Here is a 243,793-nt window from a genome sequence, read left to right as displayed (position 1 = left end):
TCAGTGTCTCCTGGGCCTAGGGCTGCCCCTCATCAGTTGAAGGAGCTTGGGCCAGTTGTCTGACATCCCCAGGCCTCTGGGTCCTCCGCAGGGAGAGGCAGCTGGTCCTCACTAGGAGGCTGCTGAGTGAATGTGTTCTGGGCCCTCTCCAGATTCTTGGACGTAATACCGTAGACATGAATGTCGCTTCCAGGTGACTCTTAAGCAAGCAACTCTTTTTATTAAAAGAGAGAGCTTGTGCACAAGGGAGAAGGCTGGCAAAAAGCGCCAGGTCCTGGAGAAGAAGGGGTAAATTGCTTTTATAACCGTAGGGAGGGTTGGTCTCACGATCACTGATAATTTCCAGAAACTGCCAAACTTCTTTGATCAGTAGCAGGTGGTCCTATGGTGGTTGTGGGGAATAGGGAGTGCTTTGGTGAGGTAAAAGGAGTGTGTGAGGATTTTCTGTAAGAAAGCACCAGAACAGGTAAGGTTAAAATCAATAGTGGAGCTCCTTGTCTTGTGGCAACTAGGTATGCTCTTGAGTGTAACAGAGATAAAGTTAATCTTGTATTCCCTTGAGCTTGGTTTTGGTCTCTGGGACTCAGGATCCCCAGAACTTTTATGCTCTAGCTTCCAAGGCCTGTTAGGCGCAAGGTCGTTTCCCAGTCCTTTTTCAAAATGGCTGAACTCCTGTCTTCCTGTCTCAAATGGACTGTCGTGATATATTGATAACATGCAGCTCTCACTGTGGCCGGCCCAAACAAGATGGACTTCAGTGTGAGTTTTCACTTTGACACTGACATTATCATTATTCTGTAACTGATTGGGCATCTTTTGGCTGCAAAGTCCATTGAGAAACGTAGATTTCCTTGGCAGGCTAAACTAGCGTTGGTTGATTGGTGACGCTTGATAATTGGAAGTAACACAATGTTTAATTAAGGCGCAAGCCGCTTTGTTCTTACCCCTCACATTTCCAGCTCCAGGGCTACTGCCAATAAGACACAGACTGACTGTGAATTCATTCCACAAGCCTCTGGGGCCGATTCACACATCATGGGTCCCAACACTTCTCAGCACTTCTCCTGGGAGTGTGACTGGACTTCTTCCCTTTCCGCCCACCAAAATGCTTTGAAATAATCATCAGTTCTGTTTGTTTCTGACCTCAGGTCCTTTGTGGCGCTCTGGGCTGGTATCTTGAAGGACGGGGGAGTAGAGAAGAACATGGTGAAAAAGGACACAGACTTTAGGATCTGAGAGACCGGGGTTTAAACCCCAGTTCTCTCACTTAGAGCCACATGACCATGAGTAAGGGGCTCCCCCACTGATCCCCAGGGCCCTCTTTTATAAAATTGGAATATCAATGTCTCTCTCACTGGATACTTGAGAAGGCAAAATAACAGAGATGCTAGCCAAAAGTGGAGGCTCAATAAATTCTACTGTTGGAGAGGAAAAAAAAAATGTTTCCTCTACCCTCTTAGGTTCTGTATGTGGGGTCCTACAAATTGAAATGACAAAAAGATGAACAGGAGAAAAGGTTTATTTCAGAGGTGGTGAAACCCTGAAGCGTCTATGTCATTTTAACAGAAGGATGCTAAGTTTGTGGAGAAGTGACAAGAAAAGGAAAAGGTTTTGAGCTTCTAGATTTTTGAGCTAAATGTGGGAAGGAAAATAGTGGAAGATAAGGGTTATTTTAGTAAGGTTGGTTTGGGCAGGCCCATCTTGGTGCCAACTTTCCATGCCCTTCATGGCCATAAATCTCCCTCTGGGAGAGGGGATTTATGGCAAACCTTCTGCTCTTAGTCAGAGAGGGGAGGGTCCAAGAAGGCTTCTTTCTGCACCTGTTGATTCTCAACGGGCTTTAGCTCAAAATAAGCCATGTGCCAAAGTGGCATGTTTGGGGGCAGCATATTCTGACCCCCCTGGGTATGTTATCATGGTCATCATATCATTACAAGACTAACTTTTATGCCAGTGTCACTGAGGAAATAATGACTGATTATTCAAAAACAGCCATGGAAAACAACAAGGTCCTACTGTAGAGCACAAGGAACTGTAGTCAATATCCTGTCATCAACCATAATGGAAAAGAACATGAAAAAGAATGTATATATAGATATATATATATATATGAGTCACTTTGCTGTACAGCAGAAATTAACACAATATTGTAAATCAACTATACTTCAGAAAAAAAAAAAAAAAGAATAAAGAATAAGAAAATGGCCATGGAGAATGCAGTGAAATAATGACTCAGTTTTAGGGTAAATTTTTGGATGTCTGATCCAGTCTTTGTAAAACATAACTTTGAGGATTATGCTTCTATCTGTATGGGGAATTTTGTTGCTTTTTCTTACTATTAGAGTACCACCATCTTTTTAAGTACAAACACTTTCATTTGTTTGTTAAGTATTTACATAGCTTTTTATCTGCCCCATATATTGCTCACTGTATTTTATAAATATAACATGCTCGAGTCCTCATGACAGCCTTGGGCAAGGAAACTGAGGCAGAGAGAGGTTTAATAACTTGCACAGCAGAAGTGACCCAGCCAGGAAGCAAAGCCAGGCAGCTGGGCTCCAGGGTCTGTGCTTGTGACAGCAATGCCATGAGCTCCACGAAGATTTTCTGAGTGAGTGAAGGTTAAGTATCTTGACCCAGATGGCACTTGTCAAGATGCAAATCAAATCTTAACCCTGGCTCCTCCCTCTGCCCTAGAGTGTCCCACGGTGGGCCGGGCTCTCTTTGTCTGCCCGTGATGACTGGTGTGTGTACCGAGCACCTATATGTGCCAGACACTGGGTTAAATACTTTAGATTCATTATCTTAAATCCTCACAAAGCCTTTATGAGCTAGGTTCTCTTATCCCCATTTTGCAGATGAGGAAAACTGAGCTTCAAAGAGTAGACAGATTTATGAGAATAAGAGGACTTCAAGAAAGCCCCAGCCTCTCACCCCCTTGTAAGGCCTATCTCTGTCCAGGATGATATCCAGAAGAAATACCACTTAAGTATCTATCAATAATTAAAAAGCAATTTAAATATTTATGAGGATCTTTTAAGAAAATTCCAAAGGTGGTTCTATCCCTAATGGACAGGAAAACTTCTTAAAATATAATTTGCCCTGAAGATGCTCAATTCCTGAGACAATTTCCCCAACCCCAGAGCACTCTCTCTTGACTTTTCTTCCCCAAGTCACCTTCCAGATCTATTCCATTCTGCACCACTGGCAAATGTCTTCTCTTTTCAAATCAAGTCTGTGTGGTGTGCCCGTATTAAACAGGTAACATATTAATACGTAGACATCGAGATTGTGAGGTTATGAAGTGATAATGTGCGTCACGCAGTATTCTGTGTGGTGTCTGGCACACAGAAAGCACTCAATAAATGTTCACCATCCTTTCTGTTAGTCTCATCTTTGCAGCTTTAACTGTCATACTGATTCTGTGTAGGAAATGCCCAGGTGAATGGCTGGCACACAGTGCTGCTGAGAAGGAAAGAGAAAGTGAACACTCCTATGTACATGTGTATTGATATTACTTTCCTATTCATAAGCAGCAGTGACGCTGTATTTGAAGGGTATTTCCCATCTAAACAGTCGGAAAACCCATGGAAGAGACAGGGATTCTCCCTGAATATGCACATACCCCTTCCATATTCCCAGACCTCATGAGTGATTCTGCTGGGGGCTATAAATAAAAGTGAGCATGTCACTTCCTGCCAGAGCATGTAAGAGACGGTGCATAACCCTCCAGCCCCCTCCCTTCCACGGCTGCCATGAGTCAACGACTAAGGAGGCCACAGGGATGGAGAACTACAGGAAGGTGGAACCTCCATTATCCGGGGCCCCCGAGTGACCCTGCAGAGCAGAGATCCCCACCAATGTGCAGCAATGTGTGGTTGAATTAAGCCAACGAGACTGTGGAGTTCATTTGTTACCTCGGCATAACCTAACCTATCCTAACTATACCATGCCTTTTATTGATTGTATTTCTAATGGCTCCCATGCAGTATTCTCAAGGATATTCTGCATCAGTGTGGTTAGTAATCCAGCTGTTTCCTCCAAGTGCTTGCTTGCTTGCAGGTGGGCCAGAGTATTGCAGACATGCCAGGCTTCCTGCTCCATGGTCCTCCGGTGAGGCTGTACCTTGGCTTCGCATGTGTCCTGTCCCTTTGCAACACAGGTAGGTCTGGTCGAAGTTCAAGTGTCTGGGTATTTAGTATGCTTTGGAGAATCACAGCATCCAGCATTTCATCCCAGAATCCTAAATGATTTTGATCAAAACGGCAGAAATAAATTCCCCATTTCTGGCCTTGTCCCATTTATTCTGTTGCATTTGAGTCCCATCTATGCAACAGAATGATCTTGACCTCCACTGTTACCACCCTTGTCCAAAACATCATCTTCTTTTTGCTGGACCACCAGGAGAGCTTCCTAAGCCAGCTCCCTGCTTCTCCTCTTGTCTCTCCATCATCCATTCTCCACTCACCAGCCTGAGCCATCTTTTCATGCATTTCATTAAGCCACCTTCCCAGTTCCTCCCTCACTGCTCCCTTCTCCAACCAGAAAGTATTCAGTGACTTTCTACTTTTGTTTGGATAGTATCTCGAGTCCTTTACGTGCTCCACATGACCCAGCCCACCTCCCCATCACCTGCTCCTACAATCCCCCATATCCTTCATCACTTACACTCCATCACGTTGGCCTTCTTTCCGTTCATAAAGTAATACTCATGCCCATCTCAGACCCGGGCTCAGGCTGTTATCTATACACTGAACACACCTTCAGCCAGTTATGTCTCCACTCAAATACTACTCATCTTTCAGGTCTCAGATGAATGTCATCTCCTAGGGATGGCTTTCAGATCCCTGAGATTAGATCAGACTCCCTGTTCCATACACTCAAAATGCCCTTCAGAGTATCAAATATTGTTTGTAAAAATATCCATGGGTCTTCATTTGCTTCAAGTGTGCCTTCCCCACTAGACTATAAGCTCTGTAAGAATGGAATCTGTATCTATCTGCTCATACTAGTCCAGCATCTGGCATACACAATGCCTATTAAAGTCCAGATGCTTAATAGCATGATCAATTATTAGTATTATTATATTTAGTCAATAAATATTTATTGACTAAATTAGTGAATGAATTAGCAAACTTCATGTGGGATTTTAAGCAAGTCCATATCATAATTTTCTCATCTTTCAAAGGAGTGTCTTAGATTAAGTTTTCTCTGATATTATGTCTGGGTTATAATTTCTCTGATGAAACCTTTTCTTACTTCAGTGTATGCCTTTAAAGGAGAAGGCAAGAAGGAAACGTTCACAACCTTTCTACTCAAAATGGGTAAATGGGCAGGTGGTCCTTCCTAGTTTACTGGGGCTTGGGTAAATTCCTTGGCTTCTCTGAGCCTCACTTTCTCTGTCTGTAAGATGGAGGTTGTACCTGTATCTCCAGCGTTAACAGTCATAGTGGCCATTCCCATGAGCTGCTCATTGCATTATGGTTCCTGGTATGCCCAGATTCTCATGACCTTATTAAATCCACAAAGACTGTGACATTCTATTAGCAACAGAAGATTTCACAATGGGAGATGTTACTTGCCATCATCACTTTTGTAATAATCCCTTTTTTTTCTGATGGTATGAATTTGGTTGTAAAGCAGACAGTGACTACATTACAAGGTAAAATACACCTAGGAGTCAGGGGCTGGGTTTCTGTTCCTAACTTTTCGGCAAACAAGCAGGATAATTTTTTGAATACTTTTGAAGTGGGGGGAGGGAGTGGCAGCAGGAATCACTATGTTAAATTTTTTATTTACTTTTAATTAATTAGTACATTCACATAGTTCAAAATGCAAAAGGTACAAAGGTGTATAAAAGTTAAATGCCTCACCAGTCAACCTTCTTCAGACGACATCAATTGTACCAATTTCTTCTCTATAAGCAGGGTAATTTTCAGTAAATATTTCCCCTGTTTGGGTCTTTAATTTTCTCTTTAATGGGAACAATTCTTCCTGTTGGACAGGTAATCAATCATAAAGGATGAAAGGTGATAAAATACCAAGCATGACTAAGCATGAAGAGTGCTAATACCATCTACCTTAAAGATACTACTATGGTGTTCATTTTTATCCAAAAAGAGAAAAATATCTTTACTTTATCTGCCCAGCAGTTTATGTGAAAAATGTCTCTCTATAGCATCCTATTCAGAAATCCCTGTTTCAGGGGTCTTTAGATCACACTTCAAATATTGTTACCAGAATCCACCCATGGGTTTGTAATTATAAAAAAGAGTGGTAGAAATAATTTTTCCTCCCTGAAAGGAATAGTGTTCAAGAAAATTCTTGGTTGGGAAGATTGCAGCCCAGGGCTCATCGTTCTGACTTTGACAGGTGTAAGAATCCCACAAGCCGAGCAGCTTATAGCATCCCTGTAGCATGGAAATCCAGAGCCCAGGTGATCCTGGTCCCTCACCCCCATGGAGGGCTCTGCTTCCTGGTCAGGTAATGGGTGACGTCGGCTAGCACACCTTACAGATCTCACTGCAGCTGCCTCAGAGTAGATTGTGGGTGTAGACAGCCCCTCGGGGCACCTGAGAGGAGAGAACTGGACTCTCCCAAGCCAGAGGGGGGTTGTTTGACAGCTTCTGGCCTGCTTGGTAATAAACGTCTGTCTTAGACTCCCTTTAGTTGTAACTCCCCACCTCCAGTAGCCATGCCGTGTTATAAGGAAGGGGACCCATAGACTCCACCCACCTCTAACCCCAAAGCTCAGATATTTAACCAAAAAGCCTGATCATCCACGAAAGGCCAAACTGATTGACAGCAGTTGATTGAACCTAAGGTCCAGCAGGGTACCAGAAAAGCAGAGGGAACAACCTAAATGTCCATCCATAAGTGAACGGATGAAGATAATGTGGTCTATACACACAATGGAATATTATACAGCCTTAAAAAAGAAGGAAATCCTGCCATTTGCAACACCATGAATAAACCTAGGGGACATTATGCTAAGTGACAGAAATCAGTCACAGAAGGACAAATATGACATGATGCCACTTTTACGAGGAATCTAAAATCATCAAACTCATAGAAGCAGAGAGAGGAAAGAAGGTTGCCAGGGTCTGGGGGGAGGTAGAAAGAGGGTGACTGGCCAGATGTGGGATTTGAGTACATCACTTAACATTTCTGGGTCTCAGTTTCTCATCCTTCGAAGGGAATGTTGGAAAAGATGATTTTTAAGGATGTTATAAATTGCTAAGGCAGGGCTTCCATGATACCATTTTATTCATGAAAACTTTATCCCAGTGTCTGGAAATAAATGTTAAGAAGGAAAAAGATGGGACTTTCCTTGGTGCAACAGGTAACTAGACGAGTCCTAAGTCCTAACTTACTCTGTAATACTATGACACATTTTTCAGCTTCTCTATGCCTTGGTTTCTCCATCTATAAAATGAACATAAAGCACTTTCTTCACTGGAGTATGACATGAAAAATAATAGTAACAGATGCAGTGTGATCAAACAGCATGTAATCCAAAAGAGCTGACCTTTCAGGTTTCTGCTCTATGTCACTTCTGTAGTGAGGTCTCCTCCATCCCCCTAGACCAGGTTGGGTTCTCTGATAGAGGTGCTCCCAGCATCCTGCTGTTCCTGTTTGACACTCCTCATGTGGGATTACATATGAATCTCCCTCCTTCCTCTGAGCTGTAGACAGTAGGCTCTGCGGATGTGGAGACCCTTTCTTGTTGATCTCTTTATACTGAGAACCTACCATACTACTTGGCCCTAGGTGAGTATTATTGAATGAATAAAGAATGAATGAACACCTTGAGTATTTCATAAGTTCCTTTGACATTGTCTTCTTTGGCAGCATGAAATTTGCTCAGTGGCCAAGTGGCCTGAAGTAGGTCCTGACCCTTTATTACCAGGGCTCAGTTGTGCAAATTTAGGCAAGTTTCTTCTCCTCTCTGAGCCTTGCTTTCCCAGTCCAGTAAAGAGATGGGGTGGATTAGACCCCCTGCATGGGAATCACCTTGTCTATTTATTAAAATATGCATTTCTAGACCACATCCAGTTCAAGGAGACTAGAATCCCGGGGGGAGGGATCACAGTACCTCTGGTGACGTTGACCTTCACTAAGTCGCATGGCCGCTGCAGTACAGACCTCCAAGGCCTCTCCAGCAACATGGGCTGGGGTTGAAGGCTCCACTTCTCTCCTGAAGACTTTTCTTTTCCCAGTGTCTGGCCTCAGAGGAGAAGAGAGGAGAGAAAAGGGGGTTGCTTTTCTGGATACCACAGGTGAGTACCTCCCACACCCTGTCCCAGTGCTCCATGGATGTCCTGGGCCCCTGAGATTACTTCTCCCACTTCTTTGGACCTCCATTCCCAACCCCACAGTGTGGCAACAGCATCTCTCCCATCCTCAGATTACTTTAGCCACAATTATCTGAATATTAAGTAAGAGTTGAAAAAGACAGTGTTTGCAAAAACATAAAGGGCAGCATCAAGCACTGTTTCCACCTTGTCAACTGTTGTTTCCAAATCTTAGGAGAATAGCTGGGAGAAGCAGTGTCTCTCCACTTGGCTGCACACTACCAGTATCTGGGCAATTGATGGATGGATAGATGGATGGATGGATGGATGGATGGATTTAGGTACTGATGTCTGGGACACATCCCAGACCTATTAAATCTGAATCTCTGAGGATGCAGCCCAAGCATCAGAATTGTGGAACTGAAAACAAAATCTTCCCAGTGATGCCAAGGACCAGCCAGGATCCAAGCTCCTCTGTTAGACAATGTCATTATTTATATTATATAGCATGTTGAGAACACCTGCGATTTCCTAGGGCTCGTATATTATATATGAGCATCTCCCATGACTCTACTCCAAATGCAGAGGTAAAATAAGCCTTCCCCGTGTTTCACCTGAATTTCTCCTACCTACCCTTGCTTGTCACAGTATATACCATTAGCTGTCACCTCCTGAGTACAGGAACTGCCTTTTACCTTCTCAATCCTTTTGCCTGGCACAGAGTGTAAGTTCATGTCCAAAGAGGAGGCACATCTGCCTGAATGTTGTAAGTGAGGAACTTTTTCTTTGGCCAAGAAAGGCCTGCCAGTGACATTATCTTTGAATCTCTTTCAGAGCTGCCTGCTAGGTCAGTTGATCTGTCTGCACTTAACCTGACAGAGATGGTGAACGGGATGCTGAGTAGAACTTTAAAAGGTAATTTTATTTTTTTAAAGCACAATCCAGGCCCATTTTTGTCTAGTTCTTGTTTCACTTCTGGCCTCTCATGACCTGGGCAAGACCCGTCACATCTCTGTGTATCTCAGCTCCTCCGTGTTTAGAATGGAGGATACGTGTCCTACCTAACTCATGATCAGATGGAAAACATCCAGATGAAATAGGAGGTTTGCCAGCATTTTGAGCGCAAGCTGCCCCCCAAACACAGCATCTGTGCAGGCATCTCTTATTATAACTATATTGTGAGAGAATTTTGCCAGAGATTAAGGACAGGTCAGGAAATATAGCCAAGGGACGTGTACTTTTGCATTTTTTTGTTTGCTTTGATTTGGTTTTAGTTTATTATTTTCTTTTTTTTAAATTAATTTATTTATTTTATTTTTTATTTATTAGCTGCATTGGGTCTTTGTTGCTGTGCGTGGGCTTTCTGTAGTTGCATAGAGCAGGGGCTACTCTTCATTGCTGTGTGTGGGCTTTTTACTGCAGTGGCTTCTCTTGTTGCAGAGCACAGGCTCTAGGAGTGTGGGCTTCAGTAGTTGCAGCACACCGGCTCAATAGTTGTGGCTCGCGGGCTCTAGAGCACAGGCTCAGTAGTTGTGGCGGCGTATGGGCTTAGTTGCTCTGTGGTATGTGGGATCTTCCTGGACCAGGGCTTGAACCTGTGTGCCCTGAATTGACAGGCGGATTCTTAACCACAGCACCACCAGGGAAGCCCTTGTTTATTATTTTCAGTGTTTATGATTCTATTTTTATTTGTTCATCGTATTATTAATTTCTATGATCAGTTTGCTAATTTCTTCTACTGTTCATTATTGTTAATGCGCATTTGCTGTGTCTTTGTCTCGATGTCTTTAGCAGATAGCAAGAGTTTTTTCTCCTTGCTGAGCGTTACCTCCTACAGCTCCTTTGCCTTCCACAAGTTTTCCGTGGCCATTTACAACAGTAAGTGTTGCTGGCTCTTCTTTTTATTTAAATTTATTTTATTGAAGTATAGATGATTTACAGTTTTGTGTTAATTTGTTGTTTATCTGTTCTGTATATAATAGTCTGCATCTGTTAATCCCAAACTCCCAATCCATCCCTCCCCCATTCCCCGCCCCTGGCTCTTCTTGGTGGCAAGGATGGGAAGTGATGGACAGGCAGGGCCAGGCTATGTGTCAGGGTTGCAATGTGCTTCATTTCTCTTCATAGTTTCCAACCTGAAGACTGTGGACCCAGCCAGATTCCCCATGCGGTACTGCTACTGCTTAAACAACCGGACCAATGATTTATCAGGTGGGTAGAACTCACCATGAGGCTTGCAGCCGCCCAGATTTTGCTTTTGCCCTTTTAGATAAGGTTGAATTACTTTTTTTTCTTCTTAGACTAAGGTCAGAAAATGCGATGATATCTATTACGCTTAAATATGTGCACATCTGTTGTGCCAGAAAGTTTCTTTCTTGGTTTCTACCCTAGAGAAATAGTTATATGTGCACAAAGGGGCAAGAACAAAAGGTAGCATTGTTTAAGAGCAAAAGCTGAGAACAATCTAAATATCCATCATTAGGAAAATGATTGAATAGTCTACTATATAATCAAACCTTGGAAGACAGCCATAGACAGTACATAAATGCATGCCTGTGGCCAGATTTGGTCTATGTATGAAAATATTTCCATGACATTTTCAATTAGAAAAAAGGAATTCCAAAATAAATAAATAGAGTAAAATAGCATTGATGGAAAAAATATATATGTATCTGAACACTGGGTAGGTGATTACCTCTAGAAAGAAGATTAGAGTCTGGGTTTGAAATAGAAGAGTTTTGGTTAAGGGGACCTGGTATTATCTGACTTTTTTTCCAAACAGAGTAAATTTGTTACCAAGTCCAAGCTCGCTCTGCTCGATGCATGATAGGCCAATGAATCAGAGACAAGGTGTTGAGGCAAGGAATTCAACTTTATTTGGAAAGCCGACAGACCAAGAAGATGGCAGACTATTGTCTCCTAAAAACCATCTTATTGGGGTCTGGATGGCAGCTTTTCTATACAATCAGAGAGGGAGAGGTGGGAAGTAAAGTAAAAAGGGCTGTCAGTCTTGCAAAACATCTCCTGAAATGACTAGCCTTGGGGAAAGGATGCATTAGTTTCACAGGTGGGTAGGGTTCCCTGAGGCAGGCCATTGTGTATGATTAAAGCAACAAAAAGCAAAGGTTAAAAGTCAAAGAAACAGATCCAACATGGAGTCCAATTTAGCTCTTCTCTGTTACATATTCATGTATTACTTTCATAATTAAAAATGAAAAGTATGACATGTTCCTTATATTTAAAGAATCCTGAAAAATAAAAGTGAAACTTACTCTCTCAGCACTAATTCATGCATTCAACAATTCTTTGTTGAGCATATACTGGTAGCAAGACCCTCTTCTAGGTGGGGGTTATTGCCCTGAGTGAAATGGACACACCTCCTGCTCTTATGGACTTAGATACTGTTGGAAGGGAGCAGAAGTACACAAATAAACTGAAAACACATGGTATGTTGGCTAATAGCATGACCATGAGAACAATAAAGCAGGGGACAGGGTGATGTTGCAGGGGGGGAGGGGGATGGCTGCTGTCTGCAGGGTGCTCGGGGAGTCTTCTCTAATGAGGTGAGAGTTGAGTGGCTAATTGCAGGCAACCTGAGGGACAGCCTTGTGATACCTGGGGATGGAGTGTTCCAGGCAAAAGCAGAGTGAGGACCAGAAAGGTCAGTGTGGCTGGAGTAGCTGAGCCAGAGAGTCATGAGAAATGAGCTCACTATTGTGGGGGCATGGCAGGAAGGGTGTTGCAGATCATGTAGAAGTTTATAGTCTGCCATGAGGATTTCAATTTTTACTACAACTAAGAAGGAAATCACTGTGATTGTCCACACAGAAGAGTGACATGATCTACCTTACATTTTAAAAGGATCCCTTTAACTCCTTGTTAAACAATATTCTGTAAGGGAAGCACAGACTAAAGGTGAGAAAGCCTCCTGCTTTTTTCCCCACTTAACCTAATATTAAAAATATTTTCCATAATATTACAAACTTGTTGCAAACATGTGTAATGGTTACATAGCCTATGAATGTGAGCATTTTCTTAGCTAGTATGCTGTTGAACTTTTGGATGGATTCTAGGTTTTACTTAATATAAAAAAATCCTGCACTGGACATCTTCGTGCATAAAACTTTTTCCTGTTTTAGATTATTTTTTGAGGATAGATTCCCTCTCCATGGTGACATTTCTGAACCAAATATTGTGAACCCTTTTTAGAGAGTAATGATTATTGTTTAATGAGGACTGGAGGCCAGACTCTGCAATAAGTACCTAATATCCATCATCTTATTTAACTCATCCTCTGATTCTCATCCACAAATTACCTTTGGGAGGGAAAATATTCTTCACAGTCACGTCTTTCTCACCAGCTCGTTAGCCTCTTCAGGGGACCGAGTTTTGTCTGCCATTGAGTCCCTGCCCTGATTGTGTGAAAGATAAAAATAAAATTTAAAAAGTGGAGTCACATCTGCTGGGAAATTTTGTAATTTGGTGAGCCTGAGAATATTTTCATACACATGCAATGCTTATTCGGAAAGAGTTGATTCATGGATTGTTACTACTGATAAAACAACATCCTGCTGCCCTGGTAAGACAGAGTGACCCTCACAAGTTCTAACGATGCAATATGCCTGATGCTAATTACCCTCAAATGGCTGCCACGAGAGGCTGTACACTTCGGCCAACATCTTGCCATGGTTCAAAACCTTTGGGGAAGATGTGTTTGTGGATAACCTTCAGACATGGGTTGTTTGCTTTTGAATAGTCTCAGCTCTGACATAGAGCCTTCCTCTGAGTGTGTTTTTCCTCAATGAACATAGCTTAAATTTTCTTGATTTAAAAAATAATATATTGTGATGTTAAAATGCCATACAACGTGGAAGGTATAATGAAAAATTCAGAAACTCCTGATATCCCGACATCCATAGGTAATCACATTACCCAAGGTGATCTAAGCCACCTCTCTCTCATTCATCTAAGTCATCTGTCAACTATATGTCTAACCTACCTCTCTAACCTACCTACCTACTCCACCTACATACCCAATTCATCTACCCATCTATCTACCCATCTCATTCTACATTCTCTATGTTATTTAGAAAACATCTAGGACATCATAAAAAAGGACCCCAAAACAAGGTGAATTACAAAAGGTAGAAGTTTCATGTGTGGCAGTCTAGGTAAGTATCCCAGGACTGCTCTGATGGTCTGATGGTGTAGGAGTCCGGGCTCCTTTTAGCTTGTGGCTCTGCCTTCCACAAGCTATGGCCCTTGCTCTCATAGTCCGGGGTGGTTTATCACCACATCCACATTCCAGCTACAAGGAAGGGGAGAGAGGTACTGGAAGGCATGCCCATTCACTGCATAAACTCAGTCTGGAAACTTTTCAGACTGCTTCTTCTTACATTCTATTGCCCAGAACCAAGTCACATGGCCACACCCACTAGCAAAGCAGGCTTGAAAACATAATTTTCAACTACATTAAACTACCATGTGCCCAACTGAAATGTCATGGTTTCTTACTAAAGGAAAATGAGTGGATGGATATTGGGAGACAGCTATCAGCTTCTACCATGTTTTTTCTGAAGTTTTATAGTCTATTTTAAGCTAATCAGCATGTCTTAAAAAACATTCCATGCCAATGAATATAAATATACTTCATCCTTCATAGGGAATTCATAGTATTCCTTGAAAGAATGTACCATAATTTGATGCATCTCCTCATGATGGAAACTTTTTTTTTACGATGATCAACAATGCTGTGATGAGAACCTGTGTGCAACCACTTGAGGTATTTGCCTCATTATCACTGTAGGATAAAGCCCTCAAGATAGAATTGTTGTCTGATAGGAAGGGGATTTTGTGATGATTCAAACTGCTAAAATTTCCTCTAGAAATCTTGCATATGTTTACTCTCTTACCAATAATGTTTGAAAGTGTGTGTTTTTTCACACCCATGCCAACACTGAGTACTGAGACATTCTTAAATGATTACCAATTAGACAGACAAAAAGGTTTTTTTCCCCCTACTTTCTATTTATATATGAAAGTAGTCAGAAATCATTCATCTGTGTGTTGCTACTAAATGATTAGATAATTCACGTTTTCATCAAAACAAAGAATATCTTTGAGGCAGTGATAACTGTTTTTCTTCCAAGCCTAGGACCAGATTGTGAAAGCAGTTCTAAAAGGAGAGTTTACAAATGTATTGAGTAAGAGCTTTTTATGAGCAGTGGTGGAAATTTTGGGGAAAATGGGAGCTTTAGCACAAGGCAGACCTCAACTCGAATGCGAGCCCTGCCGCATACTCTGGGACCTTGGGAAAGTTCATCATCTCTCTAGAACTTGCACAGAATCTGGACTCCATCCTTGGTGTCTGGGCTTCAAAGCCACTCTCACAGCTTTTCTGTAATATTAATAGTGGGTTGCAATTGTGGATTGCAGTTTCTTGTCTGTTTATGAGTCTCTCTCTCCCACTAATCTCAGCTTGTGGTGGGCAGAGATGGTGTCTCACACAGTCCTCCAGTGCCTATGAGATGTCTGGCACGTGGCAAAGACTCTATGAATGTTTATTAGATGAATGAATTAATAAGCAAAGGAGACTTTTGAGAATTAGAAAGAAAATAGGTGACATAAGTAATGAAACACTAGCCCTCTTCAGTTTCTACAACGTGACTAGGAACGAATTGGTCTAAAGAGACATAAGGAAGGATGCCTATCATCAGAAAATCAACAAACAGTAAATGCTGGAGAGGGTGTGGAGAAAAGGGAACGCTCTTGCACTGTTGGTGAGAATGTACATTGATACAACCACTATGGAGAACAGTATGGAGGTTCCTTGCAAAACTAAAAATAGAGTTACCATATGACACAGCAATCCCACTGCTGGGCATATACCCAGAGAACACCATAATTCAAAAAGACACATGCACTCCAATGTTCATTGCAGCACTATTTACAATAGTCAGGACATGGAAGCAACCTAAATGTCCATCAACAGATGAATGGATAGAAAAGATGTAGTACATGTATACAATGGAATATTACTCAGCTGTAAAAAGCAATGAAACTGGGACATTTGTAGAGACATGGATGGACCTAGAGACTGTCATGCAGAGTGAAGTGAGTCAGAAAGAGAAAAACAAATATCGTATATTAACACATATATGTGGACTATATAAAAATGGTACAAATCAACCTGTTTGCAAGGCAGAAATAGTGACACAGATGTAGAGAACAAATATATGGACACCAAATGGGGAAAGCAGGGAGGGTTGGGGGGCATGAATTGGGAGATTGGGATACCAAGTTGTACACTTTAAATATATGCTGTTTATTGTCTGTTAACTATATCTCAATAAAAGTTTTTTTAAAAAAACATTTCTACTCAGACATGCGATTAAATTGTGTGTCTTTGTGCCTTTGCACATTCTAGACACTGTCTGGAATTCCTTCCTTCCATTTCTACATTTATTCAGTTTATTCATTTAAATAAAGGACTTTCTCCTCAAAAAAAAAAAAAAGGATGCCTACCTTCTGCACGGCCAGGTGTCCACACGTGTATAGGTCCACTGCCACATCTTCCCCCAGGAGACTAAGCATGCATCCGTGCAGGTGTGGTAAGATGGCATGTCACCATGGTTCTGGCTCACAGAGGGTAGCGCCCACCTTCCATTGGTCTCATAAGCTGTACATTCCACTTGTTGTCATGTTACTTTTTCACGCTTCTCTGGGTTCTGTATTTTCAATATAGTCAGCTTGCCTCTGACCCCAGCTCATAACCCCGTTTCCCAGTAAAAGAAGATTTTATACAAAGCATGATTGGAAACCATCCATAGGACCCAAGAAGCTTCTTTAGAAATTTACTGTTTGGGGCTCCTAGAATAAGTACTCCTTGTATTAGAAGCCAAGAACTTGCTGGGTCCTGGAAAACCACAGATGAACAACAGAGGAGGCAGCAGCTGTCCAGGTGGGAAGTGTATTAGGAACTTTCATTGGTCAATGGTACCCACCTTGTCAACCCTTGTTCAGAATGTCCTCGGAGAAAAAGTTCTCAAAGACTTTATAGCTTGAAATGTTGTAAAATTATCTCAGTCTCTTCCCATCAGACTTCTTACCCTGGTGGTCAGGTGGAGAGGCTCCCAGTTCTATTTTGCATAGAGTACTTATCTCTTCTGATAAACCATAGGTTATCATCCACCGCTAAACTTGATATCATTTTGAAAATCCAAAGTTATGTAAATTTACATCCCATGTCTGCAGGGCTGCTTCCTATCTGATCGAGTTGGTATTCTAAAGCAATTAGATGAAATAACGGGGGAAAACAAATCAGAAAAGCCATTATTCAACAATATGGTCTCACACAGTTCTTTGGTGCTGGCAGAGAAGGATTTGATAGGGTGGCAGTGGGGAGGGAAATGGGAGAAGAGAGATTATAATGGTGGATCTAATAGTTTTCTGCTTGCCTGAATTTAATACTTTAAAAAAATTAGTAGTAAAAAAAAATAAATAAATAAAAATAAAAATTAGTAGTATTTCTTTCTATAATTGTTAATATTCCTCAATACACTGAACTAAATCAAACTTGTTAAATCTACTCTGAAAAATCCAAATACAATATACTTTTCCCCTCAAGTCTCTGAAACTTAAACCAAGTCTCAGAAATGTAACCCCCCTCAATCTATCTTGCAGATTTCACAGCCCTTCTGGTGGACATCATGGGAAATTCTACCAGCTACCTCACAGAGATTTTTAAGTCAACCTCCATCCTCTCAGGTGTGCTCATCTCGAAAATGCTTGGCAAATTTGAGGTTTGGTGTTCACCATGGAATAGAAACTTAGTCAACTCCCCACCCCAACCCCTATCATAGGCCGGGCTACCAGGAACTTTAATGTAAGTTTTATTTAGACAGTCAGTGTGGTCTAGTCTCAACCACCAGTATTTGAGGGTTCCATCTTCCCATCAGAGCTATTCCTGGGGTCCAAAAAGCTGGAGGAAGAATCCAAGGCTCAATGTTGGAGGGATTTAGACAGACATAAAAAGCAGCTTCTTTTGGACAGCTATACTCCTACTTTTTTAAGATTTTTTTTTTTTTTTTTTGATGTGGACTGTTTTTTGTTTTTTTTTTTTTGAATGGGTTTCTAAATGGTCTTTTTTAAAAATAAATGTATTTATTTATTGGCTCTGTTGGGTCTTCGTTGCTGCACTCAGGCTTTCTCTAGCTGCGGCAAGCGGGGGCTACTCTTTGTTGTGGTGCATGGGCTTCTCATTGCTGTGGCTTCTCTTGTTGTGAAGCACGGGCTCCAGGTGCATGGGCTTCAGTAGCTGCAGCACATGGGCTCAATAGTTGTGGCACACAGGCTTAGTTGCTCTGTGGCATGTGGTATCTTCCTGGGGCAGGGCTTGAACCCATGTCCCCTGCATTGGCAGGCGGATTCTTAACCACTGCACCACCTAGGAAGCCCCTGATGTGGACTATTTTTAAAGTCTTTATTGAATTTGTTACTATATTGCTTCTGTTTTATGTTTGAGGTTTTTTTTTTTTTTTGGCCACGAGGTGTGTGGGACCTTAGCTCCCTGACCAGGGATCGAACCCACACCCCCTGCATTGGAAGGCGAAGGCTTAACCATTGGACCACCAGGGAAACCCCTAGACTCCATTTTAAACATGAGAAAACTGAGATTCAGGGAGGTTGAATATTTTGCTCAAGGTTGGTTCAGAATTCAGATTTAGATCTCTATGGAGCTTAAACTCATGTCTGACATAAAATTGAGAAAGATATGCTTCCTTTATAAGATGACTTCATATAACCCCCAGGCAATTCACACTCCCCCGGGGACCTACTTTGAAAAGCACACATCCAGTCCACAGCCCAACACTTGGTCTCATCAGAAAGATGGTGTCCTGCACTATGGAGCAATTACTGTTTCAGGAGCAGTGGGGCGGGGTGGGGATGGGAAGAAGTAATAGATACCATTAGGTGCGTGGGACACGTCTAAGGGCTTCCCTCATTGGATCCTCACTGCAGCCGTATAGGGTAGCTATATTTATCCCCAATTTACAGGTGAGGAAACTGTAGCACTGAGAGGTTAAGAAACTGGCCCAAGATCAGTCTGCAGAGATAGAATTCTAACCCAGGTGATCTGGCTCTGAAGTGCACACTCTTGGTCACTGTTCTCATACACATAATAATAGGACCACATTAACCATTATGCCTATTTACTGAGCTCTTCTATGTGCCAAGCACAGCACTTAGAGTTTCACACATTGTCTCATTGGATCGTCACAGTCATCCTACCAGGGATATCCAACCACATGTCCACAGTCCTTTAGGCAGCATCTTCAGGGACAAATGTGTTTAGGAACTCAGAAGTTTTCAGATGTTTGAGGGTGGAATAGGCTGTCTACACCATACATGACAACACCTCCAGCAGCATCCAGGACAGCCTGCTAGAAATCAAACACGTTTGTATTCATTTAGCAAAATGGTTGACCCTTTACACGAAGAGGGATAGATAAAGACTATAGTAGCCTCACGTCTCTCAATTCAGATTTTGCCCCCAAATGAGTTGGTACCAAACTCACACAAAATCTTCCATCTTACAGAGATTCGGGGATTTGGAAAGTGCGAATAAGGTTCTGTGGGATTTGAATTCTCACCATTTCAAAGATAGGTAAACTGAGTCCTAGAGAGGTCATCTACGTTTGCCTAATCAGTAGCAGAGCTAGTGCTGTAATCCCAGAAGCTGACCCCGGAGGCTCTGCCCTTAGCCATCACATTATACTGCATCTTTCCTCCATCAAAAAAAAAAAAAAAATTAAAACCAGAAACTTGGGGCTGCCTGAAAATCAGGGCTCCTAAATAAGGAGTTAGCCTTATTGCCCTATAGCATCTGGAGCTAGAGATTTCCAGCTTAATTTTCATTTCAACCAAAGACTTAATGGCTTCAGCCCTATTGCTAAGTCCTGTTGTGTCCTGATCTGTCTTGCAGTGAGTCAAACGAATGAATCCGACTGCATCTTCATCTGCGTGATGACAGGAAAGTCAGGTGAACCACCAGCCATTCTTTGACAAGCTCTCTGAGCTGAGAATTAAACACTACCCTCCAGCAGGTGAGCCCAAGATTTGACCCTGTTGGTGTGGTTTTTGCAGGAAGGAATCTTTCTGACTTCTGGGAGATAGCAGAAAAGTCTCCTGTTATCAATTACACCTTTACCAGCAGCGTGCCTGGTGTTCTGGGTGAGTGCAACCCTCCCAAACTTCTACTGTAGAGTCTCCAGACCAGGGTTCCAGCTAGCCAGCTGAAGACTGAATGTTGCCCTCAGGTATTTTATTTACCTCTACTGTGTTAAAATCAGAGGATTTCATCATTAATTTTTTTTTTAATTTCTAGATTTTTTTTTGCAAAATATCTGGCAGCCCTGGCCCCCTCCCCAGGCTGCTTGCCTCACCCATGGCAACAAGCAACTGGAGTTGAATTGCCATCCTCCCCATTAGGAGAGACACCTTTCTCCTCTTTTCCATAGCTCTTACCTCTCCCTGTTGCCTTGCACTGTTTTTTCCCATATTAACTACCTGGCTTTTGTAGGCATTTGCCTTTGTAACCCTGCTGTAGACATTGCCACTCCACAATACCCGGACCCTACCTAAGCATCCTCCACTTCTCCATACACACACCTACCCATCTTCCTGCCTTTTCTCTGGCACCAAATGACATTTTTGGAACCATTTTTAAAGTCCTCTTTCTCCCCTATATGTAACTGTCATTTCTAGCTAAATAAAGTTTCTGGAATCTGGCTGGTCTTCCAAAATCACCTCTGGTCCCTAGTCATACCCACAGAGCACGTGAGCAAACCTAATCCCTCTTCCAGGGACCACTGCCAGACCATGGAGGGGCTGAGGGCTGCAAAGTGGGCAAGGATTCTGACAGGATTCAGGTTCTGTTCAGGAAACACAACAAGTGTCTGATGCTTTTGGGCCTGACAGCTTCGCATTCTGTGTACAGTGCTTTTTCACAAGGCATTTTCACCCCTTGATATATTAGCTTCATGTGTCATTCAAGGAGAAACCCTCCTCTTGGTGATGTAAAGTACTGTTCTGAGTAAGGTTTGAATCTCTGCATTCTGCATATTTGCTATCCAAGGACCTTTCAGCGGCTTGACAGTTCTCTGTGCTCAGAGCGTCAAGCATAGTAAAGCTGCCATTGACTGTCTCCTTGAATTTGCAGCTACCAGGGAGATGGCCCTGACTTCACAGCTCACACCCGCAAGCCAGCAAACTCTACCAAGGACAAGCCCCCCACATGGAGCCCAGAGCACTGGAGTGTCTGCCCTGAGAACCTTTTCTGGAACAGAGACAATATCTCCTTCAGAGGGAGAGCAGACTGTGAACACAAAGACACTTCCTGAGCTTCACAGCAGAGCCACAGGCAGGGCCACGAACAGAGCCACGGCTGCCCTGGACAGCATCTCTCCCACCTTCCCAGCCTTGGGTGAGATTTCTCACCCTTTCCTCTCCTGTCCTGTCTCTCCCCCTAGTTGCCTCTAGGTTCAGATAAATAGGTAAAATCCTTCCTTCATCCCTCTCCACCAACCCCTTTCTTTAGCATCCCTTAAATAAGAGATAGATGTGAACCAGTATGGGTTCGACACATATAAGCAAAGGCGATAAATGTTACTAGCATAATGTCTTTCTAATCTTTATTTCTATAATTTTTAATTTTGAAATAGTTTAAGACCCACAGGAAGCTGCAAAAATAGTACAGAAGTTCCCTGGTACCCTTCACCCAGCATCCCCCAATAGTAATATAATTGTAGTATATTGTAACATCAGCTATTTTAATTTTAACAGAGCAGTTAGCAGTATCTCTCCTGAAATTCACACTAATTGGTGAAATGCAGTCAACATTTTATGGCAGGAAAGGTTAGGTTAATTTGTAGCTGGTTGGAGAATGTTGCCAAGAATATGTTCATGACTTGATGCCAGTGTAAAAAGCTGCTGCTGATGACCGGCTGAGTTCTTCTTTTTCCATCATTTCTGTGGACACTGATCAGTGGTGTTGTCACTGAAGATGTAAAAGGCATGTTTATTCTATTTGGAATAAGATACAACTGAGATAACTCATTAAAAGATGATTATGTCTTAATGAGTTCCAACAATGGATCAGAGTCATCAGAATTCATTCATTCGCTCATCAGTGCATGTATTTAATATCAGACGCCAGGCTAGCTGTCAAAAAAACACAGCTCTATCAATGTTCCCTTTCCGTCCTGAGCTCTCAGATCTGGGGGAGAAACATAGACAAGTAAACTGATAGTTAGTACCCAGCCTGCAAAGAGCTATTGTCCTGGAGGGCTCCCTTGAGGAGGTTGAGAACTAATAAAATTCAGGCAGGCAGGGAAGCATTAATGAGGAAAAGGAATCAGCTTCGCTAACTAGAAAAGTTTTTAGTAATGTATCCGCATGAAGGCAATTATACAGAATTAGAAAGCTTTCCAGTATAATATGAAAAAACAATGTGATTGCTAGTGGCAAGAAAAATCATAAAATACCTAGCTATAACCTTAACAGGGAAAGTGCTAGTTTTATACAAGGAAAACCACAAAGCTTTAACGAGAGTAATAAAAGCATGTTTAAATAAATAAAGTGATATACCATGTTCTGGATGAGAAATCTGAATATTTTAAAAATGGCAACTCTTACCAACTTATAAATTTAAAATCCTCCCAGGGGATGTTTTGTAAAACCTGAAAAAAATTATTTTAATTCCTATCATGGGAATGAACTAGTGAAAACATCTGGCAATTTTTTAAAAGACCAACGAGAGAAGTCTTGTCTTAATAATTATCCTGTGATATTGTCAGGAAGACATCATCATCACCATCACCTCCATTTTAATGGTAAAGCTAGAAAGAATTCAGTAACTTGTCCCAAAGTTCACAGCATGGAGGAAATGGGGTCAGAATTTACACCTCCAGGTCTCCTCACCTTAAACTTTGTAACCTTTCCACTATGTCACATGATTAGAATAGTATTTCTTAAACTTGACCGTGTCCACTGTCCCTCAGACACACACCCTAGCTGATTTTTCAGCGTCCTAGGAATTTGGAGAATTTTTTTTTAATTGGTAGTTAGGAAAACAAAGTTTAGTTTGGTCCACTTATTCTAGTCTAGGATAGAGTTTGAGTCCTTGCATTATCTATATTATAAATGCAAATTGCATGTACTCTTTGATTATATGTCAATGTCTTGTCAATTTTACATCTGAATCAAAGGGTGTAAGTGCCCTGTTACTGTCTCTTGTGCAGCTACCAGGAAGGTGGTCGGAACTCCATGGGTGACAACCCACAGGAAGGCATGGGCTTCCACACTACCCGTGCCCTGGGCTCAGGCACCCAGTGAGAAAACATCTGGAGGGCCTCCCTGGGAAACCCTTTCCTCCCCTCCAACACCTCCTGCAGAGGCCGAGGAGGCCATGAACACAAAGAGCTTTTCCGAGACTCCTGCCAGGACAGTGGCCACACCTGGCAGCCTGTCCTGGACCAGCCCGACCTCAGGTAAGAGAGGATGCTCACCCCTACCTCCATTAATTACGTAGACAAATATAGTGATATGCGCATATAATATGAGGAAGGTCTGAGCTCTGAAAAATTCTCAAGTGTTTTTCCAATTGTGTTTGTCTATGTATTTACATGTGTGTACCTCTGCGTGTATGTAATAAATATACATAGAAAGTTAAAAATAAACCAAACTAAGACTGAAAAGAAACTCACAACATGTTAACCTTGACTATGTCTGAGAAGTAGACAGGATTTTGATTTTTCTTCACTGCAATATCATGAATTTTCCATATTTATACTCCTATATTCAGACAAAAATGGTTTATGTGTTTTTAAAATCACTTCCTCTGATCCCGGCAGCCAGAGGCCCTTCTTCTATGCTTCTGTGTTCAATGGCTCATAATATTCATCACTGCTGTGCTGTTAGGGTCCATGAATTTGACCTTCCTCCCCTCTGGACCATTAAAGGCCTGTGTCTTTAATCTTCAGTTCCCATGAATCACAGCAGACATTCAGTAAAAGTTTGTTGAATTACCTGAATTTCTTAAGAAACAGAGAGGAAGAAGTAAATGAATTTTAAAGGGTGCAAATGTAAAGTCTTGACTTAGGCTCAAAAATTGCAATAGCACAAGCAGATCTGGGAATGCAGTTGATAGCTTTAATCAGAGAAACACTGGACATAATTGCATTGGGAAAAATAAAAGCTAACAAACTTGGGTTTGGCCAACCAGACAACAGCAGCCAGCACAGCCACGAGGCTTTGAGCTCTGGTCTTCATTTCATACACAGTACCGTTGAAATCCTGGCTCCGCCATTGCCGTCTTCTTCGGCAGTTCTTTTGACTTCTCTGAGTTTCGGTTTTCTCATCTTTGAAATGGGGGAGGTAATGCTTACTGTCCAGGTTTTCTTATCTTTGAAATGGGGGAGGTGAAGCTTACTTTTCAGAGTGGCTGTGATGATTCAATTAGATGACATCTGTAAGGTGTTCAGCTCCGCACAGAACACCTTGGAACTACTCAATCAATGGCAACACCTACTACCCTGTCCTACTGCCCCCAGGGCGGCAGCACAGATGCCAGCTGCTGGAGACACATGCTGGGGAGGGTAGTGGCAAACCAGATGTCGTCCAGAGGAGAGCACCTGTCTGCTTTTGCCCTCAGTCCCTTGCAGCTCGAATCCTCTGCAATTCTGTAGTCATGTGGTTAAACTGTGAACAGCGACCACAGAGAAGTCAGCTCTGTGTTTGGGTGATGGTTGAAACCGCTCAGTTTCCAGAATTACATAGAAACACACCCAGGCAGTAAGTGTTAGCAGTGCCTTCTGTATTCAGGGGCTTCCAGGCAGTGCCTGGAATGGAACCCAAAGAGGATGCTGACCCGCTCTGAGAAAATGACCTGGGGTTGGGTCTCTGGCCCACTGTCATCTGTTTGTAAAGGTGTCACGCTGCCCACGGCTGTACTGAGGCAGTGGAATTCAGCTGCCACACCCACCATCCTAGCAGAGGAGCCTAATAAGGAACAAGCAGGGTTACAACACGGTGCAGGGGCCAGCCCAGGCTCTGAGACCTCACCCCACCACGCACGTCTTCCTCCAGACTCCAGCCACAGCAAACTGCCTTCCACTCCCTTCTCTGAGTCTTCGCTTATTACTCTCTTTCCTCTGCTTGGAAGGCCTATTCCCCTCACCTACTGCTGGGCTTCTTCTGTCCCAGAGAAGATGTCACCTGCCCCAGCCCCCACCCCGTGTGCTCACGTAGCACCCCCAGCCTCACCCTTTCCTTCCACTAAACTACACGAGTGAAACCCCCTGTTTCCTCTTCCTCTCCCTCATTTCCCAGAAGAAGCCTGCTTTGCTGGCTTTGCCAGAGGCATGCATCTTGACGGCAGGATCACTTCTCACATGGTGCTTAAATCAGGACTTCATGAACAGGATCAAAAGTGTTGTTGAGATGAGCCCACGTTCTATCATGACGATGATGGGCCGTGTGTAGGGGCGGGGATGGAGTAAGTGTGCACATCAGACTCAGGTAAATGAAGAGCATCTCACGTTCTCTTTGCCCAAGATCACTGTGCTTGGACACAGCCTGTGCATCTCCACTCTTCTCCCTCCACTCCCATTTTCATACCAGTGTTAGCTGGTTTCCAACCGCACCAACACACTGTATCACAGTTACTGAAGGGACTGGCCCATCTCCTCCTCAACACTGGGGGTGCCTCCATTGTGGGGTCTGTTTCTTACTCATTTCTGCATCCTCAGCGCCCTGCCAGGTACCTGTCTTGATAAGCAGCAGTGGGTGAACAGGGCAGGACTGGTGGCAGGGGACCCCTTCTGCTCACGCATCCTTAGAAGAACCTCAAGTTCACCTCTCTCTTCTCTCATCCCAGGCCCATTCACACCTGGCACACAGACTCCAAGTCCTACCAAGGCTCCAGCCCCAAAATATCCACAAGCAGGTAAGAATGTAGCCCTCGAAAGAGAAACCCAATGCCCCAGGTGGAAAACATAGTTTAGGGTCAGGGGCGTGATGGGACAGGGGTGCCTGTAGGCAGATTAAGCTTGTTATTATTGTATTTTATTGGTTCTAGCAGGAAGAGAGGCAGGAGAACTAAGTCTTGCTGTGCTATTAAATCACCCTATAATCTTGCATCAATCACTTTCTCTTTCTTGACTACAATTTCCCTATGGATTTATAGAACTCTTTAAGATGCCATGATTCTCTGTTTGTGTGTATAACCTGAGTCCATTTCATTTTGACCTTTGCGAGGCCACTGTTGTCCTTGCAGGTGATCTCCCTGCCATGTGGCCCTTTGCCCCTGGAGAAGAGCCAGCTCTGGTCCCAGGACCCCACCAGTTTTCAAGTACGTACCAGTGCCTCATCTCTCCTATAGCTTTTGTTTGTTCTGGATGAAGTTGTGTAGTGTAATAAAAAGAGGTTTGTTTGATAAATTTAGATTCAGACTGCTGGGATTAAATACTAGCTCTGCTATTTACTGGTGAGGTAGCCTCCTGCGCTCAAATTCCAGAATTCAGTTTCCTCCGCTATAAAGCAAGAATAATAACAATTATTGCGGGCACTAAAAATGTCTTTGCTCTGCAGAGTTTTGTATTAGGTGAGATAATGTGTGTGGAAGTGATTTGGAACTGGAGAGCGCCATAAACTTAATTCAATCAACTTCTATTGAATGAACGCCCATTGAGAATGTGCTGTACACTTTGCAAATGGAAGCCATTCTTACAATGAGTATGATGTTAGCAGAAAGAGAGGAGGGAGGAAAGGATGACTCCAAAATTCCACCCCCAGCCATGGGTGCCGTTTACTTCTGTTCTCTTTGGAAGGACATCCCTGTATGCTGCACACTTCATCCCTTTATTCTTACAGAATTCAAGAGAAAACCATCTCCCGGGCTTGGATGTGGGTTTTCAGCATTCCTGAAAGAGGCTCGGGACTTAGAGTTTCTGTGATTTACGCTTTTTTTCCCCCAGCTTTTGGACATCCCTCTCCTTTTTTTTTTTTCCTATAGAGCCAGTTTCCATAAGAGAGAAATTGATACAAGGTGAGTCCTTCAAAGCTGGTTGAGTCCTCAGGCCCCTCCCACTCCTAGATGCCTTTCAATACTACTTTCCTGAATATTCCTGGACCTGAATGTTCCAGTCATGTGTCAATGGGGCCTTATTAAATTGCTGGAGCCTGCACTGTCTCCTTTTTCATAGCACCTAAGATCTGCCTCGCCCCCCCTCTCAACCTGCAGTGAATGGTGAATGGGCCTTTCAGACACAAAGACGTGATTATGCTACCACAGGAAATTATAGCCCTTTTTTTCTCCAGGTTCTAAAGAAACACACGAGCGGTGCAGATGGGGGCAGTGGTCAGACTGAGTTTTAGAAAACAAGTTGACTATATCTATATCTACCTATATCTATGTCTGTATCTTTCTCTGTATCTGTATCTATATAACTCCATCTATCCACCCATCCATCCATCCTGTATCTGTATCTACATAACTCCATCCATCCATCCATCCATCCACCCACCCACCCACTCACCCACCGTTCCATCCATCTAATGAGAAATATAAAATTTCTCATTACGATTTTATTGTTAATAAAATTTCATTGAGACCATCTCTGATTTTCTCCAGGAACCAGAACCCCACCGTTCTCTGCCTATCTCTGGGAACTCGCACAGCTGCTTTACCAGCCATGGTGAAGCAAGGTCATGTTTACCTGTTGGTCTCGCGTTACCTGAGATCAGGGGCAAGACAGCATTCACCCAGCACAGTCCCTAACAAAGGGAGACGCTTGCTAAATTCTTGTTGGTGTGAATGATCTGGGATTGCATCTTCTAGGGTGTCCTGAGCCCTTCAAGGAGGGGGCCATGACTTCTGCTCCCCTCACGCTGGCCATTCAGAAGCTCAACCCTTGCCTGATGGAGCTGTGCCGCTTTTTCCAGCAGTGCCTCTGCATGAGCCAGAAGAGAGACCCCAGGAGGGAGGCAGTGAGGTAACCTGACCCACCCTCTGCTTTTTTTTTTTTTTTTGCTGCGTTGGATCTTTGTTGCTGCTCACAGGCTTTCTCTAGTGTGGTGAGAGGGGTTGCTGTTCGTTGTGGTGCGCTGATTGCAGTGGCTCCTCTTCTTGCAGAGCATGAGCTCTAGGTCCATGAGCTTCAGTAGTTGCAGCACAAGGGCTCAGTAGTTGTGGCACATGGGCTTAGTTGCTCCACGACATGTGGGATCTTCCTGCACCAGGGATTGAACCCATGTCCCCTGCATTAGCAGGTGGACTCTTAACTACTACACCACCGGGCAAGTCCCTCACTGCTTTTTAATACACCCAATATTTACAGGCTTCTGGTTCTGTTTGGCTCCTCTGCGGGCCCCTAAGCCACCAGGCATTAAGTAATCCACACGCAGGTGACAGGGTACCTCCAGGAATGCATACTCCAGTGAGTCCTCTACTGCACTGTCACCTCCTTGAGAACCAGGATGGAATCTCATTCATTTCTGGGTCCCCAGAGCCAAGGGCAGGCCATGACACAGTCAGTGCAGCCAAGTGTTGTCAAGTTGACTTGTGTCACATCTGCTGGAATAATTACAGAGGACTCTGAGTGGTCCCAGAACCCCAATGCCCTCAGCCTGGTACGATTTGCTAGAAGAGCATAATCAGAGTTCACATCCACCTAAATTTCAGTTCTTTCATAAATCCCTAGCAGTCATTTGCTGACCCCGTGAGAAAGTTGTAAAAAGAAAATTAGAAGGCAGACCTCATCTTCTGTTAAGAAGGACTAGGTGTGGACAATTTCCTGCCTGGGAATGCTGACACACTGTCCTCTCTTCAGGGATTTATCCTTGGCTGTACACCCAGAGCCAAACAAGGTCGATGAATATTTCTGCTCCAATAGTAGAAGGCCAGTCTCTCAGATCTTTAAGGTTATTTTCAAAGTCTTCTGATGAGATCTTTCAGCTCTTTAAATCTCCATTTTCCACTGGCTCTGAGCCCCAAGTTCGGGTTGGCAGCCTTTTCCCATCACTCCTTTCTGGCCCTCGTCTTGGATCTCTCAATCATTGTGGATGTTTCCTCCACCCAGAGAGGGAAATAAGCAAGATTCATAGACCTGATGGTGTCAGCCAGCAAGGTGGAGGCATTTATCCACAGCACAGGCTGATCATAAAGAAGAAGGAAATTTTGCAACAACACTTTCCCATTTGATGAGCCTACTATTAGATCCTTCTTTCTCTATGTAGCTCTTTGTTCTTTTAAGATTTATTTTATTATTTACTTATTTTATTTTTGGCTGTGTTAGGTCTTTGTTGCTGTGCACAGGCTTTCTCTAGTGGTGGCGAGCGGGGGCTACTCTTTGTTGTGGTGCGCAGGCTTCTCATTGCGGTGGCTTCTCCTGTTGTGGAGCACGGGCTCTAGGCACGTGGGCATTAGTGGTTGATGCGCGTGGGCTCTGTAGTTGTGGCTCGCGGGCTCTAGAGCGCAGGCTCAGTAGTTGTGGCGCACGGGCTTAGTTGCTCTGCGGCATGTGGGATCTTCCTGGACCAGGGCTCAAACCCATGTCCCCTGCATTGGCTGGCGGATTCTTAACCGCTGCGCCACCAGGGAAGCCCTCTATCTAGCTCTTTGTATCAACAACGTGTATCAAGTCTCTACTATGAATCAGTTTTGCACTGGGTTGAACCATGACAGAGACGGGAATCAGAAATAGACCCAGACACTGAGGGTTTTGTAGTTGGAGGAATAAATAGTCATGAACACACATTAAAATATGACATAGTAAGTGACAAAATCAAGTCGCGACAAAGGCAAAACCTATGAATCGTATCCCTTTGGGAAAAAACTCGCATTTGAAAAGTCCGTATTGCATGTTGGCTGGAAGGATGGTGAAGGAAGCAGACGTTTCCAGAAAGAAATTTGTGTTTAAATTCAGAGAAGTGAAGCGTCTGTAAAACTGAGCTTATCCCGTCTTTTCCCTTTATTTTAAGTGAGTAGTGAATTGTTCTGTAATCGTAGAGTAAGCATTGAATATGGGATAAGAATAACCGAGTGGCAGGCTGGCATTACTCAGTGTGCTTGTTGAATAAGACGGCCCCCGTGGTCCAAAGAAATCGTGGTTTAGCGGAGAACTTGGCCATGTAAAGAGACGAATTACAAAGCAGTGTGACAAGTGCTATAGCAAATCCTGAATGCAGGACAGGGGAGCCCAGAAGATATAACTGATAGGGCTTGTGGAGGAATAGGAGTTTGCTAGGCAGAAAATGGGAGGGCCACTCCAGGCAAAAGGAACAGAGTATGCAAAGGTGGAAAGTGAGAGGCAGCCTGGAACATCCCAGGACCATGGAGGAGAGTTCCACGTGGCTACAGCAAAGCTGGAAGGGCCCCTGTGCCCGGCATACGTCCTTGTGGAGGAAGACCTTGCCCTTTCTAGCATCTGTTTAGCTCTTGCAAATGAGCTTTGACTTTTCCCAAAGAGTTCCAGTGGTGACATCTCTGTGCCTGAGTTTCCTCAGTTTGATAGTGTCCTGTAAATTGAGGGTGATAGAACCTGGGAAATCTTAACAGCCAGCTTTACATGAGCAATTGGTTGCTCCCCAGAATATGCTAGGATCACAGAATGATAGAGATGGAAGAGAAATTAGAGAATATTTAGCCCAACCTCCTCATAGATCAGGCGAGGGACTGAAAGGGAAGTGGATTCCCAGAGTCCGATGTCAAGTCAGTGACAGAGTCTTCACTGAAAACTCTTCTTCCTAATGATGTTTGGCCTTTTCACCGAAGCCCTTTGAGCCAATCCCTGTGGCAACCAGCCACGAGCAGAATACTATCTTGCTAAGTATTTGTTGCATTGTTAACTATAACAGCCCTGCACTCTTATTCCACCTCACACAAAAATAAATAAATGAACAGCACCATTGCTCCAGCACCTATGATAAGCCTGGCACTGTTGGGGAACTTTGAAAATGTTATCACATGTCATCCTCAGGATACCCTATAAGTGTAGATTCTGTTATTGCCTCTCCTTTATATGCAAAAAAACTAAGGCCCAGAGAATTAAGTGATCAGCCTAAAGCCATACATCCTTGTAAGTAATGATGGTAGAACTAAAAATAAATCTTTCTGACTCTAAAGTCTAAGCTTTTTCCTACTCAGACTCATTCTCTACCTCTCCTCTCACAGCCTATAAAGATGGAGAGGGAGTTCCTTGCTGTGTATAAGTAGCCATTACGACTTTATTTTTTGTATGGTTCTCTTCTAATAGCCACAAAGGATAGTAATTGCTCTCAACTCTGATTTAAATCTTTAGGTATTGTCTTGAATACTATTCCTGGTTTCTGAAGAATGCAACGTACATCTGTCAGAGGGTGAAAAGGGTGTTGCACTCACACAGTAAGTATACAGCTGGACTATGCTGTAAATCTCATCTATGAAAAGGTTCTAGAACTCTGAGTGATGTTCCTGCCTTAGCACAGGATCGACAACTCATCTTGTGATCATGAATCCTGGGCGAAAAGAGTCTAGGGTATTTCTGAGTCCCCTTCAGCTAACAGTTTGAAGAAAAAGCAAGAGTCAGCCCAGCCAAGCACTGTTGCTTTCTGTGTGGTCTTGGGCAAGCTTCTTATCCTCTCTGAGTCCCCATGTAAGGGAAAAAGACAAGGAAAAGTGAAACAGGAGACAATCACCATGTAAGCACTCAAATTCCCCACCAAAACAAAATGTATATTAATAATTCAAGAAACAGAAGTCAGCTTGAGGTCCTAGAAGTGGCGTGTGTGGTACCTCTGTCCTTGTCCTCAGGCATCCAAGCCCCGTTATTCTCAGAGATGCTAGACGTCTTTGTTTTTTTTCTTTCACGCCTGCTGACAAAAGTGGCTGATGTAGTCTGTCCCCAAAACCAACAGTTTGACCATTTTATTGTGCCATCTTCCTGAACTGTCCCGGTCAAGGGACTCTGGCTTTCTGAAAATCATGGAACCAGGTTGAACTATGTGAAAAATCCTTTCTAAGTGTAACCCAAATATAAGCTGGGTGGTCACATGGCCATGCTTTACATTGCAACAAACAATCAACCAAAAATCAGTTATGTCGCCCAGTCCTTCCTTGTGGCTTTTGAAGACCATCAAATGGGATCCATGATAATCCTTCGTAGAGACTCTTTTTATTTTTTTCGCCCCTCCATTATCTCTCACTTCCCACAGGCTACCACCTCAAAACCTCTCTTTAGGCTTTATTTTCCAATGTGTCACTCAATAATGCTTCTAAAATCAAGCTTTCTGGCTCTCTTTCTGTTTCCATGTATCTCCTCTGATTATTTTCTTTTCTTTTAGCTTCTTAGTTTCTTCTCTCTCAAACACAGTTTCCTTATTTCTTATACAAATCCATCACCCCACTTCCTCTGTGTTTTTCTTCCACCATCACCTTTATTCTGCATCATAAAAACCAAGCACTTGGACGCGGGGTGTTGAGGTGCTTGGTAGCCAAACATAGAACTCCCTTTACCTGATGTGGGGAGAAGGAATAGGAAATCTTGCAAACTGCTTGTTGAATAGCTCTTCTATTGTCCTCACCACATTAAAATCTCCACACAAACAGCATTTTACGTTTACTAAACAACATCATAATGAGTTTAGATTAGCATTATGCAAACTGGGGAGATGAGCTGGTACAGCTGGGTGTTAGAAAAACATCACTGGGCAGAGACTGGAGAAATGATGCCTGCTCTCAACTCGACTTTTCTGCTAACTAGCAAGGGGGTCTTGCACAAGTTCATTCAGTCTCTGACATTGACTCTGAGGAACACTGTGTCCAATGCACTGCCACACACTCGCCCTCTGGGAAGAGCCTGGGCCATTGCTGGTGCTGTCAGAATTTACATCTCTGTAGCATTTCCTTCTCTGTACCACGAGTTCTCTCTCTCTCTTTTTTCCAGCCTTAAAACAAAAATGCCTTGAGAATATCTGCAAGTCTGTTTGAGGTCTTGAAAAAGCAGTGGGACCTAACAATAAGCCTGGCGACATCTGTGCACCCTGGCCCCTGGCCCAAATTGGCTGCATTTGCAGAATTCACCCAGGCTCCAGGCAGATCATCGATTAATTGAATGTGGGTCTTTTTGGAAGAAGCATTTCTTTCTCTCCTGTGAATCTGTGTAAGGTATTAAAGGTGGAAGACCATGTCTCACAATCAATGCAGTGATGCTGACTCTCCTGCCTGCTCCAAGGTCACGGAAACCTAGTAGCTATGCTCAAGGAACTCCCATGATGCTTGCAGCAATCCTGAGACTGAAGAGGTGGGGTGCAGAGCGTCACACTCACGTGAACAAACCAGTCTAGGCACTGAGACTCTGACATAGTCCCTGAAGAGACTTAAACTGGAACTTCAGGAAGACAACACGAGGATAAACGAGGAAAACTGAGCCCATCCTCTAGAGAGAGTCGCATAAGACTTCTCTATATAGTTTACTCAAACTTGGTTATTGTAATTATCAGATTTGCTGTACTGTAGATCCAGATAATCTTCCAACTCCCCCAAATAGGAGGTGATGACAACCTTCCCTCACGAGGAGGTAGAGACAGTTGTCCTGTTGATGTCTTATCTTGATTTCTCTTCTGTGTGTCTCCACTGTATTTGGGGGTTCCCAAGGGCCGCTCAGGTTTGATGATGCACTAACAGGACTCATGGAAGTCAGAAAAGTTGTTATAGTCACTTTACCATTGATTACTGCAAAAGGAGAGAGATGAAGGTCAGCCAAGGGAAAAGGTGCAGAGGGCAGAGTCCAGGCACAAGCTTCCAGTTGTTCTCACCAGGAGGACTCACACAGGTAGGACTGAATTCTTCCAGCAATGCTGTAGTGACAACGTGTACGGAGTATCACCATACCAGGAAACTCACATGAGCCGTGGAGTCCAGGGTGTTTATCGGGGGTCAGCCATGCGGGGACATGCAGTGCTCACACAGCTGAGCTTAGGTACGCAGGCTCCAGTCCCTCCAGAGGTCAAGCTGATGCTGTGTGACCCACAGCACCTGCTATACATCACCTTGTTAGCTTAGACTACCTGGCATGATCCAAAGCCCCAGGCATTCAAAGACACTTATCAGGCAGTATATTCTCAGGGTTTAGAGGTTATCTCCTAGGAGCTGTTCAAGGACCAGACCTTTCTTTGGAAGATGCATGGTTTGAATGCTCTTCTGAGTCAGCCCTCTACTGCACACTCACGCAATGAGTCATCCCCCTTATTGGATCAGATCCACCTATTCTATTCCCATGTCTGTGGTTGCTCCAGTATCTCTGTAAATGTTGAGCGTCTCTGCAGAGCATTACTAAGCTCTCTCCAGTGGCCCCGCCTGGACCCCTTCATTCCTCACTGCAGGGACAGCTTCCCTCCACTCACCCACCTTGGACTCTGCCCGACCATCAGTTTTCCCTCCTTTATGATCTATGCCTGCCCTTCGGTGAGAAAAGTCACTTTCCAGGTAGTGTCCAAGTTGAGATGGTTTTCCCCCAGCAGAAGACCTTGAGTGCCCTTGCACGACCAGTGAACAGCAGGTTCTTTGGGGAGCAAAGCAGCCAGATGCTTCCTGTCTGGTCAAACACAGGAAGATTTATTGTTAATTTTCAGAATACTAGAGGGACCCTCAAAGTTATGCAAATGTCAGGCTCCTAAATAGCTGTGGTCAGGACTCCTAGGGCCTACAAAGGGCCCCTTGTTTGCAAAGCTGAAAAGGATACAGTAAATTTGCTAAGACAAAGGGACTTGTATCTGGATCAGGATAAAAAAAATAGCATCATTCATTAAGTGGAGGTTAATCTGACCTGAGCCTCTCTGAAGGATCAAGTATATATTAATTAGGGACCTCTGGCAGGAAAGGATCCCTGAGGTTCCCCAGGGAGTAACGTCATCAGGGAAAGTAGAAGATGAACAAATGACTTGGTCCCGACACCCAGGCTATGTGCTTGTGGGGAAAGCCGGTGTGGAACCGTCACCCCATCCTTTACAGATAATGTCTAATCATGACCACAACTTTTAAAAGCCCAAGAGTGGGGGAACTTTGAGGCCCACGCAGCAGGGACAAAGGCTCAGAGGACCATATGGGACCAGTTTTCTAGGGTCACACTATCCCAACAGCAGCCACGGCAGGAAGTAAATGGGGCCCATGGAAAACTGACTGGAGCCTGGAGTCCATGGTCTCCTGGAGTTTAAGGGGAGGTTTGTTCCCTCCTGGGCTGAAAAAGTCCTGATGTGTGGGAGGCTTAGGGCAATGAGGAGCACTCAGGGGGGGCTTCCACGCTGGCTTTCCTACTAATTTGTGCACATGTGGCCCCCAGTGGTTTACTGATGAGGTGAAGAGGTGGGACAGTTATTGTGTCCCAGCTGACGACAGAGACAGTGCAGCTCCACATGTAACATCACTAACCAGGATTCTTCCTGGAGGCAAAGCTCAAATGCATTTCTATTTCACTCATGCCCAAAAGACTAGCTAAACTAGCAAGACAAAGGGAGGAAGGGGAAAGGAAGTAGGGGGAGAGGGAGAGAGAGAGCGGGGAGGAAAGGGTAGAGGGGGAGGGGAAAAGGGAGGAAAAGAGACCCTGTGTTTCTTAGTCCCGTTGTGTTTCTATGAGTTCGTGTGTGCAAGTAGCTGCGTCCATCTATTTCTGAACAGGTGCCCTGTGTTGGGGCCTCGTGTGAGTGAGGAAATCAGGTGCTGTCATAATGCAATCTTTCATTTTAAACTCCCACACGACAGCCTTTTTTTCTCTTATGCATGAGTTCTTGTGGAAACTTTGATTCTCACCCTATTCCACCAACAGAGAAGGAAAAGGCCAAGGTTCAAGGGATATGGTAGGCCACTGGTTCTCAATAAGGGGTGATTTGGACCCCCAAGGATGTTTGGCAATATCTAGAGACATTTTTGTGTGTCACAACCTGGGGAGGGGGCCTGCTACTGGTATCTCGTAGGTAGAGGCCCAGGATGCCGCTAAACACCCTACAATGCACAGGACACCCCAACAGCAAAAGCTTATTGGGACCAAAATAGCAGTAACGCTAAGGTTGATATACCCTGTTGTTGGCTATGGGAAGAAAATGAGCTTCTCAAATCCCAAGAAATGTCTAGAACAACGCATCTATGCAGGTTGTTATCATGCCTTAGCATAAGTAATGCTCTGGAGATGCTGAAAAGATGAATTTTGCTACATTGCTCCATCTAGCCCCCTTGACTTAATAATTTTAGAGATGGTGCGTCTTCTGTGCTAGTGAGAAAGGATGGGTACCGCGTAGCTTCATTCCTCTGTGCATGTGAGATGCTGAACAATAATGAATGGTCTATAAACAAAAGCTTCGATGCACAAGTGCAATTAATGATTTGAAGAAACCCTTCAGTGGACTCTGTGGAGGCTCAGCTCTCCCCAGATTTGATCATTGGATGAGCCCTGGTTCTGCAGGAGGCAGTGGTAGAGGGAACAGCTCACAGCAGGCTCAGCGGTAAGCCAAGAATGGTCCCATCACATGTGAGCTTGGACTAACTCCTCAAACCTCGACGATCCCCGTTTGTCTCATCTGTAAAATGGAGCTAGGGCTGCATCCCACCACTGTCAGGATGATAAGGACAAAACCCTGTAAAAACGTTTGTGGTACCTAATAGGCATTCAGTAAATGTTCTCTCTCCTTGTTAAATCTGCAAAGGAAACAGTTCCCAAGGGGGCTATCAAGGAAAGAGGAGGAACTAGGATTTAATGGCCCCTGCTACCACCCACACACTTTACCGGGCTCACTTCATTCTCCCGGTCCTTGTGGGATTACTCCCCACGGATGTGGAGTCAAGGCTGAGCAGTGACAAGCCCCTTGTCCCTCTGGTAATGAGCAAGCAAGGCGAGCACCGGAACCTAGGATGTCGGATTACGAAGCCCCATCTCTGCCTACCCCACTGCTTGTGCAGAAAACTCCTAAAGGAAAGAGGCATCAAATTTCCAGGCCTGAGGCCAGGAACATATAAGAAGAATGACCCCAGAGATCCTCTTGCTGGAAAATGAACTAGACCAGACAAAGCCAGCCCTTCTCTTGGAGGGAGAGCTCCCCTGATGACCCTGAGACACAATCTCTGGGCCTCCAAGCCTTTGAGGTGAGGTAGGAGGTGTGGAACAGGGGAGCCATTGTTCTCTAATTAGAGCCCGGGTCTCCTCTGAGGCTCAAGATAGGCCTTTTAATATCAAGCCTTCACCTGCTGCTAGCCATAGCATTATGGTGCCTCCTCCCCCTCAGAGGCAGCCCACCTGCCAAGTTCCTGAAAGGCTGTGCTCTTGATGTGAGGAGGGGGAGGGGGATCGCATGACTAAGGGTCTTTCCCTGGCATATAAAGGGCTCAGTCCCCATCTTGTTCAAAGCCAAGCTCGCTCATCCAACGGCTTTCGAGTGGAACCTTTACGGTAGGCACCCCTTCTCCTGATGGTGGGGGGGCCAAAGAGAGGGGAAGGGAGGAATGGAGGGATGGGGTTAAGGATGGAGGAACAGAGGGAGGGAAGGGGATGCTCTCAAGGGGTGTCTGAGACTGGGATGCTACTCCAAGATGTAGCTAGAAACTCAAAGGCACTCTGAGCCCCTGTACACAGAGATGCAATACCAGAGGACAACATCTGGTGGATTTGTCTGGGGAAAAAAATCCAAAACAGCACATCAATGAGAGACCTACAAACCTGCGTGGACCAGTGTCTCCCTCTAGGGCAACTGGTGTGGAAATATAACAGTCATTAGTCATGGGCCGGCCTTACTGAGCACCTAGTTCACTCCAGGCAGGCTCCTTCTTGACAAGGATTATTCCGTTCGACCCTGAGGAAGATAAATGGTCACCTTACTGCCCCAGAAAACGAGTCCCAGACAGCTTCAGTGTCGGGCTCAGGGCACTCATCAAGGGAAAGGCAGAGCCAGAGCCCCCCACCCCGAGCCCTACCCCAGGTCTGTCTGGCTAGAAAGATCTTGCTCTTAGACACATCCTAAATGGGGTGGAATTCGTCTTCAGGGGACATCTTGGTGAGCCAGGTCTCCAGTGTATACAGACCAAGGGGAGGCCTGGGGACTCCCAGTCCTACAAGAGAGCACTGCCCCCGGATTCACGGACAGCACCAGAGGCTTCCTTGGGCAAATTAGGAAAAGGCGGTTCTCCTCCAGGTGGACACAGCCCCACTCCCAATGGCCCCTGACTCTGCCAGCAGAAGGATGCTGGATTTCGGCAGTGGCCCTGAGCCTTCCCACATCCAGATCCTAATGTTCATGGCCCTCACCTTCAAGTCAGTCTCCCTCTCTATTGTTCAGGGCTGAGAGCACGCTGTCACCCCTGGCCAACTCCCCAGTTTCCTTTTTCTTGGCTCCCAACTGGGGATGGTCAGCAGCAGTGTCACACCACACCCCAGGGAGTGGCTGGCCACTCTGGGGGCCTCCAAAGCAAGTACAGCCAAAAATCTCAACAGTTATACAGTGAATACAATGACAAGGCTGTTTATTTGGGATTTAATGATCAGCACTGCAGTTTAGGCTAAAATACATGGAGCAAAGACTTGAATCGGACTGGCTGAATCTGTTTGATTCTTGAGCCTGGTGCTGCCATGGTGCCCCTGCTGCGGCGCCTTTTGGGGAACGTGGCCTTGGCAAGTTCCTGGACCTCTCTGAGCCTTGGTACCCCACCTAAAAAGTTCTAGTGTTAGATAGTTTTAGCCCCCTGGGAATCTAACTCCCAAAGGATGTGAGATGGATGGTTGACTTATACGTATTCTGCTTTAGAATGTGTTTTCAAGACAAAGTTTGAGTGATAATACGGAGTGATCATGCTCCTCTAGTGACACGTACAGGGCTGCTAAGTACGGTTGCATGTGTTGTGCACTGTGCAAAGTGTTGTGTGTGCTGATGGAGCAAGTAGGGGTTGAAATGCAGCCAGTGCTCAACTCCCAAGCTTGCCTTCTGCAGCTTTGTGTTGATGGAGACCCAACATGAAGAATGACTCAATCAATGAAAGGTAGTGTTTAAAGGAATGAGGTCCTGGAGTCTATAACTTGCTTTTAATTGTGGTAAAATATACGTAATATAAAATTTACCATTTAAACCATTTTTAAGCGTGCAGTTCAGTAGCATTAAGTGCATTCACATTGTTGTGCTAACATCACCTCCATCATCTCCAAAACTTTTTCGTCTTCCCCAACTGAAACTCTGTCCCGTTAAACACCAACTCCCATACCATAACCTACTTTAAAAAAATATTAGAGCTGAGTCAAGTTATGTCTATAATAAGGTCATTTCTACTCATTTGCATTCTAATAAAATATATGCTTGAAAATCCAATAAACATATTTGCAATTCCAATAAACATCACCCTCAGCCTGTTCTCTGACCATCAGGACCACCCAGGGGAACATCTCTCTGAAATGGGTGTCACAAAAGAAAAAGAACAATATCCATGGTGCTAAACTGACCTCCCTCCTGCATTTCATCAAATAGGAGCCTCTACTCAAACAGGGAATTGGAGCCTTCATTGTAATAGCTGCTATTTCTTGAGCCTTTACTGGTGCCGGATGCCATGGCTGTAATTACCGATAATTCTGAGCCATTTCTCTCCATCAGGCACTTGTACATGCCCTGCATGGATTAACTCTTTCAGTCCTCACAACATCTCCTGAGTTATGTTGTTAATATGATGAGCACTGGATCTGGGAAGTGGGGCATTTTTACCATCAATGGCCATCTCTGAGCCTCAGTGATCTCATCTGTAAAAAGAGAGTTTGGACTAGATTCTCCTGCCTCTTCTGAGTCCAAAATTTGCATCCTCTCACTGTGTGATGGTAACAGTTAAAAAGCTGACTTAGTAAGTGCCAGGTAGTGCCACAGGCCTCAGTCATGTGGGTACAACTTCAATAGGTCCCCTGAAATGCCTTTAGTTGCCACCCACGGAGTTCCCAGACTGTGCCACTTTCCAGTGGGAGAGCCTCTACAATCAGAGAGTCTGTCTAACCTTGAAAGTTAACTTGCTGTAAGAATTTACATGGCTAAAAAGTTGTAAGCAGAGCACCATGTCTGACACGTAATAAGCAGAGTATTAGAGAATACTTGAACTGAGTGTGAATCTCGAAAAACTCACACCCTCTACTTTTGTATTCATTCAACGAACATTTATCTTACAGCCAGTAGAGGCTGTACTGGGCCGTGGGGCAAGTTCACAGAGTAGGGATCCTATAGCCTACAAATATCTTCTTCTCAGGACACCTCCCCCTATATCAAGCCCTGTCCACATGTAGAGCAGCCCACTGCAGCCCTGGGTACCTATGCCAGGCCACCAGAACACCGAGCAGCCTTTGCCTCTGGGAGAACAAATTGCAGAAAATGCTCCTTCCTCCAGGTTGATGCAGCCCTGCAGAGGGCAAGCTTGGGAGTTGAGTACTGGCTGCATTTCAACCCTACTTGCCCCCTCAGCACAACACCTTTGCACAGTGCACAACACATGCAACGGTATTCAGCAGCCCTGTGTGTGCCTCTGGGGTAGCATGATCACTCCGTATTATCATTCAAACTTTGTCTTAAAAACGTGTTCTAAAGCAGAATATGTATAAGTCAATCATCCATCTCACATTCCTTTGGGAGTTAGATTCCGAGGGAGCTAAAACTATTCTAAATCCTTCTCTTCTTTACATTGTTCCTTCCCTGTTAAATACATGGCTGACTTGCTTGAGTCAATAGACAGTAAGTGACTATTGAAGTTCAATATTTACTGCTCAGATCACAGGGCAGCTGCAGCTGAAATGTGACAGGTTCCTGACCCCGCCCACCTCACCCCTTCCCCCCAGGCCCTCCCCGAGGCACATTTCTTGAACGGCTAGGACTGCCACAAAGTATTCAAATTGCTCAAAAGCCCAGGGAAGGAAGAAAGATGGAGCCACTGCTGCAGAAGCATTGCTTGCTAGCGGGCATCGCCGCCACACCATGGCCAGATTTCCTCTGTGATGTTGGTGCGAAGGTTCAGAGCCAGCCAGCTCAAGAATATCATAGGATATCACTTACATGTGGAATCTAAAAAAATACCGTATATTAACACATATATGCAAACTATAGAAAAATGGTACAAATCAACCGTTTGCAAGGCGGAAATAGAGACAGAGATGTAGAGAACAAACATATGGACACCAAGTGGGGAAAGCGGGGAGGGTTGGGGGGGAATGAATTGGGAGATTGGGATACCAAATTGTACGCTCTAAATATATGCAGTTTATTGTATGTTAACTGTATCTCAATAAAAGTTCTAAACAAATAATAATAATAGAAATGAATTTATTTACAAAACAGAAATAGACCCACAGATATAGAGAACAAACTTGTGGTTACCAAAGGGGATGGGGGGAGATAAATTAGGAGTTTGAGATGAGCAGATGCACACTATGTATAAAATAGTTAAAACAACAAGGACCTACTATATAGTACAGGGAACCATACTCTATCTTGTAATAACCCATAATGCAGAAGAATCTGAAAAAGAACATATATGTATATATATGTATATGTATGAGGGTGAGTCAAAAATTAGCCACACTCTGGCTGTAGAATTTATTTTAACTTTTAGAAAAGACAAATACATCATTTTTCAACATAATCTCCTTGCTTTTCAATACAATTTGTCCATCTGTCAACAAGCTTTCGTATTCCCTCATTAAAAAGTGTTTTAGGCTGAGCTGCGAGCCACGAATGCACCACTGTCTTTGCTTCTTCATCAGAAGTGAATCCGGCTCCTTCTTGATGGCTAACATTTGTGCAACCTTCCTTGAACTTCTCTATCCATTCATACACACTTCTTCACAACAAAACACTTTCCCCATATTGCGCACAAAGTCTTCGATAAATAACAGCACCAGGTACACCCTCAGACCACAAAAAACGAATCACTGCACGCTGCTCTTCTTTTGCGCAGATCACAAGTGGGGCATCCATTTTCACTCGCACCGCAGTTACAGATGAACTGATGTAACACGTTCACACCTGCTCAGCAGTGACTGGGGAGACAGTAGCCTTGAACGGAAAGCACTGATAAAACAGTGCGGCCAGTGGAATTTTTAACATAACTGGAGTGCGGATAATTTTTGATTCATACTCGTATATGTGTATATATTCATACATCACTGAATCACCTTGCTGTACACCTGAAACTAACACAATGTTGTAAATTAGCTATACTTCAGTGGTTAAAAAAATTAAAGAAAAGAATGCTGCTTAGAATGCTCGTGGGTCATAAGGTATGGGTTGCTCAAAATTCAATTTACAGAAGTCAAACTATAGCACTTGTTAAATTGCCACCCTTCCCCATTAGTCTGTGAACCACTCACAAGTGAGGGGTGTTTTCTTCACCTTGCTTTCCTGGATCCTTGCAATGCACCTGACACATAATAAATGATCACTGATTTATTGAACAAATAAATGAGACCAGAACTATGTCCTCAAGGAGCACACAGTGAGGTATCCATTTCACAGATGGATAAACCGAGTCTCAAAGAGGGAACATGATCTCCTTACTGTCGTATTGCTAGTAAAGCTGCTGGCAAAGCTGGGACAGAAACCCTTTTGGGCCTTTCTCCTTTTCTTGCACTGCATTTCAGGACAAACAGCTCCTGTGGGGTCTCCTGTCATGGTTTCTGAAAGCACACTCACCATATTCCGCTGGCTTCTCTCCCAGGGCACTGTTCCGGTTGATGCCAGGGCCCCACCGTTTGCTCTGCTGCCATGATTGTACTTCTCTTTGTAGGAATGCTGATGGCCCCACGTGGTGGTGAGTAACAGTATTTTACTGTATTTCTGGCTTGGTTTATAATTACTACGATCACTGGATGGTCTTGTCAAACTCCATCCGATTTGCTTATTAGCACTTTTATCCCCTGGGTTAATGAGTGGTGGAAATCAAACACTAACGGTAAGCTGGAGGGTTAATCCAGTTGGTACTTTGAGCATGGATGTGTGGGATGGGGGGGTGAGTGGGCACCAAGGAGAGCAGAGGGCAAAGGTTAGCCAGGTCCCCTCCACTTGATAGCATATCTCCTACCCCACTGCTGCTGATTCCCTTGGAGTGTGTTGGCCTTCTTGACAGGCAGCAGCTCTCATGCCTTTTGGAGGCATCTCTGGTGTAAAACAAACATCTCCAACCCCGCATTCTAAAGTTGGGGCCCATGCCACCAAACCCTAAAGCCATCTAAGTAAGCCCCTTGGCAGCCAGGGTAATAATTTCAAGTTCACTTGGGGTCTTGGCTGTGAACCTGAGTCTTCTGGCTCTTCCAGCCTTCTTTCTTATTTGCATATTGATGCAATTCACTTCTTTCCTTCTTGCAGCTGCTTGGGCACCTTCGCTAACACTAACTTATCTGGATCAACCACAGACCCTCCCCTCACTATGGTTTCCTTACAAACGCAATAGTGAGGCTGAGACAAAGGGAATCACAATATTATTGATCTTTTATCTTGACAGGACCAGAGTTAGGAGATAATACAAGAGGTCTGCATGTCACCCAGAAGCTTGCAGGTTAAAATTACAGTGTAACGACTTTCCACAAGACTCAGAGTCTACCCTTCAAGTCTGAATCCTTCCAAACACCACCCCAGACCTTCCCACCTAGACAGAGTGGGCCAACCACTTTCAGAGGTGCTAGGCTTCCAATGATTATTTACTCCCTTTATATATGGCTTTTTCCTTATTAAAATGTTTTGGTCATGACGAGGGTCTGATTGCTAGTGCAATACATCAGCCCCTCAACCTTTCTCAAGAGCTCAAGTGGTCTTGATCAAATCCCAGCTATGGAATTTCCCTGGTGGACCAGTTGTTAAGACTCCATGCTCCCAATACAAGGGGCACAGGTTCGATTCCTGGTCGGGGAACTAAGATCCTGCACAGCATGGCCAAAAAAAAAAAAAAAAAAAAAAAAATCCCAACTATGACCATGACTCCCCTCATCGTTGGTGACAAAGTTGTAAAATATTCTACAGTTTTTCAGTTTTTCCCTATTTTTTTCCTTTTAAGTGAAATCTCATTTACCAAAACCCCTTTTTATAATTTTTAAACTTCTTTTCTTCTCTAACATTTTCCTCTTCCAAAACAATACATTTCACTTTAATCAAAATTGCCTCTTCAACATCCTCCCACCACCACTTACGTGCCTTTTAAAATTTTTAATTTCTCTATAAAATTGAGGTTACTAAGCATTTTTCTATCTTTCCTTCTTGCTTCATTTGTTTCCCCTTAGTTTACTACTACATTGTAACACTAAAAATAACAGTATTCTCTTATGATAACCTCTCACAAACATTTGTGTTTGTCCTGAGAGATTTTATTTTCAAATGCAAGCACCTAGAGTTCAAAAAAGTATAGCTATAGAAACTTTAAGTTCAAACACAAACATTTCTGTGTGGATTTAAATGTGCCTACAGCCCCAATTCTGCAGTGGTGTGTGGCCACCATAGAGACTGACCACTTCCCCAGTTTGCCAATTCTTGGTCTAGACATTGTAGAGGGAAGGTCTGTTTTTGAGGTCTCTGCCTGCACGCTACTCTCAAAGAAGCCTGGGTCTTCTTTGAGGCCTGGATGGGATTAAGTGTGCAAAGAATTCATTAGAGGGATCATCTGTGATAAAAAGTGGAGTGTAGACCAGGAAAGGCTGGGAGAGGTCAGACAGTGGTGCAACTGAAGGGTAGACTCGGTAGGGAGGGGGAGGGCAGGGTGGTGTTGAACGCATCCTAGACAGACACAGGTGGGTCTGAGAGAAGTTTGGCAAGGCCCCCAGGGAGGAGTCTATCAGAAGAGTCCCGCATCCCCCAGGAAAGCAGCCCACCATGAATACCTGTTGGTGCTGAGCTGTTGGCTGGGAGAAGCCGTGAGGGATGCAGGGATGTGGCCTCTGTGCAAACACAGCCTTGGACTTCAGAGCACAGCACTTGCTATAGTTGGAGCTCTGCGAGGTGCCCTCTCGTGGCTGCCCCTGGGAGCAATCTGAGTTCAATTTCAAAGAAACGCTTTGGGCTTGTTGGCAACGGGGCAAGCTTGTGCATTGCAGGGTCTCTCTGTGGGCTGTTCCTCCATCCCTGCGGCAGGACCTGAAGTGGCTTCTGTGTTTGGCCCCCACATCACAGTCAGGGCAGACGCTGCCTTCCTTCTTCTCTTCACTCAGAGCAGCCTCACAAGTTCAAAGGGCAGGACTTAGCCAGTGGGATGGTGGTCAGAGCTGTGTTAGGACAGGGAGCTACGCTTGGACCCTCCACCTACGCCATGTGCCCCCTTCATCAGGGAGCTCTCACTGCCCCCACATCACACGGTGATACTGGGTCCCACTTCCCACTGTCCCCTGCGTGTTCCTCTCCTCCTGGAACCTCTGGGAAGGGGCTGGGCAAGGGTAGGTTTTGTGCATTGCTAGTTGATCATCTCCTGAGTAGAATACTTAATACTATGAAATCCCATCCATAACCACTCGTAGACCTTATCCTTCCACTATCTAGAGAAAGGCATCTCTTAATTTCGCTTGACATTTACAAGACTAGAATTCTGTGCTTCTAGTGGGCCATCACTCATTGGCTGATAAACTGGCCATGGGATGGAGTGGTTCAACCACTGCATGTAGTTCAGTCATTCATTTATGAACCAGGTATTGATTACACTCATGCCTCAATTTGCCGCACTGCTTACCCTCAGTAAGTCCCTAGTTTAGTGGGAGTTGTAAGCAGATCGTTGCAACATGGCGTCATGAGTATATGACGAAGGATGTCCCGGACTTACCGGAGCACAGAGGACAGGTCCCTAGCCCAGCCCAGGGTTAGGATCAGGTAGGGCTTCTTGAACTTTGAGTGGAACCCTAAAATGTCGGTAAGAGTCAGTAATACAAAGGGGAGCAGACAAAGGGGAGGGCACCCCAGGCCTGGGGCACAGCACCAGCCATGGCAGGAGGGCGAGAAGTGGTTTGGCGTCTAGAAAACGATGAGCTTCTCAGCACGGCGGGAGCCTAACCCTCAAGGCAGAGCGAGGGAGGAGCCAGGTGAAGGAAAGCCTGTGAGCCAGGTCAGAAGCCAGACCTTCAACAGTGATTCTCCGTTCTGTTGTCTATAAAACAGAAATGGCAATATGTGCCTCCCAGAACTGGGCAGAGGATTAAATGAGGTGACACGTGCAAAACAAAGCCTGGAAGAGTACAAAGGCTAGTTACCTTCTGCTTATAACGACACTCAGACTGAATCAGAATCAATTTTCTTCTAGTGAGTTTTGTCCTCATGTTACCTCTGACCTTCCGTCTCTTCCCCCACACCGTACCCCTCTGGACTTTGTGAGTAAACTCATTCAGTCCTCTGGGCACACGGTGACCATTTTATAATTGGGAAGGTGCAAAGTTAACTGGTAAACTTCAGGTGAATTAAGCTCCATGTGGCACTGAGTTGTACATGGTACCTGACACTCCTGCTAATGGAAGGATGTATTTTTTTTAATAACTATTTATGAAATGCACATTTTTTTTTAACAAAAAAGAAAGGTAAGTTCCTCTAAGCACAATATATTAAGTGATAAAGTCATATAATGGTTTCAGTGAACACTCAGAATTCTTCTCTAAGCTGGAGAATAAAAATATATGTAGACATTATAAATTATGATTAGCATTTGAACGTGGTCTCAGTTACTGTCCTAGAGGAACAAAAGTAACGGAGAAAGCTTCTTCAGGCCCTGTGTTTGCATTTCTCAGCCTGTGATACGCACATGTACACTTCCAACTTTAAGCATCAGTAGTCAGCTTCATCTCCATCTTCCAAGGATGTATTTTTATAACTGAGTCAAGGTATCATAAAATTGAACTGACTTGATGCCAAAGAAGACTCATTTGACTTGGCGCCTATACTTAGCCCACCGGCCGCACCTGTGTAACTCTTAGAATCCTTCTTTTTTAAATCTGACAATGAAAAGATGGATTCTGGCCGAGTTGTCAGAATGTTTCTCTTCTAAGTGCCAAATCAAGCTTCTTGCTATAGTTCAATTCTGGGTCAGTTTCCTATGAGCTCAGAGAAAACTTCCCACTCCCTTATGCTCACTGGTTAAAACAATGCCCTGCAGAAAGTAGAGTTTTCTTAAAGATTTTCGGAATAAATATTGCAGCATGCAAAGAAAAATAAAATATAAAATAAAACAATAATATAGAATCGAATAGAATCAAATCCAGGGTGACTTTTTTAGATGCTCATGAAAACGTGTGGGCATCGATATCCTAAAAGTAAGTGGGAGTGTAAGGGAGCAAAATACCTGTTAGCATGTTAGTTATACGATCACCCCCCATCCTCCAGAGCAGAAATTTCATTATCAGTTACACAAAGGAGACACTAGCGCAGTAATGATCAGGGAGCAGACCATATTTTACCATCGCTGCTGAAGTGGGCAGGAGATACTCTTAGCTGTTGGCTGGTATGCTAATTAAACAGTTCCCCAGGCAGTTGTGCCAAATGTAGAAAGTGCCAGAGTAATTACAAGAGCTCTGTGATAAGGGTTCAAATGCAACTGAAGTGCAAGTCTCCCTCCTGCTCTGAAAGTCTGCATTTTTCAGGGCACTGTCGCCATAGTGCCCAGGGCATTCAGGCAGGAGGGAGTTCCCCTCCCTGGGAACCATTCCGAGAACCTGGCAGAGGAGACGAGCCATGGTTGGCACCAAAAGCTGAGAGATGTACATCAGCTCAAGCCCTGCCTGGCTGGCCTAGATGCGGTACTGACCCCCAAACCTCTCTGCACACACTCAAAAGTATCTTCCTTTCACCCTCAAACTGAAATTAGCCTGCAACCTGTTTGGTTTTTTTTTTTTTTTTTTTTTAATTTAAAATTTGAGCCGAGAGTTTACAATGGGAAGATTTTATAAGAAATTCAGACTTCTAACAAATCTTTTAAAATCTGAATTGTGGGAATCCCTTCCCAAGGCCTGGGGCTGAGTGACAGCTGCCCCTCCCTCTGTGACCTGGGAGGGTCTCGAGTTTTCCACAGTCCCCACCAATCCCTATTGCTTCCCAGCACTGGGCCACTTCTTTTGTTTACACCATTTGCCTGACCTCTGGACAGATTTGGGTTTGCAGTCCTGGGTCTTAAGAAAGACCCCCACTTTCTCTGTCCTGGACAAGTACGGTCAGTCTAAACTTCACTGGGCTCTGGGCCTCCCATCTCAGCCCTTCCAAGTCATTCTTCATGGTTTCCTTTAATCCACTCAGCAAACACTTGGTATGCCAAGTGAGGTGGAAGGTTTTGGAACTATGATGATGATGGGGTTCCTGTCTTCAGGTATTCAAAGTCTAATGGGAGAGACCCACAGGTAAGGAGACCCTGAGATCAACATGAATAGTGCCATGGTAGAGGTCACCAGAAGGTGGAGGTGGGCATGGGAGCTCCGAGGGCAGGCAACTAGCTGAAGTCTCCCAACACGGGGGGAAGGTAGAGAGGAAAGACTTCCACATGGTGTTGTTAAAACTAAGCTTAAATGGTGAGTAGGGGTCAGCCAGTCTGAGTCATGGTCAAGGTATTCCAGCAGAGGGCACAGCATGTGCAAAGGCCCAGGGGTCAGGGTACGTTCAGGATGATTGGAGATGTGGCATTCAAGAGGGATTGGTCCCAGCTGTCCCAGCTCACTGCAGTCCCCCAAATATCAACCAGGGGTACAAAATGCACAGGACAGCTGCAACGGAAAATTATCCAGCCCAAATATCAATAGTCTTAGGCTGAGAAACCTGCTTCAAGCCAAACAGGGCCAACTGGTGGCACCTCCCTGAATAGATTTAACCTAACATGCATCTTTGAAGGCCAACACTTTGTGGCTTTCAGATTTGCAGGTCTGCAAACAATGTCAAACTATGGGCCTAAATAAATTGACCACTTTGTGAAGAAAGACAAAAATCTTTCAGTATTTCAGACGAGTCACATGCTGCATATAACTGGCGGGGGCGGGGGGGGGGGGAAGCAGGGTAAGCTTGAACAAGTCTGTAAGCTCTCTGAGCCTCTAGGGAGCTGGTCCCTGGTTGAACTAAGATTCCAGCTCCCCTCCATTTGTCCCCACTGCCCTAGCCTGCATCCCCATCCGCCCACCTCGATGAAATGCTGAGTGAAGTTGGTGGTAATACTTGGGTACTGATGGAGGTCCTCCACCCTATCATCATTTTCCTCCCAAGCAACATTCCTCAAAGTGCAGTTTCTAGACCATCAACTTTAAAATCAGCTGGGGAGCAAACCTGCGTGAGGGCACAAGGATGATCATTTTTACTGAGCTTACATCCTGGGTGAGTTTGATGTTGACCGTCTGGAAGAAACCTCTGTCCTCAATTATAAACTACTTGCAGTTTGGGGGTCTATTTTTATTTCCACCGATCCTCCATCTCAAGAAACTCCAAGATGCAGATGTAGAGAACGGACTTGAGGACATGGGGTGGGGGAGCGAAGGGGAAGCTGGGATGAAGTGAGAGAGCAGCACTGACTTATATACACTACCAAATGTAAAATAGATACCTAGTGGGAAGCTGCTGCATAAAACATAGGGAGATCAACTCGATGATGGGTGATGACTTAGAGGGCTGGGATAGGGAGGGTGGGGGGGAGTCACGGGAGGGAGGGGATATGGGGATATATGTATAAATACAGCTGATTCACTTTGGTGTACAGCAGAAACTGGCACAACAGTGTAAGGCAATTATACTCCAATAAAGAGCTTAAAAAAAAAAAAAAAACTCCAAACAAACATGTGATATAAGTTGAAACTGTATGCTTTATATGCAACACCTTCAAGATAATCTCCCCATCCTAAACCAGAAGGTCACTTTCTTAAGGCCAACCAATATAAAACACTGGGTTACCTGGCCACTCCTTTATTTTCTTCAAGAGGTGACTGCAGAGATCTGGCACATAGCAGGTGCTAGAAAAATATGCATAGAATTGAATTTATATGCATCTTCTTTACCATCTTGACCGCCACCTCCCAGCTCTAGCCCATCACTTGGGCAGTGGCAGTGTTTGTGCTAACCCTGTTCTCCTCCTCGATTATAGGGGGCCACCCTCTGGACACCCCACACCTTCCACGGGAGCTGCCTCCAGGACTCTCTGAAAATATCAGTAAGGATCCTTTGATCTTTTCTTAGGAGACCTAATTGGGTAGAAAGCTGTCTAGGATATCGGGAGAGACATTGATTTCTTCCAAATATACCCTAGAGTCATTTACTGTGTGGCATTAGTAGGTAAAGTGGTTTGAGTGAGACAAAAGCCTCTCCCTCACACTTTACTCTGGTGTCTGACCCACTATCTGTCTCTCCTTTGAGACAAAGCACTAAAAATCTCATCAAAAGACACAGGTCAGCTGAAAGGGGAAACCAGGAGAAAGAAAGAAATGGGCTGATCAATAAGGGTTATGTAGTAACTGTATTAAAAGGCAGAACAAAAAAGAAAAAGATGATGTATTGCAGTGCTCTGGTTATTAGAAGGGGGGATCTGTAATTGTTCCTTGGGGAAGGAAAGGTTTTCCTGGTGATGGATTGTAAAAATTTCTCAGGTGGATTCTTATACAGGCATCGCTGAAGAAAGTAATATGTAGTGAACTAGCTGGTGAGGCTAACCCTGAATTAAGGGTTTGTTTTTAACGTCTCAGAGAGGTGAGCTGAGTCAACCCATCTATTTGTGCATGAGCCCGTGCAAGCTAAGTGATCAGTCCCATCCAGACACAAACGTTAGTGGCCTCTCTCCAAAAGGCATCACCCCCACGGGAGATGCAATGCCCACTAGGAGATCTTCTTCAAGTAGATATTGAGACTCACAGACCACACCTGGCTTTTAGAAGGATCAAGGCCAGGAAGCACAGTGTGCCAGCAGGCCACATCAGCCATTCCTCTTTAGCAACAATCTTCACAGCAGCCCAGGAGCCCCTAGCGCAGGCACAAAGGAATGGGGCTCACATGAACCCGCCCTGGCCTAGAAGCTTCATTCTCCATAGGAGTCAGTATCCCTAGCAACCCCTCGTAGGTGTAATTTCTAGGATGCCAGAAGGGACATGCCCAATTGCAAGAGTCATCACACCGATGGAAACCCCAAACCATGACTCCCCAGCAGGTGTCTGTAGTTCATCCATAGTTCCTCCCAGTCCAGATACACCTCACCATCCAGGGGTCTTTTTTACCATCAAGCATTGTTGTCTAGCAACACAGTTCATGTTGTTATTAGGCTTCCATGGTAACCTGTGTTATGAGAAAGTTAGACCAAGGTCAAATCTATCCATAGGGAAGAGGTTTTACTCACTCTTCCTGGAAGAGGGTGGACAGGGAAGGGAAAGGGGAGACCTCAAGTCTCCCTAATTTATTTTCTCTTCCTTCCACTTAGATATGACTTTCTTCAATGGGGTGTTTAAAAATGTGGAAGGTGTGGCTGACATTTTTGGTAAGTTAAATCAGAACTTGCTTTTACCCCCGAGGTATCAGGGCACATGGCGGGGAGAGGGGGTTGTGGGAAATCTAAGGAAGTTACCAGGGTTTGGGGCTCTGCCCTCTGAGCACCCATGGCTCCCCGCAGGCTCCGAACAATGTGATCCTGGTGTGGGTAGTGGCACCTTTTATCCCGGCGTGAGTCACTGAGTCGCCAGGTGGTTTCATTGTCCTTCCTTCACTCATCCTGACCACAACCCGGTCAGGAGGGGAATGGCATCCCCATTTTACAGGTGAGGAAACTGAGGCAGAGGAGTTAGGGACTTCCCCAAAATCAGATAGCTAGAAGGGACAAGGTCTCCTCTGAGACAAGAGCTTGGTCCCCTTACACCAAAGTGGTTTTATTTTTCCTTCTCGACTAGTAAATATACATAAAGTTTAAGAAGCATTCCCTTGATCAGTGGTATAATTATTATGGGACTGTGAATGGCATGACATTATGGTGATTCCCAGCATTGATGACTGAAAGTACCCAAACAAGATTATAGTAAGACGGACGTGACCAAGTTGACTCTGAACTGCTATGGGATTAGACAATGCTGGGCGTAAAACTGTCTTAAAATGTATATATGACTAAGTGCACGTGCCTTGTAAGCTCTTGAATGAAAATGCATGTTTCTATAAACATACACACATAACCTTAAGGTGGCTTTTTCCATGAGTGTAGAATCTTTTATTCATGTTTCTGATTAGGCTGTATGGAAACAAAACATGGGAATGGAAGTTTGAATGAGTTAGGAAGAAACTAGAAGAGCAGTGAACAGTCGAGGTGGACGTGGTCCTTGCAAACAACTTTGGATCTCCCCAAGCTCCCTCCAATGACCCTGTGGGTTTAAATTGGTGCTGTGGGATCACCCCATTAAGCATTTGATGGTCCTCCAGTCAGAAAGGCAGAGAACAGAGGGGGCAAGCACGAGTTGTAGAGTCAAAAAACTGGGTAGTGTTTTTTTGCCAGTTTTATCTACAAGAGCATTTTTGTTTAGGATAAGTTCATCATCGCTGGTGGATACCTCGGGCATGTCTCTGAATTTTTGTTTCTTTACCTGTGAAATGGAGGTGACAAAATAGCATCTGCCTTAGAGGACCAACAGGAAGTCTATGGGGGGGAATTCCCTGACAGTCTGGTGGTTAGGACTCCGAGTTTTCAGTGCCAAGGGCATGGGTTCAATCCCTGGTCGGGGAACTAAGATCCCACATGCCCCGAGGTGCTGCCAAAACAAACAAACAAACAACAACAAAAAAAACCAACCAACCGAACAAAAACACCCAAGAAGTTTATGGGATCATAGACCAAATGAAAACTTTATAAAAACATTACTGATTCTATCAATTTTAACTATTGTGCTATTTAAAGCACTTAGTTTCTGGCACTTATTGCAGGTACCTGCAAAGTATTAGTGTCTGTACCCCTTCTCTTTCTGTATTGATTTATACTTCTTTATTGCCAGGACAGTATCACTTGGGATCCATCAGCAAACTAATAGTGACTTAAGTAGTAAAGATATTTAATGATCTCACAGAAGCCATCTGAAGGCACCAGGATTGGTGCAGTAGCTCAACACGGGTATCAGAGACCCAGCAGGCTCATTCTATATTGCCCCACTGTATCTTGGACGTCACAGTTTTTCAGCTTTGGGCTTGGGGCCTCATGGCTGCAAGATGGTTGCTGCAGTTCCAGCCAGCATATCCTCATCACATTCAAGGAAGGAGAAAGGTGTAGGTCAGAAAGGCCCTCTTACATGCCTTTACACTTTCTTAGGAAAGAAATATTTCCCAAAAGCTTCTAACAGACATTCCCTTAAGTTTTGGGGTCCATATCTGGGTCTCATGCTCAGCCCTGGACTAAGCATGTCGTGGGAGCATGGGATTACCATGGCGAGCTGAGAATGGTTATTAAGCACCCCCAGGGGCTTCGAGAGGAGGCTCACCTTCCTTGTGTACTTTTCAGTTTTGTTGGTAAAGAAGAGCTGTGAATGGCTGTCGGGTGGGGAACCAACAGGGACCACGGCTTGTAAACCCGTTTCCCTTCCATTGTCGAGAACCATCCTGAGTACACAGTAGGTGCTTAGTAGGTTGATGAGGCACCGTCCGCCCGAGATGCGGGCTCCCTCCTCAACTCTGGCACCTGGCGTGCCCTGCTCCCCTCCCCCAGACTGCCTGGGCTCCCACTTCACCTGGCTGCAGGCCGTCTTCACCAACTTCCCCGCGCTGCTCCAGTTTGTGAATGGTATGAAGTGTGTGGCTGGCCTCTGCCCCCGGGACTTTGAAGACTACGGCTGTGCCTGCAGGTTTGAGATGGAAGGGCTGCCTGTCGACGAGTCTGATGGGTGAGCAAGACCGAAAAGTGAGCTCATGGAGGCCAGGCTGAGCCTTCGGCAGAGCAGATGCGGAAAGCTCCCTGGACTGCACTTATGTGGCGGGGCGGGGGGGGGGAGTGTATGTGGATGTGTGCAACAAAATTTAAAACCTTAGAGGCCTCCAGTGTTAAAAAGGATGTGGCAAACAGCTACTGGTAGCAGGAGGGTCAGCTAGGACAAGTTGGTGGTATCTGTCAGTCTTAAGGCATGTCACCCAGCAATTCCAACTCGCTGTTCCTTAGGGACTCTGTGACCTTAAGCACATTCTTTTACTTCTTTGTGTTCCATTTAATCATCTATTAAATGGAGATAATAGTAACACCTACCTCACAGAGTTATTGTTTAGCGTCACACGACCAAACGCAAGTTAAAGTGATCAGGCTTCTGCCTGGCTTATCAGCCTTCAAGAGTATTTGTAATTGATAACAATATTAGTAGGGCTGTCGTCGTAGTAGTGAAGGTGGTGATAGTAGTTGTAGGAGTCACAGTCAGGCTGTGATAGTAACAATATTTGTAGAAACAGTTGTCATAGTAGCTATAGTAGTATTAATACTAATAGTGGTGATAACAGCAGTGATAGAAGCAGCAGTACTAGTAAACAGGTGGTAAACGGGTGGTGGTGGTGGTGGTGTTAGTAGGAGTAGTAACAATAGTAGTAGAACAATTGTCATAGTGGCTGTAGTAATAGTCATACTAGTAATAGTACTAGTAGCAGCAATACTAATAAAACTGTAATGGTGGTGGTAGTAGAAGTAGTACTAGTGGTAGTTGAAGAAGTAGTAGTAGATGTAGTAGCAGTAGTAGAGGTGGTAGTAGTAGATGGACTAGTAGTGGTAGTACTCATAGTGGTGGTAGTAGTAGTGGTGGTGATAGTAGTAGTAGTGGTGGTGGTAGTAGTAGAAGTAGTAGTAGAGGTGGTAGCAGTAGAGGGGGTAGTAGTAGAGGTGGTAGTAGTAATGGTGGTAGTAGTAGTAGAGGTACTAGCAGTGGTAGTACTCATAGTGGTGGTGGTAGTAGTGGTGGTGATAGTAGAAGTAGTTGTAGAGGTAGTAGTAGTAGAGGTAGTAGTAGTAATGGTGGTAGCAGTAGTAGAGGTACTAGTAGTAGATGGACTAGTGGTGATAGTATTCATAGTGGTGGTGGTAGTAGAGGTGGTAGTAGTAATGGTGGTAGCAGTAGTAGAGGTACTAGTAGTAGGTGGACTAGTGGTGATAGTACTCATAGTGGTGGTGGTAGTAGAGGTGGTAGTAGTAATGGTGGTAGCAGTAGTAGAGGTACTAGTAGTAGATGGACTAGTGGTGATAGTACTCATAGTGGTGGTGGTAGTAGAGGTGGTAGTAGTAATGGTGGTAGTAGCAGTAGAGGTACTAGTAGTGGTAGTACTTATAGTGATGGTGGTAGTAGCAGTGGTGGTGGTAGTAGAAGTAGTAGTAGAGGTGGTAGCAGTAGAGGGGGTAGTAGTAGAGGTGGTAGTAGTAATGGTGGTAGTAGTAGTAGAGGTACTAGCAGTGGTAGTACTCATAGTGCTGGTGGTAGTAGCAGTGGTGGTAGCGGTAGAAGTAGTTGTAGAGGTAGTAGCAGCAGTGATAGCAGGAATGGGAGCCACAGTAGCTGCAGCAGCAGCCGTAGTGTGGAACCAGGAAATTGAACCCACATCTCACCTCGACTCCAGGACCATGTCCGCACCTCACTGGTTTTATATTTGTCCCAAATCCAGTGTGATAGAGTGTGTGCTTTCATCCCCACAGTCTCCCAGAAGATGGGGAAGGATTGCCATTGGTATAAGTTGTTTCTGGACCAAAATAGCAGTTTGTCATCTCTGGGACCATAAGCCAGCTCGTTGACATGCAGAAAGGTGGAGGCTGATTCTGTTCGGGACACAGTGCCAGGACCATTTCCGGGAACGTGTTTTCCTTTCAGGCCCTCCCTTCCCACTTCCTTTAGTTATTAAAACACCCAGCAAACCTAAAGGTCAAAGAAACGAGGTGGTAATTCATCACTGTCTGAATGATGAAAGCATTGATGGCCAAAACTGGCAGAATGGTGGGCACGCCCAATTCCAATTACTTTCCACAGAGCAGTTGATGGAGGTGGGACCTTCCAGACTCCTGAAGGACAGGTTATTTCCACCTCGAACTTGCACACCAACTTCCAGAAATAATTGCCATCGTTTATTGAGTGTCTGCCACACGGCAGTGTCTTTATAGACATTCTCTTGACTCCCCCAAATTCTTACGAGGTAGGTGGTATGAGAAACTTAGTTGCTTGCCCAAGGCCATCAGCTGCTAGCATGTTTTTTCTTCTTTACATTGGTCCCTACGGACCTCCTGCTTGTACTACAAGAGCCACCTGACTCCCTTGTTTCGTGTCAGCCTCTCTGTGATCAGCCTTGACCTTGGCAAGTTACAGAGCTCTATGTGTCTCCGTTTTCACATATGTAAATGCTCATAATAATAATAGCACCTGCTGCATACATAATATAATCCAAATTCAAGTATCGTGTGTGTGTGTGTGTGTGTGTGTGTGTGTGTGTGTGTGTGTGTACACTAAGTATTTGAAACGCACCACTGCCAGGAACCATCTGGAGACACGGAATGACCGTGTGCTGCCTGCCCATCCTCTAACCTTGACCCACACTCTCACCCTGACCCTTCCGTACCCTGCCTGCCACAGCTGCTGCTTCCAGCATCGCAGGTGCTACGAGGAGGCTGCTGAGATGGACTGTCTGCAAGACCCTGCCAAGCTTAGCACGGATGTCAACTGCGTCAGCAAGAGTATCACATGTGGTGAGCATCTCCAGGTGTCTCGGGAGGCTGGGCTGAGAAATGGCAGTTCAGAGACCCCAGGCCCGGGCTCCCAGAGTCCACCCTCATCGTCATCGCCATTGGCAACTTCACTGTGTAACTTAGAGCCCTACAGGGCAAGATCTATGGCCTCTGTACCTTGCGTGGAGTAAAGGCGCAGCACGTGCTTTTTGAATTAAAACAACAGTGGATCAGCAGGTTATTTGATCTACAATTTTTTGCTTGTACCAAGTCTGGGAGGTTGGGAAGAGAAAATAGTTTGTCACTTATGCGTTGTGTGATTTAGGGAGAGCACACTGACCTTCAACTTAACAGTTAGGAATGTCAAAATGAGGAGGAGAAAACCTGCCTCAGAGATGTGTTATAAAAATTAAGTAATGCTTAATTGTAAAACAATGTTACATTTAAAAATATTAACAGTGTTAAATGTCAAACAGTTAATATGATAACTGGGATCTGTTGAGAACTCAGTGACGGAAGTGGAGGCAGAGGCCATGATGGGTAAATAAGGCTGGAGTGCTTGTTTGTGAGAATTGGACACACAGAGGTTTAAATCTCAGCTCTCCACCTTACCTGCTGTGTGACTCCAGGAATTTTATTTCATGTCTCTGGACAATCCTGGCAGAAGAACTAGAATAGGCAAAGGCGTAGAGGGAAGGGGACCATGGCAAGGTGGGGAAGTATATTAGAGCATCCTTTTTGAGGGCCTGTTACTTGCCATGGATGTTATACACAGCAACTCCAATCATCCTAACAACCCTGTGAGATGGAGGTCATTATCCCGAGTGTTCAGACAAGGGGAAGAAAGCTCAGAGAAATTAAATCACTTGCCCAAAGTCACATAGTTGCTACGAGGCTAAGGCAGAGTTTGCACCCAGGTTTGACTGGCCCCACAGTCCAGGTGACATGGACTGGCTGCAGTTCGGGGCATCAGGAAAGGTGTGAGTCACTAGGTGAGGAACACAGTGAACGTGGGAAACACGACTCACCCATTCACTCACTCAACACATGCGCACTGAGCACCTACACCAAGGGCAACACAATCGCCTGTGTGTTAGGGGTACCCGGACCTTCTGGAATTTCCTCTTGGTTGTCAGACCCTGAAACTGTCAGGAATAAACCATATGGTGTGTTAGACAGTGCTAAGATCTGGGATGGGGGGGATCAGAGGAAAGGCATACGGAGGGCTGGGGTGGGGGTTCCTCTTTAAATAAGAAAGTCAGGAGACGCCTCCTTGGGAAGGTGACGGTTGGGCGAAGACTGAGAGGAGCAGGGACGCCAGCCTGTGGCTCCTCAGAAGAAGAGCAGTTGGAGGAAGCAGCATGTGGTGGACCCCGGGGGCTCCAGGTGCCTGATGTGTTTCAGAAACAAGCGGGACAGTGAGTCAGAAGTGAGGTGACGAGGGAGGAGTAAAAGGAGGTGAGGTCTGAGAAGGAACAGGGGGCAGTGGCTTTTACTTGGAGTGCAGAAGTTGCTGGAGGCTTCAGGACACACACAAGAAGGTGTGGTTTGATCTGAGTTTTAAAAGGATTGTCCTGGCCCCGCAAGAGAAGAGACTGGGCAGCGGGGGGGGGGGGGGGGGGGAGGCGGGGCGACAAGCGAGGCCACTGACTTACCCAGGCAGGTGATGACGGTGGGCGGAGTGGATGTGGGGATGCGTGTCAGACCCAAATAGGTTGAAAGTAGAGCTGGTAGGATGGCCTGGTGGATCAGGTGTGAGTGTGGGAGGAGTGCCTGTGGCTCCCAGGCTGTGTGGGATGGAACTGGCTTGGATGAGATGAAATTGGCTTGGATGAAATGAAGAAAACTGCAAGAGAATTAGGGCTTTGGGGGCAGATTGGGTGTCAGTTTTAGCGTTTGCAGCACCTCTTGGGATTCCCAATGAGATCTTCCGATCTGCTCTGCCCTTGCTCTGTGTACAGAGTCCGGGGACGCTTGTGAGCGCCTGCTGTGTACCTGTGACAAGGCTGCTATAGAGTGCTTGGCTCAGTCCAGTATCAACTCTTCCCTGAACCTTCTGGACACTTCCTTCTGTCTGGCTCAGCCTCCAGGTAGGAAGATCTGGGCCCTGCATCAGCTGTGGGGATGGCGATCTGGGGCGGGGGGCTGGTGTGGGACCAACCGTTGCTGCGTTTCTTCAGATGCCAAGTCCAGCGCTTTCTAACATCCTCCGAGCCCACTTCTCTAGTGCACTTTCTTTTCAGAGACAACCAGCAGGAAAGAGCTGCTGACACTTCTCCCCAGAGGTAAGGTCTTCTCGGGAAGCTGCTCTTGCTTGGACCACAGGGCCCTGGCTACTGATGGGGGCAGGTGGATACAGCTCCACCACCCGGTCTGCCTCACCAAAGCTGGAGTGACCCATGGCACTGAAGACGTGCCCACCTCCCCCAGTGCCACCGTTACCGTTACGTGCCACTGTTACTGTGATAAACCCAATTCACACCTAACATCAGATAGCCCTTGCTACACAGACGGATGTGAATTTAATCCAGTTAGGACGAAGACCCCAGGTTCTTTCTCTCGGTCTACAGTTGTGAGCAGGACAGGGTCCAGTGCTCAGACAGGGCAAGGCCCCTCCTGGCTGGAGGAGCTCCTGGCTGCTGAGTCTTCCTGGGAACAGACTGGCTCTCCGCCTCCTCTGCCCTCCAGAGTCTGCAGCACAAGGAGCCTCCTGGATCCAAGTGGAGGCTCCTTGAAAGGGAGGCTGTTTACTTGTGTGTCACTTTTCAGGACAGGGTAGCCTCCTTATAACTGTCTACTGAACTAAGCAAGGGATGATTCTGACTCTAAAACATACATCTTATGAGAAAAGCAAGAGTTAAATTTATGCTCATCATTCTTGTCTGCCAAAGTTCCCACAATCTCTCAGTCCCAACACCGTGGGTACCAGGGATGGGAAGTTTGTGGTGCACTGAGCATCGCTCCTTTCCTGGGTCTCTCTCAGCACTAGTCCTGCAGTGTCTGTTAAAGAGGAAGCTGACATGCCTGTGTGTGCATGGATATGGGGGTGCCCGAGCCTATGAGTGTGCGTGGGTGTGCACGTGGGTTTGTGTATGGGCGTGTGTAGGCTTGCGTGTGTGGACGCACATGTATGGGGGTTGTGTGCGTGTTGTATCTCTATGGACCTTCTGAGTCAGCGCCCCTTTCTCTCTGCCATCAGCCTCCCGTTGAATGGAGGTCTTCTCAAATTGGGACCACACTCCAAGCCACAAACCTTCAGAGTCTGGAGCCCTCTCTCTGCCACAGCCTGTGTCCTATGGTGTCACCTTCCCCACCAAAACCCAGCACTGGCTGGAGTCCCTCCTGAGCAGGGCCCCCTATGTCCTGGGAGGTGTGCGAGAGGTGAAGGTATCCTGAGGCAGGACAAGCAGCCCTCCTGGGTACATCTCTTACAGCCCCCTCACTCCTCCCTTGTCCAACCGTCCAGCCTGCCCTTGGGGACCCTTGGCACTTGGTATTGAAATGCCTGCACCACTCATTGCTCCTGGGGGCCCTCTTTTTTCCAGTGGTTCGTGTGGAACCCACGGACTCCAGCCTGTTGGCACTCTCAGGAGAAGGTGAGCATAGGGGGACTGATGTAGAACCCAAATACCCATGGGTTTGTTTTTTTTTTTTTTTTTTGTATACTAACTTTATTCTTTCCTCTTTTTTAAAGTTTTTATTTTATATTGGACTATAGTTGATTTACAATCTTGTATTAGTTTCAGATGTACAGCAAAGTGATTCATTTATACGTATACATATACCCATTCTTTTTCAGATTCTTTTCCCACGTAGGTTATTACAGAGAGAACATTGAGTAGAGTTCCCTGTGCGCTACAGCAGGTCCTTGTTGATTATCTATTTTATATACAGTAGAGTGTATTTGTTAATCCCAAACTCCTAATGTATCCCCCTCCACATGTCCCCTGTGGTAACCCTAAGTTTGTTTTCCAAGTCTGTGTGTGAGTCTGTTCCTGCCGTGTCTTGTTGTGCCAGCTGCCTACTCGCTGGGATTACTCCCTAAAATGCTCCCCGCCTGAGCTTACAATGGAACTGCCTCAGGAACATTCTAGAGCCCCTCCTACTTCCTTTTGACCCCCAGATCTCTCCTCTGCTTGCTCAGCTTTCTCCCACACTCCTAGTCCCACCTCGGGAGAATTGTCAGATAAAATGCAGGACCCCTGCCCTCCACCCTCTGACACTGAACTTCAGATGAAGAGCAAATGCTTTGCTCATGGAAGTTTGTCCCAGGATTGGCATGGGACCTACTTCTACTAAACATGTATTTGTTGTTCATGCGAAATCCAAATTGAACTGGGCATCGTGGGCTTTTACTTGCTAAATGTGACAGCTCTCCACCTCAGGGAGGTCACGCTGCACACCCACCGCCCTACAGGTTTGTGTCTTGCTCTCCTCAGCTGCTGTTGCTGCTGCTTCTGCCAGGTTAGAAGCAGAGGCTCATGGGCTCACCCCCCAGCCACCCTCCATGTCCAAGGGCATGTCATCCCCAGCAGCTCCTGGACAGCCCGTGCCTTGGCATCCAGGTCCAGAGAAAAGAGGAAATGGTACCAACACCAAACCAAAGTTCCACCATGTGCCCTGCCCCCAGCCAGCAGCCAATCCCAGCATGATTGGCAGTGGCCATGTCCCTTCTAAACTGAGAATAAGCTACAGGCTTCATGGCCCCACCAGACAATCACAAAATAACCCCAAATTCGTACATTTTCCACTTTTGTCAGCCTGAACCATCATCCCTTTGTGGCACAATCTTGGGAAAGACTCAAAGGAAATAAGGTTCCTCAAGGAGTCTAGGGTCTAACTGGAGGAAGACAGTGGATGTACTCACATCTTCACACCTTCCCCCCCGACACACGCACTCACCCCATCACACCCATGACCTCACCAGTGCCCACAGGTGCCCTTAGAGGAGAGAGCAGCCTGAATGTGGGCTCAAAAATCCATCACACAAGTGCACGGGGGACAGTTTGTGAGGAGAAGACCAGGGGTTTGTAGTTGTTCTCATCGTTATGGGGTGAGATTACGTTTTGGAGTCACACAGATCTGGGATGGATATGGGGCTCTCCTATTTTTCATCTGTGTGACTTGGGAAGCGTGGTTTAAGCTCTCTAACCTTCAATTTCCCTTTGCATGAAGTGCGTAACTGCATTTTTCATGTTAAGGGCCCAATAGTAAATATTTTTGACTTTGTGGACCAGAGGATCTCTGTCACAACTACCCAACTCTGCCATTGCAGCAGAAAAGCTGCTGTAGACAGTCTGTAGCCGGATAAGTGTGGCTGTGGTGCCAATAAAACTTTATTTACAAAAATGGGCTGAGGGTCGGGGCATGGTTTACCAATCCCTGGAAAGGGATGATTATCCCTGTCCTTTGGGGTGACAGAAGAATTAGTGAGACAGAGCATGGGAAGATTTTGGGCCAGCATCTTCTTCCAAAAATTCTAGTGTGGCTACAAAAAAACTGCACACAATGTCAAGTCACATGTGGGAGAGTGGATGACTTTCCTAAAATACATAATCTCATTTAATGTTCATACAACCCTATGAAATAATTGCTGTGATCTTCATATGGAGATGGTAAATTGGGATGCAGAGAGAAGTAGTCCAAACTGAGAGCTGGGTGGTAGGGCTGAGATTTGAGGCCGCCACAGCCTCCATCCTTACATCCAGACATAAACTCCCTCTAAATTTGCCTTCCCCAACGAAGCCATTCCAACCAGTGGAAATAATGGCCCTTTCTCCCAAACAGGTCATTTGTTGGTCTCTCTGCCTAAACAGACTGGCCCTTGTCTGGCCTCTTGTCCACTGAATTGGGAAGTAATGGAGCAACAACACGTAGACATAGTCCGATCACATTGCCACAGGCCTTCTCTCCTCTGCCCGGCTAAGGTGCTGAGCTGGGTTGGTAATTGATATTTGGTGGTTTATTTTCACAGTGGTGGCTGAGACCAGAGCTGACCGACTGACCACTCTTTCCAGGACAAGTAAGCAGAGGGGACTTCAGAGGAGGACAGCAAGGAACCCAGTGCAGAAATGCCATCTAACTATTTGTGTTCAGTTCTGGTGACCACTTTTTGACCAGGCCTGGAGGAAATATTATTATACACATTTTGCAGATTATGTCAGAAACTGACGTTCTGGGAGGTTAAAAGCTCTAAGTCATTCAGCAGTGACTTGAGGACTGGTTTCTAACCCGACCTCAGGCTTTCTGTTACACAACAGTGGTTCACAGAGAACAACCTCCTACCTTAAAATACCTAGGCTAAGATGTCATCGGAAGAATTAACCTATGTACTTTGCTTGTGGTCATTAACAACCATGGCTCCTTTATTAATAAATATAAATAACGGATAATAACTGTTTACTAAGTACTAAGAGTGACTCAGTAAACAAATGGATTCCTTGGTTCATGGGCAGAGACACTGCTGGGGACCTCTGATGTGCTGGTGTGTTCCTGGGCCCCACGCACCTTCTCTGAGTTAATCCTCCCTGACCCTCGAGGGCTGTTATTATCCCCATTTCACAGATAAAGGAGGAGCTCTGAGAGGCGGGGTCATCTGCCCAGCATAGTGCAGCTTAGTGTTCCTTTAGTTCTGTATCTGTACATTCTGCCTTTGATGAGAGCCATCTGCCCCAGCTTAGAATGCCGAGATGTTCTCTCTTTGCTGGAGCATTTGTGACCACATCAGTAAATTTCGAAGCCTGATTTTCATATAACATCATCATAAACTTGATCTTCGGCACATTGAATTTAAGGCAGTTCCTTCCTTCCCAGAGCATTTTGGAGTTACCACCTCTAGCTCTGTGGGGTACAGCCGGAAGGGAATAATAGCCTAGCACAGTTGGTTAAGTGGGTCAAGTTTAATCAGGTGGCCCAGGTTGGCATGTCACCATTTCCTGGCTCCGTGACCTTGAGCAAGTGTGTTCCTTTTGTCATCTGTGAATGAGGGTGAGCATAGTACTAACTCACGGGGTTGTTATTGAGTTAATGTAATCAAAGCACAGTGCTGTCTGTGGCAGGTAGTAAGTCTTAGCTCATTCTGGCTGCTATAACAAAGTACCACAGACTGGGTGGCTTATAAACAATAGGCATTTATTTCTCATGGTTCTGGACTTGGAAAATCCAACATCAAGATGCCAGCATGGTCAAGTTCTGGTAAGAGTCTACTTCCTAGTTCATGGATGGCTACCTTCTCACTGTGTCTTCACATGGCGGGAGGGATGAGGGAGTTCTTTGGGGTCTCTTTTATATGGGCACCGATTCCATTCTAAAGGATCCTCCCTCATGACTTAATCACCTCTCAAAGGCCTACCTCCTAATGCCATCCTCCTGGGGGCTAGGTTTCAATATATGAATCTGGGGGTGCGGGGGGACACACATTTAGTCTGTAGCATAGTAGGAGCTTAATGACTGTTAAACAGCAACAAACTCATTTCACAAAGAAAGCAGGGCTCTGCAGCATTCCTGGAGCCACACTGCAGGCAACTGGAATCACACAATTCTGCTGCTTCATTCTCCTCTGTTCAAAAAAATGTGATTTTCATTTGTTTATTTTCATTCAAATTCTGGAGAAATCTGTTTTCTCAAAGTATTTTAACAGACTCAACTGCTTCCAGCATATGTGGCACATGCATTTATCAGCAAGCCTGAATCTGTGGGGGTCTTTCAGTTCATCAGGGATCCTGCCCTCCCCAGCTCTCCTGGGAGGTGACCAGGGACAGAGCAAGGATCATGCTGCCTGCTGTGCCCAGTGGGATGGGAGGCACCTCTGGAGACCAAGATGGGACAGACCGGAGTTAATGCTCCCTCCCTCTCTCTTCTTTTGGGGACAGAACCAGGCCAAGACCAGGAAGGCACAGAAGATGCTAGGGCCACACCTTCTCCAGGTAAGCACACTCAGCTTCTCCCACATTTGTATATGTTGTTGTCCCTTATACATTTACGAAATCAAGTGTGTTCCCCAAAATGAAAGAAATCATCGAAGCCAGTTTACTTTTACATCCCCCCCAAAAGTAGACAAGTGAAATCAAGGATCCATTTGTAGGAAGATATAGAAACCTATGTGCTAAAGAGATGCATTTAGAAAAATATAGAAAACTGTACTTAGTTGTCTATTTAAATCCACATTATAAAAATAGCTACGTTTAATATTTGAGGATGTTTTCTTCCAGTCTCCCCCCACCCACAGTGAGCACATCTATGGACACAAATAAAATGAATTTGAGATCACTCGGCAGCTGTGGTTTTGTAGTCTGAGTTGTATCACTTCATACAATAAGATGATATTCCCCTGATGTGAAATATTTTACTGTAATATGATTTTTAGAGGCTATACTATGGTTTCTTGTATGGGATCCTATAATTTGTTTAACCAATTATTTCCTTTTTTTTTTTTTAACAAGGAAAATGTGATTTAATTCTACAAATTCACAAGCCAAGATAAAATAACCAATTATTTCTAATGTGTTATTATAAATAATAGATATGCCCTTTCTTGATGCCCATCTACTTCTGATTAATTTGTCAGGATAAATGCCTAGAAGTTGAATTGCTGGATAAAAGGTATAATCATTTCAGGGCTCTCAATATGTTGCCAAATTGCTCTGGAGAAAAACTGTATTAATTTACACTCATATGCACATTCCAGTGGCCAATAGTGGGTACTGTTATTTAAAAACAAGCAAGTTATTTTCCATTTTTAATAGAAAAAAAAGGTAGCTCATTATTTTCCACTGTTCCCTCTGATTAAAATTAAAAGTGGTGCTTTTTGTATCTGAGCTGGCCGGCCTCTCACCCTGGGACCTCGTGCCCAGGCCTGGATAGAATTTCCAAATCTTAGTGGAATTTGTGGAGGTCATCAGTGTCAGACTAAGGGTATTGAGACTTAGGCCAACTTGTCCCTGAGATGCACCATGAACTTGTCAGTGTGGGAGGTGAGGAGACAAGAGGAATTTATCCCCCAATGGGGTGACCAGACCAGGCAGGGTGATTAGCACAAAATTCACTCATCTAAGCAGACTGTGGGACCCTCAAATTTTTTAGCATCAATAATCTAGAAAGTTCTTCCCCAGGGGGTTTTAGCAGAAGACTCAAACCCAATAGGAAGCAGACATTGGGCTTCTGGGAGCTCCATCCACTTGTAGAACTTTCTACCTGGAGAGTCCTTAACTCTAGATTGGATGTATGGATGGTTCCCATTTACTGAGCAATTCTGACAACTACTGTTGACTGTCTCCTCATTGCTAGGTGTCTAGCTAGGATCATTCAAACCCCCAAACAGGTATTATTAACACAGTCTTACAAATGGAGAAATTGAGATTGAGAGAGGCTATGTGATTTGCTCAAGGTCATGCATCTAGCCTGTGACTGAGCTAAAACTCAAATTCATATTTCTTGACCTCTGACACCGTTTGCTCCCCACTCTGCTACACCCACTTGGGTGAGTTTTGTCAAAGAGAAACAGAGCCAGACGTCTGTTAGTGGTGGTAAGATACTTTCCTCAGGCAGGGGGGAGACTTCAGGATAAACTGAGCTCAACTTCCATTTGTGCAGAGGTGATGGGGCATTTTAAAGGCAGAATGAGGGAGGAGAGAAGGGAAACTGGCAGGAGCTCCAGCAGAGTCAGGGAAGTGGAAAATTACAAAGAGAGGGTGGGGGCTGTTTTCCGAGACCTGTGTGGCAAGGCAGGTGTGGATCACAAGCAGTGAGTGCTCTTGACTGCCTTGAGGTTTCTCAGGCAGGATCTTAAGGAGGAGCAGAGGTGGGTCCTCCCAGGCACATGGCCTTCCTTGAGTGTTAGAAACCAGGCTAGGGTTTGTTTAAGTCTCTTGGAGCGGGGAGTGCTGAGAGCTTGCAGTTCTCATAAGCCAAGGTGGAGGTCTAGTTGAGCAGAGGGCTCAGAGGAACTTGACTAAAGTTTGGTCAAGGAGAGTCTTTGTCAGTTTCCGGCTCTCCAGAGCATGGCACAAAGTAACCATTTAATGGGTTTTCACTAATGGGGTTGGAGAACTGGGCAGGATGCTAAACATGAGATTATGACGGGGCTACTAAAGGGCTGCTTCTAACCTGTCTGGACCAGTGTTGAGCAAGCAGAGATAGGAGCCCAGATGCGTGAAGCAAACCGATATGGTGGATTTGGGGGAGGAATGCAAGTCAGGTGTCCAGGCCTTACCCCGAGCGCTGGGAACCGAGCCTGGGTCAGCAGATGAGTAGGGGCAGAGCCTACTGCTGCTCCCTTGGTCTAGACCAGGCTGGGCTGGAGATCTTGCCTGTGGTCTGGAGACCTCCCTGCCTCCAGCCAACAGAGCAGGTGGGACTGAGGTCTGAGAGCAAAGGTCTGAGTGCCAGGCAGCCTGCACGGGGGAGGCAGGGCCATATCACGGTGGCAGTTTTGCTGGCTGTGGAAAGGACCTTGAGCTTAATTCTGAGTGTGATGAGAAGCTGACGCAGTGTTTTGAGGCGTTTGAGAAGGAGTTTTGCTTGCCTACATTATTGAGTACCGTGAGTTGGTTTCATTTCTCCACCATTCTTTTTATCTCTTCACCTGTGAGCACTGTGATGGGCCTTCATTTGGCAGGTGCACGATAGCACACACGACACCAACATACGCCTGAGAGGCTGTGACGGTTCTTGCCCACAAGATGTCATTTGGGTGGGCTAGCTTGGGGTCCCGTCAGTTTTAACGTTATAGTGGAAAATTTGGAAATTCTCACCCGTGGATCCCTGAGGTTCTGCCCTGATGTCTGCAGCCCCAGTTTGAGGACACTCTCCTGATGCTTTGTCTGCATTGGGCCCTGACCACGTGCCCATCTGCAAATCTCTTCTTGAACCACTTTTCGAATATGGACCTTAGGTGTGTGCTTTCAGGGTCTGCAGAGATTGTGGCCACAGCTAAAGGTGTAACCACTGTCCCCACCGGCATTAAATCTTTGGGGTTGGCTGTGTCATCCGTCAAGAGTGGTCCTGAGGAGACATCTGCAAAAGGTAAGCAGAAGCAGGCAGAGAGGTGCCAGTCCTCTTCCAGATCCCTCTTCCAGGGATCCTCCAGTGAGGTTGTTAACCAAGCCCCTTAGGCTACCCCATCGTCCTGTGACCATCCCACTTGATGCCACTAGAAGGCGCCATCCCCCCGCCCCATGAGCACATTGAGGCTCAGAGAGGACGTGACTTGCCTGTAGCCATCAGCTGCTGGAGGCTGTGCCAGGGAAAGGAACCCCTGACCGAGGCGGGGAGCTCTTGTTGCTCTCATTGGCCCTGAAGGGAAGAGCTTGGCATCATCTGCACCATGGTTTCCTAGAAGGAATGAAACTCTTGGTTTATTTTGTTTTTTGTTTTAAGCTCTTTATTGGAATATAGTTGCTTTACACTCTTGTGCCAGGTTTTGAGGTACATCAAAGTAAATCAGCTGCATTTCTACATATATCCCCATATCCCCTCCCTCCCGTGACTCCCTCCCACCCTCCCTATCCTGGCCCTCTAAATCATCACCTATCATCGAGTTTATCTCCCTATGTTACGCAGCAATTGCCCACTAGCTATTTTACATTTGGTAGTGTATATATGTCAATGCTACTCTCTCACTTTGTCCCAGCTTCCCCTTCACTCCCTCCCAACCGCGTGTCCTCAAGTCTGTTCTCTACATCTGCATCTTTATTCTTGCCCTGTCACTGGGTTCATCAGTACCATATTTTTAGATTCCATATATATGAGTTAGCATACGGTATTTGTTTTTCTCTTTCTGGCTTACTTCGCTCTGTATGACAGTCTCTAGGTCTATCCACCTCATTACAAATAACTCCATTTCATTCCTTTTTATGGCTGAGTAATATTCCATTGTATATATGTGCCACATCTTCTTTATCCATTCATCTGTTGATGGGCATTTAGGTTGCTTCCATGTCCTGGCTATTGTAAACAGTGCTGAAGTGAACACTGTGGTACATGTTTCTTTTTGGATCATGGTTTTCTCTGGGTATATGCCCAATAGAAACACTTGGGTTTTGATGGTTCTCCTCCTTGGTTGTCCTCCCTTGGGTGCCTTAGAGGAAGTCCTGCACCTGCAAGCAGCCACAGCCACTGGGACACACAGGAGGACTGCGCTCATACCTGGGCAATCTCTCCATGCTGGCAAGGCTCTCGAGAGGGAGGCCGGGGAGGAGCCCTGCGCGGACCTCTGGCTTTGTGGTTCTTACCTCTCTGAACTTGTGACAATGGGGTTTGGGCAGTGGACTTTTGCCTAACTTAGCACAAGTTGTAGGCTAAGGAGGAGGGGAGAGGAGAAGGAGGGCAGAGACAAAGACAGAAAGAGAGTCCTTGTTTCTCATCAGCCTGTGACAGGTTCACCTTCCTGCACCTGGGAAGCGGGGACAACACTTGGGTGATGCCACAGCTTGGAGAGATGCTCTTTTGTCTGACATCCCGGTGCCCAGAGGAATTTGAATCTTACGGCTGTTACTGTGGGCAGGAAGGACAAGGCGAGCCGAGGGATGCCTTGGACAGGTACGGCCGGGCGAGGGTGGTGAGTGGACGGTACTGATGCTGCAGTGAGGCAATCACCCTCCTCGACGTCAGACGTCGCTTCAGGTTCACAGAGAGCTCGCTGTGTTGCATCACTTCACTCAGCAGGGCTTGTTGCCATTACTGACTCATTTTCCTGATGAGCAGCTGAGGCTCTGAGGCTGACTTGTCTGAGGTCATTCAGCCACGAAGGGGCAGAGCTAGACAGATCCAGATCTTTCAATTTGGGAGTCTGGAGCTCCACTACGAATACTGCCCAGCTGCTCTAATAGGGTTGATCTGCAAAGACACCTCAGAAGACCCTAAATCTGCCTATTTTGCAATGAGTAACATGTAGAATCGGGGTCCCCAGTTGATTTGCTCTGCAAGAAGACACATGGAAATGAGCTTCTCAACAACTTTGAAGTGTAATTGTCAAATTTTGTACCTACCGCTCTTGGAAGAATTTTCACTGGCCTCGTGCATTTATTAATATATTCCTTCATCATGTAGTCACTCAGCCTACATTTGTTGTGCTTTTGCTCTGTATCTGGCACTGTGCTAGGTGGTGGAGACATAAAAAGGATTAAACCTAAACAAAGCAGATTAAAAAAAACCTGCCTCTGCCCCACAGGAGCTTGCAGTGAGAGAGATGGACAGTTCAACAAAATACTACCCTCTCTAGCAAATGTGGTGGGGACACAGAGGAACCGTTGGGGAACTCAACCTGGAGATGAGTTAGAGGAAGATTCTGAGTGCAGAACTGATCCGGTTTAAAGACTGATTGCATGTGAAGACTCACCCAGTCCGTGGCCAGTTAGAGGTCTAGTGAAATGGTGTACGCCCCCTTTGACGATGGGGTTGCCAAGGGGGAATCAATGACTATAGCCAAGAGTGAGAAAGGCAAGTCTCATTGTAGTTAATACGAAGGGCACAGTAATGGCAGGAATACAGAACAGGTCCACTGCAGGTCACGTGACGTCTGCATGACTCTATTACTCACACACTCACCTACCAACCTCCACCACAGCTTTCCTGTCTCCATGTGCAGTCATCCCCACCCCATCATCCAACCTTTGCAGGGCATTCAAGGAAATCAGGGGCTCTGCTTCCCAGGTGGACTTCAAAAAATTTACCTCCCACCAGGTGATACTAAAGAAGTTTTTATTCTAGCAAAGTGTATACCACCACACTGTGGAATCCTAATTGTGTTTTCATTGTGGGGCTTGAAAATATGCGTTCTATGTTCCAAGACAGAGAACCATTGAGGGATTTTTCCTGAGTCCACAGCACTCAATGAGGTAAGGCAAAACAGAAATCTAGGCAGCAGTAGTCACTGTGTTCTGTTGAACCCCATGGAAAGAAAACGGGGGTGCTGTTGAAGAGGTTTCCTGACTACTGACCATATTTCACAAAAATATGAGATTTGACCAGGCAGGCAAACAAGCTATGACTTTCTTGACATCCGTTAGGAAGAAATGGTAAAACTGAAAGCCACAGCCTTGACCAAGGAAGAGTTCATCAAAACGATATTATTTTCTGCAAGGGTGTCTTTTCCAAACCATGCATACTTTGTATTCTGGGAAATCTGAGTGATTTTCAAGGGTAGTTAGATCATATGTGATTTCTGATTCACTGACTTTAGTTTTTAACTATTATATTAACCATCCACCACCACCCACCCCAGCCTAATGCCACATGAGACAGTGGCTCTGCTGGAATCACAGCGGAATAGAGGCTGCTGTTCTCAGCTCACACGTCCTCCAGCCACAGGCTAAGGTGATGTGAGAGGTGGGTTGTTCCTCCTCCGATTGCTGGCACCATAGAATGGGTGGTGAAGCCCATAAGTGGTTGAATACAAGCACTACAAAAAAAAAAAAAAGTCGCAAGTCTTCCTGATCCCTGCTCTGGCTGTGGTCTACAGGATCCAGTGAGAGTGATTAAAGGACAGGGAAGAGTTGAAAAGAGAGGATTTAAGGAGCAATTGTATCCCCCTTTTGGTTGAAGCCATCACAAGTTCTCTCGGGATGTCCATCAGCTGGGGGGACACTGTGATTCTTTATCAGGCCAGATGGGTGGGTCTAAAAAGCAAGACCATGATTGATTCCCATCTATTTCCTGAGGTCTTGCCCTTTGCTGGACACTTTCCTCGATGCAGTTCTTTACTTATGCTCAAGATAGTTACTCTGCTTTCTTTTAAGGCTACGGACAAAGGGGGTGCCTCATGGGTGTGAGATTAGCTATTCTATTATGTAAAAGGCTGGAGGGAATGGATTATCGCTAGCCCGTATGGTATACAAGAAGTGGTACCCCTTCCTCAAGACTTTATTTCCATCTTTTGGAAAGTTATTGTAATGAACATGCAAGTCACCTATCTTTTCAGTCAATAGTCATAATAAAAATACCAATTTTTTTTTAAAAAAAGAATAAGCTGCATCCAGTGTGATGGACACTGCTTTAGATGTGGCATCTTTGTGCAGTCCACAATCTGAACAACCATACATGGTGGCCCTTGTTGTGTATACAAATCAGTCCAGTGGGCACTGGAAAGGAGGTACTGTCTTCTCTCACCACTATATGGAGAGTGGGAGAAGCGGGCCTGGAGGGAGTTCTGGGGGCAGCTGGGTGCTCTGGGCAGTAAGCAATTTTCCTTGGTCTTAGGTGCTGTTTGTCCCATCACTGCTGCCTGGAGCAGGTGAGAAGGCTGGGCTGCCTGCTCGAGAGGCTTCCTCGGTCACCAGTGGTGTGCGTGGATGGTACCCCCAAGTGTAAGTGCTGTGGGCCAGCACAGTGGGTTATTCTTTCATTCAGGTCAGCATCAGGACCACAGCTCATCTTATAGATGCTTTCCCAAGCACTTGTCCATCTCTAATGTGATTTAACTTTGAGGCACATGTTAGTACACCTGTTCCACTGAGGAGGAGACTCAAGTTCAAGAGGCTAAGTCAGTTGGCAAAAGTCACAGAGCCAGTAAGAGCAGACGGGGAGTAATGTGAGTAACACACGCTTACTGAGTGCTTCCCATGTGCTCTTCTGCGTTCTTGATGTGTATTAATAGAGGTCATCCTCACACCAATCCCATGAGGTAGAACCACGAGCCTTCCCATTTTACAGAGGAGGTGATTGAGGTCCAAGACCACACAGATAGGAGGTGATAGAACTGGGGTTGGGACTGTGAAACCATAGAGCCTCAGACCCAGAACTGAGTCTTCATAGTGCCAGTGGGTCTCTTCCCAAGTGAGGTCTCCTGAGGAACCCCATAGGAAAGGGGAGCAGCTCTGGCTGCAGGGAGAGGGGAGCCTGCATCTCCACTCCTCCCAGGGGTGGAAGCTGGAGGCGCCTCCGTGGCCATTCAGGGTCTGGCGGGTGGGGGGTGGGGGACATTCGGAAACAGCCCCACCCCTAGGGGCCTCACTCTGCCAGGCCGGCTTTAGAACTGGCTTCACCTTCATTCTCTGGCTGCAGCTCCTCATCTACATCAGTGAATGCATTTCCCTTACGCTTTGCAGTTTAAAAGGAAATGGTCCTCATGGCATTTGTCAAGAGCCCTGCGAGGGTTTGTCTCACCCTCACTTTTTATCTGGGGAAGCCCCGGGCTGAGGCTTCAGTGCTGCTTCATTCCTCAGCCTCCAAGAATCCCGGCCTTGGAGGATCCTGTGTGCCTCTTACCTCCCAGGAGCTCTGTGCTTTACAGGTCACTCACTCACTCATTTATTTACCCAATTAGCTGCTTATCCAAACACTCTCCATCGAGAACTAGGAACACAGTGAACAGACGTGATCTCTGCTTCAAACTGCTCACAGCCTGGAGGGAAGAGACCAGCAAGGGACTCTTCTAGATTCACTAGTATTGCTAGTGGTGGTACAGGCACCTGGGAGGGATCGTGTGGAAAGGGGTTTTGAGCCCTTGGAATACGGAAGCCCAGATGGGAGGATTTGGGAGAGGTTAGAAGGGGCAGTGAAGGAGATTTTCCAAGAGGTTAACAGGTTCCCAGATGGCCATGCTGGGTGTGGGGGTTCCAAGAAAAGAGAAGAGAAAGATTGTGGCATTTTAGGGGCTCCTGGCAGTTTGGGAACGACACGGGGTCCTGTATTTTGGGAACAGAAAGTGGGGGTGGCGGGACTACGGTGGTACAAGGTGAGGTTGGGGAGACAGGTACCAGATCACGAACCCAAGGCTGAACCCTTTACACTTCGTCCTCTAGGGGGTGAGGAGCTGGGGTGGGTTGAGAGCCCAGGAGTGACAGGATCAGATGATCAGTGTTGTCGGTGATGCAATCACACCTTAATCCCACCTGCACAGCTGAAGGGTGCCTTCATCCCTCTGCTCTCACTGAATCCAGGAAGACTGTGTGTGTCGTCTGAACTCCTACGCAGCTTCAGTGAGCCGGTTCTGACCCGCTGTGAGCCCGGGCTGCCCTACACGAGGCACAGGGCGGACGTGCAGAGCTGCTCTGGGGAAGAGGCTCATGCCTGTGTCCACTCTGCTCTCCTGTTTCTCTTTTTTCTGCTTCCTGCTGTGGAGATGCAACGAGTGTGTCTGGGGCTGATGTGGAGGCCAGGGTTGGAGATTTGGAGGGTCAGTGTGATGAGAGAAGGTCTGGTCGATCTCATTGATGAATATTTCCCGGTAGGATCAGACAAAAAAAATGAAGCAGACCAAATACATCTTTGAAAACAACAGACAAGGATGACATTTGCAGAATGCTCGTCTATGTCGGAGCACCTTCAAACATGTTATTTCTTTTGAGTCACACGGATGCTCTGCACTCCACCCCCACTGCATGCAACTGACACCTTCAAGAAATAAAGTAGGGTTTCCAGACTGAGCAAACAAAATACAAATAGCAAAAATATATATATTTCTGCTGTGATAGAAAGAACCAGAGGGTGGGATTCGATGGGAACCCACAGGAAAGATTCTCCCTTTAGCCAAAGGGGCTCAAGGAAGCTCTCTGGAGGGGGCGGGGGTGTGCCAAGTGGATTCTTGCCAGACAAGTATGAGTTAACCAGGAGGAGAAAGTTAATAATATTCCCAATAGAAGAATCAGTGTACGCAGGGACCAAGAGGTTCAAGATGGACTGGGGAAGACAGGGTGGATGGAGCAGGCATCCTGCAGTATCTCAGGTCTGCTACTCTGTTCTTGCCCCCTAAGGTGTGGGGCAGGGCCTGTGCGTGAAGCTGCTCTGTGCCTGTGACCAGACAGCGGCCGAATGCATGGCCTCTGCCTTCCACAACCAAAGCCTCAAGTTGCCTGGCAGACAAGAGTGCCAGGGCAACCGGCCGTCCTGCGAGGATGGCGGGGCTTCAGCTTCCTCCCTTGGCTCCAGCTCCGAGGAGAACAGCGAGGAGGCCCCGCCCCACACAGAGGGCCTGAGAAGAACCAGAAGATTCCTGGGGAAGTCACCTGGTGTCTTGGCGACCAGGCCACAACCTGGCCCCAGATAGATTCCTGGAGAAAATGACCAGCACACCTTGTCATTCTGTCCCTCCTGCTACATAACCTCTCTGGGCCCATCTCCATCCTCCCTGTCCTCAGCAGAGGCTCAAAGCAGGGAGAGGCAGGGAGACCCTTGTGCACATGCATTGTGACCTGTTTGTTAGCTCACATTCGAATGTGCCTTTGGAGAAGGCAGACGAGGGGGTGGTTCTGTGCTTCCTGGAGTGACTGTGGAAGCTCAATAAATATTCCAATCAATGTTTGTTTTGTTTGGTTTTGAATAAATGTTGTAGATACTGACACATGAATAGATTGCAAAGGTAAGATGAGAGAGGAACTGAGGGGACAAAATATCTCCACTCCCTAATCACTGAAACTTTCTTTTCCTTCTATTAAAAAAATACAGAAGGGAGTATATTTAATTAATCTTATGAGATCGCCTATGGGTCACCAATAACCCACCAAAGATGTATGTATGCCAAGCACCGAGATGACAGCTCTTCTGGGATGTTATTAAGAGAGTGGCCACAGCCACCACCATGAAGAATCACTGATAACCCTGTCTTGGGTCTGGCAATATTAAATTTATTTTTAAAAAGTAGGGTTTATCCCAGTGACTGGAAGTTTGGGGAATGCACATGCCCACTCGCACACAGACTAATATAACGGGAATTACAAAAAACTGAAATTATATCCACCCACCCACCTGATAGAGATTTTACTGTGCACCAGGCAAAAGGCAATGAGCCTCCAGAATCCCCCTCAATAGTCGGTAAGGACACAAACTGTATGGCTCACATCATATCCTTGGTTCTCAATTTCCATAAATCATGTGTCCTGCAGTGAGATGATATGGGGTCCCTGCCTGCTCCTCGGACAGGCGGGAAAGCAGAGCCTCTGAAGAGTTCATATGCGTGACCTTCTCATGGTGTGGAACTATCCTGAAGTTAAAGAACTGAAAACCTTAAGAAATCAAAAGGTTGTGGTGCCAAGCCAATAGCTGATATCCTTCCCTACCTTCCAGGGAAATCACCGATGAGCACCTTCTGATGAATCCAACACATCGGAATCTTTTGAACAATGTGACCTTAAGTAACAGCTTAGATTTGGATTCTCCCAGAAGTGGATCCTTAGACAAGGACTTGAGGGCAAGTGGTTTATTTGGAAAGTGCAGGAAATACTGATAGGAGAGTGAAGAGCTAAGATGGCAGAGGAATGGGAGCCAGTGAAGGCTGCATTATCAAAGCAGTTGCCACTGGATGTAGAATACACATCTCACACACACACACACACACACACACACATCCCGGGAGAGGAGAGACCAACTTCTGTCAGATCATTCTTTACTCCCATGGAGGGTGATGCTTCCTGCCTGCTGCATGTGGGGGCAAGGGGGCTCCGGTGCCCAGAGGAAGCCTTTAGGCAAAGAAATGCAGCTGAGAGCAGCTGTCAATCAGCCCACACGCACTACAGTGGTCAAGGTGAGATATGCCGCCGATGGCATTCCCTTCCTTTAACCCAGCAGGTATGTACTAAGTGTCCACTTCCCCCGGCGGTCACCGTGCTAGGCCACCCACTTGTATGGTGACCGCCTATCTTCTCCACACCTTTACCTGAGGCAGTTGAATGTCACTGAAGGAAAAAAAAGCAACTGAGCTGACCCACTTCACTTGAAGTTCATGACCACAAAAACATCAAATGGATGCTCAACCTTTCCTTAGTAACCTGATTTTCCTGCTCTCCAAGTCAGCTGTTTGGTCCCATTCCCCCTCTCCTCAAACCTTCCACATCTCCCCTTGCTCTCAGCTGAGAACTGTCCAGAGCTGCAAAGGGTCTGAGATGTTACCTTATTTGCAACTTAACAAGTTACTTTGCATATCATGGATGCTGGCAGAAGACAGGAGATGCTTGGGTCAGAGACAAAGGACTTTCTTACCTACAGTTACAGCAGTAGCCTGAGTATCAGCATTTATGATGGTTCCTCAAGCCCTGCGTCAAGGCAGAGGGTCAGGTAACACCTGCACACATGTGGGTTTCATTATACAGGGAACCTCAGATTTTTATAATTGGCCATAAGCCTGCCTGACCTTTACCCCAGCAAGAGATTGTCTGTATTATATAGGACAAGAAGCAGGCCTGCCCTTGGCTCCAAAGGGAGACACCATGTCTGTGTTCCAAGTCTGTATGCTGTACTATATCCTTAAAGAAGATAATCTAGAATAAGGGTAGTGTCTTGGTTCACAAGACATGCAGAAAAGCAAGGCACATGGCGGGGGGGCGGGGTTGGGTGGGATGAATTGGGAGACTGGGGCTGATATATATATGCTAACATGTATAAAATAGATAACTAATAAAAAATAATTTTAAAAAAAGATAAGTGCAAGGCACGTGGCAAATTGTCTAGCAACAACAACCTCGCTTAATAGTCCATTGAGAAAACTGAAGTTTCCCAGTGGGAATGCCCTGATCTTTCTGCCACCATAGCTACAAAATTCCCCGGGGGTCTTTGACTTCCCCCTTGTTACAATGTAAAAAGTGTTCCTTATTCATATCAAAGGTCAATCCCTCCACCTATGTGCTGGGTACGGTGCCCTATTGCCTTTTCCAGGGCTTCGATTCCTGCAAATATTTCTTTTATTCTATATCAATTTATCCCTCTTCTGTATCATTCTAATCAGCATGCAAACATGTCCTAAAATCTCCCATCATTAAAATCTCTCCCATGGCTCATCAAACAAGATGGTGGAAACAGGAAATTATAAATCTGATGCTCCTAGATTTAGTCTTGTCCTTAAATACCACACTAGGTGGTGCTATGTTGGATATCTTTTGCCTGACTTCACATCATCTAACCCCACTTCTTACTCCAGATCCTGCTGTGATAACCGGGTCCACACAGGCTTCAATCTGCCTCGTGAGTGGGGGTGGATCTGACTGCCTGCCTTCTGCAAGTTCACACTTCTTGCACTGGACACTGGACTTTTCTGAGAGAAAGGCACGGCACATCTTGGGAAACTGCCCGGTACACAAGCACACACACTCCAAAAACATAGGGGAGTTAATGTCAACGGGGCCACCCTTGACCATGAACAGAAACCAAGGATATATGCTTCCCCAGCTTCCATCACCTGGGCGGACAGTTCTGAGATTATTTCATGAGACTCGTCCCATAGGCTGGATTTCCAGTCACCTAAAGAGTTCATAAATGAGCTCTTTCTCCTTCCACTTCACTTGGCTGGGGTTCCCTGGAATCACTTCCCAGTGTAATTCCTACATATAAGCCTTTGTCTCAGACGCTGCTCTGGGAGATCCTAGGCTAAGTCAGTGGCTTCCTAAGTCTGCCTGTGACTCCAAGTGTAAGTACAAGGTGAATGTAATACAGCAACACTAACATGTGAAGTCTGATGCTCCACACCGGCTCTGCTTCTCCATTCAGGTGAACTTACGCATCAGATGAGAGGACAGGATGTGAAAAAATTACCACTGAAAAGAAAGCATATGAGACAGTGTGTCATTTGCGCTGCTCATTTCACACCGCAAGAAAACAGGTTCAGAAAACTGGAGGGACTGGCCTAAGACTGCGGAGCTGAGACAGCTGCCCAGGTTGCTGAAGACCCTATGCAGAGTGAACTCAAGGGTTATTAATAACAAACTCTGACTCAGTGTCTACTCTGTGCCACGCAGACATGACACAACAAACCTCTTCCAAGTAGTTCACTTACTCCTCAACAGATAACCCCTGAGGGCGGAACATACTACCCTCCTTTTACAGACTCCAAAGCTCAAAGTTAAGTTAACTTGCCTAAGGCCACTCGGCCAGGAAGTGGCGGGGGGGGGATTGAACCCAGAGCCCGTGCTTCTCACTGCTTTGCTAAACTCCTAAAGGAAGTCCCTGAAGCCCATCTGGCTACGGTGCACAGCTCTGCCAGCAGGAGGAAAGCAAACCAGGTGGCACAGGGTACTAGAGAGGAGCTATTTGTTTAGCGAGAGGCTTCATGTAATTTATACAGCGAAGAGGTAGGGCTGAAAAGACAAACATTAAGACTGATGCAGACGTGACAGCGGTGCTTTCACAAGCACACACCAAGAGCTTAATCTTACCTGTCTCTTATCACAACAGCAGTTACAGTTCTGATTCTTCCAATGTATGTGAGGATGAATCCATTTGGCAACTTGATTTTCATTTAAAGTTCTTCACTTTTAACTAAAGCAAAATACTGAATAAGTTTAATAAATGCAATGGCTATTACAAAAATGTACTTATACAGAAGTAATTTGATTTGTTTTATTGCTTACATATGAATTGCACAGTAAATTTTTACATTTCAAAAAACTCAATTCATCACATTTAGTACATATATTGGCATGAATAAAACAAATTAGTACCATTTTCAGACAGGAAGAAGAGAGAGACTGTGAGGAAAGGGAAGTTAACTGCTGGTTAAGTATAGTATTATGATTCTAAAGGATAGTAAGTTCAGAAGTATTAAGAGTGTGTGTGTGTGTGTGTGTGTGTGTGGTGTGTGTGGTGTGTATTTAGGTTAACTCCAATGACTCTATATAAGCAAAGACAACACAAGTATAGGACGAACATTTAAATGTTAACTATTCAATGTCAAAGGAAAAAATGAATGATATAAGCAATAGTACACAGCAAAAAGAGAATGATTAACAGTTTTTATTAAGAGTTTTAAATATCTACAAAAAATATAGCAATACAGTGAACTTCAATAAATCCTAAACTTTCTATCCAAACTGGCTGTAACAAAGTAGGCATACCTATGACGTGCAGAATCTCCTGCAATCTCCTGGAAGGGACAGCAAGCCTAAGAAAAGACAGACCCCTCATTTCTTGGGAATCGTTGTTACCAAGACCAGTTCAGTAATCTAGGATGTACAGAAGTCTACTATGATTAAAAAACAACAACTACAACAAGAAAAACCCCCCACAAAACCCAACCCACAGTTTACAAACAGACCAAGAGAAAGGTGTGATAAACATTACCTGAAATGGTTTTCCTTTACATGCTATATGTGCATTTTTATTTTATTTTTTTTTATATGTGCATTTTTAAATCACAGAGAAACATGAAATTCTGTACAGCAAAGTTTGTTTTGCATGAGTGCAAATGAATATATATCTTCTTTTCTTATACTATTAAATTATATATTTTTTTCATACAAAAGCACACAGTGTTAATCTATAAAATGACATCCAAGTGGATGATGATTGTTTTTGCATGTCCCCCTGCTTAGATTTTTGCAAAATCAAAAGTTAATATCTTTCTTTAAAAATACAGAAGAAAAAAAGGGAGAAAAAAAAAACATAAAACTTGGCCTATAAGTGGTGAAACATTTTACCTGGTCAAGAGGTAAAGTTACAGTGACAGCTGCAATGGGGCCATTTAACTCCCTACTGGTGATTGCACTATTACTTGGAAAACAATGTCTTGTTTATCTACATTGACTGAACCACCCAGGATGCTTGAGTGTCATTTCATAAGTTTAAAAAGACTAGGATATTTTGCAAGATGTTTCAAGATGCTGGTTTAAATATTCAAAAAAATTCTGAGTATGCTTATTCTATTATTACTTCCTTACTTTTTTATTTTTATTAAAGATGCCCAAATAATTGTCAACACAAAGTAATAACATGCCATTCTTCACTGCAATTTTTCAAACAGAAGCTAATGCTAAAAATGCAATTGTTTTTTGGGTTACAATTTTTGATGTGTGTGTTGTTTTATGTAAAAAGGAATCAAATCTGAAAAAGTAGTAGAATTATAAACAGATTATTTTATAAAAACGTCCTAAAAGAATTTTATAAGAGTTGCAAAGAAAATTGCTCATTTTTGCTTTGTGATGGAATTCACTAAAATGTACACAATTTTAAGAAAACACTGTAAGTGTGTCAGCACGTGTAATCTTGGTGGCTTAAATCAGCACAAGCTTAAATGACAATCTTTAGCACACTCCTCAAATGCTAAACCCATAGGCACTCTTTTCAAATGTAATATCACAAATCCTAAACAGAGATGCATACAAGTTGCAGTTCAAATCTTACCATTTAGAAGTCCATTTGGGGCATTTTTTGACTATGAGGATTTAAAACAATGCACAATATAAAAATGTAAATGAATATGCTCTCAACAGAAATCAAAATGTATACACTCTTCACAGGTGAACTAGTAGCTGTTTTAAATGTCTTTTTTCCTATACTGAATATATAGCTCATTTAATTAATGGAGCCACAGCAAAATGCTACTATAATTTCAAAGCAAAGTCTGTAAACTAATACATCTTATGATGTAAAAAATATTGCACAGTTTGGTACTCCAAAAGCAAGCTCTAAGACTCTCAAGTAGAATGGTCAAACTTTTGGCAGAAAACACAGTATTACAAGAACTAGACAGTTTAAAATATGGAGATTTTAGGGTCATATTCTAGGAATATTACTCAGTAAATGTCATTACCATAAACAAGTTGAGGAATGACTGTCACATATTGTCACAGCGAACGAACAGAGGGATGCCCATCACAACATCTAAGACGTGGGGACAAAAAGCCACAGAACAGTTTTGCAGCCCCAGGATTAGGAATATATTTGTATGCTTTTGCAGATAAAGAAAAACAAAAGAAATCTGAATTTTAAGCAGTTGCGTAGATGTCTAAGAAATACAGTAGACACTTCATACATCTTCAACCCTCTGAAGGCTTAGTTTTTTTTAATTATGTGTTTGTGAAAAATTTTAAATATACTACTTAACAAAGAATTTACGTGAGACCAATATACATTCAATTTTAAAAAGCCATCAGGAACCGCAAAAAAAAAATTAACATGGCATAAACCTATCTTCAAAAGTACTCTAAATCATATAACATAGCAGCAAAATATCTAATCTGATATGCCAAGCATTTGGTTAAAGATAAATTCCATCATAATTTTCAAGAAGTATGTTAATACACATTAAGTAAATCCTGAAAATTCAGCTTGGCTCTAATTTTTAGGTTTTATGCTGGAGTCTTCGTGAGCCACTCAGTACACACACAGATCTGGAAACTTCATCTCGTAGACCGGGACAGACTGGTATTGGGCGTGCCCAGAAGTAATGGTTAGTGTTCCTGATGGACTGGGAGGAGGACTGTAAGAGAAGAGCGAGGCACTGTCAACAGGTGAGCTGAAAAGCTGTTCATTTCAGAGTGTTCTCGTTACTACCTGCCGACAGCAGAGTGAGCCGCCTTCATCGCAGGGATCAGCATGACAGGGTTGCGGGCCAGCCATGAGGTGGCATGGCACATAGATCACAGTGGTACCAGGCTGTTCTTAAGTCTAAACTAGATGTTTTCCTTTCAATATATATATATAATTTTTACTATGGGATTACACCATACCCATTCATGTAAGCGTGCCTTGTAGTAAAAAATCTTTTATACATATATATCAGCCTCTTTTGAGGACCACAGCATGGTATTTCAATATAGATATATTATAATTGATTTATTTCAATGGACAGATGTAGGTTCATTTCCATTTTTCATTATTATAAATAATGCCGACAGTCTTACACATACATAATTTCATCCTGTCTCCTTGGTTCACAGTCTCACGCACAGAATTTCTGCATCAAAGTGTATTCACAATTTTGAGACCAGTATACATTGCAAGAATACTGGCAAATACTTTCAACACCTGAGTGCACCCACCCTCTTACACTGTTATAAATATTGGGTATAATCATTCTTTTTTCTTGTTTTAATCTCTGGCAGTCTGGCAGGCAAAAGGGAATTCATTCTTATTTTCATGTTTTGGGTTACTACTAATGCTATGTACCTCTGTAGATTTAGTATCCATTTTGTGTTTCTTTTAAAATGAACTGTCTATTTAAGTCCACTGCTTATATTTCTACTTAGATATTTTTCTCATCAATTTGGGAAACTGATCTTCTGTCATATGATACCAATGCTTTTCCTCAATTCATTACTTCATTTCTATCTCTCCCACGGATAAAGATACTGACACTTTCATCATTCAAAGAAGTTCTTTTGTGTCCTGAACCAATTTCTCCCTATTCCCATGTACCTACACACATACACCCACATCCAGCCATAACTATGTTCTGATCCCTGTTGCTGAAGATTAGTGTCGCTTGTTCTTGAATTCCATGTGAATGGTCTACACAGCCTGTAGGAATGGTCCATACAAGCTATACTCTTTTATGTCTGATCTCTTTTGCTCGATGTCTTTTTTAAAATTTATCCCACAAATATGTTGCATTTTCCCTGCTGAACAGTATTTCACTATATTAAAAGTACCACTATTTGTCTACTCTCTCTCCATTCTCCTGTTGATAAACACCTGGTAATGATGAAAAAAGCTGCTAAAACATTCATGTACGTGTCTTTTTGTGAATCTAAGTTTTCATTTCTCTGGGTAAATACTGAGAAATTGGATTACAGGATCAAGAGCAGGTATATGTTTAACTTTGTAAGACTGCCAAAGTTTTGCAAAGTACACCATTTTATACTCCTATAAGCAATGTATATGAATTCTTCTATAATGTCCAATATAGTATTAAGCCCTGCCAATGACATTTTTTTTTCTTTCCGCTGTTATAACATTCAGTTCTTGAACTACAATTCAGTTCTTTTTTAGAGTTTCCATTTCTCTCCTAAAATATACATATTTTTTCCTTTAAATTCTGACACGTGTGTGTTCTTTCAAGGTCATTATCTATTAATTCCAATAACTGGATCAATCATCTGTGGGGCTGCTTATTCTTTTTCTGTATTTTCCTGCTCCTCTGCATTTCTTGTAATTTTTTTCTTATTGTACTAAGGTCAAAGTGAATGAAGGAACAATGGAAACTGAGATATAATACTGCCTATTTTGTTTCTTTTCTCAAGAATACAAACTCTTCTCTATCTGACAGTTAGAATGAGGTAAAGTAACAAGAGGAAATATATCAGATAGAAATGGAAAACCCTGAAGGTACATTAACAAGTCTATTTCATTTCTTGTATCATGTAGGTACTCAGAACTACTTCTTCCTAACTAGATGACCTTGGATAAATTACCTAATTCTATGTGCATCTGTTTATACATTTGTAAAGTAAAAATAATCACTACACATTTTTAAAATCTGTTGTAAACAATAAATTAAAGAATGCACTTAGCACAGTGCCTAGAACACTATAAGTGTTCAATACATAACTGTTAGCAATAAGGTTTAATAAACACAAATTATCAGTAGTAGTTGCAGTACCAATAAAAGAGAATTAGTGATAATACTTATTCTAAAATACTAAATCCATATAGTTATGACAGTGTGACTGAATGCAGCATGGCAGTCTCTAGCAACATTTCTTTTAAGAATATGAGTTATGGATGTGAATTTTGATTATTTCCACTCACTAGCTGGATAAACTTCAGCAAGTTACTTTACTTCTCTAAGCCTCAGTGTCTTTACCTGGAAAAAAAAAATAGTATCTACCTAACTTTTCAGGACTGTGGTGAGGATTAGGAAAAACAACAGGTACAAAGCAGGTAGATATTTACTATTACAAGTAATAGGCATCAAGGAAGTTGTGGACAGGGAATGCTGTCTGCCATTCCAGTTCTACATGATCCGCCATAGCCCCTGCAGTCCCCCACAATGGTGTGTCCTGAGGGGACTGCAGGATGGAGAAAAACAGGAAGCATTCTGTTCTTTGGATACTGGCCCCAGACAGTTAAGATGCGTATCTAAGGAATAACTTCAATGAACCCAGATCCTTGCACCTTCCCAAATACAGAAAAGCACTAAAATCATCACCCTGAGATGTGCTGCTCTTTGTGATCAGCAGTAATCTTCTGATGTTTGACTATATGTTTTTTCCCAACAAAAACACCTATATATCTTGGCTCCTCCCCTACTTCTTCGGAGCAGTTCCCCAAAGCATCTGAGAGGCTGTCTCCCGGGCTACAGTCCTCAGGAAGGTCCCCAAATAAAACTTTAACTCCCAACTTTTAGGCTGTGTGTAAATGCCCATACCCAGCAATTTTCCCTGAGTCCAAGGTATATAGCATGTTGCATATTTTAGTCTGATTCTCCGTACTGAACTTTTATAAATGAGTGATTCTCAGCCTAGTGGAGGGTGGCAGAAATGGTGGTAAATGCCTAGAATAAGATGTTATACTGATGAAAAGGTGCCTTGCATATGAAGGCAGAAAAAAGGCTGGGAAAAAAAAGCAAGTGAACTAAAGCATCTACCTGTTTATTCTATTTATAGGATACAGGGTTTGAAACAAAATAGATTTAGTTAATCAGCTGAAAATATAAAAGATACAGCTGATATAGAAAAAAATTTCAGAAGCACAGCTTCTATCTATGGCTCCTTTACTATGCCATCTTATACACAGACCAGTCTCCACACTGAAGTCAATATAAGAATATGCAGAAGTTCTTTCCTTAGATGGAACCTGGAGTTTTTCTTTCCCTCTGTCATGTGCTTCATTACATAATAATGTGTGTCCATACACACAGAATAACCAATGTTAGATACCTTGTTTCTAAAGCATAAAATACAATGGTTCAATGGTATCCAACAGGGGATTGGTTCCAGGACACAGATAACAAAATCCTTGGAATGCTCATATCAAATGCAGCAGTATTGACATATGACCTGCACACATCCTCCCTTACACTTTACATCATCTCTAAATGACTCATAATACCTAATACAATGTAAATGCTATGTAAATAGTTGCCAGCATGCAGCAAATTCAAGTTTTGATTTTTGGAACTTTCTGGGATTTTTTTCCCAAATATTTTTGATACACAGTTGGTTGAATTTGTGAATGCAGAATCTGTGGATATGGAGGGACAACTATAACTAATAACAGGACTCAAACAGACACAACGTAGGAAAACTCAAGTAAAGATCAATAATTCAAGCGAGCCACAGGGAGAATTGTTACTGCCCTGGAAAGAACTACGAGGTTGAACCATGTAAAACTGTAGTTTTTATAGGTCATAATGGTTAAATCTGAGAAATTTTCAATACCTTGTTAAACGTATCATTAGAATGAGAGTCTCCCAATTACTCAAATGTCCATATAGAACCATTTTAAAGGAATAAATGGTCTAAAAGGGAAAGCTAGAAAAGCTAGAAGCCACCTGTACAAGAAATGGTATCAGACCATCCAATAAACAGAAGAACTACTATGACAAAGAGACCAATATGACCTCGTGTTTACCCTAAATGAAAAGCACAATTACTTAAAAAGCCACAAATTTATAGGGGTCTAATAGTTTCTATTTTGTTGTTTTATTGCTTGTGTAGTACCAAAACCCTTACCGTATTGTGAGTTCCAATATTTGAGCAAGTCTATCATGAAGCAAATTTGCCTAAAAAAGAGAAAAAAAATGCTAAGAATGGATCTATTATTTTCCGAATACCCATATGTAATAATACAAGTGTGATTTAAAGGACAAAGCGTAACTGTAACTATTAAGCTGACAGTACAGAATGCTTTAATGTTTTGGTTTTATCTGTCTCATACACTGGAATTTAACGTAAAGTTTATCTTTTATTTCTTTCCTAGTCTTACTGGTAAAGACAAATGGATAGGCACACAAAACAACATATCTACAGCCAAATCAATGAAAACCATTGCAAAAAAAGTTTCAAAGCAACCACAATTATTAACATTTAATTTGGGATCTGCCATTCCCATCAGCTTACATTACACAAAGAAATTATTTAGGCTTCATAGCTTCATCTTCATAGTTTCCAGTCCCTATATAATGCACTACCTTGAGTTCTACTGACATCTGCTTAAAGCTTGGAACCCACCTACCAATTACCATAAAAACTTCTACAAAATCAAACTCCACTCCCACCCCCTTCATCATGTGTTCACTTACTTTGGATTCACACTGTGCTGCTATTTCTTCAAAAGGTGCTTTCTGGAATTTCTCTATCACTAGACGCCTCTTTTCCTTTTCCTGTTCTTCCATTCCACTGGTATCTACATAAATGTTTAAAAAGACCCATTAAAAGGAATAAAGAATTTCATAGAACCTTGCCAATGACCATAAGAGCAAATGATCTATAAATAAAAAATAAGGGTAATTTATAGGACTACTTGTATAGGGAAAAAAGCAAAGTGTAACATCCTTAAAATGTCTTAGTTAAGGTTAGAAAGCAAACATATAAAAATATTAAAAAATTACAAAGCACAAAACTCTTTTTCATAGACTACCTTTGTCTCTTTTACCAAAAAAGGCAGAAGCATGACAACTTCCTACAAATCAAACAACTTCAAGGCCCTTCCTGAAGGATGATTCTTTTATTAATAATCATGCCCTTGCACGTATGAGGTACTAAATTAAGTTTGGAGACTTCCCTGGTGGTGCAGTGGCTAAGCATCCGCCACCAATAAAGGGGACACGGATTTGATCCCTGGTCTGGGAAAAGCCCACATGCCACGGAGCAACTAAGCCCGTGTGCCGCAACTACTGAAGCCCACGTGCCTAGAGCCTGTGCTCCACAATAAGAGAAGCCACCACAATAAGAAGCCCACATGCTGCAACGAAGAGTAGCCCCAGATCGCCACAACTAGAGAAAGCCCATGTGCAGCAAAAAAGACCCAACACCGTCAAAAATTTAAAAAACCAAACCAAAACGAAAAACAAAGTTTGTTAAACTTGACAATGAATGGCATGAGTGCGATACAGATAGGGTCATGTGGAACCATACTGTTTTAGCCTTTTCCATTTATCTTCTACAATTTGAAAAGGGTTTTTTTTAATAGTAAGATGATGTGTGGTCTGGCCAAAGTTTGTGAGATAATAAAATAATAAATGTCTATCTTTTTGATACTACTGATATAATAATGGTGTCTATTTGCTTAAGAATATGAAAAGAAGGCTAATTAATGCCTTAGTTGTTGATAGTCTACTGTAACAACTCAATAACTCTTTAGCATTTTTTCATTTTCCTGGTCAAGAATTTCGTAAGACGAAATGCATTCTGTTCAAGGTTCTTCAAACAGAACTGTTCTTCAGGTAGATAAACTGTAGGTAACAGTTAGCTAGTTTTAAAAAGTAGAAATAACAAGTACCAAGGAAATAGGTTTTTTCCTCCTCTGAAATTGTGGCAGGTCAACAAAGTTGTAGAATTTATGTACTTTTTCTGAATGACTATAATATAGAATTATGATCACATCTCCAGTGTTCACTAGACCAGGGTCACAAGCTCAAACGTGCCAGCAGCCAGGCAGGAAACATAAATGTTTAAATTATGGCAGACAAAGCAGTAGGAAAACAGGACTTGGGCAAGCTGAGCATACATCCCTGGTCTTTATTCAAATTCAATTTCTGAAAATAATACGTCCACCTGAATTTGGCCTGCAGGCAGCAAGTTTGTTTTCCATGCATTAGTCCATGCATTAGCAGTTCTCAAACTTTTTGGTTTCCACGCATTAGCAGTTCTCAAACTTTTTGGTTTCAAGACTCCTTTATACTCTGAAAAATTATTAAGAAAGCCAAATAGCTTTCTTTACGTGTTACATCATTTGATGTTTTCCATATTAGAATATAAAAATGAGACTTAAAAAAAATTTATTCAGGGCTTCCTGGGTGGCGCAGTGGTTGAGAATCCGCCTGCCAATGCAGGGGACACGGGTTTGATCCCTGCTCCAGGAAGAGCCCACATGCCGTGGAGCAGCTAAGCCCGTGTGCCACAACTATTGAGCCTGCGCTTTAGAGCCCGTGAGTCACAACTAATGAGCCCATGTGCTGCAACTACTGAAGCTCACACGTCTAGAGCCTGTGCTCCACAACAAGAGAAGCCATGGCGATGAGGAGCCCGCGCACCACACCGAAGAGTAGCCCCCACTCACCGCAACTAAAAGAAAGCCTGCGCACAGCAAAAAAGACCCAACACAGCCAATAAAACAAACAAACAAACAAAAAGAGTTGGTTAATCAAAGTAACTTTATAAAAAAAAATTCATTCAATTCATTAAAAAATGAAACTACTATAACATAATATTTGTTTAATGAAAAAATAACCATATTTTCTAAAATAAAAAATTTAGTGAAGAGAATGGCATTGTTTTATATTTTTGCTAATCTCTTTGTCTGACAATAGAAGGCAGCTGGATTCTATCTGCAAACACATTTAATCCACTCAAATATGTTATTTTGATTGAAGTATATAAAGAAAAACTAAACACACACAGGTATGTATTGGGAAAGAGTAATTCAACAGCCTTTTCACAGAATTATAGCTATTTCTTCTTAGACACTACAACAAAACCTGACAAGTGGTAGTCTCTTAAAAGTTAGTTGCAATATGGAATTTGAAACCTTATTAATGAACTTTTTGTTACCGGTTATATTAACATCTGTTAATCTGTTCTACACTTTGAATAGAGCTTTACTCATGCATGATTTTGTAGCATCATGCAATGGTTATCTAGAATACTGCTCCACTGGTTTACGCAGATATTCTAAATGCAGACATATTTCACTGTAAAATACTCTCTAAAATCACATTTGTTAGTTATTACCACTGACCTCATTAGAAAAGTCTTTAAATAAATATTGGGGAACTGTCATACTCAGAGTGGCAGACACAAACTTCAAAATTCTAATTTTGTTAAAAAATGCTAATTTTATCATCGGGAGCACATATTGTCAGGGTGTTTTTTTTTCCTCTTGAAGTGACAGCTTCCTTTCAAATACCATATGTTTTCTGTCTTTTTTTTTTAAAGTAAAAGTGATGTTCCTTATAAAAATCAACTAGTTCTGCTTGCAAATCAAAGCAATCAAAGAAGTGCTTCCCAAAGGCATGTATTCATGGGATACGATTAATAAAATTAATCATCTGTACTGATTCTTCAAGGGCATTCTTAAGAGAAACCGTGCCTTTTAAAAGTAACTGGGACTCGGTGGTGCTGAAGAATGCAATGACCACTAGTCCAGGTTGATGCCTTCATTCACGTTAATCTATGCAGTACAAAGGCAAATAATGTCTTAGTATTATGCTGAAAATACTTTCTGACTTGAAGGATCCCTTGAAAGAGTCCCTCTGGGGCTCCAGGGATCCAAATACATACTTTGAGAACCGCTGCCACTGTAAATTCCTCAGCACATCTTACTAATTTTTAAATGTCTCAAAGTATGTTGTATATAATGGGTGTTCAAAAATTGCTTACTAAATTCAATTAATTTCATTTTGGCAAATGTGATATTATATTACAATAAGAAAAAAAAATCCTCTAATAGATTAAGCTGAAAAAGGTTAGATCTTATTTCACGTATGATGGGTACTAGAGCACTTCACTTCCCTTGATAATGATTTTCTTATTCTACTATTTCTTAAAAACTGAGAGCCAATTTCCACTCTCTATGATGAAAGTCAATTTCCACCCTCTATTGCTTTACCAATTAGAAATGAATTGAGATCAAGGTATCATTAGCCTAGCAGGAATATATATTAATACTTAATTGAAAGAATCATTTCAAAAATTTTTAAAGGAGACAAATTATATAAGGTAAAATTTATTTCCATAAAGGCCACAGGAGAAAAAAATCAGAGTACTACTGATAAGTGCAAAGATAAGCGAAAAGATTACGGAGTCAGTCAGACCTGTGTATGAAATTTGGCTTCGGTATTTACTAGCTGTGTGATCTCAGGAGAGTTGTTAATTTCTCTGCCTCAATGTTCTCACTGATAAAATCGCAAGGATTAATGTGATACACTATCATGCCTGCTGACAATTTCAGCCAGCTCCTTTCTCTTACCCCATTAGAAACACACTAATTACGCTGTTATATGCCTACTAAAAATCACTCTATTAATTCTCTCAGAATTTTCATCTGCCTATCTCCTATAAAAGGAAATATACTGACTATTTCTCATAAATTCAGGCAGCCTGAATACTGGCCACCAAATAAGGGTGGCATTCAAATACATGGTGATATGCTTTCATAGTTCTAGAAAAGTCAGTCTATACAAAGGAAAATAATTATCTATGACAAGACAGGACAATTACAAAAGCCTGAAGAACATAAGCTAATAAAGTGATTATATATTTATATACAAATCAATAGTACATACATTTGTCACACTGCCTCTGTTAATTACGGCATCTAAACAAGCAGTAAGATAAAGATAAGCTAGGAAAATACTAGGAGACTTAACAAGCAAAAATCTCACCAATTGCTTTCTTTAATGCTTCAAAGGTGATTTCTTCAGTGTTACTAACCTAGAGAAAAGTGATTTTAAGTAAAAAAAGAGTTAAGAAAGGTCTATGTAAACGATACCTTCACCCAATTATAGGTCATCTAAGAACTTTTACAAATATTTTCTCTCTTTTGTGTTGGCTGGATTTGTGATTATACTCAACAGTATCAAATAATCTCCATGTTTTCACTGGTTTTAACAATGGCCTACCGCAGTGGTTCCCCAAACAAGTCCATAGACTGATGTTAGGCTGGCAGAATTAGCAACCTTTAAGGCAACCCAACTAATATTCAAGGAAGAGATTATATATAAATGCAGCTTCAGCTATGTAATAAATGAAAACTAAGTATTCCATACCCTCCATAGTTTTAAGGTACCACATACAGTTTACAAATCAAAAGTGAAATAATCTTAAAACTTTAAATGGTTTAAAAGCAAGAATCACTACTTTGGGAAGGGTTCAATGAGTATAGTTAACCAATATCTTAATCATATTCTGGATCTTTTAAGGTCAATCACCAAGCCTTATTCTCCAGAAACACCCTTTTACTTGAAGCTTTCAAATCTCTTGTGCTTTAAGACATATAAAAGGTATGAAATCAAGCGCTATAAAAAAAGTCAGCAATACTTTCTGTGGCGCTAGCACATTTTCAGAAGGAATAACATATTCAGTTACTACAGTATCTCTGAATAAAAGTTAAGAAATGATACATGAGTACTTGCCTGGGACTCTGGTCATCCCTAATTTTAGCTTGTGAGCTTCTTTTTGCTAAGTCTAAGGCAGCAAGACTAATGAAAGCAAAAGACTTCATGCTTTGCACCTTAGCTTCTCTGTAATACAAAGGCTTTAGCTGGGAATCAAGCAGCAAGGGTTCCACTACCTCAGTTTTTTAACTGAGGGTTCATATTTCTAGTTGAAGTCAGATTAAACTTGGGAATCTTCAGTTGCTTTGTTCTAGATATCTGGAGCAGATATACAAGATTAGGCTCTGGCTGGTCAATTATTTGCACCTAGAAGCAATCTAGTAGTTCAAAGTTGTTCTTGCAACTGGTTAAGAGCTTTACACTTTTGAGAAACAACTATAGTATAGGAGAAAGAACACAGGAGAAGCTAGAAGGTCAAGATTCTTATTAGGGAGAAGTTTTACTTATTAACTGTTCAATCCCGGATAAGTGAAGAGCTAAAGTATTTTATCTAATAACTCTTTTCTATTTGTTGTTTTCCTTAATTTGGATAATGATGATGCATTCTTCCAGCATCAAAAACCTCCAAGTCACTCTGTCCCTCTCCTTTTTTTAACCTCCTTCCTCTAAATCCCTTTAAGTTCCTTGTTGGTCCTCCGTATTCTGCCTCCAGAATCGGAAACTCCTGCTCTCCTATTCCTCTCCCTCATCTCTAGCCTGGCTACTCCAGCCCCTCGTCACCTCAAGTGCAAACTATCATAAGCATCTCCCACCTGGCCTCTCTACCTTCAGTCTCTTCTTTCTAATGTAGCTTAGTCACACCTTTTATGAAGGGACAACTCTGATAATGACACGGTCCAAATTTCAGTGTTTCCCCACTTTCTACCAAAGTATACACAAAGCCCTCAGCCTGGTGATAAAACCTTCTGTAACTTGGCTTCAATCCTGTCTCCTACTCTTTCCTTCTATGCATTCTATTTTTTAAAAAGAGCAATTTCTTTACACTAATTTTAATGACTCATGTTTTCCATACAAAGTAGCTGCTAAATACATGCCACCTACTTCATTTGGTGCTTAAGCAAACTACAGCCTGTTCCAAGTCTATAGAAAACATTGGCTGTGCTGCAGTTACAGAGAAATGGTGCAAAGGCATGATCCCAGAGGAGTTTCAACATTCCTTTTACTCTTTACGACTTCTGCCTAATGCACGACCTATAACTCTAACTTAGACTGTACAACGCCCTTGGGCTGCATAAAATCTGCTATTCATCTTTTTCCAACCAGACTAGTTGTTATGTCGCTTCCACTGATACCTCAGTAATTTTACAGCACTTAGCATAGCAGGTTCTGACTAGTATTTACTTGACGCGAGTGTTCTTCTTCTGTTGGCACACGTATAGGTTCCTTCAGTTGTATTTGAGAAAAAGGCAGGAGTATGTATGTATAAAAGAAAGATACGTAATTTGTCCTAGAATAAGTGACAATTCTTCTCAGTCAAACAGTGACTTAATTTTGTATAAAAAATTTAATATGTAATCAAAATTTAATACATATAACCTCCCATCCATTCCCCAAATAATCAAGCACTGACTATTACCTTTTAGAGAAGAACTGAGTCATGATTTCAGGTTTTACTCATATCCACTATGCATATCAGTTGTGCTGATGGGGCTCAGAGAGAGCACCAGAGATCAAAGAATCACGCCTATGGTGCTTTATGCTGTTAGTCAAGCTGATCATTTAACTTCAGGAGGCAGAGACGCCTCTATTCTATTTTAGCGATTTACCTTCTTGAATACCTTAATTTAATTTAGCTATCTTTTACGTATATAGGGCAGTTTTTAGAATTTCACTAAGTGATTCACTGTGGGCTAAAATTTGAATTGTAAATGTTAGAACTGACAGACTTCAGAAATGGACCAGGTATTTTAACAGACCATAGTAATCAGCTGAGTTATATCTGGGGAAAACAAAAGTTTTGCTATGATCTCCATCTAACAACATTCTTTTTAAAAAAGTCACAAGCTCTAAAAGCAGGTGTTAAATATATCTGAGGACTAAGTGGGATTACGGACATACAATTTCAAATAATTTTGATGAAATAACGTTTTTTCAAAGGAGCAATTTTTTAATTTGATTCACTGTTAGCAAACATACTTATTCTCAGTTTGATATTTTGTTACACCATTAACTGGTGAATACCTAACTGATGAGAATTTCTCCTGTCCATGTAATGAAATTAATTAGTTTTAGCCCAGAAGGTACTGTTATTCTCTCTTCTGGTATTTAAACAACCATTCCTAACACACAAAATCAGATACCATAATGGTAAATGAGTTTGAAACTCCAATGTGCTCAAGTAAACCTTATATTAAACTGTTCTTAAATTTTCAAACACTGAGGGTGAGGCATATTTGACTTAGGATTTATAGTTATAGCAAAGATAAAACAAAAGGATCTTTAATAAGTTAACAAATATATTAATGAACTTTTAATGTAAAATTCATGCTCAAGAATCTTCCCCTACATTATATCTTCATGCAAATGTTTTTTCAGCTCTTTTTATCAAAATAGACTGATTCTTTGCAACCATCTGAGGCGCTATATACGTATTTTTAAAAGAAATAAAATAGTTAACAAAAGGCAAATGGAAAAATACCAGTCAATAAAAACAGACTGCACTGTTGCCAAGTATAAAGTTAGGCTTTGGACGAATTTCTTCCCTCAAAAGGTAATAGCAGCAAATTCATAATCATTAAAACAGATAGTGAGCAAGGTAACCTCTTGCTAGTAAGGAGGATAAGGATTAAAGTGGCTTTGAAGAGGTGGAATTTAGGGAAGATGCTTTTCTTGAGTCTTAAACTGGTAAGAAACCAACCTTAAATCAACCTAAAAGTCCCAAGTTCCAAAATGAACACTAACTGCCTATTCCAATTACTCCCCTGCTCCACAGATAATTTCTTGATAAAAGTGATTAATTCTACATAATAGGGAGTTAAAAAGCATAAAACATATAAATTAATTGGCTGTACCCCGGCCACCAAATAGTTTTAATTCCTGAAGACAAATTAACTGATGGGGTTGGAAGCAGGAGGGAGAATGGAGGCTGAGAAAGCATGAATTCAGACAACTTCCTTCCCCTTTTCTTATGTGGATATTCTTTTAATTATTTACACTGTACCAACGAGAAAATGAAATACCTAGGAAGGCAAACAATGGATAAACCACAAGGAGGAGGCTGACTTGACATGGCACGTCGGCACTTTTACTTGACTATCAAAAAAGTCTCTGCTGACTTGTGTGGATAAGTCCTAGAGAAACTGGCTGCTTTTTCTTCCTATAACTCAGGAGGGTACACTCTTGTGCTCTATTGAAACAGGAGGAGAACATTAAATCTATGACGTTTCAAATAACTCCTTAAAGAGTACACAGGTCACTGATACAGCTTAGCCTACATTAAACCCACTATATTCACAATCCAGAATGATTTAAACAATTTTTCTCTCATAGGTTAAATTTTGAAACTTTCTAAAAGTAGTGAGCATTTGGCTTTACATAAGAGTGTTTAATTCCATTTATTCTCACAACTTATGTTTCATAAATCTTTAAAAATAAATAGGATTAGAGGGCCTACCTATTTAATAACAGGCCTTGTGTAGCATCTCTTACTTATAAAAAAACTAAGTTCTATCTTATGATTCCTTTTACTACACTGTGAAATCTAGTGATATCCTAACACATAATATTAAGTTTATGTATCTTTAAAGGTATCAGAAATGAGTTCAGTAAAATAAATTATAAATAAGTTCAAGGCTAAATGAGATTAACTTCTACTAACAATTTTTGTTGACTCTGAGGATAATTCAGAGTTGTATTTGCTACTGCTTAAAAGTGTGGAGGGGCAAAAACTTTTAAAGCGATGTCTATCTCAAGATAGTACTTGGTCATAAACTTTCAGCAACTTACCACATCATCAGAAGGAATGCTGTTGGGTAAGATATCCACCTGAATGGATACAGTGTCCACAATACTTTTCCTTCTAGAAAGTCGATCTTCATCTAAAATTGAAAAAAATTTCCCCATTATTTGCTAGTTAGAAATGATATGTCATTTACAAACTCCACTTATTTCAGAAAATTTCAGAAAATTAAGACAGTTTGTCTTTTTTGCTCTTACTAAATATATAAAACAGTGTGTTCTTAAATTTTGTGAAGCAGATTAAAAAGATAAAATTGATGGGTGAACTCAGTTTAATGCCGTTGACCCTTGAACAACACAGAGGTTAGGGGCTCTAACACCCCCGCACAGTTGAACATCAGCACAGAACTCCACAGTCAGCCCTCCATATCCCCAGTTCCATATCCAGTTCCAACTTCCCAATTCTCTATTCATCAAGCCCATCTGCCATGTTCTAAACCCAATTTTAACACCCCTAATAAACCCCCTTTATCTCCACACTGCCGTATTTATTTTTCAAGAGCGCTATCATTCAAAAATCTTTGTCTTTTCTTACCTAGATCTGAGGATAGCTTCCTAACTGGTCTAACACAGCACTCCCTCCTATACTGCCAGTACCGTTGTTTCTAAAATAAACCTTTTTCAGACTAAACTATCATTTTAAAACAAATCCAGCCTCCTGACTAATGCTGGGCTTCCCGAGTATTTTTCACATCGAAGTACACATATAAAATTATAATACATGTAAGGCACATGGAGGTAAATGGAAGAGCTGCTTGTACTGCAAGCTGACTACCCCAGGCCTGACCTGGCTACCTGAAGAACTAAGGTGATCAATATCCAGACACACCTGTAAGGTTCCCAGTAACAGCTGGGAAGCTCAGGTCTAGAATCTTAGTTGAACAGCAGTCACTCTGTAATTTGGCAACACTCCACCTTTCTATTCTTCATTTGTATATACAGTTGACCCTTGAACAGCATGGAGGTTTGGGGCACTGACCCCTGTACAGTCAAAACACTGCATTACAACTTTAGTCGGCCCTCTGTATCCATGGTTCTGCATTCACAGATTCAACCAACTGCAGATCATATAGTATCACAGTACGTATTTATGGAAAAATATCCGCGTATAAGCAGGCCTGTGCAATTCAAACTTGTGCTGTTCAAGGGTCAACTGTACTGTGATTTTATTCTGCTAAAGGGGTGAAGAATAAACTAAAAGAAGGCCAATATAAAGAAATTGGTTTCTTTCTTAGACTACTCCTCTACTCCAAGGTAGCCTTCCATGGCAGTAATTAATGCCGTTAATCAAATATAGCAATTTACCCTCTTTCTGGGACACAGCAGGATTGCAATGCCTGGCCTCTCTGTGGTTAGGAGGGACTATGTAACTAGCTCTGGCTAGTAAAGTATGAGCAACGTTCCGGGTCACAGCTGCTCCATCAGCCTGGATTCCAGAATATGGATGCTATGAAGTTACGCCTAGTTAGTTGGAGCAATAAATACATCTTTACTGTTTTAAAGCACTAAGAACCTATGATCGTTTGTTCTCACAGCAGAGCTTAGCCAGAGTTTCTTACCCGGGCACCACTGACACCTGGGGCCAGATGATCCTTGTCGTGGGGGCTGTTCTGCGCACTGCAGGATGTTTAGCAGCATCCCCACCTCTACCCACAGGCCTGCCCCAGCGGTGATAACTAAAAATGCCTCTAGGTGATTGAACCTGGTGTACCCCCCAAAAAAAAAAAAAAAATGCCTCTAGGGTTGACAAACGTTCCCTGCTATGGGCAAAATCACCCGCCATTGAGAACCCCTGACCCAGTCCATTCTGACTGACAACAGGCCTTTCTAGAATTTTCCCTGTATGCCACCATCTTATTATAAGCTTCTTAAGCACTAAAACACTCATCACATCACTCCCCCAAGCAAATCTACCCACTGCTGGATGAAGTAAAAAAGGCTTTGGGGTTCTCCAGTCAGATCTTGCCAACAGTGACTTCAACTGCTCCCCAATTTACCTCGTGCTCAAGGCAAGCACGCCTGTTCTCCAGTCTCTAAGCAGGCTTTGGCACATCTGCCTTACATGCTTTTCTACGAACAGAAACTCCTACTGGAGACACTTTATTACCTGCCCTTTCTTATGTCCTCCCCACTGTAAAGATTCTTATCTTTCAATGCTAAACATTACATCATTTCTTTTAAATCTTAAATATTACTCGAATTGCTTTTACTTATCCCTTTCTTGTAGCTACAAACATTTTCTGTCAGTTATGACTGATCTTTCCTTATCACTCTTCAATTACTATCGCCCTTTAGTCATCTGCTGGGCCCTGAAGTACAAACGTAAATTAATGTCTTATCTCCCCAACTATACAAGAAATTCAGTAGGAGACTCTGTTCTGCATCTATCACACGGCAGTTACTCAGGTTCGGCTGTGTGAAGGCTGGCGGTACAGAGTGAACATATATCTGACTGGGACAAATTATTACACTCTGTTTGACTACAGTTTTCAGGTTGGAAATATTTTGCCTCCTGCATATGGCCGTCACTGAGGTAGCCTAGATACTGTACTTTCGCTAATTTCTCTTCATGATCCTATGTGTTAATACAAGTCACCAAACCTAATGACCAAACATCAATGGAACTGCCACAAAATAGTATGTGGTCATCACTGCTGACTTGATTTTACCCTCTAAACAGGCCAACTTTCAAGGTCTTACCAGAACTCAAAATGAGGAATAAATAATAGCCTGCTTCTCACCCACACAAGAATTTCTAGGTTAATATACAAAGGCCGATGGGTTGCAGAGAAGAGTCAAATTGAAGCCTAAGATAAAAATAAAATAGAACGGAGAAATGCAGAGGCAGGAGAGGGATCACTGAGTGGCAAAAATCAATAAGAAAGGAAGGGAAGTATAGTGGCAAAGAGTTAAGAAAGACTAGGAATTTTAAAAGGGAAGACAATGAAATTCAGTGGGAAACTCTATACTATATTCTCGGAAAGTTCTTTCTTCTGACCTATAGAACAACCTGTTTTTAGGTGACAGAAAAAGCTCAGATACAACTATATCAGACATCTTGTACATCCATACAAAAGTAAGATTTCCAAAATAGAGTTTTCAGAAGATAACTCCCCTGCTTCCATGGGCTGTTCATGTCTGTTCCTGACCTGCTTTTCAAAGCCTGCTGAAATACAGCATTACTGTAGCCTCTGTGGACTGCACCGTCCTGCCAGTAAGAAGTGCCCCATCACTATCTCTGTATCTGACGTGCACACCCTCTGGGAGACCCTTGCTTCCCTCCCTCAAGGTGGTTTGAGGTAGTGCTAGACACTATTTCTATACCCTTTCCATTTTCCCATACCACCTCCCTCTCTGCTTCTTATAATCCACTCTTCACAACGGCAATCATCGTTTTTTCTTTTTGTTTTTACTTACAACCTGGGTTTTAGAAGCAATACTTAGAGAGAGCTAGGCCTGACTTCCCTCAGTGATACTTTGCTGCCATCTGGTGTATTTATGTATAATGTACATATAACTGCATTCAGATGGCTAAAGAATAGAGAAAATAGTCTGAATACAAGTATAACACAGAACTACATTAAATCACTCAATATAATTTTCTACGGTTATATAAAAAATAAGATGTAGGAAATTACCTAATTGTATATAATAAATCATAAGTGTAATTAGGGCTACCACACCACTCAGATTCAATTAAAACGCTAACTGAGCAAAATGAAATTTCGTGGGTAATTTATCTACACGAAATTCAAAATGTTAGTTTAATGCTGATACTACTTATACAGATATACTTTTTTGGTCTTATACAGAAACACAAAATTCCACCTACAGCTAATGCATATTTATAAAATAAAAAGAACCTAAAAAACCATTGTCATCATGAATAAAAGGTCAGTGTAATATAAAAGACAATCTTTTATTTTTAAAACAAACTTTAAAACAAAGCTTCTACAAAGAGAGATGGGATATATACATGAAAATACTTTTATAAGCAGATATTAGTTGGAAAATAATGGAAGTTTTGATAAAGCAGATAAAGGCATCCATGTATTATAAGCACCTTTAATCAATAAAACAAATTAACAAAATTCAAAATGCCAACTGGAAGATTAAGACATAAAAAAAATACTAATACCATTCTTATATTGATATGGAATTTTGTAGTTTTTCATGTATATATCCCATTTGAATGAAATGGCTTAGGGCCTATGGTTCTTACCTTATATATGAGGACATGGGGTCACCAAGCTAGGGTAGAAAAAGCCATTCTATTCTCTTTTCATTTTTTTACTTTGAAAAGTCATCTTCCCTGAAAGTTCTTGCAAAATTCAAAATTCCCTTTACTGCTAATTTCAAAATTTTCACTATAATCTCTAATCTCTCACGCAAAACCCAGCCCTGACCTCCACCTTACTCAGATGCTCCACTGTCCAAAACACCCAACAAAAGGCTGAATTCCAAAATTAGCCCCTCTTCCCTATTCATTTCTGTTAATAAAAACTCCATCCTTCTATCACCCAAGATTCAAAACTACTTATAGACAGTTACATTTGAAATGCATACTTATTTCTTTCTTCACTTAAATCCAGTCACACCACCCATCCTTCCTAAAACGAAAACAGAAACGACAAAAACCAAGCAAACGAAGCAGCAAATAAACTCTGCTCTTCCTCCTGGGGCTGTGCCAAGCACCAAAGTGTCCAAGAAGAAACGCTGACAAAAATCCTTGGCTTTCTCCCTGTTCCCCCATATCAGTCAGCTGTTCACATATGCTCTTTTGCAAATGTTCTAGAGTCCCCTTACTTCCCTGTATTCTCACCGAGACCTCCTTGGTACAGGCCACTGCCATCTCTCCTGGGGATTACTGAAGAGTATTCTAAATGGCTGCCCTGTCTTCAGTTTGCGAAACTACAACCAGAGTAATATTTCTAAATGCCACTCTTTTCATGCCATTCCCTGTTTAAAATCATTTAGTGACTCCCCACTGCTTTCAGAATAGTTCAAATTATTTAACCCAGTTTCACAATTCCCAGCCCTACTCTTCCAATTCACTCCCAAGTAGACTAACTTTATACTAGGTCCTTGAAAAACCATGTTCTTGCCTACCTCCAGTCCTCCACATATGCTATTACTTCTGCATGAAACACAGTACACTTGCCTAACACTTGCTTCAGGCTCAGCTTGGGGATGTTTTTCCTCTGGAAGACATCCCTGTCTCACCAAACCTGGACCAAACACTCTCCTAGGTGCTGCCTGAGGACCCCAAACCTCTCTCATCATAGCCTTTAAGGCATATTGCAATCGTCCAGTTAATTGTCCTGCTAGACAAAGTGTATAATGAATTAACTTCTTTCCTGTGCATCTAGAATAAAACTGGTGACGTGCCATCTTGGGAGAACTGAGAAAAATGACACTCAAAATCACCCTCTGTGTTCTGTGGTCCAGATTAAGAACCCCGTTAGGAAAGAATGTAAGTTTTGTGAAAGCAGGAACCTCTATCTGTCTTGTTCATTTCTGCTTCTGTTTGCACAGCAGCTGACACACTGTAAATACTCATTAAACACTGTACCCCTATCACAAAGGAGCACTTAGCACACACCTAGATATACACTATTAACTCAAATTCTAGGTTGATTTGAGATAAAAGAAAAATGCAATAATCGGCTAACACTTATCGATCACTTACTGCATGTCAGTCACCAACAGTTCAGTAAGCTTTAGGCAGACCATTCTTCTTTCTTTAGAACCAGTTACCATTATATTTCAATTGTTTGTCTGTCTTCTCCACCAGATTTTAATCCTTGAGGATAGGGACTGAATCTTAATATCTTTCTACCCCCAAAGATCAGATAAGTGCTTGATATACAGTAGACACTCAATAAAGGCTGGTGGAATTCACAAAAAAAATCAATCTGGATCAATATGGATGACTGAACAATCTTTGAGCACACAGTTGGCAAAATCAACTTTTTAACCACCTAACTGAACAGAAAAGCAGTTAATTCTAGTGATCTTACCTAATCAAATTATTTAATTTCAGCCTCACTGTCCTCATTTGTAAACAAGGATAATGCTACCTTCCTTACCAAACTACGTTACAAATTAACAGAGAACATAAATACAAAGTGCTTATCACAGTGACTGGCATACAGTTAGTGCATAATAAATGGCAGCTACTACTTTGACGATGATGGTTATATATGCATGACACACAACAAACTAAATATTGTTTTTTTCTTTTGATGTATTCTTCTTAAATCCCTTATTTTTTAAAAATGAGTATCTGATGGTTATACAGTGAAAGGAAAATTTAATAACCAACTGATTATCCCATAAGGTCTCACTGCATCTTCTGACTCTTTCTGCATTAAGCTAGGACACACATGCCACAGACTGGTTCTAAACTATCAAAATCTTTATAAATCAGAAAAACCTTATTCATACTGAGAGATTTCTGTGCAGTTATATAACTAAGTATATGCTGAAATACTCAGAATTCTTCTAGTCAATGAAAGAGAGGCATTAAGAAAGAGAATACATCATTTTCAGGGATGAAAGGAAATGGGAAGAGCAAACCACCTGTTGAAAAAAAAAGTATCATAATTTTCATTAAAAATTGTTTAGAGTTAAAGCAACAGGGTAAAAGGAAATAACGAGGGGTGAAAATAAACTACAGCTATGGGGAGGGTAGAGCAAAATAATGACTCAACTTACAGCTATATAAAATACACAGGCCACTGGCTCCATTTTCTAGAAGGCAAACTGTTAAGCTATTTTCCTAGAGGACAGGTGAGGGAAAGGGCAGGCCAAACTGACACTTGGATTTACCTTTGTACTTGTGCCTGGGTTTATGAGGTTTTTTGCCTGAAGGAAAGAGAGCTAAATCCAAATTATAAGAATGAAATATTTTAAAAGTCTGTTTTAAAAATTCTTTTAAATTACAAAGCTCTACTAATGTTTTATTCTTAGCACTTTCAATTCCCCAAGGAACTCATAAGGAATAGAATTTTCTATAACTATGGAATTTAAAAGAAAATTCAAAAGCTTTCATTAACATCTCAGACTATTATGAACAACTATCATTGTAATAAATGTATATATTTTGGATCCACATTATAAACAAGATAGCTATTTCCAAAGATTGTACTACTTCTAGTGATTAATGCAGAAACTACCTAACTGAAATCAAACAGTTCTCTTACAGAACAGAGGTATCCCCAAAGGAAAAACTAGATTCTCTAACAAATTTAATATTTATACTGTCATCAGATGAAAATGAAGGTATAAGATAAAAATTCTTTGATTTTAGTTTTCAAAGTAAAAACTGAATGTAAGACATCATGCAGTTTTGCCTTGATATAAAACAGAATTATCTCAGGCAATGAAAAGAAGGAAATACATAATACACAGTGGAAAACATATTCTTAACCTAAAAAGTTTGCAGATTTCTTTACATAGCAAATAGTCTGTACTCTTTCAAATGACAAAAAAATTACCTAATTCATCAAGGTCAATTGTCACAAATCACTGAGTAAACAATTTTCACCAATTTCCTAAGTTAAACACAATACTGGTTAAAGAGTAAAGATCTCATTTTGCTTCTTTGTTTAAAGGATTATATTATTCAGAATAATGTCAACAATATATGAAGTATAATAATAACAATAATCCCTTGAGGATTCAATTTGTTCACGATAAAATCATATACACATCTTTAGAGATTTACTAAAGGGTTTCAAGAGCAAAATTTTAAAATAGAAGTAAACTCTTTTAAGCCAGTAAGTATACAAACATAATTACCTTTCATTGCTAACCAGGCTAACAGAAAAACTGCTGACATGTAACCACTAGAGTAAGAGTACTAATGACCCTCCTCTTACCTGTTACTTGTGGTACGTATGGTACTGACAATCTCTCAACACTATAGCCACTGCCACCTAGTGACTCTGCAATCTTGTTGGTCAAAAAGTACAAATTTTTGTCATGCTTCTCTAAGGATTTTGGAAGCCTGTCAATTTGATCAAAACAAGTCATTTAGTATTATTTAAATTATTGAGCAAAAATAAGTTAACATACAAACATTCTAGATAAAGGCTTAAATATAAATATAAATGTAACATAAACTATAATTAGTAATAGAAAAATCAGTATATTTTAGGTGGCTAATTTGAGCTCTTTAAAAACATATGGTATGTGGACCAATATATGAAGCATTCTGCTGTGATTTTTTTCCCCAGTAATGCCCCAATGGTGAAGTCAGCCTTATATTATTCTGCTGGTATTCACACATTAAATGATGAAGAGGACTAAATCCAGCTTTAACTTTCATGCTATTAAAAATCTACTGAGAAAAAAAAATCTGCTGAGAGAAGAAAATAAAACTAAAGCTCAATGACTGTTAATGAAGAAATATTAGCCAACTAAGTAACAGGAGGCACTTGTCTAAGACCTACGGTTTCACTTACCTTTCAAACTGCTTAATATTATCTTATGATGATGCTTTCAATATTAAACTGGTTTTAGAGCCCAAAAGTTTGAATAAGGTATTTTTTCATATATATTTTTTTGTTTGGACAGCAAGAAAAAAATTCAGGGTATAACACTGATCTTCCCTAATACATTCTTTCTCCCATAGTTTTATTAATATTGTTATCTATTATTGAGAATCTTGAACAGGATATTGTATTCTCTTAAAGGAGTGTTCACTTATATATCAGAACACGCTATATTTAAGAGATATATCTCTAGATGAAAAAAAAGGTAAGATAAATTTTCTTCATCAAAGATTGAGTCCATGTGTGCATGAGTCTACATTTATACTGTAAAAGAACTTTTATAGCAAGAGAAACAAGATAGGTGAATTAAATGACAGAAACATAAAATGATGAGTATTATAAAACACCAAAAAATGATTCTAACGATGGTTTACTCCTTTATAATCATCACTGATTGGTTTCTCAAGTCAGTGCCCTTTCCTTAAAATGTAAAGAATTAACATACATGCACTTATCTCTGAAAATATGCTCTGGTAGAAAATAAGGAGCTTCCATAGTTCGAATTTCAATAACCTGAAAAATATTCAAAAACAAAACAAAATAAAAATCAAAAACCTTACCCCTGAGGACCCTGCCACAAAAATGTGCAAAACTAAAAACACAGAAAACTAAACATTTGTAAAAAACACCATCATTTTATTTCAGAATTTAAACTACATTTAGAGCCCAAAAGCAGAGTTCATTTTGTTTTCACATTTATTGTTTTAAAAAGTCAGCAGGTAACAAAATCACGACAATAAAATAATACAGGTTGTAAAGAAAAAAAGAGGATACATTACATTTGATTAAACCTACTACAGAGGGATCAGAACCTGTACTTTCTCCAATGCCCTACATGCAAAATGCCTTCACAAGCACCAGGCCCTCACTGTTCCCCTCATCTGTATGACTTTCTGCAGCATGTACAGGTGGTCTCAGTGGTCTTGTGAGGTCTGGCTCCTCCACTCACCTGGGAGCCACTTAAAGGGGGGACCCTGCTTTCATAACACTTGTATCTCTAATGACAGATGTCAAACTCAAACATCTGTTTAATGAATGAATGAGTTTTATTTCTTAGAATTCACTAAAAACCTATATTATTTAGCAAGGACTGAGAGACATGTTTCCAATTTCATAAAAACGAGCTTCTCCCTGAAAGATGTCTTTAAAGATTAAAAATTGCAGTGGATTCTTTCTGCCAGGTAAGTTAAGGGCTCTGAAATGTATATTAAATCATGAAAGTAACTATCTAATGAGTTACTGCTGAAAAAGCTAAATACAGTTGAATGACACAGGACAAATCTCTAAGAGGCATATTAACTATTCAACTTTTGAGATCTAACTCAGATAAGCTTAAAACAATAACAACAAAAATAATATAATGAAATATTAGATACTAAGATTCATTATGGTTTATTCACAATTATATAAGAAATCACATGAAGTATTTTAGAAGAAAATCATATATTCTACTCAACCATTACAAGAAAAATTCTAACACAACAACAGGCATCAAAGAAAATATAACACTAGTCACAGTTATAGCTGTAGTATCGATTTTGTTACTATTGAAAAGTCAAGTATACTTTTACAGCATTATCTTAACAATTTGATAATCATCAAAATTATAAATAATCATCACTAGAAGAAAATTCACCACATCTGTATAAAAATCAAATTCAAGGACTTTTCTAAATACATTACCTTGCTAACATGCTGGCAAAAAGCAGGGACAGCTATCATCTGACTCACAAAGTTGAGGTATGCAGCAACCAGCGCCATGATTCCACAGCGATGGAACACTGGCAAATTATCCTCATTGATAATTGCACTGTCCTTTAAGAAAAAAAACAAAAAACAAACACCGACAGATCAAGGTCTTACGCTTCATTAGCGTTTTATGATTATTCTAAAAAACTACAAGTAGTTTGGAATGCTAACAAAAATGTCACCTTATAAGAAACATTTAAAAAAAAATTCTAAAAGGAGAATAAATGCCCATTTATAAGGGACTTAAATCTCTCAATTCAAATAGTTCTTTAGGAAAGCCTCTCCTAAACGTGGAGGGGGCTAGGCAAAATATATATCAGATACATAAAAATAAATATATATATACTCTCATTTTATACTGTCCTATTACTGCATAAACTCCAATTAAACAACTACATATATGTAAGTCTTATTATTTAATGACTATCTTCCCCGCTAGGATAGGCTCAGGGACCATGCTGTCTTTGTTATCACAGTATTCCTATGGCCTTGAACAATATTTAGCACATGGTCAATATTTACTCAACATTTGTTAAAAGAATAAATGGATGTGATCATAGCTTTGGGTATTTTAGATTTAAAACTAGACATCTCACTTTAAAAATTCATGTCCTTGGATAAAGGCAATAATACTTTAAAGATGATGTCTAACTCATAAAAAAAATGCTTTCTTCAATGAAAGGTTATGAAAACATACCTGTAAAGCAATGGCTAATCGAATGAGATCAATAACCACTTCTTCATTGGCCAATTCAATAGTTAAGAGAGCAAGAGAAGTATAAAGTAGCTCATAGTTTTTCTGAACATTGTCTTCCTCTTTACAGCCCAAATATATGTGCCGATATAGTTGCTGCCCATTCTGAAAAGGGAAATGACAGAGGAAAAAGACAATTCTTCTTAAAAGGCAGATTTCACATGCACATATAACCTCTTACAAAGTAGCTACCTTATTACATAACTAAACATGGAAGAGATGTAAGCTGATAATCAGAGGGTCAAATTGTATTCCAATTATTAACATCAATAAATATACCAATATATAATGACAAACTAACACTGGAGTTGATGACAAACTTAAATGAAAACAGCAAGTAAAAACACAGTTCAATGTAAACAATGAAATTTTTTTAATACTAATTTGAAAAGACAAGCAAATTATAGACTGATTTCAGAAAAACAAATGAATGGCAGAATTATGGGAGCTTTGGCAATGATAACATTTGGCTGAGGTGAAATGGATTCAGGCTTTCTCGGCTTAGGGAGCAACCTCCTGTGAGGTAAGTTACTAGCTGTCCAGGGAAGAGCATCTTCAGGTTCTGTTACACTTTGGTCTGAAGTGACAATGGCACGTCTAAAGCCCATCTGTAGTGGAGAGGTTACAGACACACCCCAGCGACTGCAAGAGGTTCCCCTCTAACCCAAATTAATCTAAATATGTTAATAAAAATATAAAAGGCTTGCTGTCTAAAGTATTCCTGGGTAAAGGTCTAACTGCCAAGTGAGAGCTAACAGAAATAAGACAGTTTTTCCCTTTTCAAGTTACTATGTGGTAATTAACTCAATGTGTTGCACTGGTTCTCAATACAAACTGTAAGCTACAATCACTAGGAAATGGAATAACCCCCACGCCTCCTCCCCACCACCACCCCCAATGTGATTTAACTCTCAGTGGTGAAGCCAAAGCATCGATGTTTTTAAAGCATAAAGCTCCGCTGGTGATCGTAATGTGTACCCAGGGTAAGGCCCACTCATTTCCATGTGCAGGGACTTGAGCTGAACACTCCAGGCCTGTTTCTCAGAAGGTTCATCTGATTTCTCACTTTAGGAGAAAGAACTGAGCAACAAACTGCAGCACAGTTTTCCGAAGCCAGCCTGCCTGCAAAGGTATGCATTTTGTTCTGTTCTCTATTTAACATGCACATGGACCCATCCAGGTAAGGGGGACCCCTCCAGCTGTGCCAGTGACTGACTGGTTAAGTCTCTTTAGGTCTGTAGTTCAGTATTAACAAGTGCGGGTTTTTTTGGCTACAGATACAGAGCTATACATGCTCTCCTGACAGATTCCTCTTTATTTCTGAAGCCCATATTTTGGTTTCCATCTTCCAAACCCAGAGTTTCTCTCTCTCTCAAATGATTCTATACTTTGGTGTATAACAGTCTATGTATTGGGCCCTCTGCAATACTATTCTTAAATCCTACGTTCCTAAACATCATCAACAACTATTAAAGTGGTACTTACACGCATGGGAGTTTAAACTTCAGGTTCCTTAAATAATTCAAGTTTATTTTTAAAAAATTACCTACTACATACCCACCACATTAGATACAATTAAAATCTAACATTATGTATTATAATAACATAGTGCAAATAGGCATAATGACTTCAAAAAGTGATTTGGCACTATCTAGTAAATTTGAAGAAGGCATAATCTATTACTCAGCAATTCCTCTCCTACATGCATCAGAGAAATGAGAGTTAAGTACAGCACAATACATGTACCACAATGTTTATAGCAGTACTATTCATAACCACCCCAAACTGTAAACAATTCAAATGTGTACCAACAGAATGGGTAACTTGTGGTGTACTCATGTAGCAAAATACTATAAAGCTACACATATGAATTTCACCAAAACAAAGCTAAATGAAAGAAGGAAAACATTAAAGAATGTATAACGTATGGTTCCTTTCACACAAAATACAAAAACTAATAAAATGACACTGTACTGTTTAGGGTTATACAGATGTATACTTAGGTGGCAAAACTGTAGGAAAAAGAAAAGCAAGGAATAATATTCATAGAAGCAAGAACAGTGACTCCCTGTCGGGGAGAAGATGGAGTTGTAAGAGAGATGGGCACGTGGGATGCTTGTAGTTGTATTGCTGTTCACTTTAAAGTAATTAAAATAATAATGCCTACATATTTTACATTTCACAGTAAGAAGTACTTTTTTTCCCTACATATTCTTTAATTGATAAAACACTAACAAGAGCTCTTGCATATGGTGACATTCTGCCAGTAATTCAGCTCTAGGAGAGTAGCCCTGGCAGGTGAGGTGGTAGATACTGAGTGGGAACAGCTGTTTTCTCTTATCTGGAAATATAGCTTCATTAGGATATTAGAGATGAAGGGGCACTTCCCATTGTAAATTGTAAGGGTGTCCTGCCCAGGGACAACTTTCCAAACTTAGATCCAATGTCTAAGATGTCCCTAAAACATTCAGATGGAGCAGTTTTAGGCTGGATATCATCTGAGACACAGCTGCCTGGACATAATGCTGGCATTGAAAAGCCAAAGGTACCATCCATTCTAAACTGCAAGCTTCTCTTAACCAAAGGGCAGTCCACTGTCCCCTGGCTATAGATCTCAATTTTTTTTTCCAGGTCTTTGTTGAAATTTCCATAAGTGGCTAATTAGAGTTACATATGAAAACCAAACATTTTGACTGGTGAAACAAATTGGAAAGTAAATAAAAAAAGGGTAACTAATTGTAAAAATAAAATTTGGTAAAGGAAAAATGTGAACAGATTGCTCCTAAAGAAAAATATACTAAGGAAATGGTTTATACTAATGCTTAGCCAGGTAAGTTATTTTAAATTATAAAATGGAAGAAAAACTAATACAGAGAACAGTTTAAGGATTCAAAATTTAACAAGGAATAATAGTCTAACCTTTCAGTTAAACTATACCCTTTGAAACTGATTGGCTAGCAAAATTAAACAGAAAGGATTATTTCTACCATACTAGATAAAATAAAATCAACCCAGTCCCAAAGTTCAGGACTGCTTAATGTCATTATGTTAAAGTAAAAAACTCCAAAATTAACCATCTATGAATTTTTAAAATTCATTCTATCACTCCATTAAAAGTTCCTCAGTTATGGAGAATAATTTCTTTGATTAACTAGATGATATAAAATATTGAAGAAATAAAAGCTGGAGAGAGTTAATGCCTCTGCCCTATTATTAACCACTTTTTTTTCCATATATAATACAGTCAAACAAAGAATTCATTTCATTCACATTAATTTAGGAACAGTGATAGTTTGTAAACTATTTTTCAAATGAAGTTTTTAAACCATGAGGCCATTAACTTGAAATGCAGCAATCGATATTAATGGATAAGGACATCAAAATAAACGATGGTGACAGGAAGAGAGCAGGGTCTGACAAAGAGCCAAAAAAGAACATGGATTACAGATATCTGTACCTATCTTCCTATAGGCCTGCTGTGCTCGGCACCTCTAAAGATCAAGGCTCACATCTACCAAAATGGTGATTATGCTGAGGTCAGTTAGCACGTATGCTATGTTTACTACTGTATCTCTCAATATTGAGCTCAGTGTCTGGCAAATACTCAGGTGCTCAAGCTTTGGATGAAGAATACTGCACAGAAAGTTTATTTGAAATACTAAATAACCATGGGTGCCATAATTTCTAAATTCAGCCACTTGCCAACAGACCTACAAAATTTAAGTGATTATAATGAAAATCTAGCTAAATACTACTTACATGGGCAGAGATTCTGTCTGCCTGAACTTCAGATCCCAAATAATGCACAGAACAATGCCTAATACAAAATAAACACTCATTATATGTATTTATTCAATGATGAGTATTTTCAAAAACTTGAAGCTGTCTATTAAAGAGCCATTAAAAGTGGAATCAATATGTGTGTCTGGGGTGAGCAGGAGTGCAGGGCAGAAATTACGGAGAGAGGTTTTACTTAAAGGAAGAAATTTAGAACTATCACAGCAGACTGACAACCCAATGTTTAAACACAGGCTGGAGGAGACGCCATCAGGAATGCTGTGGCAACATGGAGAAGCTGAAGACGGTGGCTTCAGATTTTCAACTCCCAAATTCTATGACTTGCTTGCTTGCTTTATTTATTTAGTTATTTTTCATCCAAATTGTCAATTTGCATACTATTATTCTTAACATTCTCTCATCATACTGTATTACTATCTTATTAAGAAAAAATCTTAAAAATACAGCAAAGTTGAAAGAATTTTACAGTGAACATTTATAATAGTTTTATCATTAGCATTTTACTTGGCTTGCTTTGTTATATATCTATTTATCTATCCACCCATAAACCATTTAATTTTCTTTTGGATTCACTTCAAAGTAAATTGCAAATATTGGTATACTTCTCCCTAAATACTTCAGCATGCGCATCATGAACTATACTTCAATATTTGTTTACAGATTGTTTCTTTTAAGGTAAAATTTATGTAAAATGAAATGCACAAAGCTTAAGTATGCATACACACATTTTGACCAATGCATACACCTGTGTAATCCACACCTCAACAGGACTAGGACATGATCACTCCAGAAATTTCCATTTTATTCTTTTTTAGAGATCCTAGTTTGCTGATGATAATATCCATACTTTCATCTAATTCATCCATCTTCTATTTTCTTGATAATGTTAATCAGAGTTATTTTAAAATCCTTACTGCTAACTCCAGGATTGGGGTAATCTGTAGATCTGCTCCTACTGTCTACTTTTTGCAAAAACGACTATTTGGAATTTACACTGTAAGCTGAACACTGTGGACAAAGGACCACAGGAACCAGAGATGCTCTGGATTGTCCTGTCTTTCACCAAAGACGGTTCCCTTTTCTTCTATTAGGTCTACAGCGTGAGGAGCTGACCATTGAATCAAATCAGGGTCTGAGCTGAGTCAGGTCTGTGCTGGAATTTTAGTAAGAGTCAGTGTACATTTAGTTTTTCCTATTCCTGGAGCTATAGCTTCATTTAAAATGAAGTCATATAAATCAATATAAAACTACCTAATAATTCAAATGGCTATAATTTAAGTCATGCAGTATTTTTCAGAAGATAATCTTACCTTTTTCATGAAACTTGTGTCTTGTCTACAAATTTTTTCTCTTTTTATTTTTAGGTCAGCCACATCTGGTATTATTCTAGAGACAACCAATGCATCATTTTTAACGAACAGCACATTTCCTTATAATATCATGTCATATGACAAATCATAGCTATACTTAGGAGTCTGAACTATTTAACACTCATTTCAATGAGCATTTTAAATAAGCCTATATGTAATGATACTACTGAATTACCAAGTTTAATCAAGTAGAATTGCATAAAGTAATCTTGATTTCTAATGTCATTCCTAAGTTTAAAGCAAAACAAAAATAAAATTTATGTAACTGGTGATTACTAGTAGATGAGATCTCTGAAAGCACATTAAAAGTCCTTCAACATTTACTATCTTAAAACATATTAATAATTAAATTGCCACAATACCAATTAAATAAAATTCTGGATTAATAAAACCAGAAAATTCTAGATTAAGAAGATTACAATAAATACATCAATGTAGAAATCTGAAAACATTACCATTAAGCCTATTTTCAAATAACACATTACCTGATCCCTCGAAGCTTTGCCCTATTGTCATGGCGATCCATGAGATTATGCATCACTTCCAAGACTAACTGTCTCAGTTCATAGTCTTCCATGAGGGATGGTGACAACAAAGGGTCCAGAAAAGACCCCGGCAGTGCAGTGACTATCGTCTTTGCTTTGTATCCAGAGGTTACCTGATTATAGGGAGAAAGAACAAAGAAACAAACAAAAAGCTTTTGTCATGAGTCCTTCTTTGGTAAAGCTCTCAAGCTGTTTTACAAGAGCCATGAACTCAGGGACAACAGCAAGTATGGACACAAGCCTAAAGGGAAAAACTAAAAGGAAATCTGTGAGACAATGAGGATGTTACTGAATTTACAAAAACCTCACTCATAAAGTTAATGAAATTAATAACAACATGCATTTACCACATGCCAGGCATGAATCTAAGCCCTAGACGTGTACTGACTTCGTCCTCACCGTATTCCTGTGAGGCTAGGCATTAGCGTATCCCCATTTTGTAAAAGAAAACTGAGGCTCAGAGAGGCTAAATATATGGAACAGGTAGTCAGTACTACATGGATATAAGGAGACTAGGTAGCAAGTAACACAGGTAAGACCTGAAAATTTTTAAATGGGAAATAATTCTTTTATTTTAAATTAAGCAATTTAGGTTAACAGCAATGCATTTTCATTTTGGAAAGCTGTACTTTATTTGATGTGACATTTCCACGTGTATCCCTATCTCTAAAGTTGGAGTTTTTAATTAGTATATACTTTAATGCTATTAAATACTTTAACAACACCACACAGACATTCACTCAGTTGACTATGTAGCACAGTTAGCATTAGAGACAAGGTTATTTACTCAGGGAATTTATCTAATAAAAAGAGTTAGGACCAAATGAAATTTCACATGGGTAATCTCTACTCATATTCAGGTTTACTAGCATATATGGGACACTTAACATTCATATTTTGGCACTCATTATAGGATAAAGGTGATTTTATAAGTGAGCAGAAATTGGTGGGACAATTACCACCCATCTAGAAAAAAAATAAAAATATATCCATATCTTACACCACATACAAAAATAAGCCTCAGATCAAAGATCTACATGTGGAAAGTTGAATTTTAAACTTTTTGTAAGATATAAACAAATGTGTTTATATTATCAGAGTAGGCAAGGAACAAGATATAAATAAAAAAGCAAAAAGCACAAAGGAAAGGACTGATAAATCTGTCTATAGCTGGGCCCAGGCATTTTCATCTAGAAAATGGCAATGCTTTCTGCCCTCTGTATGTTTCATCATTATAAGATCAAATAAGATGACAGGAGAAGTGAGGAATAAACAATAAAAGTAAAATTTTAAAAAGTGAAAAGCATAATATTCAGGTATATAAACCACAGAAAGAAAACTTACCATAAATAGTATCTTATAAGAAAAGGAAACTGATAATGTGAAGCTATTCTTTTAACCTCTAATAATTTAAGGTTAAGTGTGTTCTTCACACTGTCTTAAATTCCTTACCATAAGTAAAGACCTCAGCAACATTATCTGAATCCGCCTGGTTCCCAAATCACTAAAATACACAAAATAGTGGTATTATTTTCTTCACAGTAATTAACTTCACTTACTTATATTATTATTTATTGATTTTAAAAATCTATTCATATTAGGTAAATAGATTTTATTTTCATACAAGCTAAAGTCACGGCTCACTTTATACTCTGAAGTAAATTTCATATGAATTAAAGGGTTATATGAAAAAAAATCAAATTGAAAAAAATTAAAAAGCGATTGGCTCTCAAAGGAAACAGACCACTGCATGTAATAACATGAAAAGTCAGTTGTATGAATACACAACAATACACAACAAAACAACCTTAATTAAAAGATACAATATGGGGATATGTGTATAAAAACAGATGATTGAACTTGGTGTACCCCGCCCCCCAAAATAATAAATAAATAAATATAATTGAAAAAAATAAATAAATAAAATAGTTATTTAAAAAAAAAGATACAATAAATTGGAGAATATATCTATTGCAAATATAACTGACAAACATGATGTCTATTTAACATGTGTTAATAAGTAGGTAAGAATGTGCCTAAATAATTCTTATATATTCTTCAAAAAAGAATTAATAAATGCAAAAAGGTTTATCTAATTAATGGCCAAATAAATTATAAATCAAATAAGACTATCATTTCCTTATTAAATTAGCCACACACAAAAATATTTACAAACTAAAGCTTTTAGCATGTTGTAAAATCAAATCAAATCTATAAAACAAGGGGAAGGGCCAAAATACATGATCTTTAAAATAACTTTCAGTTCTAGAATTCTAGAAATAAGTCAACATTCCTGGCACACCAACAAACTTGAAGCTTTACCCTAAATATCTACATATGTAGAAAATGCCCAGGCTAAAAAGACCTTCCACCTAGCCAATATAAGAAAATTTGAGAATTTATGATATACTGAAAACTGATTCTAAAAGCATGCAATGTTGATTCAACTGCTTAGCAATCTAGTGCCATAACAACACCACAGGACTTTTATTACTAATGAGTAAAAAGACAAAACATTTCATAGATTTAAGATAAAATTTAGTAAAAGCTTAAGTTCAACTTTACAGTTTGAGAACACAGAACAACTACATAAACATACCCTAGTTGACTGATATCCAAAGTATGGGTGGATGTTCCAAAAACGGGTACTTTCCCCATAATGAACATCATGATTTCTGACCTCTGATAATCTGGTAGGTTACTTCCAAAAAATCCTATAAAAATATTAAGATAAATTTAAGATATATTGTGCAAATTGAAAAGTTTATTTTTCCATATAATAAAAAATCATAATTACTTTTAACCACAGCTTTCAATATGTGGTAAAACAATGTCCTTGAGCTAGATGTAAGTCTAAAGATATTATAATTTCTTTGGCGAAAATCATTTAGTGAGGTACATTATAAGATATGTTTAATGGGCTAATACCTAGATTAAAATAACTGAAAGTCTTCTGCATACAGCTAGCAGTGGCCAATCATCAATTTGAATTGACTGGCGTTTTAGAAAAAGGAAAAAAAACCTTTTGGTAGTATTTCTGATGAAACTCTTTTTCACATATTGTGAGCCTGAATTCTTGTTCTAGTAAGAAAGTCAATAATTAGGCCACTATGGCTGTCCCAGGGTTGCTGAAATGTTCTAGAATGTCATTATAATGAGCCAGGTGTATAGTCTAACACTGTGGGTTAATTCAATATTGATTCAATATACATAATTCAACTTACTTTTTTGTCATTTTTCTCAAGGAACTCTGGGGTATTGTGAATATTTTAAATTTATCTGTTATAGCTTTTGACAGTTTACTTCCTGGTCATAGAAGACTTAGAACATTTAATTATCACTTAAACTCTAAACTCTGTTGTTTCTTTGAAAGATGAGAACAGGTATTAAATTCTGGCTATTTTTGATCATTTCTTAAAACGCAACATAATCATTACAGAAACCTACATTTTTAATATTTCCTTAAGGGGAAGTTAGTTTTTCAATTTAACTCTTCAGCCTGTATTACTGGAGTTAATAACCTATTTCTATAAATTCAAATTGTTCTATTTATCATTTTGATTATATCTAGGGTTAATACTCATTTCTCTTTATAACATACTCTAGCAATCAAAAATCTCATGATTTTATAACATAATCAGCATAAACTATATTATTCTAGCTAACGAGCATATATTTATGGGGTAAGAAGCTATTTTGTATTTGTATCCTTGCAACAACAAATAACAGTGCCTTATGAATCCAGGCACTACTATTTGCATCAGTTTCCTCTTGTGGAAATTAGGATAAGAGAGGTTAAGAATTCATACAAGAAATTACACAGCTAACATTAAGACCTGAGGTGAGATCTCTTCATTTCCAAAGCCTATGTATGTTATTATTACTCTCTGCTTCCCCTCTATAAGGTATTTTCAACTTTACAAGAACCCAATTAGACATGTTCCTAATCACTGTACAAAACTGGACACTGATTTTCTGCTCCAAGCAAGTTGGTCATTACCCACAAAGACATAAATTTTCCAACACATCAACTGTGAGGACAGTCTGGAAAGTTAACTCATTCTCTATTCCCATTGTCTTTATTTGAACTGCTGAATAGAAATGCTAATGAGCCTCCCCAAAAGAGTAGAGCATTATTTTAAAAGAAAGAGTTTGGCCAACAGTCTCCTATCTTAAAGTGCAAAAGCTACAGCAGCCCTGTTCTGTGTCCCACCAATATTCACATGATCTGATAACTAAAGAATACTGAGAACTTCTGAAAGAAAATACTGAGGAAAGCAGAAGTGTAATTTAAATAAAAGTCTTATTCACTGTGCCACACTGCATTTCTTTTCTCTCATGCTTTTATTTTCACATGTCATTCTGAACGTGTTATGTCACAGAAATACTGCTTGAGTCTGTGGTATATACATTTTATAACAACATACTTGAGAAACAATAAATTAAATATTCGAGAGTAAAACAGTAACACTGAATTAACTAGAAGTCACTAAAGCAATTTAAATTAATTCTTTGAAAACAGGATTAGCTGATTTGATGCATCATCTTAAAAATATCACAGACAGCCTTAGCCTTTGCCCTAATGAGGACAATTTCTATGCACATAATGAGATTGTAATTAGGTAAAACAGAGGTACTACACCAAGCAGATCAACCAAAGGCATCCACAGGTAGGAGTCACATGCATCACAACGCCAGAGCACAGGGCCTGCTGTAAGTTCAGCATGTTCGATAAATAGGTGTTGAATGTGGGTGCATAATGCATGTACACAGATCCATCAAACTTTAGAAATAAACAAAGAAAAGCTTTGTGCTGAATACTCCAAAGGACTATTATAAACAAGTGGCCCACAGGTAGGATATTACCTGAATAAAAGGCATAAACTGAGCTCCAGAATAAATTTATAACTATATTATTAGTAGAAACTATTAGTAACCACTAGAAATTAGGTACTAAACCCCAGGAATACAACTCAATTTGGAAATTATCCTAGAAATCATGTAGTTTATTAAAATATCTGGATATTGTAAAGAAAATACTGGAAGAGGAGGAAAAGTTTGATTCCTTTAATTTGTACTTATATACAGTGTGATCATTTCATTTCCCAAAAAACTTCCCATAGCTTTTCTTTTCAAGTAAGCGCTGTATGTAATAATCTGAGAAGAACACTATCACTTATGAAGTATCCAGCCAGGAACCCATAATCTGAATTTAATCATGAGGAAATATCAGACAAATCCATGTGAGGATTTTTTTTTTTAAGTGAGGGGTCAGGGGGACCTATACTCTTTAAACAATGCCCATATCATAATAGAAATGTTCCAAACTAAAGGAACTAAAGAAATGTCACAACTAAGTGCAACATGATCCTAGACTGGACCCTGGACCTAAGGAAAAACATGTTATAAAGGACATGCTCTAAATGACAAAACTGAAATATGAAAGTTTGATTAAAGTACTGTATTCAAAGTTAAATTTACTGATGTTGATAACTGTACTCTGGTTATATAAGAGTACCCTGGTTTATTCTTACTATCCAGTGGTTAGGGAAAAAATGCAGATGTGTATACGTATCTATCTCTCTCTATATGAACATATTTATATATGTGCATACGTGTATATATACATACACATATACATATACACACAGAGAAAGGGAGACAGGGAGGAAGAGAGGCAGACACACAGACAAAGGAAACGATAAAGTAAATGACATAAAATATTAATAGATGAGTCTGGGTGAAGGGTATATACAGTGTTCTTTGTCATATTCTTATGTTTGTTTATTTTCCAAACAGAAAGTTTTTTAAAAAGTCTAAGCTGTCACTCACCTTTGACTAACATACTATAAGAGTCAAGAACCTTCTGTGAGGACTTTTTGAAGCACTATTTCCCATAATAATTTGAAAAGTGAAACGTACTCACCTATTGTTTGGATGATAGCATTCTGCACAATCTTCTCGTCATTGTCTTTGGAACTTGTGTTTAAGTTGGCACTGCTTATAGATCCTCCCTGTAAATCACTTGCTTCTAATTCAACACTGAGACGCAGATGCTTTAATAGGGTGTTAAAGACTTCCAGCACTGTGGGTCCTGCAAATGCATCCTCATGTGAGCAGGTATGTTTATCCAGCATCATATACTCAAAACCAATCCTCATATTTCTCAACAGAGATTTCTGCATATTTCCTAACTAGCTGGAAATACTTCATAATTTATGAACTAACTATTACATTAAAAAAGTAAATAAGAAGAGAGAATCAGGATGGCGGAGTAGGAGGATGTGCGCTCGCTCCCTCCTGCAAGAGCACCAAAATCACAACTAACTGCTGAACAATCATTGACAGAAGGACACTGGAACTCACCAAAAAAAGCACCCCACATCCAGAGACAAAGGAGAAGCTGCAATGAGATGGTAGGAGGGGCACAATCGCATTAAAATCAAAACCCATAAATGCTGGGTGGGTGACTCACAAGCTGGAGAACAGTTATACTGCAGAAGTCCACCCACTAAAGTGAGGGTCCTGAGCCCCACGTCAGGCTTCCTAACCTGGGGGTCCAGCAACAGGAGGAGGAATCCCCAGAGAATCAGACTTGGAAAGCCAGCAGGATGTGGTTGCAGGACCTCCACAGGACTGGGGGAAACGGAGACTCCACTCTTGGAGGGCACACAAAAAAGTGTACTCACCAGGACCCAGGGGGAAGGAGCAGTGACCCCACAGGAGACTGAACCAGACCTACCTGCTGGTGTTGGAGGGTTGTCTGCAGAGGTGGGGGGCATCTGTGGCTCACCGAGGAAACTGGGGCACTGGCGGCAGGGGTTCTGGGGAGTGCTCATTGGCGTGAGCCCTCCTAGAGTTCGCCATTAGCCCCATCAAATAGCCTGTAAGCTCCAGTGCCGGGTAGCCTCAGGCCAAAGAGCCAGCAAGGTGGGAACACAGCCGCACCCATTGGCAGACAAGAAGATTAAAGTTTTACTGAGCTCTGCCCACCCAGCCCAACCCACCATTAGTCCCTCCCATCAGGAAGCACCCAAAAGTCTCCTAAATAGCTTCCTCAACAAGAGGGCAGACAGCAGAATCAAGCAATATCAGCAGTATTTCATCATGTGGAACTGAAAACCACAGCCACAGTAAGACAGAGAAAATGAAAATGCAAAAGACTTTGTACCAGATGAAGGGACAAGATAAAACGCCAGAAAAACAACTAAATGAAGAGGAGATAGGCACCCTTCCAGAAAAAGAATTCAGAATAACGATGGTGAAGATGATCCAGGGCTTTGAAAAAAGACCGGATACAAAGATTGAAAAGTTGCAAGAAAAGTTAACCAAAGACCTATAAGAATTAAAGAGCAAACTGAGATATGCAACACAATAACTGAAATGAAAAATAACCAACAGATCACTAAAGAAATCAAAAAGGAAATCAAAAAATACCTAGAGACAAACGACAATGAAAACACAATGATGCAAAACCTATGGGATGCAGCAAAGGCAGTTCTAAGAGGGAAGTTTATAGCAATACAATTCTACCTCAAGAAACAAGAAAAATGCCAAATAAACAATCTAAACTTACACCTAAAGAAACTAGAGAAAGAAGAGCAAAGAAAACGCAAAGTTAGGGGCTTCCCTGGTGGTGCAGTGGTTGAGAATCTGCCTGCTGGTGCAGGGGACACGGGTTTGCGCCCTTGGCTGGGAAGATTCCACATGTCACAGAGCGGCTGAGCCTGTGCACCACAACTGCTGAGCCTGTGCTCTGGAGCCCATGAGCCACAACTATTGAGCCTGCGTGCCACAGCTACTGAAGCCCGTGCACCTAGAGCCTGTGCTGTGCAAGGGAAGCCACTGCAATGAGAAGCCCATGCACAGCAACAAAGAGCAGCTTCTACTATCCGCAACTGGAGGAAAGCCCACGTGCAGCAACAAAGATCCAACGCAGCAAATAAATAAATAAATAAATTTATTTTTAAAAAACCAAAAAAAACAAAAGTTAGTAGATGGAGAGAAGTCATAAAGATCAGAGCAGAAATAAATGAAATAGAAACAAAGAAAACAATAGCAAAAATCAATAAAACTAAAAGCTGGTTCTTTGGGAAGATAAATAAAATTGATAAACCTCTAGCAAGACTCATCAAGAAAAAGAGGGAGAGGATTCAAATCAATAAAATTAGAAATGAAACCGGAGAAGTTACAATGGACACCGCAGAAATAAAAAGCACCATAAGAGACTGCTACAAGCAACTATATGCCAATAAAATGGACAACCTGGATGAAATGGACAGATTCTTAGAAAGGTATAACCTTCCAAGACGGAAACAGGAAGAAATAGAAAATATGAACAAACCAATCACAAGAAATGAAATTGAAACTCTGATTAAAAATCTCCCAACAAACAAAAGTTCAGGACCAGATGGATTCACAGGTGAATTCTAGCAAACATTTAGAGAAGAGCTAACACCCATCCTTCTCAAACTCTTTCAAAACACCGCAGAGGAAGAAACACTCCCAAACTCATTTTATGAGGCCACCATCACCCTGATACCAAAACCAGACAAAGATACTACAAAAAAAGGAAATTACAGACCAATATCACTGATGAATTTAGATGCAAAAATCCTCAACAAAATACTAACCAACAGAATCCAATAACACAGTAAAAGGATCATACACCATGATCAAGTGGGGTTTATCCCTGGAATGCAAGGATTCTTCAATATACGCAAATCAATCAATGTGATACACCATATGAACAAATTGAAGGATAAAAACCACACAATCATCTCAATAGATGCAGAAAAAGCTTTTGACAAAATTCAACACCCATTTATGATAAAAACTCTCCAGAAGGTGGGCTTAGCGGGAACCTATGTCAACATAATAAAGGCCATATATGACAAACCCACAGCAAACGTCATTCTCAATGTTGAAGAACTGGAAGCATTCCCTCTAAGATAAGGAACAAGACAAGCATTTCCACTCTCACCACTGCTATTCAACATAGTTTTGGAAGTCCTTGCCACAGCAATCAGAGAAGAAAAAGAAATAAAAGGAATCCAAATTGGAAAAGAAGAAGTAAAACCGTTACTGTTTGTGGATGACATGATACTATACATAGAAAATCCTACAGATGCCACCAGAAAACTACTTGAGCTAATCAATGCATATGGTAAAGCTGCAGGATACAAAATTAACACACAGAAATCTCTTGCATTTCTATACACTAAAATGAAAGATTAGAAAGAGAAATTAAGGAAACAATCCCATTCACCACTGCAACAAAAAGAATAAAATACCTAGCAATAAACCCAACCAAGGAGGTAAAAGACCTGTACTCAGAAAACTATAAGACACTCATGAAAGAAATCAAAGACGACACAAACAGATGGAGGGACATACCATGTTCTTGGGTTGGAAGAATCAACATTGTGAAAACGACTATACTACCCAAAGCAATTTACAGATTCAATGCAATCCCGATCAAATTATCAATGGCATTTTTCATAGAACTAGAACAAGAAATTCTACAATTTGTATGGAAACACAAAAGACCCCGAATAGCCAAAGCAATCTTGAGAAGGAAAGATAAGAGTTGGTGAAATCAGGCTTCCTGACTTCAGGCTATATACTGCAAGGTTACAGTGATCAAGACAGTATGGTACTGGCACAAAAACAGAAATATAGATCAATGGAACAGGACAGAAAGCCCAGAGATAAACTATGGTCAACTAATCTATGACAAAGGAGGCAAGGATATACAATGGAGAAAAGGCAGCATCTTCAATAAATGGTGCTGGGGAAACTAGACAGCTACATGTAAAAGAATGAAATTAGAACACTCCTTAACACCATACACAAAAATAAACTCAAAATGGATTCAAGAGTTAAACGTAACGCCAGACACTATAAAACTCCTAGAGGAAAACACAGGAAGAACACTCTTCGACATAAATAACAGCAACATCTTTTATGATCCACCCCCTAGCGTACTAGAAATAAAAACAAAAATAAATAAGTGGGACCTAATGAAACTTCAAAGCTTCCCCACAGCAAAGGAAACTATAAGCAAGACGAAAAGACAACCCTCAGAATGGGAGAAAATATTTGCAAACGCATCAACAGACACAGGATTAATCTCCAAAATATATAAACAGCTCATGCAGCTCAATATCAAAACAACAAACAACCCAATCAAAAAATGGGCAGAAGACCTGAATAGGCATTTCTCCAAAGACATATGGATGGCCAAGAGGCCCATGAAAAGCTGCTCAACATCACTAATTATTAGAGAAATGCAAATCCAAACGACAATGAGGTATCACCTCACACCAGTAAGAATGGGCATCATCAGAAAATCGACAAACAGTAAATGCTGGAGAGGGTGTGGAGAAAAGGGAATGCTCTTATACTGTTGGTGGGAATGTAAATTGATACAGCCACTATGGAGAACAGTATGGAGGTTCCTGGAAAAACTAAAAATAGAACTACCATATGACCCAGCAATCCCACTGCTGGGCATATACCCAGAGAACACCATAATTCAAAAAGACACGTGCACTCCAATGTTCATTGCAGCACTATTTACAATAGCCAGGACATGGAAGCAACCTAAATGTCCATCAAGAGATGAATGGATAAAGAAGATGTGGTACATATATACAATGGAATATTACTCAGCTGTAAAAAGCAATGAAACTGGGACATTTGTAGAGACATGGATGGACCTAGAGACTGTCATACAGAGTGAAATGAGTCAGAGAGAGAAAAACAAATATCATATATTAACACATATATGTGGACTATAGAAAAATGGTACAAACCAACTGGTTTACATGGCAAAAATAGAGACACAGAAGTAGAGAACAAGCATATGGACACCAAGTGGGGAAAGCGGGGAGGGTTGGGGGGGAATGAACTGGTAGATTGGGATACCACGCTGTACACTCAATATATGCAGTTTATTGTATGTTAAAAATAAAGTAACAGCTAAAGATAAAAAAAAAAAGTAAATGAGAAATACCTAAATAAGAAAGTCTCTTAGCTATTCCAACAAATATTTACTTGGCATCTCTGAGCAAATCAGTGTTTGAATTCCTGGTACAAACCACACAAAATGCGTATATTCATACAAAGATTACCAAAAACTTTCCATCTATCTAATCTTTTCTACTCAAAATAATATGTACAGTATTGGGATAATCTGACTGTTGGGTCAGAATCCATAGAATTATGATAATGCAGCTCCTTGTGGCATGAGAAATTATTTGGCATATTTTGAGGCTGAAGAAGAAAGAATTTTGCCTCAATTATCAGACAGAAACTAGCCAATTTATCAGATGCAGCTAAACTAGATTTGCTCTTTTTAGTTCTATAAATACCCTGCATGTGTTTCTGTCACTATATCTATCACTTTAATCTGTGTATTTTATATCTGCCTCCTACTCTACATTACAACTTTCTCCAGGACAGGCAGCCATGTTCAAATCTTCTTTGAATGTACAGAACCTAAAGCATAGCACTTCACACATAATAGGTAGTAGTAAGTGAGATGGTTCAATCAATGCATCATCTGTGTTTCATTTCATATTTCCAGTTAAATAACTCTTCAATTAAATAACCTGCTTCCATCTCTTTGAGATAAGTTATGAGTAATGACAAGTCCATATTAAAAATGCCCACTCTCATCTCACACTGACTATTAGAATATTTCAGCAGCTAATATATAGTTCTACTTTTATTTTGAAGCAAAGAAACCATAACTAGATTTTCCTCCTAAGTTTGCTTGTTTTATTAAGGACCCTTCCATTCTTCTCATCACACGTGAGTGAAAAATTACGATGTCTGGCCTGTTCCTTCTACTTTTTAACCCTACAGTCAGTCAGTTATCAAATCATGTTGACTTTACATTCCCATTCCTACTGCTGCCATCAAGGTCAAGGTCGTTCCCTATGCCTACAATGGTGACAACCTCGTTACCCCTAACGTGTCCTACATTTGGCAGCCAGATAAATTACCCTATAACACATCTCTGATGAAGATTACAGTAAATTTTTGAGTGTCAGTCAACTGTAGAATCATACCCATGATCTGGCCACAACCTGAACTTTAAGCCACTTCTCTTGCTCCCTCCACACGACCACCTCATGTCTTAGCCAAACAGACTGCATAATATTTTGCTCTTGCTAATCCATTTTCTCTCCCTTCTCTCGATCCTGGTTATTTCTTATCATATGTGATCAAATTCTGCCTTGTATTACAGTATTAGGTAGCGCTGTCTAACTCCAAGTAAACTATAAGTTTTTTGTATCTGTATCCTCCTAAATGTTTAGCATATAAGTGGTACTCAAAAATCTTTACTGGAGAAAAGGAGGAAGGGAAGGAGAGATTGATTTAGAGGAAAATGTTTAACTATACACTAAAGAAGTCTGACAACAGTCATGTGAACCCAAAATTTCAAGAGAAATTATAGCACATTTTAAAATGTTAGAAATACTTTCAAAGAGTTTTCCACACATTGCTATATCTACTGAAAAAAATTCCAAAAAAGATTAATAAATTTTTTTGGGGGGGGCTGGCACTCACCTATGGAACCTTTAGCAGCAATGGCAACAGCCTCTAGCAGAACCTGAATAATACCTGCTCTAACTCGTGGAGAATCTTTTTTACGAGCATCAAGGTGGCCTAGAATCTCCTGGATCACATGGTGAGAATATTGAGCCTAAAAGAAACAAAACAGTATAAAAATAAGAACAATTATATGCATCCTGGCAGAATTCATAAGAATCATAAACCATGTGACATTTAAACGTCCAATTATAGGAGACTGGTACTCACGTCATGGAACAATATGTAGCCATTAAAAACCACTCTTTTTAAGAATAAATAGGGATACTACAAAGTATTTACAATATCCTGAGTGAAGAAAGCAAGTTGTAAAATACTCCATTAAATAAAATTCAATCTGTTTTTTAAGAAAGTATATAAGACTAGAATTATATATGCTGAAATATTAACACTGGCCATCTCTGAGAGGGGGATTTATGAGAAATTTTTATTTTCTTTATACTTCTCTATAATTCTACAAAGAACATTTACACACTCTTATAATTTGATAATAGGACAAAATGTTGTTAAAAAAATTGATTATGATATTTATAGTACTTCTCTCTTACCCAAACTAGATACATACTATTTCTTATTATGGACATTTAACAATGCTAAACAGTCAAACTCTCATCTAATCAAGAGTCACTATCAAAATGAAAATCTTAACAATGCATACCTGACGAAATTTCCCAATCAGGGCCAGCTAGTATAATGTTTTATGGAGAGAGGTTGAAATATTACCTAAGAATGATTCCCATGTTGATTTTATGATAAATGCCAATTAAAACAATCAAATCTATCAAAAGTTTTGATTGTATCAAGGATAGTCTTATTAAATAGAAATTCCCATTCTGGTGGGTACTATCATGTAATTTTTGATTAATGGGCTTCATAAAACATATGGTGCACTTAAAGCTCCTTCTAAAGCAATGCTATGGACTGGAAGTCATTTCTTAAACATTTAACAACAAATATTTATCTATTCCTTCAGTTTCTTCAACTCTGTAATTTACTCTACTTCTTGCAAAAAGCAATTTCATCTAGTAACTAAACCTGAATGAGAAGGGCAAATGAAGAAATACAAGGCTACTGAGCACCAGGGGAACAGTCTTAAATCTATCCACAGATTGCCAGGTCAGCTTCTCACATGCTAAACTAAAATTAAATTAAAAGTCTCATCAGAGGAAAAAAATATGTAACTATGTGAGGTGATGGATCTTGAGAAAACTTATTATGGTAATCATTTTGCAATGCTGTACACCTTAAACCTATATAATGTTATAGGTCAAATACATTTCAATAAAACTGGAGAAAATTTTTTTTAAAAATTAGCCTTCCACATCCAAATCAGCTTTATAATAACTACCATGTATCAAAAACCTACATTATGCTAGGCATGCTATAGTGACCTAAACTTAATGTTTAATTTAGACCAAAAGTTCTAGAATAGAATGACCAGAATTTGAATCCTGACTTTCTACCTGTGCACCCTTGAGTGAGGTGCCTGACCTCTCTATAAAGGTTAGTTTTCTGATCTGTAAAATGGAGATAATAATATCTAATTCATAAAATAAGGAGAATTAAATGACATAAAGCATATAAGATTATTAGCACAGTGAGCGATATAGCCAGCATTTGATAAATGGTACCTTGTATTTTAATATAAAAATGAACCATTCAATGCATTTATTTCAGAAAGGAGGAAACTGAAGCTCAGAGAGGCTAAATAATTTGCCCAAGTTCTATGCAATTAGTAAACAGCACATCTAGGATGCAAATCCTGGTATGACCTATACAAAAAGCTGTCCTGCTTCTTACTACCTTATGTCCTTTAAATTAATGATGACTTTTTAGGGCATTAAAAATGTAGGTGGTGTTTTTTAAAAAAGACCTAAATTTCCACTTGAATTAAGAGCTAACTAGGTCTGCTCAAGTTTTGAGGAAAACCAGGGCTGTCCTCTGTGGCAGATGAGAGTGCCTCATCAAGGTTCTATAAAGACTACACTATTGCAGAATATATATCCAGTAAACATATTGGTTGCATGCTGCTATAATAAATATCAATTCTAATACCAGTTTATTGTAAAATATAAATACTCAATAATGTATTTAATAAATGCACAATAAAGATTATCATCATAAAATCATCTAGTTCTTTTCATTAGCTATCTTTTCATCTTAGCAAATAAGAATATAAGTGGTAAATAAAAATAAATGAGACAAAGAACTAATATATTAAGAACATGTCTTATCTCCTACAGTGTTCTCTATCTCTGTCTGAGGACCTGCTTATCGACAAAACCAAAATTACTTATATATAAATATAACAGTTAACCAATCCTTACCTGAATGGAATACATTATGATTTTAAAGCAGTGAACTGCAAATTCATTGGGATCCCATAGTTTGTGATGATCTAAATGCCTGTAAATTAACAGTAAGAAAATTACTTTAAAAATTCCTTATTTTTATCACACTTTCTCCTCTGGAACCCAACAATATGCAAAGCTCACCAATCAAAAGAATATCATCTAAAAGAAAGTCAATGTTTCCATCTTCAGAACAACTGCCAGATCCTTTCATAAAACAATAACAATAAAAGGCTAGAATATATATAGATATATATATTATGATTTTTTTTATAAATTTATTTATTTATTTATTTTATTGGCAGTTTTGGGTCTTTGTTGCTACACACGGGCTTTCTCTAGCTGCAGCGAGCAGGGGCTACTCTTCATTGTGGTGCGTGGCCTTCTCATTGCGGTAGCTTCTCTTGTTGCAGAGCAGGGGCTCTAGGTGCATGGGCTTCAGTAGTTGCAGCACATGGGCTCAATAGTTGTGGCTCACGGGCTCTAGAGCGCAGGCTCAATAGTTGTGGCGCACAGGTTTAGTTGCTCTGCAGCATGTGGTATCTTCCTGGGGCAGGGATCTAACCCGTGTCCCCTGCATTGGCAGGCGGATTCTTACCCACTGTGCCACCTAGGAAGTCCCTATATATTATGATTTTTAAATATCAACATGTGCTGGCAAGAAAGAAAAGTCCCTCAGTCCAGTTTCCACAAGGAGAGAATCTGGAGAGGTGAGTAGACATTGAAGCCAGCAGTTGTCTTAGGCACATCTTCAGATCTCTGGTAGCTGATTGCTGGTGGTTTAAAAGGTTGTATACACAGCAGACTGGAGACAAAGTTTAGAGTCCACCCAGGAAAGGTGGCTATCAGATCAGAAATACATGCATCCATTCAAGCCTTAAAAGATGACACCTTCAGGGACTTCCCTGGTGGCAAAGTGGTTAAAAATCCACCTGCCAATGCAGGGAACACAGGTTCGAGCCCTGGTCTGGAAAGATCCCACATGCTGTGGAGCAACTAAGCCCATGCACCACAACTACTGAGCCTGAGTGCCACAACTACTGAAGGCCGCACACCTAGAGCCCATGCTCCACAACAAGAGGAGCCACTGCAATGTGAAGCCCACGCACTGCAACGAAGAGTAGCCCCCTGCTTGCCACAACTAGAGAAACTCCGTGCACAGCAACAAAGACCAAATGCAGCTAAAAATAAATAAACATAAATAAATAAATAAGATGACATCTTCAGTGTATCTGGGGGAATGTTCTATGTTGTAGAAGACTGTCAAGAAGCTTGTCTCGGGGGAGGCGAGGGAGGGAGGGAATACGGGGATATGTGTATAAAACCAGATGATTGAACTTGGTGTACCCCCCAAAAAATAATAAATAAATAAAATTATAATAAATAAATAAATAGTAAAAAAAAAAAAAAAAAAAAAGAAGCTTGTCTCTGTTGGCTTTGGCTCTGAGAAGAACCACAAAAATGAATGTCTCTCTGAAGAGTTCAACCTAGCACCTAGGTATACTTAGCACCCAGGCTCTTACCTTGGTTGACAAAATTCACAAGTACCTGTGTGGCTCAAAAAAAACTGAAGATAAAAATGTAGTTCAAAGTGCTGCCTGGATAACACTGCACCCATGCCTTCAGCAGAAGCAAAATAAAGCCTCTTATGGAGTACACATTAATCTAAGTCTCAAAGAACTCCCCCAAATAAAGTTACAATGAATATGAACTCAAAATTAAAATCCACAGAACACACAAGGTAAAAAGCCACTATGAATGTCAATTATCAATCAAGTTTTTAAGGACTAGGACAGTTTTATTCAAGTATATATTCCCCAAAATACCTGGTACCTTCTTGCAGAGAGCATTTAATATTTAATTAACTGATTAACTAAATAGCTAATATATAATTAACTATTTAATTAACATTTAATTAGATTAATTAACACAGGATCAGGAGGTAAGTCCATTAAGTTCCGTATAGAAAAGAATACAGCCCACTTTCAAGTTACTCAAGCAATCAAGTATAGTTAGTCAGGTAGTTTCTTTCTTCCAGACTTAGTGCTCCAGATTTTTAAGGCCTTACAGATTACTTCTCGGTTAATAAGAGGATTACAATAAAAACTGGAATTCTGATATTAAATCAGCATGTCTGGACATTAAAAAATAAATCTGCCTTTAGTTATATTTGACATAATTTGATTAGTTCTTAGTAGCATTTTCATAAGCCCACAGAGTATTTAAACAGTAAATCCCAACTTTTTGGTGGTGGTAGCAATGGTGGGGGAATCCCTTCGAAAATACTGTAATGATTTTTTGATTCTTAATTTTGCGGTTTATAGATTCTTATAACTGAAGCTCAACTGTGAACCCAAATATTTACCCTAAATAAAGAATTCTGGATATTTATATATGCTACTTTATATATGCTATAAAGACATCATTATAGGCAGGAAGGGGAAAGGACAAGGCAAATGATTAACAAAAGACTAGCAAAAATGTCCAGAAATTACAAATATCATATAGCTCTATCATCTGACAACTGAGTTAGAACTCAGAGGCTTGACAAGGCTTGAGAGATAACATCTATGTGGAGAAACTCAAAGCTCACAAATGTATTTTGCTTGGAGGGCAGCGTGTAAGTGCCAACAGCATATTTAATAGTCCCACTCTGATCAGTCACTCGGTATAAGATAAAATTTACCCAGAGAAGAGAATGTGATCTAAAACAGTCTAGCCATGGCAAAAAGAAAGCCAAGGAACAGAAGCCAGGTAATATGAGGAACTGACCAGAAGTTAATAAAACAAGATACATCATACTTGGACAATTCACTGGTTTCACTATTTTACTGGATATACACATTTCAAGGTGTGAACAAAAATTCTAGTGAAACGATGCACACGATATCAAGAACATGACTATATTTCCTATTTAAGGGGGCAAAGCCAGGGAAGTGGTTGAGCCAGTGCTCAAAGGGATGTCTGACTCAATCCTGTACTCTTCCCACATTGCTGCACTGGCTCCATGAAAGCTCACTCATACAGGTCCTCTAAGTAAATTAAAACAGTCACAAGTAACCAGGAAAACACCAACTACTTACGCAAAAACTGGCCTCACAGCATTATTCATATTTCCAAAAGTTGCTCGGCCCAGCAGCTCTCTGAAGCAGTTTTCAGCCAGTACAGCGGGATTCTCTTCTTTGTCAGCTGCTGAAGGAGAAGGAGGAGGGCCTATGCGACTGAAAAAGAAAGAAATGAAGATGAATGCAAGAATTCTGACCCTAGTTCTAACAGTTAAACAGAACACATTTTACTTCTCAGAAATATCAGCATGTCATTTTCTTTTTATCCCAAAATAACTTGAGAGCTTAATTCTACTTCATGAATTCGACACCTTGAAGCTAATCACATAATGTTTCAAAATTGGAGAACTAAATTCAGTTGTACAACTTGTTTCTAACTAATAGAATATCCTTTCTAAAGGCAAAATACTCAATAGTTCCTATTTTAACTTCCTACAACTTCTCTATATTTATAGCAAAACCCTAGTAAGAACAAGGTTCCCAAAGAGCACCCAGTTTAACTCTAAGTGAGAAAAAATAAAATCAAGTAAAAAACTATGGCAGTCTGAATAAAAAATAAAAATTTAAAAGCTAATTAGCTACCTGTATAAGTAGATGTCTTCAGTAGACACTATTTGTTCATATTTTAAAACCATATTTTAGACTAATGCATTCATGTGCAATAATAACAAAAAAACATATCTGTAGCATTGGGATAAAACCATAAGAAAATGCAATTTCTTAAAATTTGGCAGCCAAGATCTACTAAAGATGGCGGCGAAGTAGAGAGACGTGGAGTGCATCCCTCCCCACAGATGCATTGGGAATGCACGGAAGGACGCAGTAATTCTCACAGAGAACCAGCTGAACACCAGCAGACGGCCTCGGACACCGGATGGGACTGCGGGGAGCCCGACATAGCCGGTAGGGAGGCATCTATGAGGGCTCAAAGAGGGTGAAGCGGCGGAGCTGTGGCAGATGGGAGGGAGTGAGAAACATTCGGAGGGTCCGCAGCGCAGCTCAGCGTTCCCGGACCAAGACATCGATCCGTGGCTGAACGGAGGGTCCAGGAGCGGGAGTGTGGGAGCAGGAGAGCTGGTTCAGTGTGGGAAACATTGTTGCCGGTAGGGTGACGGACCGAGAGGACAGGAGGGAGGAGGCCCGCGGAGAGGAGTGCCCGTTCCTGAGAGCTGCCCGGCCATGATGGCGGCTGGAAGCTGCAGGCTCACTGGCGGCTGGGAGGAGCCACGCGCATAGCCTCTCTCTTTCCGCGCCTCTGCAACAGGCAGTGGAGAGACGCCCTGCGGGCCACCTAAGGCGCTCAGGGATAACAAGTACCCTCAGGCACTCGGGTGGGGCTAGATTAAAACCCCTTGCAACGCCAGCAGCAGGGAGGCTGCCGAGAGAAAAAAAAAAAAAAAAAAAGAAAAGAAAAAAACCCCCAAGAGAGGCCCAACTCTAAGACTTTCTGTTTACGCCTGAGCCACCGGCGCCCTCTGCAACAGGCACCTCCAAGCCTGACTGAGACATCAGTGCGCCACTGCTCACTCCCTCCCAGGAGAAGGAGCCACTGTTGTACCCTCTCCCTCCCCACACACCGACGCTTACAGACGAACAATAAAGGAACCTCTGCTGGTCACAGAATAACGCAAAAAAACCCAAGGACAAGCAACCCCAAAAGTTTGGACAACCATGAGGAAACAAAGAAACACCATGCAGGCAAAGGAGCAGGAAAAAAACCCACAAGACCAAATAAATGAGGAGGAAATAGGAAAAATGTCTGAAAAGGAATTTAGAGTAATGATAGTAAAAATGATACAAAATCTCGATAACAAAATAGAGAAAGTACAAGAAACAGTTCATAAGAACTCAGAGAAACAAACAGCAATGGATAACAAAATAACTGAAATTAAAAATACTCTAGATGCTATAACCAGCAGAATGACTGAGGCAGAAGAACGAATAAGTGAGTTGGAAGATAGAATGGGGGAAATAACTGCCACAGAGCAGGAAAAAGAAAAAAGAATAAAAAGATTAGAAGACAGTCTCAGAGACCTCACTAACACCAAGCGTACCAACATTAGAATTATAGGCATCCCAGAAGAAGAAGAAAACAAGAAAGGGTCTGAGAAAATATTTGAAGAGGTTCTAGTGGAAAACTTCCCCAACATGGGAAAGGAAATAATGAACCAAGTCCAAGAAGCACAGAGAGTCCCATACAGAATAAACCCAAGGAGAAATACACCAAGACACATATTAATCAAACTAACGACAATTAAACACAAAGAAAAAATATTAAAAGCAGCAAGAGAAAAGCAACAAACAACATATAAGGGAAAACCCATCAGGATAACAGCTGACCTTTCCACAGAAACTCTGCAGGCCAGAAGGGAATGGCAGGATATCCTGAAAGTCCTGAAAGAGAGAAACCTACAGCCAAGAATACTCTACCCAGCAAGAATCTCATTCAGATTTGAGGGAGAAATCAAAAGCTTTCAGACAAGCAAAAGTTAAGAGAATTCAGCACCACCAAACCAGCCTCACAACAAGTGCTAAAGGAACTTCTCTAAGTAGGAAACACAAGAAAAGGAAAACACCTACAAATACAAACTCAAAACAATTAAGAAAATGGTAATTGGAACACACATGTCAATAATCACCTTAAATGTAAATGGATTAAATGCTCCAACCAAAAGACACAGACTGGCTGAATGGATACAAAAACAAGACCCTTCTATATGCTGCCTACAAGAAACCCACTTCAGACCAAGGGATACATATAGACTGAAAGTAAAGGGATGGAAAAAGATATTCCATGCAAATGGAAGTCAAAAGAAAGCTGGAGGAGCAATACTCATATCAGACAAATTAGACTTGAAAGTAAAGACTATTAAAAGAGACAAGGAAGGACACTACATAATGATCAAGGGATCCATCCAAGAAGAACATATCACAATGGTAAATATCTATGCCCCCAATATAGGAGCACCTCAATACATAAGGCAAATGCTAACAGCTATAAAAGGGGACATCGACAGGAACACAATAATAGTGGGAGACTTGAACACCCCACTTACATCAATGGACAGATCATCCAAACAGAAAATAAATAAAGACACACAAGCTTTAAATGACACATTAGACCACCTCGACTTAATTGATATTTATAGGACATTCCATCCAAAAACGACAGAATACACCTTCTTCTCAAGTGCACACGGAACATTTTCCAGGATAGATCACATCTTGGGTCACAAATCAAACCTCAGCAAATTCAAGAAAATTGAAATCATATCAAGCATCTTCTCAGACCACAACGCCATGAGACTAGATATCAATTACAGGAAAAAAACTGCAAAAAATACAAACACATGGAGGCTAAACAATTCACTCTTAAACAACCAAGGAATCACTAAAGAAATCAAAGAGGAAATCAAAAAATATCTAGAAACAAATGACAACGAAAACACAACAACCCAAAACCTATGGGATGCAGCAAAAGCAGTTCTAAGGGGGAAGTTTATAGCAATACAGTCCTACCTTAAGAAACAAGAAAACGATCGAATAAACAACCTAACCTTACACCTCAAACAACTAGAGAAAGAAGAACAAAGAAACCCTAAAGTGAGCAGAAGAAAAGAAATCATAAAGATCAGAGCAGAAATAAATGAAAAAGAAAGGAAAGAAACCATAAGAAAAATAAATAAAACTAAAAGCTGGTTCTTTGAGAAGATTAACAAAATTGATAAACCATTAGCCAGACTCATCAAGAAAAAAAGGGAGAAGATGCAAATCAACAGAATTAGAAATGAAAAAGGAGAAGTCACAATGGACACCTCAGAAATACAAAACATCATGAGAGACTACTACAAGCAACTATATGCCAATCAATTGGATAACCTGGAAGAAATGGATACATTCTTAGAAAAATACAATCTTCCAAGACTGAACCAGGAAGAAATAGAAACCATGAACAGACCAATCACAAGTACGGAAATTGAGGCAGTGATTAAAAATCTCCCAACACACAAAAGCCCAGGACCAGATGGGTTCACAGGCGAATTCATCAAACATTTCGAGAAGAGTTAACACCTATCCTTCTCAAACTCTTCCAAAATATTGCAGAAGGCGGAGCACTCCCAAACTCATTCTACGAGGCTACCATCACCCTGATACCAAAACCAGGCAAAGATGTCACAAAAAAAGAAAACTACAGACCAATATCACTGATGAATATAGATGCAAAAATCCTCAACAAAATACTAGCTAACAGACTGCAACAGCGCATTAAAAAAATCATACACCATGATCAAGTGGGGTTTATCCCTGGGATGCAAGGATTCTTCAATATACGCAAATCAATCAACGTGATACATCATATCAACAAATTGAAGGATAAAAACCATATGATCATTTCAATAGATGCAGAAAAAGCTTTTGACAAAGTTCAACATCCATTTATGATAAAAGCTCTCCAGAAAATGGGCATAGAAGGAAATTACCTCAACATCATAAAAGCCATATATGCAAAACCAAAAGCCAACATTGTTCTCAATGGAGAAAAACTGGAAGAATTCCCCCTAAAAACAGGAACAAGACAAGGGTGTCCACTCTCACCACTATTATTCAACATAGTTTTGGAAGTTTTAGCCACAGCAATCAGAGAAGAAAAAGAAATCAAAGGAATCCAAATTGGAAAAGAAGAAGTAAAATTGTCACTCTTTGCAGATGACATGATATTATATATAGAAAACCCTAAAGACTCTACCAGAAAACTGCTAGCACTCATTGATGAGTTTAGTAAAGTAGCAGGATACAAAATTAATGCACAGAAATCTCTTGCATTCCTATACACTAACAACGGAAGAGCAGAAAGAGAAATTAAGGAAACTCTCCCATTCACCATTGCAACAAAAAGAATAAAATACCTAGGAATAAACCTGCCTAAGGAGGCAAAAGATCTGTATGCAGAAAACTTTAAGACATTGATGAAAGAAATCAAAGACGACACAAACAGATGGAGGGACATACCATGTTCCTGGATTGGAAGAATCAACATCGTGAAAATGTCTGTACTACCCAAAGCAATTTACAGATTCAATGCAATCCCGATCAAATTACCAATGGCATTTTTCACAGAACTAGAGCAAGAAATCTTACGATTTGTATGGAAACGCAAAAGACCCCGAATAGCCAAAGCAATCTTGAGAAGGAAAAATGGAGTTGGTGGAATCAGGCTTCCTGACTTCAAACTATACTACAAGGCCATAGTGATCAAGACAGTATGGTACTGGCACAAAAATAGAAAGGAAGATCAATGGAATAGAATAGAGAACTCAGAAGTAAGCCCAAACACATATGGGCACCTTATCTTTGACAAAGGAGGCAAGAATACACAATGGAAAAAAGACAGCCTCTTCCATAAGTGGTGCTGGGAGAACTGGGCAGCAACATGCAAAAGAATGAAATTAGAACACTTCCTAACACCATACACAAAAGTAAACTCCAAATGGATTAAAGACCTACATGTAAGGCCAGACACTATAAAACTCCTAGAGGAAAACATAGGCAAACACTATATGACATCCATCACAGCGCCATCCTTTTTGACCCACCTCCTAGAATCATGGAAATAAAATCAAGAATAAATGAATGGGACCTCATGAAACTTAAAAGCTTTTGCACAGCAAAAGAAACCATAAACAAGACTAAAAGGCAACCCTCAGAGTGGGAAAAAATAATTGCCTATGAAACAACGGACAAAGGATTAACCTCCAAAATATACAAGCAGCTCATGAAGCTTAATACCAAGAAAGCAAATAACCCAATCCACAAATGGGCAGAAGACCTAAATAGACATTTCTCCAAAGAAGACATACAGATGGCCAACAAACACATGAAAAGATGCTCCACATCACTAATCATCAGAGAAATGCAAGTCAAAGCCACAATGAGGTATCACCTCACACCAGTCAGAATGGCCATCATCACAAAGTCTGGAAACAACAAATGTTGGAGAGGGTGTGGAGAAAAAGGAACTCTCCTGCACTGTTGGTGGGACTGTAAATTGGTACAGCCACTATGGAAAACAATTTGGAGGTTCCTTAAAAAACTACAAATAGAACTACCATATGATCCAGTAATCCCACTACTGGGCATATACCCAAAGAAAACCATAATCCCAAAAGAAACTTGTACCATAATGTTTATTGCAGCACTCTTTACAATAGCCAGGACATGGAAGCAACCTAAATGCCCATCAACAACAGAAGATGTGGCATATATATACAATGGAATATTACTCAGCTATAAAAAGGGATGAGATGGAGCTATATGTCATGAGGTGGATAGAACTACAATCTGTCATACAGAGTGAAGTAAGTCAGAAAGAGAAGGACAAATATTGTATGCTAACTCACATATACGGAATCTAAAAATGGTACTGTTGGACTCAGTGACCAGAACAAGGATGCAGATACAGAGAATGGACTGGAGAACTCGAGGTATGGGAGGGGGCAGGGGGTGAAGGGGAAACTGAGACGAAGCGAGAGAGTAGCACAGACATATATATACTACCAACTGTAAAATAGTCAGTGGGAAGTTGTTGTATAACAAAGGGAGTCCAACTCGAGGATGGAAGATGCCTTTGAGGACTGGGGCGAGGAGGGTGGGGGGGGCTTGGGGGGGGCGTCAAGGAAGGGAGGGAAGATGGGGATATGTATATAAAAACGGATGATTGAACCTGGTGTATCCCCCCAAAAAATAAATAAATAAAAAAAAAAAAAAAAAAAAAAAAGAAATAGAAAAAAAAAAAATTTGGCAGCCAATGGTATCAGCATTCCTGTACCTATTTATGCTAACCCTGTACTTCAAGAGCCATAACTATGGGGAATCAGTTCTCAACTAGCTAGGAACCTTTAGAAGAGTAAACATTTTAGACAGAAAAACTAATAACCTCAGCTACACTGCCAAGAATAGGAAAAATACAAAAGGTGCTAAAATATATCAAGTTTCACACTTTAGGTTTCCAAAGCTGGAGACGGTCACATCTAAGGAATCTAACATAAATACTTTCTATAATTGCCATAAATTTCAATAAACATATAAGTGCCTGCAGAGTTACCAATTTCATCTTTTCACTTCTAGATTACTTTTATTTTGATATTATACATATAATCATCAAAATTACAAATAAAGTTAAAATTTCATAACTACACAATTAAATATCTTTTAAATTTGATTCGGATTTTCCTCTTCAAACTGCAAGAATCAAGGAAAGCAGGACAATAAGTCTAACTGGAGAATGCTGGTTCCGAAACTTGGTTGCCCAGTGCCTCTGTGCAAGACAAGAGACACGTGGGAGGAAAGCATGCTTGCAGCATTTGAAAAAGGGAGAATAAAGAACAGAATTCTAAGTTCAGGAGGTTACTGGTGGGGTGGGGAGGGAATCAACATACACCCCCAAAAAACACTCCATGCAAAACACCTTAGAAGAATAAATAAGTAGTCCAGTATTTTTACTGAAAAGAATACATATAGTGAATAGTAGCTTCTATTATTATGATGATTAGTACTAACTCCCTATGAGGAAGTATGCCGGATCTCTAAAGAATAACAGAAGTTTAGTTTATAATCTCTATTTCTTATACTCGCAGCTTTAAGTAGCATTAATTCAAATAGCAATGTGGATGCCCAACAATAAACAGCAGGTAAAGCGAAAATTCATTCTAAAAGAAATAAAACCTTATGTGTCTGAATAAGAATCTGTGGTCTACTCAGTCTAACATGATGACTGAAGACGATAATTTTTTCAGAATGGACACATATTTAAACTCGCTCAAATTTACGAAGACTCCCATAGACATAATACTAAAGACAAAACATTCTTATCCTAGCAAGCAAGCACACATACAAAAGTAACAGCCCCAATCCTAACATCTCTATTCAATACCTGTCAACCTCTTCTATCTTTTGCATGTTAAACAGCAGGGATGGAACAATTTTATCCATATGTTGGGGTTCCCAAATGGTAGCCCGAAGTTCATCATTAACTGTTTTGCGAACCACACCTTGAATACCTCTGATTCCAGCAATTCGGATTCTATAAAAAAGGAGAAAAAAATTGAGTCATGAAAAAAGGTATTTAAACAAGTCTCCTTGCTTACCTAAGAGAATGGATATCAAATAAATATTATCTCAAGACAATAAAATATAAATAACATACAGTAAGTCTAAGAAATTAAAATTTCAAAAATCTAAGATGGACAGAGATATGGCAGTTCCAAAAGAGGCTTACTTTTAATATCATCCTTCTATAACTGGCATTTAAAGTTAAAAATAGAAATATTTTTATAGAAAATATAGAAATATTTAGTCTATGAATCAGTTTTCAATAAAAAATAACTTAAAAGAATTAGGTTCTCCTACATTATCTGACATAAATCATATCAATATTCTTAGGTCAGTCTCTCAAGGCAATGGAAATAAAAACAAAAATATACAAATGGTACCTAACCAAACTTATAAGCTTTTGCACAGCAAAGGAAACAATAAACAAAACAAAAAGACAACCTACGAACTGGGAGAAAATATCTGCAAATGATACAACTAGCAAGGGCTTAATTTCCAAAACACATGAACAGCTCATACAACTCAATAAAAAAAAAAAAAAACACAATAAAAAAATGGGCAGAAGACCTAAATAAACATTTCTCCGAAGAAGATGTACAGATGGCCAATAGGCACGTGAAAACATGCTCATCATCGCTAATTATTAGAGAAATGCACATCAAAACTACAATGAGGAACCACCTCACACTGGTCAGAATGGCCATCATTAAAAAGTATACAAATAACAAATGCTAGAGAGGGTGTGGAGAAAAGGGAACCCTCCTACACTGTTGGTGGGAATGTAAACTGGTGCAGCCACTATGGAAAATAGCACAGAGGCTCCTCAAAAAACTGAAAATAGAGTTGCCGTACGATCCAGCAATCCCACTTCAGGGCCTATATGGGAGAAAACTATAATTCGAAAAGATACATCCAACCTAATGTTCAGTGCAGCACTGTTTACAACAGCCAAGACATGGAAACAAGCTAAACATCCGTCAACAGATGAATGGATAAAGAAGATACATATATACAATGGACTACTACTCAGCTATAAAAAAAAAAAGAAATAATAGCATTTGCAGCAACATGCATGGACCTGGAGATTATCATACTAAGTGAACTAAGTCAGAAAGAGACAGACAAATACCATACAATAACACTTATATGTGCAATCTATAATATGGCACAAATGAACCTATCTACAAAACACAAACAGACTCACAGACACAGAGAAAAGACTTGTGCTTGCCAATGTCAGGTTGGGGAGAAATGGACTGGGAGTTTGGGATTAGTGCATGCAAACTATTATATACAGAAATGGATAAACAATGCCCTACTGTACAGCACAGGGAACTATATTCAATATCCTGTAACAAATCATAACAGAAGAGAATATGAAAAATAATATATATGTATAACTGAATCACTTTGCTGTGCAGCAGAAATTAGCACACTGTAAATCAACTATATACGTCAATAAAATTTTTTTTAAAAATGAAAAAAAAAAAGAATTAGATTTTCCTAAGAGGATGATAACAATTCAAACTAACGTGGACCAGAGTCTCTCCCGTTTCTTGCCTAGAAGTCTCAGCAGCTGAGTGAGAACAGGATTTCACTGTTCCTGAACACCCTTAATGTGTCTTCATTCACTGTTTCTGAGAACCTCTCACCTCCCTAGTGTACCTAGATGGAAGACGAGGCTGGTTCCTTTAAAGGTATGACAAATGAGAACTATCAAAATGGAGCACAGAGCCATATGCACACATGTCTACATCTGTGTGTCCTGACATACATACATTACTGTGTGTACATGGGACTTAAAATTCACCCATACTGTGAGAGAATGCTGCCCTCTCCTCCCTTCCCAATTCATAGCCCTCAACTTCCTCAAGCTCTTCCTTATTTTTCTTTAAAAATAAAATCTATCAGTTCAAGAATGAGAAGAAAAGTAACTAGAAAACAGCATATAAAATCTGGGGAAGAGCAATCTCACAAGCAGAGCTAACCTGGTAGCCCATATGCCCCAAAACACCTTCATTCTGGCTAAGTTTGATTGCTATTTACCCTCCTTTTTTGCTACTACCTCAAATATTCACCATTAGAAGTTTATTCAGCTTACCCAGCACTGTTTCCAAAAGTCATAAATAGATTTAGAGAATGGAAGATGTGGGAAAGGGGTGATACTGCTTTACAAACCCATGGGGAAATAATGCAGGCATTCAAGGAGCAGCAGATGGAGAATGAGATGTGGCAGTAATACGACACCGAATGGGTAGGAAAGAGAACTTAGGAGACAATACAAATTTTGCCTTTCACAAAGCGTCTATTCATGCTATTTTCTAAAACAAACAGAAAGTCTTGAGAGTCTCTGCTGCAGCTATCACAAGTGGACAAGCCTAACATTACTACAGAGGCAGTATTTGCAGGTCAAATATTTTAAGAAAATCTTAACAGTTTCCAGCCCTATTTCCTACTGGCCATACCCCTAAATTTTGACAGTGTATTGCTAAAATAAAGGGATTTATAATAATTATCTAAGTTAAAACCTAAAAAGGAACATAAATAGTCCTGAAGAAAACCAAAGGGCTTTTACTTAAGAGGAAGCAGAAAAAAAATCAAGCCCTCTAAGTATTTTAAAGCATTTTATTTACTCATTTGTTTTACAGTGATTCAAATGAAGTGTTATTTTGGAATATCAAATATCACACAATAAAGAATTAAGACAAAGTACTAAAAACTTTTCATTTGTGTATAGAAAATTTCAAGTTTCTTTTTTTATAAACATTAATGAAAAATGTGAAAATACCTATGTTCAAAAGACAAGATTTTTCACTAGGGGGCGATAAAACCTCATAATCAGATACCTATGTAAAATTTTTGAATTTTTAAAATGCATCCTTTCATAAATACTATACATAATATCATAAACACTTTACACATACATTACTTTATATGTGAAATTCACCTCAACCAGAAATTGGGAAATGCCTATGTGTAGTTTATTAATCCTTGTAATACTAAACAAATAAAATATTCCCATCTTCTGGGTATCTTCCGTATTTTAAAAGAAAAAAGTGTTACAATCTTGAAAAAAAAAAAACCCTGCCATTTTATTTAGCTAATTTTTATACCTTTTTACCCCATTAACAAGTTAATACCAGCTTCTGAGACCAGGAAGTTTTATAAAACATTTTTAAAATATCCTTTAGGGAGAAAAAGAGACTTTAGCAGTGATGGGAGAAACAGGAAATTTATTATTATAAGATAGTTATACTACCTTTCTAAGGCTTTACACTCATGATAAAGGAATAACACCATGATTCTAAATGGCCTATACTATACCAAAGAAAAACTATATTAAGCACATCTCAGACAGAAATAAATCTTACATCTGAAAATTATTAAATTACCTCTTAGCTTTCTTTCTCCAAAATAAAGTAACTTTTACACTTGTTTTTGTTTGTGTAAAGCAACACTGTAGCTTGCATACTAAAAGCTAACTAGTTACATTTCTGTATATTCCTTTATTTTAAAAGAAAAGTAAAAATTACAAAATGCTAAATCTTGACTAAACTGCTCATGACAACACTTTGAATTCAGGTTAGTTTCTTTCTTTTTTACGTATATTATGGTAAAGCTCAAACTACTTTCTACATTTACCAGGGTCATTCTGAGTTTAATTTTTAACTTTCATACACATGTCAATCTACTGATTGTGTTTGCAGATAAGTATTTGATTCCAAATTATTACTAGGATGTATCTAGAAGAAATGTTTAAAAATGCCCAAATCAGTTGTCATGACAACCTCAGATAGACAATGATCCCATAATATACAGTCATCATTCATTCATTCATTCATTCAGTTTATGTATATATTCATTCAAAAAGTGGTTACTGAGAGCCAGCAATATGCTCAGCACTATTCAAAGTACTAGTGATACAGCAGTCATCAAAACAAAGCCCTTGCCCTCCTGCAGTTCATATTCCACAGAGGACAGAAAACAGCAAGATATGAGAGGAAGATAAAGCTTAACTCGGGGTGGGATGGGAGGGTTGTTATTTAATTAATAAAAGGTGGCCAAGGGAGGCTTGTCATGATAAGGTGACATTTGAGCAGCAATCTGAACAAAGTGAGGTAAGGGGTCACATGAGTATCTGGGGGATTTTTCTAGGCCGAGAGACCACTTCGGTCCTAAAGCTGTGGGGAAAAGTGTGCCTAATGTGTTCAAGCAAGCAAGGAGCCCACGTGCTGGATCAGAGTGGAAGGAGGAAGAAATGAGAGGATGACAGGATCTAACACTGGGGTAAGGTGAACATTAAAGGGGCATTCTGGGTTACAGACTTTACATTTTATTCTGACTGAGTTAGGAAACTACTCTCAATTTTGCTGCTTTAGTCAGTTCTTCTAACAGCAATGAAGAGTTGTACTTCAGGAATAAAGCATATATTTCCCCAACTCCTTTGGTGGTCATTATATAATATATACATAATATTCATCAATTAATTACTCTGAGACTATAAATCATAAAACAATACATACTCTGTTCGTGTCTCCGGATCACTATCACAGGAATGACACATGGCACTGAAGCGAGAGACAAAAAAATCATAACGTCTATGATAGGACGGTGTGTCTTCTTCAATATTTGCAAATTTGACAAACTAAAAAAATAACAAAACGTATTATCACCTTTTTGAAAGCGTGGAACAAACACACTTACTTTCATTCATTATTTGTTACATCCACAAGAGATGTCCAACTAAAAAGCAAATGAAATATCATAAATGCCACATATATACAAAATAAATTTTTAATTACGAACTTTTACAAAATCAAGAATGAAGCATTATAAATGTTAAACATAGCTTTTTGATGCAGTTTCTTTTGAATGAGTCCACTCTCTCAAGAGCTCTTACTCTAAAGCTCTTGTGCATTTCCTGGATGCTGACAATGTCGCCGTGATAACCTCAAGCAGGCCCAAACCTTCAGGGAATTTTATTTCTTAAATCATGGGTAGGAAATCTTGACAGTTGTTACATAACACATGAGTGAATAATATTTATACAAATAAGATGGGACAAGAAAAAGGGCCCTAAACTGAAGAAAACTAACTCGGTAGAGAAGAAAAATACTGAGATAGTAAAATTTATTCTACCTTTTTCTAAAGATTTAAAAAAAAAAAAGAAGTATCCACATGTTTAGGAAATTTTAAATATCCTACATGAGTCACAGACCCAGCCATATGATTCCTGAATATGCACTTTTTTTTTAATTTGCTTTCTCATTTATTGGGTGATTTATTACTTCTAAAATAGCCTAATGCTATCCTGGAAACAAAACTAAAATAAGCATAGAATAAATCTGAAAAAATAAAATTATGATACTAAAAGTATTTTAAATTAATTCAGCTATAGCCAAGGCATGTTTTAAATTATAATTTCCTATGATTCATATAATCTAGAAAAAGGCCACAAATACTACACCTGGTTGAGATGAAACTGACTTTCATTACCTATTCTGTGCCACATTCTGTGCTGTTTCCACAGGAGTTCTCATTTAATCATCCCTACTATCCTGTAAAGAATGTGTCATTATTCCTATTTTACAGACAGGAACACTGAAGTTCAGAGGCTAAATCATTTGCCCAAAATGACACTGAGTAAATTGTGAAACTGGTATTACAGTCCAGGGGTTTGATTCCAATTTTCAAGATTCCCATACTACACAGTGACCATATGAAGAGTTTCAGAAAATATTAAACCAAATATTTATATTTTTCATAAAAATAAATGTTGAATGACATCAGGAAATGCTAAAAAATATAAATAAGAAAACACACAAAAGTGTATATACAGTATGTTCCCCATTTTCTAATATATATTTTAAAAAGAAATTAAAATATTAAAGGATTACTTCTGGATATTGAAATCACAGGTATCTAACTTGTTTACTCTTTCATATTTTTTTGCATTTTACAAATATGCTACCAAAAATCACATTACTTATTAAATTGGAAAACGATTAATCAGAAATTTTAAAATTTTGCCATTAAAATGTTAAATGTTCTAGAAAATTTTTAGGAGAAACTTTATTCTCTTTTCATTTATTGAAAGTCACAAATACTCGAGTACAATCTGAGTGATTATTTACAGAAGCCTCTTCTATTGCCCTTGGGCATAAAGGAGAAAACACGTGCGGCTATGTTCCAGAAAAATGCATAAAGTATTATCTTCCTTCCCAACTTTACGGAAAAGCTCTTCTAATTCCTATAACTCTGGGAGCTCTCTAACAAATTCTAAACCTACAGACCCTGTGCTAAAATAAGTCAGTAAAAAGAAAGGTATTATCATTACAGACATCATGTGTAGCAGTAGAGAAAATGAGACAGAGTACAGTGCCAAGATTATGAATGGACTCTGTTAGTTGGATCTGCATTTGGATCCTGGATTACCAACAAAATATGTGACCTGTGAAACGGAATACTTAATTTATAGGGTTGTTGAGAAGTTCAAATGAGAACCAAACAAAAGTTACCACAATGCCTTGCACATAAATCCTATTTTTCCCCTTCTTAAAAATTTAAGTGAAGAACTAGATAAGTTTTAAAAGGTACAACAAAAGGCAGCAGCAATGTAAGCTTAGATGTAGTTTCTCACAGTAAGCACTATTAAAATTTTAGACCCAACGCACTCTTTGCTGTGGGGACTGACCTGCGCAGGGTGCACACAATGTTTAGCAGCATCCCCAGCATCCCAGATAGCACTAGCACTCCCCCACCCCAGGTGTGGAAATCAAAACTGTCTCCAGACACTGTCAAATGGCCAGTGAGGGTTAGTGATGGGAGAACTGTCCCTGGCTGAGAATCACTGCTTTAGCATATGAACAAATTCTAAACCTATAGACCAGTTTAAATGACTGGGCCCTACAGACAACTGTCAACAATATTTAAAGAAAAGGTTAACATTAGCAATAGGCTTAAGAAAAGTGAGATGGCTCAACTGAATACAAGAGGAAGAAAAAAAGGAAAGTAACCTCTGCTTTCCCTAGATTTTAATCCACAAAAATGACCATGTATTTACATAACACAAGCTTTGGAGTAGGAAAGACCTAGCACTGAATCCCTGTTATATAACAGTATTATTTCACTAGGTCTTTGGACATGTTATTTAGCTTCAACTCCTCATCTGTAAAATGGGAGTAATATTTCTGACCTTGAAGAGTTTTTGTGAGAACTAAATGACATAATGTATAAGAAGTACTAGCACATGCTGTATTATTTCTTTTAAAAAACCTGAACCTGGGCTTCCTAGGTGGCGCAGTGGTTGAGAATCCACCTGCCAATGCAGGAGACACGGGTTCGAGCCCTGCTCCAGGAAGATCCCACATGCCGCGGAGTGACTAAGCCCGTGCGCCACAACCATTGAGCCTGCGCTTTAGAGCCCGTGAGCCACAACTATTGAGCCCATGTGCTGCAACTACTAAAGCTCAAGCGCCTAGAGCCCGTGCTCTGCGACAAGAGAAGCCACGGCAATGAGAAGCCCGTGCACCACAATGAAGACTAGCCCCCACTCACCGCAACTAAAAAGAAAGCCTGCGCACAGCAAAAAAGACCCAACACAGCCAATAAAATAAATAAATAAATAAATTTATAATAAAATAAAAATAAAAAACCTGAACCAATGTTGTATAGTGTTAACATTTATTACTATTATGTATTAGTATTTATAGCTATTATATATTATCATTTATTGATATATTAACTACTTAACATTTTTCTTTTCTGAATCTGTGTATATGCAGGTATACTATATTATTCTCTATACTTTTCTATATTTGAAATAGTTCACAACTTTAAAAAAGGGTAAAAATAAAAAGTACCTAGCACAATTTTTAAAACAAAGGAGAACCTGAATAAATCATGTACTGCTTTACTGAGCCAGCATCAGCACAAAGTGGCAAATGTCAACAAATTAAAATGAAACGCACAAAGACCAGTAATAAGTACAAAGGTACTAAATCGGAACCAGTCCATATTTGACAACATTTTTTAATATCCAATGTATCGATCTTCAATGTCTGACAACTTAGTACCACTAAGAAATTAAACTCAGACTTTCAGGGAATACTATATGAAAAATGTTGGTCAAGATAATACAGCATTTCATTTAATACAATTCACTGAAATCACAAGTAGGTAATTGCAGAATTTTTGTCTTTTTCCCAAATGAATCATTAAAAGAATTCTAATGGAATTGCTGGCTTCACGTAAAGAAACTTCTGGAGATATACATTAAAACTCCTTCCCCCCACAGTCATTAAAATATAATCTCTAAATATATAGGATGGATAAACAACAAGGTCCTACTGTACAGCACAGGGAACTAGATTCAATATCCTGTGATAAACCATAATAGAAAAGAGTATGAAAAAGCATATATATATCTATAACTGAGTCACTTTGCTGTATAGCAGAAATTAACACAACATTGTAAATCAACTATACTTCAATAAAATTTAAAAAAAAATTCCCCAAAACTTTCCTCACACAATTGTAAAGGAAATAGGAGAAGCATAAATAGCTACATTGCCTGAAATGGAGCCTGTCATACTACCTAATTGCATTTGGAAATATCCAATGTTTTCCCTCTGAAACAAATGGACAAAATCATATTAAGGGCTTTTTAATGAGGATTTTATTTACACACTCTTGCTTAAAAAATAGAAAAACATTATATTACTACCAACAATAACTAACAGTGCCATACACAGTTCTAAGAACTTTATGTATATTAACTCATATCACACAACAATCCTGCGAAGTTGGTACTATTATTATCCTTATTTCACAGGTGAAAGACTAAGGCAAGGAGAGGTTAAATAACTTGCCAGAGATATACAGCTAGAAAGTGGCATAGACATAATTCATAATTCAAAGTAAGGCAGTTGAACCCTGGATTCCATGTCATCAGTCACCAACCACACTTCCTAACCATGAAACAGTTAGCTATAAACAATAGCAGGTAATATATGACTCTGTTATTTGTTGATAATAATTCAGATGGGAACATACAGACGGGCTGAATGCCTGAAAGCTTCCTCAAAGATGAAGCTAAAACTGAAAGACTGAAGGTTATACAATGATATGCCCTCCCCAACCCCATGTTTACAAACTATGGTTCCAGATAAAAGAAAATGAACGTTGTTAGTAATAGTTCAGAAGTAGTATAACAAGGCCTGGGGGGAAAAGAAAAACCTTTTCATAGCCAACTGAGTTTCTGTTGCTCCTTATGATTGGCTGGCATCCCAGATTCCACAAGGAGCAACAATAAAAGCTAGAGATGAAACACTCTCAGCATCTACAACTGCACTGGTTCTCCAAATGCCCTGACCAGAGCATCTGCCTTTACCAGATAGAGACCCTCTAAGAAGAGTTAATCCAAGATATGCTAATTAAACTTAAAATGAGTTACAGAACAGTTTTACTCACAGAATTTGTTCCAAGAACTTGAAGTTTTGGTTCCCCTGATTCCAGCAGCTTTGCTACCATATGAAGAAAGCTTTCTACAAATGGCTTGATGCTCTGAGAATGACAGGCCATAAGAAGTTGGTCCAATGCCTCCATAGCAATTAAAACATACCTAAATATAAGGGACAAATAATGTCAAAGCATCTCTAGCTCTCTTAATTCTCCTAAGTGCTTCCATAGGAATAATTAAAATAAGTTTATTTAAATGTACAGAACACAGAAAGGCAAATTTAGTAGCTTCTGAGATCCCAATCTTCACACAACACGAATGGTCTTGAGACTATAAAATAATCCACGTGTGGAAGTACTATTCCATTTTCTCCTTCTCACCAAAAACTCTTCCAGAGCTTCTTTAACATTACCTTCACGTGAATTTCTGTTTGTAAACACAATTTTCCAGACTTTAACCACATTTCTTTGCATCTGATCCAAAATAGTTATTCTAAGCAATGTGCCTAAAGTTCTAACACAATCTATTTGCATTTGTAAATGTGAGTATATAAATAGTATCAGCAATATTATAAGGAAAGATATCATAAATTTTACCTTATTCATCAGATTTTTAAGCTTGTACTAAAAATTAAAATTCAGACTTTAGATAACTTTGCTTGAACAATCAACTATAAAAACTATTTGTATCAACACTCATATCTGTATCAAATGCTCTAAATGGTAACAATGTGGAAGTAGAGAAAGCCAGTATGTCACTTGGAGAGCGGAATACTCTAAGAAACTAGGATCATAAAATGCCACTATGGCAAAGTATTTACAAACCAAACTGCAAAATCACTACTGCTCAAGCAGAAAATGGATGAAGATGGTAGACCTTTATTTATAGGTGGATGTATAGCTAGCACAGTTCAAATCAGCATGCTTACATATTCTGAACCTTAACATCTAAGTCTCACATAGCTCTCTTTTATTGTTCCCCTGATAGGTAAAACTGGAGCTGTGTTAAAAATCAGTTCAGTAACAGAATTTCTGATTGTTTTCAATTTTGAGACTGATTTTTAAATTACAGTACTGCACTGACAGACTAAGGGAATCAATTTCTAGTATTTCCATTAGGGAAGGCTTAAAATTTAACGGATGCTTAAACAACTCTGTTAACTAACATGAGTTTACTCTTAAACCTGACCAGTAGGAAAGTAACAAAAGCTACAGCATCTATTTGGTATTACACATTTCCTTATATGATAATACAATGTTTCATTCTCCATATATTACCTTTGCCTGACTTGTTGGCAAAATAATTTATAGGATGATTTAGCCTAGGAAGAATTTTCCATCGATACTATATTAGCAGCAATTCGTTTCCTTACCCAGAACGATGCCTGACAACATCCCTGCTCAACCTTTCTGCCAGGTAAGAACCAATTCGATCCAGTTTCTCTGGAGCAGATACAGCATAAAACGTCAACTTCTCCATATCAGCTTTAACAAGGCCATCCTAAAAATAAAAAGAACAAGTGAAATAGGTTATATTTATATCTGTATTTTCATGCTTATTTTTTCTTTGTAACTGTTGCTTGCTTCACATCTCCCCTTTTTGGATTGGTAATTAATCCATACTTATGCTGCACCTTCCTGGGTACAGCCTCTTCAGTGCTCATCACCACTGTGGATGTGCAGATATGTGGTAACTTTTCAAAAAGTTAAAGAAATGCCCCATTTAGGAAAAGCATTTAAATATACCTTCACAAGCAATGAGTTACTCTAACACCTCCCTTTACAGGAAAAAAGTTCAATTAGCTGCATGCAGTATGCAGGGAACAGAACAACTTTAATTATAAGAAAAGGTTTGGTTATTTGCTCCCCTCACTAGAGCACTCTTTGAAGGCAGGGACTATGACGTGCAGACCTCTGCACCCTTGACACTTACTGTTGGACACATTTTGGATATACCACAAGATTTTTTTCTTTGTTTAATAAAAAAATAAGAAATGTAGTCAACTGGGTTCATGGTTGCCATATGTATGCAAGGTTCATGTAAATCTTTTCTTTTTCTTAAATCTTAATTTACGGATTGCTATTTAAGTAAATGTTATCTAAATACTTGGCAAAAATAAAGATTCTTTCTGTAACCATTCTCTAGTTTACCTGCCATCACTCCCATGATCAAAAGCGTTCAAAGCTCCCTCACTGCCTACAAGTTAAAGTGGATAAAGTAGATGCCTTGTCTGTCATTCACATTCCTCCATAATCTGCCCTCCACCTTATCTTCAGTAATCATACGTTCCAGATTCCTAAGGAAATGATTTGAATATCCAGTCTATTAAACGATACTCCTGAAACTTCCGATCAGGAACTGTGCACAATTATCACCCATTACACTGCAGTTAGGCTACAGGCACCTTCACTTGAAGGCTCCTGATGGCAAATGTACCTGTTACTTCACCATGCCTCTTCTCCTGCCAGCAACAAAGAGACTAATCTCTGCTTCTCCAGATGGTGTACATCCTTCAAAGCTCAGCAAATCACATTTATTCTGAGAATGCTTCACAGAGATTCCCAACCCACAGTGATACCTCCCTGATTTAAAGGCAGAAACTTTATCACCTGTTTTATTTAACATTTTACTTACTGATTTATGCATGGTGATTTAATATTTAGTATGCTTTTGCTTTATATCAGTCAAATGGATGGAAAGCTTCTTAAAGGCATGTACTGTATCTTAGAGTTATTTATATGCCATAAATTACCCAGGATATCTGGCAGCCAATATATTTAATTGGCTGGCCTCCTCTAAATAGCTAAACTTTTCAATCAGATTTGATTAAAAATGAGGTGTACCTCATAAATTAACGTTAAGATAACCAGAAGGTTTCTACAGTTGGCTACATTTTAAAATAAAGCAACTTCTGGAACTCAAACCCATGTGACATTTTTTTTGTTCCTATCCATTTAACACTAGACTAAAGAAGTTTTAGAAAATTTAAGACAGTGTCAGAAAAAATCAATCAAACACAGTTGCTTTGAAACCCGTAATCTTCTACAATAAAGTAACAATAAACTTCAATAAAAAATTAAAAAGCACTTAAGTAAAAAGAGAACAAACTCTGCCTTTACTTCTCAATTCTCTTTTGAAAACTGTGTGGTCAACCCTATTTATTCTTTGGATCTCAGCCTAGATTTCATTTCTATCAGGCCTTTCTTCTCCCCAGCCCAAATCAGATATCATCCCCACCTACTCCAGCAGTACCCTGTACTTTATTTCTCTATCACAGCATTCTTTCACACAACACTGTAATTGCCAATTTACTTGTCTATGAGCCTGGTGAGAGCAAAGACCATGTCTGTATTCACAGTTGTGTTCTTGGCATTTCATACAAATAATCTGACACTAGTTCATAAATTTCTGATAAGTATTACTTAAATTTAGGAACCACACAGACTAAAGAACATCATCTGTCCATCATTTCAAATTTATGCCTAATCCAAGGAAAAAATCTCAAAAATCAGACAACCAAGCATGGATCATTTAAAGGTTAAAAAAAGAGAGAAGTATAAAAATAGTAGTGTACAAGATGAGATTTGGGAGTAAAAGTAGAGAAATGAAATTAGGGAAACCTTTAGGGAGGTCAGCAGGGGGGAAGGATGGGTCAGCAAAGAGAAGGATCAGTAGATGTAGATCAAATTACTTTTGGATCTTCAGGGAATATGTTGTCCACCAGGCGTTTGTAGCGAGGACGCAAAGCAGAACAGCAGCAACACACACCTGTTCAAAAAAGAATAAAATCACAAGGTACACAGATTAATCATACTATAAACTGACCTAGAAATTCAAGTTTCTGAATATTTACGGGTTATTTAAAATAAAAGGGAAAAGTTCAAACAGCCAAAAACAGAAAAAGGCATGTGAATTCAATTATTAATTAAGAAATGAAAAAGTTAAATTTCTCCTCCCTTCCCCAAAGACACCAGGTCAAAATGAACATTCCACTGAATTATTCCAAAGTTCCAAACCAAACTGTTTTGGGGCATGTGTGTGTGTACATGCATGCATGCACACACATGTAACACCTACCAAATTCATCCTATAAAGCATATACATAATTGGTACCCCACGTTACCTCCTTTCTGATCTCCTCTCCTGCTACTCTCTGTATCCCCTACTCCTACCTTCCCCCACCCCCACTTTTCCTGCCTGGCCCAATCCACTCAGCTCCAGCCACGACGGTCTTAAAATGGCAGTTCGTTCCTAGTGTAGCTGGTGAAAACAGCTAATACTTGTATCTACATGAGGCATCATATAAAGAACCGCAATAGAGGGAGAATCAACCTCAAGGGAAAGTCCAGGAATTTCAAAAAATGCTCAAAGGCTGCTCAGTTGCTGGCATCTTGGAAGGAGTCATGGATTTGGATTAGAAGGGCTGCATTCTTTCCAATGCTTTCACTTAAGTGGCTACAAAACCTTGGGTAAGGCACATCAGCTAGCTGGAAGGAACTATATAAGTAGGAGGGAATCTGTTTTCTTGTCCTATGAATCAATAACTTAATAGGAATGTTGGTCTTGAGCTATTATAAAATAATTCCCATGATTTATGGAACTGGGGTATGTGTGTCTGCGTGTAAGTGTGCATTTGTATGTATTTAGAAACCAAAATATGGTATGAGAGAATACTTAAGCTATAAGTTAAGAGAACTCAGACCTCAGCAGACTTCTACCATCTTATCAAGCAACATTATTCAAGTGACAACTTCTCCAGATCTCACTTTGCTCATGAAGTATACATGAGTCATGCATGCAGTCATATGCCATGCTGAGTGCCCAAAAGCCCAAAATATATGACTGAGTCTAGATGTGCAGTAGAATGGAGCCATTATATTGATAAAAACAAGATGAAATTAAGACACGTACAGCATCTTCTGTGATCATAAAGCAGTGTGCATACATTATTCAATACTTCCAGCAAATTTATGAGGTATTATTATCATTTACAAGAGTGGAAACTGTAGTAGAACTGACCACGTAACTTACTCAACAGCGATGGCTGGATGAGAACCCAATGTCTAACTCTGAAACCTCATGCTCTTTCCACAAACCCATAGACATTAGTGGTCAAATCAATCAGCATTCAAATATTTCATCTGCACCTACTATGTCCCTAACACCATGCTAGATGCCACAGATTTAAGAAAGTATAAGAGACAAGATCCCTGCCCCTGAGGAGTTTATAAACTGTTATAAAAAAACAGTGAATAACTCAGTAGTATATACTTAGGCACTATATGCTGATAATATAAAATGTTATCCATTGTTCAGGATGTTTTCTGCTTTATTAAAAGAAAAAAACTCCAAAAAGTCCATTAGAGGACCTTTTTCAGACTAACACCAAAATATCTCAACTCCTTTTAAAGTCCAAAAGCAAAACACAGGCCTGATTATTAGAAAGAATAACAAGGATAAAAGCTAAGTAAGCAAAAGACATAATTCTGTGTCAACTATACCTAATATAAAAATACTTCAGATGAATATTAACATACTGAAATGAATTAAAATCAAATATGTATCAAGCGGTTAATTTATACAGGGCACTGAGCTGGGTATTGCAATGATGAAAGAAGCTTATAACCTGATACGAAGATTAGGATGAATACTTTGCTAACACTAATGCAAGGCCAAATATAGTACATTCAGATTGCTTTTGTGGCAGATAGACTGGCAGTGGAACCAAAAAACACGTTCCAAAGCTTCAAGTTTCCTGTCAGAATGGTAAATTATGTAACTTTCAATAGGTAAGAAAGAATTCTTAATAAGGTATTAAGTCTCCCTTACACTGACACTTTCTGAACACCGCTTTTAGTTTAAAGAGGCTTCCAAAACCATGGGGACGTGGAACACACATAACATCCACCTCCCACTTTCAGAAAGCATAGATCTACGGGGAACAGAGGAGCAAAGAGACAGAATGCCCGATGGGGCAGCACGGGGTGGAAGGGCTGGGCTCTGGGGTCAGACCGATCTGTGCCGACCCCAAGGTCTCTCGCTGCACGTTACTTTCTCTTATTTTTCCCATGTTTCCTTATCAGGTAAATGGGTGTAATAATGCCTTCTTCATATTAATTGGGAAAAATGAAATAAAAACATATGTAAAGTTCTTATTAAGGTTGTAATATGTAGTAAGCTTTCCATACAACGGCAGTTATTGTTAGTAATGCTGTAAGGTAAGTACTACCGTCGGGGTACGCAGAGGCGCTTGAGGGCCCTTGAGATAGTGTTCCCGACAACGTGAAAACCTTTGTGCAAATCAATCGTCTAAAAATCCAACAAATTTTATATGTGGTCCATGACAAGCTTTCAATAATAACGAGATCAGAACCAGTGGAGGCAACTGCTAGTTTCTGAACATGATGTGTGCAGCACTACACTACATACTTTACAGCATTATTCATTTACTCCTACAGCAACTCTCTGCGGTGGCTATTATCAGCTTTGTTTGATAAGGGAGGAAACAGGCTAAGAGAGGCCCATTTGTCCCATATCATACAGCTCGTAAGGAGAGGAGCTGAAATTCCAACCAGATCTGATGACTTTAAAGGGTAACTGCCACTCTAAATTCAAGTACCAGACAATTTCTAAATTATTTTAAACACTTTAGCTCTCCACAAACCATGACCAATGAACATGACTAACAGGAATGAGTCTGGCTAACAGATGAGGCATGCACCGCCAAGGAGGGAAATAAACAGGCACAGTGACTTTCTCCAGAAGGTTCAAAATGAAACAAAACAAAACTTCTTGACCACTTACTACAAGTGAAAACTTACCAACTACAGAGAAGATAGATGAAACTAGGTTTAAAGGCTTCACAATTTACGCAGGTTTCTATAAAATGATAACAGATTGAAGGTAATATAAGGTGAAAGTGAGTGGTAACAGTAATCACAAAAGAAATAACTCTACTGGTATTTTAAATAGAGAATACTGTACTTATAAACATCACAAGAACAAGTAAAATAAAATCACTGGACCTACTCAGGCACAGAAATGTGGGTGACTCCCTTGTTGAAGTCAATTCATAAGGCTTTTCGAGTTCCACTGCAGGCACCTGAACATAGTCCTTCATGTTGTAAGAGACGATTTTCTAGTTGATCTTCCTGCTCTTGGATCCTTTTACTTACTGTGCAGGAAGTGCCTAGTTTACTTTACTTGCAATTAATTAGCAGAGGGTACTAACATACTGTAACTTATCTAATGTGTTGACATCAAATATATAGCTATCAAGAACCTGATAATACCCATATCAAATTCTGCTGACAAGGCCAAACAGCTTAAACAAGATACTATTATAGTATCATATTTAGTAAAGTTTTCTAAAAATAGATTTTCATACAGTTTGAATATGAAAATAAACCTATTTTATATATATTTTTTAGTGTTCCTTTAATTCCTCCTCATCCTAACTTCTGATCCCTTCCAACAAACTCCTCACTTTTTGACCTCTTTCCAACTTTCTCTTTTCCAAAGGAAAAAGGAGCTAAGCATATCACAGAAAGCCTCAAGCAACTGGCAGGTCTAAGCAACATTAATTCTTCCTTTAAATTTAATTCTAACACACAAAGGAGAAGGTAATCCACTATTCTCCTCCTGTAGCATATGGAATTCAGAACCCTACGTAAGATATAGCAGGAGGAAAAACAGGAAGTCTCAAGTGGGTAACTGAACTATGAGAAAATGGAACTGGGGCATAGCTGAAAAGAAAAATTATGACCAAAAAGAAGTGCCAAGCTGCATATTATAGTGGTGTGCAGACAGGTTCATGGGGCAATCCGTTCAATAATCTCTCTGAGCCTCAGTCAGGAAACAGGAATTCTTCTACCAATCTCTCAGGGTTAGAGATTAATACAAAATTTGCCTGGAACGTAGAAGCCACTTAAGAAACATTATATATATACGTATGTTGGGTTCTTTTGTAAATTTTGCATACTCCTAAATTAACCATTTCTTCTTTAAAGACACTCAAGACATCATGTGGATTCACCAGTGTCTCCTGGCCCTCACCTCAGGCAGGAGTGAGATGTATCGACTTCTAGCATCCTCCTTCTTTGATGGTGAGGTGTTAGAAATAATTTCCAACCCATCCTGACCCAACAGGCATCCACAAAAGGACCTGAGTAGCTGTACAGAAAACCTCACAGCTGAGCTGACAGAAGCATGGATCAGGTGCATGGGCACACAGAGATGCTGGGAGAATTCTGCTTAATGGGGCCAATATTCTAAGTGGTTGGCCCACCAGTGAGTACTTCTAGTTTGTGATGACATTCGCTTTCCTATGCAGCTTTGTAAGTTTGGGGGTTTGGATAATTAATTAAGACCCCTTTTTAAAATAAGCTACTTAATCTTTCATCTAACTATATTACCAATGATAGTTTAAATCTAACTGGAAATATTAAAATCTCCATTATTAAATTATTTATAATTAAACTATTAGTGTCTATTATTAAACACCATCATGGCACTGGGTACTTGAGATAAAGCTATCCTCTAAGTTACTATCACTGTTACTGAAGTTGAAGAACGCTTAGATTTTATGATGGGAAACAACTGTATGACTTCGAATTAGGTTTGTATCATGATCTGTTAAAGGAGAAAATACTAGTATCTAGACCTTCTACAAAGCAATTAGATTATCTTGGTTAACACTTACATGTAATGCATTGGAAACTCGCTGGCATGTTTAGGGCTTACTAAATGTCATACTTTTAAATGGGAATGGCTATGATTACTGATATTTCTATCATTGCACCTATAACAAATTATTGTACTTATTTATATACACGTCTGTCTTTCCCACCAGAATGGGTCATTCCAACATAAAGCTCAGATATTTTGTTCATTGTTGTGCATGTCTGGAATATAGCAGACATTCATTAAATGAATGTGGACCCAAAGTTCACTGATAAACAAAACAAATTTAATATCTGATATTTGCTATAAAAATCAAAATGATAAAGTATACTGTCCACCACGAAATACTAAATAAATTCCAGAACAATATAATTTCTCCAACGAATAGCTGACAGTGTCAAATGAATCAAACAATTCATGTTTTTTATAATAAACAATTTATTTTTAGGCCTAGCAGAAGCTATCAGTAATCAAGGTGAAAACAGACAGCATGTTTTTCTATTAGAAGATTTTAAAAATTCATTACTTCAAGACCTCTAGCTCTGTGGTATCCAAAGCCCTTTAAAAGGGTATCACATATATTCTCTTCAACGTTAAAATTAAAAGTCAAGTTATTCATTCAGTTAGTGTCAGAACAAGACATTTACTTCATACAATTAAAAGATTTAGTAATATTACAGTCCCACATACACGTATCCCTCCCAAGTACCAAACGCTTAATATATAAATTTACATATACCATTCACACATGTATACACTCTATATAAAGCCTGCAATACAGGTGTTATTCCTGCACTTCAACATGTATACAAGGCACTGCATTAAGAACTACAGAGGATCAAAAAGGGAACTATCTACTTGAAAAAACAAAGGTTTAAAAATTGAAATTTAAAACAAGATTTGGACAACACTGGAGGACAAGGGATATCTAATGTCAAACAGACCACATGGCCATAGGGCCACAGAAGTTGAGAGGAGAGAAAGCACTCCCAGCTCAAGTGAAAGGAGGTTTTATGAAAGACCTGGGATTTGAGCTGAGGGCTCCCCCTGAAGAACAAGTAGACTGAACTATAAGGATACACTGAAGAAGTGGAGGACAATCAGAGGCAGATGAAACAGGGTAAGTTTCACTATGGAGGACGGTGCATGGAAAACCCCAAATGTGTTTTCTAATGACCCACAGCTTAGAAAGGAAGGCGTAGGAGGCGGCAAAAACGAAACACCAAAAGGATCTGGTGACTAATTAGATAGGGGTCAAAGAAAAACGGGAACAAAATAGTCTTATCTTCAGGAAAGTGTTCCTTTTAAAAGGATTCTAATCCATTAGAGGAGTATTTTATTACATGGTTCTTTCTGCAGGTAATTCTACACCTTCTCTCCTTTCCTTCTCAATTTCACTACTTGTTCTTTATTCCCAGGCACATAACCTTCATGGAAAAAAGGACAAAAAGGCACTGAAGGGAATTAAAGCTCCAATTCTTTTTTAAAAGATGGTCCTCCCACTGCATTGCAATACTTGCCTCTACAAAAGGCGTAAGGTACAAAACTCTATACACTTTACAAAACTACTCTGAGATACTGTCTGTAGAAAAAAAAAAAGCTTTTTTCTGAGTCAACTAGTGATCAGTCTGTACTCAACACATTTTTCCCAACTATCACAATTTTAAAGGAAAAAAAATACTAGGCATCATGCTAAATTACCTACGTCTAAATTACAAACAGTCAATTTATAGATTTATATCAACCTAGACTTTACTGAATACTATCATACTTAACTGAAAAAAATAAATATTACTCAGCAGAGTTACCCAAGGAGAAGAGCAATAAAATACAGAATAATCATGGCTTTCAGAAAATGTAATCCTGCAAGATTGCATTTGAAAACCTTCTGGAATCATCATATAGAAGAAAAAAAATACCACAAATATTAAAATAAAGAAATACAATTCTCTATTCATTTCATCTGATGCTGGCTTAGTTTGCAAATCAAATAAGAAAGGATTCACTGGATGACACAGAAACCAGAGCTGCAACCAGGAAAGAAGAGTACTCACACCTCTGTCCCCACCACCATTAGGACACAGTGTATGGTTCATCCCTACTTCTAAGACCATATGACCGGATGCTGCGTGCCCCAGACCTTCTTCAAATGTGCTCAGTCGTGGTCCTGAAGGGAGTACACCGCACTCCAATGTCCCCATCTCCAGAGGTAAGAAATTAGGTAAGGCAGAACTGAAAACTGAAATAGCATGTGGTTGCCTTTTTTGCTTAATAGATAAAATACTGTCTAAACGTCCTCCATGATAATGTCAGTAGTAATGTTAAGAATTACAATGGACCTAGAGACTGTCAAACAGAGGGAAGTAAGCCAGAAAGAGAAAAACAAATACTGTATGCTAACTCATGCATATGGAATCTAAAAAAATGGTACTGATGAACCCAGTGACAGGGCAAGAATAAAGATGTGGATGTAGAGAACAGACTTGAGGACACGGGGCGGGGGTGGGGGCAAAGGCGAAGCTGGGACAAAGTGAGAGAGTAGCATTGACATATATACACTACCAAGTTTTAAAGCTAGTGGGAAGTTGCTGCATAACATAGGGAAATAAATTCAATGATGGGTGACGACTTACAGGGCTAGGATAGGGAGGGTGGGAGGGAGTCGCGGTTGGAGGGGATATGGGGATATATGTAGAAATACAGCTGATTTACTTTGGTGTACCTCAAAAACTGGCACAACAGTGTAAAGCAATTATATTCCAATAAAGAGCTTTAAAAAAAAAAGAGAGAAGCCCGCGAGCTGCAATGAAGGGCCCGGGTGCTGCAACAAAAGATCCCATGTGCTGCAACTAAGACCTGACACAGCCAAAAGTAAATTTAAAAAAAGAAAAAAAAAAAAAGAATTACAAAATGAATCACATTTTCTCCAAGTGTAATTGTTTAAAAAAAAAAAAGCATGTAAGCAACAGCTTTCCTCTTGAATCCACATCATGGTACTATTATATTGATAATTACTTTGCACAATTAATATGTTTCAGGGGAAGAGAGAATTATGTAATGGTCAAAGATAAATTTAAGGATCATGATTAAGACAGAGGAAAATAGAAGAAAGGCGTAAGGCAAATCAGACTATATAGAATTTATAATGTACCTGAGAAGATAAAAGACTAAAGCATTAATGTGTTTTAAGAGTCCTATCTAAAACACAGTCTAACAAAAACTCTAGCTGACCAAAAACATCCTAATCTTAAAAAGGAGATTTAATATCCAGTTAGGGAAACAACTGGCAAAGTAATTGAGGGCTCTGACAGTTTCCATCTCTGTAGTATATGTCAACAAAACAATCTTTGCAGCTTTCTACAAAAACTTATTTTCCACTTCTCAGAGTAGATCTTGGTAAATATGTAATATGACAAAGCTAGCCAAAAAGTACAGGAGTATCTTAAGAAGAAAATGTGTTCTTCAAACACAAACAAAAACTGAGATCAATGCATATCTAAATACTAGTGACAATTTCCTTTACTATAAAAAAGAACAAAAGAAACTGAACTTACAACTTTCCCTTCAGTTAGAATTTCTTGTAAAGAACCCTCAACATGAACAAATGTTCACAGAACACCATGGAATATTGCTTTTTATGTGTTCTTGAAAATTGCTTTTCTTATATCAATGCCTAGACATAAGCTAAAGGCCCAAGAATTCTCTCTCATCCATTTAGAATCCATTTTGAAAGGACAAAATTTTCTTGACACAGCCAAAACCTTCTACTGTATAGTTCAAAAATAAGATTAAAATAAGTTAAATTCCACACTAAAAAAACACAAAAATTCTCAATAAAAATAAAGATGCTACTAGTGCTAGAGGACAACAAAACTTAAGGGTCTAGGAATCCTCACATTAGAAATCAAAATACAGAAAGAGCCACTACATTAACACAACAAAAACAAGCTTGCAGAGGTCCTCAGAAGGACCTCTGTGGACAACTAAAGGCAAGAACTCCATTTGCAAATCACTGATTCAGATGATTTGAAGGCCCAGGTATGCTTAGTATTTTAGCATCTCTAGAATGACTTGAGGATGCTATTAACAATTGTGCCAGGACCAATGATATAAATCTTGGCAGTCACAGGCAACCTAGGACCTAGGATTATCCTTATTCTCTTAAGACTGAGCACTGGGACATGTCTAAAGGCATCCAACAAAGTAGACAAATTTTCAGTTATAGTAACAAAATGAGGAAAAGTGGCAACAATCCAGCCAAGGAAGATAAAGAAGAAGGTAAGGAAAAAAAAGAAACACAGAACATTGTTTAAAAAAATAATAAGAGTTTACTTGGCTTTAATTTTTCTGGCATTTAATAACTACAATCTTAATATATCAAATGATGTAATAATTTTTTGTTATTAACTGGTAGATTTTTTGGTATTAACTGGTAAATTCCGTGCATATCTGTAATCAGTGTTTTATAAAATGCCTACTACAGTCAAGGTACTAAGCTAGGAACTGTGATGGGATGTGTGAATAATTTACAAAACTGGTTCCTAACATGAAGACCACTAAAATATAACAAAATTGTAAGAAATCAATGCTACAGAAAACAAGATGAGTATTCCTTTACTAAAAACAAAAGGCAGGTGCAAACAAAATCATAATGGCAAATAACTGAATTTACCCTCAGTATCCAGATAGCATTATATATATCTAATTATGCTGATTTCTCTACCATACTCTTAAACATTATCTCTAGAGAACAATTATAACATCCTCAACTTCCCTAACTAAAACAACACTCACAAGTCTGCTTTTACGATGTGAATATGTTTATTCCCTTATGATAAAAGGTTACCTCATAAGAAATCCTACCTAAGCAGACTATGTTTCCATAGTACAGTGCTTTCCTTAGGGTTCTACGAGCCATTTGAAAAACAATGTCCCAGAATATATGTTTTTAACTGAATACTCCCTGGCCCCAGCCTTCTGGGCCTTCTGACTCAGTCTCTAGAGATGGGAAATCAGAATTCCTATTTCTAGAAATAACCCCCACTCCATACTACGATCATTCGAGTTCTCAAGAACCACTCCCCTTACATAATTTAAAGAAATAAGCATATGATTTTTTTCTTATCGTGCACTTTAGGTACTCGGGACATTGTGCTTACTACCTAAGTTATGCAATGGACAAAAACTTATAATACCGGCTGCACCTTAAGTTCATCTAATACATTACAATAAATGAATCATATAAAGCACCATATATGAGACAAAATGAGTGACCGAAATGATAAATGCTAGAGCATTTGGAAACAACTTCACAGAAGATGCTGATTGGATAGACCTTTCACTGCCAACAGTGCACTGATATTTGTGGCTAAGATCTCTATAACTTTCCCATTACTTTGAAATGCTACCACCATACCTCCTTGTGGACTACATTTTCTAAGCAACTTTTATAAATGAATACTTGGCAGACCCATAATGGAAATAAATCAGGGTGAGGTATGAAATGGCCTTGAAAATCCTAAGTCAAGTACTGGAGTAAAGGAAAACAAATTATCATGGTCAGACTTTGCACATTTTTTCTAAAATATGACAAGAACTTTGAAATTTTTCCCTTTTCCTAAAAGACTGCTCTGGTGTGCTTCTCTGTATTTCATGCCACTGTGTCCTAAAAATTATCAGTTCTTAGAATTTACTTTATGTGCAACAGCTGAAGAATGAGCTATGCAGTTTGGAAAAATTATTCTATTCTCCTGGCCTACCTTTCCTAGAGAAAATTTCTGTTACAAGGAGGAAAAGTGACTTATGTCACTGGTGAGTCTGGACAAAGGAACTGAGCCAGCCTTAGAACACAAGCTCGGGACATGTGCCCTTGGCACTCACACCACGTCCGGCACACAGGGAGAGTGCAATACCTATCTGCTGAATGAACGGATGAACAAGTGAACTCTAAAGGGTTTCTCTTTCAAATGTGCATTCTGCAAGTCACTCTTTCTGCCTCTACGTGATACGTACATTTGGGTCCGGAAGCCTGTCTCTACGTGGTCACTATGAGGTTAGCCAGAAGTCTAACTCAGAGTGTCCTCCTTGCAGAAGGCTGGTAAATGCATTTCCTCTGCCAACTTGGAATGTTCCTTAGACACATGGTTGGAAAGCCTAGATTTGGAATGGAAAGTGGGAAGCCTGATGATAGACAAAAGTCAAGCCATACTTTCTGACCCAGCTTCACTAGTAATAAAGCTCATATTTTGACTTGTATCAGCCTGATATTTATATTTCTCTCAACTGGTTCCAAATTCAAAAGAGAACAAGGGTGCAACTGCTACAGTCTTAAAATCAACAGAAATGTATCTGATTGGAAAAAACACATATACAATCACATTAATTCTTTTAGCAAGGTTTTCATGAGACTTGCTACGCCCCAGGCACTAGGCTAAATGCAGGGAAGACATACAGGCCGAAGTCCCTGGCCTTCAGTGGCTAGTAGTCTGAAGGAGAAGATAATCACATATCAAGAGAATTATAACCCTATGGGATAACAGCTATGACAGAAGAGACGGCTATAGGAGAACAGTAGTGCAAACTTAACCTTCCTGCAGGAAGGAATGACTAAACTAAGTCTTGAAGAAGGAGGAATTCAGCAAAGAGGGGAGAATCATCATTCTAGGTGGAGGAAGCCACATGGTAAGAACAAGGGCGTGGCTTTAATTTGCAAACAAGCATAAAGCTCTGCAAAATAGAAGAAATGGCTAGACAAACTTGTAGGAAGCAGACTTGGAAACCAACTGAACTTAGAAGGTAAAAAGAGGGAGGAGTCAAAAGAGACAGGATAGTTTGGACAAATGGTTGGATGGTGGTGTCCAAAAAGGAACAGAGAAATAAATTTGGGAGTGGGAGGAGAGTATCAAAGAGGGAATAAATTTTATTTTGCACATGTTAAATTTGAGGTCACAAACCTGAAAGTGGGACATCCTGTAGTAGGCAAGTGATCTAGGCTAGAAATATAAATTTAAGAACCTAAAGCATATAAATGATAGCAAAAGCTACTAGTTTGAGTACCAAAGCTTGTCAAAGAAAAACAGGATGGAATTGGGGAGAGAATCCTGGGGAAAGCAAACATTTAAAGAACGGCTGGCAGAGAAGGAAGTGAAAGGGAAGACATTTAAAGAAATAGGAAGAAAACTACAAAAAGAATAGTGTTAGAAAAAACAATGGAGACGTTTCCAAATCCTATACCTTCTATAAAAGTAACAATTACATAGATAAAACAAATAAGAACTCCAAAAAAGAAAAAAAAAAGACTCCAAGAATGAGGAAACAGCAGAATAGAGCATTTTTAAAAATAAGTAAACGTGAAAACCTCAGATTTTACAGTAATACAAATTAAAATTTCAATATGTGTTAAATATTTTAATCAAAAATAAATCAAAGCAGTGGCAGTTTCAAAATATCCAGAATGAAAATCACTGTTCTACAGACTCTACACTTGATGTGGGAAAAAAATAAAGAGACTAATCACATAGTTTACGATGATTATAAGTTCTTATTAAAAATAAAATGATGGGTAATATGAAATATCCCTTAAAAGGATCTAGTAATATATTTCATTACTATTTTAATCAGTTTTTAGTAGGACACAAGTCTTCTATCTGAAATATAGAACTAGATTATGTTCTATAATTTTTAGTAAATAATGAAGGATAAAATAATTGATTAATCACAGAATTAAAGTTCTACAAAAATAAAGATTGGAAGAAAAAAATTTACACCTGCAGAACGCCACCCTTCATTTGGCAACTGGTGTTGAAAATATGATAAGAACAGAGATTTCTTCTAACAAGATCAGGAATTGGGCACTGGTCTTACCCTAATAATAGATACAATTTAACAGAAGTTTCACATTTGAGGAAGAGTCTGCCAAGATACACAAAGAACACTGTAACTCTTTCAGGACTAGCCAGCCCCATCAAAAGAGGTTTACAAGGTGCCTACTACATGTAAAGTGCCAAAAATACAAGAGTGTGTCCAAGAAGTTCCCAACCTAGAAAGATACAATTAAAAATTCTAGCTGTCACATTGTATTTTTTTTAAGATTACAACTGCAGAATTTCAGTCTTAATGTTTGAGAAATTGTGGTGAACAGGAAGTTCTAAAAGGTTGGGAATTTACAAGGCTTTCACAGTTTTGTAATACCACATCCACAACTGTTCCTTCACTTGTTTCCATGTATCACACAGTAGTCTGAATTTCATAAAGGCAGAACTATGTCTTACTACTCATCTACCTAACAGTGCTCACTATTTTTGTTTTTATTGAATTTTTACTAGTTTATTTATTATATCAATTTCCAATAAGCGGAGATCAGAAAGTGCAAGTCTATAAACTTAATATCACCAACAAAATTCTAGAACAACTTAACTGAAGGTTTGTGAATTCTTAGTAAACCTATTCTGGTACCTAAAAAGATGTCTTATTAAAAGCCATTTCATTTTGTATACGAGTATATGCTGGACCACATTATAACGAAGTAAAGCCATATTGATTTTGGTGCCCATGTTTACTTCTGTGTCTGAAGTCATACTGGCACCAAGTAATCACCTAACATAAGAGTATTAGATTTTTCATTCAGTATTTTTCAGTCTAGGGTATGAGAACACTGTCAGGGTCAGAGTTCTTGGGTTCGGAAAATACAAACCTAGAGGAAGATTTCTAGTCATTTCCACAAACTCTGAATTTAGCTCTTTTGCTTAACAATCCTATAGCTTGGATACAGAACAAAAAGGCAATGTTCTGCATGCTGCATTTTCAAAGGCACTGGCAAACTAATGAATATGAAGAGGTAGGCTTCTCTGTGGCTGTTCCTTTCCCCAGCCAACTTACCTCCCCGTCTCAGCCTAGTATTATTGCTCAAGGAAGTTGTCCTTGATGACCACCCAAAGCTGGGCAGGGCCCATCCTCCTCAGCCACCACCACCACCACTGCCACCATCATCTTTTTAACTGACCTATTGATTTATTTCTCTTAGACGTCTATAAGCTCAAGGGCAGGGCTGTAGTTTACTCAGTTTTGAGAGACTTGGGGGTAAAAGATGCTGAAAGGGTAAGGATCCAGTAATGTCTAGAAAGAAAGTCTACGGTTATGTACATTTTTCCTTTCTGTGAAAGAAAAATGAAATCTTGAAATTTGCAGTCCTCCTTGATACATTCGTTTAAAGCAATCTTTTTCAGTTTACATCAGTTACAGTCAAAATGCTACAATAGGCCCCTCCCCGGGCACGCTTCGGAGCAGACCGGGTTGTGGACTCCGGGAGTTTGCCAAACACAGCAAACACTGGCGTGTGAGCCGCTGGAGGGGGACTCTTTCCACTCGGACCTCTCTCCCTTCCTCCTCGGTGCCCTCCCCTTCCACAGTTTTGATTTACCAGGACTTCCTCCTCCGGGCGAGGGAGGGGGAGGAAAGCCGCTGCCGAGCGCCTGGGGTGTGCTGTCTGTGCGTGTGTGGGGTGTGGGGTGCCGGGTGTAAAATGCTCTGATGGGCGGCAGCCGAGCGGCGTCGGAGTGCCCTGGACTGCAGCGGTCGTTCTGATCGCGGTGGCACCTGAGCCCACACCTTCCCAGGCAAGTGCGACCTGTCCCTCCAGGCTCCAACCAGGAATGGAGACACCGTTGGATGTCTTGTCAAGGGCAGCATCCCTGGTACATGCCGATGACGAAAAACACTGAATATTCATCTAATCCAATACTTGGACATTAGTCTGAGGCTTGGACAGTCTTCTATAAACACCTCTATCACCAGGACAAGCAACCCCAAAAGCTTGGACAACCATGAGGAAACAAAGAAACACCATGCAGGCAAAGGAGCAGGAAAAAAACCCACAACACCAAATAAATGAGGAGGAAATAGGAAAAATGCCTGAAAAAGAATTTAGAGTAATGATAGTAAAAATGATACAAAATCTCGATAACAAAATAGAGAAAGTACAAGAAACAGTTCATAAGAACTCAGAGAAACAAACAGCAATGGATAACAAAATAACTGAAATTAAAAATACTCTAGATGCTCTAACCAGCAGAATGACTGAGGCAGAAGAACGAATAAGTGAGTTGGAAGATAGAATGGGAGAAATAAACGCCACAGAGCAGGAAAAAGATAAAAAAATAAAAAGACTAGAAGACAGCCTCAGAGACCTCAGTGATAACCTTAAACATACCAACATTCGAATTATAGGCATCCCAGAAGAAGAAGAAAACAAGAAAGGGTCTGAGAAAATATTTGAAGAGGTTCTAGTGGAAAACTTCCCCAACATGGGAAAGGAAATAATTCACCAAGTCCAAGAAGCACAGAGAGTCCCATACAGAATAAACCCAAGGAGAAATACACCAAGACACATATTAATCAAACTAACGACAATTAAACACAAAGAAAAAATATTAAAAGCAGCAAGAGAAAAGCAACAAACAACATATAAGGGAAAACCCATCAGGATAACAGCTGACCTTTCTACAGAAACGCTGCAGGCCAGAAGGGAATGGCAGGATATACTGAAAGTCCTGAAAGAGAGAAACCTACAGCCAAGAATACTCTACCCAGCAAGAATCTCATTCAGATTTGAGGGAGAAATCAAAAGCTTTCCAGACAAGCAAAAGTTAAGAGAATTCAGCACCACCAAACCAGCCTTACAACAAGTGCTAAAGGAACTTCTCTAAGTAGGAAACACAAGAAAAGGAAAACACCTACAAATACAAACCCAAAACAATTAAGAAAATGGTAACTGGAACACACATGTCAATAATCACTTTAAATGTAAATGGATTAAATGCTCCAACCAAAAGACACAGACTGGCTGAATGGATACAAAAACAAGACCCTTCTATATGCTGCCTACAAGAAACCCACTTCAGACCAAGGGATACATATAGACTGAAAGTGAAGGGATGGAAAAAGAGATTCCATGCAAATGGAAGTCAAAAGAAAGCTGGAGGAGCAATACTCATATCAGACAAATTAGACTTGAAAGTAAAGACTATTAAAAGAGACAAGGAAGGACACTACATAATGATCAAGGGATCCATCCAAGAAGAACATATCACAATGGTAAATATCTATGCCCCCAATATAGGAGCACCTCAATACATAAGGCAAATGCTAACAGCTATAAAAGGGGACATCGACAGTAACACAATTATAGTGGGAGACTTGAACACCCCACTTACATCAATGGACAGATCATCCAAACAGAAAATAAATAAAGACACACAAGCTTTAAATGACACATTAGACCATCTCGACTTGATATTTATAGGACATTCCATCCAAAAACGACAGAATACACCTTCTTCTCAAGTGCACACGGAACATTTTCCAGGATAGATCACATCTTGGGTCACAAATCAAACCTCAGCAAATTCAAGAAAATTGAAATCATATCAAGCATCTTCTCAGACCACAACGCCATGAGACTAGATATCAATTACAGGAAAAAAACTGCAAAAAATACAAACACATGGAGGCTAAACAATTCACTATTAAACAACCAAGGAATCACTAAAGAAATCAAAGAGGAAATCAAAAAGTATCTAGAAACAAATGACAACGAAAACACAACAACCCAAAACCTATGGGACGCAGCAAAAGCAGTTCTAAGAGGGAAGTTTATAGCAATACAGTCCTACCTTAAGAAACAAGAAAATGATCGAATAAACAACCTAACCTTACACCTCAAACAACTAGAGAAAGAAGAACAAAGAAACCCCAAAGTGAGCAGAAGGAAAGAAATCGTAAAGATCAGAGCAGAAATAAATGAGAAAGAAAGGAAAGAAACCATAAGAAAAATAAATAAAACTAAAAGCTGGTTCTTTGAGAAGATTAACAAAATTGATAAACCATTAGCCAGACTCATCAAGAAAAAAAGGGAGAAGATGCAAATCAACAGAATTAGAAATGAAAAAGGAGAAGTCACAACGGACACCTCAGAAATACAAAACATCATGAGAGACTACTACAAGCAACTATATGCCAATCAATTGGATAACCTGGAAGAAATGGATACATTCTTAGAAAAATACAATCTTCCAAGACTGAACCAGGAAGAAATAGAAACCATGAACAGACCAATCACAAGTACAGAAATTGAGGCAGTGATTAAAAATCTCCCAACACACAAAAGCCCAGGACCAGATGGATTCACAGGCGAATTCTATCAAACATTTCGAGAAGAGTTAACACCTATCCTTCTCAAACTCTTCCAAAATATTGCAGAAGGCGGAGCACTCCCAAACTCATTCTATGAGGCTACCATCACCCTGATACCAAAACCAGGCAAAGATGTCACAAAAAAAGAAAACTACAGACCAATATCACTGATGAATATAGATGCAAAAATCCTCAACAAAATACTAGCTAACAGACTGCAACAGCACATTAAAAAAATCATACACCACGATCAAGTGGGGTTTATCCCTGGGATGCAAGGATTCTTCAATATACGCAAATCAATCAACGTGATACATCATATCAACAAATTGAAGGATAAAAACCATATGATCATTTCAATAGATGCAGAAAAAGCTTTTGACAAAGTTCAACACCCATTTATGATAAAAGCTCTCCAGAAAATGGGCATAGAAGGAAATTACCTCAACATCATAAAAGCCATATATGACAAACCAAAAGCCAACATTGTTCTCAATGGAGAAAAACTGGAAGAATTCCCTCTAAGAACAGGAACAAGACAAGGGTGTCCACTCTCACCACTGTTATTCAACATAGTTTTGGAAGTGTTAGCCACAGCAATCAGAGAAGAAAAAGAAATTAAAGGAATCCAAATTGGAAAAGAAGAAGTAAAATTATCACTCTTTGCAGATGACATGATACTATATATAGAAAACCCTAAAGACTCTACCAGAAAACTGCTAGCACTCATTGATGAGTTTAGTAAAGTAGCAGGATACAAAATTAATGCACAGAAATCTCTTGCATTCCTATACACGAACAACGGAAGAGCAGAAAGAGAAATTAAGGAAACTCTCCCATTCACCATTGCAACCAAAAGAATAAAATACCTAGGAATAAACCTGCCTAAGGAGGCAAAAGATCTGTATGCAGAAAACTTTAAGACATTGATGAAAGAAATCAAAGATGACACAAACAGATGGAGGGACATACCATGTTCCTGGATTGGAAGAATCAACATCGTGAAAATGACTGTACTACCCAAAGCAATTTACAGATTTAATGCAATCCCGATCAGATTACCAATGGCATTTTTCACAGAACTAGAGCAAGAAATCTTACAATTTGTATGGAAACGCAAAAGACCCCGAATAGCCAAAGCAATCTTGAGAAGAAAAAATGGAGTTGGTGGAATCAGGCTTCCTGACTTCAAACTATACTACAAGGCCATAGTGATCAAGACAGTATGGTACTGGCACAAAAATAGAAAGGAAGATCAATGGAACAGAATAGAGAACTCAGAAGTAAGCCCAAACACATATGGGCACCTTATCTTTGACAAAGGAGGCACGAGTATACAATGGAAAAAAGACAGCCTCTTCAATAAGTGGTGCTGGGAAAATTGGACAGCAACATGTAAAAGAATGAAATTAGAACACTTCCTAACACCATACACAAAAATAAACTCCAAATGGATTAAAGACCTACATGTAAGGCCAGACACTATCAAACTCCTAGAGGAAAACATAGGCAGAACACTCTTTGACATACATCAAAGCAACATCCTTTTTGACCCACCTCCTAGAATCATGGAAATAAAATCAAGAATAAACGAATGGGACCTCATGAAACTTAAAAGCTTTTGCACAGCAAAAGAAACCATAAACAAGACTAAAAGGCAACCCTCAGAATGGGAAAAAATAATTGCCTATGAAACAACGGACAAAGGATTAACCTCCAAAATATACAAGCAGCTCATGAAGCTTAATACCAAGAAAGCAAATAACCCAATCCACAAATGGGCAGAAGACCTAAATAGACATTTCTCCAAAGAAGACATACAGATGGCCAACAAACACATGAAAAGATGCTCCACATCACTCATCATCAGAGAAATGCAAGTCAAAGCCACAATGAGGTTTCACCTCACACCGATCAGAATGGCCATCATCACAAAATCTGGAAACAACAAATGTTGGAGAGGGTGTGGAGAAAAGGGAACTCTCCTGCACTGTTGGTGGGACTGTAAGTTGGTACAGCCACTATGGAAAACAATTTGGAGGTTCCTTAAAAAACTACAAATAGAACTACCATATGATCCAGTCATCCCACTCCTGGGCATATACCCAAAGAAAACCATAATCCCAAAAGAAACTTGTACCATCATGTTTATTGCAGCACTCTTTACAATAGCCAGGACATGGAAGCAACCTAAATGCCCATCAACAAATGAATGGATACAGAAGATGTGGCATATATATACAATGGAATATTACTCAGCTATAAAAAGGGATGAGATGGAGCTATATGTAATGAGGTGGATAGAACTACAATCTGTCATACAGAGTGAAGTAAGTCAGAAAGAGAAGGACAAATATTGTATGCTAACTCACATATACGGAATCTAAAAATGGTACTGATGAACTCAGTGACAAGAACAAGGATGCAGATACAGAGAATGGACTGGAGAACTCGAGGTATGGGAGGGGGCGGGGGGTGAAGGGGAAACTGAGAAGAAGCAAGAGAGTAGCACAGACATATATATACTACCAACTGTAAAATAGTCAGTGGGAAGTTGTTGTATAACAAAGGGAGTCCAACTCGAGGATGGAAGATGCCTTAGAGGACTGGGGCAGGGAGGGGGGGGGATTCGAGGTGGGGGGCGTCAAGGAAGGGAGGGAATATGGGGATATGTGTATAAAAACAGTTGATTGAACCTGGTGTACCCCCAAAAAAATAAAATAAAATTAAAAAAAAAAATGCTACAATAGAAAAAGAAAGTAAGAGTACTTGACATACTTAAAATGAAAGATACAAAAAGTTATACAGAAAGTAAATGCTAGCAGCTGGTAGGTATATAGCTTAAAATGTAATTTTTAGTATTTGGCCCCATATGTATGCCATGATATTTCATTTTGCATTACTGTATCATAATAAAGCTTTAGGCTTTACTGATCTCATGATCATACAAGAAAAATAAGATAAAAACACATTTTTGCTTTCTCAAATTTCATCATTGTTGATGTGATTCTTGTGTGTAAAATGTGTTGCTGTAACTATAAAAAGCGATACTGTAGTCATTTGATATTAACTATACAGGACATATATATTTATAAGGAAGTTATATAAACTTGATATCACAAGAGACAAATGGCCTTTTTGAAACATAATACTTTCTCAAACTTTGTGACTAATACATTGCATTTGTGATCAATGAACTAAGCCTCTGGAACAGCCATTAGAACTAATATTTGAACTAACACTCCACTCCATGTTTCATAATTTTTAAAGCATGCATAATTTTTAAGCCATACTGAATACCAACATTATCCTGGTATATTCATTTTGTATACATTACTGTCCTCTGTTTTAGCAAAATGTGGGGAGGCAGAGAGGATTTTGGGTTTTTTTGTTTTGTTTTTTAAAGTAACTTCTTCCTTTCGGCCACAGGAAACAAATTTCTTGTTCTTGAGAACTTCCCCATTCAGACTTTTGTAAAAGTAAGTACGTATATTCTTATCATTTTTATGGCTTTGTGTTTTCGCATTTAATGTCCTTTGAAATCAAATCAGAATAATTTCTTCACAATCATTTTTATATAATTCTTTGGATGCTCATCACACATCAGTGGTCAGAAATGGAGTGCAATGCATTATCAGCCTACAAGAGCTAAGTAGGTATCTTATCGTTAACAGAAAGGAATTTTGCCCTACTTCATGGATGCTGCAAAAACGAATTGCTGTTGGATTTGACTAACTGGAGACAGATTGTGATACGGTATATCTGAAGGCTACTAAATGCAATTCATAATGCTTAACAAAAATCTTCATTCTTTTAGTTTAAAAAATGTTTAGCACAGAATGTATCACACAGTAAATGTCAAAATATCAGGTACTACCCAAGTATTTAAAGGGCATCATGTAAAAAAAGGACTAGTCTGTGATGCCCTCAAAGGCCAGAACTTGGATAGAAGTAGCCAAAATAACTGAGAAGTCCCTAACAGCTTCCAAACAGGATCATCTGTCAGCTGCTGTCCAGATTCAAACCAGAGGTTAGATTAAGTAATCTTAAGAGTCCTTCTAAGTCTAAATGCACATGACATTCCAACTCAACTGCAAAACAAATATTAATGAATACCAATTATGCAGAGTGTAGTATACCAGGTATTGTGGAAGGTACAGAAAAGACCAGCAATGGAAACTATTATTTAACAAGGACTCATATTCTTTGATACTTCCCTTCTAAATTAACTTGCTATGCAAGTAACAAGAAAGTCTACTGAAGTTCTTGGTAAACAAAACACTTTACACAAAAACCAGATGAATGTTTAAAGTTCAAACCTTGACTCACAATAAAACCCTTCTATTCCTCCTCAGAAGCTGTCTGAATGTGACATTTCTAATTTGTGAAAGTTAAAAAAGAAAAGAGAAAAAAGAAAAAAAAAAAAACCACCCTGACATTTTCCAGATGCCTTTGAAAAGACTGTGAAGTTTATACAAGGCAAAATTAACACAAAAAGAATATGCGTACAAGACATTTCATTGTATGTCAGAAATATATTGAGAATATATGGAAAAGGTTATTAAAATAGCACCCACAATTAGACAAATTATAAAGTAGTTCATTAGGAGCACACCTACAAAAACCCAAATCACTTATTTTACGAAATATATATGAAATATTTAAGTTTGTTTTAGCTACACACACACACACACACTTCTTTAAAGTTTTAAAAAATGAATTCAGTTACACTTTACCAAAATAAAATGATCTTTATAAAAATAAAAATAAAGATCCCCCCAATTTATTTACACTTCATGGATAAGCTGGTCTTGGAGGTGAACCTGGGCACAATCTCTACATTTTCAGCCTTACATCCCAAATAAAAACTGTGAATATTCACAGCTCTTAAATCAAGCCCCAAACTTCTGCATTCCCATGCATTTGCTCATACCATTCTATCTGTATAGAATATTCTGTCTTCATAAAAAGTAGTACATATAAGATGCATTCAGTAGTAAGATAACATGCATTCCAATTACAAAAGGCTCCTGGAATTGAAATCTATAAAATAGTAGGTTCAACAATTTCAAACATAACTCATAACACTGAGTTGGTAAAGAAAGTATGAGACAAAAGGCACTTTGAAAAGAATTTGCAAAAAACATGACAAAGAGTCGAAAGTGAAGCATAATTCTACCTGGAAAACTAAGCTAATGGGGAAACAATCAAGACAGTGGGAGGGTTCTGAATTGTGAGGCTCAAGAATATTAATCTGTGATAACAAAGCTGTCCACTTACTAGTCAGGAAAACTTGGAAGATTAGAGAATTTAAAAGAAGCTAACTTTTTAAAGCAATGGACAAATGTTGCAGGTTGAACTGTGTTTCCCAAAACAGATATGTTGAAGTCCTAACCCCAGTACCTGTGAATGTGACCTTATTTGGAAACAGAGGTTTGCACATGGAATCAAATTCAAAGGATGTCGTCCTGCATTAGGGTGGGCGCTTAATCCAAAGATGGTACCCTCATAAAGAGAAAGATAAGGACACACACAGGGAAGAAGGCCATGTGAAGACAGGAAGAGACAGAGCCATTCTGCCACAAACCAAGGAACTCTAAGGCCTGCCAGCAGTCACCACAGCTAGAAGAGGCAAGGAAGGATCCTCCGCTAGAACCCTGTGGGAGAGCATGGCCCTGTCCACACCTTATCTCAGACTTCTAGGTTCCGAAACTGTGAGAACATTATGTTGTCTTAAGCCATTCAGCTTATGGTACCTTGTTATGGCAGCTTTGAGAAACTAATACAAGTAAGATTTCATATAACATGTAGACCAGTAAATTCTGTATTTGCTAGATATTAGGTATGAACCATTCCTGAAATCAATTCAAATGCCAAGATGACTTTAAGTCAGCCTCCAGAGAATTTAGTAGCATACCAAATAACTGAGCGATGAAAAGAAAGAATTTTTGCTCAATTCTACCAATTTTCTTCTAGTACTACATATAGTTCACCTTAAGTTTAAGTAAATGAATATGTGGTTTTAGTAAAAGAAAAAGTGACTATGCCAATCAGTTTACATCGAAGTTTAATAAATAAGCATTGTTTAAAACAATGGAAATATTGTAAGTAAAAAAATCTGTTTCACTTTCATGTCTCACATAGCTATTATGGGTTGAACTGTGTCCCCCTCAAAATTCACATGCTGAAGTCCTAACTCCCAGGGCCTTAGAATGCGATCTTATTTAGAGATAAGGTTTTTGCAGAGGTAATTAAGTTAGGATGAAGTCATTAGACTGGGCCCTAATCCAATGTATATGGTATCCTTACAAAAAGGGAAATTTAGAGACAGACATGCATACAGGGAGAATGCCAGATGAACATGAAATTGGCCGTCTACAACTTGGGTCCAGCGACTGGGAACACAACCTTCCCTCATATTCCTCAGAGGAAACCAACTCCACCAACACCTTGATTTCAGACTTCTGACCTCCAAAACTGTGAGCCAATAAATTCGCTGTTCAAGTCACTCAGTCTTTGGTGTTCTGTTACAGCAGCCCTAGTAAACTAACAGAATATCAAATATTAAATGCAAGTTCCCTATGGCACAAATTCTGGTGTCATAGATACACTGCAAAATATAGTAGAAAACCAGAAGACCTAACCTCATCTACCCCAGGAATACCCTGTCCTTATCTATTCCTTATCTGATAGCCTGATTCTTTCAGAATGCATTCAACCAGTATCTGAGTATCTACTATATTCCAGATTTTATCTTCCTTAATATTTATAACCCTATGAGGTAGGTATCAACACCTATAGGTTACAAATAGGAAACCAGAAAGATAAAAGTAATTTGTCCAAGGTCACACAACTAGAAGTGGTGGATCCACCTAAGAGCTTGTTAAGAAACAGTTTCTATACTGTACTGCCTTCCTGAGATGACTTCTTTTTTTAATAAGCTGAACTATTTAATATGGAGATTAGAGCAACACAGTCAAAATATTTCACAGCTGCCCAAAGATTATACTATTGTTACCACAGCCCTCTATCAAGTCAGATGGTAGAGAATGGAGACGTGACACCCTACCTGACAATCTGTCATATTACAAAACTTTCCATTTCTAGACAGTATCTTCTTTTCCTATTGTAGGTTACCCTGAGGTCTCAAATGTCCCTAAGAGTACAAGAACATAATGAAAGGAAAAATGAGAAACTTTTGTTAGGCAATTAGACTGCCCCCACAAAAAGTTACTGGTGAATTCCCAGCACACCAGACAATGAACAAGAGTTGTATGGAGCTCAGCCACTGGAAAAAGAGGGAGAGAACCCCATTACTTTACAAAATCACAGCCAGATAACTGCTATTTAGGACGTCTTAAAGCTTTCCTACCCACTGTGACAACAAAATACTCCCAAAACTAACAAGGAAAATAACAGAAGCATTTATACGTAAACTTTCACAAAATTCTAGCAGCAAATCCATACTTAAAGCAAGTTCCAGTTCTGAAGCTACAGCCCATTTTTACTTTGTAAAAATAAGATGCGAATCCTTTGCTTTATTATAATTTGGGCATGCAGAGGAAAGAGTCCAGTTAATTCTCCCCTCCACAAATTAAGACACTTGTTTTGGGATTATGGTACTCTGATACTGGATGGTTTCAGATTTTTAAGCTTAAAAATTTACTGTGTAAGTTTTAAAATCCACAGGAAAAAAATATCTGATTTATAACAAGGAGGTTAAAAAGAACTAGAATTTCACAGTCTTGCCGTTAAGTATCTTTAATTTTAACAGTCTCCTAACATAGTGCAATTTATCGAATTATAAGTCCTATTGAATCAAAATCTGGGAGAAAGGAAAGGTTGGGCATCTAAGATTTCACATTTATAATCACTGCTCAGGTAGTCTGTACAGTTTTTGTTTTACATAGAAATCAAGTCTTTCTATATACTTAATATAGGTAAATTCCATGGTATGCAAATTATATATCTCTATAAAGCTCTTTTTAAAAATCAATTATTTCCATTAGTATACTTACTGTGACCTTAATAAGTGTTTGTAATACTAAGATCACAGTTTAAAACACTACTGCTACCCTACTGTCCACAACGAAAACCTGGATTAAAACAAAACCAAACAAACAAAAAACCACCACCAACAAATCCAAATCCAATTTCTGCCTAATTGAGCTAAAGCACTGTAGTCCAGGAAAATAAACCCTTAATTCAAAAGATTAACCTGTCACCATTACAAATATAAAGAATCCACCACAGGCAATGACTAGGATCTTTTCGCAGTGAACCAGATTGGTTTGAGTTATTTTTAATTAAAAAATCCTCTGAATATTTCAAAAGTAGGATATGAGTTATTTCAAGCAAAATTCAAAACACCATTAAAATTCCCCAACTACTTACATTTTAACAAATTTTTGTTTCCTCATTAGTCATAGAATAACAAAAGTGTTAAATCTGGGGGAGAAGGGTGTTAGTAACCTCCAAAATTATTTTCAGAACAAATACATTCAATATACCAACAGCACTGATTCTTCTTACAGATCTCACAACATCCACAGTGTCTCTGCCGTATGTTGAAGATCTTCATTTGAACTGAGATGATTAAATTTTCTGGTTAAACAGTACAGGGGAAAAGATAGGGAGCACTCTAATTACGTATCTAAACAGATTATGTTTTTTATTTCTCTATCCAAAGTTTGAAGATAGGAAAATTTAACACAGGACGTACTGAGTGGGCCTAAGTACAAAGTTTAATTTAAAAAATACTAATCTACTAATATAAACCTTCAAGGTTCAGTGCTTGATACAGTCTCCCCAAAACTTTCAATTAAAGCATACCGACTCTAAACATTTTGTATTCACTCCATACTTGAGACTTTGGTAACACAACATCAAAAGCCGAAGACTTCTTTAAATAGGTATTCTTTCAATTAATAAATTGAATAAATACACAGTATGGTCAGAGTATGCACAATTGACTTTTATGTTAATCAAAACTCTTAAGAAGGCAATCTAATCTTTTTAAATAATCTTTTTTAGTGAATCATAAACCAAAATCTGATGCTACCTGAAGATTTCAATGTATTACTATATTTTCCTCAAGTTCAAAGGTAAGGTTTATAACAACGAATACATGGAAGAAATAAAAATCATAGCAACTTTCTGTGGCATTATACATAAAGGGAGAACCTGAAAATCTGTACACACTTACAGTATTCATTTTAGTATAGCAACTACAAAAAGAAACTATTCACTCTTGAAAATTAAAAGGGAAAACAGAAAATCATCTCATTTTTATGTAAATACTCAGATTGTTCAGCAGGGCTGAAAACAGCAATTTTAGATTGAAAAATTTTAAGAATACTCGGGGGAGGGTGGAGGGGAGTCAAGGGAGGGAGGGAATACGGGGGTATGTGTATAAAAACAGATGATTGAACTTGGTGTACCCCCCCAAAAATAATAAATAAATAAATAAAATTTAAAAAAAAAATTTTAAGAATGATGGAATCAACTGCCATTCCAGCAAAAGCTCAGCAGCCAAACCACACTTAATTATACTCACCTCTCCCTAATGTTCCTGAAACTTCTGGATACAAAGCATTTAAAACTGTTCAGCCCTTAACCAGCATGTTGCTGCCCGATCAGGGCAGGCAACAAAAAGAGCAGCAATATTTTTTTGTTGCTGAAAAGAGAATAGAGCCTGTTTACTCCATGACACTGAGTAAATACGCAGAAAGCAACGGACAGGGAACGGAAAGAAGAGGAGTATCAGCTGTATGGGGGAAGAATGTGGTGCTCAACACTCAAAGAGCTAACTGATGCTCTCAGGTGACAGCTCCAGTCTCTAAATGCCCCCTCAGTTTTTTGTTTGAAATAAAGCAGTTCTTCAGCAGGTTTACATAAGTACTGTGCCTGCCACCAGCAAATCATTCAGTTCTTCCACAAATATACATAACAGTGAGACTCAAAGAAGACAGCTTGGGATGATAAGTCACTAACAGTTTAGTTTTATATGAAATTCTTAGATTACATACATGGAGCTCCCCTAATTTCTATTCGCAAAATGCACAATTTAGCTTGTCTACCCAGGAATTATAAAACAGTTTACATCCTCTCAACCAAATATAATTTGACAATCTCTTCCCCCAGCTAGGAAGCAGTGACAAGACATAAGTACAGGATACTATATACCACAGTTAAGACAAACTATCATCTTTTAGGCCCAAAGCTTTAAAATAATTTTTTTTCCTAACACTTCATAAATTATCACTGTCAAAGCATCAGATGAAACAGTAAGAGACTGTCTAGCTTCTTTTTCTTGCTACACTGAAATGTTTCCAATGCTTCTATAAATAAACAGAATATCATGAATCTTACCTAGTTCTTGTCACGCATTTATTCAGTGGCATTTGTTTTAACAATGCTCCACCTGCTCCCTCTATGGTTCCTCCGCCTATTCCACCCTTAAATGGACATGTTCCTCGAGGCTCTGCCTCAGCATCTTTACTCTCTTTACAACCTATCCTTCAGTAATTTCATCCACTGTAATTCCTACAAAGTATCCTGAAAGTCCTATAAGGCACCACACACTTATCATACCCTAAAATGGACTCACTTTCCATCTCAATTCTCCAAAACTGCTCGTCCCTGTATCATACCAGAGCAGTTCATCTAAATGATCAAGCCTGAAATTTGGGAGTGAATCCTGACGCCTCCTTCTCCCTCAACTCCTCATCCAATTAATCCTGTGAATTGTACTTTCTCAACAATATTAATTTGTACACTGTAATCCATCCCACTACTATGATCCAAGTCCAAAGCCCACCACTCAGACTACTGTACTTTAATAACCTCTAACTGCTCATCCCCCAACCTCGCTCATGTGTTTCCATAGCAACGCTTTTCGCTTTTAGTAATTCGAGTCACTCTACAAATATACACTGAATGCGTGCCATTGGCCACCTACTATATCAAAAACTATATATACAGTGGCGAAGAAAATAGGTATTAGGTGCTTATACAGTTCCCTGTCTGGTCAGCACTGGTCTTCCTCACCAGACTAAGCTTCATGAGAGCAGAGATGACGTCCAGGATGATGCCCATGTATCTAGTTTGAGGAACTGCTGTGTCTTCAGTGTCTATAATAACTAACACATAGTAAGTGCTGATAAGTACGTGTTGCTTAAAAGACAAAATTACCAAATATATATACGGCCCTAAAGTTGTCATATTGCCCAGCACCAATGACTTACTACCGGCTGCTGGTTATTTCCACCTGTGTGACCCAACTCAAACATCTTCCCCAAACCCACACTCCTCTGACGACTACTCAGGCTGAGGACACCACCTTCCATTCACCTTCTCCTTGCTGTCTCTCTCTGAACCCCAGCACTGTTCTCAGGGGGCTTGCCATTTCCTTCTTTGCATTATAACCATCTACACAAGGTTCTATAAACTGGATAAATTTTTTAAACCTGGGGCTGCTTTATTCACCTCTATACATATATTTACTCCACCTAGCACTGCCTTGCACATGTACGCACTAAAATAACTTGCTGAATGAATCAATCCCTAAGAGAAATCCAACAGGAAAACAAGAAAGGCTGAAAGAGAATATTTGTGACTCCAAGGGTATACTGACAGTGCCTATGACTGAAATGACTACAAGGAGAGATGAGACAACTCTATCCCTGGAGACTGTTACAGCAAAAGCAAGTGAGATACTAAATGGCTTTGGTTTCGCCTCTAGGTTCCTAACCTTTTGATTCTAAAATATCTTATGTTCTTGTCAGAGGGCATATTCTAATGTCTATGACCATAAATTTCAAAATTTTTAAAAAGTAGCCAATATCATTGCCCTCATGAAATTGAATGCAGAATCTCACCCATAAGACAGATAAAAATAAAGCTGGCCCAGCTGACACTGGGTCTGCTCAGTCTCTTCAGCACCCTCTCCACACAACAGTCCCTATGATACTTCCATGGAAGACATTTTGAAAACCTTAGCTCTAACGGTAGCTCAGACTTCCCCTGTGCCATCCTCCAATGTGGATCAAGAACAATATGTAATGTTCAGGAACTAACAATGAGAACCCTGTGCCAGGGGGTGGAGCTTTAGTAAAGGTAATACAAACAGAACTGACCTGGGGCAGACACCCGCGTTTCTTCCCTCAATCTCCTGGACCTGAGCTGTTCCATTTCATAAAGATGGCGCAGTAAGACAAACCTGGGGCAACTTCCCAAAGGTGCTCCCATCCTTGGAAGACCAAGTGAAGAAGCAGGATGGAACCAAGGGAAAACGTAGCATGGAGTAGACAAATTATTTAAGTCAGCTTCTGATCAGGGCTGTGAATTGAAAAGGAAACTGGACCCCTTAAGTTCACACAGTCCAGCCAGCTAAGAGAATGGGAAAAACCCATAGGGACTTAGACCCAAAATTCCAGCTATTACACATCTGCCTGGAGTACCCTCCTCTGTGGATGCCCTTCTGGAACCAGCTGCAGCAAAGGGTAACAATCCAAGAAGCAATTCTAATTCTGATTCTGATTCTAATCGTGTGTTCATAAAGTATTTCTACCTCTAAAGCACAATTACATAAATTCTACTGCATCCAAATATCCCTGAGAGGTATTACCATTTTCCATTTAATGGATCAAATAATAAAAATACTTATAACTAACTTCATAAATCAAGTTATGTCAGATGTCATAAACATCTTCTAGGCCAGTCCTTTAGCCTGGCCGGTACCTTTCACAGTTTATGAGGCCCCAGGAATTGACCATGGCAAACTTGAACATCTTATATTTCATTTTCTCTGCCCAGCAGGAGTGAGATCCATTTAAAGTTAAGTGCAACCACAGCACACAGAACTTCATAGCAAATTGACAAGACAGATGTTCACAAAGCCAATTAAATAGCAGGGGTGTGAAGAACACTTAGAATTTTCCAGAAAACTAGTGCAGCAGAAATATCCTGCAGTTCAGGTAATGAAAAGAAAAAGGTAAAGCTAAATAACTTACCAACTAAGAATAAAACCAAAAATAATGGCATTGAGGAGGATGAAAGCCCTCTTGAAGACTGCAGAGCAAAAGGTTTAATGCCTATTTTTAGAATACAACAAACTCCTGACACAAAGGTACAATGAAAAAAACCTGAGTAGTGATTCCTTCTTTAATAAAAATTAGAATCATGCTATCTAATACCTAAAGTTAGTGAGCAGTAAATAAATACGCAGAAGGGAGAATATGACAGCTTACACGGAAAGAGGAAAATCAAAAGTAGCTCATGCTTCACTTGGAGCATATGCGAGAGAAGGCAAATACAAATGATGAAAGGATTTTGACAAGTTTGACATATTAATCATAGGAGGAACTGCCAACATTCATTTTGTGATTGTACTTCCCTAGAACTGTGTTCATTCTACAACACACAATTATGTAGGGAAAAAAAAAAACCCTACAAACTCCCAATAAACTGAACCCACACAAAATGATTCATCTCAACCGTTCTGGTTTTCAGAACTGAAGCCACCACTTAATAAATCAGAAATCATTTTTTCCTCCTTTCAGAATAAAACACCAATGATAAACATTTGCTATCATCTGACAGCAACAGCAGTAAGTAAATGCACTGTTTTCCAAAGCCATGTACACACACACACACACACACACACAATCAACACTACCTGATCAGTTACCCAAAATTCTTTTCCATGGGCTAAAGGAAGAACCAGTTCAGGGCAATACTTTGTTTCATTTAGGTTTTGGGAAGAACTATAAAAGTTTTGAAAAAATTATGCTAAAGTTGTAAAAAACTTAAGCATCTTTTTTCTGATTGTAGAAAACCTGGAAAACACAAATAATAGAAAAGAAAAATGATTCATAATCCCAGTGCTTTCATAAGTATAATTTTTAATGGCTGCATGATATTTTGTTGCAAGGATGTTCTATATTCAATTTGCACCACTTCCCCATAATTGAATATTAAAGTTTCTAGGTTTTTACTATTTTTCTTTAAAGTTGCTCACCCCAGGGACTTCCCCGGTGGTCCAGTGGCTAAGACTGTGCACTCCCAGTGCAGGGGACCCAGGTTCGATTCCTGGTCAGGGACTAAGAGCATGCAGCAACGAAGATCCCGAATGCTGCAACTAAGACCCAGTATAGACAGACAGACAGACAGACAGACAGACAGACAGACAGACAGACAGATAAATATAAAAAAATAAAGTTGCCCACCCCAAATCACCCACAGTGGGAGTCTAGGCAGATGGAGCTCCACCAGAAAGCTGGGCTTCCTCCTCCCATCTGCCCCTCTACTCAGGTGGTACAGCTTTGGGAGGAGCTTGGAACTGTACTAAACCTCTGAGATGGAAAAGTGAGGTACAGGATGAGGGGAACCTGCTCACTCTGGCTCCCCAAAAGAAGCTTGACAGCACAATCCCAGTTGAGAGTCGGCAAGACTCTACCCTGACCCAACAGGTCACTGCTGACTGGATCAGGCCAGCAAGCTACTTTGGCCTCCAGGTTGAGAAGGTAATCTCTGGGGAGCAGACTGTAGGGACCCTGGATGGGAAAGCAGGCCAGGCTGTGGGCACAGCTTGGTCTATAACATTTAGTATTCAGACCTGTGGTTCTCAACTCAGGGACAATCTCCCTCCCAGGGGACATTTGGCAATGTCGGAAGACATTTTTTGTTGTCACAACTTTAGGGGACAGGGTGGATTACTACTAGCTTCTAGTAAGTAGAGGCTAGAGAAGCTATTAATCATCCTACAATGCACAGGACCTTCCAAACAAAAAAGGATCCAGTCCAAGAAACCAACAGAGCAAAAATTGAGAAACCCTGATGTAAACTATGATTTGCAGGCCTCCATTTGTATTCTTGTCTCAGGCCTTGCAAATATTTCAGGCAGGTGTGCTAAGAATCTAATAAAGCATAAAACTTTTATAACACTGTTTTTATGGGAAAAAAAGTTATTTCGGGTTATAGTATCCAAAGAATAACTTCTCTGACTCCAGTTAGAATTCATTCTTTTACTCAACATTTACCAAGCACCTATTATGTGATCAGGCATAGTGCTAAGCAAAAGTGACAGTGTTAAAAGAAATGGATAGGACCTGATGACTGCAGATTCAACTCCTTCCCAGCTCAGAGCGGTGCAGTGTGAAAAAAGAACTGGGATTCTGAAGCCACACCCATCCAGTTCCAATCCCAGCTCCACCACTTACTGTCATCAGGCGTGTTACTTTACTTCCCTGAACCAATCTCTTCACTCCTATAATTGGTCAAACAGGACCTTCCTCAATGTGGGAGACAAACAAGATCATTCCTATAAAGCACAAAGTATATTGCCTGGTACACAATCAATATTCAATAATTAATTTCTATTACTAAGAGCAAATTTTAAGTTTTTATAAAGTATCAGGTAAGCTGGAAACTGCTAATATGCCTACAAAATAGCCACTAACAGTGACTGTGGCAACTGGAACACAATTTTAGTTCTGTTAATTGCACAGCATACTAAATCCTTCAAATTCTGGCTCCTTTCTCCTTCTCCAGCCTCATCTCCCAGGGAGCTACATCATCTTTAATGCAGCCCCATTAGTGGGGACAGATTGAAAGATGAGATCTGGTAGTAATCAAAACAATGCCAGGCCAAATGTCACTGTGAGAAAGAAAATTCTTCAGCTATAACCCTGGCAGTATGCATAGGTGCTGTGTGGGAGAGGGAGAAAAGGGGCTGAGGGGAAGGAGAGAGAATGAGCAAACACAAAAGGCTCACAAGCCAGTGACAGGTCAAGTTTACTTGTAATGTGTTTCTAAACAACAACATTTCAACCAGCATTCATCTCTCACTTCACAATTCATCTATATTCTGCACTTATTTCATAAGAATGGATTGAAAAATAAGTCAAATATAATTAACTTCATCAATGGAAAAAAACCAAACATGGATGGACCACATCATCACAGTCTAACAAATAGAAAGCCAGATAACAACGCCAATATATAAATGAGAAAAGAAAGCACTAACCACAAATAACTGCTGAAAGTATAGTTTAACAGCAAAGAATGGTTAAAAGTTGCAGTTTCCGTTAGCCCATATACATTAACTTTTCATATATAATAAAAGAGCACATTTTATTAGACCAGTTTTGAGAAAAATTATCTGTCAGCTAAGAAGTCCCTTTTATGTAAGTAGTTTACTAAAAAGTTTACGTCTATACCTGTATAACCAAGCATCTACCTAGCATATCAGTGGAATCCCTGGCATTCTTTGCTTAGATTCCTATGACAAGACAGAAGCAAAGGCAAAAATATTAAATATTCTTGTAAGTTCATATATCTGATGTAAGTTTTGGCCACGCTCACTTTTGCCTTAGTGTAACTCTAGGGAAAATTTTTTTAAAAGATAAACTATTATCAACTTGCCTATGGAAAAATAAACATCATCTATGCTCACTGTGATTATGGATACGAACCCTAACCCAAACCCTAACCTAACGCTCACCCCAGACCTGTGTTCAAGTTCTGGTTCTACCAGACCTGTGACCTTAGCCAAGTTACTGAAACTCACTGAGTCTCAGTCTCCTGATACCCAAAATAAAAAACGACTGAATGAAGAAACCTTAACGTTTCTTCCACTCAAATTCTGATTCAGGGTTTGGAAAATCTTCACAATCAAAATGTTTCCTTTGAGTGCAGGAGGATGAAATAAAGGCCTTTAGAGAAATGATGTGACAAATTATAGGTTTGGTAGGTTTGAAAAGATGGTTTAGTGAAACAGTCTTGAAATCTGTGTTTAGCGATTGTTGCAAACTACTGCCTGAATACGGTGACATGACCACAGAACTGTTCCTGCGTCACAGCAACTTCCTGTCAAACATCCTTCCAGGTAGCTGCTTTCCGGAAAAGGGTCTGTGGCTCTCCTAAATAACTCCAGTGAAGCGACTATCATCATTCACCAGATATGCCATCACTCGGCCTTCATGGGTATACCATGCTCCACTGGATTCCACTTACCAATTCCAGCTTCAAAGTCTGAGAGTATCAATATGCCAAACAAGCAACAAAACAGCAAGAGTAGAATAATTCCATGACGTGGAACAAGGGTCACTTTCAGAATTATGGCGTCTGAAAAGACCCTAGTGATCATCTCCAACACTTTCATTTTACAGAAAAGCATTACAATGATTTCACTAAACCCTTAAGGATTAGCTGGCTGAGCATGTACATGAGCCTCTGACCTCACCTGACATTAAAAAGGAAAAAAGCTTCGCTTATTTTTTTTTTTTTGGGGGGGGGGGTTCCTTCCTAAAAATACCCTAAGGAAAATAATAATTTTTCTGGAAATTACTCATTCCACATGCAGAATTCTTCAGAAGTACTCATGTCCGCTGCACTACCACAGTGATTTTGGCGGTTCTGGTCACAGATGAAGAGAAAAAGACAATTATGAACACAGCTGACTTCACGTGGGTACCACCAATCGGTACCACACTTTTAAGCAACCACAGAAACTGTACCATAATAAATATTAACAGCAATGATAGATAAAGCAAATATTTCACTTGCCCTCCATCAGGTCATGAATACTGTATTCTCAACTACACAAAGTACACCATGGCTCACCCTTGTGTCATTCTGCATTGTAAGGCACACAATCAAGAAAAAAAAAGTCTGCTATATTCACTCTATGAAGCTAGACAACTCTTAAAATACAACTTAAAAAATCTGTTTAATTACCATTTTACCAATACATTCCATCTGAAGTCTTAACTTTGAAGAAAGGAGCCCCCGCCACCTGCGTGCTTTCTAAGAAAGTAAAAGATTAGCACAGTGCTAATTCACTGAATAACATGAGTATAACTCTAGGAACAATAAATCGACAATAATGATGATGATGACAGTCCTCCAGTCTAGAGGAATAAAATTAAAACATAAATGGCTGACATATGTACTGGATACGAAATCCAAGAATATCAAGTTCAGGACACACGGGACTGTTAAGAGAACAAAATCCACCTTACCCCTACATATATGAGGAGTTATTAGTAAGCTTTACATAAGGATTGTTTAAAAATCTGCCACAGCATTAAATACGCCTTTCTAATATCAGGAAATAATTCCTCTTTACCCGTCACTGGACAAAACATGCATCTGAGGCTGACCTGGAAATCCAGTGTCCCATGCTTCTACAAAAATAAGGACAATTCGGGAAAATTATGAGTTCTAAGAAACATGAGCTAATTGAAAATATACTGACAAGTGTTTCAAGATTGTACACTAAAAAACACCTGCTCACAAGGGCCCTACTTGAAAAGAATCTCAAATCAGTCACCATCGTGCTTCCTCTACGTCCAAAATCAGGCGCTTCTCTAGTCTGAACGCATCTAGATAGGCCACTGGGTTTAAAGTCACATGGTGATTCTCTGGGTCGTTTTAAAATGTGTTGTTGGTAATGTTGTAGTACCCTCTTTGTCCAAAACGCCTGCACCATCCAGCGATTTTCAAACTTCAGGGTCCCTCAGTAACACGTCGGACACGCAGATTCCGGGGCCCAAGCTCCGGAATCTTACTCGAGGTCTAGAGAGGAGCTCTAAACCTGCATTTTCAAGCAGCTGCCAGTTGGATCTGAAGCCGGTGGTCCAACACGATAGCGCATCTAAGCCTAACGAGTTCCCAAAACAGCACCTACTTCAAGCACCGGGACGTGTCACGGAGGAAAGTCAAGGCTGCTGGGACTCTGGGCGCCGCGGGGAAGGGCTCTGGGCCAGGCCGGAGCGTCCCCCGAGGCGATGCCCGGTCCTCGAGGAAGTGAGGCGGCAACGGCGTTGGGACGGAGTTCTTTTCAGCATTTCCATAAAGTCCCCCTTTGCTCTGCGAAGAAAGAGCTGGACTTTGAAGTCCCACAGGTCTGGCTCACTAGCAGCTCTGCCACCTACCAGCCGTGCGTCCTAGGCGCTCGGGCCTCGGTTTCCCCGTCTGTGCAACGGGCTCCCACGCCACCCCCCCACCCGGGGAAGCCTAAGCCCAAACGAAAGTAACTTGGCCAGTCGCCGGCACTTCCCGGCTCTCCCCGGCCCGGCCCGGCCGCCCCGCCGGACGGGCGACACCCGGAGTTCCCGCTCGGCGGGCCGCCGCCTCCCGACTCCCCGCCCGCTCCGACCCCCGGCCGGCCACTCACGGGTAGGCATGGCGACCCCGAGCCGCGCTGGCCGCCGCCCCGAAGCTCAGCGGGGCCGTGCCGGGCGCGCCGACGGCACCATGACGGGCCGACGCCGGGCCGCGAAGGGGACGAGGCGGAGGGCGGAGGGCGGAGGAAGCCGACGCGGACCTCGCGCCTCACGCAAACGCAGCCAGCGGCAGCGGCCACCGCCGTCCCTGCTCCGCGCCAGGCGACGCTTGGGCGACTCCACGCCCTGACGTCAGCACGTCGCCGGCGTCCCGGCCCCGCCCCCACAGGGCGGCCGCGCTCGCGGGAGGGAGGGGCGGCTCTCCGAGGCTTGGGGAAGTTGGGAAGGACAGGGCCCCGAGTTCAGCAACTTCGGGCTTCGCTTTAATTGTCAGACCTTAGTGATTTGAGTCATGTTCGTTTTCCTGAAGCCCTTATGCGAGGTGCATTAGGAATATTTATTTGTTACAGCCGCACCCGTTTATGAGGTTGTGAGGCTAAGCGTGATGGCCTTGAGGGCCCCGTAGGCTTTTTCCTTCACAGGCTTTTGAACTTGCAGGGTGTTCTGTGTTCTCTGCAAGCGTGATTGATTTGAGACGCGCGGAGGTCATCCGGGGCGACGGCTGTGCCTGTTTTGAGAAGACAGAAAACGTAATTTCCTCTTGCTCTACTGGTGACTTTCAGAGAGACTTCACGCCTCGGGAGTTAGTTTCCTCCAGAGAGGGCGATTCTGTCCACTTGACTGAGTCGCTTTTCTTGACTGTGAATGTCATTGATAATTGATATATCTAATAGTCACCGACATAAGCGGACACTCGGAGCCCAGAGCCGTCAGCAACGCACGTAGGCTGTGGACAGCCTGTATGGAGAAATGGAAGGAAGCCACAGAGGTCTCAGAATGGCTCAGGATCCTTTTCTGCGCCGGAATCACTTGGGAACCTGTTAAAAATCAGATTCCTGCCTTCCTGGCTAAACCCGGTGGATCACACGTGAGGGTGATTCAAATACATGCTTAAGTTTGAAATCCTTTGTCCTAGAGAGTAGTGCCAACATTCTGGTTAAGAAATGATATTGTGCAGTACAGAAAGAAGAGGAAGAAGGTGAAGATAAGAGGGGGTAGGGTTTGAGCTCTTAAAGAGGCTGGGGGAGGGTGGAGGACAATTTAGAGTAAGTCAGGGAAGTGGGTGAGAGGAGAGTGTGCAAATCTTATGTAGGCGGCTGTCTCTTGCTAAGGGTGTAAAGGCCAGATTGCCAAGTAGTTGGTTTTCTTTCAGTGCATTGAGGCATATTATTATCATCTATAACATCTTTTCCGCTCCCAGTTTTCTTCCCCAGACTTTCACAACATCTCGTTTTGTCTTTAGCACTTTCCCCACTGAATCCTAACTAAACTGTCATACGTGCTTGTATTCCACCACTGGACTGTGCACATTTCAGAAAATGGCAAAAACCGGATTCTTTTCATATTTCTGTATTCCTGCCTGGCACGTAGTAAGGGGGCTAGAGCATGTTAATGACTGGGAATAAAGTACTTATTTATTCACTAGATATAAAAACAAAACAGGTACAATAGAACTAGTTCATGAACAACTTTACATGCAAGCTTGGAATTTGTCCTTTAAGAAACCACCCCAGATTGTTTATAAGAACAGTCACATTGAATTATCAGAAACAGGGTTCTACAGACTGGACAGCATGGCAGAGAAACCGTGGAGGGGTGACCTCGATTTTGATACAGAAGGGAATGTTAGGTGCCTAGTATTGGTGGCTGTGAAAAAAGGAAAGGGCTGAATCTTACTGCAGAAGAAGACTCCCTGGGGTTTGCTGGCTGCTGACTTGGGAGCAAAAGTGAGGCATCTGTTAGTTACATAACTCCAGGGTTGGAATGAGGAAGCGGATGGTGCTGGAAGAGCAGTAGACAACTTGGGAAGGAAAGCTGCTTTAGCATAGGAGACAGTGTGAGTTTCTCTTTTACGTATTAAGCTTGAGATGACATCCAAGAGAAACATCTGAGTGAATAGATCTGAAGGCAGCTGGGCATACCAGGCTGAAGACAGCCAAAGGGATCTCAAGGAGGGAGACTTGGGAATTTTTGGCCCAGGAACAGAAACTGAAGGCAGGAGTCAGAGAGACCCTGCCGAGGGAGCCAAAATGACAGAGATAGAGGAGATCCAGAGGGCACAGTGCCCAGGAAGGCAAAGGAGGACACGGTGCCGAATGACGGACATCTCCGCTTACATCGTTCAAAAAAGATGCAAATCCCAGAGGCCCTGAGATGGTTTGGCCCGTAATGGGTTTGGCTTTTTTTCTTTTTCTTTTCTTTATTTAAATCCCCTTCATCTTTGGTTTTGTATAGTTGCCAGAAATAAAATCAGCAACCAAAGATCCTGAGGAAATAAGGACAGCTGAAAGTCAGGAATAATAACATCACGGTTACTGGATCACGTATACCACACCTAAGCGTTTTCCTAGTTTATACACCTAGGCTTTGGTAACACTGTAACCACACAGACCTCCTTTCCCTATCAAATCCTCTGGACCAAGTTCTGCCTGTGTATCACCCATCCCCTCACTGCCAATTTCTAAAGGACTGATTCTGCCACCACCTTCTTTAGTACTTGAGCTAAGAGTATTTGCCTCTCCAGGACCTCTTGTGAATACCCTTCCCATTCCCTCTGTGCCAGTGCTCCTCTCTTAAAGCCCCATTTGGACTGGTAGGAACTGGGCTTTATCCATCTCTGTGTCCCCACGCTTCCCAGCTCTCATTCTTACGCACTATGTGGGACCAGCACCAAGACGAGCCACTAGATACATCCCTCTTCCAGAAAGGATGCCTGCCTGATGATATCAGTTAAAACGGTATTACAAATATCATGTCATGCTATCCGAGTATTTGCTTTTAGCCCAAATTGCCCAAAATAGTTTCACTTCAGGTTTAATCCAGTATTTGTTCCAATTTCTAAATCAGGCACTGAGATGATTCACTTTTAATTAGCAGGCATTTTTATGATCAAAGGTATTTGCCAGCAAATTTACAGTTTATAGGAAATAACTGTAAGGTTATTTACTTCTCCCAAAAGCTTATTCCCAAAAGGTCATAATGATACAATTTGATGCTCTCATTGCTTGGTTTTCTTTCTTACTAAATATTTCTATCAGTGATAGGCCCTTCTTGTTTCATTTCGTTCCATTGTGTTTCTACCATTGCCTAATAGTGACTGTGCTTTCCCGTTCTTATGAGGCATCAAAAGTACAGACTTTGGACTTGGAAAACCTGGGTTTGAATCCTGCCTTCCCCCTTATCTGTCCTTTTGACAATCTTTGACCTCTCTGGACTTGATTTTTCTCAATTTCAAAAACAAGAGACATTCCTTTATTGTAACACTCTATGCATCCCCTCAAGGCAGTAGTTCTCAAACTTTACTGAACTTTGGAATCACTAGGGGAGCTTTTAAAAATACCCATGCTCGGATCCCACTCCCCAGATTCTGATGTAGTTTGGTCTGCAGCTTGGCCTGGGGATGCACCTAATTTAAAAGCTCCCCAGATGCTTCTGTGTATAACCAAGGTGGAGCTCCATTCTCTTAGAAAAGACTAGAAGTACAGTGAGGCTCTAATCAGACATATCGTGACATGAGGCCATTTCTCTTGCCCTTTAAGCTCTTCCGTTTGAGATCACCACACTCCGAATGCTAGAGTAATTTTCTCACTACTGCCTTAGCCAAAGTAGTTGGAAACACATGAGCACAAATGAAAAGAATGAGCCTCTAATCCAAAAGGTCATTCCCGACCCCTCTGTGCCAACTAGGACAGCGTGCAAGGCACACAACCTGATCATCCCACGAGCCAAATGTCACAGTCATCTGTGCTTTACAAAGAGAATTGCCAATGGATAGGGAGCAAAATCCTGAGATAATAAGGTTAAGAGTTCTTGATTAGACCAGACAAAACAGCTGGGAACCCTTCCTTAGAAACACTATCATTTTAAACAATTAGAGGAAAGCGTTATCTCTCATTGTTATTTACTAAAATGTTAAACGCTAGCTTTAGCATTTAGCACAGGGTGCAGTGGAGCTGCTAGAAGGAGAGAGAGAAAAAATCTCTTTTAAACAAAGGAGAGTTTCTGGCAGTGAGATCCTTTACAAGACTTTTAACGACAACTGGAATCAAATCTTATGTATTGGTGAATTCCCTCTGTGTGGAACAAATTAGGTGCTTAATAAACATTTGAGGAAGGCTTCCCTGGTGGCGCGGTGGTTAAGACTCCACCTGCCAATGCAGGGGACAAGGGTTCAAGCCCTGAGCCGAGAAGATTCCACATGCTGCGGAGCAACTAAGCCTGTGAGCCACAACTGCTAAGTCTGTGGTCTAGAGTCCACGAGCTGCAACTGTTGAGCCTGTGTGCTGCAACTATTGAGGCCCACATGCCTAGAGCCCGTGCTCCAAAACAAGAGAAGCCATGGCAATGAGAAGCCTGCACACTGCAACAAAAAGTAGCCCCTGCTTTCCGCAACTAGAGAAAGCCCGCGCACAGCAATGAGGACCCAATGCAGCCAATAAGTAAATACAGAAATAAATAAAAATTTTTTTAAAAATTTGAGGAATAGAGGGAGAAAAAGAGGAAGACAAAGAGGGGGGAAGGAGAGAAGGATAAAGGACATAAAGGCAAGAAGCAAACATAGATAAATCAAAGTGTTAGCTGAGACTCCTTGTGGTGTATTGGGACATGTCCTCAGTTTCTTCCCCTGGCTGTGTGCACACTTTTGCAGTTGACTTTGGGACTCTCTTTCTCCAGTCCTAATTCTGGACTGGCCTTGCAACTTGCTTTGGCCAGTGGGACAGTGACAGACATTGTGCAGAGACAGAAAATGTGATGAAACCTGGGCTCCACTGGAGGAGAGAGGCCCCAATCATCCCAACCATTCCAGATGAGGCCACCATAAGTCAGCCATCCCCAGCTGACCCACCAGCTCCACAAAGATTCAACAGTGAGTCTAGCCAAGACCAACATAAAAACTGTCCATGGGGACTGCCTAGGTAGCGCAGTGGGTAAGAATCTGCCTGCCAATACAGGGGACACGGGTTTGAGCACTGCTCCAGGAAGATCCCACGTGCCGAGGAGCAGCTAAGCCTGTGCACCACAACTATTGAGCCTGTGCTCTAGAGCCCACGAGCCACAACTATTGAGCTGGTGTGCCGCAACTACTGAAGCCCACGTGCCTAGAGCCCTTGCTCTGCAAGGGGAGAAGACACAGCAATGAGGAGCCTGTGCACCACAATGAAGAGAAGCCCCCACTCACCGCAACTAGAGAAAAGCCAATGTGCAGCAGTGAAGACCCAATACAGCCAATAAAAAAATAAAAAGCATGCCCAGCTGACACCAGTCCAAATTGTCACCACACTGTGGCATGAGCTAAATCACTTGTTATTTTAAGCCACCAACTTTGAGGGTGGTTAGTTATGCACCCTCTAATCACTGTTACTAGTTATCACTGTATCTATAGCTAACTAATCCCAGTTATATAAAATTAATCACGGGGTGTATAATTTTTTTAAGAACTTTTATTGAGATAGAGTTAACATATAATAAACTGCATATATTTAAAGTGTACTATTTGGTATCCCAATCTCCCAGTTCATTCCCCCGAACCTTCCCTGCTTTCCCCACTTTGTGTCCATATGTTTGTTCTCTACATCTGTGTCTCTATTTCTGCCTTGCAAACCGGATGATTTGTACTATTTTTCTATAGTCCACATATATGTGTTAATATATGATATTTGTTTTTCTCCTGACTCACTTCACTCTGTATGACAGTCTAGGTCCGTCCATGTCTCTACAAATGTCCCAGTTTCATTCCTTTTTACAGCTGAGTAATATTCCATTGTATATATGTACCACATCTTTTTTATCCATTCATCTGTTGATGGACATTTAGGTTGCTTCCATGTCCTGGCTATTGTAAATAGTGATGCAATGAACCTTGGAGTGCATGTGTCTTTTTGGATTATGGTGTTCTCTGGGTATATGCCCAGCAGTGGAATTACTGGGTCAGATGGTAGTTCTATTTTTAGTTTTGCAAGGAACCTCCATACTGTTCTCCATAGTGACTGTATGAATTTATATTCCCAACAGTGTAAGAGTGTTCCCTTTTCTCCACACCTTCTCCAGCATTTACTGTTTGTTGATTTTCTGATGATGCCCATTCTAACCAGTGTGTGGTGATATCTCATTGTAGTTTGGATTTGCATTTCTCTAATAATTAGTGATGTTGAGTAGCTTTTCATGGACCTCTTGGCCATCCGTATGTCGTCTTTAGAGAAATGCCTATTTAGGTCTTCTACCCATTTTTTGATTGGGTTGTTTGTTGTTTTGATATTGAGCTAGATGAACTGTTTATATATTTTGGAGATTAATCCTTTGTCTGTTGATGCATTTGCAAATATTTTCTCCCATTCTGAGGGTTGTCTTTTCATCTTGTTTATAGTTTCCTTCGCTGTGCAGAAGCTTTGAAGTTTCATTAGTTACCACTTATTTGTTTTGTTTTTATTTGCATTCCTCTAGGGGGTGGATCAAAAAAGATCTTGCTGTGATTTATGTCAAAAAGTGTTCTTCCTATGTTTTCCTCTAGGAGTTTTATAGTGTCTGGCCTTACATTTAGGTCTTTAATCCATTTTGAGTTTATTTTTGTGTATGGTGTTAAGGAGTGTTCTAATTTCATTCTTTTCCATGTAACTGACCAATTTTCCCAGCACCACTTATTGAAGAGGCTGCCTTTTCTCCATTGTATATCCTTGCCTCCTTTGTCATAGATTAGTTGACCATAGTTTATCTCTGGGCTTTCTATCCTGTTCCATGGATCTATATTTCTGTGTTTGTGCCAGTACCATACTGTCTTGATCATTGTAGCCTTGTAGTATAGTCTGAAGTCAGGAAGCCTGATTCCACCAACTCCATCTTTCCTTCTCAAGATTGCTTTGGCTATTCGGGGTCTTTTGCGTTTCCATACAAGTTGTAAAATTTCTTGTTCTAGTTCTGTGAAAAATGTCATTGGTAATTTGATCGGGATTGCATTGAATCTGTTGACTGCTTTGGGTAGTATAATCATTTTCACAACATTGATTCTTCCAATCCAAGAACATGGTATGTCTCTCCATCTGTTTGTGTCGTCTTTGATTTTTTTCATTAGTTTCTTATAGTTTTCTGAGTACAGGTCTTTTACCTCCTTGGTTAAGTTTATTCCTAGGTATTTTATTCTTTTGGTTGCATTGGTGAATGGAATTGTTTCCTTAATTTCTCTTTCTGATCTTTCATTGTTAGTGTATAGAAATGCAAGAGATTTCTGTGTGTTAATTTTGTATCCTACAATTTTACCATATTCATTGATGAGCCCAAGTAGTTTTCTGGTGGCATCTTTAGGATTTTCTATGTATAGTATGATGTCATCTGCGAACAGTGACAGTTTTACTTCTTCTTTAGAGTGGCGAGAGTGGACATGCTTGTCTTGTTCCTGATTTTAGAGGGAATGCTTCCAGTTCTTCGCCATTGGCAATGATGTTTGCTGTGGGTTTGTCGTATATGGCCTCTATTATGCTGAGCTAGGTTCCCTCTATGCCCACCTTCTGGAGATTTTTTATCATAAATGGGTGTTGAGTTTTGTCAAAAGCTTTTTCTGCATCTATTGAGATGATTGTGTGGTTTTTATCCTTCAGTTTGTTAATATGGTGTATCACATTGATTGATTTGCATATATTGAAGAATCCTTGCATTCCAGGGATAAACCCCACTTGATCATGGTGTATGATCCTTTTCATGTGTTGTTGGATTCTGTTGGCTAGTATTTTGTTGAGGATTTTTGCATCTAAATTCATCAGTGATATTGGTCTGTAATTTTCTTTTTTTGTAGTATCTTTGTCTGGTTTTGGTATCAGGGTGATGGTGGCCTCATAAAATGAGTTTGGGAGTGTTCCTTCCTCTGCAATGCTTTGGAAGAGTTTGAGAAGGATGGGTGTTAGCTCTTCTCTAAATGTTTGCTAGAATTCACCTGTGAATCCATCTGGTCCTGAACTTTTGTTTGTTGGGAGATTTTTAATCAGAGTTTCAATTTCATTCCTTGTGATTGGTCTGTTAATATTTTCTATTTCTTCCTGATTCCATTTTGTAAGGATATACCTTTCTAAGAATCTGTCCATTTCATCCAGGTTGTCCATTTTATTGGCATATACTTGCTTGTAGTAGTCTCTTATGGTACTTTTTATTTCTGCAGTGTCTGTTGTAACTTTTCCTGTTTCATTTCTAATTTTATTGATTTGAGTCCTCTCCCTCTTTTTCTTGATGAGTCTTGCTAGAGGTTTATCAATTTTATTTATCTTCTCAAAGAACCAGCTTTTAGTTTTATTGATTTTTGCTATTGTTTTCTTTGTTTCTATTTCATTTATTTCTGCTCTGATTTTTATGACTTCTCTCTGTCTACTAACTTTGGGTTTTGTTTGTTCTTCTTTCTCTAGTTTCTTTAGGTGTAAGGTTAGATTGTTTATTTGGGATTTTTCTTATTTCTTGAGGTAGGATTGTATTGCTATAAACTTCCCTCTTAGAACTGCCTTTGCTGCATCCCATAGGTTTTGGGTCATTGTGTTTTCATTGTCATTTGTCTCTAGGTATTTTTTGATTTCCTCTTTGATTTCTTCAGTGATCTCTTGGTTATTTAGTAGTGTATTGTGTAGCCTCCATGTGTTTGTGTTTTTCACACTTTTTTCCTGTAATTGATTTCTAATCTCATAGCCTTGTGGTCGGAAAACATGCTTGATACAATTTCAATTTTCTTGAATTTACCAAGGCTTGATTTATGACCCAAAATGTGATCTATCCTGGAGAATGTCCCATGTGCACTTGAGAAGAGTGTGTAATCTGCCGTTTTGGGATGTAATATCCTATAGATATCTATTAAATCAAGCTGATTTATTGTGTCATTTAAAGCTTGTGTTTCCTTATTAATTTTCTGTGTGGATGATCTGTCCATTGGTGTAAGCAGGGTGTTAAAGTCCCCCACTATTATCGTGTTACTGTCGATTTCCTCTTTCATAGTTGTTAGCATTTGCCTTATGTATTGAGGTGCTCCTATATTGGGTGCATATACATTTATAATTGTTATCTCTTCTTCTTGTATTGATCTCTCAATCCTTATGTAATGTCCTTTCTTGTCTCTTGTAACATTTTTTATTTTAAAGTCTATTTTATCTGATATGAGTATTGCCACACCAGCTTTCTTTTGATTTCCTTTTGCATGGACTATCTTTTTCCATCCCTTCACTTTCAGTCTGTTGTGTCCCTAGGTCTGAAGTCAGTCTCTTGTAGACAGCATATATATGGATCTTGTTTTTGTATCCGTTCAGCCAGTCTGTGTCTTTTGCTTGGTGCATTTAGGCTATTTACATTCAAGGTAATTATCGATATGTATGTTCCTCTTACCATTTTCTTAATTGTTTTGTTTTTGTTTTTGTAGGTCCTTTTCTTCTCTTATGTTTCCCACTTAGAGAAGTTCCTTTAGCATTTGTTGTGGGGCTGGTTTGGTGGTGCCAAATTCTCTTAGCTGTTGCTTGTCTGTAAAGCTTTTGATTTCTCCCTCGAATCTGAATGAGATCCTTGCTGGGTAGAGTATTCTTGGTTGTAGGTTCTTCCCTTTTATCACTTTAAATATATCATGCCACTCCCTTCTGGCTTGCATAGTTTCTGCTGAGAAATCAGCTGTTAACCTTATGGGAGTTCCCTTGTATGTTATTTGTCATTCTTCCCTTGTTGCTTTTAATAACTTTTCTCTGTCTTTAATTTTTGTCAGTTTGACTACTATATGTCTTGGCATATTTCTCCTTGGGTTTATCCTGCCTGGGACTCTCTGTGCTTCCTGGACTTGGGTAGCCGTTTCCTTTCCCATGTTAGGGAAATTTTCAAGTATAATCTCTTCCAATATTTTCTCGGGTCCTTTCTCTCTCTCTTCTTCTTCTGGGACCCCTATGATGTGAACGTTGTCCCAGAGGTCTCTTAGGCTGTCTTCAGTTCTTTTCATTCTTTTTTCTTTATTCTTTTCCGCATCAGTGATTATCACCATTCTGTCCTCCAGGTCACTTATTCGCCCTTCTGCCTCAGTTAACCTGCTATTGGTTCCTTCTAGTGTATTTTTCATTTCAGTTATTGTGTTGCATATCTCTGTTTGTTTGCTCTTTAATTCTTCTAAGTCTTTGGTAAACTTTTCTTGCAACTTTTCAATCTTTGCCTCCAGTCTTTTTTCAAAGTCCTGGATCATCTTCACCATCATTATTCTGAATTCTTTTTCCGGAAGGGTGCCTATCTCCTCTTCATTTAGTTGTTTTTCTGGCATTTTATCTTGTCCCTTCATCTGGTACAAAGTCTTTTGCCTTTTCATTTTCCCTGTCTTTTTGTGGCTGTGGTTTTCAGTTCCACAAGATGAAATACTGCTGATACTGCTTGATTCTGCTGTCTGCCCTCTTGTGGAGGAAACTATCTTAGGAGGCTTGTGGGTGCTTCTTGATGGGGGGGGACTGATGGTGGGTTGGGCTGGGTGGGCAGAGCTCAGTAAAACATTAATCCGATTTGGTGAGCAGAGCTCAGTGACACTTTAATCTGCTTGTCTGCCAATGGGTGCGGCTGTGTTCACACCTTGTTGGTTATTTGGCCTGAGGCTACCCAGCACTGGAGCTTACAGGCTTTTTGGTGGGGCTAATGGTGGACTCTGGAAGGGCTCACACCAATGAGTACTTCCCAGAACCCCTGCCACCAGTGCCCCAGTCTCCTCGGTGAGCCACAGATGCCCCCCACCTCTGCAGACAACCCTCCAACACCAGCAGGTAGTTCTGGTTCAGTGTCCTATGGGGTCTCTGCTCCTTCCCCCTGCATCCTGCTGAGCACACTTTTTTGTGTGCCCTCCAAGAGTGGAGTCTCTGTTTCCCCCAGTCCTGTGGAGGTCCTGCAACCACATCCCGCTGGCTTTCAAAGTCTGATTCTCTGGGAATTCCTTCTCCCGTTGCTGGACCCCCAGGTTAGGAAGCCTGACGTGGGGCTCAGAACCCTCACTTTAGTGGGTGGACTTCTGCAGTATAACTGTTCTCCAGCTTGTGAGTCACCCACACAGCATTTATGAGATTTGATTTTAACGTAATTCTACCGTCTCATTGTGGCTTCTCCTTTGTCTCTGGATGTGGGGTGTTTTTTTTTTTTTTGGTGAGTTCCAGTGTCTTTCTGTTGATGTTTGTTCAGCAGTTAGTAGTAATTTTGGTGCTCTTGCAAGAGGGAGTGAGGGCACATCCTCCTACTCCACCACCTTGATTCCTCCCACGGGTGTGTAATTTATCAAGATCTTAGTATGTGCCATGTATTGTGTTGAGTACCTTACCTATATTTGCTGACAAAGTTCTCACAGAACCTCTGAGTAGATAAGTATCCCCATTGTTTTAATACAAAGCTTGGAGAGATTAAATAGCCGTCAAAATTCATACAAGCAAGTAATGGCCCTGGAATTTGAACTCAAGTCTGTCTATCCCAAATCTAAGCTCTTAACTACGGACACTATAGAGTCAGCTGAAGAGCAAATCAGAGCCCCAATAGGAGGTGCATATCTAGACTCTGTGGAGTTAGAGATAATTATTGTCTCTCTTCCAGTTTGTTTTGCAGAAAAAATTGTCAAGCCCTGCAGGGGAGGAATAATGTTTTCCATCTGTTTCAGTGACCTTAAGGGTAGCCAAGAAGTTTTGTATTGATTCTCCTTTTGTAGGATGGAAACTGAATTATAGTCACCATATAGTTTCCTTTTACTTGAGAAGGTAGAAATTAGAAATTGTGATGACTACTTTTTTCAAATAAGTTCTACGTGTATCAGAGTTCATGTCTCTCAGAAAAATGTTTTAAAATATGGTACCCAATGGGATGTGCAATGCTTATAAAGTTCCTATGAGAAGCCTTTATCCATAAGTTATGCCATCATGGTCTTTAATGCAGCTACTAAGTGAGAAGGAGAGAGAGACGGAGTGAGAGGAAGAGAAAGAGTGCATGCACATGAAAGAGCTGCCTATTAAATTTGCCTCAAATAAGGTAGTATCATTATGGTTAGATAATATCACTGCTAATCATATTTACCTCGAATCATTAATGCAGGGGGAGGGGGCTGGGGTGGGGGTTAGTTATTAGAAATAAAGCCAGAACATTTTATGCCTTTGAAGGAGATACCCAGTTGCAGACAAACCCTGCTATATCCAATGAAATGAGGGAGGGGAGTGGCAGATCTGCTTGGAAATATTAAAAAAAAAAAATCTCACAAACAAGTGGCTGATTACCAGTGTCAGTAATATCAGTAATTCTGAATGTTCTATGTGTGACATTGTTTTTACTAGAGTTTAAAGGAGCAATATTATGGATAACACTTTGAATGGTCTGTAGGTTTCTTTGTGTCTTGGATTTTCAACTCCAATGTTTATTTTAAAAGAACAAGAATTAGACCTAACCTAGCATTTTGGGTTCTGGACTCTTATATCATTCCCTCCTTTCTCCCAACCATTAGGGACTTTTTCCAAATCAGTAACTATTCTGTTAAACATTTGAAGCAGGTACTGAATTCTCTTGGCCCCAGTTTTGGATTCACTAAGCAATCTTTTTTTTTTTTTTTTTAATTTTATTGGGGTATAGTTGATTTACAACCTTGTGTTAGTTTCAGGGGTACAGCATAGTGATTCAGTTATGCATATACATATATTCATTCTTTTTCAGATTCTTTTCCCATATAGGTTATTACTGAATATTGAGTAGAGTTCCCTGTGCTATACAGTATGTCCTTGTTGGTTATCTATTTTATATACAGTATTGTGTGTGTATTAATCCCAAGCTCTTAATTTGTCCCCTCTTCATGTTTCCCCTTTGGTAACCTTAAGTTTGTTTTTGAAATCTGTGATTCTGTTTCTGTTTTGTAAGTTTATTTACATCATTTTTAAAATTAGATTCCACATGTGAGTAAAATCATATGATATTTGTCTTTGTCTGACTTACTTCACTTAGTATGATAATCTCTAGGTCCATCCATGTTGCTACAAATGGCATTATTTCATTCTTTTTTATAGCTGAGTAATATTCCATTGTATATATATACCACATCTTCTCTATCCATTCTTTTGCTGATGGACACTTATACTGCTTCCATGTCTTGGCTATTGTAAATAGTGTTACAATGAACATTGGAGTGCATGTATCTTTTCGAATTATAGTTTTCTCCAGATACATGTCCCAAAGTGGGATTGCTGGATCACATGGTAGTTCTATTTTTAGTTTCCTAAGGAACCTCCATACTGTTTTCCCACCAATTTACATTGTTACATGTTGTACCAATTTACATTCCCACCAACAATGTAAGAGGGTTCTTTCCACACCCTCTCCAGCATTTGTTATTTAAATACTTTTTAATGATGACCATTCTGACTGGTGTGAGTTGATACCTCATTGTAGTTTTGCTTTGAATATCTCTAATTAGTGATGTTGAGCATCTTTTCACGTGCTTTTTGGCCATGTATATAAGCAACCTTGATTTGATTTCTCCTCTATATTTACTATAAGAAAGAATGCACTGATAAGGCTAATGCAAACTCCTGGCTTTTCTGACAGTTGTATCTCTCATTACGTGGACCTCTGATCTATATACTTCAACCACTCATGATTTTAATCAAGGTGAATAGGCAGGCCAGGGCATATCAAATCATACCACACTCGCACCTCTATTTTTGCATTAATTGCCATCTGGTATTACATGATCTCATCCCTCTGGCCACTGCTAACTGAATGAGACTTTAATTCATTCATGCATGCACTCATTCATTTAAAAAAATGTATCGAGTGCTTACTATATGTGAGATATCCTTGAGATGCTGGGACACACAATCACCAATTAATGATGATTGCAGTGTGGAAAGGTAGATAGTAAATAAGTATATAAACAAATACATCATTGTAAACTATAAGTGCTGTAAAGCAAATTAATAGGGTTCTAGTGACAAAGAGAAAGAAGAGTAGAGGAGAAATTTACTTATTAGATAGAGGGCTCAGAGAAGACCTCTCCATTGGTTTACCAAAGGCCATGCAGTAGGTGTGGTCCATTGCAGATGCAGACTCTAAAGGAAAGCATTCTTTAGAGAGAATTTAACAACAATAATAAAACCAATTAAAAGTGTGTCTGCTTTTTATTATCACCATGTGCTGGCTATTGTAAACAATGTCAGTGATAAAATAGTCTGGAAAAGTCTTTCATTGGTCTAAGATCTACTCAACTTCTGTGTTTACTGTGAGTTCTAATAATTTACTTGTAATGTAATTTGTGTTATTTATCCTTTAACAAACATAATATTCTCTGTGAAAGTCACTTTGAAGAATTCCCAATCATAAAACTGAGGCTCGACACGTATGGACACAGCTGTTTTAAAATTTTAAAACTGCAGGACCACTCTGAATCACTTTGAACTCACTGTCAGATGAAAGTGGTTCTGAATTGTTCTAGCCCTCTTCTGGTTCAACTCTTGTCTCCAAATTCTGTGGCACAGCATAACCCTGAAATTAAATAGTAGAACTGAAACCGTGATAGTGCCGTCATGTTTCCCATTGTCAAAACTGGGAAACAGACCTTGAACTACTTCAATTCTGTGGGACAACTTGGAGTTTTTATTTGTTTAAATTTTAAAACAGCAAATTGTGAACTGCAATATATAGTATTGCTTAGAAGTACAAATTTTCATAGATGAACTGGTTTATGGGTATCAAATGATACATTAATTTAAAAAATCCTTTTAAAATTGCCTTACAATTAAAAAATAAATCAATGTTATATTTGATTTTTATTGATTATGACATAGTTACTGAAAACATGTTTGATGTATAGAGGAAAAGTTCTTTTAAAAGGGATCTGTTCTAGGTGACAAACACATCAGATACCACTGGGTCTCTTGGAGACTGGCATCTGCCCAGTAAAAGCCTACTTGTGGGCAGTCCAACACCTTCATCCAGAGAGGGACCCTGGGAACACTATATCCTAGATCAGTCCATCTCTTCATCCAGAATTTTAACTGTAGATACAGGGAAAAAGCCAGAAGTTAGTTCACAAGTAGAAATGAACAGCCTGTGTAAGGTATTATGGGAAGGTAAGGAAACGATCATGTATTAAAACTTAGAGCTCAGTAACATCCCCCGGCAATCCTGCCAGCTTTCTGGTGGTTGTGACAAGGAGTCATGAACAAGAATCTTACAAAAAGGAAGGAGAGCTTCAAGAGGACAACGGTGGGGGCTTCTAACTCCAGCTTCCCTTTTCATGTGAAGCTTTTCCCTCCGATTGTTAACTTCGGAGGATTTGCGATTTGCTTTCCTAAGGAAAATAGAATCTTACCAATTTACAAAAGTCTCCAGTAGGGAAAGGAGTTGGTTTTTGAGTTTGGTGATTAGTGATTGGTCACTGGTAGCAATAGAGAGAGCATTTTTAACTGAGCGGCTTATAAATAGATGAAGAAGAAATTAGATGGGAAAGAAAGAAGGCTACAGGAATAGATGAAGCAAAATGAAGAGGGATCTACTCTCCCAAAGAAGGGATTTGTTAGCCAAAGGAAACCCATGTGCTTCCTGAAATACAGCAAATAGAATTCCCCTTTTGCTATTAAACTTAGTTTCAAACTAATTGTCCAAAACCACAATGAAGTTTATACTCTTTTAAATGGCATCAGAAAGGGAAAGCTTGGTGGGATGCAGAAGTCTGAACAGAAGGGACTGTCAGATGGTTCAGATAAACAAACACAGCATGAAGAATGAGCTGGCAGTGGGGCGGGGTGGCGGGGGCGGGGAGAAAAAAATGACATCAATTTCTATGGGTGTGACTGTTCGTTCACCATGGTGGCAAAATAATACCATTTTACATAACTAAGCAGGTTCCACAGTTTAGACATTTAATAAGTCAGTTTTTAAATTACCTAATTTATATGCAAATATTTTCAGAATAGTTTCCCCCCATGGTTATTTATTCTAATATTCAATAAAATTCTTCTTACCATAACCTGACCTGCTTTATTTATTTTATAACTGTGCTCACAGTAAAGTAAAGCAGATCTTTCCAATTGCACTGACATATTTTATTAACTAATTTGGTATAATTTTCCATAAACCAAATACAGATTCCAAATGCTATTATAATGATGCAAATAGTGGAAAATAGTTTTGATTGCCTTAGCCAAAAATCTTTGCAGATTTCAATTATTCCAGTTGGAGAATAAAGTACAATCTGTCTCATGGAAAAGACAGGTTTTTAAAAGACATATTTACCAATTCTAAATCATTAAAAAATGCAGAAAAGTATAAAGAAGAAAATGCCAGTTAATCTCATTCACCTCACTCTTACTTGGAAACAATATTTTGCTTTAGTGTTAATAGAAAGAAGTGTCATGGACTCTGAGGACATATAAATGTGGAAAAGACAAGAGAATCAGTCTCAAATGTTTCATTATTTGATGACTACTTCCCTCTCTAGACTGTAAGCTCTCTGTAGGCAGGAACCATATCTACATTTGCTCTTTACTGGTATCTAATAGCATAGCACTTAATTCAGTGTCTGGTACATGGTAAGAGTTCAATTAATGGTCATTGAGTGAATGATATTTATCAGTCAGGGCTCAAAGTTTCAATCAATGGAAACTAATTCTAACTGATTTAAGCAAAAATGAATTCATCAAAAGATAATTGAGTAACTCTTATAAAAGTTAGGAAAGTCTGAAGTTTCAGCTCAGAGTTTGCAGCCAGGAGCAATACCCAAATCATAGGAAACTAGCCTGATGCTCTACTGGGCCACTGCTGGCATTACTGGTCACTATTGGCACTAGCACTACTTTGGCCATTGCTGTTTTTGCCTCTGGTGTTACCCCCCATCCCAAGCATAGATTCAATGAGGTCCTGCTCTATTTTCTTGTTCATTACTACCTTCCAATTTAAAGTTTGGTGCAGCTATATCTGATGGGAAAGATGGGGGTCAGGTACCCAGCTGCAAGAAAAGGTGGGCAAACAAATTGATGGCATTTTCAGATTCTAGTGGGAGAAGGGTTTTGCCTTACTGGGGGTGGACTTGCCACACATGGGAAAGGGGTTAGATGCTAGGCCGCCAAAAATCATGGCAAATGGTTCACCATTTGGCTGTTCTACATTACCATATCTGTTTTGTTTTCCCAACATTTACAGTATTAACACGCATACACACACACACACTAAACCAATCAACAAACCCTCACCTTACATAATGCAAATAGCCTTCATAAAATCAAAAATACTTTTCAACACCTCCCTCAAAGAAAACAACATGAAGTCATTTCTGTTACCAGCTCCAGGTCTGGGGTGTCTATTTTCCATTCTTTTTCTAGTCCAGCCATCATCCCATCTCAATCTTCTGTATTCTAGGAAAATAAATTATGAAGTTAACTACCACCAACACACCTTATAAAACATAGCAGGGTAGAGAAGAAAGAAGAAAATTAGTCAATACACTTGTGTATGTGCAAGTCAAGGAGGAAGAAGGTGCAAGGAGATGCTGAGCACTAATTACAGTCATTGTTCATAAAGCTACAGTTTGTGAATTTATGACTTCTCTTCTATCCACTTCCTGTTGCCTCTTGAGGTCCTCTACCTGGTGGGGTGACCCACATTTTCACCTCATGGAGTAGGGATCCTTGGTGTGTCACCTGCATGGGGTTGCTATTATCTTCCACTAACTTTTGCCGCTAGACAAGGCAGGAATACTAAAAATCATCACAGGAGATCGTCTGAGATCCAGACATAGGCTTCCACATCCTTAGCTTCCCTAGCTGGTCAGAATTCATCATGCCAACCAACACCTTACCCCTCACTTTCCCGTGTTCCTCTAACAGAGGCGCCTGAATGTGTAGGCAGTGACTCAGCTCCTCATTCAAAGAAATCGAGCAGTGTCTCCTAAAGGAAGCATTCTTCTCCTGGACACTACATTTACTAAACCATTAAAGTCCAGAGTTGTGGGCATGGAATGCAATGTATTTTGGCTATTAAACATACACCCAATGAATTACTGTCTGGCTCAGAGCACATACTATATTTTATATGCATAATTGCAACTCAGCCTTGCAAGGCAGTCCAACTGGCATCAACACTGAGTTTTCAAGAAGCCTTTTCACTCTTCTAGAAGGCCAGGAATCCTTAGGTGATAGGGTATATGATAAGAGCAGTGAATCCCATGGGCTTAAACTCTTCTCTCACTGTAAAAAGAGAAAAGGTTCTTGTTCAGAAACAATGTTGAATGTATTATATCATCAATGCTGATGATAAATAAATCATTTAGAAGTTCTATGGATCTGCTGGCAGAAGCTTTGTGGTCAGGGTGATCTTTATTTTCAGATTCTGCAGTGAATCTCCAGAAGCAGCATTTCTGGAGTAGTGGCGAGAGTCCTCTTGCTGCACGTACAGGATTTTCAGATTCCGGAGTGAGAGGTGGATTCTGCCTCCTTTGTGGAGAAGTCAAATGCTAGATCGGCAAAGACTGAAGATTGTTCTCTACAGAAAGAGGACTTTAAAATTTCAAAAAGGCAGTGAAATAAAGGAGTTGAGAATTGAAAGGTGATGTCCAGATAATTTGTGAATACCTGCCACCCACCCCTCCCGCACCTCCCAGGTTTCCTCTCCCCTTGCCCTCCAAGTTCTCTTTATCTCGGAAGTTATATGAACTACTTAATAAGGCTGGGTACAGGGCAAGGAATAATTATAACCATTTTTGCAAATAATATACCATCCAGACTCACCCATCTAGACCCAGTTGAAGTTGGAAGCCTGCCACTCTCCCTTGCTGGGGAAGGTTCTTTTCCCACAGGGCAGGGGCAGAGCAAGACCTATGCTTTCTGTAGGCATACCAGCAAGTAGGAGAAATGGATTGACAAAAGGGCTGGGCTGTGCCTTTCCAATTCTTTCTTCCAAACTCACCCAAATTCACTCTTCCCTTGGGAGGAGTAAGTGAAAGATAGGACAATCCAGGTGTATCACTGTGAAGGAGCCCCCTTCACTTGGCAGGAAACAACAGGTGTCAAGTAGAAATGCTCCGCCTTTCATAATAATGGTAAGCCCAGTTTTTCTCTTTTGAATGTCTGGCCTAAAACTACCCAGGGGGTGATATGCCATTTGTCCCCTGGCTTTGTCTAAGCAAATTTTTTCACACCTAAAAACAGAATTCAAATCCACCTCAGCCGGAGTTAATCGATTGTTCCTTTTCCAGGCAGAAAGAACAGCAGGCAAAAGGGCACTTCTGCACGGAGATCCTGGGGGTGTTGTAGGTTATTCAGGATTGCTGACATGAAGAGGCACAGGCAGGGCGAGGGTCAAAGTTGAGGTAAGGAGCCTGCATTGCATTCAGTAGCCCGAAAGTGGTCCTTTCAGAAGCGTACAGGGCAGGCAGGGGACATACGTGAGATAAGGAGGCTGTTGGGGCCGTGGCCAATTGGAGGCAGACCCCGTGCCCAGAAGGACAGCTGTTACTCAGTTCCAGCCAACTACTGCCGTATGGAATGTGAGAGCAGGGTTGCCAGGTTTTCCTATGTTTCATAAGAAGCTGGAAATACAAATTCCTATGAAATTTCCCAATTTTTAAATATGGCCACTTCATTTCCTTTTGAATCACTGACTAAACGTAGTGAAGTTCATTTGTCCCCCGGCCACCAGATTGAATCCCTTGCTAGACCAAGGGATGTCCTGGTGAAGTAGTGCACACGGGCAGTCGTATTTCTTCTTTACAGCATCCCTATGCGGTAAGCACTGTTGTGACTCCCGTTTGACAGAAGAGCATCTGAGACTTGGCAATGCTAAGCAGCTTCTCCTGTATCCTAGTCCTGGTACCTGGTAAGTGGAAGCCTTTCCGGACAACACTTACCTCCCCCTTACCCACCAAAGGCTATTTATCTGCCCCTGCACTGCTCCATCATAGTCACCCATCCTATCCTTACACTGTCACAGTGGACTGGGGAACTTTTAAATTAGTTGTCACCTCTGTTCTTCTAAGTTCTACCAGGACAGGGACCACATCTGCATCCCCAGTGCTTAGCAGCACACTGGGCACAAGATGAGCATTAATATGTGATATTGAATGAACAAGGTCTGTTTCCTTAATCACGATGCATTTCAGCTCTCGTGACCTTTGTGCTTTATATTCCCTCATCTGATGTTATTTCAAGGCCCTTCATCATCCTAGTCATCTTCCCCTCCCTTCTCTTTCTCTCTCTCCTGTACCCTCTCCTTTCCCTTCTCTTCTGCTTCTTTTTCCTCCTCTTCTTTCTCGTCTTCCTTTTTCTCTTGTAGTTGTACATGTTGATGTGTCCCTCTTAAAGCATAGTGCCCCAAACAGAACACATCGCCCCTAGTATTGTGCTAAATATGAGGGTACCGAGGAGCTGATTGCACAAGGAGTCAGGCACAATGCTGAGGGTATTACTCATGTTCTTACGTTGGTTTACAGTTTTAGGCTTCCCAGCAACCCTGGGAGGTACATGCTAACATTTTGTCTTTTTACAGGTGAAATTGCTGAGACTGTGAATGAATTCTCCCTGACCTCACTCTCTCACTATACTTTTCCAAATGGTTCAAGTACTATTGACCCGCTGTCATCAGGTCTTTGTCCCAGGCTGTAAGGAAAGCAGAGGGAAGTCAGTGATTTCAGCGCGTCAGACGTAAAGTGGTTGCCTGGAACAGAATGTGTCATCTGGTTTCACTCACCACGTCTTCTTTATGACAATTCTTTCCCCGAAAATGGATGGGTGCTCATTCCTGCCACGTGAGGCTTTTACAAATGGATGGGGGAAAGGACAGTAAACGGATGCTGTGAGCCCATGTTTCCTGGGCCTCTCTATCGAGGACTAATCATGTCAGGAAGGATCCAGAGCAATGAAGGAACGCACCTCTGAGGTTCCAAAGTTCAGTTTAAATCGCAACTGAGAGGCACTTACCAATCCTGGAAAAAGCATGAAGGCAGTGTCTGGATTGCTTTTATCTTGAAACCTGCGAGTCAGTAATCTGTCAGGAGTCAAATCACAAGAGACTGAGCGTATCTGCAGACACATAATCCAATAATTGTTACACACGCAGGCTGAGGCTCCAGAGCAATGGAACAATGGGTCCCTGCAGACAGTATTTTTTGTGCCTAATCATTTCCTTTCAGTCTTGACATTATTCTGTGGGTGTTTGTGGAAGGTCCCTATGGCCAACAAATAGAGAGTTTTTAATCACACCATTAAAATGGGAAAAAAGCAGGCACAGAACCCAAATGGTGTCTCCTGAAGTGAACAGAAGAGCGAAATGCCCAATGAAACAAGGGCAGAGCTCAGAAGTGGTTTTGGAAAATTGGAACAGTCTTGGTATCCCCTAAACATAATTTTGTGCGTATTGGCTCTAAACTGTAGGAAAATTATCTGTGGAGGGTGTAAATAACAGTTGTTAGATAAAAATATTCCGTTCAATTTGACTCACATGCATTGCATCCAGTTTGTTTTTATTTTATTTAAACCCCAATCTGTCCAAAAAAGTGATTTAAGCAGGAAAATGTATTAATGCCTCTCCTGTGCCAAAAATAATACCAGTTTCAAGGAAGGGGGCATTCAGAAATGGAATGGACCTCCATCTTCCAAATACTCCCCACAGAAAGGAGAGAAGAGGTTGTATGTATCAGTCAGAGTTCTTAGTTGCAAGAACAAAAGTTATTTGTTTTGGTTATCTCTTGCTGTATAAGAAACTCCCCCCAAATGGTACCCCAACTGGTTTGAAAAGCAGAAATAGAGACACAGATGTAGAGAACAAACATATGGACACCAAGTGGGGAAAGCAGTGGGGAGGTGGTGGTGGGATGAATTGGGAGATTGGGATTGCCATATATACATTACTAATAAGAAAAAAAATATCAGATTGTACACTTTAAATACATGCAATTTATTGCATGTCAATTATATCTCTCTCAATAAAATGTCTTTAAAAAAAGAATAAAGAAAAATGGTAGAATTCGCCTGTGGAAAAAAAAAAAGAAAAAAGAAACTACCCCCAAAACTTGGTGGCTTAAAACAATCTATTGTTATCTCTCATGGTTCTATGATTGACTGGGCTTAGCCAGAAGGCTGTGGCTTGGAGTCTGTCATGTGGCTGTGGTCAGATATTGGCTGGACTGCACTTATTTGTGGGCTTACTGGGCTGGACATCTGGGATGGCTCACTCCCATGGTTGACACTTGGTGCTAGCTGTCATCTGGGACTTCGGCGGAGGCTGACAGAGTGCTACTCTTGGGAAATATAATTAAAACCCAAATCTTTTCCCAACCCAGAAAACCACACCATAAATGTAGTAGAAAAAAGAAAACCATTTTATAATTGAATAAACATTAAACCAGAATGTGATGCACACATCAGAGGCAATCTGCTAAGAGATTGCAAAGATAGAAAGAAATCTCACCCTTGTAGATAGCCAAGCAGACACAGTCTATTATATACATGTTCTCAAGATAAATGATAACTAGTCCTCAGGTAGGAGGACTTGGTGGCACCTTTTGTCACACATAGTTCATCCTAACTTTACTTGGTAATTGGGGTACCATCTGGGTTAACCAATTGGCTTTATCCAAAGGAATAACAAACTTCTGATATCTTTATGTTTTGCAACTTGGAGGAAGTTTCAAGAAGGGGGCGGGCGTGTTCAGAGCCTCACTTAAGTTAGGTCCTACCCTCTCACAGAAACTGAGAGAGACAGAGACAGAGACAGAGAGATGCTATTTCTCTTGATGTGTACGTTTCAAAGAAATAGCTCCCAGGTCCTTGAGAAAGACATTCCGGGGTCATACAGCTGACAAAAGACCTATCTAGTTTTCTAAAGCAAATGCTCCAAGGAAAAGAAGGGATGAACAGAAATCTCCCCTTTATTTTCAACAGGGACGATTAAGCTCCTTGTTAAATTTGATTTATCCTTACGCTACACAGCTTCTCCATGTGGCTTAAACTTCTCACAGCATGGCAGCTCTGTTCCAAATTGGACCTTCTCAAGAGCAAACATTCCCAGCGGGTCAGGCGAAAGCTGCAAGGATTCTTATAACTTAGCCTTGGAAGTCACACTATCTCTTCACATCATTCTGTTCTGGGTGAGACACAGGGGATTCCCTAGGTTCCTGGGGACAGACAACACCAGGAGTCGAGGCTCCAAGGGAAGTCATCTTCGGGGACCAGCTACCATACCACTGTTGTAGGTTTGAACAGAAAAGTGTGTTAAAGTAACAGGTGACGTTGAGACACCTCAGGAAAGCATAAGAATCAGGCTTGGAAGCTATACATTCAGGAATAGTGCTCAAATCACAATGCAAGACTTATATAGAAGAACCCACTACTGTCATGCCTGGGCACTGATGCAGGCTGCTAGCCTCCGTGTGCTTGAAACACCACTACCTGATTCCCAAATCTCTCTGGAAAAATAAATTCCATGTACTGGTGGCCTCCTACCATTGCTCACTTTTTTTCTTTTTTTAATTTTTTTGCGTCGTCGTTATTTTATTGGTGCTGATGTCTGTAATTTACAAATTTTAGGGAGCAGTTACACTGAGTTACATCTGTCTCTCAGGCACTAAAATTGATTTGTAACTTTATTGTTTTCTAAAGACAATAAATGCCCATTGTTTATTTTTTAATAGGCATCGTGTACTGGTGCATCCGATTGGTGGAGCAGTGGTCACATGGCTGAGTCTTGCTGAAAAGGAGGCTGTGAAAATGAGGTCCTGCATTCCTTCTTGGGCTGATGGGACTCATAAGGTGTTTACCTATGTCAGATTACCCAAGTCAGATTCCTGGAAGTCTGCAACCTCTACCTTCCTCTGCCCCCACATCTAAACTCATGATCGAGTCATGTCAATTCTATTGAAAATAACCATCCTTCTCATGCCAACTGCAAAAATCTGCATATGTGAATGAAACTAGTCTACTGAATAGGATGAAGAATTTGATTTAGAAATTTTTAAAATAATTTGTTAATTTATTTTACCGTTTTAACAACCAAAAGTGAAAAGGCTTCTTGCCATCTTGTGGGTCCATCTTGTTAATGCAACTTAAGAAAATCTTTCTTTGCCTCAGTATCCTCATAGATTGAAAGAAGAATATAGACCACATATCCTCAGAGATTCTTTCCCACTGTATCGATGAGCAGATTTTTTTTCAAACATCAAAGAAGAGAAAAAAACCGGAACTCAAGAAGAGAAAAAAACCGGAACTCTGCCTGCATCCATACAGACTGGACAGTCATGAGGCCTTGGCTTTTTTGTGCCATGCAGTAAATTAGTATTGTCAGAATTTCTGGTTATTATAACCTTCAAAAAGAGAAGCTCATTATTTTCTTTCCATTCCAGGCTCAACAAAATTGGGTTTGATTAAAACACTACAGGTGGTAAAGGGAGGCTTTAGAAATTTTTATCACCACTGGTGTTTAACTACATTTTTCTTCTTAAAAATTGTAGTCTGTATCAGAGCTATCTTTTCCTGTATGCCTTAAAAGGCAGTTTGCAAACGTTAGGAGAGATGGTTGGAATACTAAAAAGATGTTGAAAATCCTTTATTGCCCTCGTGTGCCGCAGGAAGTTCAACAATAAAATGTCTTATAATGATTCACTGAGAGCTGTTGAACTCAATGGGAGCATCTTTGTAGAAGTACAAAAGCCTACAGGTATCTTTGTCATCAATATGTTCTCACCTGCATGTGAATAAGAAAAAGGAATAAAACCACAATAATGAGAGTACAGCCCCAAAGCATTTTTACTTGGAAGTCTATCCCAAAGGATACTCTTGAAGATATGTTTCCTAACCATACACAAGGATATTTTTAGGCTGCCTGTGTGTGTGTGTATATATATACATATTTGTAGATCTTACTGCAATATTATTGCACCATAACAACAAACATGAAATTTGACTATGGTTCAACATGAAAATCTCCAAGAATTTAATAAAAGAATGAAGAGAATTTGCTGAGTTTGTTGGGATTCAGGGATGGTTTTTAAACCTTTCTTTCTATTCTCTAGCAGGAGACTTGGTGGTGGGGATAAAATTTGTAGGAAGAAGGAGTCCACATCACCTGAAAGAGGTATCAATTGCTTATCATAAAAGTTAGGATTTTAATCTATTCCCAGGAGTCAAGTAATTTTCCAGAAAAGCATATGTTCAAGATTTTAATAGATGTCCAGTAACCTAGTAATTTTTCAGAAAAGCACATTACCTGGGCCTCCTGGGTGGCTCCCTCCGGTTCAGGCTGGTCAAATCTTTTCATTAAAGTGTATTCTCCTTGTACATTTCTCTTTTGACAGATGTTTATTGAACACCAGTTATGTTGTAGACACTGTTATAGGTACTAGAGATGCAGTTGCTCGTAGTCTAGTGGGTGAGAAAGATAGTAAATAAACATAAATAAATAACACAATTTCAGATACTAATAATTATAGTGAAAGAAAAAAGAAAGAAAGAAAGAAAGAAAGAAAAAGAAAGAAAGAAAGAAAGAAAGAAAGAAAGAAAGAAAGAAAGAAAGAAAGAGAAGAAAGAAAGAAAGGAAGGAAGGAAGGAAGACCTTCCTAAGACTGCAACATTTTATCCTCATTTGTAAAATGAGAATTTCACTACCCACTTCAGTAAGGTAATGTATATAAAGAACCTGGACACAGTAAAAAATAAACACACACACACACACACACACACACACTATCTTTGCATGAAATTGAAGCAAAGCATGAACAAAGTATCAAAGTTGTGCAATCCAGTTCCCCCCCCCCCACAAGATGCAAATGGCTACAGTTCATCAGGATGCTGCCAAAAAAGCATAAAAGGATGCCCCATAAATGGCTTTTGATCACCTGCACAGGGGATGGAGACCTTAGCCCCTTGACCGGAGGCCCGAGAAATTCCCTCCTCTCCTGTCTGTCCCCACCTGTGTAAAACATAGGGATTGTTTATTGCGCATTTACCCCTGAGAGCCAGGCACTATGCAAAGCACATTATGTGCTTTCTTTCAGTGAATCCCTGCAAGGACCCTGTGAGGAAGGGAATATGAATCTTCTTGTAAAGATATAAACCTTGAGGCTCATGTATTTGAAAATGCTCTGTTTCCTAAATACATGATATTTCTAGCATGTCTGAGCCCAAGGGAACATATATCTAACAGCTGGAAAAAGAAGTGAGATCAGAGTTTCTGGAAACAAAGTAAAACCCGGGGTAGGGCACAGATATGTTGATGTCATGCTGACATGTGGCATCAAACACCGTGAGCTCAAAGACCACAGAGTTGGTTTCTGAATGGCATGTGTCGGAGGCCACCCTGTGTGCAATTCCACAGCTCTTCTCAGGGCTTTGTTGAATCTGGACTCTCTCTGATCTGTGTTGCCTCTGCCTGCTGAAGGTGGGTCACCTTGAGCAAAGTGAAACAGAGGTGGTTCAATAACTGGGCTCTTTAAAGGGAAGATAAATGGGAGCTGCTGGTCTTATCGTTATATTTTACTGATTGCTGAGGGCGCAAACATTGGGGTCTGCAATTTTGCTGTCATTAGAGATAAGCCACGTTTGCACAAAAACCAGTGCCAACTGGTTGCTTTCAGCGCACCTGAGCTGATTTTGAAGACCACTATTCTAGTTGCCTAGTTCTTATATTACCATCCAAATGCAAGTGTGGGGCAGGGAGGGCAAAACGAGGGAGGACAAAATGGTCTCTGTTGGACTTCCTATTACAAGGTGTCCAGCAGCCACTGCACAATTTGGCTTTCCCAGCCAAGCTCGAGACTCTCTGGTGGGTGTCTCATGTGCTCGCAAATGCAGTGATCTCACAGTCCATGTAGTGTCAGCCATGTTTCCTCCACTCTTGCCTTTGGGTAATGTCTGTAAGGGCAGGTGGGCTCTCATTTCAACCCCTGAGCCCACGGGGCTGATGGGATCCACTGTGAACCACGTGACAGGGATCACTTAACAGGGATGAAGCCACAACTTTGTGCTACAGCCGCCGGCTCTTAGGAGTCCTGTAGTTGGGTTGGGATGACAAAACTTAGGCAATAAAAAGATGACATGGCCCAGAGAAAAGTATGTGAGCAAGGACATGTTTGAGGTTGTTAATTTGGTTTTTCCTGAGTATGAAGGAAGAGAAGGTGAAACAAGCCTCAGATAAAAATGGAAGAAAACATACCAAAAAAAACCAACCAAAGTCCCCCAGTGTGTATATGATTGCTTTTATATAAAATAATATTTATGTACATTACACATGCATTAAAAGATTAGGAAACAGATATAAATAGATTAACCTCAACTGCTTTTTAGCTATACCCATTTTTTTTTTTTTTTTGTGGCAAAGGCATCTTGCAGAATAATGAATATCATATGGCTCTTTTTGTAAAAACAATGAACTCATGATTATGTGTACATATGCTGTAGGTGTACATATTAAAGCAAAGAGACAGGTATGGAAAGGTAGAAATATGTGTGATTCTACTAGAGCTGCCATAATGAAGTACCACAGACTGGATGGTTTAAACAACAGAAATTTATATTTTCACCATTCTGGAGGCCAGAAGTCTGAGATCGAAGTGTCAGCATGTTTGGTTTCTTCTGAAGCCTCTATTTCTTAACTTGTAGATGATTTTCTTCTCCTTATGTTTTCACATGGTCTCCCTTCTGTGTCTGTGTCCTAATTGCTTCTTCTTTTTTTTTATTAAAGAACTTTTATTGAGATACAGTTAACATACAATAAACTGCATATATTTAGAGTATAAATTTGGTATCCCAATCTCCCATTTCATCCCCCCACAACCTTCCCCGCTTTCCCCACTTGGTGTCCATGTGTTTGTTCTCTACCCCTGTGTCTCTATTTCTGCCTTGCATTTCCTCTTTCATAGTTGTTAGTATTTGCCTTATGTATCGAGGTGCTCCTATATTGGGTGCATATATATTTATAATTGTTATCTCCTCTTCTTGGATGGATCCCTTGATCTTTATATAGTGTCCTTTCTTGTCTCTTGTAACATTTTTTATTTTAAAGTCTATTTTATCTGATATAAGTATTGCTACACCAGCTTTCTTTTGATTTCCATTTACATGGAATATCTTTTTCTATCCCTTCACTTTCCATCTGTATGTGTCCCTAGGTCTGAAGTGGGTCTCTTGGAGACAGCCTATATATGGGTCTTGTTTTTGTATCCATTCAACCTGTCTGTGTCTTTTGCTTGGTGCATTTAGGCTATTTACATTCAAGGTAATTATCAATATGTATGTTCCCATTACCATTTTCTTAATTGTTTTGTTTTTGTTTTTGCAGGTCCTTTTCTTCTCTTATGTTTCCTGCTTAGAGAAGTTCCTTTAGCATTTGTTGTGGGGCTGGTTTGGTGGTGCTGAATTCTCTTAGCTGTTGCTTGTCTGGAAAGCTTTTGATTTCTCCCTCGAATCTGAATGAGATCCTTGCTGGGTAGAGTATTCTTGGTTGTAGGTTCTTCCCTTTCATCACTTGAAATATATCATGCCACTCCCTTCAGGCTTGCAGAGTTTCTGCTAAGAAATCAGCTGTTAACCTTATGGGAATTCCCTTGTATATTATTTGTCATTTTTCCCTTGTTGCTTTTAATAATATTTCTCTGTCTTTAATTTTTGTCAGTTTGACTACTATATGTCTTGGCATGTTTCTCCTTGGGTTTATCCTGCCTGGGACTCTCTGTGCTTCCTGGACTTGGGTAGCTATTTCCTTTCCCATGTTAGGGAAGTTTTCAACTAGAATCTCTTCCAATATTTTCTCGGGTCCTTTCTCTCTCTTGTCTCCTTCTGGGACCCCTATAATGTGAATGTTGGTGTGTTTAACATTGACCCAGAGGTCTCTTAGGCTGTCTTCAGTTCTTTCCATTCTTTTTTCTTTATTCTTTTCCATATCAGTGATTTTCACCATTCTGTCTTCCAGGTCACTTATTTGCCCTTCTGCCTTGGTTAATCTGCTGTTGGTTCCTTCTAGTGTAGTTTACATTTCAGTTATTGTGTTGCATATCTCTGTTTGTTTGCTCTTTAATTCTTCTAGGTCTTTGGTAAACTTTTTGATCTTTGCCTCCAGTCTTTTTTCAAAGTCCTGGATCATCTTTGCCATCATTATTCTGAATTCTTTTTCTGGAAGGGTGCCTATCTCCTCTTCATTTAGTTGTTTTTCTGGGTTTTTATCCTGTCCCTTCATCTGGTACAAAGTCCTCTGCTTTTTCATTTTCTCTATCTTTCTGCGGCCATTGTTTTAAGTTCCACAAGACAAAATACTGCTGATACTGCTTGATACTGCTGTCTGCCCTCTTGTGGAGGAAGCTATCTTAGGAGGCTCCTGGGTACTTCCTGATGGGAGGGACTGTTGGTGGGTTGGGCTGGGTGGGTGGAACTCAGTAAGACTTTAATCTGATTTGGTGGGCAGAGCTCAGTGACACTTTAATCTGCTTGTCTGCTAATGGGTGGGGCTGTGTTCCCAGCTTGTTGGTTGTTTGGCTTGAGGCTACTTAGCACTGGAGCTTACAGGCTCTTTGGTGGGGCTAATGGTGGACTCTGGGAGGGTCCATGCCAATGAGCACCTCCCAGGACCCCCGCTGCCAGTGCCCCCATCTCCCCGGTAAGCCACAGCTGCACCCCACCTCCACAGGCAATCCTCCAACACCAGCAGGTAGGTCTGGTTCAGTCTCCTATGGTGTCACTGCTCCTTCCCCCTGGATCCTGGTGAGCACACTTTTTTGTGTGCCCTCCAAGAGTCGAGTTTCTGTTTTCCCCAGTCCTGTGGAGGTCCTGCAATCACATCCCACTAGCTTTCAAAGTCTGATTCTCTGGGGATTCCTTCTCCCATTGCTGGACTCCCAGGTTGGGAAGCCTGACGTGGGGCTCAGAACCCTCACTTTAGCGGGTGGACTTCTGCAGTATAACTGTTCTCCAGCTTGTGAGTCACCCACCCAGCATTTATGGGGTTTGATTTTAACGTGATTGCGCCCCTCCTACTGTCTCATTGAGGCTTCTCCTTTGTCTCTGGATGTGGGGTGTCCTTTTTGGTGAATTCCAGTGTCTTTCTGTTGATGATTGTTCAGCATTTAGTTGTAATTCTGGTGCTCTTGCAAGAGGGAGTGAGTGCATGTCCTCCTACTCCGCCATCTTAATCCTATCTCTATTCAGTATTTTTAATAACCATAAGGTTGGCTTATTTTTTAATGCAGTTGTACTGGGTCATTATTCAAAATACTTTGCATTTAACTTCTCTTTGCAACCAGGAGATAGTAACTGTTATGTCCCTTATTTGCAAAAGATTCAATGTCAGTGGATTCAGCAGTCACTTTCTAAGACTTTTCCATTAGTCTGGCTGGTGTTGGAGGGCTGCCTGCAGAGGTGGGGGCAGCCGCGGCCCACTGAGGAGACAGGGGCACCGGCAGCAGCCATCCTGCGAAGTGCCCATTGGCGCGAACCCCTCCAGAGTCTCCCTAATTGCTTCTTATAAGGACACCAGTCATATTGAATTAGGGGCCACCCATGTGACACCCTTTTAAATTAATTACCTCTTTATAGAGTCTATCTCCAAAGACAGTCACATTCAGAGGTACTGGGGTGGGGGTGGGGGGGTTAGGACTTCAACATATGAATTTGGCAGGGACACAGTTTAACCCAATAACAACATCCATCTGTTAATATTGGATATTTCAGAGGATAGGATGAGAAGGAGTATAGAAGAAGTTTATTATAAAATTTGTCCTATATATCTTTTTATTATTTCTTGTGTTTCAACAAGCATGTATTACTTTTATAGTTTGACAAATATAAAACTAACTTAAGTCATAAAGGGAGTTTATTGGCTCATAAGACAGGAAATGTGAGGGTCTGCTTCAGGCATAGTTTGATCCAGGGGTTCATGATGTCATCAGGGTTGTTCTCTGGACTCTGCAATTTGCTATATGTTACTTTGTCCTCCACACACCACCTTCCATTGTTAACTGTTTAGCTTGTGGAAGCAATGTTAGCATCAAGAGTTCTGGAACACACAGTCTCTGGAAGACACTTCTGTCCTCAGGAAGAATGATTTTCTTTTAGCTCGCATGGAAGAGAGAAACCTCTTTCCCAATAACTTCAGCAAACATCTCTTCCTGCCTTACTGGATCAGATTGAGTCACATGCTCTTCTGAAAGCCAGTATTGGTGGCTGAGGGATCATGTGCTGATTGATCAGATCTATCCAGGCACACCCTCCAGATCTGATGTCAATCCTGTCCAAATCCTGTGCTGCTGCAAATGGAAAATCTGCATCCTGTCGGGGGGTGTGGGAGGTGGATACTGGGGAAGCCACAACACAAGACCTCTAAACCTCACCAGGCCCTGCCAGGTGGCCTCTAACTTCAGTTCTTGTCTCAACCTTCAGGGCCAGCAACACGTCAACACAGGCTCCATCCGTTCCCCACCTTGGAATTCACGCATTTCATAGTTAACAAAAAACTCCCGTGAGGATGCAGCTTCCTGAAGGGTACACATTTCCACAGCATCTGGGATGGGGATTGGCATTTTATAGGTATTTGTGGAACATATGAACCCATATTTATTGAGTATCAACTATGTACTAGACTAACCTAAACACTGAGGATCCCGTGGTAAAAGCCCTGTTCTCCTGGCATTACATTCCAGTGGGGGATGCAATAAGCACATAAATATATATCAGACTAGCCATATGTGCTATGAGAGGAAGAAAAGTCTGGGTAGGAATAGAGTGTGATGGGAGTGCCATCTTATTTTAATTTTTCCAATTTTATTGAGGCGTGATTGGCAAATAAAAATAGTAAATATTTAGCTTGTACAGTGTGACGGTTTGAAATGCATATGCCTTGATCCTTGATTACCACAATCAAGCTAATTAACACATCCATTATCTCACATAGTTACCTTTTTTTCTTTTTTTTTTCTGGTGGTGAGAACACTTAACATCTATTCTAGAAGGCTGCTATGTTAGATAAGGTGGTCAGAGAAGACCTCGGTCATAGAGACACTGGAGTATAGAAACCTAAGTGAAGCAAGGGAGCCAGGCTTAAGCAAAACTCAGGGAAAAGTTACTCCAGATAGAGCAAGTTCAAAGGCTGTTCTCTCATTGAATGAGTTAGGATTTTTTAGGTTGCAAATAGAGCAAAAATTAACTGAGATTATTTTATGCTACAAAGGAATTATAAAGGTGTAGGTGTGTTTCCCAGAACCCAATGGCAGGCATGTGACAAGGTCAAGAGCAGAGGAATGAGAAGAGCATCCAGGACTGAGAAGGAACTCTCTAGACTCCTCTCCATGCTCACATGTACTCCACTCCACTCCATTAATTGTTCATTAATTCATTACAATCTCTTTCCCTCATTGTAGTGAAAGTGGGAGGTGGTGGTGGTCAAAGCCAGACAATAAGCAATATAAATAATGAGAATCCATAGTGTGTCAGGTGGTGACAAGGTCTATTTATCCTTCAGTAAAGCAGGGACGGGTAGGGAATATTAGAATGTTTTAATTTTTAATTGGGTAAATCAGGAAAGACCTCACTACCAATACTACATTTGAGCAAATCCTAAAGGAAGTGAATGAGTGAGTTACATGGATTCTGGAGGAAGAGATTCTAGACTGAGGAAAGAGCATGTGCAAAGGCCCTGAGGCAACGCATTTGAGCAACAGCAGGGAGGCCAGGGAGACTGGTTGTAGGCATGAAAGGGGAAGACTTAGTAGGAGATGAGATCAGAGACATAATGGTGATCTTGGGGCAGGTCATGTGGGCTTTTTCAACTATTTTAAACACTTTGGCTTCTGCTCTGAGATCGGAAGCTATCAACTGAGGAGAGGGGTGATGTGGTCTGGTTAAAGTTTTAACCGGATCACCCATTGCTTTAAAATAGACAGAGGGGGTGAAGGCAGGAGCAGGGACAGCCGTTAGGAGGCTCCTGCAGTAACTCAGGGGACATGTGATAGTGGCAGCAGGTGGTGACAGGAATGGAGCTATGCTTTTCTTCTCCAGCAGACTTTATTTCTCTGCTGCTTTATCAATAGCAAATTTTGGCTTCTCTACACCTCCCTAACCTCCCTAGATAACAGGTCATCTTTCTTCTTAATTGGAATCTGCCGATTCTCAGTTCTAAATTCTCAGCTCAGTTTGGGTACAGTGTTCACTCCTAGTCCATTCAACCCTGGCTGGGACAAAGGGGAGGGGTATAGTACAAGCTGTGCAGAGGGGGGCCCACCTCATTAGTGAATTAGGTGCCTCTTGGATGACCCTTGGATTTGGTTGATACCCTTAAATACACCTATTAAACCATCAACCTAAACTCTTCTTTCCTTCCCTCATTTTGCCTTTACCTGACTAGCTTTTCTAAGATTCACCTCAGAGCTCCAACTCCCCTGATCCTATTCTCAGACTCTCAAAGGTGTGTCTTCTTTAGGCTTCCTCCTGTACTCTTTATAACCTGATCACATATTTAATCATTCTGTATTTTAATTGTCTGTCTTGAAGTTAGTTTTTTTTTTTTTAACATCTTTGTTGGATTATAATTGCTTTACAATGTTGTGTTAGTTTCTGCTGTACAACAAAGTGAATCAGCTATAGGTATGCATTATATCCCCATATCCCCTCCCTCTTGAGCCTCCCTCCCACCCTCCCGGTCCCACCCCTCTAGGCCATCACAAAGCACTGAGCTGATCTCCCACTGCTATGCAGCGGTTTCACCCTAGCTATCTATTTTACACTGAAGTTGGCTCTTTGAAGGCAAAATTGTATCCTCTTCGGCACTACAAAATTGTATCCTCACCAGCACCTAGCAATGCTGGGGACAGAGTTGGTGCTCAAAGACTATTTTCATACTGAGTTAAATTTAATCACCCCATATTCGTAAATGTATTCCTTTGCTCTGATATCTCTCCTTGCCCTTCGGACTATAGATAAAAGTCCTTTCAGGTTGAGTGTTGCACTTCCACTCCTTTTCGCATATTCTGATGCCGAGTTCAGTGCTGATCTCTATTTTTCTTGGTTGGTGAAAGAGCATGGATTTTGCAAGATTCCTGAAGGGAAAGTATCTCCTATGCAGGAAAGCACCTGCTTCAGGACGCTAGGTGGCGCTGTAAGGAAGCATAAAGATGTGCAGAAGCTTTTTTTCCTCCACTGAGCGGCGTGGAGGGAAAGACACCTTTTCATTTTCACACTTGAAGTGTTGCTGTGATCGTTGATCAGACTTGGAAGAATTTGCAAATTCCAGCGCTAGAGCTAAGAAATAGTTAAATATGTGTTGCTCACCAGCCAGGAAAACACAGGTGTTATTGAAAAGCCGTATCTTTGGGATAGAATAAGCCCCCTCTTCTCCAGTAACAATGCTTTCTGAGTCTGTTAGAGGCTGAAAAGTAGCAGATTGACCTCACAAAGTGCAAGAACGACCTTTATTGCTGTCTGTGATAAATACTTCCTTGACCTGCAGTTTTTGGCCACAGCCTACGAGACAGCCTCAGGGACACAGACTGAGATTGGAGGCTCCAATCTCTAACTGCGGCCTTGCAGGGAAAGGTGTTTGGTTTCTCCACCTGGGGGGAACCTGCTCATTCTTTGGGTTGTCTGGGTGACCTGCCTGTGACCACTGTCACCCGCCGACCTCTTGCCATAGTTACACATCTGGTTGGCGGGAGGGACAGCTGCCTCGGTCTTCACTGCTCCTGAGCTATTCCCTCAATTACGGAGAATAAGAGTTGTTGATCTAAGAAAATGGAACACCGGCTTCTTTGGGATGCAGCTCAGAGGTCACTTTTGAAAAAAACTTTATTTTATTGAAGTTTAGTTGATTTACAATGTTGTGTTAATGTCTACTGTACAGCCAAGTGGTTGAGTTATACATACATTCTTTTGCATATTCTTTTCCATTATGGCGTATCACAGGATATTGAAACTAGTTCCCTGTGCTGTACAGTAGGACCTTGTTGTTTACCCAGTCTGCGTATAATAGTTTGCATCTGCTAATCTCAAACTCCCAATCCATTCATCTCCCACACCCCTTGTCATCCACAAGTCTGTTCTCTGTGTCTGTGAGTCTGTTTCTGTTTTGTAGGTAAGTTCATTTGTGTCATAGTTCAGATTCCACATATAAGTGTTATCATATGGTATTTGTCTCTCTTTTTGCAAAGGTTACTTTTCCAATGAAAGCTTCTCTGCAGTTTCTTCTGTAATGGGAAATCACGTGTAGAGAATATTTGTAAACATGAGGCACCGCGCCAGCCTCTTTCAGATACATCAAGATATTTAATCCTTGCAGGGTGGTGTGGTCATTACCGTCCCCATTTTCACGGAAGAAACTGAGACTCAGATTTAAGGTAACGTGTCTCAGGACCACAGTGGGGAAATAGTAAAGCTGAGATGAGGACCCTGGCTGTTGGCATCTTTTTCTAGTGTCAAGTTAATTGCTCCCTTCTCCATTCCCACAGACCTTGATGTTTACTTCTACTGTGGGGGTTGTTACATAGTTTCCCCCTGTGTTCCCTACACCTTAGTACAATCCCTAGATTAATACATGCTTCCTGTTTATCCTTGCCCAGCTGAATGGCGGCTGTATGTGAAACTAGAAGCCTCTGAGCCCTGCTCTCTGTGTTGGCTGTCTTTCTCTGCAATCTCTGCAGGGCTGTATAACTGGAACCCTCAGGCCTCTCTTAGCCTCTTTTTTTCTTTCCCATTCCACCCGTCCTCTCTCAAATCGTAAAATGGATGACTGCATCATCTGCACCTGGCGATGGATCAACTGTTTATACTTCAGCCCTAAATATGTTTTAGCTGAGAGATTCTCAAATTCTTTCAATTCTGAGAACTGTTGAAAGCTAGGTGGGTGCAGGCTTCAGAACACTGGGTGGCGCTGCTTCTCTTCAACTAGGAAATCAATGAGCAAATGTAGGTCCCTCTGTCTCACTGTGCCTGAGTCCTGAGACCCACCTCCGGCATCCTGCATAGTTTGCTAACCTTAGAAGGGCAGATGTGTGGATGCGTTTACCACTTTGCCCTCTATTTTCCTTTCTTCCTGTGAATTTTCTTAACTATGTCAAAAAGTTCTTCTAATGTCCCCTGGTGCATTTCTAGTGTTCTTCTCTGGCCCCCCATTAGTTCTCCAGGTGGTCTCTTCTCAATAAGTCTTTAAATTCCATTCTTCTCCACAGCACGTTCTTGGACCTCAGTGATCATTTGTAATGGAATCCATTAGATGCTTTCTGGAGGAACAAGTCAAGTCTCCACAGAGATGATGGTGTAGAACTGGGCATGGAGGTATGAAGAGAGTTAATTCTTTCTTTTGTAACATTTTTATTTCTTCTAAAATGCCTTTTTTTTTTTTTTTTACAGATGAGAATACTGAAGTCCACAGAGGCTTAAGTCCTGACTTAAGACTGAAGTTAGGAAGTAGTAAAACTTCTACTGATTTTTAGTGAGGTCTTCTACCATCCATCCATCCATCCATCTATCCTTCCATCTATCACTCATTCATTAGAAGATTTAAGTTCTGACTTAAGCTAGTGTAATTAAGAAGTAGGAAAACTTCTGTTATACATTTAGTGAGTTGTTTCCATCATTCAGTCATCTATCCATCTATTAAATATTTGTCCAGAACCTACTATGTTTTACTACTCTACTGTGCACTGGGTATATAGCAGTGAACAAAAAATCAAGTCCTAGGGAGTTTCATTTTAGTGAGAGAGAGAGAGTAGGGGCAGACACAACAACAACCAGTATATAGTGTGTCAGGGAATGATAATGTCCCACTATTTGTGTGTGTGTGTGTGTGTGTGTGTGTGCACGTGTGCCCCCCCTGTTATGTGTGTGTTATCTGGGTGTCAAGGAGATGAGGGTAGGGAAGACACACATGTGCACCAACAAATGTAATATCAACATTTTCCTCATTACCACAATTCATTTTGTTGAACTGGTTTCCCCTCTCTTGCCTAACCCTCCCCTCCAGAGAACTGGAGGCACAGATGCAGTTGCTAAGCTGTGCAGGGACGTTTTTCCTGTAGCTGCAGGCTGGCAGGTAAAGGTAAGATGGATTGGTCAGGGTAGCCCTGCAGTAGATGGTAATCTGCTCTTAGAGAAGAACCTAGAAATCGCTAATTAAAAGCAACTTCCCTGATGTGAATTTGCTTCCATCCTTTTCCCCCTTTTTCCTTCAGAATGAAGCAGAAAACAATTCTTTGAGTTGAGGTTTCTGCCAGTGGATTCTTATCAAGATTTCAGCACATCTTACCAAGAACATGCCTTCGTAGAACATGCCTCAGTACAGAGAGTGAGGGAAATGGGGGCGAAGGGGAGTGCTGGCCCAAAAAACAAATACATGGAAGAAAGTCAGTGTCTTTAGAAGAAAGGTTATGGGCATCAGAATGGCAGGAGAGAAAACTGGTAATGCTGGGGCCATAATATTGGGAAAGCTCTGTGGCCTTCTCAGACAACATGGAATCCTTGGTTGTTTTTAATTTGGATGAGAAACTGTTCTACAGATAGGTGATACCACAGTCATTGTGGAGGGTAAATTCCAACAGGACAAGAAGGAAGAAAATAAGATGGTCTGAGTGGAGTGGAGGGGACACATTCTATAAAATTATCTTTTTTATGTGTATAATGAGACTACTTAAGATCTACTCTCTTAGCAAATTGCAAGTCTACAGTACAGTATTATTAACTATAGTCAACATGCTGTACGTTAGATCTCCAGAAATTATTCATCTTGTAACTCTGTGAAGTGATACACGTGTTAGTTCACTTGATTGTGATAGTCATTCTACAAAGTATACGCATGTCGAATCATCGTGTTGTGCACCCAAATATACACAATCTTTATTTGTCAAGTATACCTCAATAAAGTTGGAGAAAAAGATTATTAAGAAGCATGTTTAGCAGAATTTGCTCACTGATGAGGTGACTAGCTAGTGTTTGTTGAGGAATTACCTGTGCCCTGGCTTAAAGTGCTTTCCATATGTCATCTCGTCATCCTCAGAACAGTCCCATAAAATAGCTACTAGTATGATCCCTACTTACCAATGTGGAAAGAGTTTCAGAAAAGGGAAATAAACTGCCCAGAAATTCGCAGCTGCAGAGTGGAGCTGCTGTGACTCAGACCCACAGAGCTGGGTCCAAAGCTGCTCCCTTGGCTACTTTCGCTCTTCTGTCCCCAGTAGGAGATGTGGGGGGAAAGAGAGAGAGAAGAAAGGGAGAGAGAGGAGTGGGAAGGAATCCCAGATTCCCAGTGTGAGACGGAAGGTCCATTGGTAGACCCAGTTCTAGATTATTGGGGGGGGTCACATGACATTCTATACTTGGATCCTAGTTGAGAACTAAAATATAATCAGTGTTAACATACAAAGGCCCTCGACTTTTCCGCCCACACCCAGGGTGAGGTCATCTGCCACTGGTTATCTCCAGCCCCTACCTCACAACCTGTGGTTAGTTCTCTGCTTCCTCCAACCCCCCCGTTTTGGCTCATTTCTAGAGATCTGTAATCTGCCTGTCACTCCTGCCCCTAAAGTTTTGTTCCTGGAAGACCGTTGGCCTCGAAATTAGAATGTCCCTTTCTGTGGTTGTTCATTTCCTCTCCGCCCACGCCGACCTGGATCTCTCCACGTGTGTATCTGGTCACACTGGTCATCGGTGTGACTTTGGAGGCTGGAGGCTGTCCCAGTTACTATTATATTACCGAGTAACAAACCACCTGGAACTTAGTGATATAAAACAACAATCATTTTGTTATGTTCATTGGGGCTTATTTTAATGGAGAATTCGGACAGTGCAGTGTGGAGATGGCTTCTGCATTCCCCGTCATCTGAGGCCTCCACTAGGGGTGACACAATTGGCAAGAGTGTGGGGGCTCTATCATCTGGAAACATCTTCACCCCCATGGGTGATTCAAAGGCTGTGCCCAGCTGGGATGGTCCACTGGGGTACCTTCCCTTTGGCCGCTCCATGTGGCTCGTGCTTCTTACATCATGGTGGCTGGATTCCAAGAGGGCGTATCTCCAGAACCAAACATGTCTGAGAACCAGTCAGAAATGGCAAGATCCTTGGTTCAGCCCCAGAAATCCCATAGCCTGACTGCCGCCACACGCAAGTCTGCACTTGTTCAAGAAGAAGGAACGTAGACCCCATCTCTCCTTGGGAGGTTGTTAAAGAATTTGCAACCATTTTGTTTTAACTGTCAGAGAGAGGGCTACAGTGCAGTGATGCAAACAACAGGACATTTAATGTCAAGTGCCCTTGTTTTTGAAATCTTTTGGCTTCTCTGCTTCCAGGCATTTCTCACTGGACACTTCTCTCCCCAGGCTCCTTCCTGCCTCAGTGCTACTGCTATTACCCACAGACCCCTATTCACTGTCATTCATGCATCCCTGAGTTCATTCCTGCATTTGACAAGTGCACAGGCACCGTTTTAAGGGCTTAGGATACATCAGTGAATAAAAGATACTAAAATTGTTTTCCTTTAGGAGCTTATATTCCGGGGAGAGGGGAACAAAATGAATAATAAAGGTAATAAGTAGATTTTAGAAAATGTTATGCGTGACGCTACAGGAAACAGAGAGTGTAGAACATGTAAAGGAATATGACATTTGAGGGGGCGAGGGCCATTTTAGACAGGGTGGTCATGGTAGAGCTCATGAGGAAGGTGGCACTGGAGTGAAGACATGCAGGGGGGGAGGGAGTGGGCCATGCATTTATCCGAGGAAGAGGGATTCAGATGGAGGGGACATCTAGTACAAAGGCTGTAAGGTGGAAGTAGCTCTGGAATATTTAAAAATGAACAAGGATCCCGTGGTGGCCAGAAAAGAGAGAGCAAACAAGATCAGGGAAATAACAGAGGCCCAGACAGTGGAGGGCCTTGTAGAGGCTACTGTAAGAAAGTACAAGGACCTCTAGGGACTTCCCCGGTGGTCTAGTGGTTAAGACTCTGACCTTCCCATGCAGGGGGTGCAGGTTCGATCCCTTCTCAGGGAACTGAGATCCCACATGCCACGGGGCATGGCAAAAAAAACCCCCAAAAAACAAAAAGGTACAAAGTATAAGAAACTCTAAAATTGGGATCCATAGGAGAATTTTGAGCAGAGTCGAGATTTATTAACTTAATATTTTAAAAGGATTTTTTTCAGGATGTTGAGAAGTGTGGAAGTGTGGAAGAAGAAAGATGAGTTAGGAGGCTGCTGTTGCCATCTAGGTAACCATGGTCTAAGACATATGATGCTGTTTCTAATCCACAGCCTCCTCTGGGTAAAAAGTAAAGAGATGGACCGGATCAAATGTATTCTCTCCAGCACTTCTGGAGCCGGAGTAGAAGTGAAATTCTCCTTGTCAACTGATGGGCCTAGATAAGAAGCTTGGCTGAGGGTGTTCAGTGTCTTCCTGAGGATGGAAGACACTAAAAACTCCTTTTCCATCTCCAGATGGCGTGTGGGTTCGTTTTGATGCTATACTGGTGCCTACCCCACCTACCATGCATGTCCTCTGTGTTATTACCATTGCCCCTGCCAACCAACCACAAACACACTTCAATCACAGGGTCCTGACCATATGATAGATAATCACAGTCCAAGAAGATAAGACTGTCCTGGAGAAATGGACACAGGGCATTGGATAGAGGGCCACTCTTGCCTGTATGAGACCAAGTGATATAGTGTTGCAGAAAACAGATCCCACCAGAAACCAAGCACCACACTCAAGAGTGTTGGGGAATTCAGGCTTATTACACTGGCAGACCCAGATGAGCTAATGCTCCAAAATTCTGGGCCCCGTTTCTGAGGAGTCTTTTCCTTATATAGGTTAAAACATACAGCTATAATTGGTACAAACTGATTGGTTACAAAATTACTATAGGTTAGAGGCAGTTACAGAGCTCGGGAGTTGCTATGGGTTACATGCAAGGGGGTCGTTTCCAAACAGAAACTTGTAGGAGCAGGACATTCCATTCTTATCAGGACTAAGGTCACAATTTGCATTCTCATGTTGGTTGCCGGTTGAAGTTAATGATCACTTAACAAGTCTATGTGCAACAGGTCTCAAACTAAGGCTTGGGGTGGGTGCCTAAGAACGAGGCATTCTTCCCTTATCTGATCACTCTAGTAACTCATTTTACTGTCTAACTGAGAGTGGTGAGCAGGCCTTTGCAAGATAGAGGAGAGTAAGCAATTATAAGTATGGAAGTTTCAATTTCCTCATCAATAACATTTGCAACATTTTCCTACTTCCAAAATGATTGTGTACCTATCTCATTTGATTCCTGGGCCAACAGTAAGTAAATGACTTGTCTTATCCTGTTTGTTAAGATGATAATATTAATGATTATAATTATCAAAGGGTAGAAAGTGAAAGGCAAAAAAATTAAGAATCCCTCAAAATTCCTACACAAAATGACCACTATAAGATGAGTTTTAATACCACTCTCAAACCAGCATTGCAGAGGTATTTCTTGAGATATAATGCCTTTCCACAAACTATTCAGTTGCTTTATATTCCTATATAAAATGTAATGCTTCATAAGAAGATGTTTTGTGATTTTTTAATGGTTCTTAAAGAAAAGATATATGGCTACACAAAATGTAGCAAGGCAGTGAAATGGTAAACATAAAAAATGTGGAATTAATTCAAAAGCCTCTGAAGCTTTGCAAAAATCTGATGTAATGAAACACAATGACCTTCTTCATTTTCTATCATTTCCCCCAAGATGCTAATGCTTTAGATCTATGTGCAAATGTTACATGGGCTCTGTCATTAGGTACATATTTGCTCATGGATGATAAAAAGGTACATTTTTCTCCCAAATTTAATTTGATTCAATTGCAACCATGGCCAATGAGGAATAGTCCTTGGAGATGGGTGCTGTCAAGTGTTCTTAGGAATTTGACATCTTGTTATAAGGAAAAAATTGACAACAGTCTTAAAAGTATAGACTCAGAAGGAAAAATATGAAAGGCCATTTCTCAGACTACAGTATTTGTTAGTGAAACTCACAAACTCTTAGAGCTTAGAAAGTTTCGTACTCCATTTTCTAGTTTTCTCTAGTAGCTTGCAAGACCTCTTTCAGATGTTTAGCTCATACATATAAATACAAAGGTAGAAAAGTTTGTCATCCACCCTTCTCCATGCCTATGATGGTGTGTCCATCCTGATCTTATCCCACAGAAGTGGCCTCATGTTCAATATAAAGATATAATGCAGCAGTAACTCCATGTTTTCTCTTTGCTCCCTTGTGTCAGTGATCAATTCAAAAGGTAGTGGTCAGACCTAGTCTTTCTTTCTTCCTTAAAGTGTCTGAAATAGTGCTATGTATTCAGCCTAAACTGTTTCACTTTTTTCTTAGGTACCGAGGAAGACCACACAGTCTACCCTCTGTATCCACAGGTTCTGCATCTGCAGATGAAAACAATGGAGGCTTGAAAACATTCCGAAAAAAATATTCTAGAAAATTCCAAAAAGCAAAACTTGAATTTGCCAATCCTGGCAACTATTTACATAGTATTTAGATTGTATTCACAACTATTTACATAGCATTTACATTGTATTAGGTATTATAAGTAATCTAGAGCTGATTTAAAGTATATGGGAGGATGTGCATAGGCTATATGCAGACACCATGCCATTTTACATAAGGGACTTGAGCATCTGTGGAATTTGGTATCCATAGGGGGTCCTAGAACCAATCCCCTACAGGTATCGAGGAGTGACTGTATTTCCAAGTCTCCCTCGCAATTAGATTGAGGCTGTGAGTTCTGACATCAGAATGTGTGCAAAGGTGATGTAGGCCAGGCTGAACCGTATACCCCCCACCTGTGTAATCCTCTATGCTCTCTTTCTCTTTCTTGAAAATTGTTGAAGATGGTTGTGCCACAAGATGGATGACCTGTGTACGTAAATGACTGTGTGAAACAGGGCTCCCTGTCTACTGTATTGGACCATGAGGTCAGCAAGTAAACTTGATTTTTGTTACAGTGTTCAGTCAATCCTAGTATATTTAATATTGCCATCTCTCTTATTTGTATTATTTGGAGGAACTGCACATTTGGACTAACAAATTAATGGGATTTTTAATTTTTTTTGGAAAACCATACAGAGAAGATACAAATCCTGATGGTTTGGAGCTGGGATTAAACTAAATATAAAGATAAGGTCCTAAAACCTTAGCAGCTACAAATATATACAACCTCCTACCACTACCCTTAAGCCTTCACCTATGCTTCAGTCATATACAATTTCTTGGAGTTTCCCCAAGTAAAACAATGGTGCACCATAGGCTGTGTGCCTCAGCATCTTAGTTCATGCTGTCCTCCCCACCCTCAACATCCTCCAGCCTGACTCAGGGGGTGTCTCTTTGTCTGCCAGCACCACAATTGGGCATTATCCCCTTTGGGAAGCTTCCTCTGACCCACAAACTAACAAAAGCTCTTCTCTTTGTGTTCTCACGGCACCTATACTTAACCCCTATCATAAAAATTCCCAGTCTGCATGGTAAATATTTATTTATATCTTTCCAGTAGACTAGGAAACCCTGGAATAGATGGTTCCAGTGTTATTTTTCTCTGCAATCCTAGTGCCAGCAGATGCCTGGCATATTGGAGATGCTCAGTAAGTTCTTATGGAATCTAATCAAACTGACCAGGTACCAGCAGTCCCAGAAACAGAATGATTTTTAAATGTTTTCTATAATCTATGAACAGGGCAGCATATGGGATGGGAGACTAAGATGATATAACATAGAAGTGTGGCTGCTAGTTGCCTGCTGTTTAATGTAAAGAGGATATCAGCTTGATCCCAAACTATACGCACCCTATGATGCAGATATCTGTGGGCATGTCTAAAGGCCACTTGAAAGAACCCACGAGCATTCTGTTGTCATGACAGACTAGAGGTCTCTTGGGGACAACATCATTCTGAGCAAAGACAGAGTCTGGACCAAGGATTGTGTCTGGAATACAATGGTTTGTAAAGAAGCACAGGGACATTCTGAATAGTGCCCACGTCTGTTGTTCATGGCCAAACTACTACATTCTTGCCTGACCCTAGGGAAAGGGAACTGAGGACAAAACCTGAAAGAGTTGTTTCAGCAGAAACGCTGTAAGTCCCTAAGCCTTTGTGGCTGCCGTGACAGAGCTGCATAGGAACTGGGCATTTTCACATCATGAGTTACCCTCAAGCACAGTGCAGACTCAGCCACCTGGGCTCCACCTAAACTAGCCTTCCTCTCAGATGGAGGAGTGGTAGCCAATGCCACTCTTTAGTGCGTGTTAACAGAACCACAGAGGACACGAAGTAGCTTCATGATGGTTTCATGACCAGCAACAGCAGGATATATCTGAGCAGGAGAGCAGGAGAGGAGGAATACGGTGGGTCCCCACGGCCGCCCAGAGGATGCGTCTTCCAGCATCGGAGACATCCTAAGTGACATGCAAGAGTACTGGTTGGGAGGAATTCGAATCAGATGGGAGTCTCATAAGAGTTTGTGAAGCAGAAATATACTATTTTATTAGTGTTAGGCTGACCACGATTTAACCACTGTGCTGGTGTGGCCTGGGGAAATCTCAGTTACATTTTAAGTAAGTGGGATGCATTTTAATCGGCAAGGTTAAGTTTCCCCAAGGTCCAGCTGGGACATCACAACCACTAGCAATGATTGTAAATGATTCATGAAGATCGGGGGAGGTGGTCAAAGTGAAGGAAAGGAGCAATTTGAAGTTCATTCTCATGAAAGGAGAGACAGGGTCCATCAACAAGAAACAAACAAACAAACAAACAAACTGAGTATCTCACCAGAAATCAATTTTGAAGCAGCCATAAAAGCACAGGGTTTTGGGTGAAAAACAGCAGGGCTTTGTAGAGAATCAATATCATCAAAGTGGTCTATTTTCTTTCTGTGACAGAGTGATAGAGAAATTGAAATGCAGCATATTTTGATTTTGCTAAGGCTTTTGATTTTTCTTGGTAAGAATTTCTCTTCAACAAGGAGGACCATTCAACAGATATTTTTGGAAGGCCTGGGGCCTATGCTAGGGAACAGGTATACTGTGATAACCATTCTCCATCAGTGAGAGATGGACACTCTTGTCGGGGCAGAGAGACACATGGGCAGGTAACTAAGAATCAAGGTTAACACGCTTTAATCCAACTATGTGCAAAGTACTACAGTAGCACAAATCTAAAGCTGTCTAGGAAAGTGCCTTCAAATAAGGAAAAGCTGGAGTCATAGTTAGCAGTTTGGTCAGAGAGCAAGAGATAAGGACTGGAAAGAGGAGAAAAAGCAAGTGAGTTAAAATTTGGTAAGACACGCAGTCCATTGACTGGTAATAAGAATTGCCAACAAATGGCTTCTCAACCCAGATTTGTTGAACTTGACCAAAGAGAGCAGACAGTGGGAAAGAATCTAAGTGTCTCTGTGGACTTGGGGCCTGGGGCCAAACACATATTAGCTCTGAATGTATTATTTAGCTGAAAAGAAAATTGCTTTATAATGTTGACCTTATAAGAAATAGAAATGTCAGATGTAAGAATCATTAGTAAAAAAATGGAAAGTCGGATGCAGGACTCCTTAGATGAGCTTCCCTTCGTGTCCATCCCTCTTCTATTTCCAAAGTAGAATAGCGATAGTGCTACAATGTTTAGGGCTTGTGGTTGGATCCACTCGACATAGGTGACATCTCTTGAGAGCATTAAGCATGAGTCAAGTATCACACGATGCTGAGCAGATGGACTAAGGCTAAGACCCAAATCCGAGAACAAAGGAAAATATGAAAACATAAAAGCACTAAGATGCCAGCAGAATTTAGGGCCAGGACATCTCTTTTTGGCTCACACAACATGGTAAATTTACTATATGTCAATAAAGAAAAGATAAAAAGAAAAATAGGAGGTAGCTCAGCTGGACCTGCCACATCTGCCATCATCCTTGTCACCCCTATCATCTTCCCACTCTATAAATAAAAATGGGGGACAGGAGGAAGGAGCCCTCAGCATCTTTAAGAAGATAGTGCTAAAGGCAAAGCCAATTTTGCCTTGAAGGGACTGGAATGTTTACACCCCACCCCCTCTCCCCACTCGGAGGGCTCCAGAGAACCTTCGTAGAAGCAGAGGCACCGGCAAGAGAAGAGGACTGTGGCATCTCATGCCCTGGTTAGATGTCTGTTTAGGCAGTGGGCCTGTTGATCTTGCCTGAGCCTATGGGAGCAGGTGAAAGAGACGAGGAAAGAACTTCCAGGCAAAGGGCTGGTGGTGCAGCTGCCTTATCTTCCACTGTTTGGCTTCCAAAGTTGTGTGAATTTCCTTTGCACCATAACCAGCTTGCAGGTGCCCCATCTGATGTTTCGTAAGGTGGGAGGAGGATGCCAGCAGCAAGAGGCTCTGAGGTGCCCAGGGGTGGTGACAGCTGAGGAGGAGGGAAGGGGCAGTGATCGGAGAAAGAAAACTCATGTTTATATCCAGCTGAGTTGGGTCCGTTCAATGCAATAGTTTCATAGGATGACAGTGGAAGCTTTGGATGGAGCCAGGGATTCCAAAAATTTATACAGGATTCACAGTTAATGAAATGCTTTCAACAACAACTCTGTCTACTGAAAAAAAATACACAACCTAAAAGTTGAGAATTACATTTTATTTGATGAGCAAAACTGAGGACTTAAGCCTGGGACACAGTCTCTCGGGTAGCTCTAAAAGACTGCTCCCAAGAGGTAAGGGAGGAGCCCGGATATACAGTTTTTGCGACTAAGACCGGGTAGTCAGATCATCAAAAGATAACTGTTAATCGAAGAAAACCAGATATCTCAAGTTAATGTATTTGGCACTTTTCTATGTATGGGAAGATGCAAGAGCTTGGCTCATTTAAATCATTCCTTTGATGTGCACATTAACTATCTAGGGCTAGTATTCTGCTTTTCTCCATCCTGAATCCCCTCAGGTGCACAGTTTTGGGGTGGCTGCACTGGCTTGATGGCTGCAACATCCTTTGTTTACTGATATGGGAGGCAACGTTTTTCATTCACAACTATAACTCATGTATTAGATGTGTGTGCCCCATATTGTGTAAAGTATCTCTAATTTTCACAACAGTGCTTTGTGGGACTTTGCTCATTCACTTCCCAGATGAGGAAACTGAGCTGAGAGATAGTCAGAAATGTGACCTTATCACACAGATAATAAAAGAACAAAACTGGGATCTAAATCCTGGTCAAGGCTGTCTGACTTCAAAGCCTTTATTTTTCTTGTAATCTTTTCATCAGCTGTGTGCAGTGGGCTATCTTTTATCCCCATGTTACTGATGAAGGGATGGAGGCTAATAAAACAATAAAAGATGGCAACAGCAAGGACCAAGGCTTGAGAACTTTTACTAAGCTGAATTCCCAGAATGTCTCATCTCTCCTGCCTACCCAAGTCATGCCAAGAACAATTTTATTCTTTCCAATTAATATTGAACTGGGTGCTAAATAAATGCTCAATATTGGCTCAGTGACTCACTGACTGGCTGCAATATCAAGGGAGAAAGAAAATTCTTTTCTTTTCTGGAGGTTTATGGAAAAGAACAGACGAGGATCTTTTGGTTTAGCGTTTGATTTGGGAGATGACAAAATGATCTCTTGTGTCCTTTCTTCAGCCCCCAGACTTGGTGATTCAGAACCATTTCAGGGAAGTATGGTTCCTTTTTAGTAGATTTCTTTAATTGGTAATTCTGCAAGCCTTCTGTGTATCACCCCCAAATTATAATTCTGTACCAGGGAACTTTAGATTACATAGTTCTTTCAGAAACTTTATTGATTTTTTTAATTGAATCTTTACAGAATTTTTTTTTGGTACACACACATAAAAACAAGCAATGAAGTATCATTTGTCTTCTGTTTTTAATCTTTACCAAGCATTGAAAAGGAAAGAAAAAAATATTTTATGAAAGTAATAAGCTTTCCTGGGGCTCTTGCTAAGGGATTTATTTTTCTATTGTTTCAGAAAAAAAGCACATTCCTCCTAATATAACTGCTCATTCCAAAGCCAGATCTGTGGACCTTTATTGCACCTTCACTAAGAACTTGAGAGAAACTTACTTTTCATTAATCTCTGTGTCTCCTGCCTGCCAGGAATCTCTTATCCCAAGGCATAGAGGTAGCAGACATTCCTCTGCCTGGTTTCCAGACTTCGTGCTGATAGGAACCATGGTTTGGTGTTTTGACTCAGAGTGGCTGTGTCCCTTCTCAGGACCATGGGATAGATGCCCCCTGCTGAATCCCGGGCGCCAGATTCAGAGGTAAGACCCTCTGAGACACACTTTAGGAGTTTGTGGAGAGGGGCTGCCCAAGTCTGTTTTTCTAATTCAAATACAAGACTTTACCATCCAACCTATTGTACCCCAGATCTGGGGTCTCACCCTATGTTAGTTTCCTGTGGCTGCCAAAACAAGTTACCACGGACTGGGTGGTTTAAAACAACAGAAATGTATTCTCTCACAGTTCTGGAGGCCAGAAGTCTGAAATCAAGATGTCAGCAGGCCACCCTCCCTCCAAAGCCTCTACAGAAACATCTTTCCTTGCTTCTTCTGGCTTCCGGTGGCTCCAGGTGTTCTCTGGCTTGTGACGGCGTCACTAATCTCTGCGTCTGTCTTCACATGGCCTTCTCTCCTCTCCTTGGTGTCTCTTCCTCTTCTGTCTCTTACAAGGACACTTGTCATTGGATTTAGGGCCTGCCTGGGTAACCCAGGAAGATCTCATCTCAAAATTCTTAATGTAATTACATCTACAAAGATCCTTTTTCCAAATAACGTCACATTCCCAGCTGCTGGGGCGTGGGCATATCTTTTTTGGGGCCACTATTCAACCTACTTTTAGATAAGAAAAAAGCTAAATATGATAAGAAGCAGGTTATGTAAAGACTCCAGCGAAACAGGTTCAGAATTGCGTACTGGCCGTGGAAGAAGCTTTGATTCTTCCCAGGAAGTCACCTGTTACCTGGTTCTGGTATGTCATCTTAAAGATGATCTTGTCTTTGGAGATCAAGCTTCGGGTGAGGATTTGGCCTGAAAACCATGATCCAGTAGTGACCACTTCAGGTTTTTTCTTCTCTTCAGTGATTTGAGGTTGTCATGCTTCCTGGAGGGTTGAACCAACACACCCACAGGTTAGAAACTCAAGTTTAATCTTCTTAACTGTAGAGTTTGTGGCTATGGACCTAAGAACATTTGTTGGCTGGTAAAACAATATTCTTTAGGTAAATTATGCATGGTATTGTAATATTGCTCAAAAGAGACTGTATTGGTATAACTATTATGTTGCCAAATTGTCACTTACACTGAATGGCTAAAGAAATGAATGAGATGATTTCCTCACGAATAAGAAAAATTGTATGAAGCATGTACATGAAAGTTAAGTGATAGAAAGAGTTGATGGAACAATATTTGAGACTAGAATTCAGAAAATAAGTTATACAAGCCTAAATATTTGACAAGATGATGTCTGAGGGGAACCATGATTCTGCGTTGTAACCCTAGCCCAGTGAACTGGACCTTAGCTAAGCTCCTGCGATGCATGATGAGGAGAGAGTTCTTTACACGGAGCAGGAGGTGGGAGGGGGGCTTTCTGAGACATGTAGTGTTAGCCTCAGTTTCTGGGAAGATTGTGCAGGACAACCACACACTCAAAGGGAGAGCTCTCTCAGCTGACATTTTCTCCTAGCACTGAAAGTTGTGCATTCGCTGAGTACTTGTGTGACAAGAAGCTAGAGGTTATGAGAATTTAAGTCCGAAACAATGAGGAAGCATTTCAATTTAGCAGCATCTTACTACTTTGAGTAGAATCCAGCAGTTTGACCTCTTTGGCTTACCAGCATAATCAGGTCATGATGCCGTTGATTCTGTTATTTCAGGTATCAACATCACCCTGACCAGCTGGAGTTAAGCCAGTAAAAAAAGAAAATAGGTATATTTCTGGTAACAATAACCCATTCTCTTTTTCTCTCCCTCTGTTATTCCTTTTTTCCCCTTCCTTCCTACTTTCCCTCCTTCCCTCCTTCTTTCCTTCCTTCCTTCGTTCCTTTCTTTCTTTCTTTTTCTCTTTCTTTCTTCCTTTCTTTCTTTCCTTCCTTCTTTCTTTCTCTCTCTCTCTCTCTTTCTTTTTCTTTCTTCCTTCCTTCCTTCCTTCCTTCCTTTCTTTCTTTCTTTCTTTTTCTTTCTTTCTTTCTTTCTTTCTTTCTTTCTTTCTTTCTTTCTTTCTTTCTTTCTTTCTTTCTTTCTTTCCTTCTTTCTTTCCTTCCTTCCTTCCTTCCTTCCTTCCTTCCTTCCTTCCTTCCTTCTTTCTTTCCCTCTCTCTCTCTCTCTCTCTCCCTCCCTCCCTCCCTCCCGCCCTTCCTTCCTTCCTTCCTATCTCTCTGTTTCAACAGTTAGAAGTATGAGGGTGAGTCAAAAATTCTCCACACTTTGGCTATAGAATTTATTTTAATTAACTTTTAGAAACAACAAATATATCATTTTTTGACATAATCTCCTTGCTTTCAATACACTTTGTCCATCAACAAGCTTTTGTATTCCCTCATTAAAAAATATTTTAGCCCGGTTGCGAGCCACAAATGCACCACAGTCTGCACTTCTTCATCAGAAGTGAATCTTCGTCTTCATAGGGCTGCTTTCAGGGGGACCAGACAGGTGAAAGTCTGATGGAGCAAGATCAGGACTATAGGTAACCTCCTTCACAACAAAACACTTTCTTCATACTGTGCACAAAGTCTTCGATAAATAAGAGGACCAGATATAGGCTCAGACCACAAAAAACGAATCACCGCATGCTACTCTTTTTTTCATGCAAATCACATGTGGGGCATCCATTTTTGCTTGCACCGCAGTTACAAATGAACTGATGTAACACATTCACCCCTGCACAGCAGTGACTAGGGAGATAGTAGTTTTGAACGGAAAGTGCTGATAAGACAGTGTGGCCAATAGAAATTTTAATATAACCTGAGCGTGGGTAATTTTTCACTCACCCTTGTACTTTCTGGTCCATTATTTCAATTCATCTTCAACAAACTCAGGCCAGAAGGGCAGATGTCATTAGTCCCAGACTGGCCAAGAGAGATTGGACTATTGTCCAAGATCACAGAGATGATTTGTGGCAGTTTACACAAGGAGCAGGTCATCTAACTTTTGACTGGTATTGAAAGTAGTAAAATGTAATGGGAAAATACAAACAAACCAAAGCAAACAGAAAACTGAGAGCCAAGAAACAGAGATTCTAGTTATGGCTGAGGTGTTAACTTGCTGTGCAACCTGGGGCAAGTCACAGCACCTCTCTGAGTTTACTGTTTTGCATCTGCATTTTGAAGGAACTCTAGCAGATGAACTGTGAGTCTCTTCTCTCTTGATAGAGTCTCAACTGGTGGTTGAGGATAGACTCAGCCTTTCTCCTGTATTCTTTTCCCTGAGCTCAAAGTACGCCTGAGCTCCTGACCTTTTTGCAGGGCTCCAGACACAGCTTCTTGGGTGGGTTTGATGGCTGCTGCAGCCATTGCAAGTTCTCTGGTGGGTCCCTGGTCTCTCACCCAGCACCTGGCAAAGCCTATGCTTGCACCATTTTCACAACCTGGTGATTTTTTCCTCTTAAATTTGGGGTTGGCATTTCTCACATGTGAAGTCTGAACTCTGCAGGGTATTATTTTTAGACCTATCATTTTAGGAGAAGGCAAAAACCCTGCTCTTTTTGGGTGGATTTCATGAGTCCACAGGAGTATAGAGACAAAAGAGCACTAAAAGATAATTCCACTCTTGAGTGATTTAATAGTTTCTTGGCTCAACAGGTACCTTGTTTTGGTAAATTAGGAGGAAAAACTCCTTTCTTTCTGTTAACAAAAGTAATAATTCTTTCTTGTAACAAATAGGAGATAGAGGGACTTCCCTGGCAGTCTGGTGGTTAAGACTTCTCCTTCCAGTGCAGGGAGTGTGGGCTTAATCCCTGGTTGGGAAGCTAAGATCCCACATGCTTCCAGGCCAAAAAACCAAAACATGAAACAGAAGCAATATTGTAACAAATTCAATGAAGTCTTTAAAAATGGTCCACATCAAAAACATCTTAAAAAAATAGGAAATAGAGAAAAGCAAAAGGAAGAAAATGGAAACATATGTAATACCATCTTCTGGAGATAACCAGACTTGTCATTGGTATGTATCCTTCCTGTCTTTTTTGTGTATAAGTATATATGTTTGTAGGTGTTTTCCTTTTCTTGTGTTTCCTACTTAGAGAAGTTCCTTTAGCACTCCTTGTACGGCTGGTTTAGTGGTGCTGAATTCTCTTAACTTTTGCTTGTCTGGGAAGCTTTTGATTTCTCCCTCAAATCTGAATGCGATTCTTGCTGGGTAGAGTATTCTTGGCTGTAGGTTTCTCTCTTTCAGGACTTTCAGTATATCCTGCCATTCCCTTCTGGCCTGCAGCGTTTCTGTAGAAAGGTCAGCTGTTATCCTGATGGGTTTTCCCTTATATGTTGTTTGTTGCTTTTCTCTTGCTGCTTTTAATATTTTTTCTTTGTGTTTAATTGTCGTTAGTTTGATTAATATGTGTCTTGGTGTATTTCTCCTTGGGTTTATTCTGTATGGGACTCTCTGTGCTTCTTGGACTTGGTTAATTATTTCCTTTCCCATGTTGGCGAAGTTTTCCACTATAACTTCTTCAAATATTTTCTCAGACCCTTTCTTGTTTTCTTCTTCTTCTGGGATGCCTATAATTCGAATGTTGGTATGCTTAATGTTATCACTGAGGTCTCTGAGACTGTCTTCTATTCTTTTTATTCTTTTTTCTTTTTCCTGCTCTGTGGCATTTATTTCCCCCATTCTATCTTCCAACTCACTTATTCGTTCTTCTGCCTCAGTCATTCTGCTGGTTATAGCATCTAGAATATTTTTAATTTCAGTTATTTTGTTATCCATTGCTGTTTGTTTTTCTGAGTTCTTATGAACTGTTTCTTGTACTTTCTCTATTTTGTTATTGAGATTTTGTATCATTTTTACTATCATTACTCTAAATTCTTTTTCAGGCCTTTTTCCTATTTCCTCCTCATTTATTTGGTCTTGTGGATTTTTTCCTGCTCCTTTGCCTGCATGGTGTTTCTTTGTTTCCTCATGGTTGTCCAAACTTTTGGGGTTGCTTGTCCGACAGTGTTTATGGGATCCGGTCAAGGTTTCGATCACAAAGCACTCGCCATCATTGAGACAGTAGGCAAGGTCCTTGTCCCGGCAGGGTTTGAAGTGCTCAGATCGCTCAGTGGAATATGTCGTTGTATATTAGTCAGAAGACGGGGATACACAGACACGTTTTGCAGAGCGGCCTTGTGTCTGTCTGGTTCCAAACAATGTCAGAGTAGCTTGGTGGAATATCACAGTTGCTGATTTGGAAACATCCACAGTCTGGCTGCCAGCAGGACCATTTCCCACTTTTTTCAGATGTACCTTTACTTACATGGGAGCAGCAGCATGTACAGAGAAATTCCAATACCGTCAGCCCAAGAAAGAACACAAGTCTTTGTGGGTGCTTACCCAATCTTGGTTTCCAAAAAGAAGGTGAGTGCTGAGGTTATATTAGAGAGGTCTTTCTCTAGCACAGGACCTCAGCTAACTGACTTCTGGTCTGTGCCTCCTGTGTATAAGTATATATATATATATAAAACTTGACAAAATTGAAGACATGCTGTATGTATTATTTTATAACATTTTGTATTACTATTGCATCAATCTTTTTTCTAACATAACTTTTTTTTTTTTTTGTGTGTATTTCTTTTTTTTTTTTTTTTTTTATTATTATTTTATTTTATTTTTTTGGGGATACACCAGGTTCAATCAACTGTTTTTATACACATATCCCCATATTCCCTCCCTTCCTTGACGTCCCCCCCCTTGAGTCCCCCCCACCCTCCCTGCCCCAGTCCTCTAAGGCATCTTCCATCCTCGAGTTGGACTCCCTTTGTTATACAACAAAGTGAATCAGCTATATGTATACATATACCCCCATATCCCCTCCCTCTTGAACCTCCCTCCCACCCTCCCTATCCCACCCCTCTAGGTCATCACAATTTACCTAGCTGATCTCCCTGTGCTCTGCAGCAGTTTCCCACTAGATATCTATTTTATATTTGGTAATGTATATATGTCAATGCTACTCTCTTACTACGTCCAGCCTCCCCTCCCCCTCCCCATATCCTCAAGTCCATTTTATATGTCTGTGTCTTTATTCTTGCCCAGCCACTAGGCTCATCAGTACCGTTTTTCTAGATTCCATATATATGTGCAACATACAGTATTTGTTTTTCTCTTTCTGACTTACTTCACTCTGTATAACAGACTCTAGGTCCATCTACCTCACTACAAATAATTCAATTTCGTTCCTTTTAATGGCTGAGTAATATTCCATTGTATATATGTACCGTATCTTCTTTATCCATTCATCTGTCAATGGACATTTAGTTTGCTTCCATGTCCTGGCTATTGTAAATAGTGCCACAATGAACACTGTAGTGCATGTATATTTTTGGATTATGGTTTTCTCAGGGTATATGCCCAGGAGTGGGATTGCTGGGTCATATGGTAGTTCTATTTTTAGTTTTTTAAGGATCCTCCACACTGTTTTTCATAGTGGCTGTATCAATTTACATTCCCACCAACAGTGCAGGAGGGTTCCCTTTTCTCCACACCCTCTCCAGCATTTATTGTTTGCAGACATTTTGATGATGGCCATTCTGACCAGTGTGCGGTGATACCTCATTACGGTTTTGATTTACATTTCTCTAATAATTAGCGATGTTGAGCATCTTTTCATGTGTTTGTTGGCCATCTATAAAGACATTATTTTTGAAGAGTGGCAAACATTAATAGCACTCTAAAAATATTTTCTACTCTCTCCCAGTGACCATGTGGCAGAGATGATACTTTGAGTTCAACAAATCCTGTTTTTTATTCCTCCCTTTTAGGCCTATGGAAAATTATGTTTTCCAGTTCCCCTTGAGGTTAGATGAGGCCATGGAACCAGTTCTGGCCCGAAATGTGAGTGGAAGTGAAGTCTGTTAGTTCTAAATGATGCAGGGGGGAAAAAAAACACCTTTGAGATTTTCCCATCTTTCTTGTGTTGCCATGGAGATCATGGAGGCCTTGATTTGGGATGGTGAAGTCACAACATGAAGCAGCCTCAATCCCTGATTCACAGTACAGTGCACTGGTGCCCTAGAGAGTTACCCAACCTACAGAAAATCCTGGATGAGTGAGAAATATACTAATAGGGTTTAACACCTGAGATTTTGGAGTGTATGTTTCTCAGCAAAGGGCTAGCCTATCTGACATAGATCACATGCAGAAGTGGTCTAAGATGATTTAAAGCCTTTCTTCTCTGATGTTCTCAAGATATAGTAATTTACTGATTATCATTCGGCACTTAACTGATTGAGAATCTATCTTATGTGCAGGCAAAGTATCAGCCCCTAAAATGACACAAAATGGAGAAAGACATAGCCCTGGCTCCCCAAAGAGCCAAATGAGGATGGCATAGATTACAAAAACTAAAACAATGGAAATGTTCTAGTAGAGGATGCACAATTTCTTACAGGATCACAGAGAATAGGATAACTTTGGGGAAGGGTCCCAGGAACTTCACACCTTGACTAGGTGATGACCATGTGTACATGGTGGAGGAAGATCTTTCCAGGCAGAGGGAGGAGTTTGTGTAAGTCCCAGAGATGCATGTGAAATGGCATGATGTGTTTGGAAACCCAATATGTCCATCTGCAGGAGATGCAGGACAATGAAATACTATGTTTATGTTATTTATATATTATTGTATTATTCATATACATTATATTTTTATATATTATATTATATTTAAATATCAATTATTATTTATATTATAAATAATAAATTATTTCCAATAATAGGAAGCTCTCTACCTTTCAAGACTAACAGTCCTATTGTTAGATGGATCTAATCAGTAGAAAAATCTCTCTTCTGCAAAATGAGAGTGTTCCATCTTCTAATTTTCATGACTTGGCCCTCATTTTCCTCTCTAGAAATGTGGAAGTGAAAACTCTTTTTTATGTGATAGTTCTTCAAATACTTAAGACACTTTTTATGTCCTCCTAAATTCTCTGTTGCTTCTTTTCAAGTACTAGGTCCAGTCTTTTAAAGGCAGTGTGTAAAATCTTGCACAAAACCTGGTATAGAATAGTAACTCAATGTACGTTTGGCGGATGAATGCATAGGCCAATTCAGAGGTAGTCAGCAGCAGTCTTGCTCAGTAAAAAATTATGGTGGACAATAATTTACTATGCTTATTCTTAGCATTTGTCAAACTCCTAAATTTTTGCCAGGCAGTTTACCAAGTTCTCTAAATGCATATCAGCGCACTTTATCTTCACAACAACTCTATGATGTAGATACTAATATTATAGTTTAGAGATGAAGATTATTAAGTTTACAGGGGTGAAGTGCCTTTCTTAGTCACGTAGCAAAGAAGTGGTGAGTCAGGATTCGAACTCATGCCTGTTGA

The 243,793-nt window shown here is 40.5% G+C and overlaps 3 protein-coding genes across 6 annotated transcripts; 2 read left to right on the top strand and 1 right to left on the bottom strand.

Moving 5' to 3' along the window:
- Positions 1-4,083: 4,083 nt before the first annotated feature.
- HHLA1 (HHLA1 neighbor of OC90) lies at positions 4,084-32,319 on the top strand. The gene is made up of 15 exons (XM_057737011.1): positions 4,084-4,162; positions 8,220-8,279; positions 9,129-9,209; positions 10,089-10,172; positions 10,422-10,505; positions 16,977-17,060; positions 19,279-19,335; positions 19,440-19,532; positions 20,515-20,778; positions 22,595-22,843; positions 25,231-25,299; positions 25,630-25,704; positions 27,193-27,346; positions 30,653-30,735; positions 32,276-32,319. The coding sequence occupies exons 1-15, from the start codon at positions 4,084-4,086 to the stop codon at positions 32,317-32,319; spliced, it is 1,560 nt and encodes a 519-aa protein (XP_057592994.1).
- Positions 32,320-37,939: 5,620 nt separating this feature from the next.
- On the top strand, positions 37,940-74,003 carry OC90 (otoconin 90). Its single transcript, XM_057737010.1, has 14 exons — positions 37,940-38,009; positions 49,387-49,452; positions 50,707-50,763; positions 52,960-53,134; positions 55,838-55,950; positions 57,891-58,019; positions 58,173-58,214; positions 59,475-59,525; positions 61,904-61,951; positions 63,801-63,854; positions 66,835-66,951; positions 68,295-68,466; positions 71,125-71,231; positions 73,620-74,003. The coding sequence occupies exons 1-14, from the start codon at positions 37,940-37,942 to the stop codon at positions 73,910-73,912; spliced, it is 1,494 nt and encodes a 497-aa protein (XP_057592993.1). The 3' UTR covers positions 73,913-74,003.
- A 4,172-nt stretch (positions 74,004-78,175) lies between these two features.
- EFR3A (EFR3 homolog A) lies at positions 78,176-187,386 on the bottom strand. Of its 4 annotated transcripts, none has more exons than XM_057734699.1 (23): positions 187,233-187,386; positions 150,873-150,949; positions 148,554-148,681; positions 147,193-147,343; positions 142,245-142,366; positions 137,543-137,692; positions 129,631-129,768; positions 126,524-126,602; positions 124,155-124,290; positions 117,502-117,669; positions 114,175-114,289; positions 113,028-113,079; positions 111,516-111,688; positions 110,971-111,046; positions 105,806-105,967; positions 105,043-105,174; positions 103,805-103,872; positions 102,685-102,812; positions 94,790-94,881; positions 90,113-90,161; positions 85,811-85,914; positions 85,242-85,291; positions 78,176-81,046 (listed from the first exon to the last, which is right to left on the bottom strand). In XM_057734699.1, the coding sequence occupies exons 1-23, from the start codon at positions 187,240-187,242 to the stop codon at positions 80,941-80,943; spliced, it is 2,466 nt and encodes an 821-aa protein (XP_057590682.1). In that variant the 5' UTR covers positions 187,243-187,386; the 3' UTR covers positions 78,176-80,940. The 4 variants fall into 4 exon arrangements, with proteins under 4 accessions (XP_057590682.1, XP_057590684.1, XP_057590683.1 ...); XM_057734701.1 differs by lacking the exon at positions 187,233-187,386 and adding an exon at positions 186,744-186,898 and having other exon boundaries at positions 150,802-150,949; XM_057734700.1 differs by lacking the exon at positions 187,233-187,386 and adding an exon at positions 186,744-186,897.
- Between the last annotated feature and the right edge of the window lie 56,407 nt (positions 187,387-243,793).

Source organism: Hippopotamus amphibius, chromosome 5, assembly GCF_030028045.1.
Source record: "Hippopotamus amphibius kiboko isolate mHipAmp2 chromosome 5, mHipAmp2.hap2, whole genome shotgun sequence".
Classification (NCBI taxonomy): Eukaryota; Metazoa; Chordata; class Mammalia; order Artiodactyla; family Hippopotamidae; genus Hippopotamus; species Hippopotamus amphibius.
Note: the sequence above shows the minus strand (reverse complement) of the source record. Positions and strands in the feature narration are given on the sequence as shown.

Excerpts from the sequence above, each read along its gene's own strand:
- EFR3A (XM_057734699.1), bottom strand. Across the intron at positions 137,693-142,244 it reads GATCCGGAGACACGAACAGA|AATCCGAATTGCTGGAATCA; the intron begins GTATGTATTGTT and ends CCTTTTTTATAG. Across the intron at positions 111,047-111,515 it reads GCAAAGCTTCGAGGGATCAG|AATAATACCAGATGTGGCTG; the intron begins GTAATGTGTTAT and ends GGTTGTCTCTAG.
- HHLA1 (XM_057737011.1), top strand. The coding sequence starts at position 4,084 with ATGCCAGGCTTCCTGCTCCATGGTCCTCCGGTGAGGCTGTACCTTGGC. Across the intron at positions 25,300-25,629 it reads CCCAAAATATCCACAAGCAG|GTGATCTCCCTGCCATGTGG; the intron begins GTAAGAATGTAG and ends TTGTCCTTGCAG. Across the intron at positions 30,736-32,275 it reads AAGGGTGTTGCACTCACACA|CCTTAAAACAAAAATGCCTT; the intron begins GTAAGTATACAG and ends TCTTTTTTCCAG.
- OC90 (XM_057737010.1), top strand. The coding sequence starts at position 37,940 with ATGGTGCCCCTGCTGCGGCGCCTTTTGGGGAACGTGGCCTTGGCAAGT. Across the intron at positions 63,855-66,834 it reads TAGGGCCACACCTTCTCCAG|GGTCTGCAGAGATTGTGGCC; the intron begins GTAAGCACACTC and ends GTGTGCTTTCAG. Across the intron at positions 66,952-68,294 it reads TGAGGAGACATCTGCAAAAG|CCTGTGACAGGTTCACCTTC; the intron begins GTAAGCAGAAGC and ends GTTTCTCATCAG.